The 288,358-nt window shown below is 47.7% G+C and overlaps 2 protein-coding genes and 1 pseudogene across 3 annotated transcripts; all 3 read left to right on the forward strand.

Moving 5' to 3' along the window:
- The first annotated feature begins 19,507 nt into the window (after positions 1-19,507).
- Positions 19,508-218,437, forward strand: LOC147736931 (uncharacterized; annotated as a pseudogene). The gene is made up of 6 exons (XR_015308294.1): positions 19,508-19,667; positions 42,189-42,241; positions 100,827-103,052; positions 105,746-105,854; positions 214,718-216,183; positions 216,429-218,437. The product of XR_015308294.1 is annotated as an uncharacterized LOC147736931 (transcript).
- On the forward strand, positions 19,666-23,436 carry LOC147736932 (uncharacterized). Its single transcript, XM_086953844.1, has one exon. It carries the CDS (start codon positions 20,180-20,182, stop codon positions 21,869-21,871), a length of 1,692 nt encoding a protein of 563 aa, XP_086809970.1. The 5' UTR covers positions 19,666-20,179; the 3' UTR covers positions 21,872-23,436.
- LOC147736933 (uncharacterized) lies at positions 103,240-107,128 on the forward strand (the record flags this gene model as incomplete). The annotated part of the gene is made up of 1 exon (XM_086936770.1): positions 103,240-107,128. A coding segment is annotated over one exon (576 nt), but the record flags the coding sequence as incomplete, so codon positions are not given.
- Positions 218,438-288,358: the final 69,921 nt, after the last annotated feature.

Raw genomic sequence — 288,358 nt, forward strand, 5'->3', positions numbered from 1 at the left:
GAAAGCAGAATCAAATTTAAGGCCCTTTGCTTTATGCATAAGATCAAGCAGGGGTTAGCTCCAGCTTACCGCCAGTCTCTTGTACAACTATACTCTCTATCCCGTCTTCTCAGATCCTCTTCTCAAGGGAACTTTCTGATTCCACGTTTCAAATTGACAAGAATGGGCCGACGCTCCTTCTCCTGTCTGGCCCCTAAACTGTGGAACTCTCTTCCAGCTGCATTGAAACTTGAACCATCCCTGGCGAAATTTCGTAAAGATCTTAAAACCTGGCTTTTCCCTCAATGATAACTTCTAGATTCATGTCACTGCTACCTCTAATTGGCGCCGGGAGACCCAATGCGGGTAGCTGTGCGCATTATAAGTTTAATTACAATACAATACAATACGGCCCCACGGGGCTCTAAGAGCAGTCTCACTGCACACTATGCTGCTGAATGCAGAAGAAAACAACCTGAACTGTTGGCGCTGCATGTGTGTAAAGTGCTAACATCATAGTGAGCAAACATCACAGCGGGTACGTGAAGATGGGCCTCGGGTCACCAGTCGAGCTCTCCCTGAAAAACTCGACGCTTTGCACCATCACTAGAAGCAGCCTTGTCGCGCACTCCAGCGCCTGAGGGTTATGCCAAGGCCTCTCCACCGAATCCTGCAGCCTGAACTCGTCAGACATAAGCTCAGGCAGTGCCTTTTCAAAATGCAAAGGCAGTGGTTTCAAACTTTCACTTTAAAAATTATATCTCCTCTGTACAAAGTGACAGTCGTGCAGTACCCCCCTTCAGCCCCCCTCATCTCCCCTTCCAAGGCCCCCACCCCGACAACTGTGCCCATTCAATGGCATTTCTGGCAATCTTATCGGCAATGCACTCAACCTGAACTCTGACCTTGACTAGCAACAGCTCTTCTGTCTGAACAGCAAACACTGACAGCCCCGATCTGTTTCTAGGCGCCCGAAAAAATGCCTATTATAGTATTTACACAAGCGCTACTAAATGATATGCGCGTGGGCTTCCCTCCCCCTGAAAAGTCATATTTGTATAAATCTTGATAAAAAGTGCATCAGCGTGTTATTAACGGTAAATGTTGGTGTTTCTCGACTGTGGTCACAAGATCGGTTTCTAGCCGCTGTGCGCGGCGCTTTGCTTTCTGTAAGGCACGGGGAGATTAAGGGATTTGCCCCGAATTACAGGATGTTTAGCGTGCCTGTAGAGACTCAAACAAGGTTCCCTGGCTCCAAAGTGGTCAACACCTGCCGTTACGCCATATCTGCAGTTTAAGTATCTTACATGCCTGTCCCATTATTTGTTGTGTTAAGTGCTGTATAGATAACTTCAGTGTGCTATATAATTTCCCCTCGTTGTTTGGTAAAAGAGAGTGGGCTGCTCGCCGTCGGTAGCCTGTCAGCATGTTGGCTCTTCATTAATAGCGTCATTGCAAGGATGAAGGTTGGTGTCCGCTGAGCGCTGCCTGCAAGTATTCTGGGATGAATGAAGCGTTACCTGCGGCCCGGTGTCCCTGCTGCAAGGCTCCAGTGTCCGGGTGGGGACACCACGGGGGTGTTTGGAATAAAACCGAGTCTAACAGAGGGCACAAAGGCACAACAAGTAGACAGAGGTGGCATTGATAAGTGTATTGTAAGTGTTGAGGTAGACAGAGGTGAGTTAAAGCAGGGCTGGTTTTGTAGGTGAGGTGCATAGAGATGTAGAAAGAGGGTAAACTGGAGGTAAAGAGGAGTGAGGTAGAAGAGATGAGATGAAATAAGGAGAGATGGGATAGAAAGATATGTGAGTGAGACCGAGAGAGACTGGCAGGATGTAGTAGAGAGGTGAGACTGAGATAGAGACAAAGGGAAATGGAGAAGCGAGGTAAAGAGATGAGCATGAATGTTGTGATTGGTGAGGTAGAGAGAAAAGATAAATGAAGACAGATTGGGAGGTACGGGCGTGAATAAAGATTGTGGGAATGACTGCAGGGGGTGCACTAATGGGGCGTAAACACTCACACATCCGCTCACCCACCAATGTAGCCTTTCACACCTACACTCCAGTACAGCCGCTGGTTCCAACAGTAGTTGAGTGCAAGTCCGGTGACTCCTGATTGCCAGTCCGGCAGAGGCTCAAGGCGAGCCCCACAGATCATTAGCGCGTGTGCCCCAGATCAAGAGTGCCAGCACCACAGAAGATAAGTGATATCCCGCATGGGCGAAGACTTATGGGGGCGAGTGCGAGCTCCACATACCCTTATCTGCAAGGTGCACAAAGTGACTGTTGTATTTGGAATCAGAACTGCCAGTCACTGCCATCTTCGGACCTGCAACCCCCACCTGCTCTTCAAGGGGACATTTAAAAACGCTAGCCCTTGGCAGCCTGAGCCGACAGGCTTTGCCTCAAAGGCCGTGTGAATGGCTTCCCGCAGCAGGTTTGACATTGCATCGCGCGCTGCGGAACCTTCTGACAGAAGCAAACTTTACAAGAAAGGGTTTGAAGGAATGTACTAGAAGCTGCACTGCTTCTAGTTTCAATCAGGAAAAGGTTCTATTGAGAGACTCGCAAGTAGATGAAATAGTTATCTTTATTTTAGATAAAGAAAGAGAAATCTAGTGTTGTATACATCTCTCCATATCGCTTCATAGTGGTGTGAATAGCAGCCGCTAGTGTACTTATCTTTCTGGTTTATTCGGTATTTCTTCTAAATTGAATGACAAAAACCATGATAAAATGCTAACGCTCGGATGGTATGCATGGGTGAAGGTGGGTAGATAAATGGATGAGGATGGATGGAGGAAACGTGATTCTGTAGTCTGGATTGTGGAGAGGAGGGCAGTGAAAGGGAGGAGAGGCGAACCATGCCAACTCTCCGTCCAACAGTATTCCACAGCGAATGATCTTTAGGTGGATGGAGTCGAAGTGCACCAGTACAATAAGGGGAGAGGAGGATGTCTGTCGGCTTAAACTGCCGACTCTGGTGCTGGAAACCAGGGGTTCAGCCTCGAGGTCGCGTCCGCATCCTGTGATTCTGGGCAAATCAATCTCCCCGTGCCTGAATGTGTAATTTAAATACGGTGCTCAGCTCATGTAAAGCGCTCCAATACGTTCGGGTCGAGTTCGCGCTATATAAAATATGCAAAAAAATAAATTAAAACTCTCTGAATACAGGTGACCCTGTTGCATTGTTCTTTCTCTTATCGATATATTTACCTATTTTTGATGTGCAGCTGCTAAAATGGCTCCGAGTCCACACGATAAGGAACAGACCACGTTGTGCTCTCACTTCATTTACGTCAAATGTGGTTCTCGTCAGTGGATATGAAGCAGGTAAGAAGCAGGTGCGGAGATATTAACAAGGCGCCGGATGGAGGCTTGTGTGCGATGTGTGTTAAAACATTGGCCGTGAACCCTCTGAGCAGGCTATTAAGTCGTTGTTCACAAATCCAATCACACAGCGCTCAGCCGAGGTCCCGCCCTGTGGTGTAAAGCCCTGGTGAGCAAGGTTTGAAGTGCAGCGAGGCACAGTGAACATTCTGTGGTGCGTAAGCCTGGTGGACAAGGCTTAAAGTGCAGTGAACACTCTGTGGTGCACAACCCTGGTGAGCAAAGCTTGAAGTGCAGGGCTGTGCTGGGATCCCGATCTATGGTGCACAACCCTTGTGAGCAACGCTTAACGTACAGCGCTGCACACTGAACTCACTGTGGTGGACAACCCTGGTGAGCAAGGCTTAACGTGCAGCCCTGCACAGTGAACACACTCTGTGGTGCATAACCCTGTTGAGTAACACTTGAAGCTTGAAGTGCAGCGCTGCGCCTTTCACTCTCCACAGCGTTAAAGTGCAGCAACCGTGGCACTGTGCTGGGGAAGGTGTGTGTGTGTGTGGGGGGGGCATTTCCAAGATAAGGAGCCCGTAAACATTGAACATGATGTTTCTATCCGTTTCTCCTCTTCTTAACTACAGGATGAATGAAGCTAAAGTGAAATAAAAAAAATTAAAAACTAATATCTTTGCAGAATTATTAAAACTCGTCTTTATACTTCGCTTTGAAATATTAAACACGCTACAGTCTATAAACAGTTTCTTATCCTCTTCGCTGTTACACCTTCAGGTCAGTCTCGGGTGCATTGTGAGCTGTGCAACGGGCAGTGGTGGGGGCGCAGAAAACGCTTTCGGCTGGACGCTGTTGTAGTTCCCAGGGGGTGGTGTGGCGCCACGGTTCAATTGGGCTCAGTAGTGTTTGTTGCCCCCAGCGGGTGTTTTGCAGCATCTGTGGTGCCCGTGGCTGAGGTACTGGGATGCGGGGATGGGGAGCGGGGATTTAGAAACAGGCTGCTGCTGTGTGAAGAGGTTGTGTGCTTGTGTGGTGCCAGGATGCTGCAGGGGGGAAGGGGAGCGGGGATGTAGTGCTTTCAGCAGGCGGGCGGGCGGAGTGGGATGTAGTGCTTTCGGCGGGCGTACAGGGTAGGGTTGCGGTTGTCGGTTCTTGAAAACAAGTATGAAATATATAGCGCATCCTCACGGCATGCAGCAAGCCTTTCGACGTCTCTCGTCAGAATGAAAGGGAGAGCAGATTTCCACTTTCATCTGCACCAGGAAGGTTTCCTTTCACCAATGTCTTCATGCAGCGTTCCCAAGAATGTTCATGAAGTGATATGTAGTTCCTGCAACTCCTTCTGTTCCGGCACTGAGAGCAGTTCAAAGCACAAGCTCTTAGCATTGCTGTGGGGAGGGGGGAGGAGAAATGCGAGACACGGCCTGGCGGTCGTGAAAAGTGTGAAGCAGTGGGAGGGGGAGCGGATCCCTTTGAAGCTCTCGGAGGCAGGAGCAAATGGTCATAAAAAGCCTGTGGGGGAAAAGCGCGTGCTTGTGTTCACATGAACTGTTTGAAATCAGCCCGATGGTTTGAGAACTTTTTTGCCTCCTATAATTCTCCCCTATGCATTCCTTGCGGAATGGGATAGGCAAGACCTACAAAGAAAAATTGCCTGAACCTCAACTTATTTGAAAGCATTCGCAATTTTTGCTTAATGGCCAAACACATTTCTTTTTGTTAGTACCAGTATTTTATTTATACCTTTCACTTCACTTGTTTAGATTTTCATTAGATTTTTTCTGTATGAAAAGGGAAATTGTCCACTCTTTTGTACATTTCATATATAAACAATTCAGATAATACAAATAAGAAACCACAAGATTGGGAAACATTGTTGCAAGGGAAAATTTAGTAAACCCATCTCTTTCACAGTAGATAAAAAGAACGCTGTGCAAAGTGGACACCGTTCTCAAAACAAGACCGAGGTACGCGCTCAATTTAGTTTAATGTTAAGACTGTGAAATATTGTTGCGAAGGAGATCTTAATAATATAAAGCCCTTTCCCCCTTAGATAAATAAATACGCTGGGACAAAAATACTCTAGAGAACCGGATGATCCAAAGACAGCATTGTTCCCTAAATAAGTTTTGTACATAGGCAAAACAACTCAAGAAATCAGGCAACGTATCACCCAACATAAGTCAAGGATACGCAGAGAAGTGGAAAATGCACCACTAGTCAACCACTGGATCACTATGAAACACGACAAAACCAAGTTGAAGTGGACTGTAATATCAAAAATTGAAAATGACCCTAGAGGCGGCAATATTGAAACAAGATTAAACCAGAGGGAGGCAATGCTTATAATGAAATATGACGCAGCAGTGAATGGACTGAACGAACTGTCTGAAATCTATAAACCCCATACGTAAACAGACTTCCCCAGAAAAAACTGAGGAGACTACAATTCCCAGAATCCTCGGATTTTCAGCCACTCCCACAGCCAAGTAGAGGTAGGAGCCTCACTCAGTCACAACAGACCGAAGAGGAAGGAGTGAGAATCACCACCAGAGGCATAGTTTCCAAGCGGCATTTGACGAACGGTAAGAATTGCAACCAGGCGAACCACCGCGCCTCCTCCGTCTCCGCATTGTAGCACAGAACGCGGTTTGTCAAGCGACACCCTAACGCTTCGCCCTCCGTCTCTTGCAGAACGAGATTGACAGTAACCTAAATAAGAACGGCTTCAATGGGACATTTACCCCCGGCAGGAGCAGCGGCCGAACCTTTAAACCAACGCTGAGTTTCACTCTGCAGCGGGTAAGCCATCCACCCCATGGAGACATAAGTCCTTCCTTAAACCACAATTAAAACGCCAGACAGCGAGCGCTAATTGTTTCCTCTGCCTTTTCTGCAGATTTAAAAACGACATTTAAAAACGACATTTCATCCAAAACCTTCCCAGCACAGGTAGGCGCTGTGAGAAGGTGGCCTGATATGCAGTGGTCACTATTCTAGTGAACACTATGTATCAGTCCAGCAACCCTTATTGATGATTGGTTGTAAGTCAACCTTATAGACCAGCTATCCTAGTAGCGTGGATACGAGCAGTCTAAGGCTAAAGACTCGAGAGGGCGTGTTAAGCCAGCTGTTATACCACATATACCCCTTGAACACCAAGTGAAAGGACACCACACAAGTGTTATGAAAATAAACAGTTATTTATTAAGAATCACAACAGCCCTGTACTCTTTATGAGGACAGGGTACTAAGCACAAACCAAAACTCTTACAAAAATACTTAAGTTAGCACAGTATATACAAATGCCCGAGGGGCACGGAAAACCATATACTTGAAAAGTGGAATGCGAAATTACTAGCAGGTAAGTACAGTACTAATAGGCTTTGGAATCGCTAGGACTTGACTATAGAATCGTTAGATTACTTCTAGGAGACCCAGGGGACTCGGGTGCAGTGTGTGCACTCTCACGCGAGATGCGGGACAAAGTCTATGGTAGCTAGAAATTGCAAAGTTAGTGTTCTCGGGCGAACCCGACCTGGTAGGGAGAAAACGAAAGTAGATTCTGACCCTTGGATAGTGAGGCTATGCTGGGGCACCGAAATGCCGAAGTTACCTAGCCCAGGGGCTGCAGCTGCATAGGACTCAAAAGACGTCGGGAATCCTCGTTGCCGGACCAGGAGCCTGGAAGAAAGAAGTTGCTGGCAGGCGACCAGTGAAGAAAGTTCGGTGGATCCAAGCCTGGATCGATGGAAGATGACACCTGAAAGCAGAGGGGACCAAGTTCGAGACTACTAGCCAGTAGTCAGGGGGCACCAGGAGGGCACCGGATGGTAGCCACCTCGACAAGGCGTGTGGGTGACGCTGGGCTCGGAGATCTCACGGACCAGGAGGCGTTGTCGGCGACCAGGAAGGAGGATCGAGCTGTCCCACGAAGATAGAAGCTGTCGGCGTCGCTGGACCCAGGATTGGGCAACAAAGCCTTGGCAAATTCAAGCCCACGCGGTGGACCTAAAATGGCGTCTGGAGTGGACCAGGAGGGTCCGGGGTGCTTCTCTTCAAGAAGGAAGCAAGGGCCAGTCTGGAGCAACCAGACCAGCAGCAGTGATGTCGTCGGGCGTCGTTCAGAAGGCCACAAGCCAGCCGGCTAGTAGCCAAACAACGCGGTGCACAGCAAACAGCAGAAGGGCCCCACGCAGATCGTGGAGATGCAGGGAGGCTGACCTTGGGTGCTGGAGCTGCGCAGGGTCGGGGCTTCTCGGACCCCAAAGCACTCACCCGTGGAGGACACGGTGGGCTTGTTGTAAAGATGTCGTGCAGTCTTGGCGATCGTCGGTCCCTCGAGGTCTCGTCGCACTCACGGTTCTCAGCTTGGCTGTAGAGGTGAGTAGAGGTCAGAGGTGCCAGGGAAGCCGGGTCTCGTCGAGCTGGGTCGTCGGATTCGTGATGAAGGACTTGCAGCAGACCGCAGTGTTCTTTAGGATGGTGCCTGCGGATGCAGGGTGACTACTCCTTAGCCACAAGGGAGAATCTTGATGAAGAAATCGTGAAGTCCTTTCGCAGAAAGTCGTGTCTTGATTCCAAAGATGATCTAATTTGAACAGGGGGCCCGCTCCCATCTTTATACTAAAAAAGGGGCTGACCCGGTGACTAGGTCCTGCCTATGGGTGGGACTAGGAGGGGGGTGGTTACACCCCTCAGCCATGCCGGACTTTCCCCAGGCCAGGGGCTGGTGTGCCCCTGGAACTGGTTCTGACCGGCCTATGCGTAGTGAGCACCGGGGTGCCACTCAGCAGTCACCTTCCTGAAAAGCCCTGCCTACCCAGGATACACAAAACCATGTCTGGGACGGTGCTAGCACCGCCCCGGACAGGAAACCCTTTGTCCAGGCCTCCCTCGCTGGAAGGACTCCCAGCAGCAGGAGGTCAGACTCGTGTCTGTGGTGGCAGCATCCATTTTGTGGAGCTGAGGCTTCAGTTAACTTTAACCGGGGTTCACAGTTACATACATGTCGTGTCCCTCTAGAAGGGTGGAATGCTAACCCCGTCGCCAGAATTGGCGAGGGGTTAGTATTCCAATTCGTATGACACCTTACTCGACATGTTTTGATAAAGCAATACCAAAGTTAGCATTTAACCGCGAGGATTATAATGCACTTAAGAGTATATGGTATGCGATATTATGGAACAGCTATTAGGACTTGGTTCCGCAAGCTGCAGACAGGCTCAGCTCATGCCAGAGCACCATCTCACATGATTCCAAGCACTCTGCCTTCAGGATTGTTAAGGCCTGCCATAGGAGTGACTGATAGGAATCTGTGTGTCCATTTTAGGGTTAGATATAGGTATACTATATCTACAGCAAAGGGTGATTACACGACTTTGCCCCAGCTGTCATGCAGCCAGTTGTGTCAAATTTAGGAGGCCAGCCAGGGGTGGCATAATACATGCTGCAGCCCCTGGCAGCCCTGGGTACACCTATGCCCTGAGTTACAGGGTCTGATAAGGTGGCCCAGTACCAATTGGAAATGTACCTAGGGTACATGGAATCCATTTTACAGAGAGAGCAGTAGGCCTGGGGTCCTGATTGGCAGGGCCCCAGGTCGACTATGTCAAAAACCAGCTAAAACACAGGGCAAAAAGTTGGGGGCAACCATAGACAGGAGGTACCTTCCTACAGGCGCCAATCATGATCTAACCACAGTTAGATGAATGTGAGTGTATAAATGCAGTGCACTTATCGTTTGCCTTTCTAACTTGTTCCAGCACTTCCTCCAACCCATTTTTTCTGCATTGCGGAATACCTTTTTGGAGCCATGACCCAAAATTAGAGGTAGGCTGAGATTGGTCAGTTTGCGAATAAGGTGTTGAACCCTTAGAATACAAAATTATGAGTTTGTTCCTTTTCCTTACAGTTATTGTTTGGTCCTGAAGAGAACCCTGCCAGTCACAGGGCTCGAAACGCGTCGACCGACCAGGTCCCAGGTCATTTCCCTGAGTTCTCTGAAAACCCCTAGGGGAACACGTTAAAAGACTGCTTTGTTTCTTTTGTTTAAAAGGTTACAATTAAATCCGAGGTAGACTAAAGAACGGACGTTTCATTTGATGAACAAAGTGTATTTTTGTCACTGGGACCAGTGTGTGTGTTTTGTATGAATGGAAGGCCATGAATGAGTTGTATGGAAGTTGATGACTTATTGTACATACCCAATCACTTGTATACTTTTTTTTGTTTGTATATATATGTACATAGAATGTTTTGTATTCCCATGCATAAAAACTAAAAATGATGCAGACCTAAAATAAGAGGTATAAAAAGAAAATAAGATAAATAAAAAACTGCAATTCATAAAGCAGGTGTGCATGTCTTTGTCATGTATACTATATATTTGAATAGTGTGTGTTAAATAAGCCCCCCAGCACTGGCAAGTGTAGTGTTTATTACGGACTATGGATACATAGACATTTTCCAAAAAAAGTCTAGGATCATTGATTTATTCACCATAATTGGCAAACAAAGCTATGAGTATTTGATGCTTTATGTTTTGTCTTTTCAGTTTTTTGTGTAAAATTGTGTACTGTGATGTAGTATGTAGAGTATGTCTTAGTAGGTATGCGGATTTAAAATGTTTTTTTCTGAATTGTTTAAATATGAAATGTAAAAAAGAGTGGACAATTTCCCTTTTCATACATAAATAATCTAATGAAAATCTAAACATGTGAAGTGAAAGGTATAAATAAAATACGGGTACAAACAAAAAGAAATGTGTTTGGCCATTAAGCAAAAATTGTGAATGCTTTCAAATGAGTTGAGGTTAAGGCAATTTTTCTTTTTTCATATATGTATTATAAATCGAACATTGATTATTCGAATAGTATTGATTTCATTCCAGAGTGTCTGTTGCACCATTAAGGTGATAAATAATAAGTTCACCTCATATTTGAGTAGGATTGGTTTATTCTATTAGAGTCCTCTCCTTCGTCTTCGTTTTCTAGTGAGCGGCCTACGCTTTAGAGGGTCATAGGGGCTCTACTCCTCCTTTTGCTTCAACAGGGTTTTCCTTTAGCGATTTGCTGATATTGAGTGTGGAGACCTGCGTTTAAGCAGCTCTTAACGAGTGAATGAAATCCGTGCTGGTGGTTTGTACTGGGAACGTGCCTTTCATGTTTATTTCTTCCATCCAGCCTCCTTCGCGGTGCACACATTGTCAGATCAGGGGACAGAGGCACAGAAATAGTAGGATTTTCCTACTACTTCATAGTTTAAGTCTGATGAACCCAGAACTACTTTTTCCAAAGGTTATTATTTGGCCATGTTACATTCTGGTAAATAGTTCATGATAGTTGGCGCTCTGTACCCCCCCTGAAGCAATGTCTATGTGGTATTCAAACTCTTGTGTCATCGGTAGCCTAAGAATAAGATTTATTCACCACTCACCCAACTGCACCAGGAATGTAACTGCCGGGAACCGTCCTGGCAACGCATCAACACCACTCCATTGCAACGCATCAACAACACTCCTAGCCACATATCAACAACACTCCTGGCAATGCGACAACAACACTCCAGGAGCCACAGGAATTAATCTTTAGTTAAAGACGCATCTCCAAAGCCTGGGCCCATTTTTAAAAGCACAGTTTTACTTACAACTTTAGGATGGCTGTAAATACCCCTGATCTTGGACTTTAATGGGGGAGAGGCATACATTTACTTAGTGATTCTTGAAGCGCACTATTTCACAAATTGGTAGGTCAGGGTTAAACACGGAGTCTCCTGGTTGCACAGTTTCCTAGTGCAGTAAACCACACATGGGGTGGTGGAGATTAGCAGGGAGCAGCCTAGCGACTACAATCCAGGTCGCATCCCCTCTGTCGCAAATGCTCCTCCTGCTGCGCCAGTCCTCCCACTGCTGCTCCGTGGTGCTGTGAGGCGTGGGTTCGATCCCACGGTGGCTGACTGCCGCCCGGCTCTCTGTTGCTCCTTGTTGCCCATTGTTTGCCCCATTTTGCATATCTTACTGTTTGGTTTTGTATAATTTACTGTTTTGTGCCTTTTGTGCCCTGTTTTTTCTCTTCTTTCCCTTTGCTTTTTTTCCCTCTTCTCCTGCTGCCTCTCCCTCCCCCCATATTTTTGCTTCTGTAACCCCGCCCGTGTCCTGCCGCTGATCCCTGGCGGACCGCCCCCCTCGTCGCCCATTCGCCTCCCAGCTGCTTCTCCCTCCCTCCACGCCTTATTATGGAGACCGCTGGCGCGCCAGAGGCAAGCCCGTCTGTGCCCGTCCGCGCCAGAACCCCTGGACCCCGCAAACGCCACAACGCCAAACTCGGGTATGACACCAACACTCTTCAAGCACTCAACACAGGACGACACCACACCTGCTTCCAAGCCACCCCGAAACTCACCCTGGGACCCTTCTTCTGCCACAACTGCAGATTCACCTGCGACAAAACCGCCAAACCACCAAATACTGAACTCAATCACCTCCGCTGCATACTCCTGAACACCCGCTCCGCACGCAAACACGCCGTCGAGCTTTGGGACCTGCTTGACACATCTACCCCAGACGTCGTCTTCCTGACCGAGACCTGGTGGAACGAATCTTCGGCACCCGACATCACTATGGCCATCCCGGTCTGCTACAAAATCTCACGCAGAGACTGCACGTACGGAGCAGGATGAGAAATAGCCATCGTACACAAGTCCTCCCTCAAGGTCTCCACACACTCAGAGGACATCCTCAACAGCGCAGAACACCTTCACTTCCGGATCCGCACAGACCCCAACACCACCCTCAGAGGAACCCTCATTTACAGACTTCCCGGACCCAGACGGTAGTTCAGCTACTCCCTCGCTGACCACGTCAGCACCCACACACTCACCTCTACGGACTACATCCTCTTCAGAGACCATAACTTCCACCTAGAGAACAACAACGCCAACTCCACCACCTTGATTGACAACCTCGCCAACCTCGGCCTCAGACAACTGGTCACCGCACCCACCCACGCCGCCGGCCACATGCTCGACTCTATCTTCTCCTCAAGCACCCAGGTCTCCTTCAACCACACCACCGAACTCATCTGTAATGACCACCGCATTTCACCTACCAGAAGCACACCGCACAGGACCACCCCCAGCAACTGCCCCGCCGCTGCTGGAGCAAAGTCACGAAGACCGGCTGGCCGACACCCTCGCCCAAAACCCGCCCACCGACCCCACCGACTAAGACACCGTCGCCCGCAACTTCAGTCAATCAATCGACGAGTGCGCAAACACCCTCACCCCGCTCAAGAAACCCTCCAACAACCACACCAGCAAGAAAGCCGCCCGGTTCACTGAAGAGCTCCAGGCCTCCAAACGAACATGCCAGAAATTAGAGAAGAAATGGTACCACAAACTAACATCGAGCAGCCACGCAGCCCACAACTCATCAGAACAGCCAACAGATCGTCCTTCAAAGCCCGCCTAGACAGCAGCACACACATCAGTAAATAACTCTTCAGCATCGTCAAGGAACTTTCCAACCCCAGTGCCAACACCAACGACATCCTGCCCTCACAAGAACTGTGTGACACACTGGCCACCTACTTCCACCGCCAGATCGCTGACATCCACAAAAGCTTTAACACCACGAACGCTCCGCCAGCACCCGGCCCCACCACCCCGGCGAACACCACCCGCACCAACTGCTTACCTCCTGGACCAACATCAACAACGACAAATCATGCAAAATCATGAACTCCATCCACTCGGGATCACCGTCGGACCCTTTCCCACACCACATATTCAACAAAGCAGACACAGCCATTGCACCCCAACTTCGGAAAGTTATCAACGCCTCCCACGAGACAGCTACTTTCCCTGACAGCTCTAAGCACGCTGAGATCAACCCTCTCCTCAAGAAGCCCAAGGCGGACCCCAAGGACCTCAAGAACTTCCAGCCCATCTCCCTACTCCCGTTACCGGCAAAGGTCCTCGAAAAAATCATCAACACACAACTGACCCGCTACCTTGAGGACAACAACATCCTAGACCCATCCCAGTCCGGGTTCCGAAGCAACCACAGCACCGAGACAGCCCTCATCACCGCCACAGACGACATCAAGACTCAACTGGACAACGGCGAGACATCAGCCCTCATCCTCCTACACCTGTCAGCCGCCTTCGACACGGTATGCCACCACACGCTAAAAACACACCTCCAAGATGCCGGAATCATGGAGAAGGCCCTGGACTGGACCACATCCTACCTCTCCAGAAGAATCCAGAGCATCCGCCTCCCCCCTTCCGATCCGAAGCAACCAACATCATCTGCGGCGTACCCCAGGGCTCGTCCCTCAGCCCGACGCTGTTCAACATCTACATGACCCCCCTCGCCCAAGTCGCCCGCCAGCACAATCTCAACATCATCTCCTATGCCGACGGCACCCAGCTAAACCTCTCCTTCACCAAGGACCCACACACCGCCAAGACCAACCTCCACGAAGGCATGAGGGCCGTCGCCGAATGGATGAGGAGCAGCGGCTGAAGCTGAACTCGGACAAGATGGAGGTCCTCATCCTCGGGCCCACCCCCTCTGACTTGGACGACTCCTGGTGGTCCACCACACTCGGAACAGCACCGACGCCCATGGACCACGCACGCAACCTGGGATTCATCCTCGACTCCTCCCTCTCCATATCAAAGCACGTCAACTCAGTCTCCTTCTCCTGCTACAACACCCTCCGCATGCTCTGCAGGATCTACAGGTGGATCCCCACCGAAACAAGTAGAACTGTGACCCAGGCCCTCGTCAGCAGTAGGCTAGACTACGGCAATGCACTCTACGCAGGGATCCCGGCCAAACTCCTGCGACAACTACAACGCATCCAAAATGCCTCCGCTAGACTGATCCTCAACATCCCGCTCCGCAGACACATCACCCCCCTCCTGAGAAACCTACACTGTCTCCCCGTCAAAAAGAGAATCACCTTCAAGCTACCCATGCACACAAGGCCAAGGCCCTCCACAACACCGGACCAGCCTACCTCAACAACAAACTCAGCTTCTACACCCCCACCCGCCAGCTCCGCTCAGCCAGCCTCACCCCCGTCACTGTCCCCCGCACACAACGAACGACCGCCGGTGGCAGATCCTTCTCCTTCCTCGATGCCAAGACCTGGAATACCCTCCCCTCCCATCTACGGCAGACCCAAGACCTGCTCACCTTCAGAAAACTCCTCAAGACCTGGCTCTTCGAGCAGTAGCAGCACCTCTTCCCCCCAGCGCCCTGAGACCCTTAAGGGTAAGTAGCGCGCTCTTTAAATTCAATGATTGATCCCTTTGTCGGGACGATTATATTCTGACACCCCTTGGTATGTAATATCCCATACCTGCGCCCCCCCCCCCCCCCTTCCAAAAAAAAAAACCTGACTCTGCATGATTTACTATATGGTATTACTTCCTTGAAATATTCCTCATTTTATACATGTTTCAGTCCATATGAAACTAGTCTTTGCCCTCCCACCCTCTTGTCCACACAGTACCCTGGATCCCGCCAGCTATTACATGCTCACCTCTCAAGAGAACGTGCAGACAGAATAGATCTTTTCCTGCTGGTGGACACTGAACGTTTTCTGTAAGTAACTCCACTGGGTGCAATCCAATTGGGGCCTGGCCTGTGTTATTGCATTGTTTGCATCAACCCTAGTGCCTGGCCTGTGTTATTGCATTGTTTGCATCAGATTCTTCTGGGGCCTGGTCTGTGTTATTGCATTTTTTGCATCAACCTTAGTGCCTGGCCTGTGTTATTCTATTGTTTGCATCAGATTCTTCTAGTTCATTAACTGTGTTATTCCATTGTTTGCATCAGATTCTTCAAGTGCTGGGCCTGTGTTATTGCATTGTTTGCATTAGATCCTTCTAATGCCTGGTCCGTGTTATTGCATTGTTTAGTCAGATTCTCCTAGTGCCTGGTTTGAGTTATTGCATTGTTTGCATTAATCCTAATGCTTGGCCTGTGTTACTGCATTGTTTGCATCAAATTCTTCTACTGCCCGGCCTGTGTTATTGCTAACCCTGGGTGTAGTACGTGTAGTCGTGCTACGCATATCTGCACGAAGTGGAAAATTCCCTACGTCGCGATACGCGTAGCTATGCGAACTGCGTAGTGCGGTAGAGAAATGCTGTTCACAATGATTGCACAATGCCGGATGCCGGTCGGCACTGTGCAATGATTGCAAACGGCATCATTCACAGTGCAACAGGTTGTATTCTGCTGCTCAAGCAGATTTGTACTCGAGCGCCAGCTTTCTCGACGCGGACTGATAGTTTCTCATCTCGAGCGGTCGCGAGCATACGCGACCACTTGCAATGAGAAACCTGACCTCCCCGCGTTGAGAATCTCCCCCCGGGAGGTTTATTTTCCACCCTTGCCATCGGCAACTTGATGTTGCCAATCACGAACCAGGAAAAAGTCTTGCCGGGATGTTGATTTTGCTCGATCACTCTCGCCAACTTGACGATGAGGACCGCGAGCGAGCGAAAAATACCCGGTACGCTACGTGTTTTTTGCACTGTGCTACGTACGATTCGCGTAGCGGGTAGTTCCACAAACTCCGCGAGCTTAGCTCAGTTCACTGCCCAGGCCTAGTTATTGCATTGTTTTCGTCAATCCTAGTGCCTGCCTGTGATATTACATTATGTCCAGCTGATTATTCTAATGCCTGGCCTGTGTTTTTGCATTGTTTGCTTCAGATCATCCTAGTGCCTGGCCCATCTTTTTGCATTGTTTGCATCAATCCTAGTACCTGGCCTGTGTTATGGCATTGTTTGAGTCAGATTCTTCTAGTGTCTGGCCTGTGTTTTTGCATTGTTTGCTTCAAATTCTCCTAGTGCCTGGCCCGTGTTATTGCAGTGTTTGCATCAAACTTAGTGCCTTGGTCTGTGTTATTGCATTGTTTAAATCAGATTCTCCTGGTGCCTAGCCTATGTTATTCCATTGTTTGCGTCAGATTCTCCAAACGCCTGGCCTGTGTTATTGCATTGTTTACATCAGATTCTCCTCGTGCCTGGCCTGTGTTATTGCATTGTTTACATCAGATTCTCCTTGTGTCTGGCCTGTGTTATTGAAGTGTTTGCATCAGATTCACCTAGTGCCTGGCCTGTGTTATTGCACTGTTTACATCAGATTCTCCTAGCGCCTGGCCTGTGTTATTGTATTCTTTGCCCAGGATTCTCCTAATGCCTGGCCTGTGTTATTGCATTGTTTGCGTCACGTATTTCTAGTATGTGGTCTGTGTAATTGCATTGTTTGCGTCACGTTTTTCTAGTACCTTGTCTGTGTTATTGCACTGTATGCGCTGCGTTTGGTATGTTATTTTTCTAATAGTTGCAGCTTTTCTAACAAACATGGTACCTTTTATCCCAATCAAGTGCATCTGACTGCAAGGACACTGCACTCTCCCTGCAGTAGCAATCTACTTCCTGTTTATGTAGCAACAGAAAGCACACGATTTCTGCCAGAGATGTCGCAGGGTCAGAAACAGTACGTAGGTGAGTAGGTATGATGAAAAACAAACCGTTGAGTAAGAATTTAAATGAAGAAGCTGCTGTGATAGACGTCCACCCTGGAAGGAAGATCTGCACAAGGCATAGCTGACAGAAGTCTTGCCTGGAATGAAGATCTGCACAAGGCGCAGCTCACAGAAGTCCCTGCCTGGAATGAAGATCTGCACGAGGCGCAGCTGACAGAAGTCCCTGCCTGGAATGAAGATCTGCGCGATGTGCAGCTGAGAGAAGTCCCTTCCTGAAAAGAAGATCTTCAGAAGGCGCAGCTGACTGACGTCCTGTCTAGAAGCATGATCTGCAAAAGGCACTGCAGACAGAGGTCCTGCCTGGAAGGAAGGTCAGCACAAGGTGCAGCTGACAGAAGTCCTGCCTGGAATGAAGATCTGCACAAGGCACAGCTGACCGAAGCTCCTGCCTGGAAGGAAGATCTGCACAGGGCACAGCTGACAGAAGTCCCTGCCTGGAAGGAAGATCTGCACAAGGTACCGTAGACAGAATTTCTGTCTAGAAGGATGATCTGACAGGGCACAGCTGACTGAAGTCCAGCCTGGAAGGAAGATCTGCACATGGCACGACTGACAGAATTCCTGCCTGGAAGAAAGATCTGCACAAGGGGCAAGCGACAGAAGACCTGCCTGGAAGGAAGATATGCACAAGGCACAGCTGACTGATGTCCTGTTCAGAAGCAATATCTGCACAGAGCACAGCTGACAGAAGCCGCAGCCTGAAAATAAGATCCCCACAAAGTGCAGCTGACCGAAGCCTCTGCCTGGAATAAAGATGTGCACAAGGAAAAGCTGACAGAAATCTTGGCTGGAAGGAAGATCTGCACAAGGTGCAGCTGACCGAAACCTCTGCCTGGAATAAAGATGTGGATGTAGACACAATTTCTGTCTAGAAGGATGATCTGCACAGGGCACAGCTGACTGAATTCCTTCCTGGAATGAAGATCTGCTCAAGGCGCAGCTGACTGAAGTCCAGCCTGGAAGGAAGATCTGCACATGGCACGACTGACAGAATTCCTTCCTGGAATGAAGATCTGCTCAAGGCGCAGCTGACTGAAGTCCAGCCTGGAAGGAAGATCTGCACATGGCACGACTGACAGAATTCCTGCCTGGAAGAAAAATCTGCACAAGGGGCAAGCAACAGAAGACCTGCCTGGAAGAAAGATCTGCACAAGGCACAGCTGACTGACGTCCTGTTCAGAAGCAAGATCTGCACAGGGCACAGCTGGATGGGCCTTACAGTGAACCCCTCACTCTGTTTTACGAAAAAGCCCCGGAAGGAGTTGCATCGTTCAGAAATGACACTACTTTAAGAAGAACTAAAGACTTTCTTTGTAAAGTTGTCTTTCAGGGCCAGAACCAAGCTCTGTAAGCTGCACTAGTTTCAGGGAGATGGACAGATGTTATGGCGATAGAAACCCCCCTCAAATCACAATAATGTTCCAATCTTCCAGGTTAGAAGAAACCAGAAATGCTTGAAACAAGAGAGCTGTTGAAAGTGTCAAATGTGGCTTATGAACAACAAGGTAAAGACAGGAGTTGACATTTGAGATGATCTTAAGTGAATGGGAAAGAAACAAGAAGAAGTGTGTGAATGGAGTTACTTTTGTTGTATACTTCTTGAAGAGTTACTGGAAATTTTACAGCCCTGCCTGGTCTATCTCTTTTTCTAAAATCTTTTGTTGTTTCAACGAAACTTGACCATATGCGTCTATCTTAAGCTATACCTCAAGCACTTGGGTGCTCCGAGCACCCTTACTCTGTAAACCCTGGTAAATCACCTCCTTTTCAGACATTAATAAGGTGTCACCTGATCAACAGAACTTTTAGTTAAATATCTGTGTATGAAGAAATATTCCTTGCTAAGTTTCAAAGGCGGTAAAGAAGAAGCGGGAGATTTACTAAGATTTTGCACCGTGTTTGCGTCACAAAAGTGGCACAAAACAGTGCAAAATCTTTTTTTCCTAATTTTCTTTCAAACAAATAACGTAAAAGTAATGTGAAGCATCGCATAGCACTGCTTTGCATTACTTTGCACCATGGTTGCCTGCCAAGTGTGGTGCACAGGTGTTCCTGTGCAACCACCCGAGGTTTCTCACGCTAAACCCAATTTACCAAATACAGTAGATAGGGTTTCGTGTGAGAAAACTGCACACTTTTAAACTAGGTGCAAGGAAGGAGAAATGCTTTAATTTCTCCTTCCTTTTCTGACTTTGCATGCGTGCTGCACTGTGCAACACGCATACAAAGTGGGAAAAGCTTTTCTTCATGTCTAGGCATATTATTTTGTACAGGAAGGGTATCCTTCCTGTAAAAAACCTATGCTGGACTGACACACACACACACACACACCCTAGCGCTCTGGTGCTAAGGTGTGTGCATGGCGCACGGCTGCCGTAATCAGTACCGGCGCAAGGGAAAGGGAAGGTGAGAGCCATATCTTTGAAAATATGGTGCTCTCCTGGTCCCTCCCTGTCACGCAGCGCAGCCTCGCCGGGGGAGGGCTGCGCTTCATTGTTTGGAGATTTAGTAAATCTCCCTCGAAATGTCTTATACAACCAGTTAAACATTGTGAATGCTCATTCCATTATGTTTCAATTTAGTAATTGTTAATATCTTTAAATCCAACAGAAAACAAGCCTTGAATGTGTGAAATGACCATCAATAATGAAGCGAATGCTGTAAATCTTCAATAATAGCAGAAATAAGGAGCTACAGTATTCAGGAAACATCAGCGCAGTCGGCGACAGAGGAACCTGCCCACACACTGACAGATCCCGGATCAAGCATCAAGGTCAGTTCAGTGATTGTAAGAGTCTGAGCTGTGCACCTCGACGCCACAAGACAAAGAAATGATTTTAGGAAAATTAAGGCAACAACAATAACAAACCGCCTCCTGTATAAACACCAGATTTGATCATGGGAGTGGTATGATGTGATTACCGCAGTGCTCTGTTTTCTAAAATGTTGACAACCATCATTCCTTGCTCTACGTGAATTGTAAACTCTTTGTGGCCAAACCACAGTAACCAGAGAAGAGCACAAGGAAAGAGGAGTTCTTATATCTACATTACAACAGACTGTCCCAATTTGCACCGGCCAGAAGGAAGATACATCTTTACCCGCAAGCGTGCACAACCATAATCCAATCTAAAGGCACAATCGCCTACAAAGACACCTTCTACGTATTAGGAATGTGGTAAATATTTGGTGGCTATTGCATTTGATTGTTAAAACAGAAATCAAACATGCAAAATACTGCACACATATAACGTGTGTGAGAAAAACACAAGTGTTTTATCAGCCATGTTGGCCCATCAGGAAATTCAGTCATGGGATGTAGACAAATATATACCCGACCGACAGACACTAACCAAGAAAGAAGAATCTTACACATGCAGCAAGAGCTTTAGTTTGACATCACCTCTCAAGCTTCATCAGCACACGTACACAGGAGAAAAACCATTCAAGTGCAATGAATGTGTAAAAAGCTTTAGTCGATTATCAAACCTACAAAGTCATCAGCGAACACACACCGGGGGAAAGCCATTTAACTGCAGTGAATGTGGGAAGAGCTTTAGACAATTATCAAAGCTACAAAATCATCAGCGAACACACACGGGGGAAAAACCATTCAAGTGCACTGAATGTGCAAAGTGCTTTAGTGAGTTATCAAGCCTTCGAAGACATCAGCGAACACACACAGGAGAAAAGCCATTCAAGTGCACTGAATGTGCAAAGTGCTTTAGTCAGTTATCACACCTTCAAATACATAATCGAACACACACAGGGGAAAAACCATTCAAGTGCACTGAATGTGCAAAGTGCTTTAGTCACTTATCAAGCCTTCAAGGACATAATCGAACACACACAGGGGAAAAACCATTCAACTGCAGTGAATGTGTTAAGAGCTTTAGTCTATTATCAGAGCTACAAAGTCATCAGCGAACTCACACGGGGGAAAAATCATTCAAGTGCACTGAATGTGCAAAGTGCTTTAGTCACTTATCAAGCCTTCAAAGCCATCAGCGAACACACACAGGGGAAAAGCCATTTAAATGCAGTGAATGTGTGAAGAACTTTAGTCGATTATCAGAGCTACAAAATCATCAGCGAACACACACGGGGGAAAAACCATTCAAGTGCACTGAATGTGCGAAGTGCTTTAGTGAGTTATCATACCTTCGAAGACATCAGCGAACACACACAGGAGAAAAGCCATTCACGTGCAGTGAATGTGCAAAGTGCTTTAGTCAGTTATCATACCTTCAAAGTCATCAGCGAACACACACAGGGGAAAAACAATTCAAGTGCAGTGAATGTGCAAATTGCTTTAGTCATTTAGCAAGCCTTCAAAGACATCAGCGAACACACACAGGGGAAAAGCCATTTAAATGCTGTGAATGTGTGAAGAGCTTTAGTCGATTATCATACCTACAAAGTCATCAGCGAACACACACGGGGGAAAAACCCTATCATTGTAGTGAATGTGACAGTAGTTTTCGTGACGCTTCAGCATTAAGGTATCATCAGCGAACTCAAACAGGAAAAATACCATTCAAGTGCAATCAATGTGGGAAGACCTTTAGTCGATTATCAAAGCTACAAAGTCATCAGCGAACACACAAGGTGAAAAAACCCTATAATTGTAGTGAATGTGACAGTAGTTTTCGTGACTCTTCAGCATTAAGGTATCATCAGCGAACACACACAGGAGAAAAACCATTCAAGTGCTGTCAATGTGCAAAGTGCTTTAGTCAGTTATCACACCTTCAAAGTCATCAGCGAACACACACGGGAGAAAAACCATTCAAATGCAGTGAATGTGCAAAGTGCTTTAGTGAGTTATCAAACCTTCAAAGACATCAGCGAACACACACAGGAGAAAAGCCATTCAAGTGCAGTGAATGTACAAAGTGCTTTAGTCAGTTATCACACCTTCAAAGTCATCAACGAACACACACAGGGAAAAAGCCATTTAAATGCAGTGATCTGTGAAGAGCTTTAGTCAATTATCAGACCTACAAAGTCATCAGCGAACACACACAGGTGAAAAACCCTATCATTGTAGTGAATGTGACAGTAGTTTTACCGGCTCTTCAGCATTAAGGTATCATCAGCGAACTCACACAGGAGAAAAACCATTCAAGTGCATGAAAGTGGGAAGAGCTTTAATGAAATATCAGAGCTACATAGTCATTAACGAACACACAGGGGGGAAACATAGAAGGGCACTGAAAGTGTGAAGGGATTTTGTCAATTATGTGGGACATTGAAATACCAGATGATAGAAGATCCAACTTGCAGTAAAGAAGAAAAACAGATAACAGTATTTCCAGAATCATAAAAGTGTTTGTTTCCAGTGATTGTTCACTTCCGTATACATAGCAAAGTGACATGATGTACCAGGATACACAGTGGGAGACAAGCACAATGTGGATTAAAACGAATAAAACGTTGTTGATTTTTATTTGGTGAAGAAGAGATACAAAGAAAAACATTCAATCACACCTCACCACACTACCTGTAAAAGCAACACTGAACAATACTGGGTCTAACTGCGGTATTTTCAGCTAACTTGTCGGATTAGTGATAAAACCTACAAAACCAACACACCCAGAGTGGACATGTTGTCGGGGTTCTGGAGCTGGAAGCTTCATTGGTAAAATGCATGTTTTACTATTAACAAATGCCACTGCTGTATATGTAATGAAGTAGTGAATCACAGGTGTTCAAGAAATAACCTATTTGTAAATATAAAAGAGCATATACCTTTTTTTAAGTAACTTTTTCTGCATGTTTTACACACTGTTATCGGTTGATGGATCAGCTCGTGCCTCGGGCCTTATTACTAAGTGTGACCTGTGGCTCCTCTTCGACTTGGCTCTCCCTATTCATTTTGTGACTTGCCAAACTCTTCTTTTTACAAGAATTGAGTAATTTTAATCAGGAGACTCTGTTTGAAGAATGTGTTGAAAAAGCTAAATCCCACATCAAAAGCATATATGTGCCAGGACAATCTATTGCACTCCTAGCAACTCGTCTTCCACACGTGAATGTCCCTTTTCCTCAAATGTTCTGAAGGATTTGTCTTATGAATGCCAGAAGTGGCAGTGACATTCATAAAGCTAACGCTAACAGGAGTGTGTGGGAGATAGAGAGGGGGAGAGATAAAGAGAGCGAGGGAGACAATGAAAGGGGAAGAAAAAGAGAGAAATGGAAGGAGGGGGAACGGCACGTTATTTGTACTCCCCTAAAAATAGAAGAAGCCGCCAAATACATGTCAGTGTGTGACATCACCAGAGAAACGGGCTGAGCACCTGTGAATTTATGTTTATTATTAATACCCATAACCTGTGTCATGCCAATAAACAGGGCACAAGTAAGGAAAATAGTGAAGGAGCCCATTATCATATGCAAATGACAGTGACGTCACATGTAGTGTCAGGCCCTTATAATAATTTTCACGTGAAAGGTTGTTGGCCTGTTTTAAAAACAAAAAACAAGAAAACATAAAATAATGTAAAAATAAGTTTTTGGTTTCAGTTCTTATACATCATGTGTTTTTCCCACTATTAGTTTGTAGCTAAACTCGGAAATGACTGAAAGTGTAAATATTTTTAAACAGATATTTTTAAACAGACAATTTTCAGCGAATAAATAAAATGTGCTTTTAATTTGCGTTTTTTTCATGATGTTATTCTTTATCCAGCCCCTAAGCCCCAAAGTGTTTCACATTTACAGTGTATTAAGCAATAGAAGGGATCATTTTGTCAATTTCTCTGTTCCTCTCTTGCGCCACTCACACAAACAAACACTCAGAGGCCTGTGTCTGCAGGGCTGGAGCACAAAGTAACATTTATCAGTCACAGGCTTAGGAGCTAGGTGGAACTGAGTCCCATTTCTAGATAATAGTGGGGGGACTCTTTTACACTGTGGCTACCCGCCGACTTGTGTTGTGCTGATAAACCAATAGTGAATTTGAGTAATTTTTAGGTTTCGCCTGTCGAAAGCTGCGCACCGCGCAGCTTTTTGGCACAGGCGAAATCTTATGTGTATAGTATATGTGTGTTGTCCCGCCCCTCTGTTCCATTGGCTAGCTCCATAAATGGAGGCTAGCCATTGGAACAGAGGTCTGTCCGTCAATGCCGGAGCAGATTCGTGGGCGTTCCCGAGAATTTTAGGCTTTTGTCCACGTCATGCGGCTGTGGGCGTGTTTATTATTATTTTTTTTAAAGCTTTGTTTTCGCCATTTCGGAAGTGTCCTTTGCTGGGGTGGGTTGCGCGAAGTCCCGCTGTCCGTTCCCGCCCCCCTCCCGCTGTCCGTGAGCCCGTTCCCCCCCACCCCCCACTGTCCGTGTGTAAATAATAGTTGGCGTGTTCTGTCACTAGTCAGCACATGATTGATTTTTGTCTGGTATTTCCTCACCCACCGGAAGTGTAGCTCTCTGAAGCCCTGCTGGGGGACGTCAGTGCTTTATCACATAATAAATAAGCCCTGGTCGTGGAATGTGGATTCAGATGACTTAATGTTTTAGGAGAGCGCAGAGGGGTTTCTCGGGCAGCATTGGGCTCAAGTCCCTACCCCTTTCTTTACACCTGCTCACTCATTGAAGAACTCGAGACCGCCTTTCTCTCTCTAGGACCAGCCAGTCCCTAGTAAGGCCCCCCTATGACTGCTCAAACAGAGACGGGCTCTGTGCCCCGCCCCCTCCAAGGTCCCGCTGTGCTTCGTAGCCTCACAGGGTGCAACAGTTCTCAAAGCTGGCAGGTCCGGATGTCCTAATCCGTGGGTGGGCGTTTGTGATTGTTTTTAAGAAGGCCCGGGCTGCTTTTTCTGCGTAAAAAGTGCCCCATCTTCCTCGTCTTCATTCATCCCTCTTGACCTCAGTGTGCATTTTGAATGTTGGTAAAACCCGTATTTATCCCCCGTATATTTTAATCTGGGGAACTGATGAGTAGTTTCCTGGCGATAATAGCAGTATGAGCAAAACCCAGTGTTTTATCGGCTGTATTTTCCAGGAATTCAGAGTTATTTGCATTACATACATGCAGCCTAAGTGGGCAGTGCTTCGCAAGAGGTGGGATGGCGCTATACAAATAGTTCCGAAATGGTGTCTGTCACTGTTCTGATCTGTGGTGATTGGACTTTCGGGAAGGAAGGTTTAGCTTCCCAGAAACGCGTGAGGAGGGTCTGTGGTCTGCTTGCACACACATAAGTGGGAGGTTCTGCCAATCGCATGGGAAGAAAGGACATGACGCACTAGATGGAGAGTTTGATTTATGTCCGGAGGTGCTTTGGGGGCTGGTGACATTAAACTCCGTCTCCGAGGGGAGGGTGGGACCATTCAGTCTTGATAGCTCTGCTGTGACTGGGGCAGGGCTTGTTCAAAGGGTAAACAATGCATGCATTGCAGACGGGTCACTCGCCTCGGTAAAGCTGGGAGGGCACTTTGTCCCTTACCACAGTCAATTTTAATGCGTCACTCTCGTCAACAATGGCAGGCAACTGGGCGAAAAGTGAGAATAATGGCGCTTTGTATTTACGTTGGGCAGACACATTTATTGCAGAAGTCTCTCTCTCCCGTGGACTTGCAAGTGCGCCCAACTGTTTACCTGCATCAACTGAGTCTGCGCCCTGCCCTTCCGCCTAGATTATGTACATTTTGCAGCTGTTTTTAGAGGCAAATAAATGCATGACAAAATACAGGATTTTAGTATAAAATATGTGAAAAGCAATTCAAATCAACAGCCAAGCGCTTACTATCGCCGACCCTCGCGTATAATGGTAGCAGGGTGGTTGGTGTGTGTGGGGGTGGGGGAGCACGCGTTTCATTTGTTCACTGGGGTGTACTTACTCGTCCAAAAGTGTTTGGGGGTCAATGTCGCGTTACTCGAATTAGAAGGGAAACAAGAAAAATAAAACAGTTATATGGGGATTCTCGGTTGTAGATTTCTCATTAACCATAGTTGGTCTGATCGCTCAGTTAACACTCAGGCCTTGATTTAAATTTACCAAAGCATTGTTTAAATTGTATAGGGTGCTTTATAAAAATGCATTAAATAAATAAATAAAAACAAGGCGTCAACGAGCTTTACAATGCTATAGTGTGCTACATCGGAACTCGAAGTTAGTGGTCAGTCTAACCACTAACGGGCGCTTTAATGGTAACCCCAGGCTTTGAAAAATACGAGGAAATTGCTGTTTTTAAGTTTCGCCTGTCGAAAGCTGCGCACTGCGCAGCTTTTCGCGCAGGCGAAATCTTAGGTCTACAGTATGTTTGTGTTGTCCCGCCCCTCTGTTCCAGTGGCTAGCTCCATAAAGGGAGGCTAGCCATTGGAACAGAGTTCTGTTCGTCAATGCCAGAGCAGATTCGTGGGCGTTCCCGAGAATTTTAGGCTTTTGCCCACATCATGCAGCTGTGGGCGTGTTTATTTTTATTTTTTTAAAGCTTTGTTTTCGCCATTTCGGAAGTGTCCTTTCAAGGGGTGGGTTGCGCGAAGTCCCGCTGTCCTTTCCCGCCCCCTCCCGCTGTCCGTCAGCCAGTTCCCGCTCCCCCCTCCCACTGCCGTCGCACGTATTTATTTATTTTTTCTGAATGGAAATGAGAGAAAGAGAAGAAGAGAGTGAGGTGCAGGATATATATTAAAGAAAATGAAAAAAAAAGAGACAGAAGACTTTACCCTGTTCAGTGTACAAGCACTTTACGTAAACAAGATGTGCTGTGCGTTTTGAACAGGCTGTCACCCCCTTTGTATGTAAATGAGCTTCTGTGGCCAGACACCCCAGGCTCACATCTCTTCTAGCGTGGATGATAATGTGAGCACTGTAAGGTAATCACAAACTAGGGCTATATTGAGAAACAATCGGCTTCCAGGTCACACAGCTATGGTTATGTGGTTCTTTATTCGTCTTTTTAGGTCGAAGACTCTGTCGCACTGCGTAAGCAGTGGGCGGAGCTCTGAGATTTTATGTTTCTTAGTGTAGGGGGCTTGAACCTGCCCCTCTTCTCCATTGGCTGGCCTCGTAAATGCCCCCCACCGGTATCTAATCGTAACACACCTTTCAGTCCTCCATCCACCTTTTTACCAACTGCAAGTATGGTCCCTTCTGAAATCTTGACTTTTGAGAAATTGATTATCAAAGATCTGGAGGCGTTGGAAAAGAAAAAGTTATTCATCCCTTATAACATCCCCAGAAGTGAGAAAGAGGCAATTAACACACTTAAATCAAACACTGATGTAATTATAAAAAGTGCAGATAAGGGCGGAGGAATTGTTCTTCAGAATATTAACTCCTATAAGGATGAAATTAACCGTCAATTGAATAACAGAGAACACTATTCAAGACTAGGTCGTAATCCAACAATTGACATCCAAGCACAAATTAAAAAGCTGACCTCAGATGCTAGAGACGAAGGCTACCTCAGTAAGAAGGAATATAATTTCCTTAATGTCAAATGCCCGCGCCTACCAGTGATCTATACCCTCCCAAAAATTCACAAAAACATCGAAAAACCACCGGGAAGGCCCATAGTATCGGCCTGTGGCTCAATTTTGGAGCCGCTGGGATCTTATGTAGATTTTTACATCAAAGATTTTGTGCCATCAACATGCTGTTATGTCCGTGACCGCATGGAAATGATAAACTTAGTGGAACATTACCCTTATGATCCAAGCCTCCAAACTCTCTGTACCTTGGACGTAGAGTCGCTCTATACTAATATTCCTCAAGGAGCGGCTCTACGGGTCATTCAAAAAATCCTGGACTCCAGGCCTAGACCCCATAGAGTACCGACACTCTTCATACTACAACTGCTGGAACTGTGTCTTACAAAAAACTTTTTTGTTTTTGATGGGGTATTCTACCAACAGATAAAGGGTACATCTATGGGGGCTATTTTTGCCCCCCACCTAGCAATATTGTTTATGGACGCACTTGAGACGGGCATGATCTTATCGGATATGAACCCGTTCCGATCTGGCATCTCCATCTGGCGGCGGTACATAGATGATATTTTTCTAGTTTGGAACTCGGATGAAAAGACTTTAGAATCTTTCTTACACTGGTTAAACAATAACTGTGATGACCTGCAGTTTACTCTCTCCCATCATAAAACAGAGATCCCGTTCCTGGATTTAACTATCTATCATGAGGAGGGCGAATTATTGACCCGACTGTACAGGAAACCAACCGAACGCAATACTCTGCTTAGGTATGACAGTAACCATCCAAGAGCCCTCAAAGATTCACTCCCTTACTCGCAATTCCTCCGCATTAGGCGTAATTGCTCATCAAAACCTGACTATTTTAGAGAGGCGGACATTTTGTCATCAAAACTCAGAGCACGTGGATACCCAAAGAGATTAGTCAGGAACGCTTCAAAAAGAGCATGGTACTGTCCCCGAGAGGTCTTACTAGAACCAAAAAGCAGGGAGAGGACTGAGAGAATTGCCTGTGTCACCACTTTTTCTCCAGTCTCGAACAAAATTCGCAAAACAATCTTGCAGCACTGGCCAGTTATAAATGCAGGCCAACTAAATTTGGAAAAGCCATTATTTGCATTCAAAAAGAGCAGAAATATAAAAGATCATCTGGTCCGGGCAGCCTTACCTGCACCGCCTCCTAATAACACAATCGAATCTAATTGGGGCCTACCACCTGTAACAGGACATGTGAAATGCGGGCAATGTATTATGTGTGATTTAACACTGGAGGGGCGCACTTTCAGTCACAATAATGTCACAACTGAGATGAAAGTTTTAACAAATTGCAATAGTTGTAATGTAATTTATGCGGTCTTATGCCCATGCCCGAAAATGTATGTAGGGCAAACTACACAAAAGGTGAAGACACGTATAAGCCAACACCGGAGCCGCATAAGATGTGGGACTCCAAATGCCCCTTTAGTGGAACATTTTTCATCCCTGGAGCACACAGCAGATGACTTGAAATGGACAGTCTTGAAATCTGTGAAACTACCGCCCAGAGGTGGGAATCTGCAACAACTCCTAAATTGTGAGGAACTTTAATCAATCATACAATTCAATACCATTCACACAGGACTGAAACTAAGTGAAGACTGGACCACACTTCTGTGAAAGAACAATGCCACAGACTTGATTTGAAATTAATATTTATTTTATTTATTTATTTTATGTTCTTGTATAGCGCAAGAATCGACCCCTTACGAGGTATCTCCGCGCTTTGCTCGCAAGATGGAGTAGTTGCTATAGAACAGAGAATGAGGATGAACACTGATGTTTAGGAGTATTTAGTCTTCCTGGAATAATACAGTTTTTAGTTTCTTCCTGAAAGAGAAGTGATTGTCGGTTTGTCTGAGGTCAGCTGGGAGGTTGTTCCAGAGCTTGGGCCCTACCCAAGAGAATGCTCTGCCCCCTTGTCTGGTTTTTTTAACAAGAGGGGTTTTGAGTAGCAGTTGATTGCTTGACCGCAAGACTCTGTCAGGTTTATAGACAGGTAGCTTTTGGACCAGGTAGTCAGGACCTTTCCCGAACAAGCACTTGTGGACAAGGCAGCAGATCTTGAATTTGGTGCGTTGTCTTATTGGCAGCCAGTGCAGTTCACGCAGCAGGGGTTTAGAGGGAGTTCTGGGAGGGGCATTCAGAACCAGTCTTGCTGCAGTGTTTTGGACTACTTGGAGGCGATTTATGGCACTCTCATTTGCTTGAATAAGGAGTCCATTACAGTAATCAATTTTACTGATCACCATAGTCTGCACTAGGGTCTTTCTGTAGCTGTCAGAAAGGTAGGGGAAGACTCTTCTTAATAGGCCGATGGTGTGAAAGCAAGACCCAGCAACTGCATTCACGTGTTCCTTCATGGTAAGGTCCCGATCCAGTTTCACCCCTAGATTTTTTACTGTAAGTTTAGGGGTGGGTACTGGTCCCAGGTCAAGGGGCCACCAGTCGGGGGACCACAGTAAGGATGCTTTCCCAAAAAGCATTAGCTCCGTTTTTCCAACGTTGCATTGGAGGCGGTTGACAGCCATCCAATTAGAGATGGCCCTCATTCCTTCTGCAAAGTTGTCCCTGACGTTGGAGTTGAAGGAATGGAAAGGATAGAGGAGCTGGGTGTCGTCAGCGTAAGACACCGGGGTGAATCCATATTTTCTCACAATCTCAGCGAGGGGGGCCACGTACACATTGAACAATGTGGGGCTTAGGCATGAGCCCTGTGGCACCCCCTTCGTGAGCACCCTGGAAGCAGAGCGGTATGGTCCCAGGCTGACGGATTGTGAGCGCCCGGACAGAAAACTCTCCAGCCAAGAGAGAGCTTGACCTGTCAAGCAGAAAGCGCTATGGGTCTCAACAACCTTGAACAATGATGTTAATGAATAGAAAATATGTGCCACAATTGTCTCACTCACAATCACATTATTGTTATATATGCACCTTCCCCCCCCCCTCGCTTCGCCAATTGACATGTTACCAACTGGATGTCCTTTCCCAAATTCAGCTTAAGGGTTAATTACATTAACCCATTAATGAGATTTCTCATGATGGCACCCTTGACTGCGCCGCCCGAACCCGACCCTTATTGGAGAAGTAAATATTGGGACCCCTCTCCCTTATTCAGGTAGCCATTATGGTCGCACAAAAGTTTTATAAATTTAGAAAATTACTTTGCTAACCGATGGTGGGATTCATCAGGAATATCATTCATTGTAAGTTACAAATGATTCCTAAGACATCTCAAGATGGCGCCCCCAGAAGGCATCCATGAATCCTTGCTGGTTATGATGTTCTCAAACATTGGCACACCATCCCAAGATGGCGGGCGGACTCACCATCACGTGACCTGACCGCCAAACTAAAGCTAGCACTCCCATGATCCCCACCAGAAACCGGCATCGAGACGGAAAAACCCGACCAGACGCGAGCTCCACTTTGACTCGGTAAGTGGCGCCCTGCCAGGCACCCGATAGGACTAAAGAGAGTCGGATTCTGATCGTGTTTCAGAAATCAGACGTTAACTAAATTACTCCTTCTTTTACAGCTCACCATTGCGACATTGTTCGCGTAACGAGTGGACAACATATTATCCTTAATTACGGCCATCGAGCCCCATTTAAACCACTTGTTACTATTATTTAAGGTATGCCTACTCTTTATAATTTATATTTTGAGGTCTCCGGTTTACTAGTACGAGTTTATAACTTCAAACGTGATTAATTCGTTTCAGCCAGCACCACCTGCCGGCACTGAAAGAACCAAAATCTCCTCCTTAAAACCTCTTGGAACCCCAGATGAGGTTTAAAAAGGGCCAATAATGGGTATGCATTTTACAGAAATCCTTTTTTCCCCCCCTTCAGCCGTACAACAAGTACCACAATTAGTAAAATTGCATTTGTTCCCACAGCTCGGCTTAAAGCCATCACGGGATACATGTAAATAAAGAAAGCACGACCTGTGCTAAACCCCTGGCAATTACGGATCGTCAATTCCAGTTGTTCGAAGAAGGCCAGACGCCTTTCCCAATACCTCGCATCTAGAGGTATGTCCATTGTAGATCCTCTAGCCCCACAGAGTCCCAACAAGACTAATGCATGAGGCTCGGCTCAAACACCAACTCACTGAGCCCGGGGCCTCCCCCCTTCACTAATCACATGGCGTGCACAATCCAGTTCAGTCACCCACTCTGCACAATCCTTAGTTTATGCGCACGAGTGTCACTGCGATGCCGAGGTTTATTGTTGATGTAAATTTGTATTTCGACGATGTATCTCAAAAGTTGGCACTATCACCAAACACCTGGCACACATTACGATTTCGGATTTATTGTGATAAAGATGTAAGACATGCGATGACTTCTCTCCTTACTTACCTTTTTTTTAAAAAAGCTCTTTCTGTTTTCTGAAACGTCGACACCTATGAGTGTACATACATGTAGTATTTCAATTGTGATATTGTATGTTTCACTCTAGGCGATACTGTCACTATCTCCTGACTTGCTCCTTTTCTTGCCTGAAAACACCCCTTCCACTCTTTTCTATCTTCTTCCTCTCAAAGTACGGTACAGGCTTGTGCCATACTACGTGTCTGAAAAATATTGTGTTTATTTTTGACATTTGTTGGTAAATAAATTCCTTGTCCGGCTGGGCAAGGAGAACTCAACGTATAGCAGCCTATTGTGTCCTATACTGCATTGTGTTGATTCAAAATAAGCTAGGAACCTTTGTTTCTATAACCTCGTAAATGCTGGCCAGCCATTGGAGGGGAGGGGCGTCACTCCCTTTAAGCCCCGTCTTTTTCAGATACGGGGGCGTGTTTTTTGCGTTCTTTCTATCTGTGACGTCCTTCGTCACTCAACAAAAAACACGCCCCCCCAGTCTGAAAAGGACGGGGCTTAGCTTAAAAAATGGCTGTTATACCTGTACTTTTCTTTGGTTGTTACACGGCTGCTGTTTGAAATAATCCAAATAGGAGAATGCATTTTCTTTGCCTCTAATCCTTAAAAGAATTGAAAATTCTAGTTCAGTAATGTAATAATCATATAATTTCTTTCTGTGGCCACGGCTGATTACTGCAATTGACATTGGGACAGTTGCACTGTTCGCATAACTACAGTTTATCCAGTTCTCTTGTTGAACTTGACGCACTTGTCTCATCAGACTAGAGACGTCTGTATTTACGACTTCCATTTTAATATGCATTTCTTGCGATAGTGCACAGTAAAATGGCTGCCATCCGGCACAGTTGCGCTTATTTTTCTGCTAGTTCTAGTTTTTATCCACAAAATTGTGAACATCCCTTAGAAAGTCTCACGAGCGCAGCTACTTTCTGACGTCATCACGCTGCGTATTTCATTAGAACGCCTACCACCACGAATCTTGTAGATACGGGGAAGTAGCTGTTTGTTTCTTTTCTCAGATCGTTTAAAGAAGTTTGTATTTCTATATATTCTGCTCTAAGGTAAGATTGGTTGATGTACATATGTCTCGGGTGAGTTATATTGTTGTTTTTGTATGCGTATCATCACGTTCTTTGAGCTCATGCCTGACATCGCATCAGAAGTGATTTGGGAGCCGTTAGTCGCATTCCTTAATACTGCGATATTGTTCTGTGGTAAGCCCGCGCGTTCCATTTTGTCATTCGCTTTTTTTCTCCGTCCTTGCTTTCAGACAGATTATTTTCTTACTGCAGTGGTGTTTAACTCTCTCGTCAGTATATGGTGCTGAAGTGTCTTTGGGGTTGAATGCAGTGGCGGGGCTCCGCATGTTAGTAGTGTTGGCGTGTCCTTCGTCTGTAGAACAAGCCTCGCGTTGTGCAAATTGTGGTCCTTCAAACACAAGAACCGCACACGTGCCAGTTTTTGGCGTATGCAATTTATCGTGTAAGTTTAAAAAAAAAAAAAAACTGTCAAACTAGTCCTCTGACTAGAATGGGGGGATCCAGTTATGCGCAGCTGTTTTGAGAGTAAGGGCACCTATCGGCACCCTTGCCTGTGTGTCTGGAGGAGAATTTCAGGCAATTGGGAAGCCTCCTCCCATATTTTTTTTATTTGTTCTTCGTGATTTATATATGCCCTCTAATTCCACTGTATAAATGTAATCTGTGGTGCAACATAGTGTTTCATGCAAATGGGAATTTGTTATCGCCCGGCACCTGCTTATTACGGAATGTATCCATTGTTTAATGATTTTGTTATTCTAACTGAAAAAATGCAATTGACCCTCAATGCACCGTCATTTAAATGGCGTTTTGGAGTGTTGATGAACTTTAATTAAGGAGTGGGTGGCATCGGCACAAATTAATTCCAATGGTATACGGCGCTGTAATATGCGTGTGTGTGTTCCACATCGTAGCTTTTACTCGTTATGTTTGATAAAAATGGAAACAAAATGTGACTCGTGGCATGTCGCATTACTGGATTGGTCTCTAAAATAGGGCTGCCCGCCCCTTATGACGTGTAAATGTGGAGGTTCCTCCACCCTCAACCGCCGGAAGTTGATTTAATTTCCATGCACATTTGGCTTTCAAAAACTAGTTTATATGACAATTCGCACTTTTCTTAACGGACCGGACCTCTCCAGCCCATTTGAAGCCCCTCTCGACCCCGACACCTGCTTCTCTTCACAGGAGGGCGCCGGCGCCTCAAAGCGGGTGTTCCTGTTGGCAGTGGTTGGGATGTTGGGCACAACTGGCAGAGTCCGGACAGGCTGTGTCGCGGGGGGCTCTGCCCATCATCGTATGTAGGATACAAATCAGAGGCCCCCTCACCTCTAAACACCTGAATTGTGAGGAGGGGTGAGGGATTCTCGGGTGGCATCCCATCCTCGTGACTTCACGGACGGGCCCCTCCTCCCGGGCCCGGCGGGGTCCTTGCTGGCACGCGCGGGGGGATTCCCCCATCTGTTGCTTGTAAGCTTCCCAGGGTCAGAGCGCTGCAGGGGAGGAGGATCGCAGGTCCGCGGAGCGGACCACTGTGCATCCTGCCGCGGGGGAGGAGTGCCCTGAGTCTGCCAGCGCTAGGTGCCAGCTTCTGCTCTTCGCCTCGGTGGCACACATCCCTCTGCCACCAGGTCCACCAGCTGCCTCTCTCCGCCTTCCCGGGGCCAATGTGAGTACAGAAAAGTTATGGAGCAGAAGTGATGGGAACTGAGGGTGGTGCGGAGGAGGGGAGGGGGAGAGTGAGCCGAGCATACTCCGAGTGCTTCCTGTGCAGGAGTGAGGGATATAGCTTAGCTGGGTCGTGAACACTGCTGCTGCACACTGCATACCCCAGGTGGATATCCATTAGTGCAGCCGGTGCAGTGGCACCAGGGGCCAGAAGCCTGATTATTGGAAGGAGGCTTAGGAGGTTTGGCAATGGAACAAGTGTGTACCGAAGTGGAATACTTTGTATGCAGTGTCAGGTGAACAGTACAGTGCGCATACATGCGTACATTATGGAAAACGTATGCGCCTCTGAAAGGCAGGTGGGGGTCAGCGCATCATATGTCAAGGACAGACTGACCCTGCCCCAGCTCCGCCGCAGTGTCTCAGAGGCACCGCTCTCTTGTACAATCTCCCCGTTATCTGGCTTCTCCACCTCAGCTCTCTCCGTTCTTTTTTCGTGTACCCTCCATGACGTCCTGCTCACTTGACTATAGAAATCCCCCTCCCACCTATAAAGGGCTGCACAACTTTTCTTTAATTCTGAGAAGTGCTGAAGTGGGAACGTGTGACCTCACAAAGAATACTGAACTCTCTGATAGTGACTCTGACACTCTTAATGAATACTAGATCTGCATCAAAAAGTTGGACTTGCACTACCTCCCCAAAGTGAGTACTGTGCTTGAACGATATCACTTTGGGAGAAGAATGTAAAGGCAGGATGAGACGGTGGAACAGTACATAATTACCTTGCGCAAATTGGCTTCCATGTGCAATGTTGGTGCAGCTTTAGAGGAGCGCTTAAGAGATCAGTTTATGTTGGGGTGAGCCCTCGATAAAACGAGAGACGCCCTCTGGCAAATAAACACGCCATTGCTTCAAGAAGTGCTGACCATAGCCAAAAGTCATGAGCCTTAAAAAGCGTGTGTTGATATTATACGCAAAGACAATTCAGGTGATAAAAAGGAGAACATTATTGTCAAAGTGTTGGTGGATAGATTTGTTAAACCCAAATTGAGCACCACTTCAAAGCCCGTTAACACAAAGAATTTTCAAGGGAAGTGCTTCAGGTGTCGCAGCTCTGGCCATATGGCCTACTTTAATCCTTTGCATGCGTCAAACGTCCCCCGGCCATCCGACGTCACAGTGAGCATGTGCAGATGATTGCCGGGGGCAGTCCGAACCGCGTCCACTCATTAATATGCCCGCACCGCGGCAAGTTCGTGCAGCAGCCAACAGGTTAAAGACTGCCCAGGCTGGAAGGACATGTGCAAAACTTGTGAGAGAAAAGGTCACGTCTCAAAGAGCTGCAGAACGGGCAACGAGCATAAAAAAGTCAGGGAAGTTGATCTTTATGAAGGAGATTTGGAAGGAATCCATATTCTCCCAGTCACAGGGAATGCTAGTGATGGCCCTCAGGATCTAGTTTTGACCAATGATGCTCCAGTGAGCATGCTCTTCGACTCTGGGGCCAAGATAACTCTAGTCCCAAAAACATTTTAGGAGCGTACTCTGGTGGGCAAAGTCACTCTGTTGAAGCCAGACATTTGACCAAAAGGTTATGGTGGGGTGACTATTGAGTTGTTGGGTTATTTCTGAGGCCCGATTGACTTTAAAGGGAGAGTCATCCCTGGTAAAATCTATCTCTCAGTGAAGCAGGACTCGCTCATAAGTTGGTCCCATCAACGTGATCTATATATCTGCCTTGATCCCAATGAGATCTGTCTGCCTAAAAGAATTACCACCAGTTAGGGTTGTTAGTAATGCTAATCGAGACTGGATCGAGGAATTCCCTGAGGTGTTTGCTAGTGAACTGGTAATAACTATGTACATTGATAAAGGTCAAATATAACGCTGTTCCAAAAACAGTTAAGATCAAAAATACCCCTCTGTAAGTAAGGGAGAGCATGAAAGTTGAATTAGACAATCTCTTAGGCAAGTGCATCATTCAAGAAGTTAAAGCAATGAGTGGGTCTCTCATGTTGTTATGGCCTGCAAAGCCAATGGGGAGGCCAGGCTCTGTGTCAGCTCGAGGGAGCTCAACAAAGCAGTTAGTGTTGATCATTACCCTTTACCCAACATAACTAAAATGCTTAGTTCTCTTGAGGGGGCAAGGCATTTTCCTTCCTTGGACTTGACCTCCGCCTATCAGCAGGCCAGCCTTCACTCCTCTTCAGAACATTCAGAATATTTGCTCCTCTGCCCAGGACCTTACCTCCTGTGTAACACCCTTTGGTACCTTTAGATTTCTAACAATGCCTTTTGGACTTACTTCTGCAGCCTCATTTTTTCAGAGGGGGGTGAAGGGCATTCTTGGAGGCCTTCAGGGTGTCAATGTGTACCCAGATGTGCTCATCTTAGGTGTGGATTTTGAGGAGCATAATGGAAAGCTGAGGTCAGTATTGTAGAAGTTAAACGATGTTTACCTCACCCTTAGGGCTGACCAGTGCAAATTTGGTGTCAAAGAAATAGAGTCAGGGGTGGGGAATTCCTATCTCCCGACGCCTGAGACATCTAGATTTCCTAGGAGGGCAAGAGGTTTTAATTTGTATTTTGTCCAAAGGACAAGTAGACAGTTTTATAGTAATCCGATAAACAGCTGTTCAACCCTGTAGGTCACAGCCAGTTAATAAGTTGCTCTGAGCAGTTTATTGGCAGTGAAAGGGTTATTACAAAAACTGGGGCCTAGACTCGTGTGGCTTCTAGGCCCTCCCCTGGTCTTTTTATTTTCTTCGAGCATGAGACAAACATCGAGCTTCTGCAGCTCCAGTACACGCAGCAATGGCATGTAAGAGGCTGCCTTAGATGCCTCTTGGCCCCTTGCTCTGACTTGAACTGTCCGACCCCTGCCTTGTATTCTCTGCTCCACTCCTGGGCCTCATAGGGCCCCAATATCCCTGCCCATCTTAAACTCACTTTGCTTTCCCTTCTCATGCACCCCTCCTTTGCACTTTGCCTTTCCTATAGACCTTATGTTACACCCTGTGTCGGAACCTGCTAACCCCACCCCATACCCTCTGCCGCCCTCTCTGACTTCCCTGACCTGCTCAAGTTGGCCTCTCATATCTTACATCATCGAGGGCTTCCATTCAAACTCATTAGTTTCCCAATGAGGCTTTCATGCAGACTGAAGGCCACCCCCCAATTCTGTCCTTGCACTAGGCCTCTCATCTCACTTTGTGCCTCCAGCAGGGGCATTGTGAACACACCGCTGTAGCAACTACAGCAGCTGTGGAGTTCTTGATGGACCTCTTCCTTCATGCAGGTCAGCAGTCAAAGGCCAATAATGGACTTGAAAGGGTGAGTGGGTGGGTGGGTGAGTGAGTGAAATGGTGGATGAACAGATGCATGGATAAATGAGTGAAAGTGTGAATGGTTAGTTGGATGTATGAATAAGTGAAAGGGTGGATGAATACGTGCAAAAGTGCATGATAATGCATAAATTAATGAGTGAAAGGGTGAATAATAGATGCTTGGATGAATGAATGAAAGGCTGGATGGATAGATGGATGAATTAGTGGAGTCAAAGGGTGAATGGATAGATGCGTGGATGAATGAGTGAAAGGATGGATGTAAGGATGGATGTGTGAAAGAATGGTAGGTTAAGTGCAAGGGTAAATGAAGGGATGGGTGAGTGGATGGATGTGTTGAAAGTGGATTGATGAGTGAAAGGATGGATGGCTTATTGAAAGGGTGGATTAATGGGTGATAGATGAGAGTAGATGAATGGATGGATGAGTGGGTAGGGGGATTGGTGGATGTGTGGGTTGAAGGGTTGATGGATGGATGGATGGATGGATGGTTGGGTGGATAGTTGAGTGTAGAGGTGGATGGAGGGATTAGTGAAAGGGTGGATGGATGTATGAGCAAAACGGAAGATGAATGGGGTGAAAGGGTGGATGGATGAGCGAAAGCATAAATGGAAGAAGTGAAAGTGTAGGCAGAGTGATGAGTGGAAAGGAGGATGGAGGGGGTGATTGGATGGTGTGAATGGATGGATGGGTAATAGGATGGATGGAGGGATGAGTGAAAGGGTGGATGAATATGAGTGAAAAGGAGGATGTGTAGTGTGAAAGGATGGATGGATGAGCAAAAGGATGGATGAGTGAAAGGAAGGCGGGATGGATCAGTTTGATCGATAGGTTTGGAGATGGAAGGATAGGTTTGAACAGTGGCTTCGTGAACGCCCCGCTTTAGTAGCAACAGTAGAGGTGGAGCTCTTGATGGGCCTCTTCTGTCTGCAGCTCGGCAGATAAAGACTTGTAGTTAATGTGAAAGGGTGTGAGTGAAAGGATGGATGGATGTGTGGGTGAAAGGATGAGGGAGCATAAGTGTGGCTAGATGGATGAATGAATGAGCGACGGGATGGTGAATGGACAAAGAATGTTATAATGAAGGAAAGAGTGAATGAGTGGATGGGTTACAGGACGTAAGGATTCGAGACCGAAAGGATGGATGAGTGTAAAGGATAAATTGATGGATGAGTGGCAGGATGAATTGATGGATGGGTAGAAGGGTGGGTGGATGGATGAGTGAAAGGATGGATGGATGGATGGATGAGTGAAAGAGAGGGTGGATAAATGGAGTGAAAGGGCGGGTGTATGGATGAGCAGATGGATGAATGGTTGAAATGGATAGGTTTTTAGATGGATAGGTAGGTTTGGATATGGATGAGCGGATGGACTGATGGATAAACAGATGAACGAACAGATTGGTAAAAAGCTAATGGATGAAAGAATGAATGGGTGGCAATGTAAAGGTGAAATGCTAGATATCAGTGGGTGAAAGGATGAATGGATAGATGCTTAGATTGAAGAGACAAGAGAGCTATTCTGGAGAGGATTCCAATGACTTTTTTGCTTGCTTGGTGTAATAAGAACTTTGTATCAAAGTGGGGGGTATTTTAATCTTCTGGTTACTCACTTGACCTACACTTTGCTGCTTTCTCTACCTGGGGATTATCAGGTGGGCATGGTGCTGTTTGCCAGCGTGTTCTTACTAGACACCCAGCATTTGGTCTCATAAAGGCTACATTGCCATAGAAAGTCCTGGCACTGAACAAAACTACTTACTTTGTAAAAGAGCATAATGCTGTCACACACAAAGAAACCAGATGATAGATAGGAAGAGATAGCATTTTATAAAAAAAAAAAGGTCTTGGTTAACTCCGATTTAATTAGGGGCTCAAATGTTAAAGAAAGTCACAAAAGTTCACCCATGATATATGTCTTTGTATTAATGCAGATTTACATTTTTCTTCAATTCACATGAATTTTCTTAAGTAGGCCAGGAAACCGTAGTCCTAGAAAATATTTGTGAATTGCATCTTAGCATGAGCAAATATGAATGTGCCCTAGAGGAAATCTGTTGAGTGTTTACAAGTTCACTTTTTCTCCAACCATATTTTTCCCTGCCCTGGAAGAAACTTTACTTCTGCCGTTGTCGGGGGTAAATTTCCGACCTATCTCAGTATGGGAAAAGATTATAGAAGAGCTGGTGAAAACTTCCAAAATTCAAATCCTTCTATAGTATTAGCTTGACCTAACCAGAGATGCTATTATCAGAGCTCTTCTATAATGATATTGCTGACATTATTTGACGTCGCACTACATGGCACCAAAGGGCAAGAGGATTTTGTTACAGGACAAGTAGATTTATGAAGCTACTTGGACAAGTACATATTTCATTAAATTCCACACCCCTGTAGAGTACCTAGGGCATTTTGTGTCCGCTGCAGGCATCAAACGCAAAGACTCATTGATAAATACCCTTTGTAATTTGCACACCCCTTTAAACAAAGAAGTGTTTGTAAAGTTTCTGGGCATAGCTGAATTTTATCACAAGTTCCCTGCACAAACTTTGCAGGGAAAAACCTCTTGTTTGAGGTCTCTCCTCCAGATGGGAAACACATTTGTTTGGTCCAAGGGCTGTGAGTAAGAGTTTGAGTGCATTAAGAAACCTCTGAATGAAGCACCTTGTCTAGGAAGTTTTGACCCCCACAAAGGTAACTTATCTCATGACTAGGGGTTAGGAGCAGTTCTTTTGCAGAAGGTTGATAGGGAGGATAAAACCCTTCTTTTAGTCTCTAGGCCCTTGAGGGGTGCTGAATGCAACTGTTCTGTTGTGGAGAAAGAAGCTCTGGGTTTTTCTGGGTGGTGCGCAGGCTGAGAAAGGTTTTGTGGGGAAAAGGTTCTGAATTCTTACTGACCACAAACCTCTTAAGGCAGTCTTCGCCAAGAAAGATATGGACTTTGTCTCCCATGGGATACGGAAGTGGGTTGTGGCTCTACAGGTCTGGCAGACTGTCTGTCAAGACCCGGGGTGTGGAGTATGAAACGACAGATGATGTTGACTGGTTTGGAGGTGAAGAACTGGAGGAAGATATTAATGTGTGTAATTAGTGAAGGGTTGATTTCTGCGAGTGAGTGGAGGGAACATCACATGATCGATTTAGACTTGCAGAAAGTCCTAACCATGGTCACAGGTGGCTTGTGTGAGAAGGACAGTGAAGAGGTCCTCGAAGGCTTTTGGCGAGTTAGGGAAGATCTGGCGGTGGGGGTGGTCTCCTCATGCGTGGTAGTAAGTTGGTTGCACCCCTTGCACTAAGGGATAAGCTAGTAATGAGTGCTCACACCTCGCACATGGGCTTTGCCGTGACAGGAAAGGATCAGGTAAGCATAATGGTGGCCTGCCCTCGATGTACATGTAGAGAGGTTGGTGCGTTAATGTGCTGAATGTGCATGTTGTGACACGATATTGAAGTTCAGGACGCAACCCAGGGTTATTAGGGAACAGGCTACTGGTCCGTGGTGGACATTTCTATAGATATTTTGGGACCTGTGAAGTTGAAGACTCTGGAATGCTATTTGATTGTGTGTATTGATATGTTTTCCTATTGGCCTGATATCAAGGTGGATAATTCGATTGATTCTGGTGTAGTGATTGAGTTTCTAGAAGATTTATTTGAACGTGCGGGTTTCCCGTTAACACTCTTGTCAGATGTTGGTGTTCAGTTCACATCCTCAGTCATGGAAGAGTTTCAGAGTTCCAGGGGGGTTTAAGCATACAACTGCAGCCCTGTACCATCCACAAAGCAATGGTGTGGTCGAAAAAGGGTTGTCAATGTGCTTAAAGAGACTCTACAACAAGCTGTTGCCTGTGTTGAAAGTTGGGAGTTGGCCATGAGGAAGAAGGTTCACAAGTATAGGTTCACTTCTTGTTCGTCCATGTCAGGTACGTCTGCCTGATTCTCTGTGAGATCCTGCTCTTCCAATTTGCACAGAAGCAGGATGCCGCAAGTTCCCAGTTCTCTCCTGAAACTCCCCAGCCACACACAGTTCCGATTGAAGGCTGATAGTTCCACAGGGGAAAGGGGATGGGACAGAGACGAGACAGCCACTCTGCGTCTGAGTTTTCTTTCATTCCTTCAGACGTCTTGTCTTCTTACTAACTTGAATTGTTAGCTGCAAGAAATAACACAAATTAAATACAAAATCTCCCTTGGGTGAGTCTATGCTAAAGGATGTTTCCCCTACTCACCCACCCGCCTTGGATGTGGCCTCTAATCCTTTTTAGGTAGTCATGTTATCTTTCTTTTCTTCAATCTGCTGTAACTGAAGGTTTTTTAAAACAAATGTTAATGTAAATTTGTATCCTGTCCTTGTCCTTCTAATTCTGTGTCTTTTTACCCTCACAGGTCTTCTCACCTATTTCGTCACAGCTGACGCCTTAAATTGGGATTCTTTACTGGTAAGTATTGATTTAATATTGGTTAAATTGTTGCTTCACCTTTGAGAGTATTGTACTAATCTTGCCTCTTTTAATTGTTCATGAAATAATAAGAATATAACTAGACTGCAGTTAATTTTCACTGTATTAGGTTGCTAGTGTTTTTCCTTTTCTTCACGCCGTGCATTTAATGCTATATAGTAAGCGAGTCCTTACAAATACAATTTCACTCGAACTAAATCCAACTCTCCTCTTCGGAAGTTAACTATACACTAGCCGACATCTACTAATGTCGCTTGTGCTGACTCTTAATCATTTGTTAACATGCCCTTTACTTTGCGCATTCTCCTATTAGAGACACTTTCAATTTGGACTGCGCAAGTCTCAAATTACTCTCTTCAGAGCAAATTGCGCATGCCCCGAAATATACCAAGGAACAGTCTTACTTGAAACTGAGCACGAACTCTTCAATGAAAAACGAACTCCGGGACACTTCTTCAGGTGACTGAAGCGCGATGCCTTTTTCCCTAACTGTCTACGCGGCGCTTCAAAACAATACATCCTTTCCTTCTCGCTACTCAGGTGAAGTGCGCCACATAACGGGCGTTCCACCTGTATCCCTGTAATTTGGCTTCACTGCTAGACTGCTAACCTGCTGAATCTGCATTAGATCCTTGGCTGCCATCTTAGGGTTAGATCGTGTCTGTCTTTTAATCGTCCTGCATCTCTTTTTGCTTCTTCTGCTAACTTTGGTGAATACTACGTTATTGGACTGTCTATTCTTTCTTCTAGATTTAGCGATCCTGACAGTACCCTCCCTCAAAGTGCTTCCTTCCTGTCTGGGCTTGTTTGGGAATCTTCTATGGAACTCTCTTATTAAACTAGGGGCATGAAGTCTAACAAATAATACAATTTTCCTTTCCGTATACTAGAGTCCAAAATTTGTTTACTTCAAATTCCTCTACTTTCTCTGTTTGGAGTGGTTTTGGGGGTTTGCAAATTCGTATACCAGTAGTCACCTTCTTTAGTAAAGAAACATGGAAAACTGGATTGAACTCGCAAAGCCCTAGGCAGCTTCAACTAATAGTTTAAAGCACTTAAGGGCCAGATGTAGGTAAATCTTATTTACCGACTCTAAATACCGAATTTTACCGAATCGGTATTTTAGATTCGGTAAATAAAATGTAGGTAATTATTCTGAAATTTTTACCGAATCGGAATGATTCGGTAATTACCGAATCGGTATTTACCGATTCGGTAATTGCCATTGATTCCTATGGGCCTTGATGCCCATAGGAACCAATGGCAATTACCGAATCGGTAAATACCGTTTCGGTAAATTTCCGAATTGACAACGGGGACAGGGTATCACTTTGACACCCTGTTGCACCCCATATTCAGGCTTGTGTGTCATGTGACACACATACATGCCCTTAGGGCATGTCTGTGTGCGACATGGCACAGGTGTACATGCACAGATGTACATGTTGTGTTATGTTATAATGAGTTTTGTATAGCGCTCAGCTACTCCGAGGAGCGTCCCGGCGCTTAGAACCCACAGCGGTGCAGAGCAGAAGAAAGTAGACAGAAACCTACTGAACGAAAAGCCAAGACTAAAGGTCCTTCCTAAATGCCTAAAGATTTCCATTCATCCTAAGAGACAGAGGTAGGGCATTCCACAGCTGTGGTGCCAGGCATTTAAAGGAGCGGCCGCCGCAACGGGCAGGCCTGCAAACTGGAACCAAGGCCAAGGAGGATGACCTAAGTGACCTAGATGGCTGATAAAACTTCATCTGTTTGCTGATGTATTTAGCACCTGTGCCGTGAAGTGCCTTAAAGGCCAGAGTGAGCGCTTTAAAAACAATGCGCTTTCTGATTGGAAGCCAGTGAAGGGTTTTTAAAAGGTCACTAGCACTGGATCTCCGCTGGAGGCCAAAAATGGCACGCCCGGCAGAGTTTTGGACAATTTGCAGGCGCGTCAGGAGAAATTCCGCAAGACCAAGGTACAGCACGTTAGTGTAATCTAAACGAGAGCCTATCAATGCCTGCACAGTAATTCTTCTGTGGTCCAGAGATAATAGGGGCAGGAATTTCCTAAGCATTTTTAGGAGACTAAAGCATTTGCCCACTAGGCCCAGTACCTGAGGTTTCAGGGTGAGGCCATTATCGACCTGAACACCTAGATTGTTGGCCACCGAAGAGGCAGCAGCGGGCGGAAACATGGCCGCCGGCCACCAGGACTTCCACCTCAAGTCTGAAAGGCACCCGAAGGACAGCACCTCGGATTTGTCCGAATGACACTTAAGACTGTTACGCTGGAACCAGTCAAATACTGCCTCAAGACAACTCCGGATGCTCCCTCCATCAAAATCAGAGTTATTGTTATTGTTAAGTATAGCTTGAATAGCGCCAAATCACCGTCAGGTCTCAAGGCGCTTTTGACAGAAGAAAGCTACGCTAACAGAAGAACAGATGCGTAGAGCCATGGCACTAAGTGGAGCTTAGGGATTCCCTAAACAGGAGTGTTTTTAGGGATTTCCTGAACTGCAGCAAGTTAGGTTCCTTACGAAGAGACTCTGGAAGTTTATTCCAAGCCTGTGGAACCACCAATGAGAAAGATCTGCCACCCTTCGTTGCTAATTTATAGCGGGGACAGGACAGCAGCTGAGTGTTCGGGGACCTTAGTGAACGTGTAGGTTTATAAACTCCAAGCACCGAAAGCATCACCAATTTGGTGCTGTGATGCGCCCGAAAACCTGCTTGACGTTCCTGGAGTAGATGATGTGACTCCGGGAATGATGACAGAGATATCAGAACAAAATCTTGGACAAGAAAGGAAGCTGAGATATTGGTCTATAATTTTATAGGTTGAAAAGAGCTCCATCATGATACAGTAGACCTTTTCGAAGTCTCGTCTTGAATCTTCCTTCAACCAGATCTCCATCTCTTCCTTGGTCATCATATTCTGATCGTCATCTTCACAAGCAGTCTACTGCAAAATTGCTCCAATCACTTTTTCTTTTGGGATTATTGTCTGATCTGCAATTTCTTCTGTGATTCCTTCTGTACCAATTCTGGATAAGGCGTCTGCCTTAAAGTTTTGGGCTCCAGGACGGTAGGTAATAGCGAAGTCATATTCAGCAAAGTACAGAGACCAGCACAACTGTCTGGGTGTCAATGTTCTTGTTGACTTCAGGAATTTCAAGTTTGACAGAAGAAGGCTATACTAACAGAAGAACAGATGCGTAGAGCCATGGCACTAAGTGGAGCTTAGGGATTCCCTAAACAGGAGTGTTTTTAGGGATTTCCTGAACTGCAGCAAGTTAGGTTCCTTACGAAGAGACTCTGGAAGTTTATTCCAAGCCTGTGGAACCACCAATGAGAAAGATCTGCCACCCTTCGTTGCTAATTTATAGCGGGGACAGGACAGCAGTTGAGTGTTCGAGGACCTTAGTGAACGTGTAGGTTTATAAACTCCAAGGCGTTCTTTAATGTAAGCAGGTGCTTGACCATAGATTGCCTTATGGGCAATGCACAGACTTTTAAACTCCACCCGTTGTTTTATGGGGAGCCAATGTAGCTTACATAGCAGCGGCGATGCATGAGTGCCTCTAGGTAGCCTAAAGATCAGCCTAGCTGCATCGTTCAAGACTACTTGCAGTCTATTTATCAGTGTTTTGGGGAGGCCCAAATACAGGGCATTCCCGTAATCTAGTCTTGAGATTATTGTGGCGGAGACAATTGTACGGAGCGTGGAGGAGGAGAGCAGAGGGACTAACTTACGTAGCTGTCTAATTAAGTTAGTGCAGGTCCCAACCACTGAAGAGATCTGGCTGACCATTGACAACTCACGGTCGATCTTTATGCCTAGACTTTTTACGTTGGAACAGAGTTTAGGGGTCGGGCCAAGATCTTGCGGCCAAAACAAATCACCCCAAGGAGACTCTTTGGATGAAACCACCAGGACCTCGGTTTTTTCTGGGTTGATCTTCAATGAATTTGCTGTCATCCAGCTCACCGTAGGAGTAAGTATTTTTTAGCATGGGTCTGTGCGGATGCAGTGTTATCAATACTAAGTAACAACTGGGTATCATCCGCATAGTTGAAGGTTTTACAGCCCATGCTTACCAAGGAGTTAATTAAGGGCTGCAAATAAAGATTAAAAAGGAGTGAGGACAAGGCAGATCCCTGGGGGACTCCACACTTCAGGATGCCCAAGTTTGATATACAGTCCTTCAGTTGAATCCTTTGAGATCTTCCAGAAAGAAAGGATTTGAGCCATTTATAGGCTACGTCTTGTATGCCAAACGCGGCCAGTCTGTCCAAAAGCAGGGTATGGCTGACAGTGTTGAATGCCGCTGACAGGTCTAATAATATCAGGGCACTCGTTTTTTTACCGTCAGCCATACCTCGGAGCTCATCAAGCACCGAAAGCATCACCAATTTGGTGCTGTGATGCGCCCGAAAACCTGCTTGACGTTCCTGGAGTAGATGGTGTGACTCCAGGAATGATGACAGAGATATCAGAACATGTATTGTTCTAGAGGCAGAATCTCAACAGGCAGAGGACATTCTTGTTCGTTTTGTACAAATTCTTGAGTTTGCAAGTATGGGTCTGTTAGATTTGGGGGTCTCTAGTTGGCACAGGTAGGTACTGGTGACAAGTAGGGACCCTCTCCTCTAGTCAGGGTAACGGGGATTGCACTCTTAAAATAACCCCTGCTCTCCCTCTAGGTAGCGTGGTGTGAGCAGTCAAGGCTTATTTCAGAGGCGTTGTAAGTTAAGCAGTTGTGACCCCATACAGTAACCCAGTGACAACACTACAAATGGACACCACACAGGTTTTATATCAAAAATAAGTAGACTTTAAATAAGAGTTACCACAAGACCATAAACGACAAAAATACACACTATTACTTTAAGATGGTAGATTTAAGCTTAGTTCAGTTCAGTTCTTAGATGCAACACTCTGCATCAATGTACCTTAAGTTGCGTTGCGCTTCCACGACAAGCAATGTCGCAGCGATGGGAAATGCGGCAAAGTTCAGGTGCAAAGAAATAAAGACGTGAAGATCTTCCAGATGTGGCACGCTTCTCGGGGATGCGAGAAGCTCTCAGTTCGATGAGTGGACTGCAGCGGCGACACCCTTACGATGCGATGGCAACAGCTCCAGCGACGACGCTCTTCTCCACGATGCGTGAAGCCTCCGCACGATGCGACAAATACAGCGGCGACATCCAAAGTGCGATGGCAGCAACTCTGACGGCAGTGCTCTTGGTCGATGCGGTGCAGTGTGACAGTTCCAGCGGCGACACCCTCCTTTCTCCGGAGTTGTGACGGCAAGCACAGCGCCTACGACACTCTCCGACCTCGTTGTGAGATTTTTCTCCTGATGCGGTGCAGTGTGACAACCACAGCGGCGACACCCTCCTTCTTCGGAGTTGCGACCCCAGCAGCAGTGACGGCGACACGCTTCCTCTTCGTTGCGGCATGCTTCTCTCTGATGCGGTGCAGTGCGACAGTTCCAGCGGCAATACCCTCCCTTTTCCGGAGGTGCGACGGCAGGCACAGCGACGGCGAAACGCTTCTTCTCGTTTATTTATTTATTTTATTTTATTTTTAACATTTCTTAAGCGCGAACAATTGCCCGCAGGCGTCTCGGCACTGTACTTTGTATGCTCTCCTGTGCGGTCTTATGAGTATTTAGAGGTTGAATAACCATGTTTTCAGATTCTTTCTAAAGGACATAAGATTTGGGCTGGATCTTATGGATTGCGGGAGTGTGTTCCATAATTTTGGGGCGGCAACCAGTAAACGTCTGTCTCCCCAGTTGACCAGCTTAGTCCGTGGCACTACCAAATCGTTCAGTTTAGCTGAACGGAGTGTCCGAGAAGGAATGTATGGAACAAGATGGTCTCTCAGGAATTGAGGTGCTTGGTGATGTAGCGATTTGTACACAATGCACAGTGTTTTGAATTTAATTCTGTTCCTGATAGGGAGCCAGTGAAAATTTCTTAAGGTCTCAGTTATAGGCTTAAATTTGGGAATATCTGAGAGAAGTCTGGCTGCTGCATTTTGGACTGTCTGCATTTTCTTGATAACCCTAGCTTGGGCATTGGCAAATAAGCCATTGCAGTAGTCTAATGCCGACAGGACAAGAGCGCTGACCAATGTCTTGTCTACATTTTTGGGAAGAAAGGGAAGAATCTTCCTGATCAAGCGTAGTTTGTAAAACGCTGTGGTGGCTGTCTGACTAGCATGGGCCATGAAGTTTAAATTGTCATCGAAGATGACGCCCAAATTTCTCACCTTCGTGGCAGGTTTAGGCAAGGCTCCGAAGGATGATGGCCACCATATTGGAGACCAGTTAGGACTGAGATGGCCAAAGGTTACCACCTCAGTTTTATCGGAGTTCAGTTTTAAACAGTTTGCTGCCATCCATTGTCCAATGGCCAGCATACCTGTTTTAAAACTCTCCTCTACTGTTTCCCCATCGTTTCTGACGGCCAGAATCAGCTGGGTGTCATCCGCATATGAGGTAAGGTTCATCCCATGCGCTTTGATGGTTTTAGCGAGGTCCGACACATAGATGTTGAAAAGTGTCGGACTAAGGGATGAACCTTGAGGTACCCCACATGGCAGTGACAACTCTGCAGACTCGAATTGTCCCAGGATGACTGCCTGGGATCTATCCGTCAGAAAAGATGCCAGTAGTTTTTTTGCCAGGCCTTGCACGCCCATCTTTTCGACACGGTCGACTAAGATCTTGTGGTCGACCGTGTCGAAGGCGGCCGATAAATCTAGAAGCACCAATAGTGCAGCACCACCTTGGTCTCTGATAAATCGGATGTCGTCCGCCGCTTTGATGAGCGCTGTTTCAGTTCCAAGAAACTTGCGGAATCCAAATTGTGTTTCATCGAGCAGATGGTGTTGCTCGATGAATTCCGCAAGTTGGGTATTCATGGCTTTCTCAGCTATTTTGGCAAGAAACGGGAGGTTGGCTATAGGCCTATAATTTTTCAATTCAGTTTTATCTAGGCCGGGTTTTTTCAAAAGTGGCTTTAATAAAGTCTTTTTTAAGGGATTAGGGAAAATGCCTGTACGAAACATTAGATTGCATATTTGGGTTATAACAGGAATCACGGTATCCATTAGTGAACGGAGGGTATTCAGGGGGCAGGGATCCAATGCAGATCCAGACTTAATGGTTTTGAAGATATCCTGGATTTGGTTTTCGGTGATTTGTGCAAAGTGAGACAAGTTATTGCTTATGAGAGGAGTAGTTATATTTTCAGTACTTTGATTATCACCAGAATTGAATGCCGAGAAAATATCATTCACTTTGGTGAAAAAGAAAGATGCCAATGAGTCACAAAAGCTTTGTGAGCAAGGAGGGTTCAGGTCAGGAACGCATCCCGCCAGCTGTTTGGTTATTTCGTAGAGCTTTTTGTTAGAGTTTTTAGCACTTTCAATTTGCTCACTGTAGTACTTTTTTTTGGCCTCTGTGATCAGGAGTTTATATTGAGTTAGAAGTTCCTTATACGTCTTTCTACTTTCGTTGTCATAGTTTTTCCTCCAATGTCTTTCTTTATTTCTGCATTGCTGTTTGAATTTTCTGAGCTCCTCTGTGTACCAAGGAGCTGAAGGGTAACTTCTATTTCTAGACATCCTTTTTACTGGCACTAGTTTATTGGCAGCCTGATCTAGCCATGCTTGGTATTGCTCAGTTGCAGTTTCTGGGTCATTGGACAGAGTGGGTTTTGAGATGTCTAATGCGTCCTTAAGGTTAGGAATGTTGATATCTTTCCATACTTTAAACGATTCCTGTTTGGGGTCAGGCGTTGTAATGGTAAAAGATTTGTTAATTTTTATCGTGGCCTGTACCAAGTAGTGGTCAGTCCAAGTCATAGGCAGGAAGTCGGTTACCAACAGATTCTCTAGATTGGTGAATATTCCATCTAGAGTGTGTCCTGCGTTGTGGGTAGGTCCCTTCACCAGCTGTGATAAACCGAAGACCTCCATTTCGGACTGTAGGGACATGGTGTCTTTATCTTCACTACAGTCAAGATGGAAATTGAAGTCTCCTAGGAGTGTTATGGATTTATCATTTGCTGAGGCTTCTAAGATAGTGGCGATTTCTGTAAGAAATCCCGACCGAATTTCTGGTCGTCTGTATAGTAGTATGCCTCTAAAGTTATAGGAGGGGGACAGGTAAATGTCAAATTGAAACGCCTCGCATGCTGTGGAGGGAATTGCCGTGATTCGGATTTTAAGAGTATCACGGGCAATTATGGCTATCCCACCTCCTCTTTTGCCAGTTCTATCTTGCCTGTAGGATTTAAATCCTTTTGGTACGGCTATTACAAGATCTGGATCCGATGCTTTATCCAACCAGGTCTCTGTCAGGAACATTATATCGATGTTCCTGTCTAGAAGTACATCTGCAATTTCTTGCCTGTGTTTGGCCAGAGAACGCACATTAATGAGGGCTATTATAACATTTTGTATTGTCTGATTTGGGTTGTCACTTCCCACCGGTTTGTTTAGTAGGGGAATGGACGCTTGACAGTGCTTGCAGTTTAATATAGTCGTAGACGATATAGAGTCTGGGCTATATCTAGTGCATCCTTCCTTGATTTGAGGGCGAAGGTCCGTTAGCACGGAATGAGAGTATGGTGGTAGGCGGGCGTATTGGGTAGAGCCAGGGGTTGTGGCCCTAGGCCCGTGTCCGGCGTGGACGGGCGCAGACGGGCTTGCCTTTGGCGCGCCCGCCCGCTGCGCGGACGGGAAAACATCGTCATTTTATCCCATGTGAGGCGGGTGGGAAGCGTCCAACTACTGGACCGCAACCCGAAATGTTCGCCCAAGATGGCGCCCGTTCAGTCCTGCCGGCGTCAGCCCCAAGCTCGGCTGTACCGGTCAGGAAGTGGACGAGGTGCCTCGGTGCAGCTTAAATCTTGCACCGAGTGTTCTACTATTCAGGCAGAGGTAAAAACGAACTGTTAAAATATTTATTCAATTTTTTAAAAAAATGAATGCTGCCACACGTAATCAGAATAATTCTTGCACAAAAAAGGGAAAGAGAGAAAAGAACCCCCGGCTTTCCGCCTCAGGGGAGAGCACACGCAATCTGAGCCCTACCTGAGCTGCAAGCTTAAGTAACGTGGGCGGGCGGGAAGCGTCCAACTACTGGACCGCAACCCGAAATGTTCGCCCAAGATGGCGCCCGTTCAGTCCTGCCGGCGTCAGCCCCAAGCTCGGCTGTACCGGTCAGGAAGTGGACGAGGTGCCTCTGTGCAGCTTAAATCTTGCACCGAGTGTTCTACTATTCAGGCAGAGGTAAAAACGACCTGTTAAAATATTTATACAATTTTTAAAAAAATGAATGCTGCCACACGTAATCAGAATAATTCTTGCACAAAAAAGGGAAAGAGGGAAAAGAACCCCCGGCTTTCCGCCTCAGGGGAGAGCACACGCAATCTGAGCCCTACCTGAGCTGCAAGCTTAAATAACGTGGGCGGGCGGGAAGCGTCCAACTACTGGACCGCAACCCGAAATGTTCGCCCAAGATGGCGCCTGTTCAGTCCTGCCGGCGTCAGCCCCAAGCTCGGCTGTACCGGTCAGGAAGTGGACGAGGTGCCTCTGTGCAGCTTAAATCTTGCACCAAGTGTTCTACTATTCAGGCAGAGGTAAAAACGACCTGTTAAAATATTTATACAATTTTTTAAAAAATGAATGCTGCCACACGTAATCAGAATAATTCTTGCACAAAAAAGGGAAAGAGGGAAAAGAACCCCCGGCTTTCCGCCTCAGGGGAGAGCACAAGCAATCTGAGCCCTACCTGAGCTGCAAGCTTAAGTAACGTGGGCGGGCGGAAAGCGTCCAACTACTGGACCGCAACCCGAAATGTTCGCCCAAGATGGCGCCCGTTCAGTCCTGCCGGCGTCAGCCCCAAGCTCGGCTGTACCGGTCAGGAAGTGGACGAGGTGCCTCGGTGCAGCTTAAATCTTGCACCGAGTGTTCTACTATTCAGCCAGAGGTAAAAACGACCTGTTAAAATATTTATACAATTTTTAAAAAAATGAATGCTGCCACACGTAATCAGAATAATTCTTGCACAAAAAAGGGAAAGAGGGAAAAGAACCCCCGGCTTTCCGCCTCAGGGGAGAGCACACGCAATCTGAGCCCTACCTGAGCTGCAAGCTTAAGTAACGTGGGCAGGCGGGAAGCGTCCAACTACTGGACCGCAACCCGAAATGTTCGCCCAAGATGGCGCCCGTTCAGTCCTGCCGGCGTCAGCCCCATGCTCGGCTGTACCGGTCAGGAAGTGGACGAGGTGCCTCGGTGCAGCTTAAATCTTGCACCGAGTGTTCTACTATTCAGGCAGAGGTAAAAATGAACTGTTGAAATATTTATTCAATTTTTTTAAAAAATGAATGCTGCCACACGTAATCAGAATAATTCTTGCACAAAAAAAGGAAAGAGGGAAAAGAACCCCCGGCTTTCCGCCTCAGGGGAGAGCACACGTTGAGTCGCGCTTCCAGCTCCTAGCGACACGCAGTTCCTCAGAAGGCCCAAAACTGCATCAGGCACTTCCACAAGAACTCTGGGGAGCTGGGGAGTGAAGTCTGTTGTCCCTGAGTCTTCAGCAGGAGGCAAGCTCTTTTCCAAGCCCTTGGAGATCCTTCACAAGTTGAAAGCAAAGTTACTCAAAAGTTCCTTTCTTCTTCCTTTGACAGTAAGGCAACCACTGCAGGCCAATCCCCCAAGCAGCACTTCAGCTAGGGAATAGTTGTGCTTCAGTTTCTTCAGGTTCCTCTCCTCAGTCAAGGTTTCTTCTTGATGTTCAGAGTGATCTAATTTCATGGGAGCAGGGTCCCAATATTTATACCCAGAAATCCTTTGTTCTTGGAGGGGAGAGGGGCCTTTGCCTAGTCCAAACCAGTTCCTTTGCACTTTGTTTTCTAGACTCCTCCTCTCCTTTCACAGTGCAAGGCAGAAACATCAGACGCCCCTCAGGAGGGTGAGCCAGCATTGTGGAAGGCAAGTACAGTCCTGGAGTACTCTGTTGACAGTCTTCCTTCTCTTCTTTCAGTGTGCAGGGCAGAGACATCAGCCGCTCCCCAGGAGGTGGAGCCAGCATTGTGGAAGGGAGGCACAGCCCTATTCAGAGTTTAGGTGCACTCCTCTCTCCCATCAAGATGCAGATCTCTCTATTCACAACTGGGTGACTCAGCCTATCTCCTGGAATTCCACAGCCCTGTCACTCACAGAAACCAGACATAGGAATACACAACCTAGCAGAGGCAGGTTTGAATGGTTAGACAAGCAAATACCTACTTTCTAAAAGTGTTTTTTGCCTGTACTTGGGGTGCTAGAGGGTGTCAAGTGACACCCCCTGCACCCTTGCAGGATTCGGTATTTACCGATTCGGTAAATATCGAATCGGGATTGCCCATTGATTCCTATGGGCTTCAAGGCCCATAGGAATCAAAGGGCAATACCGATTCGGTATTTACCGAATCGGTAAATACCGAATGTTAACGATTCGGTAATTCACATTTAAAAATTATCTACAAATCTCCCTCCTTCTAATTTACCGATTCATAAACACCGAATCGGTAAAATTCGGTATTTATGAGTCGGTAAATTAGAATTACCTACATCTAGCCCTAAATGTCTGTAGTCCAAAACTAGACGATATGTATTGTCTGGTTGGAGACAGGAAACAAAGGATTGTTCATTGATGAGGTGCATGTTTCAATCACCCCTTGGTATTCAAGTTGATCTAAGATCTCCCAGACCTGTGCTTTAGCTTTTTGCTTAACTGGATACTGCCTCTGAGCAGTTGGTTGAGTTTTTAACTGGGTCTTATGGTCTGGAGAATCCTCATCACATCCTACATGATTTTTATATAATGCAGGAGCCTGGGCCACAGCCCATTTTCTGGCATAGGTGTATTTTTTTATGAATAGTGATATGATCTGAGAAGGCTGGCGTAATGATCTCTTCGCCATGTGGGCACTCCCCGATAAATTCAGGTGGCCAGTCTTTTTCAGCTAGAAGAATGTCATAACCCTTAGAGAGCTTCTTTCAAAAGAGTGCTCTTATTTTCCTAGTTATGTCTCCATCTGGAGAGTTACTTCATATAACTTATGGGGTACAATAACCCTGGTATCAGCAGTTTCAACTTGAATGTACTCATTCAAGTCCACTGTCTCCAGATGATCCTTCAGGATCTTGCGAGCTACGGTAACCTCTGCTTCGCTGTCCAGCCGTCACATATGCTGTCCTCAGGATCGGGTTGATGCTAAGTATGGTCCACCTCTAGATCTAACCAATGCCTTGATACCCGTAATGGTACAGGACATCGGAAGGATTAAGCGGGGGAAGGAAAGGAAGGGGACAGCAGGGAGGGAGATCTGTAAAACACAAAAGAACATATACATAAATACCCGATAATACTCTTCTAGTGTTTCGTAGGATAGAAGAGACTAAACTCTACAAAAGACTCCTACTTCTATATACCTGTAAAGCAAAATCACGACTCTTAGTAGAGAATGAAGATTTAAGTGGTGGTGCTTTCTGTGCATCAGATAGGGTCTGGGTATCAACTGTATATATACAAAAGAACACATATATATATATATATTCACAGAAAAAACCATAGGTTATAGTCCATATATAGTTAGGAATTTGCATTTACAAAACCTTGAAAATTCAATGAAAAAACCATTGGTTTTAGGCCATATATAGTTAGGGATTTGCATTTAGAAAACCTTATTTTACTCGCATAAAACCATTGAAATTCCATATATAGTTATAAGCGCTAACTATATATCGCGCACCCGCAATCCACTGCTGATGATGTCACATATTACATCATTCATGACATGGTTAGTGACATCACTGATGACATCACTGATGACATCTCAAATGACATCACTGATGACATCACTGATTACAACATCCAGTGACTGTATGTTTCTGTAAAGTTAAAATATGTTTTACATATTGAAGAATGAGTGGATATATAAGTGTCTGGATGAAGGATTTACTAGGTGCATGACTGACTGATTGAGTGAGTGATTAAATGTGTCTCACTGAGTGCATGGGTTAGTGACTAAACTGTTTTAATTTGTGCATCATTATATCTGTTGTTCTACAAACTGCTGCATACGTTGATCAGTACCTATATGAGTAACTGTATGGGTTATTGATTGGTTGTCCAAGTATTTGTATGGGAAACTGAGTGTGTGTGTATGGGTGGCTGGGAGGTGTGTGACTCTGTACATAGATGTGTGAGTAGTTGATTCACTATATGTATAGATTCAAAAGTGCATGTGGAAACAGCTGTATGGGCGGTTGACTGTGCATGAGTGTATTAGTGAGTGAATGGATATCTCAGTGCTACATGTCAAATTAAGTACATATGTAAAACACAGTACATGTGAGAGTTGACATCTTTAAATAACTGCATAAGAGCCAGTGAATGTGTGAGTGGCTGTATGGATCATTGTGAACTTGTATCAGGGATTGTATAAGAGAGTAAAGTAAATATGTGTTAGTATATGTTTGAATAAGTAAGGTGTGTATAACTATATAGTTGAGAAAATGGAGGTGTGATTGATTTTTGGCATAACTGACTAGGTGTGTGAGTAACTCCATGGATGAGTGACAGTCTGTGACTGTCTGTTTACACTGATTGTATCTAAGGTTATATTAGAGTCTGAAGAGGTTCATGGTATTATCACATGAATGATATCATCAGTGATGTGATCAGTCATGTCAAATGAGATGTCATCAGTGATGTCATCAGTGATGTCATTTGAGATGTCATCAGTGATGTCATCAGTGATGTCACTAACCATGTCATGAATGATGTAATATGTGACATCATCAGCAGTGGATTGCGGGTGCGCGATATATAGTTAGCGCTTATAACTATATATGGAATTTCAATGGTTTTATGCGAGTAAAATAAGGTTTTCTAAATGCAAATCCCTAACTATATATGGCCTAAAACCAATGGTTTTTTCATTGAATTTTCAAGGTTTTGTAAATGCAAATTCCTAACTATATATGGACTATAACCTATGGTTTTTTCTGTGAATTTCAATGGTTTTTTAATAGCAAATATCAAAAGCTGTCAAATGTCAAGTACGTGATAGGTAAAAACGTTTTCGTGTTTATGCACGCTGATGTGCTTTGAACGCTGCCCCCCCCCCCCCCCCCACTCCCCTCTTTTCTCTTAGTAGTACTCTCTCTTTGCAGATAGTGAACGGTAGTTAACGCAGACCTTTACCCCTGTTGTAATCCGTCGTACCTGCTTGTCTCTCCATTTGATTGATTATTATCCAAGCATTTACTGTTTTCCAATTGGTTCTCTTTGGATCATTCTCTATTTACAAACAAGCACAAAGTCGCAATACTCTGTTTAGTCTTTGCAGATAGTGAAAAATCGTGTAAAAAAATAAAAGTAATCGAGCAAAATCAGTAGACCACTAATTCGATCTCTTTTTGACCTCGGTAAAATACAAACATTAGGAACAACCCTTCATGAGAAATACGAAAATAGTGAAATGAAGCTAAAGGGACATAGGAGAAGATAGATCGCATGTCTCCTTCTACAACTGTTCAGAAAGTGCCCATATGTTGCACCCTTTTATGAAACACATTTGGGGAAACAAGACAAGATTCACATGCACCTCAGCTATCACATTTATGATCGCCCTTAGCTCTGCCACCACTGAGTGGACCTTGTGTTTCCTGTTGATCTTCTCTATATGTGTGCACCAACGTTCTGAGATTCTAGGGGCATATTATCAAGGAGGGCGATAAGAGATTATCTCTGCTTTAGCTGCCGTTTTTGGACGCTAAGCGGCGATAATTCTATCACCCTATTAGCAAACTGTCACTAACAGCAGTTAGCGACAGCTTGTAGGCGATAGCAAGTGGTTTGGGGCCCGCTTTGCATGTCACCGATATTTATCGCTAATGACATGCAAAGTGGGCGTACCCAACCTGTTAGCGACTGAAAGTAGTCACTAACATCGCTATCGCCTATTATCAATGCAGGCGTAGCGATGGAAATATTTGCGCTAAGCTCGAATATCTCCAAAACCTAACGCCTGCTCAGACCAGTTCTTAGCCTGTATATCCAATGGGAGGTGGATATTCACGCTAAGTCCCTGTTAGCGATAATGCATGAGTATCGCTGGATTTACAGCGCTATTCACACATTTCGCCGCTATCGCCGGAAATGTTATCGCTTCAGAGATGTACGTTGCTAATAGCACATTATCTCTGCGATAAAATCCGGCGATGTTCGGTGATAAATTTTTTTTCGCTAAGCCTATTTAGCGATAAATATGGCTAATTGTTGATAATATGCCCCCTTGTTTTTTCTAAAGGCAGACAAGGTTTTCTGAGTGTCACAGACTCTTGATTCAGAATCTTCCAGTGTAGCAGGGTTTCCGTTCTCCCACAGAACTGTGCACAGAGATCTAGAACCTGGGTGAATTAGGGTGACCCAAAACTCACCTTAGTATCAGAAATCCCCTTACCGAGCTAGCTACAGTGTCTCATTGGTCATAACAGACTCCCAATGACTTAGACAATCCAGAACATGAACTTAGGGTACCTCAGGTATGTGGAACACATGAACACTCTTTCGCTCTATAATCATTTCAAACCACAACGGGGAGTAAAAAACACACGTGCAAGTTTGAAATATCTTTTTTTTCAATGCAAGGTTCTCAAACGCAGTATCTTATATAATACCAACATACATATTATAAAAATCAGAGTTATCAGCATAGTCACTAGTCCATAGTAAGCGAACGGTGATAGCATATTATAATGCAAAATCGATAGAAATTTGTATCACCTATATTTCGCGCACCCTATTTAGCATATTATATTATATCTAAGAAGGTCTCTCTTGGGTTTTAGCAGGGCGGGCCCATACCTCTAAATGTCAGCAGAAGAAGATCACATCATCAGCTACCAACTCTCTTCGTGCGAAGCACCATCAAGTGTGTTTTTGCATTCTCAGTAACTCTATCTTAAACCCGCGTAGAGCCCAATGTTGGCAGCAACATTATTTGTGTTATGTCTAATGTGGTGCGAGGATCAGGCCTCCCAGCAACCTTGTGTTAGGTTATTCTTAGAGGCTATAGATCTCAGTGTGCAGACAGTGTACCAAGTGTACCAGGCACGACTGATATCAGAGCAATAACATATTATTCTCAATAAATCACATCTTTTGTCTAGGTTGAAAGCTACAATAATAATTAAATGCCGTGTGCAAACTGAAGCCGAAGGAAAATATGTCGTTTAAACATTTAATAAACTCATGCTAACTTAACACAATATATAGAAAAGCATTAACTATATGACACCCCCCCAATGATCCGAGGACGGTCAAGAAAAAAGCCAATAATATAATAAAGGCATTACATGAAAGCAGAGTTCAATAATATTGAGCCAAGCTAAATGTATGTATATGTATATAAAAATCAACAATACAAAATATGTATGAATGCCTACAGTGGCCAAATAAAAAATGTAAAAAATCTCGAACTCGAGGCCTAATATAAAATCACAGGCCTAGAACATATGAAGTAAATTGTTCGTAAGAAAAAATGGCACCATTCAGAATTACTAAAAAGTCACGTGTCCGTATAGTGAAAGTCTCCAAAGCCACTCATGGGTGGATAGAATATGCAAAATAGGTAGCCACAGCTTCCAACATGAAAACACTGTCATCATCCGAAAACAGTTCAGCCATCCAATTAAGCAATGGGAAAGAACATACGTGCTCCTCCAACACCGAACCCTCTAGCAACATCAGAGGACAACTCGGTGGGTTCTCAAGAACACTATGTGCCAGAAACTCATGCGCCGCTGCGGGGATGTCCCACTGACCCATTAGTCCATGCATCGCTGCCAAGGCCATAATCCTTTCGCCAGAACAAATCAACTCGTGAGCAACTACGGGGCCCATCAGGTGATTAAAATCAACTTCAGGAGATAACGGCAAGCAGAGACACAAATCAATGGCCCAGTCAAATTCGCAGCTCAGGCAATGAAACACAGGCTGGACACATGTGAAATAGGAAAATCAAAACGATAATGCAAATGCCGTGCTTAAGGTTGCAAGCGGCAAGGTGCCATAGTAATCAAGCATCCGGTTGCGAAATAGTCAGAAGGGGCTGAGCGGCTTCTTGCGCAGGATGGGCATCCATGTTTTAGGAAGCAGAATAACACCAAAACGCCTGCAGCTAAAGCCAGCAAAACAGGAAATCCGCCAAACAAGCTCAAATATTGAATGGAAGAAAGCTAGGATAACACCAAAAATCTTTTCAAACGTAGTCACGAGACCACTGCTAACCAATTAAAAAAAATTAGCTAAGCCAGACGTGGAGGAGGCATTCAAGATCTGATGTACTAATTCGCAGAAATGAAACGGCAAGTCAGTATTTAAAAGTGCCTGCACCTCTGTGCATGTGTTAGCTATGTGAAGGACATAAGTTTCACGGGCCGAGCTCAGGGCCACTTCTTTTTGAGACAAAAGAGCCCTTATTCGGCTCAAACCATTGAACTCCGCTCTCAAGGTTGGGATGCGTGGCCAGATGGAAACATCTGAATTCCCGTGTGTGGGTGGATATATCACGTTCTTGCAACACACCACACGTTCTGATACAGTAACCACATAGGCGATACCGACCATTAACCCACAACACTCCTCGTTATTCAAAAGTAAATAACTACCGTTTGTCAATAAAGTAAATGTGGGAACTATTGCAGGAACCGGTGTGCCTTTTAAAACACAGGCTAAATTAGGCCTGTCCTGATTACAAGAACCATGCAACTGGATGTGTCTGCATATTAATGAACGGTCAGGCGACTGTGTGCATTCTTCACCATTCAGATTCACTTCCTTTCCATCCTTCAGGCATCTGTACGTTTATGGTAAAGACCATGCCTCATCGAGGAAAGCACTGCCTAGTGGTTCATATCGGCCTATTGCAATATATCGCATACAATTAGTAAATTTATATAAAGCAAAAGGTAAAGTAATAACACCATGGATAGGCCATGTAGCAGCAGCTGTCTCAGCTACAGAAAAGGGCAAAGATTCTAACTTTTCAATGTGCAACATAGAAAACGATGCATCTCGCATAGAAAGCATGCGCTGCTTGTCAGTCAAATTAAACAGGGCAAATAAGGAAGATACGTTCATGTAACTCCAAGTAACGCGACCAGCTTTCAGAGTCTGTAGTGTCCATGCAAACTGCATTACAGAACGCAATTGATTTTGTCCATGGTACAATACAGATACTTCATCATTTACAATGTCAACCACAGAAGAGACAATATTGTTCAACGTGTATATTCGGGAAGAAAGCATGTTAATACTATTATCGACAACTGCAAGCACTTTTTCCAAATTCGCCTGATCAATCGCTCTTAGGCGCTTAGCAGCCTCAATTTGTGAAAATTTCCAAATTTCATTGTAAACAGCATAAATCCACCGTTTAGACCTACCCTTAGCTGGGCCTTTTATAAAATCATTCAAATCCATGTTTTCAGTTAACTGAGACAGATGTAGTTTAACCGCAGCTAACGTGGAATGTTGTAACCAAGTCTGACACAGTTTCCCCACAGAATAAGTGGTGACAGTATAATCAGATTCAAAACGGGGATCAGGTCTGACTTGTGTGAACCCTTCAGCCAAACCCAAAAAACGACGTTGGCAAGAATCAGCACTTCTTTGCCACATCAGCCAACCCTTTGGATCCAAACTGGATATATTAAAGGATGAATTGTGCCATAGAGCTTGTAACTCACAAATGGACAATTCAGTATAATTACCCCATCCTGAATATTCTTCTAATTCGGGGATAATTGGTGTATTTAATTTTTTAGAAGTAGCCAATCCAAAGCATGTTGTCTGTAAAACGGATGAATTTAGAAACAACATGTGATTCGGGATGAGACATGCTCGGTGCAAAGCCTCAGTGCCTTGTACCTGCCAATCCTTGGTACCCCAAACCGATTTAAGGTCAATTGTTCCTTTCCAAAACTCGTAGCCATCTACAGCTAACCTGTCTAGAAAGGACTTCGAATACAGCATTTTTGTATCGGTAAGTCTAACTTTGGACATGGACTTTTGTGTCATTTTGAAATAAAATGACTCGGGATTTGATTGATTAAAATCTGTAAAATAAGAATATTTTTTCAGAAATGTATTGGAGCTGCCTCCCAATGGAGCAGGGCAATGTTCCCACTGTGTGTAATTTACAGCAACCCTCCTGGAATTTGTCTTATGTAAAAAATGATTACCATAATGTTGAAAACAAAACAAATCACCATAAGTAATAGAATCTAAATATAAATCCTCAGCATCGAAGGCAGCATAGTACTTTAAATCAGAGAATAACGCTTCTACGGCCTGAATATCCCAATCATCAGAACGTACATTTTGTTTAATCACATCCTCCATGTTTACTCTAAGCACATTCGGAACATTAATCACTTCAGTGGGCCCATGTATTTGAAATCTAACCGCATCCCACACAATCCCATCAAGGACAGGACAAGCAGTAATGTTGACTGTATTCAAGTTTCGTTTCAGTCTGTGTGCTGAATGTGAGGAGGAAAGAGGGGCCAATGTTCCATTAAGGTACCGAATTCCTGTTCTTTCTTTAACATAGTGACCATCGATCAGGCGGAAAAAATAAAACACAAAACCAATTGACATAAAAGGGGGAATTAAAAAATGTTTTTTAAATAAGGTGGCATATTTTACAATAGTTGAGGGTTTCTTCGAAAGTTCCGAAACAGAGTCAAAAGAGAATCCTGACTGGTCGGCCAAACGAGTCTGCAAATCTGGCATAGATAAGTCAGCAGGATAGGTGTAGTTCAGCTCATCAATGTTAGTAACAGGAATAGTATTTAATAAAGGACTGGATATGGAAGGCATCTCGAGGGACACCTCCTGTTCTGCACCAGAAGTAATAGCCAGCACAGAATGCCTCACCATGGAAGGACAGGATAAAGCCGGTGTCATGCTATGAAGAATCGGCCACCCTGTGTGTCTTGACATTGTCAATAGAAATAAATCTGTTTTCCTTACGACCTGGAAGTGGTGGTAATATGACTGTTCTCGTGCCCTTCACTCCAAGAACTCGAACCGGTGCACGATATGAGGGACCAAACTCTTTCTTGTTATCGATCTTCTCTCGAACCAGTTCTCCAACTTGGGGTAGCCAGCCAACTACCGGGATCTGCAACGTATCATCCAATGTGGAGGGCAAATGTTCCTTTGCTAGACTGTCTCTGGTCTTTTGTAGATCCTGTAAAACATTGCAATGTTCATCTACGTCAAAGGCCGTGGCCTGGGCCTTGCAGTCTAGACCGTCGAGGTCAGGGACGTACATCTTGATACCAAAGAGCATTTCGTATGGGGTCCGCCAACCCAGAGACCTTCTAGGGAGATTATTAAGCGCACGCTGCACGCCGCACGCCATTGAGGTGGGCTAACCAGTTTCTGCCAGTGCCTATAACTCGAGCTGTCAAAGATTGCTTTAAGTCCCGGTTCATACGTTCAACTACACTATTCCCCTCGGGTCTGTACGGAGACGAAAACTTGACTTGGACCCCCAACGAAACCATAGCATCCTTATACGCCTTAGAGGCGAAAGCCGGACCCTGGTCCGAATGGGAGGTACCACAGGCAAAAATCCCTACAAAGACTCGCAAATCCTTAATGACAGTCCGTGAATCAGCGCTCCGATGGGGCCATACCCACACAAAGCGTGTGCATGAATCAACTGCTACTAAGATGTACTTGTATGCAGTATCAGAAGAAAAAGGACCGCAGTGATCTAAATAAACGCACCCAAGCGGTTTATTAGAGATGTACAACTGTGTCTGAGGCAGACGCGCAGCAGTTGAAGGTTTAATCTGCTGGCAAATGTCACATTGAAGGACATAATCGCGCGTCTGTTTGTATAGTCCCCGCCACCAGAACCTTTGTTGTAGCTGAGTTACAGTGGCCGAGATGCCCGCATGCGCAGACGCCACACCTTCATGAGCCGCTGTAATCAAAGAAGCCCTGCGATCCGAGTAGGGAATTAAACGTTCACCAACTTCAGGAATTTTCACATAAGGAACCTTATCGGGACTTAAGTGGTATATGTATTTAGAAGGGAACCCCTCAGGATATTTACTTCCCTTCTCAGTAGCAGCAACCGCTGCCAAGATGTCATCATCTATCTTACTTTTGGACCTTGTGACTGCTGCAACTAAGTATTTTGATACTGCTGGCTTCGCTGCTTCATCAGCAAGCGAATTTCCGACAGTGTGGACCCCCACGCGCTGATGGCCAAGAGTATGAATTACAAACACGAGAGGCAACTTCTCTTTGAGTTCTGCCACTCGGACCCAGATCATTTTATGTTTTATAGTACTACCTTTGGAATCACGAAATTCATTCTGAATCCAAAAGAACAAGTTTTCATTGTAAGACTGGACACAGTAGTAAGAGTCACTTACGACCAAAGTCGTCACACTCGGATCTGCGTACTCCAATGCAAGCATCAGAGCACGAAGCTCAGCCAACTGTGCGGTGCAGTCCCCAAGCGTCTGCGTGTGCACGACACTGGACTTGAACTCATTGTTCACCATGGCACCGACCACAATGGCGCAAGCGGAAACGTAGGCATGTTTAGAGCCATGCGCAACCTGCGCCGAACCATCAGTGTAAATGATGCAATGGAAATGCTAAAGGAGCAGGATGAACAAATTCATACTGTAAGAACTCCTGCGACCGTAAAGTGGCGTAAAAAATAAACGTGACATCCTGGGATGACAAGGATGCAGCCCATTGAATCCACCGAGGGTGCAAAGCTTTAGAATTAGGTACACTGGCTTTCGTAACTGCCTCCAAGGCATGACACGGGGTAACAACCAACATGCGTTTTCCCTGTGACAGGGCACGTTCCTTAAGAACGGCCATCTGCACAGCCGTCAAAACTTTCTCCACAGTGGAAAAACGCAATTCAGCCGAAGTGTACAAGTGTGACTTGTAAGCCATAGGTACTGTATCTCCTTCATTAAAAGTTAGGTACGTGAAACCTACCGTCCCTGGGATAATTCTTATCAGCAGGTTGGTCTGGTTATCACGAGTCTGTAAGTATTCAGAAGCGAGCAAATCAGCTTGCAAAGATTGCAGAATAGCTGAATGCTCAGGCAGCCAGCATGATTTGGAAAAAGATGGTTGTATCAAAGCATACAAAGGCTTGATACGCTGGGCATATTCCGGAATGTATGTCCTCCTGAAATTCAAAAAGCCCAGTAAAGATTGTAATTTTTTCAGTGTTGTCGGAGAGCGCAGCTGAGCGCATTTCTCCAGGAAGTGAGGAGCCAAGCCTTTTCCTTCATTAGTTAGTTCATAGCCTAGAAACAACACTGTGTATTCTGCAATGTGCGATTTTGCAAAATTAAACTTGTAACCCATGTCTGCAAAGTTACAAATAATACTGTTCACTCGACACAGATGCTCCCAAAGTTCGTCGTCCGTGAGATAGATATCATCCACATAGGAACAAGCATCTGGGTCGACCCTCTCCAACAGAGAGACAATGCGGGCGGAAAATACTCCAGGACTATTCTTATAGCCCATTGGGAGACGCTGAAACATTTTTTGGACCCCCCCCGCATGTGAAAGAAGTCCATTGGGAACTTAGACTGTCCAATGAATGGGCATAAAAACCATTGGAAATGTCAAGCGTGGTTTTGAACCGCTTACGCACGAGACTATTTACAAGGGCAGAGCCGTGAGTATTCTGTACTGCACAGTTACGGCAATGCGAGTTTAAATGCCGGTAATCCAAAACCAAACGGTAAGAGCCGCCCGGTTTGTTTACAGTAAAAAGTGGGTTATTCATCGGTGACACACACGTTTCAATAACACCTTGATATTCCAATTGTTCAAGGATCGCTGCGACTGAAGCTTTGGCTTCACGTCGTATGGGATATTGAGGTTGAGGCTGCGGCTGAGACCGTAAAGGAATCTCGTGGTTCGGGGACAATTTATCCCAGCCGCACTGATTACGGCACACAGCTGGTGCAAGCGCCAGAGCCCACTCTTCTGCAAAGTGCAGCGCTTCCACTCTCGAAACTGTGTTCGCGAAACTGGGGAGGATCACCTCCTCCCCTCTCGGAGCTGCGAGCACAAAAGGTGGGTGCCAGTCAGCCTCCGAAAGCAAAATGTCATATGTAGACGAAAGATTTTCCCAAAATACCCCTTTAACGGTACGTTGTATGTCACCTTCAATTAACAGGACAATTTCAAAAAGTATATCAGGGGGAGCAACTCTTGTATCTGCTGTTTCAATCACAACATAAGCGTCAGTCGCTGTCACCTTCAGTAGTGGACGGAGGGCCTCTCTCACTATGGTAATCTCCGCCGCGCTGTCCAGCAAGGTCAGAGCCCAAGTCAGATTCCGAAGCCTCGTTCTCACAATCTGGGGCATATCGATGCGCGGTCAAGGCTGCGACTTTCTTCTTGGCAAACTGCGGTCTCTGAGGCGTAGAGCCCTCCTGTTTGTCTGCACCGTTGCGCGGGCGGGGCTGACCACGTCCTTGCTGGCCACCCCGGCCCCTGCCGTCCCCTCCACCACCGGTTGTCGGAGCCGATGAGTCCTGAAAGGAACGAGGAGAGCGTTGGTCAGAAGCCTGAAAACGTTCAGGTGTCTTAATCATCGCGCGGTCGCGCAAAACATAAACACGTTCCGACTGTGCAGGCAACTAAGACGCAGGGCGCGAAACCTGTGTTTGTTGTTGTTGCTGTTGCTTACCCTGATTCTGTTTTTTAGGCCAATTTTGTTTCTTGGACATGGGTTGAACGTCAGTTTCTGAAGCTTGTCCCGGGGGCTGCTTCTTCTCCTTAGTAGAAAAAGGCTTATCACCCTTACTGTTGCGACCTACGGTTTTATAAGCCGCCACAATTATCCTCGCTAACTGTCGGGGCTTCTCGGCATTGGGAACCAGTGCTAAAGCGTTAGCCACCTGAAAGTTCACTGCATCCCCCTTGACATTCGCAAGGATCAGATCGCAAACCACATCAAAGGAGCCACATAGGCGCATACCCAACTCAACAGCCGATTCCAGCCCGTGATCATCTTGAACACGTTTAACGACCGTAGACAGATTGGACATAGACCGGGAGCCAAAGCACCTCGAGTAAACCGCCGCAAAAGTCTTACCCCAGGTCTCACAGTCAACAAGCTCAGGGGCCAAATCCTTCGGTAAACTAAGCGTAAGAATCTGGTGTTTTTCACCAGGAGTCGTATTAGGAAACACCGCCTCCAGCTGGTCAAATTTCTCGGCAAGCCAGAAAGGAAAATCATCCTTATCCAAAGGCTTCTTGCCCATAACGGAATTCACCATGACAGGACTGATTTTCAAACCAGCCTGCCCTGCCGGAAGGGCAGCACCTCTGGGGGCACCCCGGTGAACATTACGACTCGTGTAATGCACAAGGGCTCTAATCACTGTAATGGTGACTACATGAAGTCGCCTAAGGTCTGCTATATTACAAGTGGCGTGATTAGGGTGAGGTGTAAATCCAGCCAAAGCGGGCCAATTTGTGCCCGGAATGGACAATGGACCTAACCTCGGAGCGGTTAAAGAGTGTGGTAGGGCGCCACCAAACCAAACTCCATGCTGCCAAACATCAATAGGTACTTCCTGTGCTCTGTACGGAGCATATGCAGCAGGTACAGGTGACGCAGTGTACGAGTGGAACACACCAGAATTTGCGTCCACTGCCGGAAATGTCACCCACGAATAAAACAGTTCGTACGGGTAAGCATGTTCCGCACTCACCACCAGAACCACAGCCAAGCCTTCAGCAGGTACATCATAAGTCCGCAAATGATCACGCACCGCAATGCGACTATGCAGCGGGATGTCCACGGCTTGTGCCATGACTGCACAGGAACGTGAAAAAACAAAGATTACTTTGTAGCACAACTGGGTAGTAATTCAAGGAAACCGTTTTTAGATGGATTCAAGCTTGAAAAGACCTATTTCAAAAATAGGTAGGTTTTTCCGACACTGCCGTTTTCCGGAAACGGGAATTAACGGGTTAAGGTTTGAATGATATACTACTCAAGTGTCATGATTTAAGGCCAACAACATATGGGCGCCATGTAGCAGGGTTTCCGTTCTCCCACAGAACTGTGCACAGAGATCTAGAACCTGGGTGAATTAGGGTGACCCAAAACTCACCTTAGTATCAGAAATACCCTTACCTAGCTAGCTAGCTACAGTGTCTCATTGGTCATAACAGACTTCCAATGACTTAGACAATCCAGAACATGAACTTAGGGTACCTCAGGTATCGTGGAACACATGAACACTCTTTCGCTCTATAATCATTTCAAACCACAACGGGGAGTAAAAGAACACATGTGCAAGTTTGAAATATTTATTTTTCAATGCAAGGTTCTCAAACGCAGTATCTTATATAATACCAACATACATATTATAAAAATCTGAGTTATCAGCATAGTCACTAGTCCATAGTAAGCGAACGGTGATAGCATATTATAATGCAAAATCTATAGAAATTTGTATCACCTATATTTCGCGCACCCTATTTAGCATATTATATTATATCTAAGAAGGTCTCTCTTGGGTTTTAGCAGGGCGGGCCCATACCTCTAAATGTCAGCAGAAGAAGATCACATCATCAGCTACCAACTCTCTTCGTGCAAAGCACCATCAAGTGTGTTTTGCATTCTCAGTAACTCTATCTTAAACCCGCGTAGAGCCCAATGTTGGCAGCAACATTATTTGTGTTATGTCTAATGTGGTGCGAGGATCAGGCCTCCCAGCAACCTTGTGTTAGGTTATTCTTAGAGGCTATAGATCTCAGTGTGCAGACAGTGTACCAAGTGTACCAGGCACGACTGATATCAGAGCAATAACATATTATTCTCAATAAATCACATCTTTCGTCTAGGTTGAAAGCTACAATAATAATTATGTGCCGTGTGCAAACTGAAGCCGAAGGAAAATATGTCGTTTAAACATATAATAAACTCATGCTAACTTAACACAATATATAGAAAAGCATTAACTATATGACACCAGTTTTTGTTTATAACATTCTTCAATTTATTGCTTTTCCCTGAAAACTGACTAACAAACACTATTCTTTCATTCAGTTTCCTCATTTTTTCTTTAGTTAGCATGCTATCCCTATCATAAAATCAGGCTTTTTTATTTAAACGATTTATAAGTTTCTTTGGAAACCGTCTCTCTTTTAATTTCTTCTTTAAGTTATCTGCATGTTTATAAAAATCTTTAAGTGATGTTTAGTTCCGCCACAATCGAGGAACTGTCCAAAAGAGATGTTATCCTTTTGTGTTTTAGGATGATAGCTACTATAAAGTAGGAGGGTATTCTTATCTGTAGGATTTGTGAACAATGCAACTTGCAAGCACCCCTCTATTGTTTTTATAGTCATGTCAAGTCAAATTAGCTTCATTCGATAGCCAGTATCATAAAAGCATTCTACATTCAAATATTATAATACGAGTGTACATTTAAAAGTTACATTCAGTTAAAACACAATAAAATATTGCTATACACACCAATTTGATAAATAAATAAACAACTTGTTTTAAAACTATATATGTTACTAATACATATAGCTCACAATTACTCATTTGATCGCTTGTAGCGTGAAGAACACAATCCTATGCCTGATCTTACTCCAATAACCATAAGTTGGATGCTACTTTTTGGGCTTTCTTGTTTAGCACTTTTGTTCGAACAATCCAGGCACAGCCCAGTAAACTTGGCAACTCCACATACAAACAGAGGCATAGATGATTCAGTTCTTAGAATACGTAGGGCAACTAGATGGTTTGTAGTGCCTAATTGACTGCACACGGGCTTGAGCCATTTGGCCCTGGCCTGTTTACAAGCAGGCCAAGCAAATAGTAGGTGAGCGACTGTTTCTTGCTGAGCGTCACAGCAAGGGCAGTTTGGTGAAGCGCGTTTTGGTGAGTCCCATTTGGCAGATATAGTATTTAACGCTAAAGACCCAAATCTAAACTGCATATGCATTGCCCTGTCTCTAGGCCTCCTAATAAAATCTTAATACGTTCTAAAGATCTGTCCAATTTATGTTGCAGAAACTCCTCTGTTAATCTCTCGAGCTTTGGATTGTGTAAATCCTGTTGGTTGACCCGATTCCAATAGATCCTTTTAAGCTCAATCTTGGGCGGTGGAAGCTGGTTTGCCCAGGCTTCGCCTAGACCCAGGTTTATCAACATATCCTTCTGTCCCCGAGTAACTGTTGCCGTGAGCTCTGTATTGTTTTTATAGTGATAGCCAAGAAATCTACACTTTCGTTGCTAACATTAGCTGGGATTTTAAGGTTCTGATCTCCCATATTCCACCAAAACAGAAAGTCATCTAACAATTCCCTGCATCCTTTCCAAATGAAGATGTCATTGATAAAACAATGCCAGTTTCCAATTGTTAGAAACGGGACCCTGGCCGGCCAAGACTCGCGTCGAGGTCAGTCAGGGATCGCCATTTCTAAGTGTCAGGGCAAGGGAGTCACACACCAAGATAACCCCTCTCTCGCCCTCTAGGTAACGTGGCGCGAGCAGTCAAGGCTAAACTTGGAGGCTATGTAGGTTAAGTGTTTGCGCTCGCACCCAGCAACAACACCCAAGGCCCACCACAAAGGAAACTCCACACAAGGTTATACAAAAATAGCCTTTGTATTATATTAAAAACACATTAGATAAAACATACATTTGGTTACACCGTGCCAACAGGCACGGGCAGAATTTACAGGGGGGATATTTACAAGACAGGGCCACCTGGACCACTGTCAGGAATCATCACTTTTTAGGAATAGTAATTAGCACATAGAATACTTTTAGAACCACATAGAACATGTTGCACAAATTAGCACACAACCAGTAATTACTGGTAAAGCATAAGAACCTCCTACGCAACCCTAACCACCTTAGGAAACTATTGCGCAGGGAACAAAAGACCTCAACTAGCAACACCTGTACTAGGAGAAAGCAACCACCTAGGAATCACCAACATCTAGGGGTATAAGCATAGGAACATTACACATGATGCATTAACATTCAGCGGTGTAGGGAAAGAGAACACATGATGTATCCAAACACATTCAGAGGTGCGAGCACAAGAAAACACATGATGCAGAATCTACATTCAGCGGTGTATGCAAGGAAAGACACCTGATGCTTCAGAACACATTCAGCGGTGCGAGCACAAGCAATTGCGCAAACCTTCCCATGAGCCACAACCTGCGGCAGTCCCTGTGTCCCAAAGTCAGGGCAGGCTGTAATAAGCCAAAAAGTACACCCAGCCTAAACGTAGCAACTGTCCACTAAGTGCTGGACAGTTGTAAATAACACGGATGCCAACGTTGGAGCCTCGGGGGCTCAGGGCAACTGACTGGGCCCTCAAGAACGTCTCTGGGCTCTAAACTACCCACTGCGGGCGTTCGTTGGAGTCTCTCCTCGGGAGACTCGAAAACGGAAATGCCCCCAGAGCCCTCTCAGGGCTCCACACAAAAATGGCCCACTCGTTGGGGTCCCGCTCGGGGGACTCAGGATCAAGAATTGCCCCCGGGAGCCTTCTCAGGCTCTACACACCGTTGGAGCGGCCCGCTGCCATCCGGGGCCGCTCTAACCTGGATTCTGTGCCTCCAGCCCTCCCGCGCTCATGGAGCTCCCCAGCCCTTCACACTCACCGGGCTACTCTGGGGACTCCGCTGCTCTTCCTCGAGTGAGGTGGGGGCTGGCCTCGGTCGCGCTCGTGCCGCGGGCGGGGCTCCTCTCCTCCTGGGCTCTCCTTCCCAAGCTGACGGTCTCACGCAGGAGCACGGGGTCGGCTCCCGCTGCTTCCTGCTTCCTTGGCCTGGCGCCGTCCCGCTGCAATCCGCCTGGCTTCCTCTGGGGCCGCCAATGGCAGCGCGGCCCTGGGGGTCAGGAGGCGGGACTTCCGGGTCGTCGCGGGCAGCGCGGCGGCCCGTCTCAGGCACTCGTAGGCTGGGGGAGACTTGACCGAGGAGTGGGCTCCCTCGAGTTCAACTATAAAAATATCGGCAAGGTCCCTGGCGAGGTGGGCACTCGCCAGGGGCTTCGAAAATCGGCAAAAATAGACGGCCAAATGCCGGGTGGGCACCGGCTGTGCACAACAGCGCTCCCCAGCGCTAGGACCAGCAATAAAGCGCTCTCAAGCGCTCCAGGTAAAGCGAAGCGCTTCCAGGCACTAGGGAAAGTCCAAAGCGCTCCCAGGCGCTGGGAACACAAGCACAGCGCCCCCAGCTGCCCTCAGCAGGGCAGAGTCCCAGCAAAGTCCTTAGGTAGGCAGGGGGCAAGGCTGGGCCAGGGGGCAGCTCACTGGCCCTCCAGGCAGGGAGGCAGTCCAAGTGGCGGTTCCTCCTGGCCCCAGCAGCAGCAGCAGCAGCCCCCTCAAGATCCTAGAAGAGAACAATTCAGTGGGGACACAGCCCCATTTTTATACACTGAAATCCTTTGTCTGTAGGTGCAGGGTGGGGGAGAAACCAGTCGCAGCTGGTTCTGGAGCACTCTTGATGGGCCAGCCACCCATTTCATTCACTGGGGAGGCTAGGGTCGTTAGACACACCACAGGGGGGTGGAGCCAGCATTGTGTGGGGAAAACCCAGCCCATCCAGGACACAGGTACACTCCTCCCACACATCACTCATGCTAATCTCCCACTCACCACCGGGCAGACCCATCCAGACTTCCTGGAGCCTGGCATGCCAGCCAGCTCCAGCCAATCACGCTCCAGTACCCTCACTGCACACATATCTCAATGTCCAGAAGTAGCACTTCCCAACTAGACACACACAAGCCGCAGACACCATCTCGCAGCATTCACTCTCACGAGTTTACACATACCAAACTCGAGCCTGCACTCCCCACGCATCAGGAACTACCAGGGACACACACATTCCCCATGCATTCCTATGGGAGGGCAGGCCAGCCATACTACGCGCACGCACTTTCACTCTGGGACCCAGGGAAAAAGTGCGCCAAGCCAGAAATCATGAACGCCAGGTCGCCATCAAAAGCAAAAAGTTAAGGGGTGAACCAGCCATAAGGGCCCGGGTCCAACACAACCCCCTTCCAGCCAAAACGCAGGGTAGACCAATCACCACCGTGATGGGCTTCCCTGCTTTGGGCGAAAGAACACGGACACGGGCCCGCCACTGCCGGGACACCGTCCTGTTCCACGCCACTGTGAACCCCTGGGATTCCTTCTAAAACCACCATCTGGAACAACTGGGCTACCCCACTGGTACTCCCTAGCTGTCCGCGGCCAGGACCAGGCCCTAGGCCACCCAGGTACCACTGGTTCCTGCCTACTCACCGAGTGGGGGGTAGTAACCCCTGGCACATAGTAGCCACTCTCCACTCTTCCTGTCTGCAAGACAGGGCCAGACTGCCACTGGTTCTCCAGCCTAGGGTCTACAACCTTAGGTGGACCAGGAGTCTCAGGGAAGGCTCTCCTCCCCCTACCTCTTCTTCTAGGGTTCCTCCACCTCCTGCGAGGGGTACACCTAGAACGCCATTCCAACCCAGGGTTTAACCCCTCAGGTTGCGCCGGGGTCAGAGGCGGGCTCTTCCACCCTCTGCACCCCCTTCCAGAGTTCTGCACCCTCCCGACTGGAGAGGTACCCCTGGAAGAAGCACTGGCTAGGACTCTGGTTACAGAAGTCCCACCCTTCAGGTCAGGCCGATCCTGAACCTGGCCTCCCAACCTTCGGTCTAAACCTCTAGGTGGGATAATTGCCTGGCACTCCAGGACTTCTGGGGACTCACTCACGATCCCCCTGAGGCTAACACATAACTCATGTGCTGTGTGACTGTCTGTCTGGCGCAGATCTCCCGTCTCCTGTCCACCTGACAGTGCGGGAAGATCCCCCAGAACAGAAGTGGTGTCACCATGGTCACTAAACGGGAACTTCGCCCAACTGGGTAGTCCCTGACCCACTGGTTCTCCCACTGGGGAACTCCCCCAATCACTCCTCCCTTCGGACTTCCGTGCCCCCCCCAACTGGAGTGGCACTGCCGGACACTAGAACCACTGGAACACTATTTAAAGATACTCCAGGTTCTCTAGACACTAGGGGATCCCCCTCAAGGGGTCTAACAGGACAGCCTAGATCCCTAACCTGGTGTTCCCTCAAGAAACCATCCAGGTTCTGAGACTGGGTTTCGGGCACCTGGGAACACTCAGTCCCCCACTCACTCTTGCTCCACGGAGACAAGACGTGAGCCCCTTCACCCCTCTCGCTACACTGGGACCTAGCTGGGCTACTCTGAGCCTCTTCCACCACACTGGCCTGGAAGATACCTAACCCACTACTCTCTGGTTCACTCACCCATGACGTGTCAGAACCACTGGCACCTTCCCAGCGGTCTGCTTCCTTTGCAATGTCCCAAGGACACACGTAGTCACCTCTTGACAGGTGTTTGCGCAACTCTGGCACAAAACAATTGAGCAACTGCTCTCTGATAACAAGGTTGAGTAGTCCATCAAAATCAGGTTCCCCATGAACCTCTAACCAATCAAGCAGGGCATCATGACAATCATCCACATAATCCACCCAATCCTGGTGAGGCAGTCTCCTACTGCTCCTGAACTTCAACCTGTATGTGTCCTCTCGGGAACAAGGTACCATTCTTTGGAAACGGGGCATGGCACTTCCCGCACCAAACTCTCTCTTGCTGCCACCACTGGATCCAACCCTCCCTGGGGAATCCAGAAAACTATGACTGCGGTCAGGGGATAACCTACCCTCTAGGGCTATCTTCTCCCTGGCCAAGGCCCTCTCAGCCTCTGCAGTCCGCTCATTCACACCCAGCTGCGCCATCTCTCTGGCATGCTCTAACCGGAGCTTCTCCATGGCCAACTGGTGCTCCCTCTCTTCTCTCCTATCCACCCACTCCTCTGGGGACAGGGAAAGGGATGGGGTGCTACATCTGACACTGGACCCAGCAAGGGACTCCCTATCTAGGGGGTACTCGCTCTCTGCTGGCGCCCATCCACTGTCATCCTCACTCTCCACATCAGACTCTTCAGGGCTCCCCTCAGACCCACCACCCTCATGGTGTGCGGTCCAGGCCCTCTCCCTCTCACTGTGCTCACGCTCCCAGTCACTCTTCTGCCACAGGATCATGTTATCCCTAAGCTTGGACTGGGTGTCTGACTCACTCACTGGGATGTCTCTCTCCTTACATAACCGTACCAACTCATGCATACTGTACTTAAACAGACCACAGAGGTTAAAAGGAGATTCCATCTTGACAGGATGCTCACAGACACGTGCAACACAGGGGACTTAACTGTCAGAGCTGAAGCAAGAGCACACGGTTCAAAGTATTTCAGCAAGCTCCCTACTAAAGAGAACTCACACTAATCTGTCCAGGCAACACACCATTCATCCACGCACACCCTCCCCTCGGACCGGTAAGGCAGTTTTTACCACCCCTGATTTCTCAACCTGACCACACGTGACACAGGTACCAAACTCTGGGAGCAGGGCAGGGGACAAATGTACTGGACACTCTTTGGAAAAAGAAATACTAGAACTTCAAAGGACAATAATCCCCACATGTAATTATCTAACATGCAGAGCTTTGAAGTGTGGCCTGTTGCCACTGCAGTACAACGCAAACACAAATCCGGATCCTCACCGCCTGCCACCAATGTTAGAAACGGGACCCTGGCCGGCCAAGACTCGCGTCGCGGTCAGTCAGGGATCGCCATTTGTAAGTGTCAGGGCAAGGGAGTCGCACACCAAGATAACCCCTCTCTCGCCCTCTAGGTAACGTGGCGCGAGCAGTCAAGGCTAAACTTGGAGGCTATGTAGGTTAAGTGTTTGCGCGCGCACCCAGCAACAACACCCAAGGCCCACCACAAAGGAAACTCCACACAAGGTTATACAAAAATAGCCTTTGTATTATATCAAAAACACATTAGATAAAACATACATTTGGTTACACTGTGCCAACAGGCACGGGCAGAATTTACATGGGGGATATTTACAAGACAGGGCCACCTGGACCACTGTCAGGAATCATCACTTTTTAGGAATAGTAATTAGCACATAGAATACTTTTAGAACCACATAGAACATGTTGCACAAATTAGCACACAACCAGTAATTACTGGTAAAGCATAAGAACCTCCTACGCAACCCTAACCACCTTAGGAAACTATTGCGCAGGGAACAAAAGACCTCAACTAGCAACACCTGTACTAGGAGAAAGCAACCACCTAGGAATCACCAACATCTAGGGGTATAAGCATAGGAACATTACACATGATGCATTAACATTCAGCGGTGTAGGGAAAGAGAACACATGATGTATCCAAACACATTCAGAGGTGCGAGCACAAGAAAACACATGATGCAGAATCTACATTCAGCGGTGTATGCAAGGAAAGACACATGATGCTTCAGAACACATTCAGCGGTGCGAGCACAAGCAATTGCGCAAACCTTCCCATGAGCCACAACCTGCGGCAGTCCCTGTGTCCCAAAGTCAGGGCAGGCTGTAATAAGCCAAAAAGTACACCCAGCCTAAACGTAGCAACTGTCCACTAAGTGCTGGACAGTTGTAAATAACACGGATGCCAACGTTGGAGCCTCGGGGGCTCAGGGCAACTGACTGGGCCCTCAAGAACCTCTCTGGGCTCTAAACTACCCACTGCGGGCGTTCGTTGGAGTCTCTCCTCGGGAGACTCGAAAACGGAAATGCCCCCAGAGCCCTCTCAGGGCTCCACACAAAAATGGCCCACTCGTTGGGGTCCCGCTCGGGGGACTCAGGATCAAGAATTGCCCCCAGGAGCCTTCTCAGGCTCTACACACCGTTGGAGCGGCCCGCTGCCATCCGGGGCCGCTCTGACCTGGATTCTGTGCCTCCAGCCCTCCCGCGCTCATGGAGCTCCCCAGCCCTTCACACTCACCGGGCTACTCTGGGGACTCCGCTGCTCTTCCTCGAGTGAGGTGGGGGCTGGCCTCGGTCGCGCTGGTGCCGCGGGCGGGGCTCCTCTCCTCCTGGGCTCTCCTTCCCAAGCTCACGGTCTCACGCAGGAGCACGGGGTCGGCTCCCGCTGCTTCCTGCTTCCTTGGCCTGGCGCCGTCCCGCGGCAATCCGCCTGGCTTCCTCTGGGGCCGCCAATGGCAGCGCGGCCCTGGGGGTCAGGAGGCGGGACTTCCGGGTCGTCGCGGGCAGCGCGGCGGCCCGTCTCAGGCACTCGTAGGCTGGGGGAGACTTGACCGAGGAGTGGGCTCCCTCGAGTTCAACTATAAAAATATCGGCAAGGTCCCTGGCGAGGTGGGCACTCGCCAGGGGCTTCGAAAATCGGCAAAAGTAGACGGCCAAATGCCGGGTGGGCACCGGCTGTGCACAACAGCGCTCCCCAGCGCTAGGACCAGCAATAAAGCGCTCTCAAGCGCTCCAGGTAAAGCGAAGCGCTTCCAGGCACTAGGGAAAGTCCAAAGCGCTCCCAGGCGCTGGGAACACAAGCACAGCGCCCCCAGCTGCCCTCAGCAGGGCAGAGTCCCAGCAAAGTCCTTAGGTAGGCAGGGGGCAAGGCTGGGCCAGGGGCCAGCTCACTGGCCCTCCAGGCAGGGAGGCAGTCCAAGTGGCGGTTCCTCCTGGCCCCAGCAGCAGCAGCAGCAGCCCCCTCAAGATCCTAGAAGAGAACAATTCAGTGGGGACACAGCCCCATTTTTATACACTGAAATCCTTTGTCTGTAGGTGCAGGGTGGGGGAGAAACCAGTCGCAGCTGGTTCTGGAGCACTCTTGATGGGCCAGCCACCCATTTCATTCACTGGGGAGGCTAGGGTCGTTAGACACACCACAGGGGGGTGGAGCCAGCATTGTGTGGGGAAAACCCAGCCCATCCAGGACACAGGTACACTCCTCCCACACATCACTCATGCTAATCTCCCACTCACCACCGGGCAGACCCATCCAGACTTCCTGGAGCCTGGCATGCCAGCCAGCTCCAGCCAATCACGCTCCAGTACCCTCACTGCACACATATCTCAATGTCCAGAAGTAGCACTTCCCAACTAGACACACACATGCCGCAGACACCATCTCGCAGCATTCACTCTCACAAGTTTACACATACCAAACTCGAGCCTGCACTCCCCACGCATCAGGAACTACCAGGGACACACACATTCCCCATGCATTCCTATGGGAGGGCAGGCCAGCCATACTACGCGCACACACTTTCACTCTGGGACCCAGGGAAAAAGTGCGCCAAGCCAGAAATCATGAACGCCAGGTCGCCATCAAAAGCAAAAAGTTCAGGGGTGAACCAGCCATAAGTGCCCGGGTCCAACACCAATGTTTTCAAAGAAGGAAGAAATGTCAATATAAATGTGCGTTCCTCGAAGACCCCCACATGAATGCAGGCCAGACTCGGGGCACACCTGGCTCCCATACTAGTTCCTCTGAGTTGTAAATATTGATCTTCTTTAAACATAAAGATATTGTTCAAAAGCACCATGGAGACACACCTCACAATAAAATCCTAGTTACCTCCCTGGATATTCTAAGGTCTTCTTGATGACATCAGTAGTGTCTCTTTGAGGTATGTTAGTATATAGTGCCTCGATATCGATTATTAAATTCTAATCCTTCTACTTGGGTTGTCATATGGGCTGAATCGCTTATATAAGATTTTTGATTTTGAACCAACGGTTTGAGAAAGACGTCCGCATATTTACTCAAGGGTTCTAATATTTGTGAGTCTATAGATGACATTATGGGCCTCAGCGGTGCCTCCCTTATATTTTTATGAATTTGAGGGAGCCCATAAAAAGTTGTCATTTTTGTTCATCAAAAACTGATACTCCTCTGTGCTTATCCACTCTTCCTCCTTTGCCTTTTCTAAACGATTGGACACTTCTTTTTCCAGACCATCCAGTCTACAATTCAGAATCTTTTGATAATGTTCCGAAATTGATAATAACTGCATGTCCCTCATCATGTAATATATGTTATCAAAAACAAGCACCCCACCCCAGTTAATGGCTAGTTTTATTGTGATACTCTGGTCTTTAGCTAGGGTTTCCATCACCTCTTTATGATTTTTAGCGAGATTATTAGCCATCAGTAAACAGCTGACTGCTTTCATCGAGGCAAACATCTCGCTCGACCCATTCCAGTCCGGATTTCGAGCCAACCACAGCACCGAAACCGCCCTCATCGCAGTCACCAACGACATCAGGACCCTTATGGACAACGGAGAAACAACCGCCCTCTTCCTCCTGGACCTCTCGGCAGCCTTCGACACTGTATGCCATCGCACCCTAATATCCCGCCTTTTCACCACTGGGATCCAAGGAAAGGCCCTGGACTGGATCAACTCGTTCCTCTCTGACAGAACCCAGAGAGTCCGCCTCCCTCCCTTCCGCTCAGAAGCCACCTAGATCATCTGCGGCGTACCCCAAGGATCCTCGCTCAGCCCAACCCTCTTCAATATCTACATGAGCCCCCTTGCCGCGATCGCACGCAAACACAACGTAAACATCATCTCCTACGCCGACGACATCCAGCTGATACTCTCCCTCACCAAAGACCCAGCCACCGCCAAAACCAACCTACAGGAAGGAATGAAGACGTCGCAGAATGTATGAAGCTCAGCCGCCTGAAACTGAACTCAGACAAGACGGAGGTCCTCATCCTCGGACATTCCCCTTCCACCTGGAACAACTCCTGGTAGCCCACGGCACTAGGCACCACACCGACACCCTCGGATCACGCACGCTACCTGGGATTCATCCTGGACCCCTTCCTCACGATGACCAAGCAAGTCAACGTTGTCTCGTCGTCATGCTTCAACACCCTACGCATGCTCCGTAAGATCTTCCGGTGGATCCCCACCGAAACCAGAAAGACGGTCACCCAGGCCCTCGTTACAAGCCTACTGGACTACGGAAACACCCTATACGCAGGAACCACCTCCAAACTTCAGAAACGACTACAACGCATACAGAACGCCTCCGCACGACTCATCCTCGACATCCCTCGCCACAGCCACATATTCGCCCACCTGAGAAAACTGCACTGGCTCCCCGTCAACAAGAGGATCACATTCAGGCTCCTCACCCATGCACACAAAGCACTCCACGACATGGGCCCCGAATACCTCAACAGCCGCCTCTCGTTCTGCACGGCCACCCGCCAGCTCCGCTCCGCCAGCCTCGCCCTCGCCACCGTCTCCGAATTCGCAGAACCACCACCGGAGGAAGATCGTTCTCCTACCTGGCGGCCAAATCATGGAACTCCCTCCCCGCACACCTACAAACTACCCAGGACCATCTCTCCTTCAGGAAACACCTGAAGACCTGGCTTTTCGAGCAGTAGTAGCAACCCCCCCCTCCCCCCCCCCCCCCCCCCTCTTCAGCACCTTGAGATCCCCACGGGTGATGAGTAGCGCGCTCTATAAATGGCTTGATTGATTGATTGATTGATTGAAAGCATCTCTCATCTAGGTTCTTGTTCACCTGTATACTTACCACAATTTTGAAAACTTCCAATAATAATTCCTACTTGGGCATTATTGAGAGTGAATGTAGATTTGGGTCTCAACCCTGAATCAGTTCTGAGGTCCTGTTTAGGCCTCGCTTAAAAAAACGACTAAGTCTAATTTTTCTAAAAAGTGCCTTAAGAGATTTTTCCGCTTGAAAACTATTTATTTCTGTGGAGGGCACAAAACTGAAACCTTTACCTAAAACTTCTTCCTCTGTTCTGTTAAGTACCCTACTGAACAGATTCGCTATCGATGCCTGTTCTATTTCCAATATTGTTGACTTCTCATTTGAATGTATTCCAAATCTGGAGGTATCCCGTTAATATCCAAGAGTGCACATGGGCATTTGGTGAATGCCCCGTGAGAAGCATGTGCTGAATGCCACCAAGTAGAGAGATGACGTAAAGGCACGTCTGGTGTTAATGTTTTCAAGAAAGTTTTTTATAATGTAATGCGCAGCCCAATGTGCGTCTTTTTAGAAAATTATACGTTCGAGGCATGTGGGCTGCTGAATTCATATCTGTGCATAGATCGCCGCCTAGTGTTGGGTCCGGATGATTGCACATTGTTGTCCTGGAAGAGTCTTCGAAGTGTCACGAGATAGGTGGCTCGTCCCCTGGACTACAGTGCGCATGGGCATCCTCTCCATCCCCAGATTGTTTTTTTCCGCCATTGGGTTCGGATGTATATTTACTAGCTCAAGTTCGGAATCAATAAAAAACTTTCGTTTTGGCCAAAAGGCCTTTAGGTATCGTCGGTATTGTCTTCGCGATCGGTGCCAATTACTCGTTCAAGCTCAATTCTCGAGCCGGGCGTCAGGGAATAGCCGCGTGGCTATTCAGCTCCAAAGGCCCGGTCGACGCCAGAGGCCTTAAAGACGATCGACATAGAACGGAGCCCATTGAAGAGGTGTCCCGTTTGTAACTCCAAGTATTCTCACATCGACGTCCACCCGGTGTGCAACAAGTGCCTTTTTCCGGATCACGATGAAGCCAGCTGTATGGCTTGTTCTCGGTTCCGGTCAAAGAAAACTCTTCGCCTTCGACGCGCAGCGCGGAAGGAAGCCCAGCAGACAGCGCCTGACCCGGTGAACATCTTCGATGCCGAAGACGATAAAGGGGTCGAGCAAGACGTTCAAGAGATCCAGTCAGATCCTGCGTCGGAGGGTTTAAGGTATTCCAGTATAGGACAGGCGCGCTCTCAAGTAACCGCAGGGTACTATGGTATTGTAAGGTATCTGACTCCAGGCAAAGGGGCGGGCGGTAATCCCTCGTAACCGCTCAAAGGTGGATCATAAATCCACACTAATTGCACAAAAACAACGAAAGCCCCTGCTCTAGGAAATTATCATAAAATCTCAGTGAGTCCTAGTTGTGGTAACAATAGTGAAATGCGCACATCGATAGTGTTTCAAAGTCAATAGATAGCGTTGTATCAAGACAGAAATTTCAATGAAGTAGAATCCTTGTTATAGAAAACAGTTTATTGTTCCTCTTGTTCTGGCCAACACGTGTTTCATCGCAGGGAAACAGACTGCAAATCTTCATGGCCTCTTGAGAGAAAAGCCGGAAGTAGTGATGTAGCAACAAGTATGGATAATGCGCTTTAAAAGCGTAGTTGGATGGTTCCTTAATAGGGTCATAAGGAGGCCATGACCGGGAGGAGAAGAGATTGAAGCTGTAACGCTCGAAATCAGGTTAACAGGCGGGTACACCTGGTTAGATTCGTTCCCCCTCCTGTGGTTCCCGGCGCCGTAGAACGGCCGCCGGGAACCACAGGAGGGGGAACGAATCTAACCAGGTGTACCCGCCTGTTAACCTGATTTCGAGCGTTACAGCTTCAATCTCTTCTCCTCCCGGTCATGGCCTCCTTATGACCCTATTAAGGAACCATCCAACTACGCTTTTAAAGCGCATTATCCATACTTGTTGCTACATCACTACTTCCGGCTTTTCTCTCAAGAGGCCCTGAAGATTCGCAGTCTGTTTCCCTGCGATGAAACACGTGTTGGCCAGAACAAGAGGAACAATAAACTGTTTTCTATAACAAGGATTCTACTTCATTGAAATTTCTGTCTTGATACAACGCTATCTATTGACTTTGAAACACTATCGATGTGCGCATTTCACTATTGTTACCACAACTAGGACTCACTGAGATTTTATGATAATTTCCTAGAGCAGGGGCTTTCGTTGTTTTTGTGAGATCCTGCGTCGGAGGTTGACTCCACTTATGATGCAGAAGATGAGGAGATGGTCGAACGTGACGAAGTCGTCGACGAGGTATGAGACGACGATGAGGCCTTTGGGGCCGTAGACGATAGCTCAAACGAGGAGCTAGGCCCGCCCGCTGGTTTGCGGGCCGACACCGAAACACTCGATAAGGCTCCTGTCGAGGGATCGACACAAGGCCTTACCCAAGATCGAACAAGTGGTTCTACAGCCTCGCTTCAAGGCCCGGCTACGGACATTTCTAAAGAGTCATCGACCGATCGATCAAAATCAAAACCAACAACATCGGTGACCACAAAACTGAAAGCACCAGAAACCAAATCGAAACCGAAAGTGCAAGTAACTTTGGTCGGATCGAAGGCTTCTGGACAATCGGCTTCGACGCAACAAAAGAGTGTTATCGACCCGGAAAGGTCGCTAAAGACTGTGAAACCGAAATCCGGGGCACCGAAGAAAAAGGTCATGGACATCGACCCAAAGCAGTCGGCTCCTAAGACCGTTGACACAAATAAAGGACTCGAAGCGCATGATGCTCCCGATCCTAAGCGTCGACTCGACAAAGCCAAAGTCGGCAAAGACACAAAACACACCGTTGCTCTAAAGATCCCGTCGAGTCAACACAACCATCCGCCTCTTTTTCACAGCAAGTGTCGGACTCACTGCAGCGCATAAAGGAAAAGGCTACGGCTGTCGGACCGAAGGCCGCTCTGCCCCCAGAAACAGTCAGCAAGACTCCAAAGGCGTCTGCACCGATAAAGTTTATACTGCCGCCACCGGTAACGCCTAAGGCGTTCGCCCCACTCACGGGCGTCGACCCGGCCAAGAAGGTGTCCATGGGCAAAAAGCCTACAACTGCTGCAGAGGCCACAAAGCATCGACAGCCTCTCCAAGAAGACCAGCCAAGGCAATTCATCGACGCCGAAACTGGTAGACTTACCATTCACAAGCGAAAGATCGTCCCAGAACAACCTATGGAGTCGTATAAGATTCCATTAAAGAAGAAGAGGGATTCAGCAACGTCGCCGCTTCTATCTGAACCTCTGCAACCATATGGACGAGAACCTGGTTTTTCTTCACCCACACATTCAGAAGTGGATGTGGAAGATGCCTACAATGAAGAATATAATTATCCTGTAGACACTGATCCAGAAGACCACACTTAGCCCTGGACAGACGCTGTTGACCCAGGGGAACCACAAACTGCCCCTGACAGCAATGTCTATGCTGTTAAGACATCACTAACAGAAGACACGGCTGCATTCAACGCACTTATTGAGAGGGCAGCAAAAAATCATGATGTCCAACTCCATACTGACCCTATTGAGGAGGATTTTTTGTTTGACACCTTCTCAACCTCTGAGAGAACTGTCAAAATTCTCCCAATACTAAAAGGTGTCCTGAAACACGCTGGAGACATCTTTAAGGAGACCACAAGGGCCAGAGAGGTGAACCCCAGGATTGAAAAGAAATACAAGCCTGCACCTGGGGACCCTACGTATATCAGGGGACAGTTGCCATTGGACTCGCTAGTTGTTTCAAATGCTCGTAAAAGAGCGAACTCGCAGACCACAGGTGATGCTCCTCCCCCTGCCAAAGAGTCCAAAGTGCTAGAAGCCTCAGGGAAAAGGGTGGCGGCTCAAGCGGCAAATGTCTGGCGAATCTCCAACACATAGGAACTCTTAGCCAGATATGACAGGGCTCATTATGATACACTTGAAACCCTGTTACAACACTTGCCAGATGAGTACAAAGAGGCAGCAGAAATGCTAATTCAGGAAGGAAAACTTATTTCCAATGCGTCTAATAAATGTGCCCTAGATGTAGCAGACACTGCTCCCAGGGTGATTAATACAAGTATTATGTTACGTAGACACGCCTGGCTGAGAATCTCTGGCTTGAAGCCTGAAATACAAACCACCATACTCAATCAACCAGTTAACCCTGATCACTTATTTGGCCCAAAAGTGGACACCACCTTGGAAAAAATTAAAAAGGACACAGACTGCGAAGTCTATGGGAGCTCTTCAGTCCCAGCAGTTCAGGGGTGATTCTTTTCGTCGCTCCAACAATAGAGGAGCTTCCAGAGGCCAAGTGTCCCAGCAGGCACAGTATAGTAAGGGAGGCACGCAGACCACCTACAACAAGACCAATAGGGGTGGCTACCGTGGAAACAGCACCAAGGGCAGAGGTCATGGAAACAACAACTCCCGATCCTCCGCCACCAATAAACAGTGACGTCTTGTCACTGCCCCCCGACCATACAACACCTGTCGGGGGGAGACTACAACAGTTCCTGCCGGTCTGGAAATCCATCACCACAGACAGGTGGGGGAGACTGCTTATCCAGCACTGTTATTGTCTGGAGTTAACATCCACTCCACCCAACATACCCCCAAGACACCATCCTATGTCCGCAGAGCACATACAATTATTACAGCAGGAGGTTGTCAGCATGCTGCAAATAGGAGCCATAGAGCTCGTGCCTATGGAACAAAGAGGTACAGGGGTGTACTCGCTGTACTTCTTGATCCCAAAAAAGGACGGGTCCCTCAGACCCATACTAGACCTCAGGCCCCTAAACGAGTACATACTGTCAGAACACTTTCCTATGCTCACATTACAGCAGGTTCTACCGTTGCTCAGTCAGGGAGATTTCTTCGCAACACTAGATCTAAAGGATGCATATTTCTATATACCGGTACACCCGTCACACAGAAAATATCTCAGATTCACCATTCAGGATCAACATTATCAGTTCGAGGTTCTACCCTTCGGAGTAACAACAGCACCCAGGGTGTTTAGCAAGTGCCTAGCGACAGTGGCTGCACACCTACAGAGACAAAATAATCACATGTACCCTTATCTGGACGACTGGCTTGTCCAAGCAAAGTCGGCCCAGCAATGTGCCACCCACATGTCCCACACCATTCACCTACTTCACAGCCTGGGATTCTCACTGAATCATCCAAAGTCCCACCTTCAGCCCGCCCACGTACAGCAGTACTTGGGCGCGACAATAGACACTCTGCCAGCCAAAGCACAGCCAAATTCAGTGAGGATCAACAGCATTCAATTGCTGATACAAAAATTCAGACCACAACACTCGCTTCCAGCACGAGTGTTCATGCAGTTGATAGGCATGATGGCCTCCTGCATCTTCATAGTCCCGCACGCGAGTCTACACATGCGTCCGCTTCAGGAGTGCTTGGACAACATGACTGCCTTGTACTACATACAGAAGCAGGGAGGTACACACTCTCCGCAGTTGTCTCATCTGGCTCAGAGCATGTGGAAGTGGGCCATTCAGAGAAACATCTTCCTCATGGCAGAACACCTCCCAGGCAAGGACAATCAGATGGAGGACCTGCTCTGCAGGCACAGCCACCAAATGCACGAGTGGAGATACATCCATCAGTACTCCACCCGTACTTCCAGCAGTGGGGTCATCCAGAGATAGACCTATTCGCCACGAAGGAAAATGCAAAATGCCAAAGCTTTGCCGCCAGGTTCCCACACCCACAGTCGCAGGGAAATGCGATATGGATGAACTGGTCAGGCAAATTTGCGTACGCTTTTCCACCAGCACCGCTAATACCGCTAGTGGCACGCAAACTGAGGCAACACTCGATGACTCTCATCCTGGTTGCTCCAACGTGGGCACGCCAACCATGGTACACCACGTTTCTAGAACTCTCCGTGGTACCGCATCAAAGACTGCACCTCACACCCAGACTCTTGACACAGAACCATGGCAACATTCAGCATCCAGATCCGCAACAGCTCAACCTGGCGATCTGGCTCCTGAGGTCTTAGAATTTGGCTACCTCAACCTGCCTCCTGACTGTATGGATATCATAAAGGAGGCAAGGAGGCCCACTACTAGAGCACACTATGCAGCCAAATGGAAGCGTTTTGTCATTTATTGTACCAATAATGACATTAATCCGCTAGATGCATCTACCCAAAACATCATCTGTTATCTATTACATCTATACAAATGCAATCTGGCCTACGCTTCCATACATATACATTTATCCGCAATAGCAGCTTATCTCCAAAACAGACGGCATCTCTCACTCTTCAGAGTACCTGCCATCAAAGCTTTTCTGGAAGGACTCAAACGAGTTATTCCTCCCAGACACCCACCAGCACCTGTATGGAACCTAAATGTGGTCCTTACCGGACTGATGGGTCTACCTTTTGAGCCTCTCCACTCATGCGAGATACAATTCCTAACGTGGAAAGTGGCTTTTCTAATAGCAATTACATCGCTACGAAGAGTTAGTGAACTTCAAGCACTAACTATCCAAGAGCCATTCATACAGATTCACTCCAACAGGGTGGTCAAACTATAGAACTGTCAGTGTTCTTCCAGAATCCGGATTCAGTGGCAGAAAGAATGCTCCACACACTAGATGTCAAAAGAGCTCTCATGTACTACATTGATAGGACAAAGGATTTCAGGAAGACGAAACAACTGTTTGTTGCCTTCGCACCGCAACACAAAGGCAACCCCATTTCAAAAGCAGGTATAGCCAGGAGGATCATTAAGTGCATACAAATTTGCTATCAAAAGGCTAAGCGCACATTAACGATTCCCCCAAGAGCCTACTCAACAAGAAAGTTAGGGGAATCCATGGCTTTCCTGGGTAACATTCCTTTAGAGGAAATCTGTAGAGCAGCCACATGGTCTACCAAACACACATTTACTAAACACTACTGCGTAGATGTGCACTCCAAACAGCAGGCAGCTGTAGGACAGGCTGTTCTAAAGACACTTTTTCAGACTGCTGCAGCTGGCACAGGCAGCCGCCGCTAATGGAGGGACTGCTATGTATTCTATGCACAGATATGAATTCAGCAGCCCACATGCCTTGAACTGAATATGCTACTTACCAGTATGCATCTGTTCTTGGCATGTAGGGCTGCTGACATTCATATCGCCCGCCCTGTAGCGGCTGCAGCACTCGGAATTACTCTTAGCATGGTCATCACTTACAGTACTACACTCCATCTCTGCCACAATGGCGAAAAACAATCTGGAGATGGAGAGGATGCCCATCCGCACTGTAGTCCAGGGGAGGAGCCACCTATCTCGTGATACTTCGAAGACTCTTCCAGGACAACAATGTGCAATCATCCGGACCCAACACTAGGCGGCGATCTATGCACAGATATGAGCCCTACATGCCAAGAACAGATGCATACTGGTAAGTAGCATATTCGATACTTGACTTTGCCTCTGAGGGTTATAAATTCAGTTTAAAAAATTGAGAATTGCCCATCTAAGCATCCTTTTTCTAGGATACGAAGTATCAAGTGAAGGCAAAAGCCTGGCAAGCAACTTTTTAGAAAAGTGTGCGCTGCTCCAACCTCTGAAAACGCTGAAAAATGTAGTCTATTCTAGGTTGCCTGAATTTTGGAAGAACATACATTCTAAACTAGGCAGAAAGGGTTAAACCTCTCTACGAAATAATAAAACATGATTTTAAAATCACACATTGGACACGTGAACATACAGATATTCTGCTTTCGCCTCAAGCTGACATGTTAGCAACAAAACACTTACAAACACGCATAAATATAGCAACTTAGTTATCCGAATCATTCCGGGTCCATGCCGATTCCCCTACTTAACTTTTAACGAAGGTGAAAAAGTACCAATTGCATACTAATCACATTTGTACACACAAACAGAAATGAAATTCACTTCTACAGAAAAAATTCTGACAGCAGTTCAAACCGCTGTAGCAAAAGAAAGATCCCTAGCACAGGGAAAACGCATTATGGTCGTGCCTCCTGTACCAGCCTTAGAGGCGGTTACAAAAGCTAACTCTTGCTGCAACTGATGTTGAATATGTTTTTGATCCTTATTTGAAAACACAAGCATTCCTGCAATACGAGCATGAATGTCCTCTGCCTACTGAAATTCTCCCTCTTGACCAGTACGAATTTATAATTTATACTGACTGATCTGCACAACCCGCTACGGGGGGAAACAAGTTTATAGTGCAGCATGCGCGATTGTTAAAGGTTGTATGCGCTATGGCAAATTCAGACCGATGGTAACAAAACCACAATCTCTAGGAGATGGTACAGCTCAGCGAGCTGAAATATAAGCATTCAAAATAGCACTTGAAAATACGGATCGCCACTTCCCCACACTCATAGTGTGCAAATATTTTTACTGTGTTCATTCATACAATGAATATTTGCAGAATTGGCTTCAAAACGGTTTAAAAGATGCAAATGGTGGCACAATAAAACACAAATCGCTTTGGGAACAGGTAGTTCAGTTGCGAAACGGACTACAAAACACTCACGTAATACACACGATGAGTCATCAGCGTGATGACGTTCACGTTGAAGGGAATTCATTGGCTGATGAAGCATGGAAGGGGGCTGTGCAAACGGCTTCTGTAGCTGCAATCACTGGGTGCAGCGTTACCTGGTGGCCAGGGAAGGAATACTCAGATCCACATCTTCATCAATGACTGTATAGCATGCAATAGAGATCACAGTACAGAACACCACCAGATACCTGACTAAAACATAGCTAAGCCAGTACAGACACCATTGTTGGACAGCATTAGACTATCTACGTGCAGGTGTCCTTTTGGACAAATGCAATCCCACAAATACTAAATCTAGGTTCCTATGGATGTGGCCTCAGCGCTCGGCTGACGCTCAAACTGTTATAAAAGATTTGCGAGTCTTTATCGGCACATATGCAATAGGCACACTACATTCTGACCATGGCCCTGCATTTAGCTCTCGAGGTTACAAAGAAGCCATGGCCAGTTTGGGTGTAGCATTGCGGTATTTTCCATACCATTCCATCCTGAGGGAAATTCTGTTGTGGAAAGAAAAAACTGGGACATAAAGCAGTCTACAACAGCTAGGGTATTAGGTTTGTGTGATGGGAGGAGTAAAACATCTTTATGGGGTCCAACGCTCATTAAGCAATTTGCCAAGAGGTTCTCTAAAGTGTGTCACTCCATATGAGGTCTTCTTTGGGACTAGAATGTTGGTACCGGATCTTCACATGAAAGGCACACTGGTGGAAAATAAGACTTTTGATATCAAAGATGGTTTTGCTGGTTTACATGACTTAAATGAACTAAGATCAAAACAAAGCAACGTGTTCCTGAAGCCAACCACCACTGGGGAAAAACAAGCCGTCCCAGCAAGACCTTTCTGGATCCCAAAGCTTGCTGTTCTAGTCAGAGAATTGATCGCGGACAAGAAGGAATTTGGCCCTTCTTGCAGACAACCAGTACCTGGCCTAGCAATACACGGATCAAGAACAGTACTTTTGCCACGCCTTGCTGGAAAAAAGGATAAAACATTTGTGTCCATCGACCTGATCAAACCACACTATGTGCCCGATACTAAGCAGTAGGCCAAGTGGCCTCCGACAATGTAGCAGACGCACTCCTCTAGCTATAATCCAAGAGGTTCAAACTGAGAGACTCATCACCTTTGAAGATTCTACAGTCAGAAATGAAGGACTAAGCAACACTGCTATGGAACATATCCCTCTTGAGACCCAAATAACAGTTTGTCCTGCTACACCTGTCTACAACAAAGTAACAAGTGATCAAGTTGTTCCAGCGATTTCAACGAATCCTGATGCAATTCCAACTATTGACAGAACTGCCTCTGGCTATTTCAATAACTTTGATACGTTTTCTGAGGATCCCAGCTAACCTGAAACGATGCCAGCAATAAGAACTTTCAAAAAACATTCAAATTACTTTTTTCATCAGCTGAAAAAGACTTATCTGATTTCACCATGGATTGAACTATGGATTTTTTGGGGAGATGGTATAGTTTGGGACAAAACTGATTATGACATTTTTGGTCCGTCGGAACTCTTGAAGATTCCACACGTATTTAAAATATCACTAAGTGCCTTTATTACCTCTACTACCTTTTCTGATGATTGGGACTTCGAAACTGTTAATAACATGATGTGTGATCTAGAAATGTCTGCAGTATTCACAAATCATAAAATATTTCGAAGGTTAATCAGACTAAAAATATGTATTGTTATAATCACTATGGTCATCATTTCTTGCACAAATCTGCAATGCCTAGAAATATATATGTATAAGCAATGGGAACACTGTCCCACTCTTTCAAAGGGTAGCTCAACAACTTTTGCAAAGAAGTTTCCATATTTTTCAGGGTTCAACTTGTCAAATCCAGAAATGTTTTTCTTTAAAAATGTAAACAAAACAGGAACAAAAAATATGTTGACCAATACAAAACAGATTTATTCTGCAGCCTTTATTGCCCAACTGTCTAGACAGGGTTTCAACTTTTGCAAAGACAATCAGTTAGTCAGTCAAAACACTTTTATTCGATTATTTATAATCATAAAAAGACACAGGTACAAACAATTCATATCAAGTATACAAAAGACATTTAACATTAAAAACTTAAAAAAAAACTTTAGAATTCATCAAAATGTATCTCAGGCAGGGGAACAGAGCATAAAGATATTCATATGATCACCATCTAATACGATTAAAATCAGGCAGGAATATTCGGGGCACATAAACTCTTTGTCTTAATCCGCACCGCAGCCACTAAAAAACTTGCAACATGGAATATATCACGGGCACTACTTAGCATTTGCAAATAAATGAGGGCAGGCCTGACCTGTATGAGTCCCGCCTCCCTCAGAATAGGCAACAAAAATGTTTTCCTAATCTCTGAGTAGTGCCCGCAAAACATAATAAAATGTAAAGTGTCTTGTGCAGAAAAGTCATCACACTTGCAGGGGTTAGAATTTTCTGGTTTACACCATGTCGGAAAAAGCCCAATGTTAAATGAATTAGATTAAAACGAAATCTAGTCAAGAGATACCGGTGGAAGGGTCTAGTTACTAATTTTAGGTAGGGCTCGAGTGCAGGAGAGGTTACTAATGCGTAGTTAGCTTTTACAAGGGTTTTTTCAGTTCCTGCTCCTCCCTTTCTAATACAAACATATTTAAGAGAGCAATTTTTGTCCAACTCTCTCTTGATACAATCAATCAATCAATCAATCATATCATTTGTAAAGCGCACTACTCACCCATGAGGGTCTCAAGGCGCTGGAGTGGGGAATGCTGCTGCTGCTTGAAAAGCCAGGTCTTGAGGAGTTTGCTGAAGGTCAGCAGATCTTGGGTCTGCCGTAGGTGGATGGGGAGCGTGTTCCAGGTCTTTGCGGCGAGGTGGGAAAACGATCTGCCGCCTGAGGTCGCTCCTCTCGAAGTGGGGGACTGTAGCGAGGTCGGCGGAGCGGAGCTGGCGGGTGGGGTTGTAGAAGCAGAGTCGTCTGTTGAGGTACGTTGGTCCGGTGTTGTGGAGTGCCTTGTGTGCGCAGGTGAGGAGCTTGAAGGTTATCCTCTTGTTGACCGGGAGCCAGTGCAGGTCTCTCAGGTGGGGTGTGGTGTGGCTGTGGCGAGGGATGTCGAGGATCAGACGTGCAGAGGTGTTCTGGATGCGTTGGAGCAGTTTTATGAGTTTGACCGAGGCTCCTGCGTAGAGGGCGTTTCCATAGTCCAACCGACTGCTGACAAGGGCCTGGGTGACTGTTCTTCTCGTTTCAGTGGGGATCCACTTGTAGATCCTACGGAGCATGCGGAGGGTGTTGAAGCAGGAGGAGGAGACGGCGTTGACAATCAGGGGAGGAATAAAGCTCAGGGCGCCCTAGTCTTATGAACATTGTTTTAATGTAGACCAGCCAAGGGATCTTGCTGGCTCTATCCAAGGCTAAACAATCCTTTAGGATCAAGTGATTCAGTGAAATTTCCTGGTTAAGCCAGGTCTTTAGCTAGCAAATCAGTGGGGCATTTTTCAATAGGTCTGTAACATAACCCAACCTCAGCTCAGTGTGAATTGAAAAAGTAGGGGTGGACTGTGGCACTGATAAAAGCGATCTTAAAAATTTGTTTTCAACAACTTGAATCCTATCTTGGGGTGTATAACCCCAAATTGCAGAGCCATATGTAGCAATTGCTAAACATTTCGATTTATACACTTTTATGATTGCCTCCATTGGTCTGGCGCCCAAACGCTTTGCAAATCCCATAAGGGCTGAGGTGGATCTGGCTACCGCATTACTTTTGTACTTCTGCTGTGGGTCCCAGGTGCCTCTTTCGTCGAAGAGGACCCCTAGATATGTAAAAATGGGCACCCTCTTAACCTCAGCACCACAGCAAAAGAAAGATTTCATTTTCTTTTTTCTACTGTATTCCCCTACAATCATAACCTGAGATTTTTTTGTTTATTTTCAAATCCAGGGATGCCATAAAATTACCAAAAGAATCCAATAGTTTTTGCAATCCTACCCCAGAGCGGGCTAATAGGACGGCATCGTCCGCATATAGGAGAACCAGAATTACAGTATCTCCCATACGCGGAACATCCAAAGAAGCCTCACCTGAAGATATCTCCAGGGCATTTATGTATAGTGTAAAGAGAAGGGGGGCCAAAATACACCCCTGCCTGACCCCCCCCCTCTAAACTAAAGTGGCTGGTGCATCTCCTCTCCTGTGTAACCCTGACTGACGCTAAAAGACCACAATGAAGGTAAGCTAAATAATTTACCAGTGATGGATCAATGCCCAAATCCAATAAAATTTGCCACAACTTTGATCTGTTCACCAGGTCAAAGGCTGTCGAGAGGTCCATAAAACCCATGTAGAGGGATCCCTCCTTGGCTATTGTGTATTTCCTTATTAAAAGCAGTAAGTTCAGGCACTGATCAAGGGTGCTTCTCTTTGGTCTAAAACCATATTGGAGGTTTGAGAGGACCCCTCTGCCATCCAACCAATCCATCAGTTTATACAAAATGACTCTGGAAGATTTTAACTGCAGAGTCTATCAAGGAAATAGGTCTATAGCAAGAGGGGTCACTTCTCTGCCCCTTTTCAAAAACCGGGATAATAGTTGATGTTGCCCATAATGCAGGAAACCCATTTGATTCTGACACATTATAGACATTTGTCAGGATCTTAGCCCAAAATTTAGGAGCACTCTTGTACAGATCTGCCGGGACCCCATCCGGGCCCGGCGCTTTATTCTTTGACATCTCTACAATTGCTCTTTCAACGTCAGACACCTCAAAGACTACAGGGGAGACTGACTGCATAGAAGGTATGTCAATTAAAGGGGTCTCATCACCCTGATTCCCATAAATGTTCCCAAAATGTGCTAGCCAATGATCATCTGGAATATTACATTCCAGAGAAGTGTTCTCTGCACCAGAGAAAAAACGATGTTTAACAGTAGACCAACATTTTTCACTGTCCCGCAGAACTTCATCTGATAAAAGTTTACTCCAGGCTTCATATTTAATCTGCTGTTTACGATGTAAAATAGCCTGTTTGTACGATTTTCTTAAACTTGCAATCCTTTCCCTGTTTCTTGGTCTAACTTTCAAGGCTTTAAGCAGGGCCGAATGTGCCTGGGAACAGCTACTGTCAAACCATCTTTCACCTTGACAAGGTCCAGATTTATTTTTGACAGTCAGATCAATTTTTATCTGGTTGCATATGGCATCAAAAGCACCAACTATCTTCATACTCGGCGCATAATTATCCATGCATATGGCTGCATCAGATTCAACCTTGGTCAAGACTTTCTGTAGGAAGGTTTCCTGAACCACCTTTGACCATTTAAGTCTTCTCCCTGGTCTTTTGGAATCAGGTCACTAACTCCCTGGATATGGCTTTCTTTAAAACCCAAAGCAGCTCCTGAATCCACCTCTAAAATCACAGGATTATGGTCACTAAAAACAGACACTACAACCTTATATGACAAAACACTGGATAAAACAAAAGATGACAAAGAAATATAATCAATAACAGTACCCGTGTCTTTCCCTTTAATTGTGGGAACCCTCGGTCCACCAGCATCACACCCCGATTCAAAAAAATTCATAGTATCCAGGATATTCTCCAAGGCCTCCCCTTGTTTCGTATGATCAAAGTGTGTAAACACAGAATAGGGGGACCCTTGCTGATCTATGTTACAATCTAGGCTACACGGGTGTATATTGAAATCGCCCATTAAAATGACATCAAAAGTGTTTTGTTTGGATCAATATTCCAATAAGGGGGACTAGATGTTGGTTAATAAAATCAGTCTCCCCTGAATTATAAAAATTAATAAATAGCATTTTTGAAGTTTTTGAACCAGACAACTCAACTATTAAACAGTTAGAAGATCCTGACTCTAGCTGCTTTAAAGTGCCATACAATTCAAGTGAGAAATAGAGCTAAGCCTTCCTTTGCTCTACCAGCCAAACCAGGAATTGCGGGTATGCCATATTGACTATACCCGTCTAAGAAAAAACTATTTGCCGTGTCCCACGTTTCTTGTACTGCTATTATATCATACAATTTTTAAAATGCCACCCAATTCTTGTCTCCTCTTTTTGACCTTCTTCCTGCAATATTTCAACTAAGGGTCTTGCAGGGGGTGACTTGGTTATGCTCAATAGCACTCACCCCTGGTGTATGAATTATATCTTTTTGTCAGTCATTCTCCTCCAGTTGGGGTAATGGAGAAAAATGATTAGTCCGAGCTAAATCCATAACCTGAGAGCTTTGGGATCCTGAGTGTGTTTTTGGGGCCACTTCTAGTTCATTAGAGCTCTGAACAGGCTGACCCGCGATTTGGGGAGAAACAGAACTTTGGGCAGTACGTGGGGTCAACTTCCTCCTCCATATTGGAAGAGGTGGGAGTGTACAACGAGCGTTTATCTGTATGACTGAGGGTGGGTAGAAGTAGCCCAAAGTATTCGTTAGATCAGATCCATCCTAGAACAATGTATCAATCAATCTATCTGCTACATCAAGTTCACAACAATACAGTCCCCTTACAGGCACTTAGGGCGATGTCCAACCCATCCTACCCTTCTAGCCATACTAATGCTTAAAGAGATATCTATATCCCCACTAGAGTACTGCCTACACCAATTCCTAGACTGTCTTAAAAGCTCCTGAGTGGAGTCTATGCAATTTTCTTCAAGTGGGGGTACTCCTGTGAGTTCGGCCACCAAGGGGACTGCTTCAGGAGGGAGATGCAACTTAATCTTGCAGGGCTTTAATGAATTCTTGTCAGCATTGGGGCACCCTTCTAGTTTCTTTTGCCCTGTAATATTACCAGCTGCAGGTACAGCAAAGGAAGAAGGATTAACAGAAACATATTGTTTGGTAATCACGTTCAGGCCATTATTATCTGGTGTCAGGATGGCTTGAACCTTAGTTAGGGTTGACCGGACATTGGTGGAATAACTCTCCTTGCGCCCTGCCTCAGATATATATGGTTGCTGGGCTTGTATAGATGATTCATGCTGCCCTCTATATTCTTTAACAAAGAAATCAATTAGGTCACATCTCAGTCCTGCAACACATGTGTTAAGCGTATCCACAATGTCTTTGGCAATTCCCACTAAGACAGGGTCTAAACATGAACTAAACATATCCTCTACCATATCACTCAATTTTTTAATATAACAGAGTCATTATTACTGTATGAGTCAGTTACACGTTTCGTCTTTCTTGGGTATTTCTTAGTGCTTTGTTTTCCCACATTCTGTTGTACACTTACTCCCAGAGACTCTTCTGGGCGGGATTGGGAATCCAGGGCATCAACGCCGACTATCCCCAATATAGTGTTTTCTGCCTCACTAGCATTCGTGGGATTTTTTAGTACTGCCAGAGTCTCAAAATGTACCCCAGGGGTAGGCATATCAATTGTCACAGTCCCTTCTGTCGCAATTACGGGTGGACTCAATCCCAGTTCCTTCTCTGCGTTGGCGATCTCTTTACTTATAACGCCCACTGCTGAGGTCAAATATGAGATAATCGAGTCCGACTTCTGCGGTACTTTTGCCTTTTGGCCCCCCTGCCCCCCATTACACAATTGTTTGCGCTTACCCATTAGCAGGACTTAGGGGGGTGGCCCGGCCCAACCTCTTCTGGCCCCAGTCGGCCACAGACGGCCCGCCCTTTGCCTGGGCTTAGCATGGCACCCTCCCGCGCACGTCCCGCGGTACGGGAGGGGTGAGTCGTTGATGTAGGGCTGGAGGGAGGGGCTGTGGCACGCGCTCGTTGTTCCATGGTCACTTGTGGGACAGGTAGTCCTTCTCTCTCCCCCTGCGCGGTCCGAAGAATCTGCAAAGACAAGATTAAGACAAAAACTGTCTGGGGTACAAAAGATTGGCAAGTACAGGGAATAGAAGGTTTGTTTAGATCCTGTATCACCCCTTAGCAAACTGTTTTTGAATAACACTGTCCAACAGTCGTTCTGCCTTAGGTTAGCCAAGATCAAAGACATGAACACTCCGTCCACACCTGCACCTGCAAGTATTAGCACTACACAGGGGGAGGTCGACGTACATACTATTTTGCATCACAACAGATCAGATCCAGATTGGAACAAATGATTAATCTGGCCCACAAGCACCTGTCAAGATAGATTCCTGAAAAAATCACAGGGTTTCACCATCAATAGGCCAGACTTACGCTATAATCAAAGACAGCATCCAGGGGTAATAACAACATACATTGTAGGGAAACGTTGCCTTGATTGGCTACAGAAAGCTACACTAGAGGATGTGAATCAACATTTGACTTTAATTCAAGTAGGCACAGACCTTAGGGATTTCTTGCTAGGACCAAGAAAACCGCGTCAAAAACATGTTATATTTGCCGGTATCTACCCTGTTTATAATGAAGTATGGAAGGTTACCCAAGCTGAGACTGCAGAAAGAATACGAGAAATGTATGGTATTAATTTAGAGAAATCCCTTGCTGTAGTAGACAATGTGTTAAGGACTCTGTTGTCCAGAATATATTCATTGGGCAGCAGTGTGTCTTCTGCCATAGACATTATGGAACAAGACTTGGTCATGTTGCAACATGGTCAGTCTCAACTACGTTCTATCATGCTATTAGGCTGGACGCTACAAAAGTTGCGTGCAGCCTAGATGCCTTGCCGTTTAATCAATACTATGTTACTGTTTTCAGAATTCAATCTCACTGATAAACAGATCAAACTGGCACAAAGGGGAAGCAGCCTAAACGGTGCTGAGCATTGAAAAACTGGAAAGATGACCATTCACTATGGCAGAAAAAACAGCTACTGTGTGTGTAATACATGGTAAAATCACTCTGCCTGTTATAACTTTCCGTTTTCAGTATTGCCTCAAACTATACCAGCAGGCAAATATGAAAGGTTGGGTAAAGGATACAACAAGACATCCTGGGATTTACCTTACACACACAGATGTTGGAGTGGGGTCGTGAAGTGCTTCTTAGCTGTACTAACTGTGAATACGCACTAAGCGGTTCTCACCTATGCCAGGGTATTAACTTACACTGGGCCTGAGATGGTTTCACTTCAAACTTATCCTGCCACCTGCAAGGTTCACCGGCTGCAGTGATTAATCCAACTTTTGGACAACTTTCGAATGGGAGTTACATTATGTTGAATGATCACAGCTGCTGTGGCATGTTGTCAGGTATTCCATATCTATTAACGGTTACATCCAAGGTCACTTGCTGTATGCAAGTCTTGTTCCCCCAAATAGACACAGTCAGGGAGTCGCCACTATGGCCTTCATTGAACATCTCTTCTATACGAATTGATACTTTAACCCCTTCCATGCTCATGACGAGCTCAGCTCGTCATGAGGCACAGTTGAGCTGTGCTGATGACGAGCTGAGCTCGTCATGAATATAGTAGAATAGAAATTTCCAGCACAGGGGAAAAATAACCACAGCAGCGATGTGGTTAAGCAGAATGAAAGCCATTCTTATACAACAAACGGTGCCTCAGACCTCGGCCAAAGCTACCTATGCTCTACAAGTCGCAAGCACCTCTGCAAAGATACAAGCCCTTTTGAATACAAACTGCCCTATACATTTCTCAGAAATGTTGCAATGTATCTTAAACATGTCTGATACGAGCGGTATTGTTCATTTATTTAAGAACATGTGTGCAGGACTGTTATCACCTTTTCAAGCAGTCTTCAGAATACTTCCAAATTTTGTGTACTCTGTGTTTGGTGGGCTGCTGCTTTTTTTGGGACTTGTTGCATGGATACTCTTTTTGCTCCTATTGCTACGATATGGCAAGCCAAATCAGCAGCGCCACTCCAAGCACCATAGAGCAAGCTCTACTGGAGATGAAGTGTCGTGAGCGCATTGTCCAAATTTTAGGTTTACCTCTTCTACGAGAACTAAATACCACATGGTTTGTGTTGTTTAGACCAAATTGGCAGGATTGCAGCTTACCTGTTCTACGCTGCCTGCTTTGCGGTGAAGAATGCGTGTTAGACATCTGTCTAACACTCCCATCAGTCATGCCTACGGAAACCAATTATCTGCTGGTCCCAGTAACGGACCATGCTATGTGTTGTTCCCATAGGCTACCAATCCTGATGACAGCTTTCATTGAGGCCTCACAGACGCAAATTTCTGATGCTGAGGTACGAGCCGAAACAGCAGGCGCTCAGGTAACATCCGATTCGAACATTGCTGATTCGTCCAATTCTGAAGGCGATGATTCTTATCTATGTGCGACTGATCTTCTAAACGAGGTAATCCAACTTTCACCTATGATGGTAGATGACGTTTTGTCTACAGGACTGGAAGATTTTATGTTTTCTCCAACTCTGAACACTGACTTTTGATTAAGGCACCCAGTGTACCATGTGACTCTAAATTTGACCTTCAATTTTTTCAAAACAAGAGACTAGACTTGAAACTTTTTCCCGATGATTGATGAATTTTTTCTCCATAATTTTATTTTTCATTTTTGGCACAGTGACCTGCTTATAGTAGACCTATTCTTAGAGAACAGATTTCTTTGAAACACTTTCTAGACGATCACGATTAATTTATGTAATCTGAGATTAAATGGTTTCTGCCTTTTTTCTTCTGTATATACGAGCCATTTTATCAGGTGTGTATATTTATAGCTCATTCATTTAGCATTCATTGCCAATTTATGCTTAGAATGAAACATTGCTTTAATATGTACAGCACCATTGCAATTTTATACATAGCAATAGTTTTAAAATGTTTTTAGAAATGATTTTAGCATATCATGTGAAAACTCTATTTTAGATATGTTTGACATATTTAGGATTTAGTAATGTCGTTCATGCGAAACTGGAGTGGGTGTTGTGTCAATTTAGATACCGCATATAGGTTTCCCGATTTACGCCATTATATAGGCACAATTCGCAATGTCCTTATATAGGCATAGAAATCATACCCTTATCTAGGCATTATCCATGCAAACCAAATACAGACATGGTCACCTATATCCGCCCATCTACGTCACAACAAGTTCTTGGAAAACCAAGCTCTCAAACCTTTAGGACTTCCCCTTGCTTGGATCATTGATTTCTCCAAGAACTCATTCATTATGTATGAACATCTATTCCTTAGGGGTTCATTCATGACATTCCTCTGCCCAACATTTACGTCAATACTGGCATTCCTAAACACCTTCAAGGTATAAGTATACCTTCAATTACTAGGGCAAGCTATGGCTGTATACTTGCATGGCTCGCCACGGCAAGTTCGGAAGGAAGTACGAATCCTCGCCTGACGCACTGACCAGACGCTGCCATCCTCCTCGTAGAGAATCCAGCTCCAGTGTTTTCTGATTCCCCTTGCGGGGTGTTAGAAGATTGAGACCCGGAAAGTGATTCCAATCTTTCCCATTCTAAGGTATGGAGCAGATTAGAACCTAGAGGGACTCTTGGCAACTATGGCAAACTAAACTATAGCTAGCTATACTTTAGAGCACCTACTTCTTACCTCGTACTTCACTTAGGATAGGTACACTGGGGTAGAAATATTTAGAAGCACCAGATTATTCACATTTTAGCCTGTGTTATTTATGTATGTATTTTTATGAATATATGTCAAAGCTACAACCATGCTATTGCAGTAATGTCTAATCCTACTTCTAACGCTGTACGCATTATACTTTTCATTCTGTCTTACGATTGTAGCAGTTCATATCTCTTGTACGAGAAATAAGACTGTTCAATAAACCCTTTTTATTGAAATGTCCATCTATCTATTTCTGTGTACAACTCTGTAGAAACGAAGCATGCGCGATTGACTGAGTGAAACTGTTATCTATTGTTTCCACGATTCTGAGACTGTTCTGATTCTAAAGGGAAACAAAGTTGTAATGTTTATACGGTTGTCAGAAACTAATCCCTTCTTGTAGTTTCCAAAAGTTTTTAGTGACCTCTGAGTTAGTTGGCACACACAAGTAATTAAGTTTAATGTATTCGATAGGAGCATACTGACCTCAGTCCTATGCTAAAACTAAAGTATATATTATTCCAATAAGCAGAGCCTATCCGGGATATAGGAACTACACTACAAGCGCTCTGGTGCTAAGGTGTGTTCATGGTACAGGGCTGCTGTAATCAGTGCCAGCACAAGGGAAAGGGACGGAGAGAGCCATATCTTTGACAATATGGTGCTCACCTGCTCCCTCCCTGTCACGCAAAGCATCGCAGCCTCGCTGGAGGAGGGTGGGTTGCACTGTATTGCGTCGAGATTTGGTGAATCTCCCCCGAAATGTCTTTTGCAACTAGTTAAACATTTTGAATTCTCATTCCATTATGTTTCAATTAAGTAATTTTAGATATCTTTACATCCAACAGACAACAAGCCTTGAATGTGTGAAATGACCATCAATAATGAAGCGAATGCTGTAAATCTTCAATAATAGCAGAAATAATGAGCTTCAGTATTCAGAAAAACATCAGCGCAGTCGGCGATAGGGGAACCTACACACAAACAGACAGATCCCAGATGAAGCATCAAGGGCAGTTCAGTGATTGTAAGAGTCTGAGCTGTGCACCTCCACGCTACAAGACGAAGAAATGACCTTAGGAAAATTAAGGCAACAACAATAACAAATCGCCTCCTGTATAAACAATTGCCTAACACCAGCTTTGATCATGGGATCGGTATGATGTGATTACAACAGTGCTCTGTTTTCTAAAATGATGACAAGCCATCATTCCGTGCTCTAGGTGTATTGTAAACTCTTTCTGGCCAAACCACAGTAACCAGAGAAAAGCACAACCGAGCGGAGCCAAACAACTGACGGGTAAAGGAAAGAGGAGTTCTTATATCTACAATACAAGACTGTCCCAATTTGCACCGGCCAGAAGGAAGATACATCTTTACCCGCAAGCATGCATAGCCATAATCCAATCTAATGGCACAATCATCTACAAAGACACCTTCTACGTATTAGGAGTGTGGCAAATATTTGGTGGCTATTGCATTTTATTGTTAAAACTGAAATCTAACATGCGAAATACTGCGCACATATAAAGTATGTGAGAAAAACACAAATGCCTCATCAGCCATGTTGGCCCATCAAGAAATGCAGTCGTGGGATGTAGACCAATATATACCCGACCCACAGACACTAACCAAGAAAGAAGAATCACATACATGCAGCAAGAGCTTTCGTTTGTCATCACTACTCAAGCTTCATCAGCACACGTACACAGGACAAAAAACATTCAAGTGCAATGAATGTGGGAAGAGCTTTAGTCGATTATCAGACCTACAAAGACATAATCAAACACATACAGGGGAAAAGCCATTTAAATGCAGTGAATGCTTGAAGTGCTTTAGGCATATGTCAATCCTCCAAAACCATCAACGAATACACACAGGGGAAAAACCATTTAAATGCAGTGAATGCGTGAAGTGCTTTAGTCAGTTATCAAACCTCCAAACACATCAGCGAACACACACAGGGGAAAAGCCATTCAACTGCAGTGAATGTGCAAAGTGCTTTAGTGAGTTATCAGGCCTTCAAAGACATCAGCGAACACACACAGGGGAAAAGCCATTCAAGTGCAGTGAATGTGCAAAGTGCTTTAGTCAGTTATCAAGCCTTCAAACACATCAGCGAACACACACAGGGGAAAAACCCTATCATTGTAGTGAATGTGACAGTAGTTTTCGCTTCTCTTCCGCATTAAGGTATCATCTGCGAACTCACACAGGAGAAAAACCATTCAAGTGCAATGAATGTGGGAAGAGCTTTAGCCGATTATCACTTCTAAAAAGACATAATCGATCACACACAGGTGAAAAACCATTCAAGTGCTGTGAATGTATGAAGAGCTTTAGTCAGTTATCATACCTTAAAAGTCATCAGCGAACACACACAGGAGAAAAACCATTCAAGTGCTGTGAATGTGAGAAGAGTTTTAGTGAGTTTTCAACCCTTAGAAGTCATCAGCGAACACACACAGGGGAAAAACCATTCAAGTGCTGTGAATGTGTGAAGAGTTTTAGTGAGTTATCAACCCTTAAAAGTCATCAGCGAACACACACAGGTGAAAAACCTTTTCAATGCAGTGAATGTGTGAAGAGCTTTAGTCGATTATCAGACCTACAAAGTCATCAGCGATCACACACAGGGGAAAACACCTTTCAATGTAGTGACTGTGACAGTAGTTTTTGCTTCTCTTCAGCATTAAGGCATCATCAGCAAACTCACAGAGGATTCAAGTGCAGTAAATGTGCAAAGTGCTTTAGTCAGTTATCACACCTTCAAAGACATAATCAAACACACACAGGGGAAACACCATTACAGTGCAATGAATGTGGGAAGAGCTTTAGTCTAATATCACTTCTACAAAGACATCAGCGAACACATACAAGGGAAAAACCATTCAAGTGCTGTGAATGTGTGAAGAGCTTTAGTCAGTTATCACACCTTCAAAGTCATCAGCGAACGCACACAGGAGAAAAACCGTTCAAGTGCTGTGAATGTGTGAAGAGCTTTAGTCAGTTATCAAACCTTCAAAGTCATCAGCGAATACACACAGGGGAAAAACCATTCAAATGCAGTGAATGTGTGAAGAGATTCAGTCGATTATCAGACCTACAAAGTCATAATCGAAGACACACAGGGGAAAAACCCTATCATTGTAGTGAATGTGACAGTAGTTTTCGCTTCTCTTCAGCTTTAAGGCGTCATCAGCAAACTCACACAGGAGAAAACACATTTAAATGCTGTGAATGTGGGAAAAGCTTTAGTCGATTATCAGAGCTACAAAGTCATCAGCGAACACACACGGGAAAAGCCATTCAAGTGCAGTGAATGTGCAAAGTGCTTTAGTGAGTTATCAAGCCTTCAAACACATTAGTGAACACACACAGGGTAAAAACCTTATCATTGTAGCAAATGTGAGTAGTTTTCACTTCTCTTCAGCATTAAGGTATCATCAGCGAACTCACACAGGAGTAAAACCATTCAAGTGCAATGAATATGGGAAGAGCTTTAGTCAATTATCAAACCTACAAAGACAGCGAACACACACAGGAGAAAAACCATTCAAGTGCTGTGAATGTGCAAAGTGCTTTAGTGAGTTATCAAGCCTTCAAAGACATCAGCGAACACACACAGTAGAAAATCCATTCAAGTGCACTGAAAGTGCAAAGTGCTTTAGTGAGTTATCAAGTCTTCAAACACATCAGCGAACACACACAGGGGAAAAACCCTATCATTGTAGTGAATGTGTTAGACCTGGCATCTTTGGCATGGTTTCCTCTGTCTTTTTGCCTCTGCCTCCTGTATTTTTGAAGCTGTGCTGGATTTTGTTTTTGCTGCTTTAGATGCTTTGGGCACTTTGCCACTGCTGATCCGTGTCAAAGTGCAAGTGCTTCCTGTGTAAATTGTTATTGTGATTGGAAATCCATGTTTGGCACATTTGTGTCACCAGGATGTCCCTAGTAAAGTGCACTGATTGTACCAGGGCAGGATACTCAAATGCTACTAGTGGGCCTGCAGCACTGATTGTGCCACCCACATGAGTAGCCCTAAAATGGGGTCTTAGGCCTGCCCCTCCAGTACCTGTGTGCAGTCTGTGAACTGCCATGTCAACCTGGCCAGTGTCCCCACTGACCAGGCCTAACCCTTCCCTTTCTGTACACATTGGACATCCCTGTGGAAGGCCCTAGGTGCCCCCCTGGGCAGGGTGCAGTGTATGTGAAAGGTAGAGCATGTCCCAGAGTAGGTGACATGCTCTGGTAGTGAACAACAGCCATTTTCATTTTTAACTACTGTAAGGCTATCTTGCCCCATAGGCTATCATGGGGAATGCTGGATACAGTGGCTACCAGCATATCTTCCCATTAGAGCAAGATAGGACATAAAAGTCTGGTACTCCTGAACTCAGAATTTAATAACACATCTTTTAGGCAAAGGTTGTTTTTAAATCCTTTGTTTGAGGACAGCACTTTTAGAAAGTAGCTGTTCTCTTGTCTGACCTTTCTGTGTGCCTTGGAACAAAGTAAAGACTGGTATAAAAAGGGCTACCCAGACTACAAAAAATTAGATGATCCTGAAAACAAGAAGGAACCTCTGCCAAGGAGATAGCTGGAAGACTGAAAAAGAAGAACTGCCTTGCTGTGTGATGCTGGACTGACCTGCAGTTGATTTGCTGCCTAGGAGAGGTGAATGACTTTGTTGTTTCTTTGTTCCCTTGCTTGAAAGAATCTCCAAGGGCCTGTTGTGAGCTGGCCTCCTGTTAAGAAGTCCCAGGATCAAAAGGATGTCACCCTCAGCTTCCCTGAACTCTGAGTTCTGTCCTTCCTAGAGTGCTTGGGCCAGTTGTGGTGCCTCTGGAAGTTGTACCTGTGTTGGGAAGCTGGAAACCAAGATTTGAGAGACTTTGCTGAAGAAAAATTATTGCATCGCTCCATTGCAGAGCGCATCCCTGTCAGTGCGAGGAAATTCCTGCCGCCATGAAGGTCGAGATCGTCGCAGCGCCTGTTACGGGTGCCAGAGACGACGCACTCTTCATTAGCGAGTATCGTCGCAGAGACTGTTGTCACTGGGGGAGATCGTCGCACCGCCGGTTTACGGGCTGTTTCACATCGCTGCAAACATCGACGCAGAGCCATCGCATCGAGGGGCCGCGAGAGGAGAAGATCATCGCTCAGCCCCGGAGGTCGTCGCATCGTACCTTTGCGAGAGAAAACTTCCTTCTCAACCTACGCAGCGGAATCCACACAAGTCATCCACTCCCTCCCCATACAGACCGGATTCGTCGCAACACGTCCGCTGCTGCAGCGGGGCTGTCGCTAACGCCTCCCTAGGGTCTCAGGAGGGACACATCGCTTGTTTTCTATTGCTACAGCTTCTGTTCTTGGAACTTTATATTGCAAACAAAGGTACTGTGGCTAAAACGTGACGCAACTGTGGATTATTTTATTGCAAACCTTAAGAACACTTTGCAACCATTTTCTTGAACTGTGTATGTTGGATTTTTGTCGTTTTGATCTAGTTTAGTTTAGAGTAAATAGCCTTATTTTTCAAACTATTGTGGAGTCCATTTGTGGTGTTTTCACTGTGTTACTGTGAGTGTTGGTACAAATACTTTGCACATTGCCTTTGATATGCCTGACTGCCCGTGCCAAGCTACCAAGGTGGTGAGCAGGGGCTATCTAAAGAGTGTTTCCTCCTTACCATGACTAGAAGCAAGGGTCACTATTTGGACAGTGGTACCTACCCTTGCCAGCTAGAGACCCCCAGTTCTAACAGAATGTGACAGTAGTTTTCGCTTCTCTTCAGCCTTAAGGTATCATCAGCGAACTCACACAGGAGAAAAAACATTCAAGTGCAATGAATGTGGGAAGAGTTTTAGTCAATTATCAAACCTACAAACATATTAGCGAACACATAATATTGTTGATTTTTATTTGGTGAAGAAGAGATATAAAGAAAAATATTCAATCGCACCTGATCACACTACCTGTAAAAGCAACACTTAACAATACTGGGACTAACAACGGTACTTTTGACTAACTTGTCGGATTAGTAATAAGACCTATAAACCCAACACACCCAGAGTGGACATGTTGTCAGGGCTCTGGAGATGGAGGCTTCATTGGTAAAATTTATGTTTTACTACTAGCAAATGCCACTGCAGTATATGTAATGAACTAAAGCGAAGCTCAGGTGTTTAAGAAATAGCCTATTGTTAGATATAATAGAGCATATACCTTGTTTTAAGTAACGTTTGCTGCATCTTTTACACACTGTTATTGGCTGATTGATCAGCTCGTGCCTCGAGCCTTATAACGAAGTGTGACCTGTGGCTCCTCTCCGACTTGGCTCTCCGTATTAATTTTGTGTCTTGCCAAACTCTACTTTTTACCAGAATTGAGCCATTGTAAGTTGTAGACTCTGTTTGAAGAATATGGTGAAATAGCGAAATCCCACATCAAAAGCCTATATGTTGTAATGTGCAAATTTAGATGTTTGAAATTCAATAAAACTGAGTTAAACCAAAAGCATATGTGTGCTAGGACAATCAGTTGCACTCCCAGCAACTCGTCTTCCACACTGATTGTCCCTTGGTCTCAAATGTTCTGAAGGATTTGTCGTATGAATCTCAGAAGTGGCAGTGACATTCATGAAACTAAATCTAATAAGTGTGTGGGAGATAGAGAGGAGGAGAGATAAAGAGAGCGAGAGAGACAAAGAAAGGAGGAGAAAAAGAAAGAGGAATGGAAGGAGGGGGAACAGCACGTTATTTGTATTCACCTAAAAATAGAAGCAGCCAAATACATGTCAATGTGTGACATCACCAGAGAAACTGGCTGAACACCTGTGAATGTATATATTTATTTGTGATACCCATAGACCCATGTCATGCCAATTAACGGGCACAAGGAAGGAAAATAGTGAAGGAGGCCATTATCATATGCGAATCACAATGACGTCATATGTCACAAAAAGTGATGTCCGGCCCTTATAATCATTTTCACATGAAAGGTCGATTGCCTGTTTTAAAAACACAAAACAAGAAACGTAAAAATAATGTAAAAAGAGGTTTTTGGTTACAGTTTTTATACATCATGTGTTTTTCCACTATCAGTTTGTAACTAAACTCCGAAATGACTGAAAGTGTAAATATTTTTAAACAGATATGTTGAACTTGGAAATTACATTGTTAAACAGTTTCAGCACATAAATAAAATGTGCTTTTACTTTGTGTTTCTTTCCTGGCGCTGTTCTTTATCCAGCCCCTAAGCCCCAAAGTGTTTCACATTTATAGAGTATTAAGCAACAGAAGGGCTAATTTTGTCAAGTTCTCTGTTCCGCTCTTGCGCCACTCACACAAACAAACACTCAGAGGCCTGTGTCTGCAGTGCTGGGGCACAAAGTAACAGTTCCCAGTCGCAGGTTAAGGAGCTTGGTGGAACTGTCTCCCTTTTCTAGATAATAGTGGGGGGACCTGTAGGAAGGTGGATATCTGACTATATGGTTGCCCCCACTTTTTGCCTGGTGTTTTGCTGGTTTTTGACTTAGTTGGGCTGGGACCCTGCTAATCAGGGCCCAAGCCTATCTGCTTTCACTGTAAAATGGACTCCATATACTTTAGGTACATACCAGATTGGGTATTGGATCAGCTTTGTGAGCCCCTGTTTAGTGTACCATAGGTACCCAGGGCATAGGTGCATCCAAGGCCTACGATGGGCTGGCCCTCCAAACTGACACCACAGGTCTGTTCCCACAGCCTAGTTAAGGTGGTGTAATCACCCATTACTTGGATATAGTATACCTATATCCATACATATATATAGACACAAATACCCCTATAATCCACTCCTATGGTAGGCCTCGACAATTCTGGAGGCAGAGTGCTTGGTTTTATGTGAGAGGGTGCTCTGGCATGAGCTGAGCACCTCTGCAGCTTTTGGAACCATCTCCGTATAGCTGTTCTATGATATAGCCATATAGCCATACCATATACTTTTAAGTGCATTATAATCCTTGCGGTTAATGCTAACTTTGGTTTGGCTTTATCGAAACATGTTGTGTAAGGTGTCAAACACTTTGGAATACTGCCCCCCCCCCCCGCAACTCCTGGCGGTAGGGGTAGCATTCCACTCTTCTAGAGGGAGAAGACATGTAGTTACTGGTACACTCGTTTAAACTTTAACAGAGCCCTGGCATCACAAAATGGATTGCTGCCTCAGACACGAGTCTGCCCTCCTGCTGCTGGACGAAACTCCGGCAGGGGAGGCCTGGACAATAGGTTTCCTGTCAGGGGAGGTGCCAGCACTTCTTCAGACAGGCTGTAGTGTATTGGGGCAGGGAGAGTTGTATTCAGGGAATGCTTTTTCAGACACTGCCTGGGGCACACAAGGTGCTCCATGCATAGCCCAGTTCAAACCTTGCACCCCAGCTCTGGCACGAAACTGGACAAGTGAGGGGGTGTAACCACCCCCTCCCCTGGTCCACCCATAGGAGGGACCTAGCAGGTAGTCCATCCCCCTAACTCAGTCTAAGTATAGGAGCTGTGTCCCTAGGACTTTAGATTCACCTGGACGACATCTTGATGCTAAAATCCCGGAACTTCCGAGAAGTGTGGCTCACTGGTTAGAAGGGGCAGACCCTGAAGCAGAAGTCGGCCCGGGACCAGGGTTCAATTCCCGACGCGGCAGGGTCTTGGGTCAATGTCCGCGGACTCGATAATTCTCGCCTAGGTGCCTATGCTAACCATGGGTCCCACTCTGCAACTCTGGGCAATAGCTTGCTTAATCTCCACAACGGCCCCAGCAGCGCCGGGAATGCCTGGCTTCACCTTGGGGGTGCCCTCTCACAGGGAAAGCCAGGACGGGTTCCCCAGCGGTATACAGCGCCAGGACACCACGTAACGAGGTAACAGTGCGCTTTACAAGTATACATACATACATACATACATGCATACAACTTCGATATTCCATACCGAATGGAAGACTGAGGACATCTCCCTTGTGGTCAAGGAGTGACCACCCTGTTCAAACAGGCACCAACAGCAACTTTGCTGGATAGCAACCTCGAGGGTCCCGCCGGATCCCGAAAAGGCTGCGACACAGGAACTGGACTTCCAGAATTCTCTGACCCGACCCACATCCACAGTGAAGCCGAGACCCGCGGTGGACACGAGAGACGTGGGACTGGAACTCCTGACCTTTCTCCAATTTGCTAACTGCATTGACCCCTGAGTTAACTTGCAGTTGTGCATTGGGGTACTTGAAGCCCCAGACCCGTGGGCCCCGCCTTTGCATTTCATCTCGACGCGTCTTCCCTGTTCCTAGTCCGTTGGCTAGTGAGCCCCTGGAAGACTACTAGTGTAGTTCCTATATTCCCAATAGGCTCTGCACATTGGAAAACTATATCCTATAGGTTAGACATAGGACTGAGGTTGACTAGGTCTCTATTGAATATATTAAATGTAATTATGAATGCCAGCTAGCTCAGAGGTCACTACAAACGTTCTCGAATAAACAAGAAGGGATTTGTTTCTAACAACCGCTTAAAACAACTTTGTTTTCAAAGAGGAAGAAATGTATCTCTAGAGTCACGGAAACAATAGATAGTTATTTCACTCAGTCAATCGTGCATGCTTCGTTTCACCAGAGATGCAGAGAAATAGAGAGACAGGCATTTTCAATAAAAGGTATTTATTGAACAGTCTTCTTTCTCAAGCTTAAGAAATTAACTGCTACAATTGATAAACTAATTGCAAAGTACAATGCGTACAGTATGAAAAGTATTATGAAATAATACTGTAAAAGCATGATATGGTTTCTAAGCCATAAAATACATAAAATACATACATTGATGATTAAAAGACTAAAAGTTCTCAACTGATGTTTCTAAAATATGTCTACCCCGGTGTACCTAACCTAAGTCTAGTACAATGGTAGAAGTAAGTGAGGTGTAGCCTAAGTGTTAGTATTTTCTGCCAAGTATCTTTCCAAGAATTCTCTATGGGTCTAATCACCTCCGTACCTTGGTTTAGAATGTCGGAGATAGAGTATCTCTCTCGCAGGACTCGATCTCCCAGCAACCCGCAAGGGTAACTTGGGAACACTGGAGCTGGATTTCAAGGCCAGAGAAAAGACAGAGTCTCTCAGTGCGTCGGCTGGAGGGTCGGCTTCCTTCGGTCCTTGCTGCAGGAGAGCAGAGTCAGGAAAGGTGATAGTCGAGCTGCTCCAGGCCACCGTGTGCTTGCTAAGGCAAGTGCAGGACTTTTTATACCATAGGTTTGATGTAAGGTTTGGCATAATAATGTCATCAAAGACTTAGTGCATGAAAACTCCATGATTTCTTAGGATAACTTAATATTCAGTAGGGGGAATTTCCTGACTGCTGAAGGCGGGTTTGTCTAAGGAATCGGTGGGCTTTTTGAACTAGTGGAAGTAGCCCTGCCGTATTTAGACTGTATAAGCTATATCTAATTGTTTATAGCTTTTGTTCTATGCCTGTTTTTAGATTAGGATGATTTATAGGATCAGGAAGTTACACTAGGAATCTAAAATGCATCACAACATCGACTCCACAAAATGTATGTTAAACATTACTAAAAGCTGTGTAGAACATATTTTGAAGAATGTGTTTACAATCCCACCCAAAATACAATAAACGCAATTTTGAAACGGTCTGTACATAAACAATTATGAGCATCTATACTGTACGCATGTTAAGTAAAAAAACTACTAAGGCATAAGATATATATACTTTACATAACCTACTAAGTTAACCATAGTTGAATAACATTCATGATAATGGCTCTGTTTTTACGGAAGAAAAAAGTTGAGACCATTTCACGGCATGTTAAATGATAAAGTAAGTCTGTTTCGCTTTTGAAGACCAGGTCAAATATTGTCTCCAGGAAGTACTCAAAGGGAATTTCTTGTTCTCTAAGAATAGTTCTACACTAAGCAGATTGTGGTGTGCCAAAAGTTCAATTTTGAAAAAAGTTCAAATTAAAAGCGTAACAAAAATAGAGTTCACAAGTCAAAAGCGTGAAGGCCAAAATTCAGTGTTCATGGGAACGCTGTGTGTAGATTTCAAAAGTTATTCTCTGAGTCAGGCGAAAACATCAAATCGTCAAGGCTTGAAAAGAAATCATCTACCACAGTGGGTGAAAGCTGAACTACTTTGTTTAGCAGGTCATGTGTGCACAGATGTGGATCATTGATGTTGGCATCAGATGCATAAGCAATATCCGAAGTTGATGTTACCTGTGTGCCTGTTGTCTCTCGTATCTCACCCTCAGTTAGACGTGCCGGTGAGAACTCAATGAATGCCGTCATCAGGATTGGCAACCGTTGGGGACAACAAAATGCATGAGGCGTTACCGGACCTAGCAAGGCGTCGACATCCGATGGCAGGACTGATGGAAGTGTAAGACAGAAGTCCAACACGCATTCTTGTCCGCAAAGCAGGCATCGTAGAACAGGTAAGATGCAATCTTGCCAGAATGGTCTGAATGAAAGTAACCAGGTAGCATTCAGATCTCTTAAACGAGCCAAGCCAAGAATCTGCGTTATTCTCTCACGATACCGCTTGGCTTGGAGTGTCATTTCCATTGTTTGGTGGGTACTGCCGGTGACTGGATTTGCCATATCGGCGCAGGAGAAACAAAAATAGAATACCTGCTACAAGTCCCAAAATGAGACGTAGTCCGCCGAACACAGAGTGCACGAAATTTGAAAAATTCCTAGGACTGCTTCAAATGGTGCTGACAGTCCCGAAAAAACTGACTTAAATACATGTGCTATACCACTCGTATCAGACATGTTTAAGATATGGCTTAAAGTCTCTACAAAATGCGTAGGACAGTTCGTAGAACATAGGGCCAACATTTCTGCAGAGGTCCTTGCAACTTGCAGTGCATACGTCTCTTTAGACGAGGTCAGTGGCACAGTTTTTTGTAAAAGAATTGCTTTCATTCTGCTTAAAGTATCAATTCGTATAGAAGAGATATTCACTGAAGGCCATAATGCCGTCTTCCCATCTGCGTTGCTTTTAGGAAACAATACTTGTATACAACAAGTGACCCTGGATGACACACTCACGAGATAAAGTATCCCTGGCATCATGCCACAACAGCTGTGATCACTCAACATTATATAGCTTCCATTAGAAAGCTGCCTAAAAACTGGGTCTATCACGGTTGTGGGAGCACCGTGCAGGTGGCAGGAAAGGTTATTTGAAGAACCATCACAGGCTCCATGTAAATTAATACTTGAACATAAAAGTGTACCGCTTAGTGACTTTTCACAATGTTTTCCACTAAGAAATACTCTCTTTCCCCTATTCCAATAATTGTGTGTGTATGGTAAAGTCCAGGTTGACTTAATGTATTCCTTACCCAACCTTTCATATAGGCCTACTGGAATGTGTTTTGTGCAGTACTGGAATTGGAAAGTCGTCACTGGTATTGTGATGGTACCATGTATTATCCATTCAATTACAGACTTTTCGGAGACAGTTAATGGTAATATTTCCATTTTTTCAATGCTCAACACCGTATAGTCCGCTCCTCTCTGTGCCAACGAGATTTGTTTATCTGTAAGGTTAAATACAGAAAACACTGACGTGGTGTTTATTAGACGCCATGGCACGTAGCCTGAACTCAGATTTTGTAACGTCCAGCCCAATGTCATTATAGAACGTATGTGAGACTGGCCATGTTTCAACATTAGCAAGTCTTGCTCTATTATGTCAATTGCAGATGATACAATGCTGTCCAAAGAATAAGTTCTGGAGGACAGAGTCATTAACCCATTGTCCACTATAGAGACTTTTCTCTAAATTAATACGATTAATTTCTCGTATTCTTTCTGCAGTTTCCATTTGTGTCACTTTCCAATGTTCGTTGTATGCCGCATATATACCGGCATATATGAAACGTTTTTGACGTGGCTTACGAAGTCCAAGTAAGAAATCACGTAAATCAACGCCTTCTTTAAGTAAAGATAGGTGTTGTTTTATTTGTGGAAGTGTAGATTTCTGTAGCCACTCTAGGCATAGTTTTCCTACACTATAAGTTGTTACTATCCCTGGATGTTGTCTTTGAGAGTATCTAGGGTCTGGCCTGGTCAATATAAATCCTTGTGTTCTATTCAGGAATCTATCTTGACAACTATTAGTGTCTGTGGGCTAGATCAACCATTTTTTTCCAATTTGGATTAATTCTGTTGTGCTGTAAAATCAGATTTACGTCTACCTCCTCATCTGCAGTGCTGTTACTGTCAGGTGTGGCTTTAGGTATGGACGCTTTATTTAGATCTTTTATCTTAGCTATGCCAAGACAAGAGGTTTGCTGAATTGTATCATTTAAAAACATTATTTGTTCTGGAATAATGCAGGCTCTGAATAAGGCTTCTAAACCTTTTACCTGCCAATGTTTTGTGCCCCAGACAGTGTTTGTCTCAATGTTGTCTTTCCAAAAGTCAAAACCTAATGTAGAAAGTTGAGCATAAACGTTTGCAGAATACATTTGTTTAGTATTGGTCAACATGTTTTTTATTCCTGTTTTATTTCCAATTTTGAAATAAAATGATTCTGGATTAGTGAGATTAAACCCTGAGAAGTATGGAAACTTTACATAAAATGTTTTCGAGCTGTCCTTTGGCAGCTTTGGACAATGTTCCCATGATTATAGGAAAAAACATTTCTAGGGTTAGCAGATTTATGCAAATAATGGTGACCATAATGATTATAGCAATACATTTGTTCGTAATTTGATGAACCTTCTAAGTATTCATGTTTCATGAATTTAACTGACATTTCTAAATCAGTCATCATATTATTAACAGTATCAAAGTCCCATTCAATGTGCTTGGTTTTACAAAGTCACTCAAAGAAACCTTGAATTGGTGTGGAATCTGCAGCTACTCCACCATGCCATACATGTCATAATCAGTTCTGTCCCATGCTATACCACCTGGTATAGGGATGGCTGTGATGTTCACTGGTGACAAGTCTCGTCGCTCACGATTTGATGACATGGGAGGTTTCAGGAGTAAGTTGATGTTCTTACTTGCTGTGTCCATTGCACTATATTTTCCATCTATGAATTATCCCAACCTTAAAACCAGAATGAGCCAAAGTAGGAGAAAACATAACCCCATCCCAACCCAGAATTCAATCCTTGGTGAGACCAGGTATATTTTGTCAAATTGATGAAAGAATTCTGTTACTTTTTCTTTAAAAGTTTTACTGACTAGTTTGCCTTCAGGTACACTGGGATCCTCAGAAAATGTATCAAAGTTGATGAAATAGCCAGAGGCATTTCTGTCAATTGTTGGAATTGTATCAGGATTTTTTGGAATCGCCGGTTTTGCTTCTTCCTTTGTCATATTTGTGTAGTCCGATGCCACATCATTTTAGACAGGTGTTTCTTGACAAACTGATATTTGGGTCTCAAGAGGCACAAGTTCCATTGCTTTGATGCATAGTCCTTCTTTTCTCACTGCAGGTATATCAAAGGTGATAAGTCTTTCAGTTTGAACCTCTTGGATTGTAGCAAGATTAGGCTGTCTGCTACATCTTGTGAGTCCACTGGGCCTACTACTTATTATAGGCTGCATGTTGTGGTTTGACCAGGTCGATGGATATGGACCTGTTCTCCTTTTTTCCAGCAAGAAGCGGCAGTACTACTGTTCTTGATCTGAGGTCTGCTAGTACAAGTACTGGTTTTCTGTAAGAAGGCCCAAATTCCTTCTTGTCTGCGATCTTTTCTCTGACTAGATCCCCAATCTTGGGAATCCAGACAGGCCTTGCTGAGACAAGTGGTTTTTCTTCAGTGGTCGTCGGCTTTTCTTGTGTGTTGCTCAGACTTTGTCTTGTTTCATTAAGTCCTGTAAAACAGCCAAACGGTCTTTGATATCAAAGGGTTTTTGTTCCACCACTGAAGTGTGACGATCTAAGTCCTGTATGGACATTCTAGTACCATACAATAATTTGTACAGACTGATTCCACCCAGAGAGTTTCTTGGCAGATTGTTAAGACTGCGTTGGACATTTATTAGATGTTTGACCCACCCATCACCCAAACCTAATACCCTAGCTGTTATAGATTGCTTTATGTCACAGTTTTTTCTTTCCACTACCGCATTTCCCTCAGGATGGAATGGACTTGAGTATAGCAATGCAACGCCCTAAGCTGGCCATAGCCTTTTTGTAAGCCCTAGAGCTAAACGCAGGACCCTGGTCAGATTGTAACGTGCCAATTGCGTATGTGCCGATAAAGACTCGCAAATCTTTTATAACAGTTCTGGCGTCAGCTAAGCGCTGCAGCCACATCCAAATGAATCTTGTGCAGGAATCCACTGTGACCATGATGTATTTATATTTATCATCCTTATGTAAGGGACCACAGTGGTCCAGGTAAACACACGCTAATGATTTATCTGAAATTAGAAGGGGCGTCTGTGCAGGACGTTTCACTGTAGAGACTTTCATCTTCTGGCAAATTTCACATTCTAGAACGTAGTTCCTAGTCTGTTTCCTCATGCGTGGCCACCAATATCTCTGTTTTAATAATGATACTGTGGCCGAAACACCTGCATGTCCAGAGGCGAGCCCCTTCATGCGCTGCTAAGATTAGTCCTAATCTATGTTCCATGTTTGGAATTGCTCTATCACCCACTCCAGGGATTCGAGCAAAAGGAACATTATTCGCATCAGTTATATATGAGTACTTCACTGGAAAGCATTTTAGGAGTGTTTTGCCACTCTCTTTCACTGAATTAGTGACAGCTTGCATTATTTCGCTATCTGTTTTCGTTTTTGAACGAGTGATGCAGCTACGGAAGCCGTTTGCACAGCTGCCTTCGCAGCTTCATCAGCCAATGAATTCCCTGCAACGTGAACGCCATCACGTTGATGACTCAGTGTATGGATCACGTGAGTCTTTTGTAGTTCTTTCTGTAATAGAATTACTTGTTCCCAAAGCACTTTTTGCTTGATTGTGCCACCACTTGCATCTTTAAAACCGTTTTGAACCCAGTTCTGCAGATATTCATTGTAAGACTGGACGCAGCAATACGAATCGCACACTATGAGTGTGGGGAATTCGCGCTGAGCTGTACAGTCCCCGAGTGATTGAGTTTTTGTGACCATTGGTCTGAATTTACCTTTACGCCAGTGACCTTTATCAATCGCGCATGCAGCACTGTAGGCTTTTTTCCCCCACTTGCGGGTTGTGCTGATCCGTCTGTATATATTATACATCCGTAATGTTCTAGAGGCAGAAGCATTCTTGGTCGTATTGGAGGAACTCTTGAGTTTTCAAGTATGGATCAACAACGTATTCAACGTCTGTTGCAGCAAGAGAGTTAACCCATTGTATCCATCTCGGATGTAAAGCCTTAGCATTTGGAATGCTTGCTTTTGTAACTGCCTCTAAGGCAGGGACAGGTATATCAATCATTATGCGTTTTCCCTGTGCCAGGGCTCTCTCTTTTGCTACTGCAGTCTGAACCGCTGTCAGTATTTTTTCTGTTGAAATGAACCTCATTTCAGCTTGTGTGTACAAGTGTGATTTGTATGCTATAGGTACCTTTTCCCCTTCATTAAAGGTTAGGTATGTGAATCTGCATCTCCCTGGGATGATTTGGATAACAAGGTTGCGCACGTTTTCCCGTGTCTGTAAATGTGTTTTCGCTAACATGTCTGTTTGCACTGAACACAAAATCTCTGTGTTTTTGAGTCCAATTAGTTGGTTTGAAATCAGGTTTGATTAGTTCGTAGAGAGGTTTATACCTCTCTGCGTAGTTTAGAACATTCGTTCTTCCAAAATTTAGGAAACCTAGAATCGATTGCAAGTTTTTCAGTGATTTTGGAGGTTGGAGCAGCGCACATTTCTCAAGAAAGTTTGCTGCCAGACTTTTGCCTTCACTTGAAAGTTTGTATCCTAAGAATAGGACGTTGAGGTGGGTAATTTGTGATTTCTTAAAATTGAATTTGTACCCTTCAGAGGCAAACCCAAGTATTATGGTGTTCACTCTTTTCAAGTGCCTGTCCAAATCGTCGTCCGTAAGATAGATGTCATCGACATAAGATAATGCCTCATCATCATACGTTTGTAGTAACTCTGTTACTCTGGCTGAAAATTAACCTGGACTATTCTTGAATCCCTGGGGGAGATGACAAAATTGTCGCAATGTCCCAATTATTGAGAAAGCGGTCAAATACCTGCTTTCAGGTGCAATGTTTTGACAGAAAAGCCCATTGAAAATGTCTAATGTGGTTTTATATTTTTTGCGCACAATGTTACCCATTAGTGCTGCACTATGTGAATTTTGTACTGCAAATGTTTTGCAACAAGAGTTTAAATGTCTGTAATCCAAAACTAGACGATATGAATTGTCTGGTTTGGAGACAGGAAACAAAGGATTGTTCATTGATGAGGTGCATGTTTCAATCACCCTTCTGGTTTGGAGACAGGAAACAAAGGATTGTTCATTGATGAGGTGCCTGTTTCAATCACCCCTTGGTATTCAAAATATATTATTATTTCTCCCTGACCTGTTTTTTTAGCTTCTTGCTTTACTGGGTACTGCCTCTGGGCAGTAGGTTGAGTTTGTAACTGGATTTTATGGAAAGACGAATCCTCATCCCATCCTACATGATTTTTATATAATGCTGGAGTCTGGGCTACTGCCCATTTTCTGGCATATGTATATTTTTTATGAATTGGAATATGATTTGAGAAGGCTGACATAGTGATGTCTTCGCCATGTGGGCACTCCCTGACAAATTCTGGTGGCCAGTCTCGTTCAGCTAGAAGATTGTCATAACCCTTAGATATTAACTGACACAATAGAGGGGAGAGGGTAAAAAAACTGCTCTACCACCCGAACCTCCTTAGTCACTATACTACACACGTAGAGGGGTGGAGAGGAACAAAAAAAACGCAAATAGTGAATTTTACAAATAGTGACAAACTCATATGTTTGAAAAAACTGCCCTCACTCACACACAAGTGTGTGTGACATGCTTCATCATAGGGTCTGCTACAACGCCCTGGCGTAGCCACGTACAGGGCCGAGCATAGGGAGGGGAAACCTATAACATAAAGAAATCACAAACACTAAACGTGACCAACAATGTACTAACCGAGACGTGTTAGTACAAGACTGGGTACAGTGATAAGACAAGGTGCAGTCACAAAAGGTTGTTTAAAACTGACTCCTGGATACCTGATATCCCTTTATTAGTAGGCTCTAAGGCCAAGATTAAAATTCAATAACGGATGGTGGTGTTAAGGAAGGACTATTAGGAAACTATAACACCCATCCTAAACTGCTGAAGTCAACATGTTTTCGACCTGAGTATGTCCCAAATCAGTAGGTCACTTTGTTCTTCGTCAGGACATCTTCTCTGTCCCAGTCCCAAATGCATACTCCTTACCTTAATACGTAGTCGAGGAGATAATGTTAGATCAAATTGATTCAGTCTGTGTACAGGAAGTTCAGACAACACGGAATACATAAACTGTGAAGAAATAAACAAACAACATTTAAAGAGGTGTAATCCAAACATATGAACCCCTTATAGACGCTGTTTCAGGCTTAGTCCCCTTTAATTTATAATACTGCTAATGTATAAAAAGTGCAATTCCTTTATCCCCATTCCTGACTACTAAATAGTTAGTCATTTCCATTCATGTTCAATATTTTTGAACTCAAATAAAATGTAGAGGTGTATCATGAAATTCAGTAGAAGATGTTTAATGCAAAGTTGAGGTTGATTCGAGAGAGTTTATAATTTGATCTGATACTCTAGTTGTGCACTTGATCAAAATCACACATAAGTACTCAATACCATTATTGAGCGTAATTAGGCCCATGGTGTTAATTTAGGCATATTCACTCACTGAGTTTATTAGCCAAGTTCGCTCCCCACGCTGCTGCACGGCTCTGCCTGCATTGTTTTTGCCTAATCTTGTATTTTCCCCTGTGCCTAACTTGCTTTCTTGCCCAGACTTGTTTTTATTCCCCTGTGCCTGTACTTGGTTTCTTGCCCAGACTTGTTTTTATTCCCCTGTGCCTGTACTTGGTTTCTTGCCCAGACTTGTTTTTATTCCCCTGTGCCTGTACTTGCTTTCTTGCCCAGATTTGTTTTTATTCCCCTGTGCCTGTACTTGCTTTCTTACCCAGACTTGTTTTTATTCCCCTGTGCCTAACTTGCTTTCTTGCCCAGACTTGTTTTATTCCCCTGTGCCTGTACTTGCTTTCTTGCAGAGACTTGTTTTTATTCCCCTGTGCCTAACCTGCTCTCTTGCCCAGACTTGTTTTTATTCCTCTGTGCCTGCACTTGTTTTCTTGCCTAAACTTGTTTTTCCTTCCTGTGCCCAGTTCTCCCGCGGCCCCCGCCCGTTTTTCCCGCCGCTGCGTCCCTGCGCCCCCGCCCACCTGCAATCCCATTTGCCGCCCCGCTCCCGCATCCCAGCTGCTCCTCCCTCCCACATCCCCTTATATGGAAGCCGCGCAGCGGTGAAAGGAGCGACCTATGACTCTGCTCGCAGGCAGGTCGCTCTGTAGAAAAAGGTAGGGCTAGGACCTTTCTCAAGATTTGCCCGGCGCTAACCGCCCTTGTACCATTCAAATTTACCAAGCAATGAGGCAGGCGCCGGAGACCAGAAGGCAGGAAACAGGAGTTTATTCCGACGGAGCAGAACACATCAGATCAGACAACAAGGTATCGTCTCGAGGTGCTCTAACAGCCTCTCGGAGGCCTGGCCTCTTATACACTGGTTTATGGCATGTGACCTTCCTTTATTACAATCACAACTTTGTAAGGCAAGGAAAAGACATCCCCGTAATCCTCGTGTTAATCCCACCCCCATATACCTTCACAATAGAGGTCCTCAACCTGCTGATAAGAGGAAGAGTCATCACGCAGCTGAGTGTTTCGTCGAGTCTTAGGATGTGTGCGCCTGATCATGTCACAGGGGTTGGGGAGGCCTGGATCAATAGAGGGTCCTTTGAAGGAGAGCGACCTCATACAATAAGGGTAGTAAATGATATCTCTCGGCTTAGGCAATGGCCTCGGACCTGTGTGGACAGTCGGACACGGGGTGAGGGGCCGTCAATGGAGTGGTATTCATGCCGCGTGGACAATCCAGCGCAGAGGGGAGGTTGCTCAACAGAGGGGCATTCATGGGAGGGGAGGAGGTGTTGGTCAGGCGCTGGCATGACTCCCAAGGACAGGGTCATGCAGAAGGGTCATGCTCATAAGGAGGAGGGAGGGGGAGCCAGGGCGCGCGGAGGATGCTTGCTGGGTCACAGGGGCGCGCTGGCGATAGATCGTGGGCAGGGGGACCATGATATCTAAAATGGCTGCCGTGCACGTAGTACATAGGTGACCTAGAATGGCTGCCGTGCACGTAGTGCATAGGTGACAAGTTGGCGCAGATAATGTTCAGATCGCAAACTAAAATTCCACAGTCCTCCCTTTTAACATGTCTCGCCAACTTGTCAGTTTGGATTTATCCCCATAAGGCCACGTATTTCTACTTCATAGAGGGGGCTCATGTGCTCATTTCGGAAGTCCAAAGTCTTTGGGCACATACAGTTAGAAGCAAGGCCGAGCAAAGGTGGCAGACATTGGATACCTAAGCAACACCCACATAATATTACAATAGGTATCAGTACGAAGGAAAACAACTTCCAACCCCAATTTTTCAAAGTGTCCCAAAACCAGCTCCCAAGCGACCATCCTTCCTGCTCTTGGTGAACCTCTGAGGACAGTCTGTGGAGGTGTTCAATGGCTTTGTAGACTGAAGGCGAGTTGTCAGGCACGTAGGTGCAGCAGCTGGATCCGATGATGCGGCATGCTCCTCCTCGGTCGGCTAGGACCACGTCTAAGACAAGTCGATTTTGGAGGGTCACGAGGCGGACCGCCTGAAGCTCCGCAGTATTGTTGGCGAGGATGCCAGCCGTGATATTGATCGTTGTTTCTACTGCCTGGGTCAGGTGTCGGATAGCACGGCTGTTAGCCATTGGGCCCCACAGAGGAACAAGTCCCTTTGCTGCATCCAGGAACTGTGCTCCAGTGGAGTCGGCTTGCCCAAGGTCGTCTGCACGCCTCTGCCGGTGGTGGTTGGCAGGGGCTACATATGTGGGTGGAAGAACGAAGGCAATATAACAGGTGCCCTTCCATCCTTTCGGGAGCCAGGTGTAAGCCTTGGTGCCACACACAAAGTACATATTCGGAGAAGCAACAAAAGAAGGGGGTTCAGCTGAGTCCAATGTTCTGGTGACTCGGCAGGCGCTGTACCCACCAGCTGCGTTCCTTGGCCTTCTAGGCACACGAGGCCAGTGACATTGACCACGGACAGAGCCACAGTCAGGGTGGCGGTAGTTTGTTTCTGCAGATGAGAGAAGGTGGTTCTGGCTGGATTGTGGAGCACCTGTACTTCGACCCGTTCTTTGGCTGGAATGTCTTTGATGAAGGTGGTGCCTGCGAGTGCTGGACACAGGGCAGCTGGAGTCTTTCCTGTTTTGTTCAGCCAGAACCCAGAGTAGAAGAGTGACACTGTCCGGCTGGAGGTGGCGTTGTCCCTGTGGCTCTCTTGCATGAGGATCAACCAGGCGAGGCAAGAGCCGTGAACTGAGAAGGGTGAAGGGATGAAGGGGATGGAGTGTCCAGTGGCATGTGGGAGCAACCCACAGATCCAACAGTTCGTAGCATTTGCAGCAAGGTTATGTTGGTGCAACAGTTGCACAAAGGAATTGTTCCAGAATTCCCTGCGCCTTTCTCGGAGCTGAGGCGACAGAGAGATTAGGTGATGCTCTTTCAGGGGTGTTGGCTGTGCAGTAGGTAGCAATGTCTCATGAGCCGGTGTGCTCTCTTCCAGAATCCAGAGGGAGGTCATGAGAAGGAAGCAGAAGAGGAAGACAATGAAGAGTGCAATTGTCTTCGATTTGTGCAGGTTGTCAGTCTTTGGATTCCTATACTGGGTATTTCCCGTTGCTTCCATCATCTTCTTATCTGGCGCTTCCATCATCTTCTTATTTGGCGCTTCCATCACCTTCAAGGGGCTCGGTAGTGGGCAGAACCACAGACTTTGTTTAGCTTCTCTCCCGGCAACCCTTGATTGTGTGTAGGTCACCGTTCTGAGATTTTAACTTAGTCCGTGGCCTACTTAGCCGAGACTCCCTCCTTTCGACGCAGGAAATACCCTTCTCTGGATGGCACAGTAGGATCAGAGAATTTTGCAAGTTCGAGTGCCCCAGGATCTGGATAACAGTCCAATATCGGTCGGTCTTTGGTCAGGAGCTCTTCTTGGGTGCTGACGTTTTCTGTCGTGGCCAGGTTTGCAGGGACCTTCCGACAATGATGCGCGTGCAGCCAGTGCTTCTTCCCCTCCACTCGGAGTGCTGTTCGGGTGGTGACCAGCACTTGCCAGGGGCCCGTCCACCGAGGTTCCAGACTCTTGGTTCGCTGGAAATTTCGTATCAATACAAAATTTCCCGGTTGGATGTCGTGACCGGGGCCCCTGGAAGCATCGGGGATGGCCTGCTGCACCTGTTGATGAATGACAGACAACGTTTTAGTCAACTTGCACAAATAATCAGATAGTAGGACGTCTGGGACGTCATGAATGGAGGTCGGTTTGGGAGCAGTCCAGAGGTTCATAGGCCGCCCAAACACGACCTCATAGGGGGTCAAATGGTGCTTGGTGGGGGTGGAGCGCATTGATAACAAAGCCAGTGGGAGGGCATCCGGCCAGTTAAGTCCAGTGGTGGCCACTATTTTTGCCAGTTTCAGCTTGAGTGTGGCATTGTGGCGTTCCACTAGACCAGCGGATTGGGGGTGGAAGACCGCATGGAATCGTTGCTTCACCCCCAACCCTTTCAGGATTAGCTGGATAACCTCAGCTATGAAGTGGGGGCCATTGTCACTCCATAAAATTCGGCAAAGGCCATAGCGAGGGAAGAATTCCTTCAGTAGTACTTTGGCAGTAGTCATGGCAGTGTTGTCACGGGTTGGATAGGCTTCTACCCATTTGCTGAAGGCACATACGATGACTAGTACATACTTCAGGCTTTGGCATTTCTCTAGTTGGATGTAATCCATCTGAAGGACCTCAAAGGGGTGATTGGGGGTCCCAAACCCTCCCCGGGGCACTACAGTTCCTTTCCCGGGGTTGTGTTGCAGACAGATGAGGCACTGCTGAACTAGGCGTCTGGCTGAGTCAGGGATTTTGTCATTGTGCCAGACTTTGGAAATGAGTTCGATCATGGGTGCAGATCCTATGTGTGCGGGGGAGTGAGCCATTGTCAGTATGGGGATCAGGTATGAGTCGGGCAGCAACCATTTGCTTGCATCCTTCGTTCGCCAACAGCCCTCCTCATCCTTCAAACCCATCCTTGCCCACTTAGTCAGCTCGTGAGGGGTGCTGGCCGATTGTATGTCTCTAATCATTATCCTTGTGTCACTCCATGTTTCTGCTTGTGACCTGGTCATGTATATGCGCGTCACCGTCCTATTCTCAGCTGTGGTTCGTGCAGTGACGTCGGCCAATGCATTCCCTCGCCCAACTAAGTCTGTCACCCTTTTGTGTGCTTGACATTTGATCACCGCCAGTCGTTTGGGGAGGAGAACTGCTTCAATCAGAGCGGAAACTAGATCTCCGTGGAGGATCGGGGTGCCGTGGGATGTCAGGAATCCCCTCTCCCTCCACAGGAGCCCAAAATGGTGGACCACTCCGAAGGCATACTGGCTGTCCGTATATACGTTCGTGGTGGTCCCTGCGGCTATGATGCATGCTCGGGTGAGGGCTATCAGCTCTGCTGCCTGGGCAGATCGTTGTGTGATGCAGGCTGTCTCAACTACTGTTCGGGCTGTCGTTACTGCATAGGCAGCTGAAGTGGTGCCATCTGGGAGTTTGATGCATGAGCCGTCTACCCATAGCTCTCCATCGGGGTCAGTGAAAGCAGTGTCTCGGAGGTCAACCCTACTCCTAGTTTGTTCGTCCGTGAGGGTCACACAGTCGTGTATGGGAGGCACGTCGGGGTCATTTTCAGGCAGAGGCAGTAATGTGGCAGGATTCAAAGTCGTGCATCTCTTCAGTGTGATGTGGGGTGCAAGTAGAGTCAACTCGTACCCTGTCAGTCGTGCGCTAGTCAGGTGCTGGGTCTTTGTCTGATTCAAGAGGGTGTCGACTGCATGGGGTACTAGCACTGTGAGGGAGTTGGAAAGTACAATTCCCTCGCTCTGACGGATAGAGACAGCAGCGGCGGCTACTGCTCGAAGGCAGGCAGGCAAGGCTCTGGCTGCAGGATCAAGAGTGGCGGAGAAGTAGGCACAAGGGCGCTGCTTAGGACCAATTGATTGAGTTAGGACAGACAATGCGCATCCCTCCTTTTCGTGGGTGAAGAGGGAGAAGGGTTTGGAGTAATCCGGCGTTCCGAGGACGGGCGCTGAGCAGAGCGCGTCCCGTAATTCCTTAAAGGAGGCTTGACACTCAGTGGTCCAAGGAAGCGGGGAGGGGACATCTTTGGTCAGTAGGGCAAGCAATGGTCTCACAATGAGGCTGTAATTAGGCAACCACTGTCTGCAAAAAGATGTCAGGCCAACCAAAGAGCGGACCTGCTTTTGTGTTTTCGGGATGGGGGTGTCTAGGATGGTTTGGATTCGGTCGGGTGTAAGTTTCCTCCCTTCTTTGGACAGAAGATGGCCTAGATAAGTCACTTGTGGCTGGCAGAACTGTAACTTCTTTTTGGAGACTTTATGGCCATTCTCTGCAAGAAAGTGTAGGAGTTGGACGGTGGCTGTCGTTGCAAGCGGGGTGGTGTCGGCCGCCAAAAGGATATCATCAACATATTGGATCAACACCACTCCCTCCGGTAGCTGGAAGGCATCCAGCTGTCTTTTGAGGGCCTGGCTGTAAATGCTGGGACTTTCAGTGTACCCCTGGGGAGCTCTACAAAATCGGTACGAACGGGATTTTAAGGTGAAGCCGAACAGATAACGGCTATCTGGATGAATGGGGATAGAGAAAAACGCGTTCTTAAGGTCGATAACAGTGAAGGTGGTGGCAGTGGACGGGATGAGGGTCAGAATGGTGGTGATATCAGAGACCACAGGATATTGGGGTACAACCACTTTGTTAACCTCTCGCAGGTCGATGATGAAGCGGTACGCTTTCTCATCTCCTTCACCTTGCTTCTTAACAATAGGTAGGATTGGGCTGTTGCAGACGTTGCTAACTACCTCTTCAACCACTCCTGCATCTACCAGAGACTGAATGATCGCTACCAGTGCCTTCTCACCCTCTGGTGATATCCGATACTGCGGGAGTTTCGGGAGCATAGCGTCCTGTCGTACAGTTATGTGAATAGGATCAATCATCATTCGCCCCACATCAGAGTCATTTTTGGCCCACAGGTACGGGGGTAGGGTGTCAAGCAGGGACAGGTCAGCGTCAGTTACGGGGCACATGTGTCGTGGGGGAGGGGATCTGGGCATACCTGGGTTGTCGTACAGGATGACTCGTATTCCATCTGGGGAACACCTAATGGTAGCTCGAAAATGTTTCAGTAAGTCAATACCCATAATGGCGTCAGGGGAGTTGGAGGAGAGTAGAAAGGTCGCGTCAGTAGTGTTGTTTTCTAGGTCAAAGGTAATAGGTACGGACAGGGGGTTAGTGGAGGGCGTCCCATCGAAACCTATCGACGTTATGTGTGAGCCAGACAAGGGTGCCCTTGGAATCAGTCGTTTTGATAACACACTACGTGTCGCCCCAGTGTCTACCAAGAATGGAGACTCTGTACCCAAGACCTTAGCGGTGACATAAGGACCTTGCTGGTCAACACAGAGCTCGACTGGATCCCTCCCTTGCCCCTGGCAGTCCTATGCAAAGTCGGGGGCATGTTCACCTTCAGATAGCTGATATTGGTTCTGTCGGGGACGGTCAAATGTGTTCGGTCTTCCTGATCTGTCATTATTGGTGTCGTTGGGGCTCCCTCGTCCCTGTACTCTATTCCTCGGACCACCCGCCACATCCCTGGAATCCCTATTCCTATTCATTTCTAGCAGAACTGGACACTGGAATTTCCAATGGCCGAGCCCTTTGCAGAAGGCGCATTGGTCATTGCTAACGTCTCTACGTCCAGTGTGGGGTGCTGGGGCGTGATCTTTAGGAGGTAGATCTCTGGGGGTAGTTGATTGGTAGTTCCCCCTTTGGTGTTCCCGTCCAAGCGCTATACCTTGTATCTGGGCTATCATTACCCTTTCCTTTAAATCTTTCTTCTTTTTCTCGGACGCCCTATCATTCTCATTCTTTTGGTGCTCGTAATACTGAGCCATCTGAAGGATAGCTGCGGGTTTGGAGGCCCCCCAACTACTCTCGCTCGTCTGCAGTTTTTGGGAGACTTCTTGTGTTAGTCCCTTTACATAATTTTGCACAAACAGGTGCTGTCCGGTTGCGGTGGTCATGTCTTGGCCACTGTAGTCGGAGAACACTGTCTCAAATCGGGAGAAGTATTCTGACACATCTTCCTGGGGTTTCTGTCGACAGGCTGTGACTATCGACCAGTCTACTTTTCTTTCCGGGACCAGGGTTTTCAACTTCTGGACCAGTTTGTCTGGGAGTTCCAGTATGTCCTTCACTGGTTTACTCCCCGGCTCTCGCTGTCTATCTAGTTTACCGAGTTGGTCCCAGGTATGTCCAAACAGATCTGTGTGATCAACCTTCCGGATTTGCTTCCACACATCAGCTGGCAGGCATAACCCAAAGAACAAGTCAATATCTGCTAAAGTCATTATTGTCGAACCCAAGGCTGTGCCTAATTCGGTATAAAATGCCGTTGGGTTCTTTCTTAAGTCGGGCAGGGTTTGTTTGAAGGTTAGGATATCTTGTCGGTCCCATGGTTGGTAAACCCAATTGTACACAACCCTCCCCTTTGCATTTTCGCTATTAACATCATCGCTCGTTCCCTGGCCCCGTGGCGGGATCCAGTAAGGAGCCGCTTCTCTGATAGGCATCATAGTATTGGCTACCTCTGCCGAGGTTGTTTCAGGGACCGTAACCTTGGCTTCTGGTTTCTGTTCCGTGAGGTGGCGGAAGACCTCAAGCATTTGCATGAAGAGCTCCGTCGCCTCACGTTCAGTCCCATCTCCAACATCAATCTTCCTATACAGTGTTGTTAGTTTAGCGGGACCCTTACTCTGATACCTATCTTCATACGCGTTCAGGGTGTGGTAGCTGAATCGCAAAATGAAATGCCGTCTGTGGCTGTCGGCGTGTGAATTATATACGCTCATTGTGTATTCTTCGCTCTCCCTTCGGTCTACCAATGTTTTTGCTATTTCGTTGATCCCATCCCGCTCATCTTTGCTTAACCTACTTAACCTGGCTGATGATTGTTTGCTAGCCTCGGGGTCGTCTGACGAAGTTGTTAATGTGGCTGGTGCGGAGGCCGTGAGGGCCGGTGCACTAGCACTAGGGTCACTTTCGCTCACACTCGGGGCTGGCAGGTTTTGTTGGCTGGGAGCGTATGGAGGGGGCATGTAGATGATTGGGGGACCTAGCAGTAACTCATCGTTTGCCCGTTGTTTGGAGGGCAGTTCAGGGTAGAGCGCAGAGGGGGTCCTAACAGGACATTGGCCTGTTGACCCTGATTCTTGGTTTTGTGTAGCTTCTTTTCTTTCTTTTATTTCTTCTTCTAGTTGTTTTGCGGCTAGGTGGGCTGCCTTTCGTAGTTCTTTCCCTACTTTTGCTTCTTCTCTTTTCTTTCGTTGTTCCGTTTCTTTGCGCCACATGCCGATACTGTCGAGCATAGTGGGCGTGGTCTTATTCTTCTGGAGCGCTATTTCTAATGTTTTTATTTTATTTTCGTTAAAGGAACCTATCAGTGGCCACTGACTTTCAGGGTTCTTTTTCGTATATTTATGCCATAGTCTAGTGTAAGCTATAGCGACTAGTCCATACTTAGTGAACATGTCCTTATTAGGGGTGCCCTCCAGTGGAGCTGGATGGTTCATCTCTAATAAGCGGTCCGGGCTAAACAGGCTACCAACCAGTGGGGAGAAGATAGGCATGACGGTTTACACCGGGGACAAAAGTCTGCACTCCCTATCTTATCACAGCGGGCAAAGACTAGGCAGAATATTTCTATTCTCCGTTGTTTGGCGGCGGTGAATACCTCAAATGAACCAATACCGAATAATCGGCCAATCAAACAATTCAGTGGGGAGAATAAGTGGGCACGAAAAGTTATCGCTACCCACTCTTTCTCTACCTGCAAAGAGAGACCTTGTTCTTCTCTGTTTGCAGACAAAGAATCTCCAGACAATAATCCACGAACGACAGTTCGGGAAACAGTGGGGGAGGAAGATAGGTACGACGGATTACAACAGGGGCAAAGGTCTGCGTTACCTATCCTTCAATGTTTGCAAAGAGAGAGCCTGTTTGTTTTTCCCCGTTTGCAGACAGCGAATCTCCAGAGGTTTCAACAAATCGTAATACTAGTATTATCCAAACAAAAACAATTTTCCTCAATTCGTCGTGTTTGCACGACCTTACCCGGACCGCATGGACGGTTTCCTGTCCTCTGGATCCAGCGCCCGATCGTCCTCTCTCCTTCGTGATGTTCGCGGCACTCCTGATGGTTCCCAGTCAGGACCGTAGATCACTCGAGAGAGGTCTGTTCAGAACTAGTGAAGGTCGGATGATCGGCTGTCAGACGAGGGTCTATCGGACATGAGCTCTTCCCGATCGTTGCAGTCGTTCACTCTGTCATCGGGACCTCTCCCACTGGATCCACGTGTCGCTGATGGGCCCCACGCTTTGGGACGCCAAATTGTAGAAAAAGGTAGGGCTAGGACCTTTCTCAAGATTTGCCCGGCGCTAACCGCCCTTGTACCATTCAAATTTACCAAGCAATGAGGCAGGCGCCGGAGACCAGAAGGCAGGAAACAGGAGTTTATTCCGACGGAGCAGAACACATCAGATCAGACAACAAGGTATCGTCTCGAGGTGCTCTAACAGCCTCTCGGAGGCCTGGCCTCTTATACACTGGTTTATGGCATGTGACCTTCCTTTATTACAATCACAACTTTGTAAGGCAAGGAAAAGACATCCCCGTAATCCTCGTGTTAATCCCACCCCCATATACCTTCACAATAGAGGTCCTCAACCTGCTGATAAGAGGAAGAGTCATCACGCAGCTGAGTGTTTCGTCGAGTCTTAGGATGTGTGCGCCTGATCATGTCACAGGGGTTGGGGAGGCCTGGATCAATAGAGGGTCCTTTGAAGGAGAGCGACCTCATACAATAAGGGTAGTAAATGATATCTCTCGGCTTAGGCAATGGCCTCGGACCTGTGTGGACAGTCGGACACGGGGTGAGGGGCCGTCAATGGAGTGGTATTCATGCCGCGTGGACAATCCAGCGCAGAGGGGAGGTTGCTCAACAGAGGGGCATTCATGGGAGGGGAGGAGGTGTTGGTCAGGCGCTGGCATGACTCCCAAGGACAGGGTCATGCAGAAGGGTCATGCTCATAAGGAGGAGGGAGGGGGAGCCAGGGCGCGCGGAGGATGCTTGCTGGGTCACAGGGGCGCGCTGGCGATAGATCGTGGGCAGGGGGACCATGATATCTAAAATGGCTGCCGTGCACGTAGTACATAGGTGACCTAGAATGGCTGCCGTGCACGTAGTGCATAGGTGACAAGTTGGCGCAGATAATGTTCAGATCGCAAACTAAAATTCCACAGCTCCCCACCTGCTGCACGGCTCTGCCTGCATTGTTTTTGCCTAATCTTGAATTTTTCCCCTGTATCTAACTTGCTTTCTTGCGCAGACTTGTTTTTATTCCCCTGTGCCTGTACTTGGTTTCTTGCCCAGACTTGTTTTGATTCCCCTGTGCCTATACTTGCTTTCTTGCCCAGACTTGTTTTTATTCCCCGGGGCCTGTACTTGCTTTCTTACCCAGACTTGTTTTTATTCCCCTGTGCCTAACTTGCTCGCTTGCCCAAACTTGTTTTTATTCCTCTGTGCCTGTACTTGTTTTCTTGCCTAAACTTGTTTTTCCTTCCTGTGCCCAGTTTCCGGCGGCCCCCGCCCGTTTTTCCCGTCGCTGGGTCCCTGCGGCCCCGCTTACCTGCAATCCCATTCGGCGCCCCGCTCCCGCCTCCCAGCTGCTCCTCCCTCCCACATCCTCTCATATGGAAGCCGCTGGCGCACCTAAGGCAAGCCTGTCTGCGCCCATCCGCGCCTGGACCGTGCCCAGCGCCAGAACCCCAGGCCCACGCTCCTCACCGCACCCGACCCAGACTCAGCTACGACGCCGACTCCCTCCACGCTCACAACACCGGCTGAGACCAACGCTGCAACCAGGCCGCCCCGAAACACACCCACGGACCCTTCTCCTGCGGCAGCTGCAGATTCACTGCGACAGAACCATCAAACCACCAAGAACCTGACCCAACCACCTCCGCTGCGTACTCCTCAACACCCGCTCCGCACGCAAACACGCCATCCTGACCGAGACGTGGTGGAACGACTCCTCTGCACCAGACATCGCCATAGCCATCCCAGACGGATGCAAGATCACCCGCAGGGACCGCGCCAACGGCATCAGAGGAGGAATATCCATCGTCCACAAGTCCACCCTCAAGGTCACCACCCACGCAGACGACTCCCTCAACACCGCCAAACACCTGCATTTCCGAATCCACACCGACCCCAACACCACCCTTAGAGGAACTCTCATCTACAGACCCCCCGGACCCTGGGCCCGCTTCATCGACTCCATCGCCAACCTCGCCAGCACCCATGCACTCGCCTCCTCGGACTACATCCTACTCGGGGACCTGAACTTCCACCTTAAGAACCACAACGACGCCAACTCCTCCACGCTGATCGACAACCTGGCCAACCTCGGCCTCAGACAACTCGTCACCGCGCCCACCCACGTCGCCGGTCACACGCTGGACGCCATCTTCTCCACAAGCACCCACGTCACCTTCAACCACACAAACAAACACCACTGAACCGACCACTGCTGCAGTCACTTCACCTTCAAAAAACCAACCACGCACCATCGCACCCAACAGCTGTCTCGCCGCTGCTGGAGCAAAGTCACCGAAGATCAGCTGATCACCACCCTCTCCAAGAACCCACCCACCGACCCCACCAACTCAGACGCCGCAGCCTGCAACCTCAGACAGTGGATCAACGACTGTGCCAACACCCTCGCCCCACTGAAGAAACCCTCCAACAACCACACCAGCCAGATAGCCACCTGGTTCACCGACAAGCTCCTGGCCTCCAAGCGCGCCTGCCGGAAACTGGAGAAGAAATGGCTCCACAAATGCACACCGGACAACCAAGCAGCCCTCAAGGACGCCACCCACAGACCCCACCACCTCATCAGATCAGCCAAGAGATCCACCTTCAAATACCGCCTGGATAACAACGCACACGACAGCAAAGAGCTCTTCCGCATTGTAAAGGAACTCTCCAACCCCAGCGCCAACACCAACGACATCCCGCCCTCACAGGAACTGTGCGACTCACTGGCCATCTTCTTCCACCGCAAGATCGCCGACGTCCACGAAAGCTTCAACACCACGACCGACCCGACCACGCCAGACTCCACCCCTCTCCCGAACACCAACAGCACCAACCGCCTGACCTCCTGGTCCAACGTCAGCGACGTCAAGACACACAAGGTCATGAACTCCATCCACTCAGGATCACCGACAGACCCGTGCCCACACCACATATTTAACAAGGCAGACGCAGCCATCGCACCCCAACTACAGAAGATCATCAACATCTCCTTCGAAACAGCGACATTCCCGGAAAGCTGTAAGCATGCTGAAATCAACGCCCTCCTCAAAAAGCCCAAGGCGGACCCCAAGGACCTCAAGAACTTCCGACCCATCTCCCTGCTCCCGTTCCCGGCAAAGGTCATCGAGAAAATCATCAACATGCAACTGACCCGCCACCTCGAAGACAACATCTTGGACCCGTCCCAATCCGGTTTCAGACGAAACCACAGCACCGAGACAGCTCTCATTGCCGCCACAGACATCAGGTGTCAATTAGACAACGGTGAAACATCTGCCCTCATCCTCCTGGACCTCTCTGCCGCCTTCGACACGGTCTGCCATTGCACTCTAAAAACACGCTTCCAAGAAGCCGGTATCCAAGAGAAGGCCCTTGACTGGTCAACATCCTTCCTCTCCGACAGATCCCAGAGCGTCCGCCACCCACCTTTCCGATCCGAAGCCACCGACATCATCTGCGGCGTCCCCCAGGGCTCCTCCCTCAGCCCGATGCTGTTCAACATCTACATGGCCCCCCTCACACAAGTGGCCCGCCACCACAACCTCAACATCATCTCCTACTCTGACGATACTCAGCTCATCCTCTCCCTCACCAAAGACCCACGCACCGCCAAAACCAACATCCACGACGGAATGAAGGCCATCGCCGACTGGATAAGGAGCAGCCATCTGAAACTGAACTCGGACAAGACGGAGGTCCTCATCCTCGGACCCAACCCCTCAGCCTGGGATGATTCCTGCTGGCCAACCACTCTGGGGACTGCATCGACACCCACCGACCACGCACGCAATCTTGGATTCATCCTCGACTCCTCCCTCTCCATGTCCAAACAGGTCAACGCCGTCTCCTCCACCTGCTACAACACCCTCCGCATGCTCCGCAGGATCTAGAAGTGGATCCTGACCGAAACAATAAGAACGGTGACACAGGCCCTCGTCAGCAGCAGGCTGGACTATGGCAACGCACTCTACGCCGGAATCCCAGCCAAACAACTACGACGACTACAGCGCATCCAAAATGTCTCCGCCCGACTGATCTTCAACGTCCCCTGCCGTAGCCACATCACCCCCCACCTGAGAAACCTACACTGGCTCCCCGTCGACAAGAGGATCACCTTCACATTCCTCACCCACGCACACAAAGCACTCCACAACGCCGGATCAGCCTACCTGAACAGCAGACTCAGCTTCAACACCCCTCGCCGCCAGCTCCGCTCCGCCAGCCTCGCCCTCGCCGCCGTCCCCCGCATCCACGAACAACCTCAGGCGGCAGATCCTTCTCCTACCTCGCCGCCAAGGCCTGGAACACCCTTCCTACCCACCTACGGCAGACCAAAGACCTTCTCACCTTCAGAAGACTCCTCAAGACCTGGCTCTTCGAACAGTAGCGAAGCTTCCACCCCGCCTCCCCCTCAGCGCCTTGAGACCCTAACGGGTAAATAGCGTTCTCTACAAATAGATTGATTGATTGATTGAGCCAATCAAACTCGAAATAGCATCGTTGAGGTGGAGTTCCAAAGAGCACAACCTATATTTACAGGGCTCAAAACAAGACTACTGTCAATGTAACTTTCCATGAGAACGTTATCTGTGATGTTTAATGCTTTACACGAGTGCTGTTTTCCCAGTGTTAACCAAGAATTGTGCAGACCAGGACCTCATCACTTATCATTCCAATTTGCGGTATTCCTCCAGTCTATCGCTATATTATAGGGTAAAAGTGACACAAACCAAACCAAAAAGCTCCATCATTTAGTCCGGTCGGGGGGGATTTCCCAGGCACTCATATTGTGTAGCCTATATCCCACCGTTTCGTTATTCGCCAGTAAAAGTTTAATATTGTGCCCCCAATTTAAGTCAGCAGCTTCATACCAGCCTGTCGTTAAGCTCTTTCAGGCCTGTAATTATGCCCCAGTATATCGCCAGTGGTTATATAGCTGTAATACATCCCGTGGTCATGCAATCATGCTATTTACATTCAAGCCGTTATTTGACCCGGAGTACAATCATCAGGAGTATTGTAATCTTTCCCCCCACAATGATCTAATGTAAGCCACATTATCCCAGTGCCCTTCTTACTGCTCTGCTGGACGCCTCCGTCACCTCCAGTGCCCCAAAATACGATGCCGTGAAGGTAGCTGATTATCGAGGCATTCTCCATTATATCCTGCTTGTAATGTGGAAAACTCCCTCGTCCCCTCGCGTCTCGAACGTGGTGACATCAGAGCGCGTATGTGTGCTCCTACTGTGTGAATCATGGGAAATGTAGTCCCGCCCTACCTTACAGCACTCGTAGCGATCTTTGCAAACCAATGCAAAACCCTGGGTAGTCTTAGATTTGCGACGGTATTAAAACAATTGTTTGTTGCGCCCCATATAGCTCACGTTTTAATATGTATATGTATCCAACTAACAGGCATCGATAAAAGAGGGCCAGGGGGCCATCATGCACGGTGGCACATCCATGACAATGAGTCCTCTGTATCAGGAAGCACTTCCATTATACGGTACTGGTAGCCTAATATGTACATCATTTACAGCGATGCTATTTGAAACTCTCTGAGCAGTGTAGAGGCTTCACTATGTGAAGATAGGGTTTATTCCTGATCTAGCACCCTTCCTAATGTTCACATCATCCCACATGTGCAGTAACCCACTCAACCTTTCTTCCTGGACCGGAACGGGGGTTAGATATAGGATAGTGTAAACTAAGTGTCAGGGCCAAGATTAGGATGTTTTAAAGCTCCACCACAGCTGCTACATGTTTCGTCAGAGACTATATATATTTTTGTATATATATTTTATTTTTGTTTTGGGATATCAATCAATCAGACATGTGCCTTCCGTCCCATACCAGAGGTTGGACAGACCAGAAAATGGAAGGTCTAGACTATACGTGGATCATCTACTCATCACATGCCAGGGTATATCGTCATTGAGTCCATTCAAGTGGCTTTTGAGTCGGAACACCCATTTTTGTTCACGCACAAATAAAGCCCTTTCAGATGGGTGTGGTCCTAAAGATCGTTTCTCAATGATTGTCCATCTAAGGTCGTCTGGGGTGTGGCCTGCTACACAAAAATGGGATGTGAGCCTCGTATTAGATCTGCCACATCTAATCGTGCTCCTATGTTCAGTGATGTGGGTCTTCACCTTCCTGTTCGTCATTCACACGTATTGTTTCGCGCATGAACATGTAATTAAATAAATCACTCCCTGTGAATTACAATTTGTGTGTCCTCTTTGTTCCCAGGGAGTGGGTAGTCCCAGGTCAATGCTTTTAGTGTCGGAGGTGAGGTGACAAACACTACACCCCCCACACTTAAAGTGGCCCATCACAGGTGGTAAGCCTGTGACAGTAGATCTTTGTCCTTGTCTGTGTGGGATCCTAGGTTTTGTATGGATCAAGAGGTCTTTCATGTTATGACTGCGCCGCAATGAGAAAAGAGGTTTTTCCATAACCAAGTTCCCTGAGTTTAGAAATCTCAATTTTTTTAAAACTGTCCTTCTGATTTGTTGGAAGGACGTACTAAATGTGGAAACAAACACTTTTTTCACTTCTACTCTTGTAGATTTGGACAACAGGGATTCTCTGTTAGTGTTCAGTGCCCTTTTCTTAGCCCTCTTAATTACCCTTAGAGGATAGCCCCTTTCCGTATGTTTGCTGGATAGGAGGCACGTTTCTTCTACAAAGTCATTATGTTCAGAACAGTTTCATCTTATGCGGAAGAATTGTCCCACCGGTAAGTTCTTCCGCAGCGATCTGGGATGGAAGCTGTTAAATGGCAGCAGGGCATTTTTATCAGATGGCTTATGGTACACTTTGGTGTGCAGAATGCCCCCATGGGGTTCAATAACCATATCCAGGAATGGAAGGCTAGTTTTAGTGATGGTAGAGGTAAAGAGTAATAGGGGGTTTATATTATTCAGCCATAGTAGGAATGCATCTACTGAGTCTTTATCCCCTCTCCAAATAACAAGGAAATCGTCGATATAACGACGCCACAGTCTCAAGTGCAATCTCCATTGGCAAGCGTCGTCATAGATGACTGCCTGTTCAAACGCCCCCACATATAGACCTGCCAGGCTCGGCGCAAAGATTGGCAATACCAGACACCTAGGGCTTTCATTTTACATCTTGTGGAAATTGCCCTCACTAAAAACTTCTTTGAGTATGCGAGTACAGTGTAAGTTCAGACTCATGGCACCTCCATGGGCAGCGCCTTTCGCCGAGCCTGGCAGGCCTATATGTGGGGGCATTTGAACAGGCAGTCATCTATGACGGGAATAATGGAATGGCACTTTTTATACATTAGCAGTATTATAAACTAAAGGAGAATAAGCCTGAAACAGCATCTATAAAGGCTTCATATGTTTGGATTACACCTCTTGGAATGTTGTTTGTTTATTTCTTCACAGTTTATTTATTCTGTGTGGTCGGAACTTCCTCTACACGGACTGGATCAATTTGATCTAACATTATCTCCTTGACTACGTATCAAGGTAAGGAGGTTGCATTTTGGACTGGGACAGAGAAGACGTCCTGACGAAGAACAAAGTGACCTACTGATTGGGGACATACTCAGGTCGAAACATATTGACTCCAGCAGTTTAGGAGGGGTGTTATAGGTTCATAATAGTCCTTCCTCAACACCACCATCCGTTATTGAATTTTAATCCTGGCCTTGGAGCCTACTAATAAAGGGATATCAAGTATCCATGAGTCAGTTTTAAACTACCTTTTGTGACTGCACCTTGTCTTATCACTGTACTCAGTCCTGTACTAACACGTATTGGTTAGTACATTGTTTGTCACGTTCAGTGTTTGTGATTTCTTTGTTATATGTTTCCCCTCCCTATGCTCCGCCCTGTACGTGGCTACGCCAGGGCGTTGTAGCATAACCCTTAGATAGCCTCTCCCAAAAGAGCTCTTTTATTTTCTGGGTATATCCACCTCCATCCGGAGTTTTATCTCTAAGCATGGGCCAAAAATCCGTTGCGCTCGAGAAATTTGCGGATTCTCGGCAATTTCGTGATCCGCGAATCTTGCAAAAATTCGCAAATGTGCTCGCGGGCGGTTTTCTTTTTTTAAAATGTTTTTATGGCCAGCTCACTCAAGGGACCCCGCCCCCTTCGGCCTGATGGCAGTAACACACACATGGTCACTCGAGACAACTCTTCTGGCACTTTACGCAGCTGTAGTGTAGGAAAAGCACAATACATTTACCCTAGGAGGTTGCACTTACTGATTAGCCAGTAGAAAGTACTCCAGTTGAGATGGGGTATCGCACCAAACGATGGCGTCTACTTGGATAAATATGAAGGGCAGGGTTCATTCTGGCACGATGCTCCTGTCACAAAAAGGAAACCTCGACAGGAAGCATCTACAGATATAAATAAAGCAGGTGCCCGCGTTGATGCTCAAATTCAGTGACTCAGTATCGAATTCATCAGCCCAAAACAATTGTGAGCTTTGTCGAGGCTGGGCAGGTATTCCTTCTCCCCATACCGTGTGTGGGCGGGGCCAAACGGGGGGGGGGGCTTCTATGCGAGTTCACATGCCTCGTGTGTGTATAAATAAAAGGTCAGAGACCGATCAGAGCAGCAGATGAGGAGAAAGAAGCTCCTGGTCACAGGAACTGCACAGGTATTGCGCTGAAGTCTGGCCCTAAACCCAAGCACAAAACCCTACCCCAGAGCCCTCATACAAAGCCCTAATCCATGGCCCTCAGCCCTAAAAGCCCTAGCAGAGCCCTAAGTCACCCTCTTGTGGCTCTCATCTGCATTAACGCTTTACCGGCAATGTTAGCCTATGGGCCGAAATGCACCTTAGAAACAGGGCCACAATCATCTTTCCCCTCAACCTACAGACAAACTACTATTTTTCCCCTAATCTAGACCTTCCCACTGTGGCTCCCAAACCCCTAAACCCATCACCAAAAATCTACAACACCCCCAAATAGCCCCTCAAAAACATTAATTACGCTACCTCGAAGGCCGCCAATGTTAACCAATGGCAAAAATGCACTTTCAAAACAGGGCCAAATCCCCCTTTCCCCTCCACCTACAGCCAAACTGCTATTTTTCCACAAAATTAGACCTTCCCAGCAGTGCTCCCAGACTCCTAAACCCACTCCCAAAAATCTAGAACACCCCACAATAGCCTCCCAAAAAACGTGCAATACTGCAACCTCGCAGAGGCCTAAAATCGTGCCAAAACACACTCTGAAACTAGGCCCAAAACTCCCCTTTTCCACCATGGATTTTCTTAAAACCACTTGCAATCAAATGTAGACATTCCCACCTGTGTTCCCAGATAAGAAAATCCACTCGAAACCACCTACAACATAGTCCAATCGCACCCTGAAAACATGCAAAAATCATAAATTAACTTGGGCGCCTAGGGCAGAGGTTTCCCTTTCTCGACTTTGCCTAAGCACACCCTTCCCATCAATAGATTCCTCCCAAAATTCCTGCACACGCACCAATTCTCCCTCCCTACCACTCACAAAAGCCCCGTTACCCAAGCTAGACTGGAACACCCCAAAAACACTTTCTCCTTGCGCCCCCAAACTGCCCATTGGATAACTTGGCAAATCGCGCCCTTCCGCCATTTACCCACTATGATGGACAGCTCACTCAAGGGACCCCTGCGCCCTTCGGCGCGATGGTAGTAACACACACGTGGTCACTGGAGACAACTCTTCTGGCACTTTACGCAGCTGTAGTGTATAAAAGCACTATACATTTACCCAACAAGGTAGCACTTACTGGATTAGCCAGTAGAAAGTACTCCAGTGCAAATCGCAAAAAAAATCCGCGAGTTTGTGGGAAAATCTGCGAATTCGCCAACTTTTTTGCAATTTGGTGCGAATTCGCGGACCGCAGGTCCGCAAAATTCGCCCATACTTAGTTATCTCGAATAACTTATGGGGCACACTAACCCTGGTGTCGGCAGTTTCAACTTGAATGCAATCATTCAGGTCCACTGTCTCCAGATGATCCTTCAGGATCTTGCGAGCTATGGTGACTTCTGCTGCGCTGTCTAGCTTTGTCTGGGCCCACTCCCCATTCTTGAGTTGTGGCCTCAAGATCCTCGGCATGTCTGATCTTGACACTTGCTACCTTCTTCTTTGCGAATTGGGTTTTCTTATTTTTTGGAACGTGCTGTTCGTATTTGGACTTCACGCGTTCTTCTTTTTGTTCTGATAGTCCTCTTCTTTCGGATTTCTGCGAGGAAGTCTGAAAGGTACGAGAGGAACGTGTATCAGTATCTTGATATCTATAAGGTTTTCTCAAATTATCCCTATTTCTAAGGTTATACCTTTTTTTCAGAGGGCTCCCGTTGGGGAGACCTATCTCCTTGTTTTGGAGATCTTTCTCTGGACTGAGAATATTTCTGTTTAGTATTTTCCCACTTCTTTTTAGGAGTAGTGAGAGTGTTTTTAATAAAAACTTTTTCAGGATTTTCAGTTAGTTGGGGCTTTAATGGTTTACCTCCCAAACTATCTCTTCCTAGTTCTTCATAAGATTTTTCAGTTATTCTCGCAAGTTCAAATGGTTGCTCAGTTATCTGTTTCTTTTAATTTTTGGCTGATTGCCACGTATGGTCCTTCACCTTTAATGTTGGCTAGTAATATAGCAGAGACCTGCTTGAAATCTTTCAGTAATTTCATACCAAGATTTAAAGCAGGTTCTGGTACATATTCATTTTGAATCTGTCTCAGAACGTCTGGTACCACCGCCATAGATGGTACACCATGTGTTTTTGTGTAGATTGAAGCAAAGACTGTACCCCAAGTATCACAGTTGTGGTTCTGAAAATTCTGAACCTGTGTTTTAAATATCATGATTCTGTTATGAATTTGGTATCAGACAACCGCAAATGACTAATGCGGTATGCATGAGTGTTTTCATCATGTTACACCAATGGATTCACTGTGTATTTGAAGGTTCTGTTTTAACCCATGGGTTCCATCTTGTGAATAGCAGCCATTTTGTGCATTGCCCTTACAGTAGGCTCTCACCATGGGAGAACAAGTATTTAAGGACATAACCTTAGCATGGGTTTGTGCTGACTTCTGCATGACCTGACGAAAGCTGACCCTGTTGCTTGAGGCTAACCTTGCCAAGCCAGTTCCTGCCCTTTAGCTGATCAAGATTATAGATCAGAGCACAGGACATTGTAAAGATTTACTACACACAAACATGCCTATCTTACTTCCATCTGTTCCTGCCTCCACGAGCTATTTATGACATGGGCTGTGTTCTTAATGTTTTGGGTTTATCCGGCCTTGTCAGCTAGAGAATGTACGCATTATGTGGACATTGTTTATGGCCTGGACTTATCTTGAAAGTGGGTTTGTCATCATACAGTGCTTTGTGTGCACGTCCTGGGAGTGACCAACAATAATTTACTTCAAAGAAAGAATGTGTGCCTAGGGCATAATAAATTGTATAAAAGGTCTGTGCGGAGACCATTAAAGCAGACTACCTCATTCAGTTGCTTTAGGTGTGACTGGGCGACGTAGCCTCACAATTAATTGTAATAAAGATGTCTTTTCATATTTCAGATTCTCTGTTGGTTTATTTGCTGCTTTTGAATGGACTACTTATTGGTAAGACCCCTGAGAAGGAGTATGAGGATTTTTAGGTGTGTCACAGTCCTCCACATGTGGTGCAATCCCCATTGGTAGGCAGATTGTTAAAATCCTGTGTTTCACATGAGGTGTACTATCAGGGAATACTGCCTCTATTTGAGTAATTTTTTGAGCTAACCAGAACGAAATTTGTTCCCGTTTAGCGAGTAATTTACCAATGACTGATTGATAGTCTTTGGTGTGATTTTATTTGTGTTTGTGGTTCCCTGCTGAGGGATGTGCTGTGGAATTCTTACAGCTGGCTGGACTGTTAAAGTCTGCATGACATATTGAACCAATTGTCTATGTATTTTAATTAACTGTTTTAGCTGAGCTAACAGTTCAGGACCTGTCATTCTTTCAATGTCAGGATGTGGTGTATAGCTGGCTAGTACTGGCCATGTTGCTCCTGGTCTACCTAGTAGACCGAGCCTGGTATTGTGATTTTGATGATTTAGGGCGCCTTTAAACCAGAGCTGATGCTCTTGGTAAGTTAGTGGAATTTCAACGTCCTCGAAAGGAGCGTATTCCTCTGGAAGTTTCCCTACGTTGTAGTAGTGAAACTCACGTGTCTCTGCATTTACTGCAGGAAATTCAATCCATGAATAGAATACCTCTGTTTGTCGATATTCATGTGCCTCTATAACAAATATTACTTTACCACCTCTTGGTGATACTTCATTATTTATTAGTCTGAAAGTTATACTTTTCCTTACATTTACTGGGATCATTATAACAGTCGGGCCATTTTTCTGGACACTTCTGTCATCTAACAATAGTCGAGCTGCTAGTGCAGCTTCCCTCTCGTCGTCACTATCTGCCATTTTTTAGACTGAAAGTTTGTAGAGCAAGTTTCAAGGAAACAAAGATAAGGTGCACAATATTTTTGGAACATTGTATCCTTCAACCTTGAACAAACCAAAAACTGACAAGTACAAATTTGATGTCAAAGAAATACCTGAGGGCATTGTGTCTGCTGCAGGCATCAAATCCAAAGCATCATTGGTAAACACCCTTTGTAATCTGTGCACCCCTTTGAACAAAGAAAAGTTTGTAAAGTTTCTGGGCATGTCTGAATGTTATCACAAGCTCGTTCTGAACTTTGCAGGGAAAAGCTCTTGTTTGAGGTCTCTCCTCCAAATGGGAAGCACATTTGTTTGGTCCAAGGGCTGTGAGGAACATATGATGTTGAGTGGTTTGGAGGTGAAGAACTGGATGAAGGAATTACTGTGTGTGTGATTAGTGAAGGGTTGATTTCTGAGAGTGAGTGGAGGGAACATCACATGATCGATTCAGACTTGCACATAGTCCTAACCATGGTTAGTGGTTGGTGTGAGAAGAAGGACTGTGAAGAGGTCCTCAAAGGGTTTTGGCGAGTTAGGGGAAATCTGGTGGTGGGGGTGGTCTCGTCCGTGGTCGTAAGTTGGTTGCACCCCTTGCACTAAGGGAAAAGCTAGTAATGAGTGCTCATGCCTCATGCATGGCCATTGCCAAGACAAAGAAAGGGACCAGGGAAGCATATTGGTGGCCTGCCATGGATGTACATCTAGCGAGGTTGGTGCGTGAGTGTGCTGAATGTGCGTGTTGTGACACGATATTGAAGTGCAGGATGCAACCCATGGTTATTAGGGAACAAGCTTCTGGTTCGTGGATCGACATTTCTATAGATATTTTGGGACCTGTGAAGTTGAAGACTCTAAATCGCTTTTTGATCATGTGTATTGATAGGTTTTCCCATTGGCCTGATATCAAGGTGGTTAATTCTGTTGAGTCTGGTGTAGTGATTGAGTTTCTAGAAGAATTATTTGAACATGAGGGTTTCCCGTTTACACTCTTGTCAGACAATGGTGTTCAGTTCATGTCCTCAGTCATGGAAGAGTTTATGAATTCCAGGGGGATCAAGCATAAGAAGGCGTCCCTGTACCATCCACAGAGCAATGGTGTGGTGGAAAGGTTTGTCAATGTTCTTAAAGAGACTCTGCAACAAGCTGTTGCCTGTGGTGAAAGTTGGGAGTTGCTCATGAGGAAGAAGGTCAGCGAGTATAGGTTCACTCCTTATTCGTCCACTGGTGAGATTCCCTTTTGCTTATTTAAAGGGAAGGTGCCCAACATGGAGGTTACTCCGTTGTGGGTAACGACCAAAAGAACTTTTGTGGATGAAAAGGTGGGCAGTATGAAGGGCTGGGAAGAGAGAAAGAGGTGATGAAAAAAAGAGAGATCTTGTATGATAAAAGGAGGGCTTTGAAGAGAACAGTGGTCGACGTGGGAGACTGGGTCAAGATTAAGTCTCTTAGGAAAGGCAGAGGCAGATCCAAATTCAGTCTTCCATTTAAGATTATCAAGGTTTTCAAAAATGCAATAAAGACCAGTGACCATAGAATTTGTAATTTAAGTTGAGTGGCAAAGTGCCAGGCTAGTGCTAGGTTTGAAACTAGCAACTGGTGGGCCTGATTCGGGCTCTGAGGTGGAAGAGCCTGTTGCACGAGAAAGGGGCTCTGGGCCAGTTTGCTTGAAATGTATTCCCAGACGTTTGCACGATTGTGGGGCATAGTCTCAAGAACGTGTGATAACCATCTTAAAAGTAACTTACCGCATGTGTGCATATCGTAGTCTATCACGAGAAAATAACACTGTCTTAACGTCCAATTCCCAACCCGGCGGCACCATGCGATAGAAGCATGATTACGCGCCAACTGACTGCGCAAAATCCAAAGCGACTTACAAAAATGCAAAACACAATTGCCAAAAAAGTTGCGATGCCCCAAGGCGTGATACCAAAATTAACGATAACCAGTGACAGGTCTGCAATACCCATGCGTCATGCAGGAAAATGCACTATAAAATCCAAAACAAAGAAACACGCCAAAACCAATTCAAACAGCGTAGCACCATGGATGCACCCGGACCGAGTTCAGAGGAGATGCCTAATCCCACAAACCCCACGGAGGACCAGCCAGGAACCCCGTGTTCGGCAAAGGGCAAGGAGAAAAGGAAGAGGAAGACTGGGTTCAGTCCGCAGGAATACAGGATCATCGTCACGGAGGTGATAGGACACTACCAATAACTGTTCGTCACCGCCACTGCTGCACTGGTAACCCAAACCGAAATATGGCAGACCATCGTCACCAACGTCAGTACAGTCGGAGTGGCATGGATGTCCATGGAGGAGGTAAAACGGTGCAGGCATGATGTGCAAAGGCAGACCAAAGAGAAAATTGCCGCCAGCAGGAAAGCAGCAGCGGCAACTGGAGGTGGGAGGCCTGCGCTACAGGACGAGCTGGATTAGCTGGAAGAAATGGTGGGCACAGTCATCAGTGTGGAGACGGTGGCAGGAGTTGGGGGCCTGGACAGAGCACAATATGACCTGACCGAACAGCAACAGGGTGAGTGACGACCACAGACCGAGGGGCGGGGGAGATGAGCACAATGGCACACATGCACAATCATGGGAAGCACACCGCACAATGACAGTGGAACATGTCCCTGATTCCCTTGGCACAGTGCCGCACACATAAAAACACCAAGTAGGCCCCTGTCCACCATGTGCACATATGGGCCCTCTCCGAATAACTAATGACACTACCAATCGTTGTGTTCTTTGGAATCCTACCTACCGGGGGCCATTTCTAGTTTTAAACATTGATAAACTCGGTGAGTACGCCACGTGGGTCAGGTACAGATGGCTGCAATTTTCATCAGTTTAGATGCATGCCTTTCTATTTTATTTTATTTTTTTATTATTTTTTTTGTCCTCATCTCACCTTTAAGCATTTTGCAGAATGTTACAGCCATTGTTATGGACCTGGGCTTCCTCAGTCCGACTGCGGATGCTTAGGTCCCCAGACCAACTCCTTATACTGGAGTTTAAGGTGTAATGATAGGACTGGGAGCCTTCGCACTTCAGTATCTACACAGTCTCAGATCTCTGCCCTTGATGATAAGGGGTTGCCAGAGGCTATTTGAGATGTTACCAACGCTAGCTAAATCAAGGCGAGCCATCGCAAATGCAGAGTTCAGCCATTCTTCCGTTCTTGGGTGGTTGGGGTCTTTCCATTTCAGGCAGATTTCCCTGTGCGCTAATAGGATTAGACACAATAAGAGTCCTCTATCCCTTGCTGTCAGGTCTTTAGTTGATAGGTGGTCATCAGCAAAAAAAACTAGAGTCCCATTAACCGTGATGTTTGTACCAAAAATCCTGCGCAGGTAGCCTCCAATCCCTTCCCAAAATGTTACCAATTTTTCACGTAAAAAAAAAAATGGATGTCGTTTGCTTGGGGGTTGGGGAAAACGTTACTATTTTAGCTGGAGTATAATAGATACGATTAGTTACAAAAAATTGTTTTTCTTTAGGCTGGCGGATTTAGTATATTTGTATAGAAGATTTAAGGAAGGCTCTAATAATTCCTCTATTATGGGTTCAAAGGGAGATTGTCTCCACACCAAAGCCTGCGATGGAATGTCTTTGTCGTCTGCTTCAACCAATTTCTTGTACCAAATTGATACCTCTCTCCTAATCTGTTGGTCTGACATAAAGAGACTCTCAGTTTCCCAATCTCCCATTATATCCTGCTCTCTGCCTCAAACCATGATTTCAATTGTAAAAACTTAAATTTGGAGAACCCAGGGCCTATCTTAACTTTTAGTATTTCCCATGAATATACCCAATTGGTATCCCCAGATCTGACCAAATGGAGACTCCAGCCTCCCTAATAGGGGCCACCAAACCATCTTTAAGACAAAGAGGAGTCCCCGGGGAATCCCAAATGGGGGCATGGTCTGAATAATACCATATTTTGCACCTAATCCTTACTTTGCACCAGATTTCTAGCGCATTTTTCAGGACCTTCAGGCGCACCTTCTTGAAAATAAATTGTGCTCCAAATTTATAAAGAAACCCTTCTGTTCTACCTCCTTCAACATTGCTTGTCAGCTCACTGAGAAGACACTCCCAAGATGAGATTAAGGGTTTCGTTAGAAGCATCCTGATGGCTTTAAATTGAAATGCCACCAGGTACCAACTAATATCCGGAAGGGCTAACCCACCTTTAAGCAACCTCCGCCTCAACTTCTTCCAGGACAACCTCACTCCCTTATCTCCCCAGATAAAGCTCCCAATCTTGACCTGTATTTTGGAGATGTCATATTGAGGAAACCTCAGGGGGAAAGCATTAAAGATATACGTTAACTTGGGGTGGACAGTCATTTTAACTAAATTCACCTTGCCAAAAATAGTCAAAGGAATATTTTTCTACCTTACAAATAGACGATCCAATTCATTAGTAACTCGTTTCAAATTCAAGGGGGCAATTCTATCCAGATCGCTGACTATAGCAATGCCAAGGTATTTAAACTCTGTGCTGGTCTGACCCGTCCAGTGTGTTATATTCCAGCACATTACCTCCGTCTTGGAGGAGTTGGCTAGGTATCCAGAAATTGAGCTAAACTCCCCCAAGAGGGCCTCCACCCTTGACATTGTTGCTTCTGGATCACTGTTGTACACAATAATGTTGTCCGCATATAATGCTTTCTTGGATGGGTACTGTTGAGATTTAAAGGGCTGAATCTGGTCATCAAACTTTATAGCCTGAGCCAGCGGCTCTATATACATGTCGAACAACAGGGGAGAAATGGGGCAACCCTGCCTGGTTCCCCTCTGAATCTCAAAGCTAGGAATAAGTGTACCATTTACCAACATTTTTGCAGAGGCTCCTTGGTAACATTGTCTGAGCGTATGAACAAACACAGGGCCTATGCCCATAACCTCCAGAACTTCCCAAAGATAAGACCAACAGACCATATAGAACACCTTGGCGGCATCTAAAGCGATTACCGCCAAGGGTTCAGATCTTACTGTGGCCAGATCGATATTACCAATAAGGAGTTGTGTCTGTTCTTGAATAAAACGCCCCCCAATAAATCCCTTTTGATTGGAGCTAACTAACCCAGGTCCCAATTTGGCCAATCTCCCTGCAAAATACCCATAATGATTTTATAGTTGGAATTTAGCAGGGAGATTGGCCAATAAGAATCAGCCCTCAATGGATCCTTCTCAGGCTTAGGTATTAATACGATGGTCGCCTCTCGCCATGAACTTGGTATTTGCCCCGATAAGCTATAAATTGATTGAAATAGGGAGCCCAATGCTGGTGCAATCTCCTACTCGAGAAGTTTGTAAATCTCGTTCGGGAGCGCATCCAGACCTGCTGCCTTCTTATTTTTAGATAGCTTTATTTGCATTTTAATTTCCTCCCAAAAAGACCGGGGAGTGCAAGAGGTCCCTACCCTCCTGCGTTAGGGACGATAATGATTTAGTACTCAGCCAGGTCTGGATTAGATTTTTTGAGGGTTTCAAATCCTCGTTATCTGTAAAAAGAGAGAGAAGGTGTTGGACTTGGCCCTTCCTGCTGGGTCATCCCTAAACATTTTGCCTTTTTCCTCCTATATTTCCTCTGACCTTTTTTTGTTGGTTTAGGACTCTGGACACTTTACCGCTGCTGACTAGTGCTAAAGTGCATATGCTCTCCCTGTTGTAAATTGTTACATTGATTGGTGTCCATGTTTGGCTTATTTGGTTTACTGTCAGTCCCTAGTCAAGTGCACCAGAAGTGCCAGGGCTGGTAAATACAAATGCCGCTAGTGGGCTTGCAGCACTGGTTGTGCCACCCACAGAAGCGGCCTAGCAAAAGGTGTCTGAGGTCTGCCATTGCAGAACCTGCGTGCAGTCTGGTACTGTCATGCTGGCTGGGCAAAGTGCACACACTTGCCAGCCCCTAAACCTTCCCTTAACTTCATATTAGTCACCCCTATGGTAGGCCCGGGGGCAGGATGCATTGCAAGTGTAAGGTAGGACATGCTCTGATGTGTGTGGCATGTCCTAATAGTGAATTACAGCCAAATTTGTTTTTTACTATTGTAAGGCTACCTGTTCTCTTAGGCCAAGATGGGCTGCTGGCGTTCTTACACTCTATAATCCCAGCAGGCTCAGGGAACATGGTAGGAAGTAAAGTTTAGTATGCCTGAACTCAGAATAATAAAATACTTCTTTTAGTAAAGTTTATTTTAATATCCTGTGTTTGGAAATGCTACTTTTAGGAAGCTAGCATTTGCTTGCCTAACCATTTCAGCCCGCCTCTGCTAGGATGTGTATCTGACTGTCTGGGATATGTGAGTGACAGGGCTAGGGGATGACAGGTGGTGAATGCCAGGATTACACTTTGGTGGGAGGTGGGAGTGCCCATGGACTCTGAATAGGGCTGTGCTCTGCCACCACAATGCTGGCTCCGCCCCCTGGGGAGCGACTGATGACTCAGCCCGACACCTGGCCCAGGAGAGGCGAAGCACTGTCAACAAGATACACCTGGCTGCCCCTGCCCACACAATGCTGGCTCCACCTCCTGTGGAGCGTCTGATGTGCCTGCCCCTCACACTGAAAGCAGAAACCAGAGTACACCCAACAAAGTGCTCAGAGACTGAAAGAAGTTATGCAGAGGCCCCGCCGGCCTGCAAGAACAAAGAAAATGCTGTATAAAAGTAGGAGCCCTGCTCCTTGTAAATTAGATCCTGTTGACGCCAAGAAGACACTCTGCCCGAAGACAAGGACCTAGGAAAGCTGCATGGAGAAGTACTGTCTCTAAACCTGAGAGACTGGCCTGTGGTAGGTGCCTTGCTGCTGAAGGAGAGGAAAAGAAAGACTAGAAGAAACTTTGCTTTATTTCCTACTTGTGCCTCTGACAATCTCCAAGGGCTTGCTGTGGAACTTGCCCCCTGAACTGCGCCCCAGGGACATTAGGCGCTACCGCCCCCTGGAAAGAGAAGCTGCCGTGAGATCTGCATCTGCCTGGTAGCCCTCCTGAGGAAAAGCTGAGTGCACTGTGAAGGAATCACTGCGCCCTCTGAGAGGCCCTGGGCACCCCAGTCCCGCCGAGCAACGCATCTGCTACCTGGCAGGCCCCAGCTGACATCGCAAAGACCAGCCTCGCTGGCCCTAGCACCGTGACTGCCGCCTGCCTAACTGCGGACTGCACGGCAAGACCGGACATTGCTTTTTGCCCACCTGCTCCAAAGGAGAAGTTGTCTGAAAGCCCCAGCCGCCGCCGTTCGTGTACAGCAGCAGCATGGGGAAAGAAGGAGCACCCCCTGTGCTCATCGAGGCTTTGCTTGTGCCTCACTCTGCTGCCTGGGGCCCCAGCCCCCCTCTTTCCAGGACCCGAGGTGCTTTGCCCGACTCACCCGACCCGCGCCACAACGCCGACCTGCCGAGCCGTCGCTCGCATCAGCCAAGGACGATACTGCGACGCGGGACTTCGAGCCGACCCCTGCATTGCCACCTTCATTCCCTACAAAGATCTCCAAGGTACTGTTTTCCGCTTCCGCCTGTTCCCTGGAGGCTGGTACGCCTCCCGCTTCACTGTAGTGCCTCGTGGAGCGCTTCTCATTCAGTGCGCAACGTACTGTGTTCCCTCGAGGCTGGTATGCCTCCTGCTTCACTGTAGTGCCTCGTGGAGCGCTTCGCATTCAGTGCGCAAGTACTGTGTTCCCTGGAGGCTGGTACGCCTTCAGCATCACTCTGAGCCTGTGCGCGCCGTACCGAGGCTCTCCTGAGGCTGGTACGCCTTGTACTGCTGGGTTCAGTGTTCGCGTCGTACTCTGTCTTACGCTAGATGCGTGAGGTTTAGTAGGGCTCCTTTTTTGAAGCTGTACGGAGCGTACGAGAGCGCTACAAAGCATACTAACCTCAGTGAACTGCCTAGAGAGACAAACCCTTGCATTTTAAGAACTAAAATTGCTTTGAGAACTGTGGCAACCTGAACAAGTAACTGGAACCATTTTGAACTGTACAAAGACTGTATTTACAAGCCTGCTTTAATTCTATATAAAAGAGATATATTTTTACACAACCTACAGTCTAGTGTCATTGTGTGGTGGGTTAGTGCTTGTTGTGTGTGATGCTGCAAATGTTTAACCCTATGTGCTCGAGATTAGCCTAGACTGCTTGCGCCACACTACCTAGAGGGTGAGCAGGGGTTATTTCTTGTGGGTAATCCTTTGCCCTGACTTAGAGGAGAGGGTCTCTGCTTGTCGCCAGTGCTGCACTGCGCCAACCAGAGACCCCCAATTCTAACAGAAGGCAGTTCTTTATGTCCTCTGTATCCGTAGATTTATCTCCGCTATCATTAATAACGAGCTCATTTATATTGTTTTTTGTGCGGTCCGTTCTGGCCTTTCATGCCAGCAAGGCGCCGGCCTTCTCGCCATATTCGAAGTTGTCCATATTTTTATTTAACCATTGGGCCCAACATTTCTCATCTAATTTACTCCTATAGTCCAACCTAGCACCATTCCCCAACAGGAGAAGATCCACTTCTAACTTCCCAATTGTATCTTCTCTCAGTTTTAATTCACGGCCTTCGATTTTGTTTTTGGAATATATAAGACCATGTAGCCTACCTCTAAGATTGGCCTTAAAGGCGTCCCACACAACTCCTATAGATGTTGAGCCAATGTTAATCTAAAAAAACTCCAAAGAGGAGGCTTTGGAGGCCGAAATAATTTCAGGGTCAGATGACATTCTCCTGTTTAGAGTCCATCTCATCTGGGCTGCCTTCGTTATTCTTTTACAAGAAAAAAAAACAGAGGCATAATACGAAAGGTGACTGGGGAGAATAGAAATAGCAGTTGTTTTAGACAAAAGATCTCTGCTCATAAGTATGTAATCAATCCTTGAGAAATGGTGATGTCTTTTACTATAAAACGTAAACCCAGCATCATCTCCCCTCACCTCTTTCCAGATATCTACCAACCCAATATCATGCTTTACATTTTTCATTGCACGTCGAATATGAGGTGCCCCTATATGATGGCACTGATTTGACCTATCTTTATTGGGGTCTAGGAGGACATTAACGTCCCCCCTATAATTGTATTGAATACATTTTGGAAATAAATATTGGATCATCCACATTAGGGCCATAAAAAGACACACAAACCAAATCCATACCCTCCAGATCCAAATGTGTGATGACCCATTTCACAGTTTGGTCTGTCTGGAAAGATTTTATCGGACATGCTGACCCTCGTTTTATTAAAATTGCAACTCCGCGAGTATTTGTTATTTTACCGGAGGCGCAGAAGCTTTCGACCCAGAAGGTGTTTGTAAACAGTTTTCTAGCTTCCTCAGCAGTCAGATGTGTCTCTTGCAAAATGCATATCTGTGCCTCTGAGAGTTCTAAATACTTCATTACCAATCTCTACTCCTTGGGCACCTCATCCCATTAACATTCCAAGAGACAAAGCTTTTCTTCCTACCCTGATTCGCTACCCCCTCCTTATCTTCTGAATTCTTTGAGCTTGAACCAATGGCCCATAAACATGAATCCTAAAGTGAGAAGTAGTTAGTTTTATCCTTCACTATCATTTAAGCACTGCACCACATTAGCACCATTCCTTGAGCAACAAATTGGCTACGGAATGTTTATCCACATCCGCACTATTACCTAATGGTCCAGGCGGTGTTTGGATCATTCGATCAATTCCCACATGATGAGACTCCGCCGCAAGGGTGGTCTGATGGGATGTTTCTGGAGCCATCTGTGACCCAATTCCTCACGGATTACCTCTCCGCTTCTCAGACACTGATATAGCTTAACACCACCTTGACCTGGTCTTCTCTTTTTTGTTTCACTAGTATGATAGTAAGGGAGTGAGTTGACAGGTCGGTAAATATTTCCCTTTGACCCCCCACACATGTTTTTTTGAATAATGCTGGAGCTGTGCCTGCCCCCACGAGGTCACCATTGCAGCTGAAGCTGAAGGTGGCAGACACTTCTCTGAGTCAAAGGGCGAGCACTGTGTTGAACGCAGAGGGGGCGAGGCGATCAGTAGTAACTCTTGGCTTTCTTTGTAGGGGGAGGCTTGGTGAAATGATTGTCCCGCTGTATGGGCATTGTGAGGCTGGTTTATTTTTTGGCAGCCCCTTGCAGTATATGGAGGAGAAGAAAAGGTGCCAAGAGGTGCTAACATCAGTTGAGGAGGGTAAAGGGGGTATTTTCCCCCTGAAAACAGGGTGTTATACACTTAGAACACGAGCAGCACTTTTAGCCCCCAACTTAGATATAACTCAGCCCATAGTGACCCCAAGGAGATCTCCCTCTATTGTTGAGACTAACATAAAGGGACAGCGGAAAAGACAGAACGCCGCAAAAGAAGGAGAAGTAAGGTCAAGGGAGGTACCAAAAAATAGAGGGAAGAGTAGGGGAAAGAAGGTAGTTGCCTTAAAAACTACAATAACACCCTCGCTGAAAACCTATCAAAGAATAATGTCCTATGCAACAAGTCTGAGTAAGGTGACTGAAACAAGTAGTCAAGGAGAGCAGGAAAGTGGGACTGTTTAAACTAAAACTAAAGTCAAAACCAAAATACTAGATGCCGATAAAGATTCCACACCTCTGCTGGCCCGTTTCAGAAATGTAAACAGAGGGGGTTAAACAACCTAATGTAATGAGCCATACAGATCCCTCTCCAGCTCTGTCTGAAGCCCAGCCTCACCCTGAAGTACTGTTGTCAACTAGATGTAAGGCTCTGGAAGTTCAGGATCAGTGCATTCCTTCCTTCCAGGGTATGACGGATAAGAATGGTATTACTGAGCCTGAGCCTGTGCCGGACTTTGAGCCTAGGGAGGTAGAATCGGAAAAATCCGGAGCCTTTGGGGATAATATACTGGTGACGCACTCCCTTTCAGACATCTTAATGGCAATGAAAGGGGAAATAATGGGCTTCAAGATCTCAGAGATGAATCAAGCTGAATTTGCAAGTAGATTCTCTGTCTCTGAAGCCAATCAAGCAGCGATTAAATCCTCCTGTGAGGTGTTGGCCCAGAAATTGGAGGAGGTAGTAGTAAGAACAGATAAAATCGAGGCAGAGATCCCAATCATTAAAAAGGCAATAAGCTCTACCACATCAGGGATGGCAAAACTGGCAGCCCAGAATAAGACGTTGAGAGAAGATCTGGAAAGATTGGAGAATCACTCCCGGAAGAACAATTTGAGACTTCTGAATGTCACGGTCACTATTGAAGGGACCGATCTGAAGGGATTTATCATCTTACTGTTACAGGGGACAGTATTTAAAGGCTCTTCACATGAAAATTTATCCCAAGGAATTCAAAGAGTCCATCGGGACCCATTTAGAAGGAAGCAAGGCCAACTCAAGCCCCGGAAGATTTTGGTCAACTTTCTTTCTAATACTGTCAAAGAACAAATACTATCTGCAGGTCTCAAAGCAGGCTCTGTCTCCTTTTCTCTTACTGGGCAAGAACCAATTAATTTCCAAATAAGATCCGATATATCCCATACGACAGCAACCAGGCAATGGGAGCTTGGGATCAGATTAGAAGAGTTAAAAGGATTAGGGGTTAAGGCCCAACTAAAGTTCCCAGCTCAATTACGGGCTATGTTCAATAATAAGATGCATCAGTTTCGTACCACAGAAGAGGTCGACGACTTTATAGCAGAAATTAGAGGTGGGAAGCCTGGGAATTGATTGAGGGAGTGTGCTATCATGAAGGATATGAAGATAAAATGATAACAGGAATAGCTCCTTATAAGTGCAGTTAGGATCGTCTATTCATCGCTCTGTTTTAGTAAGTTTTTTTTTTTTAGGTTGAGGTGGGTGGGACTAAATAGTCTCTGCCTATTTGGAAGGGAGGGTTCCTCAAGGATGCATGCCTTTCTAATGTGATTTATTGGAGGAAGGTTGTGGATTTCCAGGGGGGTGTGGTAACCTCTTATGCAGCAATATATTTTATCTAGCACTTTTGACGGTGTGTGGTTGATTCTATTAACCACCGTAGAGGTTTATTTAATTAAATAGCCCTGTTAACTCTATTTCTAAGGGGGACATCGTATAGACACAAGACGGCTGGACACCTTCTATGGTGTCCAATAACATGCATCATACATGCAAGCATACAATCTATTGTGCTTCTTCTCAGTATTCTGCATCCCGTGAGGGTGTGAACTTCCTCCACACGTCGTGATCAATTTATGATCTAGAGAAATCCTTTTTGACCACCGATTGGCCAGACTGAGATTAGGTGGATACCAGGACTGGGAGAGATAGATGTCCTGAAGAAGACCGGGTGACCTTTATGGCACAGTAATTCGGTCGAAACATGTTGGCACAAGCAGTACCAGGAGGGGTGTTGTGAGAACTTAAAATTCTCCCCTAACACGGCCCATCCTTCACTTTTTTACCCTGGATGTGGAACCTACAAATAAAGGCTCATATGCTATCCACAAGCCAGTTTTAAAGCACATTTTTCATGCTGCATTTTGTTCTATCACCATACCCAGTCACAGGATGATATTCACTGGTCTATCATTGTGTTTGTCACATTTGTGTTGTGTCTTGTCATTGAGTCTTATTTTGTCTTTTTTTTCCCCTACTTTATGCTCCGCTCTGAGCGTGGCTATGCCAGGGCATTTTGTAAGCAGACCCGATGATGAAGCATGTCACACACTTGTGTGAGTGAGGGCAGTTTTCAAAACAGATTTGTTTTGTCTGTCTCGTGTTGTCTATGTACACGTGTATATTTATTTTTTGTCCTCCCCGCCCGCTCTTGTGTTCACACTACCAGTCGATGCACATGTAATTAAACCAGAAAAGCAGGGGCAGTGTGAGCCACACTGACGAGGCAAGTGACACTGCATGACCGATAGCATGGCAGCAGCCCAAATAAATGAACTCATGCACAAATCAAAATGGAGGTGTCCCAGTGTGGATCACATCCCTAAAGGAGCAGTTCACACTCTGACACATCCATATGTACCTACAACCCATGCCGTCCAATACACGCAGCAGACATACAATGCACAAGGCCACCAATTCTGTGCAAGAGCACAAATGACCCAAGTCGCAAACATCCCAGACCCCGAAAAGCACACAATTCAAAGGCACACCACCTCAAAGGGTGTTGGTTGTTTTTGGCTTCTGCACACTTTACCCTGTGTCCCAGTGTAAAGTGCGTGTGCACTCTGAGTGCGTGTGGCGAGATTGGCCTGCCCTCTCATAGGAATGCATGGGGGATATGAGTGTCCATGGTAGTTCCTGATGTGTGGGGAGTGCAGGGGCGAGTTTGGTACGTGCAAACTCGTGAGATTAAATGTTGCGCGATGATGTGCGCAGATTTAATGTGTCTGGTGTGGAAGTGCCACTTCTAGAAGTTGGGATGGCTGTGTAGTAAATGTGAATTCACTGCCTGGCTGGTGATTGGCTGGGGCTGGCTGGTGTGCCTGGCTCCATGAGTCAGGATGGGTCTGCCCGGTGGTGAATGGGGAGATCTGCATGTTGATGGCAGAGAGGAGTGCACCTGCGAACTGAATAGGCTGGGCCTTCCCTACACAATGCTGGCTCCGCCCCCTGTGGTGCGACTGATGTCCCTAGCCTGTCGTCTGAATGCGGAGAGGGGCTGAGCACAACAAAGTGCTCCAGAACCAACTGCGTCTGGTTTTCCCCACCCTGCACCTTTGGGACAAAGGAAAGATGTGTACAAAAAGGGGCTGTGACCCCATGAAAAATGTACTTCTCTGTTCCTGAGTAAAGGGGGGCCTGCTGCTGCTGGGTGCCAGGAGAAACCGCCACTGGGTGCTGCCTTCCTGTTGGAGGGCCCTGTGAGCTGGCCCCTGGGCCCAGCCTTTGCCCCCCTGCCTTCCTAAAGGACTTTCCCTGGACTTTGGAACTGCAGCGCCTGGAAGCGCTCTCTCTTTCATCCAGAAAGTGCTTTACTTTCCTAAAGAAGCAGCCCTGCTGTTTTCCACTGCTGCACCGAGCTACGAGCGCGTTCCAGAGGGATTCCCTGGAGTGGGGATCCCCTTTTTCCTTATTTTTAGGGCGGGTGCTCACCCTGTAGATTTGCCATACTTTTGGGATCTTTGGCAGATGCCCACCCTGCATGGTGTGCCTAGCGGGTGCCTACCCCGCTTTATATTATAACTTATCCCAGGAGCCTACCCCGTATTTTGCCTGAGAAATTCACCGCTATCGGCACGGGCTGCTGTCGACACCAGGTAAGCCGCGCCGTCGTTGGCTAGCTGCAGGAGGCTTGTCGCCCGGGGCCGCGCTGCTATAGGCTGCTCCAGGAGAGGTGAACAGGAAGCGGACGGGAGCCCACCCCGCGCTCCTGTGCCCGGAAGCAGCTTGCTGTGTCCTGACCGGGGCTCCCGAGTGCGAGGGGGGGAGTGACTGGAGGTGCGGGTGGGACTCCGGTGCTAGAGGAGAGCCCTGCGTGCAGCCAGAGTCCGCCCAGGAAGCCGCCAGAAGATTCGCTGAGAGGGAGAAGAGACCGCGAGGGAGGCCCAGGTGTTGAGACATTGCCCCCCCCATCGCCGGTCCCTGTTCTTCCCGAGCAGTCCCGCAGTGTAGCGGACCGCTCCAACGCTGAAGGGGCCTCCATAGTTTTAGGAGCCCATGTGCTTCATTGGAGGCATTTCCTGGTGATTTAGAGCCCACATAGATCCCACGCACACGGAGGCATTGTTGAAGTTAGAGCCCACGAGGCTCCAACGATTCTGGGGGCATTCTGTATCTAGAGCCCGAGAGACTCCAACGTTGTGTGGCCGCATACTTGTTCTCTAGCCCACGAGGCTCCCATGTGTTTGGGGCACAGTTGTTTCAGAGCCCACGGGGCTCCCACATTGTTTTGGGCACTGTTGCTGCTCTAAGAGCCCAGAGGAGAGCCAGGAGGCATGCTGGTGCCAGGCTCACTTTCCCCAGCTGCCCAGCACTTAGTGGGCAGCTGCAACGCTTAGGTGGTGCTCCGGCGCCCTGCGCCCTGCTGGGTTGGCAACTTGTAGCCCTGACTCTGCTGGACAAAGGGCGTTTGAGCCCCTGAGAGGCCAGCTTGGTCTGGGGGTCAGTAAATGTGATTCTTGCGCAAAGTGATTACCTCCTGTGTTTATGATAATTGCCTAATGTGTATTTCTGCATAATGTGCTTTGCCTTTATGCTTGTTTCCTACTTCTAAATGTGCTCATGCTTAGGAGGTTGTTTCCCTAGCATTGTTATGCTAGTAAGGTTATGATTCCCTGCGTGACCTAGGTTCATGGAAACTAGTGTTGCGTGGTGTGTATTTACCCCTTCCCAGTAGTTACTGGTTGTGTTCTACACTTGTTCTTCGGTGCTACAATCATCCTATGTTCTAAGTGCCAGTACTGCTAAGTGCTAATTCTGACAGTGGCCCACGTGGCCCTGTCCTGTGTATATAATCCCTTGTAAATATTGCCCGTGCCAGTTGGCACAATGTACATCCTGTGATTATTAATCTGATGTGTTTTAATAATACAAAGGCTATTTTTGATATAACCTTGTGTGGAGTTCCTGTTTTGGGGGGGCCTGGGATGTTGTTGCTGGTGGGTGCATGCACAAATGCTTAACTTACAACACCTCCGGGATAAGCCTTGACTGCTCTCGCCGCACTACCTAGAGGGTGAGCAGGGGTTATCTTGGCGTGTAACTCCCTTGCCCTGACTGGAGTGGTGGTTTCTGCCTGACTTTGGCGCAAGCCTCAGCCAACCAGATATCCCATTTCTAACACTGGAAGCAACAGAAGGGATTTGTACTTGTGTTTGCTCAGTACCACAGCGACAACTGGCTCCACTACAAACCTCTGCATTTTAGATAGTCACATGGAAAGGGATTCTTGTTTTTAAGTTTGTTCTAAATGTCATTTCTTTGGAAATGTGTTTCTTGTGCACTGTGAGTTAGGTGTCACTAGCTCGGGATGGGTAGATTATCTCCTAAGTGCAGTGTGAGTTTTCTGGATTCACCAGTAAGGGTGGGATCCAGTGGAAGCAACAAAAGTGTGTCCAGTGCATGTGTTACCCGTCCCGTTCCCAGAGTGTGGTACCTGGTGCTCAGTAAGAGAGGTGCAGGTTGAGATTCAGGGGCAGTAGATACTGTCTCACCGGTGTGTGTGTGGATGAATGGTGTGTTGCACTGGACAAGTGAGTGTGAGTTCTCTGAGATAGGGAGCTTACTGAATACTTTGGTGTGTACTCCTGTTTTAGCTCAGACACCTAGGTTCCTTGTGTTTAACTTTTCTTGAGAACGTCAGCCAAAATGGAGCCTGCTTTTAATTTCTGTGGTCTGTTTAGATACAGTATGTTGGAGTTGGTAAGGTTCTGTGAAGAGAGAGACATAGAGGTGGGTGAGTCAGACACCCAGTCCAAACTGAGGGACAACCTGATCCTATGGCAAAAGGATCAATGGTATCTTGAGCGCAGTGAGGAGGAAAGGGCCCGGGCCTCACGCCATGAGGGTGGTGGGTCTGTGGGCAGCCCTGAAGGGTCTGAAGAGGAGGGAGAAGATGACAGTACATGGACGCCAGTAGATTGTGAAGATCCCATAGATAGTGAGTCCCTTGCTGGGTCCAGTGTCCGAGGCAGTGCCTCATCCCTTTCCCTGTCCCTGCCCCCAGAGGACTGGGTAGATAGGAGGGAAGAAAGGGAGCACCAACTGGCTTTAGAAAAGCTCTGGTTAGAGCATGACAAGGAGATGGCGCAGCTGGGTGTTAGGTAGAAAAAGCTAGAGACTGAGAGGGTCTTAGCGCAGGAGAGGATAGCGGAGGCTGAGAAGGCCCTTGCCACAGAGAAACTTGCTTGCGAGGGTAGATTATCCCCTGAGCGCAGTTATAGGTTTCTGGATTCCCCAGGGAGGGTTGAGTCCAGTGGTGGCAGCTATATAGACGTCAGTGCAGGAAGACCCATTCCCAGTTCCCAGAGTATGGTACCTGTTTCCCAAGAAGAGGAGTATAGGTTGAAATTCAGGGGCAGTAAGAAACTGTCCCACCAGTCTTGATAGGAGTTTGTGGATGAATGTGAAGAGGCACTGGACAGTTGGATAAGGTTTAACCGGGAACAGGGTTTGTATGGACTGCTCAAAATGGTTATCAGTATTTGTTGTCCAGGGTTGTGCCAGCACTTGTTGAGGTGTCGCTCCTTTTGTACTTGGGACCTTGCAGAGGAAGCAGATCGCTGGGAAAAGGCCTGTGGTTCTGAAGAGGCATTGGTGAGGGTTGCCAAAAGTAGCGGTTCAGGTATCTTCCAGCCCAGCGTGGTGGAAGAGGTTCAGAGTAGCCCAGCTAGGTCCCAGAGTAGCGAGAGTGGTGTTGGGGCTCATGACCTGTCTCAGTGGAGTGGGAGTGAGTGTGTGACCGAGAGTCCCCAGACGCTCGAAGCCCTGTCTCAGAGCCTGGATGGTTTCTTCAGGGAACACCAGGTTGGGGACCTAGGCTGTCCTGTTAGTCCATTTGAGGAGGATCTCCTAGTGTATAGAGGACCTGGAGCATCTGTAAATAGAGCTCCAGTGATTCTGGTGTCTGGCAGTGACGCTCCAGTATGGAGGGTACAGAAGTCCAGCGAGAGAGGTGGCTTGGGGCTGTGTTCCCCAGTGGAGGAGCCAGTGGGCCAGGGACCAGCCGGGAGGGCTGTGTCTCCTAGAGGTGACCATGGTGACCACACGTCTCTCCTGGGGGATCTTCACGCACTGTCAGGTGGACAGAGTACGGGAGATCTGTGCCAGGCAGACTGTCACGCAACATATGAGTCATATGTTACCCTCGGGGGATGGTGTGTAAGTCCACAGAAGTCCTGGAGTGCCAGGCAAGTATTCCGCCAAAGGTTTTAGACCCAAGGTTGGGAGGCCAGGTTCAGGATCAGCCTGACCTGAAGGGTAGGACGTCTGTAACCAGCGTCCTGTCCGGTTCATCTTCAAGGGGTACCACTCTAGTTGGGAGGGTGCGGAACTCTGGAAGGGGGTGCAGAGGGTGGGAGTCCTCGCCTCTGACCCCGGTGCAACCTGAGGGGTTAAACCCTAGGTTGGAAGAGTGGTGTTCTATGGGTACCCCTCAAAGGAGGAGAGGGCAGAACTCTAGCAGGAGAGGTAGGGGGAGGAGAGCCTCACCCGTGACTTCTGGTCAGCCTGAGTGTGCAGCCCCTAGGCTGGAGAATCAGTGGCTGTCTAGCACTGTCCCGAGGAGAGGAATAGTGGAGAATGGCTACTATGTACCAGGGGTTACTACCCCCCGCTCTGTGAATAGGCAAGGACCAGTGGCACCTGGGTGGCCTAGGGCCTGGTCCGGGCTGTGGACAGCTTGGGAGTACCAGTGGGGTAGCCCAGTTGTTCCAGACAGTTTTTTTTAGAAGGAACCACATGGGTTCACCGTGGCGGAGAACAGGAGGGTGTCCCTGCAGTTGCGGGCCCGCGTCCGTGTTCCATCGCCCAAAGCATGGAAACCCATCACAGTGGTGATTGGTCTGCCCTGCGTTTTGGCTGGAACGGGGTTGTGTTGGACTTGGCCCTTTTTGCCGGTTCACCCCTAAACTTTTTGCTTTTATAATGTGACCTGGTGTTGGTTGTTTTTGGCTTCTGCGCACTTTACCCCTGTGTCCCAGTGTAAAGTGCGTGCGCACTCTGAGTGAGTGTGGTGAGATTGTCCTGCCCTCCCGTAGGAATGCATGGGGGATATGTGTGTCCATGGTAGTTCCTGATGTGTGGGGAGTGCAGGGGCGAGTTTGGTATGTGCGAACTCGTGAGATTAAATGCTGCGCGATGATGTGCACAGATTTAATGTGTCTGGTGTGGAAGTGCCACTTCTAGAAGTTGGCATGGCTGTGTAGTAAATGTGGATTCACTGTCTGGCTGGTGATTATATGGGGCTGGCTGGTGTGCCTGGCTCTGTGAGTCAGGATGCATCTGCCTGGTGGTGAATGGGGAGATCTGCATGTTAATGGCAGGGAGGAGTACACCTGGGACCTGAATAGAGCTGGGCCTTCCCTACACAATGCTGGCTCCGCCCCCTGTGGTGCGACTGATGTCTCTAGCCTGTCCTCTGAATGGGGAGAGGGGCTGAGCACAACAAAGTGCTCCAGAACCAACTGCGTCTGGTTTTCCCCCACCCTGCACCTTTGGGACAAAGGAAAGATGTGTATAAAAAGGGGCTGTCACCCCATGAAAAATGTTCTTCTCTGTTCCTGACTAAAGGGGGGCCTGCTGCTGCTGCTGCTGCTGGGCAACAGGAGGAACCGCCACTGGGTGCTGCCTCACTGTTGGAGGGCCCTGTGAGCTGGCCCCTGGGCCCAACCTTTGTCCCCCTGCCTTCCTAAAGGACTTTCCCTGGACTTTGGAACTGCAGCGCCTGGGAGTGCTCTCTCTTTCATCCTGAAAGCGCTTTACTTTGCTAAAGAAGCAGCGCTGCTGTTTTGCACTGCAGCACGGAGCTGCGAGTGCATTCCAGAGGGATTCTCTGGCATGGGGATCCCCTTTTTTCCTCATTTTTGGCGCGGGTGCCCACCTAGTAGATTTACCATACTTTTGGGATCTTTGGCAGGTGCCTACCCTGCATGGTGTGCCTAGCGGGTGCCTACCTCGCTTTATATTATAACTTATCCCGGGAACCTACCCCGTATTTTGCCCGAGAAATTCACCGCCATCGGCCCAGGCCGCTGTGGACATCAGGGAAGCCGCACCGTCATTGGCTAGCTGCGGGAGGCTCATCGCCCGGGGCCGCACTGCTATTGGCTGCTCCAGGAGAGGTGAACAGGAAGCAGACGGGAGCCCACCCCGCGCTCCTGTGCCCGGAAGCAGCTTGCCGCGTCCTGACCGGGGCTCCCCAGTGCGAGGGAGAGCCCCGGACCGCCTGCTGGTGCCGAGGGAGGCGGAGAGTGACTGGAGGTGCGGGCGGGGCTCCGGTGCTAGAGGAGAGCCCAGCGTGCAGCCAGAGTCTGCCCAGGACACCGCCAGAAGAGTCGCCGAGAGGGAGAGGAGACTGCTAGAGAGTTCCAGGTGAGTGGGACATTGCCCCCCCCCCCTTATCCCCGGTCCCTGTTCTCACCGAGCGGTCCCGCAGTGTAGAGGACCGCTCCAACGCTGAAGGGGCCTCCGTTGTTTTAGGAGCCCATGTGCTTCAATGGGGGCATTTCCTGGTGATTTAGAGCCCACGTGGCGCCTAATCAAACGGGGGCATTGTTGATGTAAGAGCCCACGAGGTTCCAACGATTGTGGGGGCATTCTGTAGCTAGAGCCCGAGAGGTTCCAACGTTGTGTGGCCGCATACTTGTTCTCGAGCCAAGGGGGCTCACACGTGTTTGGGGCACAGTTGTTTCAGAGCCTACAAGGCTCCCACATTGTTTTGGGCACTGTTGCAGCTCTAAGAGCCCAGAGGAGAGCCAGGAGGCACGCTGGTGCCAGGCTCAGTTTCCTTAGCTGCCCAGCACTTAGTGGGCAGCTGCAACGTTTAGGTGGTGCCCCGGCGCCCTGCTGTGTTGGCAGCTTGTAGCCCTGACTCTGCTGGACAAAGGGCGTTTGAGCCCCTGAGAGGCCAAGTTGGTCTGGGGGTCAGTAAATGTGATTCTTGCGCAAGGTGATTACCTCCTGTGTTTATGATAATTGCCTAATGTGTATTTCTGCATAATGTGCTTTGCCTTTATGCTTGTTTCCTACTTCTAAATGAGCTCATGCTTAGGAGGTTGTTTTCCCTAGTATTGTTATGCTAGTAAGGTTATGATTCCATGCGTGACCTAGGTTCATGGTAATTAGCATTGCATGGAGTGTATTTACCCCTTCCCAGTAGTTACTAGTTGTGTTCTACACTTGTTCTTTGGTGCTACAATTATCCTATGTTCTAAGTGCTAGTTCTGCTAAATGCTAATTCTGACAGTGGCCCACGTGGCCCTGTCCTGTGTATATAATCCCTTGTAAATATTGCCTGTGCCAGTTGGCACAATGTACATCCTGTGATTATTAGTCTGATGTGTTTTCATAATGTAAAGGCTATGTTTGATATAACCTTGTGTGGAGTTCCTTTTGTGGGGGGCCTGGGGGTTGTTGCTGGTGGGTGCGTGTGCAAATGCTTAACTTACAACGCCTCCGGGATAAGCCTTGACTGCTCTCGCCACACTACCTAGAGGGTGAGCAGGGGTTATCTTGGTGTGTAACTCCCTTGCCCTGACTGGAATCGTGGTTTCTGCCTAGCTTTGGCGCAAGCCTCAGCCAACCAGAAATCCCATTTCTAACACAGACACAGTACAACTTCTACATCAGAGGACACAACAGGTTCCGCTTGTTCGTAGTAACTGGCCACTCACTTCTGGCATTGCCTGATACTGTGTGATGACAATGTACGGGTACCACCACTCGTCCGTCATGTACTCGGAAAACGTACTGCCTGCCATCAAATAGCCAGCTCCACCAAAACAGTCACAATGTGCATTGTCATTCAGTCTGCATATAAACCTCTGCAAAGCGGCTACATACATGGGAACCTCTGTTAACATGCATCTCCCCTTAACATTGCAGGGGGACAAACAACACTTACCGCAGAGCAGACCACAAATCCCATCAGTGGTGATGAAGAGGACACCCTGCACCTCTGTGCAGACACCCTCTAATGACTAATGGACAGCCTCCGCACCCCAACTCCAGGAGCAGGGCAGCCCTGCTGCCTCGAGGTGACCCCACCACCTGCACAGACCACGTAGCAGGAAACATACACCCCCACGGCTGCCTCCCAGGACCCCCACAAACAACACATGGAATTCCAATACCATGTGTTAGGGTGCCAGGTGGACTTGGCTGATCCGCTGCGGGTGGGTTTCGAGCTCGTGGCAGCCAAACTCGATGCCATACATGGGTGTCTGAGTCCCATCAGGGACCACGTACAGTCCCTAACAGACACCCACTGTCCACATCATGCTCCACGACAATCCTTGGCTGACTGTAACTGTCTAGCCAGACAGGCTCTAGCGATGACAGCACAGAGTTAGCACAGCTGCGCAGGACAATGGAGACCATTGAGCAGATGCAGGCTGGAAGTATGGCTGCCTCGGCTGAACACCAGCGAGATGTAGGTGGGATCTTCCATGCCTTGCAGTTCATCGTCCTGCCATTGCTGCCACTGAGCTGGGCCCAGATGACTGGAGTAGGAACTACGACACACACCTCTCCGACCCCTGATATGTCAGTGGCACACAGTGATGCAGCCCTATCCCCATCGCACCCTGATGTGTCAGTGACACACCGTGATGCAGCCTTTACGCTGCCAGACACCCCAGACACTGAGGAAGTATCAGAGGGCTAAGATGTGGCTGGTAATTAGTATGTTAGGAAGGAGGTGGTAGCCTCCATCACCGCCATATTGTGGTACCGAGTCTCAGCAAGGCCTAATTGTGCTGCTTTAAGTCCCCAAACCATAGAACTGAAGTTGGCACGGAAACTGGAATAGAAAAGACAAGCTTATTAAGACCTCATGAGGTGGAACTACAGTCATACAGTACCCTTCGGCAATGCATGAAGTAGCACAATGGATGGAAGGCACATGGTCCTTTTATACCCGCACAGGGGCTCAAAAGAAGGCGGTACACATACAAGAATGAGTTTTATGTACATATAAGGACATTTTGAGAGCACACATTCAACAAGTGGGAGGAGCTAACAGTTGGCTAGTTGGGGTAAACACTTTCTCGACGGAGATGGATCAGAAACACATGTGGCTCGGCTGAGCATGTGTGTAATTGGCAGAAGCTAAATATAACTTGTTTCTAGGCAGAATACACAAGCAGTTAACAGAGAGGTAGGACAAAGCACATGGTGAACACGAGGTAGCACATGGCATACAAAATGGCTGACAGAAATACAAAATGGCTTCCGAGAAACGGGCAAGATAACATCGGAAACTGACTGGCTTCAGCGAATGCTAACCTACTCTCTGTCAATTTACGACAATATGACCTATCCCTGCCTGGTTCAGCCCTATGCATCATGCCCTGGGACAACACCTTCCACTGACCCCCATAACACTCAGCGACATACACCTGGAGTCCAACATGGCCTGGCATATTCTCACTGGTGGACAATAACACAGAACTCCTACAGCGGACTACACTCTCCCTCTCCCAAATCACTTACCAATCCCCAACGGACTCTAGTTGGCCCTCCACTGGGCTCCCATGTAATGCGGGCTTGGCATGGCCATGTACAGCTCCAGCTCCTGAATGCACCAGAATGTGAATAAAACATTTGAAACCACACAGATGTGTCATGACTATGTTCATTCAAGTGTGAAAGTATGTATGTACAACGCTGTGCTGCTCCGCCCAATGAACTGCCTCAACTTGCACAGGTGTGTGTGTACACACGCGTAGTTCCTCGCACATGCATTCTGAGTCACGACGAAGGCAGACATGTCCACTGTTGTGGTGGGATATGTGAGCATTCCCCACAATGCAACAAGGTATTTGGACCTGTGCTGTGGGTGACAATCTGATGTGGCTGCAGGAACATAGTTACTCGTCCATAAATGTGAGCGCAGCTTCATGGGCAATGTGTTCCAATAGTACGTCGTTGTCTGATTCAAGGGACACCAGGGTGACCCAATCCATTAACTAGTTCAGGCAGCTGTGCTTAGTCCAAGCCGTTTCCCCAATCTGCAGCACAGCCCAATAGGGTAGCTCCTCGATGTGGTCACTGCACATGAGGAGTTGTGCAATCTCCCATACACAACTGCCGGCACATATTCCAAAGATCAGTGCATCCCATGCTCGGGAATGCCGGTGACACTCATGTTTGTGGGCCAACAGGGGGTGCACTGTCAGGTCATAATCCAATTCAGCTACCGTTGCGTTGGCCAGGCAGACCTCCATGGGGCACTCTAATGTGCATGTTCGACAGTGGAACAAGGGCTGGACGCAGGTGACGTTGGCAAGGCGGAAACTCAGACGATAACTGATTTGCAACACTGCCATTGGCAGGGATCCGAACAGATTACGCATTCGTGCACTGTACAGTTCCACGTAACAGGGGTTGGGCATGTCCCGGGAATGCCTGCCATTGTGTTTGTTGATCTCGTAGCACAGGCACTCCTTAGACCAGCGGAAGTTCTGTGGACGATATTCCCTGATTCAGGGCAATGAGTCATATGTGTGTGCAACGTTTGGTCATATGGGTAGTTTTTGACCAATGTGTCAAGGCCAGCCCTTGCAGGTGAAGGTCGTGCAGGGACATGTGTGTGTGTGTTGTGGGCACGTTCTTTTTTTATTAGCGCTGTTCGTGGTGTGGGAGTTGTCAGAGGTTGGTTTGGTATCTCACGCAGTGTGTGCCAGCCTCATTCAGGACCAAGGTCGGGATTTCGGTTGGCCTTCCGCAGTGTGTGTATGGGCAATGGAGCTTTCATTCCTAATTTTAGTTTGACTACTGCTTGCATTTCTGAGATGTGATGTGGCCTTTGTGCTGACTTTGATGCCAGGCCTGTGATTTGGGGTGCACGAATTTTGGGACACATGCAGCTGTTTGCATGGGCCAATGGCACGATTGGCATTGCACTGCTTGTTCAGTCTCTCTCTTTCTCTCTCTCCCTGTCCTTTGATGTGTGCCTGACACACCTTCTATCTTGGATATTGTCTTGCAGGCTGTGACTCACAGATTGTCTAGGGATGCCCCGCCATGACTCTTCACAATAGTTGTTTGGAGACAAATTATTATGTGGCATTTTGTTTGGTTTTTCAATGGTGCATGAATGACTCAGGATTTCTGTGCTCACGTGTGTTGATTGCTGCAATTGTGCGACATCATGCAAGTGCTTTTTTCATATTTTCAGCCCGTTGATGTGCAGTGTCTTGGTCCGGTGGTAGTGGGGTGTGCCCGGGGTAGGGCCCGGGGGTTGGTCCTGGGTGTGGTGGGGGTGGGTGTTGTGACCCTCTTGGGAGTCCAGCCTGCATGATCAGTGGCTCCATGGCATCTGTTGTTCTTCAGGTGTGGCTCTGGGCTGGGCTCCCATTTGTGGTCCGACTTTACACCAGGTCAGAGTAGGTGTTAGTTTCCTGCTGCTAACGCACCTTATCGCATGATTTGTGGTCTTATCGCCGATCTGGCTGGTCATTGTGAATGTTGTATAGTGGTGTTGTCGCAACTTTTTGCTTGGGAATGCCTACTCTGTATCTCAGTAGCAATAGTTGCGGGGGTCATCTGTGGTAATGTCTTTTGCGGCTGCTATCGCAGGTAAACTGGTGCAATGGGATGTTCGCAACAGCTTGTGAATGGGGCGATAAATGTATTGTGACTTTGGCTGCGATAAAGTGGTGTTAATTCGGCGATGGCTCCTTGAGAATATGCCTCTGTGTTTCTTAAAGTGAGCGATTTCCCATTTCCCATGCACCCCAGTTTTGTCTTTGATGGTGGCCTTGCAGCATTGGTTGTGCCACCCACAGAAGCAGCCTGTAAAGTGTGTCTCAGGCCTGCCTTTGCACAGCTTGTGTGCAGCCAGGGGCTGCCATGTCGACTTTGCAAGTGCACACACTTGACAGTCCCTAAACCTTCCCTTTTCTACATGTTGGGCACCCCTAAAAAAGGCCCAGGGTACCCCCATGGGTAGAGTGTTTTGTATGTGAAAGGTAGGACATGCTCTGATGTTTGTGGCATATCCTGATAGTGAATTACAGCCAATTTTTTTATAACATCATATGTTTCTAACTGACCCAGACAACATGGTGGAAATTCAAGTTTAGTATACCTGAACTCAGAATGTTAAAATACATCTTTTAGTGTGGGTGATTTTTACATTCGGTGTATGAAAATACCACTTTTAGAAAGTAGTTATTTTTTTGCCTAACCATCCTGCTCTGCTAGGTTTGTGTTTTCCATGTCTGTTTTGTGAGTGACAGGGGGGAGATGGCTTTGGCTCCAGAAGTCTGATGGGTCAAGGCTGGGCTGAATAGGACCTGCATTGTGTAGAGAGTGGGAGCGGGGATTTCCTTTCACTGACCTTAGCCCTCATTGAATAGAGAGTAGGGGGAGGAGATTTCCTTTCAGCTACCTGGGCCAGGTCTGCTTTCAACAAAGCTGTCTCCACCTCCTGCCAGGAAGCTGCACAGAACTGGTTTTGGCTAGGCACGGGCTCCCTCTGCCTTCAGAGGACAAAGGATTTACTGGTATAAATATTGGGGCCCAGACCCCAGAACTTTAAATCACTTCTGGGAATCAAGACAATGATGTGCCAAGGAGAAGAACCAAGGAAGCTGAAGGAGGAGACTGCCCATGTGCTGTTTGCTATTTCTGGGGTTGCCTGCAGTGGTTACTTTATTTGCCAAGGAAAGGGGAAAAGGACTTTTGGGAACTTTTCATAATCTTGAAGAAGAATCTCCAAGGGCTTGAAGTGTGCTTGCCTCCTGACTGAAGACTCGGGAATACAAGACTTCACCAACAGCGCCCCTGAACTGCCTTGCTGGGAATTCTGCCTGCAGACAGGCGACTACTGTTGTTTGGGCCCTCGGAGAGGGCTGCGTGTCACTGGGAGCTAGAAGCACGACTCAACGAGGAGAAGCGTGTTGCTGTTGAATCGCTGAGGAAGCGTGCCGCAGCTGTTTGCCGTCACATTACCGATGAAGCATGTCGCATCACCCGAGCAGCTTGTCACTGCCACAGACGTCAAGCTGCATCACCGGAGAAGCGTGTCGATGTTACCGAGTTCGCCGCACAGCCGTCAGGCGTGCATGCATCGCACCACACAGTAAGGAAGCAAGCCTCAACTTCCCTGCGCAGCAGTATGGAACAGACGCATATACTCCCCTGAGTGTAAGGAACCGTGCATCACCTTCCCTGCGACCCTTTTGTTTGCATTGCGTGACGCATCTAAGAAACTTTGATAGTAAAGTCTTGCATTTACCATCTTCATTGAACTAAGCTAGTTTCTACTATTTTAAAGTCTTATTTTTGATTACAGTATTGTGAATTTTTGTCGTTTGATCTTGTGTTAAGTCTAGTAACAATTACTTATTTTTCTAAACTGGTGTGGTGTCTATTAGTGGTTTTTTCACTGTATTACTGTATGTGTTCACAAATGCTTTACACACTGCCTCTGAGATAAGCCTGTCTGCTCATGCCAAGCTGCCAAGGGGGTGAGCAGGGGTTATCCAGGAGTGTACCCCCCCCTTATCCTGACTAGAAGCAAGGGTCCCTATTTGGACAAAGATACCTACCTCTGCCAACTAGAGACCCCCCATTTCTAACAGTTAAGTTTCCTTTTATTTGCTTTAAGTTTAGACTGTGTAAGGGGGAGAAGTTGTGACGTCCTGTGTCATGATATTCTGGAATGTGGGGATGGTTGCTAGGCGGTGGGCTGGAATAGAGACATATGTCAGTCCGTCTTATCTTGATGATGGATGGGGTCTCTGTAGCTGTGATACTTAAATAAACCTTTCTTGACCCCCGTATGATCTACTCTGCTTTTTGGAGGGGCACACTTTCACAGACGTCCATGTTAAATCTAGCAGCGCACAACCCACTGAGCATTCCTGCAGGTGTGGTACTTGATGGCAAAGGTTTATTGTCTGCGGTTTATGCTTTATCGCCTAAAACATTGATATTTACAGCACGTAATACAACAATCACAATTCTTGTTCACTTCAAACAACTTAAGCACAGTTCATATCAATACTACACTTTGCGCATAATCCATGATCTGATGTAATATGCAAGTGCAAACGGATGACGCACATCACTATTAAAACCAATCAATTCGAGAGAGCGGTCATTAGATCTTACAAAGCGTACCAGCTAACAAGCACGTACCTATGTGCAGATACCGGCGTCTCCGTCTGCTTGTTGCCTACTCAGAGCAAGTAAACCCCTAGGAAGCCTGACAGCTGTCTTATATACAACAGAAATAAAAGAAGGGCACAAACCTGCTGCACAGACGTTACCTAGTATGTTAAAAACGAGGATTGACCAAATAATGACAGTTTTGCTGACAGCCCAATGGAAATCAACCCTCAGATATGTGTCAATAGATGGCCAACACCTAATCGAGCATTTTATAAAGTGCAGGTACAAGTAGAAATGTGCAACAATACCTCTCGTTGCTCTGTCCAGTCAATAAGGGGCTCCAGGTCGTCCATTTTGCCCTAGTGCCTTTGATACCGGAGTCGAGCCACACTCCAGTTTATGAGGGCAGATATATCAAAGGACGAGCACAGCCCCCAGAGACAAACGGAAAATGGCAAAACCATCACTACAGTTGGTTTATCGTTTGTACCCACTTCCTTCGCTGCTGTCTATAGCAGGTCTGCATATACGAATCAACTGCCTGGCAAATCTCCATACGATCCGTTCTATAACATAATAAAAGTGCTGCACAGCAGCATCTCAGATAATGTTTAAGAAAAAGAGAACGTAGGTAGTACCTTTGGATTTTAAGTGACATATCACAAAGCAGCATAACACACATAAATGACTCAGGGCCCCCTTATGTACTGGGACACATGTCTGATCCGCCTCCAGGGCTTTACCCATGATTTAGTAAAGGCCGCACCGGAAGAGTCCCTAATCTGAATATGAGACAGCCTTTTTCTCAGGAGGGAACAGCAAGTCCAATAACGGCCCCAGCGCGATTTACATTCTTCTTTTTGGTAATTAGTCGGAAGGATGCCTTTCCTGGCTTCTCACTTGCTCCACATGGATGCCCAATATTTATTTTTAACCAGTTCTAGAGTTTTTGTATTCATCAGTTGCGGGTTATTCTATTGCTCGACCCTACAAGTGGATTTTAGAATGTTCTTAACGTGGTTGAAACAGGGTAAACTATTGTAATTCCTGCATCATCTCAGTTCCTGCGAGACCATTATATATGAGGTAAGAGCTGGAGTCGACCACACTTGCACCAGGTGTCTTACGGGATGAGATCCTCCGGTGAACCTCAGCTCAGCTGTTAATACTGTCATTGGGGTACCAGCACCCAGGTTAAGTATAGGTCAAAAAAAAGATGTTTCCCAGTTTATGAAGAGCCTGAACTTTCGTAGAATCCCACAGTTCAGCGCCATAAGAGCATGCCACCCGTGCATTTGTCTTCAATGCGTCAGTGCTAGTTTTATTGGTCTCTTGCTGCTTGAGTTAGCAAAATGTAGAATTGTGGCGTCAAGTTTGTTTCCGACTTCTCCACATGAGCTTTCTAACATAAATAGTCATCCTTTCGTATGCCGAGTCATGTTTTAACTGGCTTGGTTTACCATAAATCCTAAATATCAACAATAACTTTGATTTAAGATTAATAATCATATATTTTCCTCTGTATTGATTTTTAACTCCGTTCCTTACAGAATATCTCGAAGCCTCCCAAAAGTCGAGGCATTGATTTTTCAGTGCACACTAATATTACTGCATCATCTGCAACCAGGGGGATCGGAAAATGCTCCTTCTCCAATATCGGAACATCAATCACCTTACTGCCTCCAATTGCACCCCGCTCATCATAGATTCAGCCACACCTGAATATGAAGATTCATATTAGCAAAGTGTGTAAGGGAGCTAATCACTTGATGAGGACCCTCAGAAACATCAAACCATTCCTTCCACAAAAGGACTTGAAGCAGGTGGCACAAGCTCTGGTCCTGCTGAGGCTGGACTATGGCAGCGCGACGCTCTGCGGCCTGCCCAAATGCACCCTGGCACCACTAAGGGCATAACTGAACGCTGCGGCCAGACTGGTCACAGGTACCAAACTAAGTGAGCAAATATCCCCAATCCTAAAATCTCTTAAATGGTTGCCTTATGAATCTCGAATTCAGTTAAAGATTGCCGTTCTAGCGCACAAAGCCCTGCATTTCAAAACTCCCAGGTGCCTTGCTCAAAAGCTTGAATTATCCTGTGGTGGGAGAGCATCAAGAAGCGCTATCACTCTCCTCCTTAAACCACCCATCCTTAAGAAAAAGAGAACCGCTCTCCGAGACTTCTCTGGCCACTGCTCCAAGTTTATGGAACTCCTTCCAACGGAAGTACACAGAATCTCCTCAACGACTGCTTTCAAACTTGAAGCCAAAAGATTCCTAATGAATGTATGTATGTATGTATGTATTGGCATTTATATAGCGCACTACTTACCCGTAGGGTCCCAAGGCGCTTCGACCGCTGCGAAACACTTCCTGGCTTCCCTGAGAGATGGTCCCTTAATGGGTATCTCCAGGGTGAGACCAGGCATCCCCGGCGGTCTGGTGGGGCCGTTAGTGAAGATGAGGCAAGCTAATGCCCAGAGTTGCCGAGTGTGATCGCTGATCAGAGTGGGCACCGAGGCGAGAGAATTATCGAGTCCGCTGACCCTGGTCCAGAAACCTGCCGCGCCGGGAATCGAACCCTGGTCCCGGGCCGTCCTCTGCTCTCGGGTCTGCCGCCTCTAACCAGTGAGCCACACTACTTCACCTATCTTTACCTTACTTTGGGCTTACTACTACACTATCTTTACCTTAATTTGGGCTTGGATTACTTGTTCAAAATCACTGTTCTGACCACCATTGTACCCTCATGTAATGCTCTCATCTTTACTGCATTCTGTGTTGTTGGACTTGGCCCGCAGGGCAGGTTCACCCCTAGACTTTTTGCCTTATGTGTGACCCTGGGTCAGTGATTTTTGGGTCTCTGCGCACTTTCCCCTGAGTCCCAGAGTGAAAGTGCGTGCGTGTAGTATGGCTGGCCTGCCCTCCCATAGGAATGCATGGGGAATGTGTGTGTCCCTGGTAGTTCCTGATGCATGGGGAGTGCAGGCTCGAGTTTAGTATGTATAAACTCGTGAGAGTGAATGCTGCGAGATGGTGTCTGCGGCATGTTTGTGTCTAGAAGGGAAGTGCTACTTCTGGACATTGAGATATGTGTGCATTTGCTGTGAGGGTGCTGGAGCGTGATTGGCTGGAGCTGGCTGGCATGCCAGGCTCCAGGAAGTCTAGATGGGTTTGCCCGGTGGTGAGTGGGAGATTAGCATGAGTGATGTGTGGGAGGAGTGTACCTGTGTCCTGGATGGGCTGGGTTTTCCACACACAATGCTGGTTCCGCCCCCCTGTGGTGTGTCTAACGACCCTAGCCTCCCCAGTGAATGAAATGGGTGGTTGGGCCATCAAGAGTGCTCCAGAACCAGCTGCGACTGGTTTTCCCCCCACCCTGCACATTGTAACAAAGGATTTACTTTATAAAAAGGGGCTGTGTCCCCTTGGAAAATGTTCTACCTTTGGATCCTGCCAGAGGGGGCTGTGGCTGCTGCTGGGGCCAGAGGACCGCCACTTGAGGAGTCTCCCTGCCTGGAGACCCAGTGTGCTGGCTCTTGGCCCAGCCTTGCCCCCCTGCCCCTTGAAAGGACTTTTGCTGGGCTTGTTGGCCCCTAGCGCCTGGGAGCGCTTTGGATTGCTTTTTAGCGCTTAAGAGCGCTTTATTTTGCTTACAGCGCCTGGGAGCGCTGTGGTCACCACTCTAGCGCTGGGAGCGCTTTGTCTGCAGAGGCCGGTGCCCACCCGGCATTGTCCGCCCCAAGCGAGTGCCACCTCGCTTACTTTTGATTAATTTGCCCCCTGGCAGGTGCCCACCCTGCCAGGGACCTTGCCGCCCGTTTTCGCTTCTTCCTCGAGGGAGCCCACTCCTCGGTAAATTGCTCCCCGCCTACGAGTGCCTGGACCGGGCCGCCGCGCTGCCCGCGACGACCCGGAAGTGTTCCGGCCGGCCGGCCAATCACAGCGCGGCCCCGGGAGAAGCAACCGGAAGTCCCGCCTCGCCGCCGGGAGAGAAGAGCCCAGCAGCGAGGAGAGCCGGGAAAAGGTGCAGGCAAGGCTCCATTGCGGTGAGGAGAGCCCCGCCGCCCAAGGAGAGCCCCGGAGGAGAGAAGCCCCGCCCGAGGCACCAGTGCGACCGACGCCAGCCCCCACCTCACCCGAGGAAGGCTGAGAGGAGCAGAGGAGTCCCCAGAGCAGCCCGGTGAGTGTGAAGGGCTGGGGGGAGCTCCACGAGTGCGGGAGGCACAGAATACAGGTCAGAGCGGCCCCGGTTGGCAGCGGGCCGCTCCAACGGTGCATAGAGCCCAGAGAGGCTCGGGGGCATTGCGGGTAGAGAGCCCAGCGAGGCTCCAACGATAGGCGCATTTCTTGTTTGGCGAGCCAGAGAGGCTCAGAGCGCCCTAAGTGTTCCCGGGTCCCCAGAGAGAGGGACCCCACAGCCCAGCGAGGCTGCACCTTTGTTGCTGGGGCCCTGAGAGGCTCAGCAGTACCCTTATTTGTCTGAGAGGCGTGCGTGCCCATTCAAAGTGAAGAGCCTGAGAGAGGCTCAGGGCGCCATTTCTTGTTTAAGAGCCTGAGAGAGGCTCACCAGTGCCACAGTGGTGGTTCTTTGAGCCCAGAGAGGCTCCAACGTTGCCCTAACTTTCCCTGCTCCAGTTGCCCAGCACTTTGTGGGCAACTGCCACGTTTAGGCCCTGACATTGGGACACCGGGACAGTCACAGGTGGTGACTTGTGAGTTTGGCGCAATGGTATTTTCTCTGCACCTCTGAATGTATTGTTTATGCGTCATGTGCCTTTACACCTCTGAATGAATGTCCTGCATTGCATCATGTGTTTTGCTTTTACACCCCTACAGGTAGTGTGACATGTAGGTGGTTGTTTTCTCCCTAGTACAGGTGGTGCTAGAGAGGTCCTGTTACCAGTGGTTACTGGTTGTATGCTCTACTTTTATATTGTGTGCTACACTGATTTTACTTTCTGAAAGTATTATTTCTAAAAGTGCTGATACCCTTGACAGTGGTCCAAGTGGCCCTGTCCTATACAAATATCCCTTGTAAATTCCGCCCGTGCCTGTTGGCACAGTGTAACAAGATGTGTGTTTATCTGATGTATATTTATTATAATACAAAGGCTATTTTTACATAACCTTGTGTGGAGTGTTTCTTGGTGATGGGCCTTGGGTGTTGTTGCTGGGGTGCGTGCGCAAATACTTAACTTACATCGCCTCCAAGTTTAGCCTTGACTGCTCGCGCCACGTTACCTAGAGGGCGAGTGAGGGGTTATCTTGGCGTGTAACTCCCTTGCCCTGACTTTGGGAATGGTGATCCCTGACTGACCTCGACGCGAGTCTTGGCCGGCCAGGGTCCCGTTTCCAACATGTGTCCTCCTTTGTTGCCTGTTATATTCAGATTTATCATATTACTCTCCGTGGTCCACTTGTCTGGGAAACATGTGCATATTCCTGTTATGTATTCATACCTGATGTCCATATGGGATATATGCTCTTTTTTCCGCATTATATACTCCCTTTTTTAGACTGTTACATCCTCGTTTATTGTACTATTCTCCTTGTTTCATTTGTCTGTGATATATGTGATTATTCCTGTTGTATTTTCTTACTTGTTGTCAATACTGGATTTATGTCCTTCCTTCCTTACTTTGTAAAGCACTCTGATATCCCTTGGGATCTTGTTCGCGACATATAAAACTTTATAAATAACAAATAAAATACATAAATCAAGACGAAGATTCCTGAGAGAATCAGTTCCATTGATGTGAATGTTAAATAAAGCATTCTCCTTTTACACCAAATCTTACTCTGGAATGATTGCCTCCTCTCTTCTGAATCCATGCAATAATGCCTCGCGAAGGTGTGGAAGGAAGCCCATGTCACCGCACAGTAAATCTCAGCCACAGGAACACCCCTGACACGTGCTGATGCAGAGGACTCTGCTCTGGGGGACAGAGCGCAGATTCCCTCAGTCAGTTCCTTGGTGATGCTCAAGATGATGCAATGAGATAAGGTCCTCTTCTGGGCAGAGGTGCCCTTCTTGAAGCCTCTACAGTCCGCACCTAGGGTCAGTATTAAAATAGACTTCATTTTGGAGTTCTTACTGATGTGATCGTGCCTCCTCTGGGGGTAGAAGGTGGGAAGGGTGACAGATCGCCTCAGATGGAAGGAGTTCACCACCTTGGGAAGGAGAGGCGATGTAGTTCTGAGGAATAATTCCTCCAGGAAGAAGCATGTGAAGGGCGGCCGCATGCTCAGTGCATGTAACTCACTGATGTCCCGCAACGAAGTGATGCTGTCAAGAGTACAAAGGTATGCCCAAACTACTAGACCAGGAACCTGGGGGAACAGCAGATAACAAGTAACAATGCTTCACTTTAAACTGATTTCTGAAAAATACCAACTCGATGACTGTGTGGATGCCGCCGCTCTCCACGAGCGGTTCATTACCCGAAATGTACAGTTTTAACATTTGCTGACACGACTTCGACAATTTGGAAAATACCATTGAAAAGCAACAATAGAACAATCCCACTTGATTCCATTTATTCACAGTGTTTAGCAGATTACCTCACCCGTAAAATCATGAGACCACCATGAGCCAGACCAGATTACCCCCACCCGTAAAATCATGAGACCACCATGAGCCAGACCAGATTACCCCACCCGTAGGATCATGAGACCACTGTGAGCCAGACCAGATTACCACACCCGTAGGATCATGAGACCACCATGAGCCAGACCAGATTACCCCCCTCACCCGTAGGATCATGAGACCCCCATGAGCCAGACCAGATTACCCCCTCCCATAGGATCGTGAGACCACCATAGCGTTTGAGCAAGAAGCAACAGATAAGACGCAGACATTCGCTGTATCAGAAGTCCACAGTGACGGGTCGAGGAGATGTGGTCATGGAATGACTTGTGTGTATTCTCTTCCTCAGCATTCTCTTTTTTTTAATGTTTTCATTCTTCTCCTTCCTGTCTGTTTTTCTTCCCCTCACACCGCCCGATGGCCCTAAATTCTTTGATTTGTCAACCAAGGGGTAAGATGTTGATTAGAGCTTAATTTCAGCCGGTGGTCATAGGTGGGGCCCATCAGCACTCTCTTTTCGGGGCCAGCACTTATTTTCCCTCATCAGACTTTAACCCATAACGAGGGAGTGAAAAACACACGAGCGGGAAAAAAGAGGAAGAGAAAGATGAAAAAAGTGCAGGAGAAAGCAGGGACCTACAGGAGTGAGATAAAGGAGCCGAGAGTTTCTGGGGTGGGTTAAAGAGCCATGAGGTGGAATCAAGAGTGAGATAAAGGAGCTGAGAGTTTCTTGGGTGGATTAAAGAGCCATGAGGTGGAATCAAGAGTGAGATAAAGGAGCAGAGAGTGTCTGGGGGTGGATTAAAGATCCATGAGGAGGAATCAAAAGTGAGATAAAGGAGCTGAGAGTGTCTGGGGAGGATTAAAGAGTTATGAGGTGGAATCAAGAGTCAGATAAAGGAGCGAATGTCTGGGGTGGATTAAAGAGCCATGAGGTGGAATCAAGAGTGAGATAAAGGAGCAGAGAGTGTCTGGGGGTGGATTAAAGAGCCGCGAGGTGGAATCAAGAGTGGGATAAAGGAGCTGGGAGTGTGTCTGGGTGTGGATTAAAGAGCCACGAGGTGGAATCAAAAGTGAGATAAAGGAGCTGAGAGTGTCTATTGGTGGATTAAAGAGCCATGAGGTGAAATCAAGAGTGAGATAAAGGAGCTGATAGTGTCTGGGGTGGATTAAAGAGCCACGTGGTGGAATCAAGAGTGAGATAAAGGAGCCAAGAGTGTCTGGGGGTTAATTAAAGAGCCACAAGGTGGAATCAAGAGGGAGATAAAGGAGCCGGAAGTGTCTGGGGGTGGATTAAAGAGGCACGAGGTGGAATCAAGAGCGAGATAAAGGAGCCGGGAGTGTCTGGGGGTGGATTAAAGAGCCACGAGGTGGAATCAAGAATGAGGTAAAGGAACAGAGAGTGTTTGCGGGTGGATTAAAGAGCCACGAGGTGGAATCGAGTGAGATAAAGGAATAGAGAGTGTCTGGGGGTGGATTAAAGAGCCACGAGCTGGAATCAAGAGTGAGATAAAGGAGCCAAGAGTGTCTGGGGGTGGATTAAAGAGCCACGAGGTGGAATCAAGAGTGAGATAAAGTGTCTGGGGGTGGATTAAAGAGACATGAGGTGGAATCAAGAGTGAGATAAAGGAGCCGAGAGTGCCTGGGGTGTATTAAGGAGTCAGAAGGTGGAATCAAGAGTGAGATAAAGGAGCCGAGAGTGTCTGGGGTGGATTAAAGAGCCACGAGGTGGAATCAAGAGTGAGACAAAGGAGCCGGGAGTGTCGGGTGGATTAAAGAGCCACGAGGTGGAATCAAGATGGCGCAGCCTTGGTTTTTAGCACCCGACACTCAATAGCGCCGGCTGTGGGCTTCTAAGAACAACTTCTGGCCCGGCTCTCATTCTTTTACAAATTAAGTACCGGATGTGGTGTACAGCGCAGGACAGCAGGACGCTGCAGTAACAGAGAGTTGCCCCTCCCTGGACACCTGTACATTACTTCTGCTGAGGGGGTCCTTCCTTCCTTACTTTGTAAAGCACTCTGATATCCCTTGGGATCTTGTTCGCGACATATAAAACTTTATAAATAACAAATAAAATACATAAATCAAGACGAAGATTCCTGAGAGAATCAGTTCCATTGATGTGAATGTTAAATAAAGCATTCTCCTTTTACACCAAATCTTATTCTGGAATGATTGCCTCCTCTCTTCTGAATCCATGCAATAATGCCTCGCGAAGATGTGGAAGGAAGCCCATGTCACCGCACAGTAAATCTCAGCCACAGGAACCCCCCTGACACGTGCTGATGCAGAGGACTCTGCTCTGGGGGACAGAGCGCAGATTCCCTCAGTCAGTTCCTTGGTGATGCTCAAGATGATGCAATGAGATAAGGTCCTCTTCTGGGCAGAGGTGCCCTTCTTGAAGCCTCTACAGTCCGCACCTAGGGTCAGTATTAAAATAGACTTCATTTTGGGGTTCTTACTGATGTGATCGTGCCTCCTCTGGGGGTAGAAGGTGGGAAGGGTGACAGATCGCCTCAGATGGAAGGAGTTCACCACCTTGGGAAGGAGAGGCGATGTAGTTCTGAGGAATAATTCCTCCAGGAAGAAGCATGTGAAGGGCGGCCGCATGCTCAGTGCATGTAACTCACTGATGTCCCGCAACGAAGTGATGCTGTCAAGAGTACAAAGGTATGCCCAAACTACTAGACCAGGAACCTGGGGGAACAGCAGATAACAAGTAACAATGCTTCACTTTAAACTGATTTCTGAAAAATACCAACTCGATGACTGTGTGGATGCCGCCGCTCTCCACGAGCGGTTCATTACCCGAAATGTACAGTTTTAACATTTGCTGACACGACTTCGACAATTTGGAAAATACCATTGAAAAGCAACAATAGAACAATCCCACTTGATTCCATTTATTCACAGTGTTTAGCAGATTACCTCACCCGTAGGATCATGAGACCACCATGAGCCAGACCAGATTACCCCCACCCGTAAAATCATGAGACCACCATGAGCCAGACCAGATTACCCTCCCACCCGTAGGATCATGAGACCACCATGAGCCAGACCAGATTACCCCAACCCGTAGGATCATGAGACCACCATGAGCCAGACCAGATTACCCTCCCACCCGTAGGATCATGAGACCACCATGAGCCAGACCAGATTACCCCACCCGTAGGATCATGAGACCACCATGAGCCAGACCAGATTACCCCACCCGTAGGATCATGAGACCACCATGAGCCAGACCAGATTACCCCCACCCGTAAAATCATGAGACCACCATGAGCCAGACCAGATTACCCCCACCCGTAAAATCATGAGACCACCATGAGCCAGACCAGATTACCCCACCCGTAGGATCATGAGACCACTGTGAGCCAGACCAGATTACCACACCCGTAGGATCATGAGACCACCATGAGCCAGACCAGATTACCCCCCTCACCCGTAGGATCATGAGACCCCCATGAGCCAGACCAGATTACCCCCTCCCATAGGATCGTGAGACCACCATAGCGTTTGAGCAAGAAGCAACAGATAAGACGCAGACATTCGCTGTATCAGAAGTCCACAGTGACGGGTCGAGGAGATGTGGTCATGGAATGACTTGTGTGTATTCTCTTCCTCAGCATTCTCTTTTTTTTAATGTTTTCATTCTTCTCCTTCCTGTCTGTTTTTCTTCCCCTCACACCGCCCGATGGCCCTAAATTCTTTGATTTGTCAACCAAGGGGTAAGATGTTGATTAGAGCTTAATTTCAGCCGGTGGTCATAGGTGGGGCCCATCAGCACTCTCTTTTCGGGGCCAGCACTTATTTTCCCTCATCAGACTTTAACCCATAACGAGGGAGTGAAAAACACACGAGCGGGAAAAAAGAGGAAGAGAAAGATGAAAAAAGTGCAGGAGAAAGCAGGGACCTACAGGAGTGAGATAAAGGAGCCGAGAGTTTCTGGGGTGGGTTAAAGAGCCATGAGGTGGAATCAAGAGTGAGATAAAGGAGCTGAGAGTTTCTTGGGTGGATTAAAGAGCCATGAGGTGGAATCAAGAGTGAGATAAAGGAGCAGAGAGTGTCTGGGGGTGGATTAAAGATCCATGAGGAGGAATCAAAAGTGAGATAAAGGAGCTGAGAGTGTCTGGGGAGGATTAAAGAGTTATGAGGTGGAATCAAGAGTCAGATAAAGGAGCGAATGTCTGGGGTGGATTAAAGAGCCATGAGGTGGAATCAAGAGTCAGATAAAGGAGCAGAGAGTGTCTGGGGGTGGATTAAAGAGCCGCGAGGTGGAATCAAGAGTGGGATAAAGGAGCTGGGAGTGTGTCTGGGTGTGGATTAAAGAGCCACGAGGTGGAATCAAAAGTGAGATAAAGGAGCTGAGAGTGTCTATTGGTGGATTAAAGAGCCATGAGGTGAAATCAAGAGTGAGATAAAGGAGCTGATAGTGTCTGGGGTGGATTAAAGAGCCACGAGGTGGAATCAAGAGTGAGATAAAGGAGCCAAGAGTGTCTGGGGGTTAATTAAAGAGCCACAAGGTGGAATCAAGAGGGAGATAAAGGAGCCGGAAGTGTCTGGGGGTGGATTAAAGAGGCACGAGGTGGAATCAAGAGCGAGATAAAGGAGCCGGGAGTGTCTGGGGGTGGATTAAAGAGCCACGAGGTGGAATCAAGAATGAGGTAAAGGAACAGAGAGTGTTTGCGGGTGGATTAAAGAGCCACGAGGTGGAATCGAGTGAGATAAAGGAATAGAGAGTGTCTGGGGGTGGATTAAAGAGCCACGAGCTGAAATCAAGAGTGAGATAAAGGAGCCAAGAGTGTCTGGGGGTGGATTAAAGAGCCACGAGGTGGAATCAAGAGTGAGATAAAGTGTCTGGGGGTGGATTAAAGAGACATGAGGTGGAATCAAGAGTGAGATAAAGGAGCCGAGAGTGCCTGGGGTGTATTAAGGAGTCAGAAGGTGGAATCAAGAGTGAGATAAAGGAGCCGAGAGTGTCTGGGGTGGATTAAAGAGCCACGAGGTGGAATCAAGAGTGAGACAAAGGAGCCGGGAGTGTCGGGTGGATTAAAGAGCCACGAGGTGGAATCAAGATGGCGCAGCCTTGGTTTTTAGCACCCGACACTCAATAGCGCCGGCTGTGGGCTTCTAAGAACAACTTCTGGCCCGGCTCTCATTCTTTTACAAATTAAGTACCGGATGTGGTGTACAGCGCAGGACAGCAGGACGCTGCAGTAACAGAGAGTTGCCCCTCCCTGGACACCTGTACATTACTTCTGCTGAGGGGGGACAGAAAGGAGGGGGTTTATTAGGACAAGGAGAAGTGACACCCCCGCTCCAGTGGTAGTGATATAGGACTTGCTACCCGGGCGGGACTGGGAACCAGCAGCTACCCTGACAAAATTGCTCTCTGTAGCATCTTGTGCAATCTCTCTCTCTCTTTCCACCCACCCACTCATTCATTCATCCATCCATTCCTCCACCTACCCATCAATCCATCCACACATCCATCGAGCCACCCACCCATTCATTCATTTATCCATCCATCCTCTACCCATCCATTCATTCCTCCATCCACCCACCCATCTATCCACCCACCCATCTATCCACCCACCCATCCATCCACCCACCCATCCATCCACCCACACATCCATCCACCCACCTATCCATTCACCCACCCATGCATCCATCCATTCACCCGGCCATCCATCTACCCATCCATCAAACCATGCATCCATCTACCCATCCATCCATCCCTCCATCTATCCACCCATCTACCCATCCATCCATCCATCTACCCATCAATCCACTCACCCATCTATCCATACATTCATTCACCCATCCATCCATCCACCAACCCATCCACTATCCATCCATTCATCTACCCATCCATCCACCCACCCACCCATCCATTCACACACACACACATCCATCCACCCACCTGTCCATCCACCCACCCATCCATCCACCCACCCACCTATCCATCCATCCACCCACCCACCTATCCATCCATCCACACACACATCCATCCACCCACCTATCCATTCATCCATCCATCCACCATCCATCCACACATCCACACACAGGGGCCCATCCCACAAGGTGAAGCAAAGGGGCCCCTTATGCAAAAGCAGAGGGGCCCCTCCCTCATACAGAAGCAGAGGACTCCTCCCTCATACAGAAGCAGAGGGGCCCTCCCTCAAGCAGAGGGGCCCCTCCCTCATACAGAAGCATAGGGGCCCCTCCCTCATACAGAAGCAGACGGGCCCTCCCTAATACAGAAGCAGTGGTTCCCCTCCCAGAAGCAGAGGGGCCCTCCCTCATACAGAAGCAGAGGGGCCCCTTCCTCATACAGAAGCAGCAGGGCCCCTCCCTCAAGTAGAAGCAGAGGGGCCCCTCCCTCAAGCAGAAGCAGGGGGCCCCTCCCTCATACAGAAGCAGGGGGTGCCTCCTAGCCTCCTGCAGGGGCCCCAGGGAGAGGCACTTTATAAAGTGGGGAGGATGCCGGGGGGAGTCAAGGCACCTCAGATTAAACATTTATTATCACAAGTTGTGACAAGAAGAGACACACACAGTGTGACCCCCTAGAGGACAGACACCAGGAGTGGGGTACAAGGGGGGCAGTGTCACCTGCACAGGACACGATCATCAGCAGTCCTGCCCCCGGGTGGGGCCTCTGGGCAGGTCCAGGGGAACAGAGGAGGTGAGGCCTGTCCAGGGGAGCAGTGTCTCTCTTTGGGGCCTGTGCATAGCGCCCCGAGGCTCAGGGCGGAGTCAGAGGCGCTGGATGGGGTGGAATGAGCTCGGGGCTCCTCTTACCTTAATGAGAATCCTTCACTGAGAGACCTGTCCAGGGGTCAGAGGAGGTGAGGCCTGTCATGGGGTCAGAGGAGTAGAGGCCTGTACAGGGGGTGCAGAGGAGATGAGGCCTCTCCAGGGGTCAGAAGAGGAGAGGCCTGTCCAGGGGTCAGAGGAGGAGAGGCCTGTCCAGGGGTCAGAGGAGGAGAGGCCTATCCAGGGGACAGAGGAGAGGCCTGTCCAGGGGACAGAGGAGAGGCCTGTCCAGGGGTCAGAGGAGGAGAGGCCTGTCCAGGGGTGCAGAGGAAGATAGGCCTGCCAGGGGTCAGAGGAGGTGAGGCCTGTACAGGGGTTCTGAGGAGGAGAGGCCTGTCCAGGGGGTGCAGAGGAGATGAGGCCAGTCCAGGGGGGGGGCATAGGAGGGGAGGCCTCTCCTTGGGGTACAGAGCAGGTGAGACCTGTCCGGGGGTGTAGAGGAGGTGAGGTCTCTCCAGGGGAGCAGAGGAGGAGAGGCCTGTCCAGGGGTGCAGAGGAGGTGAGGCCTGTCCTGTGGGTTGCAGAGGTGGTGAGGTCTGTCCAGGGCGTTAGGCGGAGAGGCCTGTCCTGGCTTGTCCTCTGGGCAGGAGGAGTTTGGACTACCTCACCTGCTGCTCTCGCCACCCAGAGATGCTCCTTTCCAAACATATAATTTTATTTTAAGAGCTCATAATACGAGTTTTTGAAAAGTATCCAGAGTTACCATAGAGCCTCAGATGGCTCCTGACAAAGGCACACATCTCCTCTGCAGTCATGGAGTTTATTTTTACAAACCACTGTTTACAATACCTTGAGTCCCACCAACTTCTGTACAAAGTCTGCCCAGGGCTCCAACAGAGCTCTCTGCAGAGACCGTGCTGGCTAACGCCACGTGGGATATTGGAGACATTATGTATGGGGGTGGGGAGGTGGGGGCCCTGATTTGATTAGATCTGTCAGCAGCCTTTGACACCATCTCCCAATTCACTTTACTACCGAGATTGCAGATGGTGGGTCTTAGAGGAAAGTGCTTGCTTTGTTGTTATCCTTTTTGAAAGATCTGACCCCAGGGGTGGCATCAGCTAACTTCAGCCCCTCAGACGATCACCACAGGAGCCCCCCAGCGACTTCTTTTGAGCCACAACCTTTTCAGTCTTTACATGGCCCACTTGGCCAGCCTGATCGAGTCATTCAATATCACCTCCACTCGAATATACACAAATCATTAGATTAGAATTAAATACAGATAAGATGCCCAGTAATTTCAAGAGCTGCCACCAGGAAGTCGCTGATTGGATGAGCTCAAATCCCTGGCGCTGAACAGTGGAAAAAAACTGAAATAGTGGTATTTGGGTCCGGAGCCTCATGGCACAAGTGTGGTGGCCGGTGTAGTTGGGAGCTCTGTCTACCACATTCCATCAGGTCAGCAACCTAGGAGTTTGGGTGGACTTGCATCTGTACTTTAAAGGATAATTTAAAATCACCTGCTCTTCAGGCTTCTGACTGCTGAAAGTTGTCAGAAAAATACTTCTGTTCATCCCTGCTTCAACTAGGAGGGACATGGCTCTAGTCCTGATCCTATCGAGAATGAATTTCTGCATCTCTTTATATGTAGGCATATCTAAATATCACCTACATAGGTTGCAGCCACTACAAACACAGCAGCTGGGCTGGTTCTGGGCTTAAAGAAAACAACGTTGATCTTCAACAAACTGTTCAAATTGCACCGGCTTCATGTCCTGAAAAGATGTCAATAAGAAGCACTGTATGTCATAAACCCTCTACAATCAGGGCGTTCATTCATATATGTCTTCACTCTTTGCCTGGTATCAGCTGGCCGAGGGGTGAGATCCCACCGTGCTTTGCTGTGTAAAGTGTCTACGTTCAGGAAGATCAGAATAGATGGCTGCTCTCTGCCTGTGGTGACTGCAGGTACCTGGAGTGGAATGCCCTCCCACCTGCCCTGTGCGCCCAAGAAAACATGAGTTCTTTCAGGAAACAACTCAAAAACTTTCTGCTTGTGTTCAGGGGCTGTGTGATTTTGATACTTATGTGCTCAAATTAGCGCCAGGACACTTCTTTCCCGAACTAGCTGTGCAGCGCTATATAAATTGGCTCTCACATCCTGTCATAAGCCATCAATCTCTGGGCAACAGATCGTTGCAGCTATAGACGCCCTAGGAGGAGGAAAGGCTTCGGGATCTGAAGGTCTGGTGTAGAGTTTTAAAAAGCTTAGAAACAAATACCGGACACATATCTGCTAGAGGTGTATGCCGAGGGATTAAAGGGTGGTGTGTCGATGCCGTCACTAAGTGAAGCAATCATATCAGCGCCCCCCCAAGACTGGTAAAGACCCTGCTAAGTGGACCTCTTATCGCCCTCTGTCACTGCTTCACTGTGATTGTAAATTCATTCCTGAGGTGATCGGACTCGGCTATCCCTCCTACTAGAGAAAATAGTCTCCTCGGTACAGTCGGGATTTGTCCCACACAAATCCACAGCGTTTCATCTACGGACAGTATACGCAGTGCTGTATCGGGAAAACACACACATGAAGGCTGGGGATGCTGATAAGGCGTTTGACTCTCTGGAATAGCCTTTTATGATCGAGACGTTTAGGCGCCTTGGTATTTCCAGCAGTTTGAGATCACGTATGAAGCTGCTGGACACACAGCCTATGGCCTGAGTTTATGTAAATGGGCTCAACTCCGACGCCATTTAGATCGCCTGGGGCACTGGGCTGGGACGCCCTCTGTCACCCGTTCTTTATACCAGGAACGCACCCTTTGACCCGTGAACTCCAAGTGAGGCATACCATAATCATACTGGGCTGACACCTTTTAAACACTGAAACCAAGAAGAAAACACATCTTTATAAACTGACAGGTTTATAGTCACTGTGGCGAGGCCTGGAGGTGGATTGAGAGTTGAGAAGGTCGAGCGACGAAACTTCAGAGTTCAGTCAAGTGACCTTTCAGTGCTAACCGAAGATCGGTAAATCACTGGGTAGCTCTTATCTGAGTGGAGCGAGTGTTCCAAACCAGAGATCTAAGTGTAGAAAGCTGGCTTGGTATACACTATAGCAAATTAAGGCATACTGTGCACAGAGCCCAGTGAATCCCCTGAGGTTTACAGAGGGTAAAGTAGATCATACTAAAAGCTCTATTTTTGGTAGTGTGGTTGAGCAATAAGGCTTTACCAGAGGGTAGTGATTTATTGTACACACTCAGGCAAGAAATGATTGTACACACTCAAAGACTAAATCCAGACCAATTGTTTTGTATAAAAAGTTACTGTTTGGTTCTTTTATTTCTAGAACCAAAAAATTCCTCAGTTGCAGGTAGGTAACAGTTTTCAAAGTAGTAACACTTAAAATTGCAGTAAGAATTTGTTTTGCATGGCGGAAGAAATGCTTTACAGTCTTAGGAATACTTTGGTATTTGTCAATCAGAAACAGTAGCACTTAGCAATCTGAAAGATAGTCAGTTGTATGCAATAGATTGAATGTAGGGCGTAGGGCGGAAAACAGTGTTATGCATTAGCAGGTAAGTACTCAACTTACAATCCCAGTCTTTGTGGGTTTGGACCAACACTAGGCAAGGTTCAGTTCCAGGTCGGTACTGCACCACCAGCGGCACTGGGGCAGCCAGGTGCAGAGGTCACTGGGCCCATTGTAAATCAATGGACACCGGGGCACCTCGAAGAGGCACGGTTTGCATGTAAGTTCCTGCGGTTTCAAGGCACAGACCCCAGGGGTTAAGATTAGCACGGCGGGCCACAAGGCAGCACCAAAGCTCCACCTCTAGCTGCACAGGGACAGCCGGGTACAAGGTGCAAAATCAGTATCCGGCACCCAATGCGTTTCAATGGTGTATCTCTGTTGCACAAGGAGGCCGCAGGCTCGGATCAGGAGGTTGGCTGAAGGTGACCACCGGCTGCGCAGGTACGTTGGAGGACTAAGGGAGGTCAAGGCACCGTCGGTTGGGATCCCTAAGGCCGGAGGGTTGAGGATGCAGGGGTGCCTTTTGGTGTCAGGTTTTTGTGGTTGGAGCCTCTCGCGGTCAGGGAGTCCCTTTGTGTAGAGGCTGCAGGAGACTTTGTGGGGTCCATGAGAGGTCAGCCTCTGATGGATACAAGGTCAGGATTGCTGGGGAGACTTCACAGGACAGGTGATACACTCAAACTCGGGCTGCGTGCATCGGGTGCAGAGTGGGCAGGGGTCGCGGATCTGCCTGGATCCGGAATCCTTGAAGTTAGAGGTTTTCTGGACAGGTCTGCTATCCTCTGGAGATCTGGTCTTTATTGAAGAGTAGAAATTAAAATATCCTCTTGGATTCAAAAGTATCACCAAATAGGTATAGCCACCATTCAATCCACTCTACTCAATCACATCTACACAAGATCATTTAATTATACATATATACCACCAAGAAAGGAATTCCACATAATAACTTTAATATAATAAAATACAACTTATGTTATTTCCTTTGTACGTAAAAACGAGATTATATATGTGACTCTTTATAAACAGTACTAATTTTAACCCCCCCTTGTACAACATACAATTTGGCACACTAAAACACTTCAGATAAAATATATGAGGTACAAAATGGACCCCCAACTGACAAACAGGAGGAGCCTAACGTTGTCAGGATGCCTTTTCAGCCCACTTGCATAGAGACAGAGCGACGTAGGTCCAAACACCCTTCTAACCCTTCGCCGCCACCAGTATATTAACCTGGTACTACTAACAACCCTCAGGGGGGAAAGGGGTAGGGTACAGAGAAGAGACTGCCAAGTCTTCACCAGGTCTTCTTTCTTCCCGAACACTTATGGTTGTGGTAACTTCTTGCTGCTACTCGTGGTGAATCTGTATTAATTTTCATAAGACAACATGTGATCTTTAAACTCCTCTACTTAACTATAACTCGTACTATACGTATACTATACTTAATTTACATACGTGTATGTTCGTGGCCTTTGCCTCTCTTCTGTTTTTGGAAGATTAGAAAACTATTCTACTCATTCTTCTTATTCTTTTCTGAAACATACAATAGTACTATTAATATTCTTTATTACTCTTGTAACTTCTTATGTACTAAATATTATAATTTTCCTTACCTATAGTCTTCTTATCTTATTCTTAATCTATTCCTTATGTGTTCTTCCTTTTCTTTTTAAAAAAATGTCTAATATTCCTTGTCTTGCTTTCTTCTAGGAGATGATTTCTTCACAACTTTATACTGAGGTGAATAAATCTTCTTAGGTAAGTATATTTTCTGTATGTCTTAGCCTATTATAATGTAGTAAGTATTTTTCTGTTTTGAAACCTTTCCAACTATGCACACTGTGACTCAACCCTCAAGTTGTCTTAAGTCTTTACTGGAACTAACCAATGCTCTTATTAATGTATCTCATATATAGCTCACAATCCTTTCACAACTATCACTAAGGTAAGTATAGTCTTAACTAATGATTTCAACTAACTATGACTTCCAAAACTCTAATTGTTCGACCCAGATTCAAACTGTTATTTCTCACAGTCTTTTTTTTCTCTTCGCAATGACTCTAAACGCTATTTTAATCTTCAAGTCTTCCTCTCTAGTTGCCTGTGAAACTCTGAAAATGCAATAGTCAACTGCGCAGGCTCATTGACTCAAACACTGCTCTCCAAGAAATGTGCAGACTCCTCACAATATGGAACAACCTTACTTGGAATTCACACTGCCGACTCTTCCCGGGTAAGCTTCTTGTCGTAACTAGAAACGTTGAATTTAAACGCCGGCACTACCCTAACTTTCACGCCTCTTCAATACCACAACCGTTTCCTCTGGAATCTCAGGTGAAGTGTGATATACCAGAGGGAGCGCCTCATGAAGTTCTAACGAACACCTGGTGCTGTGTTTACTAGAATGCTGACCTTGTCTTCTCTCTCCGTGGCCATATTAAAATTCTACCAAATTCTAATTAACTTGTTTTGAACCCTTTGCTGACAATAACAGTGAACTTTCCAAAGAATGGCATTGACTGTTCTCTTAACTCGCCTTGGTTTTCTACGGACTCTGACAGTACCCCCTCGCAAAGCAGATTCCTCAGGCCTGGATTTGTAAGGCTACTTCTTGTGGAAGGCTCTTACTAATCGTGGAGCAGGACCCTCAGAAGTCAATTCCCAAGATCTCTCTTCTGGACCATACCTCTTCCAGGCAACGAAGTAATACACTTGGCCTTTCATTTCTTTTGAATCTGATATTTGCTTAACCTCAAACTCAACTCCCTGTTCAGTTTGTACTGGAGGAGGTGGTGCACTCTCTCTAAGCCCTATTGCTGTTGTCTTAAGTAAAGAAATGTGAAATACTGGATGTATTTGTAAACTATCTGGAAGCTTCAGCTTATATGATACTGCATTAATCTTTTTCTCAATCTCAAATGACCCTACAAATCTTGGTTGAAACTTACTGTTTCCTCTCAATCTCATGTTTTTGGTTCTTAACCAAACCTTATCTCCATTTTGAAACTCATTTCCCTGTCTTCTCTTCCTATCTGCATAGAATGTGTATCTCTTCTTAGCCTTAGTTAGATTGGTCATTGCTGAAGTATGAATCTTAGTATTGTGCTGAACTAGATCTTTCACTGCTGGGACATCTGCCTCTTGAAAACTTAAGGATAAGTTTGGATGTTTACCAATGTTCCGAAAGAAAGAAGAATGGCCAGTGGAAGAATTCTTTGCATTATTAAAAGCAACCTCAGCTGTCCATAGATGCTCAGGCCAATCCCCCTCTTGATCCTATAAATATAGCCTAAGGTACTTCTCTAGCTCTTAGTTAGCCCTCTCCGTCTGACAATCTATCTCTGGATGGAAACTGGTGGAGTATCTAGTTTCTATTCCTAACTTTTTTGCTAAAGCCCTCCAAAATTGGGAAAGGAATTGTGAATCCCGATCGGAAATTAGAACCTTGGACATGCCATGGGCTCTCACGATCTGCTGACTAAACACCCGTGCAAATCTTTTTGCAGTAGGAATTCCTTTTAAAGGAATAAACCTAGCCATTTTACTGTAAGCATCCACACAAACTAAAATGGTATCATATCCCTGACTGGATGGCAAATCTACAATTAAATCGAATCTAACTGTATGCCAAGGTGAGGTTCCGTGAGGTTCCGTGACGGTTCCGTGACGACTTGAACCCGTGTTTTCAAGTTTGTCGGAAATACATAATATTGGTATCAGTGAACCGCAAATGATCCATTTAGTATATCCTAGTGTTTTCGCTACGCTACGAGCAAGAGCACTCCTTCCATTGACATATTTCTGATATACCCACGGCATCCATCTTAGATCATGGCCGCCATTTTGTGTTTCCTTGCCCTCACATATGCAATAGCCTCTGATCATTTCATTCACTCCACTTTGATTAAGGACACGTAGCCTTAGCCGGAGATTCACCTCTTACATGACACGTGCACCTTAAACCAGATCACGCTGTAGCTGCATGACTCGACAAAGGCTGCCTCCTCTGCCCGAGGCCAGTCTTGCCAAACTGGTCCTCGTGTCCATTGTATCTGATCATGATTAGGCGGCCGAAGCCGGTAGCCTTGCCCATTTACAACCCACAAACATCCCTTATCCCACTTTTCTATCTTCCACACCTGGCTCTGTTTCTTTCTTTCTGAATCTTTATTAGGGGGAGGTAACGAACTTTACGATGAGGCGGTCCGGGTCCTGAAAGCAATATTGACAGGGGATTGTGATGAACTAGTGGGAACCCCTCTTCGTAGATGTTTGGTATCAGATTTTATCGACGGTTCCTGTGTAACGTCAAATATTTATTGTTTAGAGACACAAAGGTTTGGGAATGTACCGACATGTGAAATATTTGCCTAGAGCACAATTTTTAGTATATAAGGAGCAACCCACTTTGTACAAATCGAACAGGCTCCTAGATTCTGCCCGTGCGTAGATTCTGTGACTTCTGTGTCCCTGCAGTAATAAACCTTTGGTCTTTGACGCCACCATCGAGAAGCCCGTGTTTCTGTTCATTTGTGCACCAAGGCAGGTGGAACTCCGGGGTCTTTGGGTGTTGTACCCTGACACCTCTGGACGGAACCAAAAAGTCCAGAACTCCAATTGGCGCCCAACGTGGGGCGACGTCATTCGGTACCGGTCCAAAAGCCTGAAGAGTTCGAGAGGCTTCGTGTGAAGATTCCTGAGGGAGGCGCCCCACTTCATCGATCCCGGCATATCGCAAAAGTGGCCCGAAGTTCTCTTCCACGAGGGTTTCCCGTTCAGGACGGCTGCAGTGGGCCGTTGCCTTGACCGTCGCCCTGTCTTGGACCCGAAGTGGTGCAGTCCTTAGTACGGCGAAACGTGACGGGTTTCTCCTTGGTGACGTCTTCAGTGACTCAGTTAAGTATTTAGTGATAGCTAGCTGGTTACTTTGTGAGGATTGTTAAAAATCCTTGATCGGTTCTTGGTTTGGTTTGGTTTTGTTAGATTATCATTGGTTGTTCTAGTTACGATAATCTATTTGGTTTAGTTTTGGGTATCGATACATCAGTTCGTTTTGGTAGGCCTAAGTTCTTGGTTCGAGTGCACATATTTGTTCCGTGTTTTGTTTGTTTTGTGTTCCGGACTGAAAATGGTAAGTCGGAAAATGTTGTCTTGTTTTAGTTGCAACAGTGACTCGCGATTGGAGGACTCTTGTCTGGTTCCTCCGATTGGGACTCCCCTATATGATTTATATTGTAAGTATGGCGTGGGTCCTATAACTTATAATGAGATATGGGTCCGCTATTGTAAGAAGGATGGTGTCCTTAGTTGGCCACTGCATGGTAGTTTTGAACAAGAGATTCTCGACAATTTAGAAGCGAAATTGTTCAAGAAGAAAGCCCGGCCGGCAATGTTTGATTCCTTCCGTTATTGGCGGAAAGAATCCAAACAGAGAGAAATGAAAAGGTTGAAGAAAGAACAGAAAGAACAAGAAGAGTTAACTCTAGAGCAAGCGACTAAACAGTTGCAAGCTAACGAGTGTGAGAAGGTCATAGATGTAGCCATTAGAGAGCATAACCTAGCGATTGACAAGTGCTATCCTGCCTTGCCATCGAAAATGGCTAAGATACTGGAGGACTCCGAAAACGATCCTCTGCTATCTTATCTGTTACGGTCACCTCCACCGTATGCACAAGGTGCTACGGCTCCGCTCGTCCCGAATGTTCAATTGCCGGTTGCTGGACAACCTGGTGCTCCTGCTCCTGTCCCTCAGAACCAAGTTCCTGTACTTCCAGTGGTGAATGTAAATGTTCCTACAGCTCCTCCTCTTCCTACACTGCCAACTCTTATACCTACCTCTGTACCTATTGTGACAGAAGCTATTTTCCTCGATACTCCTACTGCTTCCTCATCTATTCCTACCTCCACTGCATTCTCTATGTCTGCGAGTGTACTAACTCCACTTTCTGTTCGTCGAAGAATCACTGATTCGGTTACTAATATGCTGTCTCCTATTTATAAAACTTTGATTAAGACTCCTACTCCTGACTCTGTACAGAGACGGAGTCAGCTTCCGAGTACTGAAGAACGAGGAGTTTTAGACTCCACGGCTCTCAGATGGATTTCGAAGGGTAGAAGATATAGTACGAGAGATGTGTTAGACACATTTATGCAGTGGGGAGAACCAACGCAGCGATACGTCTTTGATGAGATGTGCTCGTTGTTACGTGAAGAAATAGAAGAAGACGATGTCGAATCAGATTTGGAAGATTTAATTAGGGTTCAAAAGGAGTTTGCTGCTGGAATGATAGTGGGTGAGAAAATAAAGCAAGCGATGGAACTCATTTTAAGTTTTAGGAATGATCCATCTCTTCGTTCTCCAAGAGATTTAGAGAAAGGTAAAATGAAGCTAAGTCGCCAATATCCTATGAGGGAAGTTCCTCCAATCTGGCGCGAAGCAGTGCCACGTGATGATAATGCTGGTATTGCAGGTGCTCCAGCGCAGTTCCAACGAGTGTGGATACACATTCCATGGAAGCGAGCTGAAGTGTTAGCAGTGAAGCAGGCCTTGCCAGATCCGCGTAAGAATCCAGCCGGATATTACAAGGAATTAACACAGACAGTTGAGGCTTGTATAATGAACTTAGCCGACATTGATATGTTATTTGGTAACGTAGTTCCGCAACCAGTGTGGGCTAAAATTCGTAGAGAGGATCATCAGGCTGCTTTAGGTGGTGATTGGGCAGCTATCACTGCAGCAGATGGTCAACAAATAGGTGGTGCGAAACCTGAACCTTTGATCGCTAATCTGCCAGGTAGAATAATTGATCTAATGAAGACTCTGATGCCAGCATTGCGTGTTAATTGGGACAAGTTGTCAGCATGTAGGCAAAAGAAAGACGAAAGTGTCTCGGACTTCTTCACGAGGTTCGAAGAGACTTTTGTGGATCATAGTGGTCAGGACATGAGTACAGAAGGAGGGCAAAGACTGTTTGTCGATAAATTTGTGCATAATTTGTTACCTGAATTATGCAATAAATTAAAAGACTCAGAAAGTGCGTGGGCTGTATCTACGACAGCGCAAATACTTGCAACTGCACAGTACTACGAAAATAGAAATAAAGAGGAAAAGGAAAAATCAGAAAAGAAAACGAAAGATTTAAAAACTAAAGTTCTTTTGCAGCAGGCGTATCCGCCTCGCGCGAACCAGACTAATACGCAGCAGAACTCATACCAAAGGACAGATTATAGTACATCAAGACCTCAATATCAATGGAATCAATGCGCGTACTGCAAGAAAGAGGGTCACTATAAAAATGAATGTCCAATCTTAGCGCAAAATAATGCAGCAGCAGCTCAGAGAGGTCGTGGTGGTTTTGTGCAGAATTCTAGAGGACGAGGACGAGGTGCTATGCCTCCACAAACTAATGATCGTCCATCCAATCACTTTGATCAACGAAATGGACAATCTGTTCAGCAAAATAGATCTCAGCAATATCTTGTTGAAGATTATTGTGAAGTAGAAGAGGGTTTTCAACAAAATGGGTACTAGGACAGCCATGGACAGAGAGAGGGAGTAGTATCAGTTCCAGTGGATCAGAGTGGGCCTTATGTCGCAGTAGCAACATCAGGTGTAGTCGAACCGTTTCTGTTGGATACTGGTGCCGCAAAAAGTTCTATCATGCATGCGAAACTCCCTGGCGCACCTTTGTCTGGCTCAACAAATGTTTCCGTAGGTTTTTCAGGCGCCCCTGTGTACAATCCGATATCTGGTCCTTTGTCTATTTCTGTTGGACCGTGCCAATTGAAAGCACCCCTGATTTTGACGACAGGTTGTAATGAAAATCTGCTTGGTTTAGATTTGTTAAAACGACTATATGCGACATTGTACTGCTCTCCAGAAGGAGTACAGCTTACACTGGGTAAAAACATCACCTCTCCGATGTACTTGTCAATGGACGCACTCCCGCCGGAGCTCCGTTCACTCCCTGATTCTCTTTGGGCGACTGGTCCTAATGATGTAGGTCTCCTAGAAATTCCACCGTATGTAGTAACTTTGAAAGCAAATGTGAAATTTCCAAGAATTCCCCAGTATAAAATATCGAGTGAAGGTGAGCGTGCACTTTTATTGATTGTGCAAGACTTGATTAAGAAGGGTGTAGTTGAAGAAACTAGAGGAAATGTCTGTAACAGTCCTGTATTACCGATTCTGAAGCGAACTGACCCTACAAAACCTCCAGTTTATAGGTTTGTCATAGACCTTAGAGAAGTTAATAAGATTGTAATTCCGCAGTTTCCTGTAGTGCCAGACATTACTGCCTTGTTAACATTGATACCTGCTACAGCTACATGGTTCTCAGTTATAGACCTAAAGAATGCTTTCTTTAGCATTCCGATAGCCGAAGAAAGTAGGGATATTTTTGGCTTCTGTTTAGGAGGTCGCAGTTTCAGATTTAAACGCGCTCCACAAGGCTATTGTGAAAGTCCATCCATTTATAGTCAAGCTTTAAAAAGTCAGTTAGATTCTTTTGTCCTTCCTCCAGGTTCGGCTCTAGTGCAGTACGTAGACGATCTTCTAGTGGCTGCCGATGACAAGGAAACTTGCAAAGCAGCTACGATTTCGTTATTGCATCATTTGTCTAATTTAAATCATAAGGTGTCTCCTTCCAAGATGCAATACTGCTGCCAAGAAGTAACCTACCTAGGTCACCTCTTATCAAAGGAGGGAAGGAAGTTGACCCCAGAAAGAATAAAAGCAATTACGCAGATGAGTGTTCCACGCACACAGAGAGAAGTACGTGCCTTCCTAGGTATTACCTCTTACTGTAGGCAGTGGATCCCAAATTTTTCTCTTTTAGCGAAACCATTGGTAGCCTTGACTGGGAAAAATGTTCCGAGTCCGGTGCCATGGTCTGATGAATGCCAAGAGAGTTTTACTGAATTACGAAAAGCATTGTGTTCAGCTCCTGTATTAGGTACACCTGATTACAGCAAGCCATTCACGCTCTACGTTCACGAAAGAGAAGGTTGCGCGTTGAGTGTTCTGACACAGAAATTTGGTGATGAACAATATGCTAGTGGTCATGGTTCCTCATGCAGTGGACACACTCATGAACCGAACGAAGACTCAACACCTTACTAGTGCGAGATTATCCGGTTACGAGCTGACATTATTAGCGAGTCATATTCAGATCAAAAGATGCAATGTATTGAATCCAGCAACATTGTTGCCGACTGATCAAGAATCGAGTGATTCTGAGCCACATGACTGTTATTTCAAAACGGAGGAAGAGACAAAAGGACGTATCGATTTAAAAGATACTCCCCTGTCCGACCCAGATGGTACGCTGTATGTGGACGGGTCATGTTTTAAATTGGAGAATGGTGATGTGACTGCTGCCTATGCGGTAACGACTTTGAAGACGATTGTGGAGACTGCAAGAGTGAGTCAGAATTCTGCCCAAGCTGCAGAATTAATAGCTCTAACGAGAGCGTGTGTTTTAGCTAAGGGAAAGAGAGTGAATGTGTTTACAGATAGTCAGTACGCATTTGGCGTGGCCCATAGTTTTGGCCGGTTGTGGAGAGAAAGAGGTTTCATTACGTCCCATGGGACTAAGATCCAACATGGTCAGCTAGTTAACGACTTGTTGGAATCTCTAACCTTGCCGACTGAAGTTGCGATTGTGAAGTGCAGTGCTCATAAAGCAATCACGGATGATGTTGGTCGTGGGAATGCCTTTGCTGATGAAACTGCTAAACAGACAGCTAGAGACACGATGAGTAGAATGTACGTTGCTACGTCTGCAAGATGGATTGCTGAGTCTGGAATGTGTGAGGACACTATGGAAAGTGTGAAAGAGATTCAGAAAGAAGCGACTGAGGAAGAGAAACGTGTATGGAGAGAAAGTACGGGCAAGTTGGACTCGAATGGATGTTGGATTGATTTGACAGAACAGCAGCGTTGGATGTTGCCTAATGCATATGTGCTTGCAGTAGTGACGATGGCGCATGGAGTGGCGCATATAAGTTCTAAAGGGATATGTAAGATGTTAGCTCCGGTTTGGAAGAATGAGGGAATCAGTAAGTGTGCAGAGAGAGTGGTGAAAAATTGTATGGTGTGCTTGATGCATAATCCTGGCAAGGGAACTCCAACTCCAGCTGGTCATTTCGCTCCTCCTTCCTGCCCCTTTGAAGTGATTCAGTTAGACTTCATTCACATGGAACGCTGCAACAATTTAAAATACGTCCTGGTGGTAGTTTGTGCTTTTTCCAGGTGGATAGAAGCATACCCACTAAAGGACAACACTGCCCTATCAACTGCCAAAATTCTTCTCAAGGAATTTTTTCCTAGGTTTGGAATGCCACGGATTGTATGGTCAGATAACGGAAGTGAGTTTATAGGGAAAGTTATGCAGAGTGTGTGTGCTGGTCTAGGAGTGAAACAAAAATTCCACAGTGCAAACCATCCCCAATCTGCTGGTTTAGTCGAGGGTTACAATGGCACTCTGAAGCTTAAGATAGCCAAAATACAAGCATCCACAGGTTTAGCCTGGCCAGACGCACTTCCTTTGGCCTTGTTATCAACGAGAGCAACGGTGCATTCTAGAATAGGGCTTTCTCCCTATGAGATTGTGTTTGGCCGCCCGGCAAATATCTGGGGTGTGCCAAGGCCTAAACAATTGTGCTCCATTGAATATCCTATGTTGATAGACTACCTTTACGACTTGACTGCTAAATTGAGTCTTATTCATCAACAGGTCTTCGATGCTTTGCCAAAACCTCCGGAGAGTCCAGGGCATCAGCTGAAACCCGGCGACCACGTGGTGGTCAGAAATTTTGCGAGGACAAAGAATCTTCAGCCTCGCTACATCGGCCCCTTCCAGGTCCTACTGGCAACAAGGACAGCCGTACGTGTCGCTGGCCGTAAACATTGGATTCACGCCTCTCATGTAAAGCGTGTTCCTTTGCCGCTGCCTTACGACGACTGGGTGAAGAAGGGAATTGGTGCCTCCGAAGCTGAAACAACTCCGAAATTTGTCCCTTTCAGCGATGCCGATTTGATTACTGACACTTTGAAACCTGACTCTCCTCCTGAAAGGACTCCTTTGAACACTGAACATTTGTCTCCAGCATCAGAAGAAACTTTGCTATCTGCGAACTTAAACTCTGCAACAGCTGCTAGTAATACACTATTTTCCGATCAGACAGTACCAGCGAAGAAGAGATACAACCTTAGAAGCCATAAAAAGGACTAATAAAGCAGGCAACTGCATATTGTGATTTTGATATATATATATATTGAACTTTTGCCTTCAGCCAGGAAGTTTGCTATTGTTTTATTGTTTTTAAAATTGCCTTGCCGTCTGGGTAGCCGTAGGGTCGTGGCTGTGTGCCTAGTTTGAATTTGCAGGGGTCTGACACAAGGTCGATCTTTCTGTTGGTTCTGGGAACTCCCAGGGCTGATAGAGGCATTTTCATCTACGTACACATCATCAGTGGTCGCGAGCGGATTGTAGAAGATGGAGCTTCCTGCGCTGCAACGAAAGAATGTGATTTACGTTCGCAGAAACAGACTTAATAGAATTCTTCACAGCAAATGTTTCTTGATGCAATGTGCCGTTACATTTTTGATTGTTTTAGCAACATTGGTGGGTGGAATCGTCTTTAGCATAAATTTGATTTTTGTGCCAGTTTCTACAGTACCTCCCCTTGATCCTGCTATTTCTACTGTTTCCTCTATACACTCTTTTCACTCGTTTCCGGAACATGAGCAAGCCAGACGCTCAGAATTCACCAACAACACTTTTGTACAGCTCTTGCACCAACACCAACTGGTAGTTAACACTACAGACTGCTGGGTATGTGGCTTGATACCTCACACTATGGATAAAGGTATTCCATATCTGGTTTTGCCTTACAGCTATAATGGATCATTTCAGGCCTTCCAAACCATCTTTGCTTATGCCCTAGAAACTTATCCTCCACGTCCCCCACGTTCCACTAAATACAACTCTGCTAACAAAGCTTTAGTCCAGGGAATTATTGACATGGTCAAGGACGTCAATAATACTCCATCATACCCTAGAGACGAATTGCGAGTATATTTAAGTTGGAACACTTCAGAGTATCGCCTTAGTTTAGGAGAAAGCAAGCGTAAAAGCTCAACTCCAATCTGGGTCGTACCTCACCGAGGTCAGGTCTGTTTGCAAGGTACGTTATACTTGCAGATCGGGGTGGGGTATGCAGAATGATCCAATCAAGCTGCTGTGTCTTTATTCCTAATAATGCTCCAACAGTCTACGAGGCGATCTCTAAGTTGCACAAGATTTCGGACTCCATACATGTAGACAAGGGAAACTGGTCCTTCATGGAGTGGTTTTGGACTCTGATCTCAGCGTGGGGATGGAAAGTTCTAATGGTCATTGGTGTCATCCTAGTATTCCTATTCTCATGTTGTCTGATTATCCAGTGTGGTCCTGCTCTGTGTAGTCTTTGTGCTACGACTTGTCTCAGAAAACCACCTGCGTTTGGAGAAAAGACATGAGAAAGGATGATGATACAACAACATGTCACTGATCTGATGAGCATAGAACTAGATTCTGACATAGACTGAGTAATTGCCTATGTAAGGGCAAAAGGAGGGTCTGAGGTTCCGTGAGGTTCCGTGACGGTTCCGTGACGACTTGAACCCGTGTTTTCAAGTTTGTCGGAAATACATAATATTGGTATCAGTGAACCGCAAATGATCCATTTAGTATATCCTAGTGTTTTCGCTACGCTACGAGCAAGAGCACTCCTTCCATTGACATATTTCTGATATACCCACGGCATCCATCTTAGATCATGGCCGCCATTTTGTGTTTCCTTGCCCTCACATATGCAATAGCCTCTGATCATTTCATTCACTCCACTTTGATTAAGGACACGTAGCCTTAGCCGGAGATTCACCTCTTACATGACACGTGCACCTTAAACCAGATCACGCTGTAGCTGCATGACTCGACAAAGGCTGCCTCCTCTGCCCGAGGCCAGTCTTGCCAAACTGGTCCTCGTGTCCATTGTATCTGATCATGATTAGGCGGCCGAAGCCGGTAGCCTTGCCCATTTACAACCCACAAACATCCCTTATCCCACTTTTCTATCTTCCACACCTGGCTCTGTTTCTTTCTTTCTGAATCTTTATTAGGGGGAGGTAACGAACTTTACGATGAGGCGGTCCGGGTCCTGAAAGCAATATTGACAGGGGATTGTGATGAACTAGTGGGAACCCCTCTTCGTAGATGTTTGGTATCAGATTTTATCGACGGTTCCTGTGTAACGTCAAATATTTATTGTTTAGAGACACAAAGGTTTGGGAATGTACCGACATGTGAAATATTTGCCTAGAGCACAATTTTTAGTATATAAGGAGCAACCCACTTTGTACAAATCGAACAGGCTCCTAGATTCTGCCCGTGCGTAGATTCTGTGACTTCTGTGTCCCTGCAGTAATAAACCTTTGGTCTTTGACGCCACCATCGAGAAGCCCGTGTTTCTGTTCATTTGTGCACCAAGGCAGGTGGAACTCCGGGGTCTTTGGGTGTTGTACCCTGACACCTCTGGACGGAACCAAAAAGTCCAGAACTCCAATGGGTGTGGTGGGTTTGGTAATGGCTGCCGTAACCCAGTTGGAGAATGCCTATCTGGTTTTCCTTGAGCGCACAACTCACAAGTGGCTACATACTGTTAAATATCTCTGGTCCTTTGTGGCCACCAAAATAGCCTCTTGATTAGTTCTTCTGTCTTGCGTACTCCCTTATGCCCTGACTATTGATGATCATGACATTTCTTCAACGCCTTACCCTAAAGTTCTGGATTTGGCAAATATAAGGCTCCATCATGATACTGCAATTGATTTCTGATATATCTTCTTGGATCTTGAGCGACCCACTCTTCCATCTCATGAGAATCTATGGCTTGTTGAATGGGATGCTCACCGGTCTCACATAAGGTTGCACTAATCACCCATTCCTTGGGAATGATGGTTTGTTCCTCAATTTTCTCTGCTATTCCTTCTGTGTCTAACCTCGATAAGGCATCGGCCTTACCATTCTTAGAACCAGGGCGATAAATTATAACAAAGTCAAACTCTGAGAAATAAAGTGACCAACGTAACTGTTGTGGTGTTGAAGTTATGGAGGACTTCGGAAACTTCAAATTTCAATGATCAGTAAGAACTGTAATGGTATGTCTAGCACCCATGAGATAATTGCCTCCATTCTTTAAAGGCATCCTTAATCGCTAACAACTCTTTTTCAGTAATTGTATAGTTTATCTCTGCTGGTGATAGCTTCCGAGATCGAAAAGCCACTGTGTGCACTTGTCCAGTTCTCCTGTTTCTCCGTGATAACACTCCCCCTAATGGTAAGTTGGAAGCATCATTCTCCACATAAAATGGCTCCATTGGATCAGCATGCAGCAACACCGGAGCAGTAGTGAAGTCATGCTTCAAAGCATTGAAAGCATTTTCAGCACACGTTAACCATTCAAAATAAGTACCCTTATTAACAAGTCGAGTAAGTGGAATCAGCTTCTGCGAGAAATTCGGGAAGAACCTTGAATAAAAATTCACAAATCCAATAAAACTTTAGACTTCCTTTACTGTCTTAGGTGATTTCCAGTCGGTTACTGCTTTCACCTTCTGCTGGTCCACTGTGATGCCCGTGGATGATAATACGAAACCCAAAAACTCCACTGTCGACACACTAAAAGCACACTTCTCCAAAGTTACAAATATTGTTCTCTCTTAACTTTTGCAGTACTCTTCTCACTTGTTCTTCATGATCTTCATCAGTGTTTGAGTAGATGAGAATATCATCTATGTAGACGATGGCACATTGATCTATGAAATCCTTCAGCACATCGTTTATAAAGTGTTGATAATCTGCTGGGGCTTTTTACAAACCGTAGGGCATTACTTGGTATTCGTATAGCCCCTACTTAGTCCTAAAAGCTGTCTTCCGGGCTTCCATTCGTCGCCCTCACGAATTCGTACCAGATGATATGCTCCCCTTAGGTCAAGCTTGGTATAGACCTTAGCTTCTTTGACTTGATCTAACAACACAGAGATCAACGGCAACAGATATCTATTCTTGACAGTGAATCGAATGATTGCTCTGTAGCTGATGCAAGTTCTTAGCTCGCCTTCTTTCTCCGGAATAAAGGAAAGCGGGGAGGAAACCGGGGATTGGGATGGGCGGATGAAACCATTCTCCAAATACTTTTGAATATATTCTTTTAAATGCTCATTCTCTTTTTCTGTGAGCGCATAGACCCTACTACAAGGGAAGTTTGCTCCAGGTTCCAGTTCAATCTTACAATCAAAGGGTCTATGTGGAGGTAACTATTTTGCCTCTATTTCACTGAAAACATCCTCAAACTCTGCATAATGATGAGGGATTTCTGTATGGATTACACAGATCGTAGACCCACCTTCACACAGGTGTAAAGCGGGTGTTAGTGGTACTTGAGATTCATCTTGCTGATAACAATTCTCCTTAAAGAAAACAGAATCCGGTGCTTTACTGCGAGCAGTTCAATCAATTGTGGGGTTATGTTCTGTCAGCCAGGGTAACCCCAAAATCAATTGAAACTGGGGAGCATCGGTCAAATTGAACTGTAAGATCTCCACATGCCCATCTGCTTTCTCATCTTAACTGGTTCTGTATGATTCTAAGGGTCAGAAAAAAGGTTTTTATCCTAGGTCTGGGGCGCACTGCTATACATTAACGCTTTTTCTCAAGAAGAGTAACGATTGTCAGTGGAGTTTGAGGTGCAAAAAGGGTGAGGGGATGAACCCTATAACCCCCCAATGTAGTGTCAACCTTGGCTAACACTGTATCAACACAAAAAACAGATACCCATGCACACTCCAAGATAAGTAAAGAAACGAAGTCTTGTAGACTCAAACAATGATGTGGAGACAAAGGCATGGAAAACAAAATTACAATAGTAATATTTATGAAACAAAATCGGCGTTGTTGTGAAGTGTCTTTTAATGTTCAGACACGGAAAGGACCAGCCGACACGTGTTTTGTCGCTTTGGGCACCATCTGCCCGCGACTCTTCAGGGCTGTACAATATAGAATAGAAGCCAAAAGGTCGCTCAGTCTGTGATAATTCCAACCCGACAGGGCTCAGGACCGAATAAAATCATCTGTTTCGAAGGAGCATTTCCCGCACGAATTGTCCTTATTATGTAAATGGATAAATATGATGGTGGTGTACTTCAGTTCTTGTGGTCAAATAATGTTCAAATGCATATCGTGTGTTCATGCTCAGGCAATTCCCGTCGGTATGGAATTATCACCGACTGAGCGACCTTTCGGCTTCTATTCTATATTGTACAGCCCTGAAAAGCCGCGGGCAGATTGTGCCGCATGCGACAAAACACGGGCCGGCTGGTCCTTTCCGTGTCTGAACATTAAAAGAGACTTCACAACAACGCCGATTTTGTTTCATAAATATTACTATTGTAATTTTGTTTTCCATGCCTTTGTCTCCACATCTTTCTTTGAGTCTACACTGACTTAGTTTCTTTACTTATCTTGGAGTGTGCATGGGTATATGTTTTTTGGTTCTGTATGATTGCTTATGGGCCCGGATGATACATTGGTGCCATCAACAGCTCGAACAGCTTCACTCTTTTCTTTCTTGAGAAACTGCAATCCAGACTTACTTGAGAACTTTTGTTCACAAAAATTTCCAGTGGTTCCTGAATCCACCATCACTGAAATATTCTCTAAGTGTTGGTTTTGGAACTCAAGTGACACTGTAATCACCAAATGTGGAGAAGACGCCTGTAAAGTGTTGGCTAATAGATGATTATGTGGAGTTGGCTTTGAATCTGCACACATTAATTGAACTCCGCAGACTGGTGGTGCTGGGAGTTTTCCTTCACCGATTGCTTTGGCTTTCTTGGACAATTTCTCACAAAATGCCCTCCATTCCCACAATATAAACACAACATCTTCTGTCTTCTCTTTTCTTTTCCTTTTCTTCTTTGGATAATGGCCCACGGATGGTTCCAATTAGAATCGGCTCAGATCCTAATGAAGCTTCTCCTGTTCTTAAGCCTTCTGTCCTTATTCGATCAAATCTGGGAATGCTGGAGCGATAATCTCGTTTTCTCTTTCCTTTCCCCTCATTTTGCCCAATCTGTCCCTATGATTAACTTATTGTACTGGGACAAATAAGCTATCAACTCTCGATTCCCTAGTCGTAAGTCCAAGAGTTCATTATCGGTAGCTTGGGATGCTCTTCGTCGATCAAAATTTTGTAAGAATTCTTTTTTGAACTCTTTTAAGTCATAAAGAATGGGGTCATTTCAGGAGACTATTGCATTGACCAAGAAGCTGCATCCCCACTAAGGTATGATAGTATGAAAGCCACTCATAACTGGGCATCGGGGAAAACTGCGGGTCTACACATGAAATGTAGTGTACACTTTGTCAGGAATATTTGGGCTTTTTGTGGATTTCCTGCAAAACGCTCAGGTGCAGCTAATGAAATCACTGGTGACAAGGAATGAATGACTTGTGTACTTAACTTGGGTTGCGTGCCGGGATCCGTTACCTTACTAAAAACTTCATCGTGTAAAACAAAAGATTTATAACTGGGACCAGCCCTGCCTCATTAAATTTTATTGCCAAATCTGGGGTTTCTCTTCTGGCCATTAAAATATCTTGCCTTAAATCCCTATTCTCATACCGAACTGCCACTAACTTTTTTTGTATTCCCTCTAGAATTTCATTTAGTCTCTTTAAATCTAGACCTTCCGTCATTCTGTCCAGGTGCATGCCTTAACTTGGGCACTTCACTCGGTCAGGATGCCTTTTCAGCCCACTTGCATAGAGACAGAGGGACGTAGGTCCCAACACCCCTCTAAGGCTTCTCAGCTGCCAGTAAATTAACCTGCTACGTCAAATTGTTTGGTCGGCCCCAGGGTCAAACAAAGTAGTCATGCTCACTCCACCGTTTTTGTCTATGTAAGCTGCAAGCAGCCTACATACAGAAAATGGCCCTGCCGGGGCGCTCTCCGCTGCGCCTAACCAATCACAAAGCGTTGTGATTGGATTAGGGGATCAGGAAGAGGGAGGCTGCTGAATGGGCGCCAGGACTCCTGAGCAAGCAGGCTGAGGCGGCGGCACGTGATGCGGTCCCGGAGGAAGCAGGTACATTTTTTATTTTATATAGATAAGATACTGATTACCCCCCCGGCGTGAATTCACCCACTTTGCCGGCCGTGACTGTTTATATGACACCATGGGATTCGATTAAACGTTCCCACCATAAATGCTTTTTCTTCCTAAATTTATGGAACCCAATCATTGAAAACAATTGGGCTATATATCAACAGCAGGGATCCTCTTTGATTGGCAGTGCATGGAAGCCCTGTTTGCATGAGTTTGCGTATTAATATGCCAAGGTTTTTACGTATAGTGTGAACTGATCACCATTGTTTCTCAAGCTGAGAAAACCAAAAGCGTTCTCTGTTAACAAGCAAGATGCTATCATGGTTTTCCAATGTACCTTATCCTCCGACCTCTGACGCATTTTGTAGAGAAGGCTTGTGCAGTGGTGTAACGAAAGTTGAAGGGGCAAGGTACACAGAGGGGCAATCGCTCTGGATTTAATCTGGAGCTCTCCGGCGTGAGCACAGTGCTGAGGAGGCCCCCCGTACTGCGGGGGACATGGGGGCTTGTGTTACGCCCCTGGGCTTGTGTCATTGCTAACTACTCAGGAACTTTCTTTTCATAACTGCATAGCCACATAACAGTTGAGCTGAAAAAGAAACCAGAATAAAAAGAAGATGGCGTTTTCCCAAGTGCAGTATGGGTTAATAAAGATAGTCTGTGAGACTCAAACATGGTGCACATAAAGCCGCCCAACCAGGGTAGACGATATGGTTGTATCAACATCTAGTGCAGGTCTCTGCATCAACAACGTTCTTTACTAATCTCTCAACTGTGGATTACTGTTAGCATCCAAAATCCCGGAGTCTCTGCACTGTAAAACCAAACAAAACAAATCAAACTTGAATACAATATACATCGCATGTGCATATTTACTGATCTGTTGTCTCTTGCAAGCGCTATTCCATTCTGATTCAAGTGCCTGGCCTGGCCTGCAAGAACTCCCTGCCTGTTTTCTGCCTCCCGCTGAGGTGCTAGTTTCCTGCTTGGGAATCAGCATCTCGTCTGATAAACCATATTATCTGCCGTTTTAAAGAGCCTGCCGTGTTTTATGTTGATATTATCTTAATAGCCTCCCCTGCTTCGGAATAAGATCTTAATAACCCATCCTCCAATCCACCCTGCCAGGGACGTATCTGTGCACTAGGGATTGTCTTCCCTGCAGTGTCTCTAGACCAGATGCCAGACAAGCAGGAGGCATCTCACACTCTCACTGCCTGTTATGTGTGGCTCAGTCCTTAATCTTTATGAATGTGAACTTTGTTATTAATTTCCTGCTAACAAGCTGTGTGGCTAGACTCTCAATCACTGAGGCTGCAGAGGCACCAGAAGTCCTCTGGTGGGTGTGGTCTGTCCGTGTTTTGTGCAAGGCATCAGTAGTATTGACGAATATGAGTCAGGAATTTGAATAGTGGGATTACACTCTCAAATTCGCTTGAAAATGCACTGTTTGCTCCCCCGTAGGTTGTTCCATCTCGCTCGCTACGCTCGCTTGCCACAGTGAAGTACAACAATAGTTTTACGCCTCACCACTTTCAAATGTCAACAGCTGCCACTGAGAGAAAGCCCAGGTACCTCTAGTTTTCAAAAGCTTCCTGCACTCTGCTGGTGCAGGCAGGATGTTTATTCTCTAGTTGGCATTTGCCAGGGGATGTTCAGATCCAGTGGTTGAATTAAACCTTGGAGCAGCACTTGTAGCGTTGACTCTTGGAGTCTTGTAGTGTGTGCTGGATGAGGTAGAACTGTCTTAATGTTCCACGGAGCTCGGAAAATTCAGACTCGCCATCCTCTCAGAGCACGAGGTCTGTGGCTTGACCAGTAGATCTGCAATAAAGAAGATGACCTAGACCAGTTCTACCTCACCCGACCATTGAACTGATCATTGAGGAAAGAAGCCCTTGTCTGGGAAACAGATCTACACAAGGTTCAGCTGACAGAAGTCCTGCCCCGAAGGAAGCTCTGCGCAAGGCACAGCTGACAGAAGTCCTGTCTGGAAAGAAGATTGCACAAGAGGAAGCTGACAGAAGCCCTGCCTGAAGGAAGATTCACACAAGGTGCAGCTGACAGAAGTCCTGCCTGGAAGCAAGATCTGCACAAGGCAGAGCTGACAGACGTCCTGCTTGGAAGGAAGATTCACACAAGGTGCAGCTGACAGAAGTCCTGCCTGGAAGGAAGATCTGCACAAGGCACAGCTGACAGACGTCCTGCTTGGAAGGAAGATCTGCACAAGGGGCAGCTGACAGACGTCCTGCTTGGAAGGAAGATTCACACAAGGTGCAGCTGACAGAAGTCCTGCCTGGAAGGAAGATCTGCACAAGGCACAGCTGACAGACGTCCTGCTTGGAAGGAAGATCTGCACAAGGGGCAGCTGAAAGAAGTCCTGCCTGGAAGGAAGATCTGCACAAGGGGCAGCTGACAGAAGTCCTGCCTGGAAGGAAGATCTGCACAAGAGGAAGCTGACAGAAGTCCTGCCTGGGAGGAAGATCTGCACAAGGTGCAGCTGACAGAAGTCCTGCCTGGAAGGAAGATCTGCACAAGGGGCAGCTGACAGAGGTCCTGCCTGGAAGGAAGATCTGCACAAGGCACAGCTGATAGATGTCCTGTCTGGATGGAAGATCTGCACAAGGGGCAGCTGACAGAAGTCCTGCCTGGGAGGAAGATCTGCACAAGGCACAGCTGACAGAAGTCCTGCCTGGGAGGAAGATCTGCACAAGGGGCAGCTGAAAGAAGTCCTGTCTGGAAAGAAGATTGCACAAGAGGAAGCTGACAGAAGCCCTGCCTGAAGGAAGATTCACACAAGGTGCAGCTGACAGAAGTCCTGCCTGGAAGGAAGATCTGCACAAGGCACAGCTGACAGACGTCCTGCTTGGAAGGAAGATCTGCACAAGGCACAGCTGACAGAAGTCCTGCCTGGGAGGAAGATCTGCACAAGGCACAGCTGACAGACGTCCTGCTTGGAAGGAAGATCTGCACAGGGCACAGCTGACAGACATCCTGCCTGGAAGGAAGATCTGCACTAGGCGTAGCTGACAGAAGTCCTGCCTGGAAGGAAGATCTGCCCATGGCACAGCTAACAGAAGTCCTGCCTGATAGGAAGATCTGCACTAGGCGTAGCTGACAGAAGTCCTGCCTGGAAGGAAGATCTGCACAAGGCGCAGCCGACTGAAGTCCGGCCTGGGAGGAAGATCTGCACAAGGGGCAGCTGACAGAAGTCCTGCCTGGAAGGAAGATCTGCACAAGGTGCAGCTGTCTGAAGTCTGGCCTGGGAGGAAGATCTGCACAAGGGGCAGCTGACAGAAGTCCTGCCTGGAAGGAAGATCTGCACAAGGTGCAGCTGACAGAAGTCCTGCCTAGAAGGAAGATCTGCACAAGGGGCAGCTGACTGACGTCCTGCCTGGAAGGAAGACCTACACTAGGCGTAGCTGACAGAAGTCCTGCCTGGAAGGAAGATCTGCACAAGGCACATGTTAGAATTGGGGGTCTCTAGTTGACACAGGTAGGTACTTGTGACAAATAGGGAACCTCTCCTCTAGTCAGGGTAAGAGGTAACCTCCTAAAATAACCCCTGCTCACCCCTTGGTAGCTTGGCACAAGCAGACAGGCTTATCTCAGAGGCAGTGTGTAAAGCATTTGTGAACACATACAGTAATCAAGTGACAACACTACAAATGGACACCACACAGGTTGTATATTTATAAATGTAAGTATCTTTTGTATAGATTTACCACAAGACCAAATACGATAAGAATAATCCACAGTACTATTAAAATCCAAGAGTTCTTGTTAAAAATGCTTAAATCAGGGTTCTGTGTTAGACGGTAGCCCTGTCCGGCTACAACGGTGATGAAATAACACAGAGTCTAACAATTCCAATTCGGTGACGGCGTCAGGACAGAGTCGGTGAGCTCAGAGCTTACGTTGCAAGATGCTGGCGTTGTTCGATGCAGTGCCTACAGGACACCGGGCCAGTTGTGAGAGTCGGTCACAGCTCCCTGCCTCTGTAGCCACTGAAACAGCGTTTCCAGCAGCAATCCACAAAGGCTGGTGAAGTCTACTGGTCCTGAGACATTGGTGAAGGGGCAAGCTCTGTTTCAAGCCCTTAAAGATCCTTCACAAGTCGAATAAAGTGCACAAAAAGTCTCCTTTCTTTGGCAGTCAGGCAACCACTGCAGGCCAATACCCCAAGCAGCACTTCAGCTTAGGGATAGTCTCCCCTCAGTTTCTTCAGGATCCTCGCCTCAGCAAAGGTTTCTTCGTGTAGCCCAAAAGTAATCTACTTTCCTGGGATCAGGGTCCCAATACTTATACACCAAAATCCTTTGTCCTCTGGGGCAGAGGGGCCTTTGCCCAGTCCAAACCAGTTCTGTAGCACTCTGGTTACATGACTCCTTCTTTCCTTGCACAGTGCAGAGCAGAAACATCGGACGCCCCGCAGGAGGTGGAGCCAGCATTGTGGAGGGAAAGCACAGCCCTGGAGCACTTTGTTGACATGATTCCTTCTCTTTTTTCATGGTTCAGGGCAGAAATATCAGACGCACCACGGGAGGTGGAGCAGGCGTTGTGGAAGGCAGGCACAGCCTTATTCAGGTCCCAGGTGCAACTCCTCCCTCCCATCTATATGCAGATATCGCTATTCACCACTTGGCTAACTCATTCTGTCTCCTGGAATCCCCCAGCCCTGTCACTCAACAACTCCAGACAAGGAATACTCAACCTAGCAGAGGCAGGCTTGGAAAGTTAGACAAGAAAATACCTACTTTCTAGAAGTGGTATTTTCAAACACAGAATGTTAAAACCAACTTCACTAAAAGATGTATTTTATCATTCTGAGTTCCGGCAAACTAAACTCGAATTTCAACCACGTTCCCTGAGTCAGTTAGGATTATAAGATGTAATAATCTAACGGCCCATTCTGGCCTATGGAGAACCGGTAGCCTTGCAATAGTGAAAAACGAAAATTGCTGTAATTCACTATTAAGACATGCCACACACATCAGGGTTTGTCCTACCTTATACTTACAATGCACCCTGCCCTTGGGCGTACGATTGGGGTGTCTGACATGAAGGAAAGGGAAGGTTTGAGGACTGGCAAGTAGGTACACGTACTCAGTCAACATGGCAGTACCGGCCTGCACACATGCTCTGCTATGGCAGGCCTTATACACATTTTACAAGGCTGCTTCTGTGGGTGGCACAACCAGTGCTGCAAGCTCACCAGCAGCATTTGGTTTACAAGCCCTGGGCACTCCTGGTGCACTGTACTAGAGTCTGACAAGTAAACCAAACCAGCCAATCATGGAATCACAAATTAATACATTAATTTACAATAGGGAGAGCATATGCACTTTAGCTCTGATCAGCAGTGGTGACGTGCCCAGAGTCATAAAACCAACAAAAACAGGTCAGACAAAATACAGGAGGAAGGCAAAACGTTCAGGGATGACCCTGCAAAAAGGGCCAAGTCCAACAACACAGCTGACAGAAGTCCTGGCTAGAAAGGAAAATATGCACAAGGTGCAGCTGACAGAAGTCCTGCCTGCAAGGAAGATCTGCACGAGGCGCAGCTGACAGAAGTCCTACCTGGAAGGAAGATCCGCGCAAGGCGCTGCTGACAGAAGTCCTGCCTGGCGGTGACCTCAAAGCAGCGAGAGACCCACAAACCACAAGATCCTACAAGCCCAGCTAGCCACACTGGACGCAATGTACATCAAAAGCCTAATTTAGATTTCAGCGGATGGTTTATTCCATCACAAATGTGACAGGCAATCCTGCCGCCCCATTAAAAATGCATTACATCCTGTGCAATTATAATAAGGCAGACAGGATATCTGTCACATTTTGATTAGGCCTTGGTGTAGTTCACGGAGTTTTACTCTGCGGAACTCCACAAAACTCTGACGCACTCTGTGGACTTCCGCAAGTGGCAGAGTTTAAGTTGCGCTGCTCTCACTGATTTTTAGTGCCAGGAGTCTGTCCTGCATTGTAAAATCCACATGAATAGCAGTATGCGTCAAGCCAGAGGGCTCTGCTGCTTTCTTCCGCTCGAATTGACATTCTAAATGAGTGGCAGCTTTATCAACGAGAATGGCAGATTTCTACACTCGCAATGAGAAATCGTGCCAGGAGGAGGTCTAGTGCGTTATATTTTCTCACAAGTGCTCGCCACCTTACTGTTGGCGAACCGCTTGAGAAAAAAAACTCTGTTCTGCGTCACTTCGTGGAGTTTTAATTGCGGAGTGGGCAAAACTTCGCAAGCTCCCCCGGCAGAGCGGAATTCTTCACCCACCCCTAGTTTTAAGGCAATAATCTGCTGGACAAACTCCTAACTAGGCCCTATGTCTGCAATAAGTGTTGTAGAAATGAGATCTATGGCCTTGTGACTATCAGGCCGTTATCTTACTTCTGATGAACCCCACAGAGTGAGTGGGCAGCCACAGGCGAGTAGGGGGGCCGAGGGACAGGAAATTAGTAAACTTGAAGATGAGAAATATGGAAAGGTAGAAATTCCCCATCACCTGTGGATAACTGACACCCCCTCCCGCTCTAACAAATGCCCATCCAGTCACAAAGTGGCACCCAGAGCCCCAAACTGATAATATCATGCCAGATGCCATGTATTGGTGGAAAAGGGGGAAAAAGAGTAATATGCCCTCATCTGCTGCGGGGATATGTCAGGTAAATTATTGGTTGTGATGGATTCTCTGTAAGTACTAAATGACTGATATTGTTGAATATTAAATTATATGAATCAACGTTTGTTTGCCTTATCTGCGCTTATAATGTAAAGGACGGGCCTTACAGTGAACCCCTTGTACTGTTTTACACAAAAGCCCCGGAAGGAGCTTCATCTTATAGAACTTTATCTACTTTAGGAAGAACTAAAGACTTGCTTTTTAAACTTGTCTTTCAGGCCAGAACCGGGTGCTGTAAGCTACACTAGTTTCAGGGAGATGGACAGATGTTATGGCGATAGGAAACCCCCCTCAACTCACAATAATGTTCCAGTCTTCCAGGTTAGAAGAAACCAGAAATGCTTGAACCAAGGGAGATGTTGAAAGTGTCAAAGGTGACTTATGACCAGCGAGTAAAGACAGGAGTTGGTATTTGAGATGATCTTAAGTGAATCGGAAAGGAACGAGAAGAAGTGTGTGAATGGAGTTACTTTTGTTGTATACTTCTTGAAGAGTTACTGGAAATTTTACAGCCCTGCCTGGTCTATCTCTTTTTCTAAAATCTATTGTTGTTTAAACGAAATCTTGACCATATGCGTCTATCTTACGCTATACCTCTAGCACTTGGGTGCCCCGTAAGCGTCCTTACTCTGTAAACCCTGGTAAATCACCTCCTGTTCAGACATTAATAAGATGTCACCTGATCAACAGAACTTTTAGTTAAATATCTGTGTATGAAAAAATATTCCTTGCTAAGTTTCAAAGGCGGTAAAGAAGAAGGAGGACACTAAGATTTTGCACTGTGTTTGCGTCACAAAAGTGGCAAAAAATGGCGCAAAATCTTTTTTTCCTAATTTACTTTCCAGCGCTAAACTTGTTTAGCACTGGAAATAACGTAAAAGTAATATGACACTGCGCATAGCATTGTTTCGCATTACTTTGTGCCATGGTGGCCTGCCAAGGGGGGTGCATGGGCATTCCCATGCAACAACTCAAGGTATCTCATGCTAAACCCAATTTACCAAATACAGTAGATTGGGTTTAGTGTGAGAAAACTGCACCCTTTTAAACTAGGTGCAAGGAAGAAGAAATGCTTTCATTTTTCGTTCCTTTTCTGACTTTGCATGCATGCCTAACTGTGCAACACGCATTCAAAGTGGAAAACGCTTTTCCTCATGTCTATCATAAACAAAATGGAATCCACTAGGTGGAAGGCGGTTGTTACCACAATGGTGGGGAGCAACCAGTGTTGTTAAAATACCCCTCACACACCAACAGGCCCCTTGGTGTCATGCTTCATCATCGGGGTCTTCGCAAACCTCTACGGGATGCGGCGTGCTACGACTTCACGACTACGTAGGAGCACTTTACGAGTGAACTATGTGTTTGGTGTGTGTGAGTACAAGAATGTGAGTGGTGAGGTGAAAGTGAATAAATAAAAAATACCTGGCACGTGAGTACCGAAATTTTTTTTATTTAGTCTCCGGCTCGTATTATTAAAAAGAGTGCTAGAGTGGTTGTGGTTTACTGATTAGGGTAACCCAACCAAATTAGTGCGTCGACATGTTTCGGAGTTATGGAACTCCTTCTTCAGGACGGGAATATGCACTACTTATCCCCACCTTACTCACATGTGTGTAGATTTTAAAGTGTGCTCTACAAAAATAAGATAAGGGTGAAAATGTACCTATCTATGTTGAATGCAAGGTCTGTTGCGCCCAATTGGCGATTCAGGACACCTGTAAACAGAAAAATCAAATAAAACAGGATAATACATGTTTTTGTTTCATACTGTGTAAATACACAGAAGGGTAACAAGGAACAAAAGTGAAGGTCCAGGAACCCAACAAAGAAAAAACCGGAAAAAAACGAACAACATATAGACTGAAACACACAATGATTCAAAGTATCTGATAAGCCTTTGAGGGTATAATTTCTGACCCAGATGTATTGCTTACTTATGAAGGGAGGTCAAATGGCCACATGAGCCACAGCGTGTTGGGGGGTCCGTTCTACCCGGTATGGCAACCTGTGAGGTATTCAAGGGAATGGATCAAAAGGTTGTAATCCCTCGAGATTGAAAGATCACACACCATTTAGCATATTCATACACTCATACACACTCACGGTTATCCCAGGACTGTCTGGCTTGCTACCCCTCCACGCGGCTCCGACGAGTACATTGATTCAGTGTCTGCCGCCTCGCGCGAAAACGGAGATATGGGGATAAGTAGTGCATATTCCCGTCCTGAAGAAGGAGTTCCATAACTCCGAAACATGTCGACGCACTAATTTGGTTGGGTTACCCTAATCAGTAAACCACAACCACTCTAGCACTCTTTTTAATAATACCAGCCGGAGACTAAATAAAAAAAATTTCGGTACTCACGTGCCAGGTATTTTTTAATTATTCACTTTCACCTCACCACTCACATTCTTGTACTCACACACACCAAACACATAGTTCACTCGTAAAGTGCTCCTACGTAGTCGTGAAGTCCTAGCACGCCGCATCCCGTAGAGGTTTGCGAAGACCCCGATGATGAAGCATGACACCAAGGGGCCTGTTGGTGTGTGAGGGGTATTTTAACAACACTGGTTGCTCCCCACCATTGTGGTAACAACCGCCTTCCACCTAGTGGATTCCATTTTGTTTATGATAATTGCTAGGGGAGACAGAATCCACTATTCCCTCTCCTTCCCTCTTTTGTTAACGATTATTTCCTCATGTCTAGGCATAGTATTTTGTACAGGAAGGGTCTCCTTCCTGTACAAAACCTATGCTGGACTCACACACACCCTAGCGCTCTATTGCTAAGGTGTTTGCATGGTGCACGGCTGCAGTAATCAGTGCCGGCGCAAGGGAAAGGGAAGGTGAGAGCCATATCTTTGAAAATATGGTGCTCTCCTGCTCCCTCCCTGTCACGCCACGCAGTGCAGCCTCGGGGCAGGGGGGACTGCGCTGCATTGCATGGAGATTTGGTAAATCTCCCCCAAAATGTCTTTTACAACCAGTTAAACATTGTGAATTCTCATTCCATTATGTTTAAATTTAGTAATTTTAAATATCTTTACATCCAACAGAAGACAAGCCTTGAATGTGTGAAATGACCATCAATAATGAAGCGAATGCTGTAAATCTTCAATAATAGCAGAAATAATGAGCTACAGTATTCAGGAAAACATCAGCGCAGTCGGCGACAGAGGAACCTGCACACAAACTGACAGATCCCGGATGAAGCATCAAGGGCAGTTCAGTAATTGTAAGACTCTGAGCTGTGCACCTCCACGCCACAAGACAAAGAAATGACCTTAGGAAAATTAAGGCAACAACAATAACACACCGCCTCCTGTATAAACAAGTGTCCAACACCAAATTTGATCATGGGGGCGGTATGATGTGATTACAGCAGTGCTCTGTTTTCTAAAATGATGACAATTCATCATTCTGTGCTCTAGGTGAATTGTAAACTCTTTGTGGCCAAATCACAGTAACCAGAGTAGAGCACAACAGAGCAGAGCCAGATAATTGATGGGTAAAGGAAAGATGAGTTCTTATATCTACAATACAACAGACTGTCCAGATTTGCATCGGCCAGAAGAAAGATACATCTTAACCTGCAAGCGTGCATAGCCATAATCCAATCTAAAGGCACAATCGCCTACAAAGACACCTTCTACGTATTAGGAGTGTGGCAAATATTTGGCGGCTATTGCATTTTATTGTTAAAACAGAAATCAAACGTGCAAAATACTGCACACATATGAAGTGGGTGAGAAAAAAACAAGTTCTTTATCAGCCATGTTGGCCCATCAGGAAATACAGTCATGGGATGTAGACCAATATATACCCGACCCACAGACACTAACCAGGAAAGAAGAATCTTACACATGCAGCAAGCGCTTTAGTTTGACATCACTTCTCAAGCTTCATCAGCACACGTACACAGGACAAAAACCATTCAAGTGCAATGAATGTGGGAAGAGCTTTAGTCGATTATCAGACCTACAAAGACATCAGCGAACACACACAGGAGAAAAACCATTTGAGTGCAATGAATGTGGGATGAGCTTTAGTCAGTTATCACATCTACGAAGACATCAGCGAACACACACAGGGGAAAAACCATTTAAGTGCTGTGAATGTGTGAAGAGCTTTAGTCAATTATCGCACCTTCAAAGTCATCAGCGAACACACACAGGGGAAAAACCTTTTAAATGCAGTGAATGTGTGAAGCGCTTTAGTCAATTTTCAGACCTACAAAGTCATCAGCGAACACACACAGGGGAAAAACCCTATCATTGTAGTGAATGTGACAGTAGTTTTTGCTTCTCTTCAGCATTAAGGCATCATCAGCAAACTCACACAGGATTCAAGTGCAGTGAATGTGCAAAGTGCTTTAGTCAGTTATCAAACCTTCAAAGACATAATCAAACACACACAGGGGAAAAGCCATTCAACTGCAGTGAATGTGGGAAGAGCTTTAGTCAGTTATCATACCTTCAAATTCATCAGCGAACACACACAGGGGAAAAACCATTCAAGTGCATTGAATGTGCAAAGTGCTTTAGTCAGTTATCACACCTTCAGGCACATAATCGAACACACACAGGGGAAAAACCATTCAAGTGCACTGAATGTACAATGTGCTTTAGTCAATTATCAACCCTTCAAAGACATAATCAAACACACACAGGGGAAAAACCATTCAACTGCAGTGAATGTGGGAAGAGCTTTAGTCAGTTATCATACCTTCAAAATCATCAGCGAACACACACAGGGGAAAAACCATTCAACTGCAGTGAATGTGGGAAGAGCTTTAGTCGATTATCAAACCTACAAAATCATCAGCGAACACACACGGGGGAAAAACCATTCAAGTGTACTGAATGTGCAAAGTGCTTTAGTGAGTTATTATACCTTCGAAGACATCAGCAAACACACACAGGAGAAAAGCCATTCAAGTGCAGTGAATGTGCAAAGTGCTTTAGTCAGTTATCACACCTTCAGATACATAATCGAACACACACAGGGGAAAAACCATTCAAGTGCACTGAATGTACAATGTGCTTTAGTCACTTATCAAGCCTTCAAAGACATAATCGAACACACACAGGGGAAAAACCATTCAACTGCAGTGAATGTGGGAAGAGCTTTAGTCAGTTATCATACCTTCAAAATCATCAGCGAACACACACGGGGGAAAACCAATTCAAGTGCAGTGAATGTGCAAAGAGCTTTAGTCAATTATCAAGCCTTCAAAGACATCAGCGAACACACACAGGGGAAAAGCCATTTAAATGCAGTGAATGTGTGAAGAGCTTTAGTCGATTCTCATATCTACAAAGTCATCAGCAAACACACACGGGGGAAAAACCCTATCATTGTAGTGAATGTGACAGTATTTTCGTGACTCTTCAGCATTAAGGTATCATCAGCGAACTCAAACAGGAGAAAAACCATTCAAGCGCAATCAATGTGGGAAGAGCTTTAGTCGATTATCAAAGCTGCAAAGTCATGAGCGAACACACACAGGAGAAACACTATTCAAGTGCTGTTAATGTGCAAAGTGCTTTAGTCAGTTATCACACCTTCAAAGTCATAAGCGAACACACGGGGAAAAACCATTCAAGTGCACTGAATGTGCAAAGTGCTTTAGTGAGTTATCAAGCCTTCATAGACATAAGCGAACACACACAGGAGAAAAGCCATTCAAGTGCAGTAAATGTGCAGAGTGCTTTAGTCAGTTATCACACCTTCAAAGTCATCAGCGAACGCACACGGGGAAAAACAATTCAAGTGCAGTGAATGTGCAAAGTGCTTTAGACATTTATCAAGCCTTCAGAGACATCAGCAAACACACACAGGGTAAAAGCCATTTAAATGCAGTGAATGTGTGAAGAGCTTTAGTCAATTATCAGACCTACAAAGTCATCAGCGAAAACACACGGGGGGAAAACCCTATCATTGTAGTGAATGTGACAGTAGTTTTCATGGCTCTTCAGCATTAAGGTATCATCAGCGAACTCACACAGGCGAAAAACCATTCAAGTGCAATGAATGTGGGAAGAGCTTTAGTCGAATATCAGAGCTACAAAGTCATCAGCGAACACACAGGGGGAAAGCATAGAAGGGCACTGAAAGTGTGAAGGGCTGTTGTCAATTTTCAATCCCACACAGTCCTCAGTGAATACACTTCTTCCTTTTACTCACATGGAAATAATCCTAGAGATTCAGAGACTCTGGAATGAACTTAAGAGCATCAAAAACAATATTGACCCATCTGAGGACATAGGCAATAGCAGAACAGTGCAGTAATTGTGAGAGGAATGAATTACGGAAAAAGATAAAAATCAAATTATATGGGACAATGAAATACCAGATGATAGAAGACCCGACTAGCAGTAAAGAAGAAAAACAGATAACAGTATTTGCAGAATTATAAAAGGGTTTGTTTCCAGTGATTGTTCACTTCTGTACACATAGCAAAGTGACATGATGTACCAGGATACACAGTGGGAGACAAGCACAATGTGGATTAAAAGAAAAGAAACATTGATGATTTTTATTTGCTGAAGAAGAGATACAAAGAAAATGTATTACTATTAACAAATGCCACTGCAGTATATGTAATGAACTAAAGCGAAGCACAGGTGTTCAATAAATAACCTATTTTTAGATATAAAAGAGCATATACCTTGTTTTTAAGTAAAGTTTGCTACATCTTTTACACACTGTTATCAGTTGATGGATCAGCTCGTGCCTTGGGCCTAATAACTAAGTGTGACCCGTAGCTCCTCTCCGACTTGGCTCTCCCTATTCATTTTGTGACTATCCAAACTCTACTTTTTACCAGAATTGAGCCTTTGTAAGCAGTAGACTCTGTTTGAAGAATGTGGTGAAATAGTGAAAACCAATATCAAAAGCATATATGTGCCAGGACAATCCGTTGCACTCCTAGCAACTCATTTTCCACACTTGATTGTCCCTTGGTCTCAAATGTTCTGAAGAATTTGTGGTATGAATGCCAGAAATGGCTGTGACAGTCATGAATCTAACGCTAACAGGAGTGTGTGGAAGATAGAGAGGGGAAAGATAAAGAGAGCAAGAGAGACAGAGAAAGGGGGAGAAAAAGAGAGAAATGGAAGGAGGGAAACGGCACGTTATTTGTACTCACCTAAAAATAGAAGAAACAGCCAAATACATGTCAATGTGTGACATCACCAGAGAAACGGGATGAACACCTGTGAATTTATATGTTTATTTTTAATACCCATAGACCCATGTCATGCCAATAAACAGGGCACAAGTAAGGAAAATAGTGAAGGAGCCCATTATCGTATGCAAATCACAATGACGTCAAATGTAGTGACGTCACAAGAAGTGATGTCAGGCCCTTATAATAATTTTCACGTGAAAGGTTGACAGCCTGTTTTAAAAACAAGAAACATGAAATAATGTAAAAATAAGTTTTTGGTTTCAGTTTTTATACATCATGGGTTTTTTCCACTATCAGTTTGTAACGAAACTCAGAAATGACTGAAAGTGTTAATATTTTTAAACAGATATGTGGAACTTGGAAATTACATTTTTAAACAGTTTTCAGCGAATAAATAAAATGTGCTTTTAATTTGCGTTTGTTTCCTGATGTTATTCTTTATCCAGCCCCTAAGCCCCAAAGTGTTTCACATTTGCAGTGTATTAAGCAATAAAAGGGCTAATTTTGTCTAGTTCTCTGTTGTGCCACTCACACAAACAAACACTCAGAGGCCTATGTCTGCAGTGCTGGGGCACAACGTAACAATTACCAGTCGCAGGCTAAGGAGCTAGGTGGAATTGAGTCCCGTTTCTAGATAATAGTAAGGGGGACCCCTTCAAACTGTAGATACCCCCAACTTGTGCCGTGCTGGTAAAGCAATAGTGAATGTGAGTAATTTACTATGAATTGAAATGAGAGAAAGAGAAGAAGAGAGCGGGGTGCAGGATATATTAAAGAAAATGAAAAAAAGAGACACAAGACTTTACCCTGTTCAGTGTACAAGCATTGTACGTAAACAAGTTGTGCTGTGCGTTGTGAACAAGCTGTCACCCCCTTTGTATGTAAATGAGCTTCTGTGAGTAGACACCCCAGGCTCCCATCTCTTCTAGCGCGGATGATAATGTGAACACTGTAAGGTAATCACAAACAAGGGCTATATTGAGAAATAATCGCCTTCCAGGTCACACAGCTGTGGTTATGTAGTTCGTTATTACTTTTTTAAATTTACTTGAATTTGCAGCAATTCTCCAGGTTATTTTTTCTCAGTATATTGCTTTATATCGCTCTTTGCACTCCATCAGTTAAACGTAAAGTTTGATGTAGGATTTGTTGTTAGTGTCCCTAAACATGTCCCAATCCATTTGTCCTTGATTTGTCAGCATGTGTTTTGTCCAGACACTGGTCTAGGACGGGCCTTCTCAAGGTAGAAGGCACTGTAATAGGAATAATAAATCAGACATATATGAAATTGTATGTAAACAAATATATGCCTTTCAGTTATCAGGCACCACCAGACTCACATCTATACATGTAATTGAGCACCAGACTAAAGTGACTCCTCCCTGTATAAATATGTGTAATCAGTAATTGGGCTGATGGTTCCGCTGATGCACACTGCAAATAAAGTTTCTGGGCCTAAATTTTAATTCCTGAAGTTTCACGCAGTTTCGCTGATGCGGGGTCATCCGAACCGCACCCACTCAATAATATGCCCGCACCATGGCAAAATTCACGCTGTGTTCAACATGTTAAAGACGAATGTCTGACTAAATATCGAAATCAAAAATATCGATATACAAAAATATCGGGACAAAAATATCGAAGTCAAAAATATCGGAATCCTATCCCTAACAAGGTAAGTACAAAAATATCGAAAAAATAATATCGTAGTACAAAAATATCGAAATTAAAAATATCGTTTTTTTAAATGTATTAATAATAATGTTAAAATATTTATAAAATACATATAATGTTACAAATATTAAATACAAATATTAAAACATAATTAAAAAATTAAAACTAATACATATACATTTAAAATAAATTAAAAACGTAATAATTTAATGTAATTTTATATTTTGTAATTTCATTTAATTGATTTAATTTAAATTTATTTAATTTTTACCCTGTACGACTGTACCCCAAAAACCCAAAACTGACCCAGAACCCTAAAAATACCCCTTTACCCAAATACTGAAAACTGACACTGAACCCTAAAAATACCCCTTTACCCATGAACTGAAAACTGACCCAGAACCCTAAAAATACCCCTTTACCCATGAACTGAAAACTGACCCTGAACCCTAAAAATACCCCTTTACCCACAAACTGAAAACTGACCCTGAACCCTAAAAATACCCCTTTACCCATGAACTGAAAACTGACCCAGAACCCTAAAAATACCCCTTTACCCAAAAACTGAAAACTGACCCTGAACCCTAAAAATACCCCTTTACCCAAAAACTGAAAACTGACCCTGAACCCTAAAAATACCCCTTTACCCATGAACTGAAAACTGACCCTGAACCCTAAAAATACCCCTTTACCCAAAAACTGAAAACTGACCCTGAACCCTAAAAATACCCCTTTACCCATGAACTGAAAACTGACCCTGAACCCTAAAAATACCCCTTTACCCATGAACTGAAAACTGACCCTGAACCCTAAAAATACCCCTGTACCCATGAACTGAAAACTGACCCTGAACCCTAAAAATACCCCTGTACCCAAAATTAATTAATATTATTTAATTACCAATTAATTATTAATTAACAATAACAATAAAGTAAATATATTAGCACATTTGCTGCAATTAATTTAATTTAATAATTAATATTATTTTGCACAATTAATTAATTAAGAATAACAATAAATAATATATATAAAAATTACTTTAATTAATTTAATTAAATAATTAATAATAATTAATTACCAACTAATTAATAATTATAAATATGAAAAAAAATTATAATCATTAATTAACTAATTAATAGAAATTAATTACCAATTAATTATTTAAAATATGTACAAACATATATCAATTAATTAATTATTATTAAATTACTTCCCACCCTATTCCCCTATAAACCCATAACCTGCTACAGAACATATTTATCAATTAATAAATTAATTAAAAATTATTTAAAATAATTCTCAATTAATTAATTAATAATTCCTACTAATTAATAATTAATTTAACATAATTAAATTACTTCCCACCCTATTCCCCTATAAACCCACAACCCGCTACAGTAGTAAAAGACAATATTTAATAAAATAACATTAAAAATAAATAATAAAACATTATAAATACAATATAATATACACTAAATGTATTTAAAAATTGATATTAGTAACATCAAAGTTATTAATTTCGATAATATTAACATCGATATTTACAACTTCGATATTACTGATATCATACCAATATCGATATTTAGACTGTCGATATTACTTACCTTCGATATTTTTGTATATCGATATTTAAACTTCGATATTTTTGCATATCGATATTTAAAAATCGATATTTTGTCTGTGTACCGTTAAAGACTGTCCAGGCTGGAAGGCCGTGTGCAAAACTTGTGAGAGAAAAGTTCACGTCTCAAAGAGCTGCAGAACGAGCAACCAGCATAAAAAATCAGGAAAGTTGATCTTTATGAAGAAGATTTGGAAGGAATCAATACTCTTCCAGTCACAGGGAATGCTAGTGATGGCCCCAGGAGCTAGTTTTGATTAATGATGCTCCAGTGAGCATGCTCTTCCACTCTGAGGCAAAGATAACTCTAGTCCCAAAAACATTTTATGAGCGTAATCTGCTGGGCAAAGTCACCCTGTTGAAGCCATACAGAGACAGCATCGCATGTAGCTTTCTTAATTTGGGCACAGTTTGTTTTACATATCCCAAAATTCCCAATTCTGGGGACGGGAGATCAGCTCTCTCCACAATTTGATTTATGGACTCAAAAATCGAAGACCAATAGTCCCCCAGCTTTTCGCACGACCATGCCATGTGCAAAAACGTTGCAGGGGAATGCCTACACCTCCAGCAACTATCCTCCTCCCTGAGCCCCATTCTGTGTAGGCTGACCAGCGTCCTATAGAACCTGTGCAAATATTTAAAATGGATTAAACGCAGCCTGTAGTTGGGGGATAGCTCAGTAAGTTGCCCACAGCAAACGTCCCATTGCTCCTTAGTGAGTGGGGTAGAAAGCTCATCATCCCATTTTTGCAGGGCCATGAGTTGCACTATGGGAGCGCCCTTCTGCATTTGCCTATATATTCTAGTTACCAATATTCTGGGAGAGGGGGAGCTCACTATTGTTTCTAGCGCTTGAAAGGTTGGGGGAGCCAGCGGAAATTCACTGCTCAAAGCATGGCAAGCCGACTTCTGTCTCTGGTACAAAATCAGTTCTGAAAAGGGCACCTCCAGTCCCTCAGCGGCCACAGGGGGGGCATGAATTCATTGTTAGGGAACAGATCAGCAAATGTGTGCAGGCCTATTTTTCGCTGTATAGATGCACCAATACCTCCCTCAATGCAGGGAAGCAGGGGATTCTGTGTCAGAGATAATGATGGGGCATACATCACCCGCCCTGTTTCTCAGCTCGTCCCACACCCATCTCAATGTCTCAGCCGTATCAACCCCACCTCTAAGACGTCTCGCCTTCGCGCATATAGCCACCTGTAGTGGTATCGGTGCCATAGTGTCGTGTTCTACAGCGACGTGTGGCTGGAACGGGGTTGGGTGTACCCAAAAGTGTAAATATTGAGCTTGAGCGCATAACGCATAGAGGTGCATGTCTGGAGCTCCCAATCCACCCTGTTGCAAAGGCAGCGTCAGCACGTCCCAGGCCGCCATGGCTTGTCCACCCGCCCACGCCAAAGTGACAAGCTGTGACTTTAGTGCAGCGAAGAAGTGTGAATGTCAGTGGAATTGGGACATTAACGAATAGATACAAAAATGTGGGTAATATGATCATCTTTACCAAAGCACTCTGCCCAGTAAGGGATAGAGGTAACTTTGCCCATAACTTTACCTTACCCTCCAGCCATGTCATAGCGCGTCCATAGTTCAAATTCCAGATTTCCTGTAGATCTCTACTTATCCAAATTCCCAAATATTTAACCTCGTCTGCCTCCCATCTCAGAGGGAACTCAGATACGACCTCTGGAGTGCTGTCTGTTAAGGGTAACACGACTGACTTTGCCCAATTTATACAAACACCTGCTAGACCCCCAAACCGGATAAACTCAAGCAAAACTGGGTCTAGATCGACTTCTGGATCAATAAGGTATAGGGTCACATCATCTGCATATAAGGATATTAACAGACATCTGGAGCTAAACCCTATTCCCCGAGCAGTGTGATGTTGTCTTATTCGGGCTGCCAACGGTGCCATTGCTATGGCAAAGAGCAGCGGGGACAAAGGGCAACCCTGCCACGTACCCCGCGAGATGGGAAAGGGATCAAGGATCAAGCCATTTACTTGTATTCTAGCACTCGGGGCAGTGTATAGTAAACGGATCCTACTGATAAAGAGCGGGCTGAATCCCATTCTGGTCAAAATAGCAAATAAATACGGCCATTCCAGGGTGTCAAACGCTTTCGTGGCGTCCAAAAAAAACACAGCAGCGTGGACACTAGGGTGCAGATAACGTAGTGTACAAAAAATAATACGTAAATTGTGCGATGTTGATCTCCCTGGGATGAACCCCGACTGGTCAGGGAGAGCTATTAGGGGCAACAAGGGCTGCAGCCGGTTAGGCAATAACTTGGCAAACATTTTCACATCCACATTGATTCATGAGAGGGGCCTATAAGAGTCCAACTCATCCTCAGCTTTGCCCGGCTTCAGCTACGTAACTATTAAAGCCTCTTTCATTGTGTCAGGTAGTTTGCCCACCTCCAAAGCCTCCTGGTACACCGCCAGCAGCCTGGGCACCAGCACCTCTGCATATGTCTTGTAAAATGCGGTCATGGGGCCATCAGGGCCCGGTGCTTTGTTTAGAGGCATACTTTTGATAACTAGTTCAACGTCCGCTGTAGTTATCGGAAGGTCCATGTACTTCCTATATGTGTCATTGAACCATGCCAACGCAATGGACTCGAGAAAGGACCCCATCCCCTCCGGGCATTCACTTTGGGTGGCTGTGTATAGATCGGAGTAAAAGCCCATAAACGTCCTCAATATCTCCTCCTGCCCTCTTACCACACTGCCAGATGTGTCTTTTATCTCATGGATGTGTGTCGCTGTTCTGGAGGGCCTGATCATATTTGCCAACGTGCACCCCGGTCTATCCCCCTCCCCATATCTCCTCGCCTCTGCATATTTCCCGAGGAATTTCACCTTGCGTTGTGCTTCCTCCGCATAATCCAACAGTTTAGCTTTCAGCAGCCTGGAAGCGTCACAATTTCCTACAGCATAGTATTGCGTTTCAAGTTTTTTAATGTCAGCCTCCAAGGAAGCTAGGGAACCCCTTATGGCTTTGAGCACCCCTGCTTACCTTGCAATGCATTGCCCCCTTATAACCACCATAAAGGCCTCCCAAAGTGCTCCTTCTGTGTCGACTGACCTAGTGTTATTCTGAAAATAGTCTGCGATATCATTTCCGAGTTCTGCTTTAAAGGCCTCATCAAGTAGGGCGTGTGGTGGGAGCCTCCAAGTGAACGCACGCCTAGGCATAGAAGGTAGGGACAGCTGTAGCAGGCACGGGGCATGATCAGACAGGGAACGGGGCAAGTGCTCGACCTCAACCGCACAGGCAGCCATATCTCGGGATAATAGCCAATAATCTAGGCGGGACCATGCTTTGTGGTGTTCTGAAATACAAGTGCCCTCCTTCAGCACTCCGTGTCTACTCCTCCATATGTCTATCAGGTCACCTTCCGCTATTATCTCCTGAAGGGCCACGCTGGCTGCCGGGTGCAGGCATCTAGCTGTGCCCCTTCTGTCTAAGCTCTCATTAAGTATTGCGTTAAAATCACCTCCCCACAAAATCGTGTTACACCAATCGATTTGATTTTTGACCATAGTGTATTAAAAAAGTCAGGAGAATCAGTGTTCGGGCCGTATATGACCGCTATAAGGATGGACACACCACATAGGAGCCCCTGCACCGGGAGATAACGACCCTCCGGATCTACTTGCGCCAACCCCTCTCTCCAGTCCAGCCCTCGTTGTATCAAAACCGCCACCCCCTTGGCGTTATTAGAATATATCGCCGAGTATACATGCCCCCATCTATTGTGGCAAAGTCTTCGGGACGGCACAGTGTTTAGGTGTGTTTCCTGTAAAAGGCATAAATCAACTTTGTGACGAGCCAGATAAGCATGCACCAACCTCGATTTCCTGCCATCGTTCAGACCACGAACATTCCAAGTAATACAATTCAATGTGTTGTCAGGAGCCACGCGCAACTACACTGAGGCGACTCATGACATATCACACCACATGACACAACATGAATATTCGAAGCACCATCTATGCACCACCTTAAATGACCGGCATTGCACAACATAACAACCCCTCCCAGCCACCCCCCACCCACTCCAACCCCCCAATCAGGTTGCAGAGTATCCCACCCCACAATGAACTTCAAACAAGGCAGTAACTGAAAAAAAATGGGAACCTTCCCTTGGAGGCGCATCTACACCGGCATATAACCTTGCATTATACAAGGTGGTCGGGAAAACTGTGGTTGTCCCAGCTCGCCCAGGAACCCACAGCATAAAAGATAAAGAAAAAACTGTGCGGTGCAGCCACCCCAAAACTCCACAGTCCAAACCAGGCAGTCAGACGTGGCCTCCCCTCCGAGCGCCAACACAATAAGCAACATCTGTTCATACGATACCCCAGTTAATCATTGTCACTTAAAACTCCTCTCGACGCCTCCTCTGCAGCTTGTTTAGACGTCTTTCCTCCCACATGTTTTGCAAATTTAAGCGCCGACTTTGCATCCGTAAAGAAGTGCGGTGTTCCATCCACTGAGACCTTCAATTTCGCAGGGTAGAGCAGAGAGTAGGGTATTTGTGCCAGTAATAGGATGTGCTTAGCAGGGAGGAATTCCCTTCTTGCCGCTTGCACTGCAGGCGTGAAGTCTGGGTAGAACGAGATGACATTGCCCTTATGAGTGATCTTGCCTTTTTCTCTGGCCATCAGAAGCACTAGATCCCTGTCCTGGTAGTTCATCAGTCTCACAATTATGGGCCTAGGCGTCGCTCCAACAGATGGTCTTGGTCCCAGTGACCTATGCGCTCTCTCTACTGCAAATACACCAGAGAGATGTGGGTCGAACAGTTCTCGAAGTAAGTCCGTCACGTACGTCTCCATTTTAGTGATGGCGGTCGTCTCCGGTATCCCAGTAATGCGTAGATTATTACGCCTTGACCTCGCCTCCAAATCTTCATTCTGAGCCCTGATTATCCCCCGCCGCTTATCCATTTGGAGCAGTTGTTCTTTCGTTTCTACTTGAAATTCGTGACATTCTGTGTGTCCTTTTTAAAGGGCGTCCTGACGAGTCTCGTGTGTCCCAACTTGAGATTTTACTGCATCCAGCTGCAATGTTAAGTTGTCAAGTTTAGCATCTATATTGCATAGGCTGGAACGCATGTCCAGCATCAGGGTTCTAAGATCCGGAATCTGGTCATCCCCATCTGCGTCCCGGGAGCTTTCCGCCAGTGTGTCCGGGTCTGGCTTGGCTTGTTTGGTGGACTTTTTGTTCTTGAATGTTAGTTTGGGCTGCCTGGCGTCTTGTCTCCCCATGTTTGCAGGTGTGCAGGCCAGTCAGGAGTAGCACACAGATGCAACAAGATCGCCTCCTATTAAAGTGCAGGTTGGCAAACGGCAGGCCACTGCAGAACGCCCGCTTCCCCACAATCACCTCTGATCAGCGCTTCACTTCGGGAGACAGGGTATTTCCATTAAGGGCATCTGCCTTCCCAACCCAGCAGAACGCCACTGACCTCTACGATTCTTCTAGTGCATCCGCCGTCCCACTGCGCGTCTCCTACAGCGAGGACGATAGCAATGGAGGACAGGTGTCCAGCGAGCATCGCAATTGTGGTCTAAATGTCAATCGCCCCACCAGAGACTCAGTCAGGGTCTTCGCATCCAGTTCCGCTTTCAAGGGGCAGCAAGTGTCCTTGGGTTAAAACACTCTTTCGCTCTCTCTGGAGCCTGGCGCTGCCGAGCGTTCCCCCTCAAAATGGCCACCTCCTCGCTGTACTGCCGATATTTAGCTCTGTGCCCCGCCAATGCCTAATGAGCAGCACATATGTTGCAATAGCCCCGTGTGTCTTGATTTTCCGCACAGCAGGCTCTTCAGGCAGACCCGGTTAGTCTCAACTCCCATCGGCCTCTGATCCTCGTGTTTCACCTCCCGATAACACTGCTGTTGAAGTTGGCCCCCCCCCGCGGGACCCACCCAGGCGAGCTCGGACTATTTAGATGCGCAGACACATCCAGGCGCCTGAAGGACTGGGCTATTCTAAGGCACAGCGGTGCCAGGGAACAACACCTGAAACCTTCGTGGGTTACCTATTCCGGCGTACATTTACAGAGACACGGGACACTTCCTTCGGCGTCAAAGATCAGCGTTTATTTACTGCAGGGATACAGAAATCGCAAGAAGTACACAACTTGTAGGTTCTGAGAGACTGCTTCAATTTGCAACAAGTGGATCGCTCCTTTTATACACCTTTTCGTCATTGCACAACATGGCGAACAAAAGGTTACAACTCAGTTCCCACAGTAAACTTCAAAAGGGTCGCATTCATGTTTTCAGAAGCCCGGAAATATAATTACAGTGGCATTGCCGGTTCCCAACTGTAAAAGCACGTTATCTCCACATTAAGTACATTCCATTCTGGCTGTAAACGAATTGAGAGAAGGGACAGAAACAGGTGCAAAGAACAGACAACAGATAAAAAAAGTGTGGGGGCAATATCGGAAGCGTGATCGCAGGATCAAAGGATTCGTGCCTAATGCATGCACGGCTGAAACAATAGACCGGGACGGCAAGATGAGCCTCGAGAGGGGCCATCTGCCTTTGCAGTGTCATCCCCTTCGTCATAAAGACACCCTCAAAGGAACACGTGTCTTCTACAAGAGTTTGGGAATCCTAGGGTCACAAAGCGGACATCGTCCGTTCGCTGGCTACGTGAGGGCAAGAAACAAAATGGATGCCGTATCTAAAATGGAACCCGTGGGTTCAGATGGAGAAACCCACGAATAAGACGAACGGTGCAACGCAAAGTAGCGAAAACGCGTACACCCACTAAACTCGTCATTTGCGGTTCGTAGATACCATACTCGTCCATATTCAAACAAGCCCAAAAACGTCATTACGATTCTCACGGAACCTCAGACGCTCCTTTTGCCCTCATGTAGGCAAGCACTAGTCGAGATCAAAATCGATTTTGATATTCATCAGATCGTTCAGATGTTGCTGAAACATTATCTTATCCATCAATGTTTCTCTGGTAACAGATGGCCGTCTTATACACGTTGTAGCACAGAGGCCACATAAGGCTGGACCACACTGTACACAAAGACAACAAGTGAACAGAAACGTTACAACGACCCCTACAATCATCAGAATTTTCCAACCCCAAGTCGACATTAGACCCCAAAACCATCCTAGAAGCGTCCAATCACCTTCGTCCACGTGTATGGACTCGGAGATTTTATGCAACTTCGAGATGGCTTAATATACGGTCGGAGCATTATCAGGAATGAAAATGCAGCAGCTCGAATGGATCACCTTGCACACACCACCTCTATCTGCGAGAACAACGTCTAGAACCATACGGTTCTGCAACGTCATAAGCCTATCCGCCTGAAGTTCTGACGTCAAATTACCAAGTCACTTGCAGTTATGTTAGCAGTCGATTCTACCACACGAGTCAACTGTCTCAGGTTCCTACTATTGACCATAGGTCCCCAAAACAGCAGGAAACCCTTAAAGAAATCTCCTGCCTCTTGACCGGCAGTGTCCTTTTCACTAATAACGCCTCTCACAACTCTAGTCTTGTGATAGTCTGAGGCAACTGTAAAAGTCGGTGGCAAAAGATTCGCAATATAACAGGTGCCCGAGAAGTCACGGGGCAACCATGTATATGCGCGATCATAACATACAAAGTTGGTACCCTTGGCAGTCAGGAAGACAGGGGAAGAGAGCATCGGTAAAACGTACGTTTCAGTACAAGCACTCTTCCCAAGCTGAGCTCGCGGATTTCGACCAAGACCTTGCAAGCAGAAATTACCGAGGTGGGGTACGATCCAAATCGGAGACGAGCTCTTAAGCTGTCTATCACCCACTGACATGCTATACTCAGCCTCACTCAGATCCTTGTATGCTCGCACTTCTTCCTTCGGAATAAGCAATGCATCAAAAATATCTCTATCTAAATCAGCAATCGCTATTGCCAATGTCTTGTGGTACGGGCCGGGACCAAGATCTGCAGAGCGTGGCTCTCGACGGGGGGTAGGAATCTAGTGCACTACGGAACATAGTTTGGAATGCTCGAGCTGACCCCTGGGAGCTGTAAGGAAGAACCAAATACGGAATACCCCTATCCATGGTATGTGGCATTAACCCACACACCGAACAGTTAGTAGTATTCATCACCAACTGGTGTTGATGTAGGAGTTGGACAAAGGAGTTGTTCATAAATTCCGCACGTCTAACCTGTTCATGTTGGGGCATGGGATGAAAGGAATGTGGAGAGACAGTGGGAATAGAATCCAGCTCATGAGAAGAAGAAGAAGGTGAAGTGGAAGGTAATAACGACTGTATTCCAAAATACACTCCACCCACCAGTAGCATAGAAACAGTTAGAAACAACAGAAAGACCTGAAACATAAAACATTTTGTTTGCAAAACCATACGCAGTTTAGATCTTGACGCCGACATCCTCTCTACTTCTGACAGCTTAGAGAACTCCATACTCTGAAAACCGTCCGTAACGTTCTTGACGCACTTCGTTCTGAGTAGCGATTATCAATTCCCAGGAGTTCCCAGGAATCGACAAAAGTAACCGACTTAGTGTCAGGAACCTGCTAAACAGAAGGAAGTACCCGCACGGCCCTACGGTCAACCCGGATGATAGGTTTTCTTAATCAAACATTCAATTTTAATACAAAATCTCCTAGCTGTAGAAAAAAGGAACACAAGTGAAGAAGAACTCAAAAATTAATAGAGGATGCAATTGTTCATAATGTTCGTGGCAACAGTAAGGGGGTAATATGAATTCAAAAAAGAAAAAAAACAAAAAGGATTTTTATTAGTCTTTGTCACGTGAACGAAGAAAGTATCGGCTTCTTCCAGGTCGAGTTTGCTCTTCAAATAATTGTTCAGATGGGAAAACAGTATTTGATCGTTCTGATGACAGTTCAGACCTTGAATTCTCCAATGCTGACGATTCAACAGATGTATCTGGCTGCAATGAATTGTTTCCTACAGGTTGAGCATCACTAAACGGCACAAAACGTAGAGGGGTCTCTGTTTCCGTTGCGGCAATACCAGTTCGGACCCAGTTATCTGCTGGCAAAGGGATCGGGACTTTCTTGGTGTGGGTGGCATGCACCCAGTTCTTTCTACCTTCCAACCGAACTGCAGTCCTTGCCGCCAGCAGGACTTGGAAGGGATCCACAAATCTTGGCTCCAAACTACGTTTTCTTCCAAAGTTACGGGTGACCACCCAGTCACCCGGTTGGAGCCGATGTCCAGGACCCTCTGTCTGTGCCGGTAGAGCTTCAAAGACCTGTTGATGAATTAACCTCAGTTTAGCAGTCAGATCATAAAGATAATCAATCAACATTGGATATTCGAGACTATCAAAATGTTTAGGCCTCGGGACTCCCCATATGTTCGCAGGACGGCCGAACACAATCTCATATGGGCTAAGCCCTACTCGAGAGTGTACAGTCGCCCTGGTCGATAAGAGAGCCAGAGGCAGTGCATCAGGCCATGACAAACCAGTCGTGGCCTGAATTTTGGCAAGTTTCAGCTTCAGGGTACCATTGTACCCTTCCACTAAACCCGCCGATTGAGGATGATTGGCACTATGGAATTTTTGACATATTCCAAGGCCCTTACACACACTCCTCATCACACTTCCCACAAACTCACTTCCGTTGTCTGACCATACAATCCGTGGCATTCCATACCGAGGAAAGTATTCCTTCAGTAGGACTTTCGCAGTGGACAGGGCAGTATTATCCTTAAGAGGGTAGGCCTCAATCCATCTGGAGAACGCGCAACCCACAACTAAAACATATTTTAAGTTATTGCATCTCTCCATATGGATGAAGTCCAACTGGATAACTTCAAAGGGGCATGTAGGAGGAGCAAAATGGCCAGGTGGAGTAGGGGTGCCCTTGCCAGGATTATACATCAAGCACACCATACAGTTCTTAACCACTCTCTCAGCACACTTGGCAATTCCATCATTCTTCCATACAGGAGACAACAACTTGCATATACCTTTCGCACTAATATGTGACAAGCCGTGAGCCATAGTCACAACGGCAAGCACATACGCATCCGGTAACATCCATCTCCGACATTCTGACAAATCAATCCAACATCCATGCGTGTCTAACTTTCCCGTGCTTTCTTTCCACTTAGTCTTTTCAGTTTCGGTAGCCTCATTCTGAATCGCTTTCACGCTCTCAACAGTGTCCTCACACATACCAGTCTCTGCCGGCCATCTCACTGAACTCGTAATGTACATTCGAGTTGTCAAATTCTTAGCCGTTTCCTTAGCAATCTCATCTGCAAACGCATTACCACGACCAACATCATCCGTAATCTTTCGATGCGCGCTACATTTAATGATTGCCACCTGCTTGGGCAATGTAAGTGCGTCCAAAAGATCATTCACGAGCTGTCCGTGTTGAATCTTCGTACCGTGCGATGTCATAAATCCTCTTTCTCTCCACAATCGACCAAAGCTATGTGCAACGCCAAACGCATATTGACTATCAGTGAACACATTCACTCGCTTCCCTTTAGACAAAACACACGCTCTCATTAACGCAATCAGTTCTGCCGCTTGCGCTGAATTCTGACTCAATCTCGCAGTTTCCACAACCGTACTCAGCGTCACTACAGCATACGCGGTCGTCACATCACCATTCGGCAACTTAAAACATGAACCATCAACATACAAATTACCATCGGGGTCTACCAATGGAGTATTTTTCAGGTCAATACGGCCCTTCGTTTCTTCCTCAGTTCTTAAATAACAGTCATGTGGTGCTACATCATCTGATTCCATATTAATCGGCAGCAATGTCGCTGGGTTCAGCACATTACAACGCTTGATCTGTATATGACTTGCCAAAAGTGTCAACTCATAACCGGACAACCTTGCGCTCGTCAGATGTTGAGTCTTCGTCCGATTCAAAAGAGTGTCAACTGCATGCGGAACCATCACTGTGAGCATATTATCCATGACCAGACCTGCGGATTGTCGAATAGACACCACAGCTGCCGCTGTCGCTCTTAAACAACTCGGCAATGCTCTACCTACTGGGTCTAAGGTCGAGGAAAAATATGCACATGGACGCTGCTTACCACCAAATTGTTGCGTCAAAACACTCAACGCACAACCTTCCCTCTCGTGAACGTATAGTGTAAACGGCTTACTGTAGTCGGGAGTACCTAACACAGGAGCCGAACACAACGCATCACGTAGTTCAGAAAAACTTTTCTGACACTCTTCCGTCCATCGCAAAGGAGTGGAAACATCCTTACACGTAAGAGCTACCAATGGCTTCGCTAACAATGGAAAGTTCAGAATCCATTGTCTGCAGTATGATGTAATACCTAGAAAGGCACGTACATCTCTCTGAGTTGTTGGCACAGTCATCCGAGCAATAGCTGCAATTCTCTCTGGGGTCAACCTTCTTCCCTCCTTTGACAATAAGTGACCTAGATAGGTTACTTCTTGACAACAATATTGTAACTTAGAAGGTGATACCTTGTGATGTAAATCACATAAATGCTGCAACAGCAATACTGTAGCAGTTTTGCAGATCTGCTCAGTGTCAGCAGCTACCAACAGATCGACGTACTGAATCAAGGCCGCTCCAGCCGGAAGCACAAACGCATCAAGTTGACTCTTAAGGGCTTGACTGTAGATCGATGGACTCTCACAGTAGCCCTGAGGTGCGCGTTTAAACCTGAAGCTGCGACCACCTAATGAGAAGCCGAATAGATCTCTGCTTTCCTCAGCAATCGGAATGCTAAAGAAGGCATTCTTCAGATCGATCACCGAGAACCAAGAAGCAGAGGCTGGAATCATAGTCAATAAAGCTGTAATGTCAGGCACCACAGGAAATTGTGGAATCACAATTTTATTTACCTCTCTTAAATCAATGACAAAATGGTACACAGGAGGCTTAGATAGGTCAGTTTGTTTCAAAATAGGTAACACCGGACTATTACACACATTTCCCCGTGTTTCCTCGATAACATCTTTTTCGATCAAATCATAAATGATCGCTAATAACGCACGCTCTCCATCAAGGGAGATGCGATACTGGGGAATGCGTGGAAATCGCACATTTGATTTCAATTGGACAACATAGGGTGGTATATCCAAGAGACCCACATCATTGGGACCTGTGGCCCACAAAGACTCAGGAAGAGAACTCAATTCCGGTGGGAGCTTATCAGTTGACAAATACATAGGAGAGATCACTCTCTGACCTAATGTAAGCTCCACTCCCGCAGGAGAGCAGTTCAAAGTCGCATATAACCGCTTCAGCAAATCCAGACCCAAAAGATTCTCACCACAACCAGTAGTCAAAATCAATGGAGCCTCTAGCTCACGTGGCCCAATTGTAAGGGGCAAAGGGCTAGAAACTGGATTGCTAACCGGGGCGCCAGAGAATCCAACGGAAACATTTGTTAAGCCAGACAAAGGTGCGCCAGGGAGTTTCGAATGCATGATGGAACTTTTCGCTGCACCAGTGTCCAACAGAAAAGGCTCAACTACGCCTGATGTAACAACTGCGACGTAAGGCCCTCTCTGATCAACCGGAACTGATACTACTCCCTCTCTTTGTCTGTGGCTGTCCTAGTAATTACCGTCTGCGTCAATATCATGCTCAACATAATAGTCATCCACATGATACTGTGTAGATCTACCAGACGATGTATTTCGCTGATCAAAACAATTGTTCGAATCTGATGAAGGAGTAGAACGCTCATTTTGATTTCGAGAAGTGCCGCGACCTCTACCTCGAGAGGCCTGATGAGAACCACCACGACCTCCTCGAACCGGAACACCATCCGTTCGGTCGCGTAAAACAGGGCAATTAAACTTTAAATGGCCCTCACCCCTACAGTATGCACATTGATTATACCCTAGCATAGATCTGGGTGTAGAGAAGTCGGGACGCGACTGCGACCTAGAAGACTGTGATTGTGATCGATTTTGCTGTTGTGAGTCATTTTGATTCGAGCGTGGAGGATATGCTTGCTGCAACAAAACCTTAGTTTTAAGCTCCTTCGTTTTCTTATCTGCACGATCATTTTCTTCTTTTTCTCTATTTTCATAATATTGAGCTGTCGCTAATATTTGAGCAGTGGTTGAAACAGCCCATGAGCTTTCAGAATTTTTCAATTTGTTGCATAACTCAGGCAACAGATTTAACACAAATTTATCAACAAACAACCTCTGACCTCCCTCAGTGCTCATATCCTGACCACTATGATCGATAAATGCCTCCTCAAATCTAGTAAAGAAATCGGAAACACTCTTGTCTTTCTTTTGCTTGCACGCAGACAGTTTATCCCAGTTAATTGAACACAGAAGGGGGTTCCCCGTGGGTTGCTTAATGATATGGCAGGAGATAGGGGGGAAAAACCAATGAAAAGAAAAGGAGAGAACCCTGCCTTACGATATACAGGCCCTAGTTAGAGGGTCCAGGAATTATACATAAAGGGGTGATTAACCTAGGGCTTGACACTGAACATCACAACTACATGGTCAAATCAAAACAGGCTAAACAGTTCATATTGAAAAATATATATTTATTATTTTTTGTTTTCCGATCACATAGATATAAAAAAAGTTTTTTCTTCTTTTAGTATGTCAATAGTGCATATATACCATAAATAAAACAGACATGTACATAGAAACAAAAAACATATAGGGGAAATTTGTCCTACCCAGTAACGGCCAATATTTCATAAACACCATGTCATTTACACTCATTCCTCACTCAAGCTAAACAAGTACCATTCATCATTCATTCATTCTTTCAATCAATTTTTCTACTCCTTGCGAATACAGCACACTGATAGTTCCTTTTTGTACCATTGTCAGTATTCGTTTTTTCAAGGCGTTTTCGGGGTTCCTCATAATCCGAGTGTAGTGTCCAGAGGAGGATAATAGTTCATTCATTCTCCTCTTGTAGTCATTCGTATCTAACAATGTTATCCCTCCACCTTTATCACAGGGTTTGATCGTGATATTTTTGTTGGTTTCCAAGTCCTTTAAGGCCTTCTTTTCTTTGGCTGATAGATTGTCCTTGGGTAGGGGCACATATTTGGTCATTTTAGTAATCTTATTCATGACGGTTTTTTCAAATACATTGACTTCCGGTCCTACCATCTCCAGGGAGGGTGTAAAGGAGGATGGTGGTTTACAACCAGATCTATTATTCTCATTGGTGGAAGGGGGAGCTTCCAAGAAGAATTTCTGAAGACGTATCTTCCTGAAAAATAGTTGTAAATCTTTATTTAGTTCAAATTTGTTGAAGTTGGATGAGGGTACGAATGAGAGGCCCCTGGATAGGAGTTGAATGTGCTCTTTGGTCCATACAGTCAAGGCTATCATGATGCCTCTTTAGATTCCACCTGTTGGGGAATCTCCCCTAGGGAGTGTTTCTAGAAGGTTTGACACTGCATGACAGTATACGGTCAGGAATAGGAGCTTTGCTCCAATGTTTATCAAATGTACATACAAATAGGCTAAAGTCTCTGTAAATACCTGAAATTTAATATAAACCTTTCTTAGAAAGATGAATGTTGAATATTAAACTTGAACTGTAATATGAAGAATATGTATACATATTTGAAAGTTAAATGTATGTTTTACTCATTATTTTGCAGAATTTTATCATTGTGCCCGCCCCAGTATACTGCCCCTTGCCCTGACGAAGGTGCTGCCTCATTGGCTTGTCACCGAAACGCGCGTCGGCGTATGTCTCCAGAAATACGACTATTGTCCACACTACACCAGGACCTGTAGTCAAAACCACCTATCTGGATTAACATCTTGACATATTCAGCACAGGAACTATCAGTGTGCTGTATTCGCAAGGAGTAGAAAAATTGATTGAAAGAATGAATGAATGATGAATGGTACTTGTTTAGCTTGAGTGAGGAATGAGTGTAAATGACATGGTGTTTATGAAATATTGGCCGTTACTGGGTAGGACAAATTTCCCCTATATGTTTTTTGTTTCTATGTACATGTCTGTTTTATTTATGGTATATATGCACTATTGACATACTAAAAGAAGAAAAAACTTTTTTTATATCTATGTGATCGGAAAACAAAAAATAATAAATATATATTTTTCAATATGAACTGTTTAGCCTGTTTTGATTTGACCATGTAGTTGTGATGTTCAGTGTCAAGCCCTAGGTTAATCACCCCTTTATGTATAATTCCTGGACCCTCTAACTAGGGCCTGTATATCGTAAGGCAGGGTTCTCTCCTTTTCTTTTCATTAGTTTATCCCAGTTAACCTTCATTGCTGGCATTAGTGTTTTCATGAGCGTAATGATTCTTTGGGGAAGATCCGTGATTAACTGGTCAGGCTTAGCTCCACCAACTTGTCGTCCATCAGCTGCTACAAGAGCAGCCCAATCACCGCCTAACTCAGCTGCGTGATTCTCTTGACGGATTTTCGCCCAAATCGGTTGAGGGACTACGTTACCGAACAACATGTCGATGTCGGCAAGGTTCATAATAGCAGCATCCACGAGTTGGGATAACTCTTTATAATAGCCTGCCGGATTTTTCCGGGGGTCAGGCAAAGATTGTTTCACCTGTAAAACTTCCGATCGCTTCCATGGGAGGTGTATCCAAACTCTCTGGAAGTGTGGCAAAATGGGGGGAGCGGCTTGAGGATTACCAGGCATCCACACTGGAGGAACTTCTCGCATAGGATACTGACCAGCTTGTACTTTAGAATCATCAGAGTCATCGTCAAACAATACTCGAGGATGCACTGTAGATCTAAAAGCTAACAGACGCTCTAAGGCACGTCGTACATCGCCACCTACAATCATACCATTCGAAAACTGACTCTGAAGTTCAGTCATATCGGGCGGTACATTATCTACCTCATCATTATCCCACTCTTCTCTCAAGGATTTACACATTTCCTCGAACACGAATCTTTGTGTGGGCTCATTGAACTGAGAGAACGTATCGAAAACTATGCGCGAAGTATACTTAGCAGGATGTCTAATCCACCTGCGCCATAGTGACTAACGTCTCACTCTCCCTACCTCCAGGCATTTGGCTTCGTCTCTGAGAGATATCAGAGACATCGGACCCAAGTATCGATCCGAAAAGTGGAGAATAGAGATTAGCAACAGCATTAGGTATACGACTACGAACAGAAGGGGAAGAGGAGAAAAGTACAGGAGCAACAATATTAGGAGTAAACGTAGGAACAGTAGGAGTAGTCAAGACAGCAGAAGTAGTAGTAGACTGAGGAGGTACAGGCAAAGGAGCAGTAGGAAGAAGAGCGGGTAAAGGAGCAGGACCCGCTTGAGTAACAAGGGGATTCGGAGGAACGGGACCAACAACAGGCTGACCAGCAGCCGCCGGAACAACAGGTGGAGGAACAGGAGGCACTACGGGGGCTATAGTACCCTGAACATAAGGTGGTGGCGATTTTAATAAATAGGATAACAAAGGATCCTCTAACGATTCCTCTCCCTTCTTATCAGAACTCGACGGTAAAACCGGATAACATTTATCCACCGCCATACGATGTAATCTAGTAGAAACTTCCTTTTCCTTTTTTGCTTTATCTCGCAGGTGCTGTTCTGCACCTTGCATCATCGTAATGATACCGTCTCTCTTATTCTTCTTAATCTGTTTGATTTCTTTCTGTTTGGCCTCTTTACGCCATAACCGAAAAGAATCAAACATGGCCGGCCTAGCTTTCTTTTTGAACAATTTTGCTTCGAGATTATCTAAAATCTCAGTCTCAAAACTACCATGCGGTGGCCAACTAAGGACACCATCGTTTTTAGTGTAACGGATCCAATATTCATTATATACGATAGGGCCCACTCTATGTCGACTATAAAGTTCATAAATCGGAGTTCCAACTGGAGGTATCGGACATGAGTCCTCCAACCGGGAATCCGTGCTGCAACATTTGAGAAAACCAAACAAAGTACTGCGGCCAGGCATCGTGCACACTAACCGAGTTTACAAACTTCAAGGGTTATCGAATTACGATGTCCTCGCAAAAATACGAGAGCCACGGTTTTTGGCAATTGCAATCGTCAAATAAAACCCAACAACTAAGAACCAACAACTAAGAACCACTCTTGCAATGGAACCATGCAAACAACTAAGAACCAGAATACGAAGCAACAAATGTCCCAATAAGGAACCAAAGATTTAAACTAAGGACTGGGAGCGAACCACAAATACTTAACTGAAAGAACAACATCTATCGTCTCGCCGTACAAAGGACTACGCCAGGCGCCAAAACAGGTCGACAGTCAGGGCATCAGTCCGTCGCAGCCGTCAGGAGGCGGGAATCTTCGCGGGAAAAGTCTTCGGACCACTTATTTCGACAACTGGATCGATGAAGCGGGGTGCACCTTCCCTCGGAGATTTCACACGAAGTTCCTCATGATCGTCGGGCATTGGACCGGTACCACTGATGTCGCCCCACGTTGGGCGCCAACTGAAGGACTGGGCTATTCTAAGGCCCAGCGGTGCCAGGGAACAACACCTGAAACCTTCGTGGGTTACCTGTTCCGGCGTACAAATTACAGAGACACGGGACACTTCCTTCGGTGTCAAAGATCAGCGTTTATTTACTGCAGGGATACAGAAATCGCAAGAAGTACACAACGTGTAGGTTCTGAGAGACTGCTTCAATTTGCAACAAGTGGATCGCTCCTTTTATACACCTTTTCGTCATTGCACAACATGGCGAACAAAAGGTTAAAACTCAGTTCCCACAGTAAATTTCAAAAGGGTCGCATTCATGTTTTCAGAAGCCCGGAACATAATTACAGTGGCATTGCCGGTTCCCAACTGTAAAAGCACGTTATCTCCACATTAAGTACATTCCATTCTGGCTGTAAACGAATTGAGAGAAGGGACAGAAACAGGTGCAAAGAACAGACAACAGATAAAAAAAGTGTGGGGGCAATATCGGAAGCGTGATCGCAGGATCAAAGGATTTGTGCCTAATGCATGCACGGCTGAAACAATAGACCGGGACGGCAAGATGAGCCTCGAGCGGGGCCATCTGCCTTTGCAGTGTCATCCCCTTCGTCATAAAGACACCCTCAAAGGAACACGTGTCTTCTACAAGAGTTTGGGAATCCTAGGGTCACAAAGCGGACATCGTCCATTCGCTGGCTATGTGAGGGCAAGAAACAAAATGGATGCCGTATCTAAAATGGAACCCGTGGGTTCAGATGGAGAAACCCACGAATAAGACGAACGGTGCAACGCAGAGTAGCGAAAACGCGTACACCCACTAAACTCGTCATTTGCGGTTCGTAGATACCATACTCGTCCATATTCAAACAAGCCCAAAAACGTCATTACGATTCTCACGGAACCTCACGCCCCGCAGCTACCCACGGGGCCTCCGTATCCTCTCTCCCGGCCTTCACAGCTCCTTCCCAGCCGACATATGGGCGCCACCACGAGTCGAGGCCGGTCAGGTCCGCCACCTCTTTGTGCGCCTGGTATAACTTTCACGCACTGCCTCACAATACGGGGGTGTTGCGGTGCTCATAAAATGAATGTAGTCAGCCCCCGAGGTTCAAACGCTGCACACTCCACAAGTCTGCACCCCTCACAGCATGCTCATGGATGTGACCAGGCTCTGCCGCACAGCCCCCGTCCAGGCCTCCGGAGCTGAGGTCTCAATATCACGCTCCTCCCACCTGCCGGTCTCCACGTCCTCCTGCGGCTGCCTCAGCGAGAACTACGTGTCGCTCGTGTTCGGCCCCAGTCTGTCCAGGTGTCTCAGGATTTTGGGCAGCACATCACCGCACAGTCCGATGCATTTGTAGATGTTCCTGGCGACATGAGATCACACCATAGTGCAGGATAGTTGAAGGATTTTGTCCCGACCTGCGGAGTGCACTCAAAGAGCGGCCATTCCGCTGCTCAGCAGGCCACGCCCCCGGGGCACGACTGACTTCAAAGGGATAGTCATGCCTGTTAAAATCTATGTCTTGATGAAAGGGGATTTGCTCATTAGTTGGTTCCATCAGCATGATCTACATATCTGCCTTGATCCCAATGAGATCTGGTTTGTCTCAAAAACTATGTACATTGGATAAAGGTCAAATCTAACGCTGTTCCAAAAACAGTTAAAGTCAGGAATACACCTCTGTAAGTAATGGAGGGCATCATTCAAGAAGTTGAAGCAACGGCGTGGGTCTCTCCTGTTGTTATGGCCCGCAAAGCCAATAGGGAGTCCAGGCTCTGTGTCAGCTCGTGGGAGCTCATCAAAGCAGTTATTGTTGATCATTACCCTTTTCCCAACATAACTAAAATGCTGTGTTCTCTTGAGGGGAAAATCATTTTTCTTCCTTGAACCTGACCTCTGCCTATCACCAGGCCCGCCTTCACTCCTCTTCAGAACATTCAGAATATTCACTTCTCTTCCCAGGACCTTACCTCCTGTGTAACACCCTTTGGTACCTTTAGATTTCTAAGAATGCCTTTTGAGTTCTGCAGCCTCATTTTTTCAGAGGGCGATGAAGGGCATTCTTGCAGGCCTTCAGGATGTCAAGGTGTACCCAGATGATGTGCTCATCTTTGGTGTGGATTTTGAGGAGCTAAATGGGAGGCTGAGGTCAGTATTGAAGAAGTTACGCGATGCTGACCTCACCCTTAGGGATGACCAGTGCAAATTTGGTATCAAAGAAATAGAGTACTTAGGGCATTTTGTGTCCAATGCAGGCATCAAACCCAAAGGCTCATTGCTAAACACCCTTTGAAATTTGTGAACCGCTTCGAACAAAGAAGCGGTTGTAAAGTTTCTGGGCATAGCTGAATTTTATCACAAGTTCGTTCTGAACTGTGCAGGGAAAATCTCTTGTTTGAGGTCTCTCCTCCAGAAGGGAAGTACATTTGTTTGGTACAAGTGCTGTGAGGAAGAGTTTGAGTGCATTAAGAAACATCTGAATGAAACACCTTGTCGAGGAGGTTTTGACCCCACAAAGGTATCTTATCTCATGACTAATGCCAGTTAGAAGGGGTTAGGAGCAGTTCTTTTGCAGAAGGTTGATGTGGAGGTTAAAACGATTCTTTTCTTTTCTAGGCCCTTGAGGGCCTAGAGAAATTGCTGAGTTTCTGAATGCAAATGTTCAGTTCAGTTCAGTTTTAATCTTTATTTCGTTGACTTGCAACATAAAAGATACAATAAAAATATGACAAAACATGATAAAATTCACCACATATAAAGCTTACAATTCATTATGGTTGAGCACCCCGTTGTAGGAGCAACATTTCATCATATTTGGACACACAAGATTACAATTTTATATTTGGCGCAAGAAATGAATAAATATGTTAAAATGTTTAAAAATCACATTAAAAAGAACATTAAATTAAATTAAATTAAACATGTAAAAACCTGGTTAATCAAGCTCGGATTAACGCACTTCTGGAATGAGCCAGGATCTTTAAACTCAGTTTCTAAGAAAGGAGGTCTTCTCAAAGAAAGTCATTGACTTTGTCTCCCATGGGATACGTAAGTGGGTTGTGGCTCTACAGTTCTGGCAGACTGTCTGTCAAGACTCAGGGTGTGGAGTGTGAAACAGATGATGTTGAGTGGTTTGGAGGTGAAGAACTGGAGGAAGAAATTAATGTGTGTGATTAGTGGGGTTGATTTCCTAGAGAGAGTGGAGGGATCATCACATGATCGATTTAGACTTGCGGAAAGTCCTAACCATGGTCACAGGTGGTTGGTGTGAGAAGAAGGACTCTGAAGAGGTCCTCAAAGGCTTTTGGCGAGTGAGGGAAGATCTGGTGGTGGAGGATGGTCTCCTCATGTGTGGTAGTAAGTTGGTTGAACCCCTTGAAGTAAGGGATAAGCTAGTAAACAGTGCTCACACCTCGCACATGGGCTTTGTCATGACAAAGGAAAGGATCAGGTAAGAATATTGGTGGTCTGCCATGGATGTACATGTAGAGAGATTGGTGCGTCAATGTGCTGAATGTGTGTGTTGTGACACGATATTGAAGTGCAGGATGCAACCCATGGTTATTACGGAACAGGCTACTGGTCCTTGGTGGACATTTCTATAGATATTTTGGACCATCTGAAGTTGAAGACTCTGAAACACTATTTGAACGTGTGTATTGATATGTTTTCCCATTGGCCTGATATCAAGGTGGTTCATTCCGTTGAGTCTGGTGAAGTGATTGAGTTTCTAGAAGAGTTATTTGAACGTGAGGTTTTCTAGTTAACACTCTGGTCAGACAATAGTGTTCAGTTCACGACCTTAGTCATGTAAGAGTTTCGGAGTTCCAGGGGGATCAAGCATAAGAAGGCGTCCCTGTACCATCCCCAAAGCAATGGTGTGGTGGATGTGAGAAGTTAGCCTGGCATATGATGTCCACTATTCTAGTGGACACCTTGCACCAGTCTAAATGACCCTTATTGATGGTGGTTGTAAAGTCAACCTTACAGACAAGCTATCATAGTGGTAGCATGGACCAGCAGTCTTAGGCTAAACTCCAAAGAGCATGTGAAGCTGTTTGTTTCACAAATTATAATACCTTGAATACCAAATGAAAGGACACCACACAAGGTATATATCAAATATATATGTATTTATTTCTAACACAACCCCTCTGCACTCTTTATGAGGTCAGAGGTAAAAGTACAATACAAGTTACTCAATTAGCATACTGTAAGTTTCACAAATACAGTTTTGTCCTAGGAACCTCACAAACCATATACTAAAATAGTGGTATAAGAGCCACTACAGAAACAGTGAATAGGCCTAGAGCCTGGAGAACCGCTGGGGCTACACTAGACAACCTTAGGTTAGGAAGTAGGAGACCCACGGGAGACGCGTGCAGTGTCTAAACACAGATGCGAGTTACCATTGACTTATAATGGGAATGTAAAAGTTACAAAGTTATAGATTTAGGGCACTTCCGGATGGACTACAACAAAACCACTTTAGACTAGGACACTTCGAGAGTCAAGATCCACGGGAGCACCGGAGTATTCGTGTTACCTCACCCAGGGAAGCCGGGTGCATAGGTGCCTTTTGGTGTCGGGTTTCATCGATCGTTTCAATGGAGATCTGCAAAGAAGTGCTGCAGGCGACCAGGAGAAAAGTGTCCGGGTGGATCCAAGGGTGGTTCGAGGAACTGAAGAACCTGAAAGCAGAGGGGACAGAGTCTGGGTCACTAGCCAGTGACCAGGAAGGAACCAGGAAGGGACCAGGCGATGTCGAGATTTCAGGTGAAGAGGTGAAGCTTGCCTTTGCAGCCACGAGGACCAGGAGGCATCTATGATGACCAGGAGCTGGATTCGAGCTGGACCACAAAGGATCTAGTTGACTGCAGCATCGGTATCCGGATTGGACCCAACACGCCTTGGCAAACGTTACCCATGCAGGAAGTGAAGATTGGCTTCGAGTCAGACCAGCAAGGTCTGGGGAGCTTTTCCTTTGGAGGGAAGCTGGAGCAAGCCTGGACCAACCAGGCCGGTGGTATAAATTCAAAAATAAGTCCTCAGAGGGGTAACTAGCCAGCGGGCTAGCAACCGGGAAGACTCATTGAGCTGAAATGCAGGAGCAGGCCCCACCTGGCACTCGTGGAGTGTGGAGGGCTGAGCTTCGGTGCAAAAGGCGCTCGGGTCTGGGGCTTCTCATACCCCAATGCTCAACTGCGAGGGTACCTCGGGAGTCGAGCAGTTAGCAAAATGCAGGAAGTCCAGGGTGTCCGGTCCCACGTCTCTCATATCTGTCACGGGTCTCAGCTTTGCTGTGGGTGTGGATCAGAGTCAGAGTCAGAGAAGTCTGGAAGTCCAGTTCCTGAGTCGCTGAGTCTTCGGGTTCTGGCAGGAGCATCGACAAAGCAAACCGGCAAGTTATGTTATGTTATGTTATTTTATTTTTATATAGCGCAAATTACCACTGGTCTCTAAGCGCTTAAAAGAAGGAGCAGGGCACTGCGTGACTGCAGGGCGGAGGATTACACAGATGTCAATGTTTCTCTAAACAGGTGGGTTTTTAGCAGCTTTCTAAAGGGGAGCAGGGCTGATTCCTTGCGCAAGGACTCTGGTAGATCATTCCAGATCCGAGGCAAGAGGACCGAGAACGCTCTGCCCCCTTTGGTCTTAAGGTTGTATCTGGAGGAGGCTAGACTGCAGGTCTCTGAGGAACGGAGAGCCCGAACCAGCACATACTTTTGTACTCTGTCTTTTATATATTTTGGCGCATCTCCATGTAGGGCCTCATGGGCTATACACAGGCTCTTGAAGTGCACCCACTGTTCAATAGGCAGCCAGTGCAGTTTATGCAGCAGGGGGTGGCTCTCGTGCGCCTAGGGAGGCTAAAAATTAACCTAGCAACATCATTTTGTACAACCTGCAGTCTCCTCAGTAGCTTCTGTGGGATGCCTAAATAAAGGGCATTCCCATAGTCGCCGGGAGATGACCGTAGCTGATACAATTGATTGTAGGACAGAGGTAGAGAGAAGGGGAACAAGTTTCCTTAATTACCTGAGTAGGCCCATACAGATACCCACCACTGCCGATACCTGGCTAGACATTGACAGATCAGAATCAATCTTCAAGCCCAGGCTCTTTACTACTGGCACTGGAGATGGTTCCACTCCTAATTCTGAGGGCCAGAACAGTTCACACCAAGGGCTATTTTGAGCAGGAACAATAAGCACCTCGGTTTTGTCCGGGTTGATTTTTAGAGAATTGGCTGCCATCAAGTTAACAGTGAACCTGAGAACATTTCTCATTGATTCTTGTGCCTGGCTGGTATGATCAAGACGGACCAGGAGTTGGGTGTCATCAGCGTAGTTAAAGACCTGGCAATCCCTGCCTGTGAGCGCCACCACCAAGGGCTGCAAATAGATGTTAAAGAGGAGTGGAGACAAAGCAGAGCCCTGGGGGACTCCACAGGTCAGGGAGCCCAAAGTCGACACCTGGTCCCCCATTTGGACTCTCTGGGTACGGTTGGTCAGGAAGGATCTTAGCCACTGAAGTGCTAGTCCCTTTATCCCCAGATTCGACAAACGACTCAGCAAGATGTCATAGCTGACTGTGTCGAATGCTGCTGACAGATCTAATAGAATCAGAGCACTCGGATGTTTATTATCGGCTCTGACTCTAAGCTCGTCCAAAACCGACACCATCACCAGCTCAGTGCTATGATGTGTCCTGAAACCCGCTTGTCTAGAGTGGAGTTACTGGTGGTGCCTGTTTGCACAGGGTGGTCACTCCTTGACCACAAGGGAGATGTCTTCAGTCTTCTAGTCGGTATAGAACGTCGAAGGTCCAACAGTTTCATATCAGAGTTTCATTCAAGGATAATCTAAAGTCCTGGGGACACAGCTCCTATCTTTATACTGATTTTAGGGGCTGGATTACCTGCCAGGTCCCTCCTATGGGTGGACCTGGGAAGGGGGTGGTTACACCCCTTTCCCTTTATCCAGTTTCGCACCAGAGTGGGGATGGAGTGCCCCAACAACTGGTTTGAACCAGGCTATGCATGGAGCACCTGGTGTGCCCCAGGCAGTGTCTGGAAAAGCATCTGTTCGAGGCATATGGGCTGCAGATGGTACATTATAAATAGATCGCCATCTGGTGTTGGGCTCGGATGATTGCACTTTGTTTTTCTCTTGGAGAGTCTTTTGTATGTTGGTGACTCCTCCCTTAGTTGGTAGTGCGCATGGGCATCGGCTCCATCCTTAGATTGTTTTTTTCCGCCATCGGGTTCGGATGAAGATCGAGACGCTCCAGATCAACTTCAGAAGAAAGTGATTTTTCGGCGCGTATTCCCTTTCCAATTCGACGGTATTGTTAGCGAACGCGTTCTTTTCCATTCCGACGCGTTACAAATTCAAAATAGAAGAGAAAAACTTGGATCTACGTCGAAGAACAGGAGACCTTTCTCGACGCAGTCAAGCCCGGAGTCCATGGAAAGGACTCCATTCAAGAAATGTCCATCGTGTGGTGCTAAGTTCCCACACAAGGACCTACACGAGGTGTGCAACCTCTGTCTATCGCCTGAACACGAATCCAGGGACTGCGAAGCCTGCGCAGCATTCTCCTCCAAGCTAACGATTAGAAATCGTCAAGCTCGAAGACACGAGGCTTCCAGAATGCAGGCGGAGGCAATCCCGGAGCTGTTCGGAGACGAACAAATCGAGGAAGAAGAGGACCAGTCGGGGTCGGAAGGGGACCAGTCGGAGGTTGAAGAACTCTTCGAGCAACAAACCGTGAGTGACGACGTCCCCTTACCGAAAAACCGACCCCGTGCGGTAACGACCCCGCCCTCGGGCCCGGTCAAACCGCTGAAAAAAGTTTCCGACGCCCCGCCTTCGGGCCCGGCAACGAAACCGAAACTGAAACCGAAACACTCGGAATCCCACCACGTCGGATCCGAGAAAAGGGCGTCATCGACTTCGACACCGAGGCTGCATACAAAGGAGAGCTCGGTATCGAAACACTCCATGTCGAAAAAGAAATATGATGTATCGCCCAAAAGACACTCGATACCCAAAAAGTCGGAATCGAGCAGACATTCGGTGTCGAAAGAAGATAGAAAACAAAAACAGCTCTCGGAACCAGGACCCTCGGTACCGATTCAAGAGCAACAAACAGATCCCAAACAAAAGATCTTGTTTATTGACCCACAGACTGGGAAAGTGGTCACGAAGAAGAGAAAGAGTGAACAGTCAGAAGATAAACCTCTTCCTTCAAAAAAGAGAAAAATGGGGACGAACATAACTCCTCCTGCTTCTCCTCGTCCTAGAGACACACCCTCTTCTCCTATTCCTCACAATAGGCCACATATTCCTACACCCTCCACACCAAGACCATCTACACCTCAGTCAGATGTAGACAGTGATATAGGGGAGGGAGAACCTCAAGGGGATGACGAATCTATCCAAGAGGAGGAAGATCCATGGGAAAATTACGATGTAGGGTCAGATGAGGACAATGACCCAGAGCTATACCCCTCAAAGCCTTCACCACCTGATGATAACACAGGTTTTGTGCAGCTCTTTAATAGGGCAGCAAAATATCACAAACTAGATATGCACACAGAACCTCAGATAGAGGATTTCTTGTTAGAGACTCTACCTAGTGCACAGAGAACATCAGGTACTCTTCCTATGCTAAAGGGTCTTCTCACTCACACAGAAGAGATATTCGAAAACCCAGTGAGAGCCAGGGTGTTAAACCCAAGAATCGATAAGAAATGCAAAGCGGCTCCAAAGGACCCAATATTTATTAGAGGGCATGTACCTCTAGACTCGCTGGTGGTCTCAAACGCTCGTAAAAGAGCAAATTCATTATCTACAGGAGAGGCTCCTCCACCAGATAAAGAGTCAAAGTTAATAGATGCATCAGGCAAAAGAGTAGCATCACAGGCAGCGAATAGCTGGCGTATAGCTAATACACAAGCACTACTCGCACGTTACGACAGGGCACATTATGATGAGTTAGAAAAACTTCTCACACATCTTCCAAAAGAACATCAGAAGAAGGCAGACCAATTAATACAGGAAGGGAAAATAATAACAAATACTTCCATTAAGTGTGCATTAGACGCAGCAGACACTGCAGCAAGGTCTATTAACACTAGTGTCATGCTAAGAAGGCACGCGTGGCTTAGAATCTCAGGATTCAAACAAGAAGTTCAAACAGCCCTACTGAACAGACCATTTGATCAGAAGACATTGTTTGGTTCAAGTACAGACGAGACATTAGAAAAGATGAAGAAAGATACAGAAACGGCTAAGTCAATGGGAGCATTGCAACAGCCAACGCACAGAGGTTCCTTTCGTAGATCCACCTATAGAGGGGGCTCAAAAAACACAGGAACAAATCAGCAATCCACATCTTTCACACCAACATCACCCAGAGGTAATTCAAGAGGTAATTACAGAGGTAACAACAATAAGGGTAGAGGCCGCGGAAATAATAACAACCGCAACGCCTCAACACCAAAACAGTGACTTCATAGATCTCCCCCCAGACCACATAACACCGGTCGGGGGACGTCTATCACAGTTCCTACCTGTCTGGGAAAACATCACGTCAGACAAGTGGGTGAGACAAATTATCCAACATGGTTATTGCCTAGAACTCACAGCTACCCCACCAAACATCCCCCCCAAACAGCGTCCAATGAGTCAAGATCATCTGACATTGTTAAGAGAAGAAGTGCTAGCACTTCTACAAAAGCATGCAATAGAGAAGGTCCCAAAGGATCAACAAGGAACAGGAGTATACTCTCTATACTTCCTGATCCCCAAAAAGGACGGGTCCCTACGACCAATATTAGACCTCAGACCTCTTAATGTTACATAAATTCGGAACACTTCCACATGGTCACGCTCCAACAAGTACTCCCTTTACTGAAGAAAGGGGACTTTCTTTCTACACTGGATCTAAAAGACGCTTACTTTCATATCCCAATTCACAAAGCCCACAGAAAATACCTAAGGTTTGTGTTAGAAGGACAACACTACCAGTTCAAGGTCCTTCCGTTCGGTGTCACAACAGCACCGAGAGTTTTCACAAAATGCCTAGCTGTGGTGGCAGCACACCTAAGAAGACAACAAATACATGTCTTCCCATACTTGGACGATTGGCTAATAAAGGCCAAATCAAAGGAGGAATGTCTTCACAACACACAGAAGACAATTCAACTGCTGCACCACCTAGGGTTTACGGTGAACTACAAAAAATCACACCTGCAACCAAACCAGATCCAGCAATACCTGGGGGCTACAGTAGACACAGAAAAGGCAATAGCATACCCCAACCCAATCAGAGTACAGACAATGGTCGGGTTAATACAAAGATTTCAACCACAACACTCACTACCAGCACGAGTGTTTATGCAACTATTAGGCATGATGTCCTCTTGCATACTGCTAATACCACATGCCAGACTACAAATGCGCCCACTACAAGAGTGTCTAGCGACACAGTGGAATCAGGCTCAAGGTCAGATTACAGATCTGGTGTTGGTAAACGACCGGACGTATCGCTCTCTGAAGTGGTGGAACACAGAAAACATTTCCAAGGGACGGTCGTTCCTAGAGCCAGTTCCACAAGTAATAATAACAGCGGACGCATCGCTCTCCGGATGGGGAGCGCATATGGACAAATACACAGTACAGGGGAAGTGGAGTGCGCAGCAAAAGAAACTGCACATCAACTACCTGGAACTATTGGCAATATTTCTAGCACTAAAAGCTTTCCAAATGCAAATAACAAACAAGGCAGTCCTGATCAGAACAGACAACATGACTGCAATGTATTATATTCAAAAACAGGGGGGGACACACTCTCTCCAACTGTCCAAACTAGCACAGGACATATGGAGATGGGCCATTCCTCAAAAAATCTACCTGTTAGCGGAACACCTACCAGGAATTCAAAATCAAATAGCAGACATCCTAAGCAGACAGTCAGAACAAGTTCACGAATGGGAACTGCACGACCAAATACTACAGCCATTCTTCCAAAAATGGGGGCAACCAGAGATAGATCTGTTTGCAAATCATCAGAACGCAAAATGCAAACAATTCGCATCCAGGTACCCACACCAAAGGTCCCAGGGCAATGCACTGTGGATAAATTGGTCCAACAAATTTGCTTACGCGTTCCCTCCTCTACCACTAATTCCATTACTGGTGAGGAAACTGCAGCAACACTCAATGACAATGATACTAGTGGCACCCACGTGGGCAAGACAGCCGTGGTTCACCACGCTGCTACAACTCTCACAAGTACCACATCAAAAGCTAAGGTTATTACCCATGCATCTTACACAGAACCATGGAGAAATAATGCACCCAGATCCCAAACAACTGAACCTAGCGATCTGGCTCCTGAGGTCATAGAGTTTGGGTATTTAGATTTACCACCAGAATGCATGGAAATCATTAAACAGGCAAGACGTCCTACCACGAGAGCATGCTATGCAGCAAAATGGAAGAGGTTTGCTATACACTGTAACAGTAAGCACATCAACCCTCTGGACGCATCCACTAAACAAATCATTTGCTATTTATTACACTTACAGCAATGTAATCTAGCATATACCTCTATTAGGGTTCATCTAGCAGCCATAGCGGCATACCTACAAAACAGGCAACACCTGTCACTGTTTAAAGTACCAGCAATTAAAGCTTTCATGGAAGGACTCAAAAGAGTCATTCCACCAAGAAGACCACCTTCCCCAGTCTGGAATCTCAACATAGTGCTTACCAGACTAATGGGGCCACCCTTTGAACCTATGCATAGGTGTGAAATACAATTCCTCACATGGAAGGTGGCCTTCCTCATAGCTATCACGTCACTTAGAAGAGTAAGTGAACTGCAGGCTTTTACGATTCAAGAACCATTTATGCAGCTACACCAAAATAAAGTGGTTCTTAGAACAAACCCAAAATTCTTACCAAAGGTTATCTCAGCATTCCACATCAATCAGTCAGTGGAATTACCGGTTTTCTTTCCAAAACCACAAACAGTAGCGGAAAGAGCCCTACATACACTGGATGTTAGGAGGGCCATATTGTACTATATAGAGAGAACACAAACTTTCAGAAAGACAAAACAGCTCTTTGTTGCGTTTTCTCCCACACATAAAGGCAATCCCATCTCCAAAGCGGGCATTGCCAGATGGATTGTAAAATGCATTCAAATATGCTACTTAAAGGCAAAGAGAACATTAACTGTTCCTCCTAGAGCTCACTCTACACGTAAACTAGGAGCATCTATGGCATTTCTGGGAAACATTCCACTAGATGACATATGCAAAGCGGCTACCTGGGTTACACCGCACACTTTCACAAAACACTATTGTGTTGATGTGCATGCAACACAACAAGCTAGAGTGGGACAAGCAGTATTAAAAACATTGTTTCAGACAGTTGCAACAGACACGGGCGACCACCGCTAGGGAGAGAACTGCTGTATAGTCTATTCATAATGTACCATCTGCAGCCCATATGCCTCGAACGGAATATGCTACTTACCAGTATGCATCTGTTCTTGGCATAGAGGGCTGCAGAGTGGTACATGCCCTCCCAGCCTCCCCGGAAACCTGTGTCTGTTCCAACATTATCTTATTTAGATACACTTACATGGGCACTCTTATCTGTATTCTACTATACTACTCCATCTAACCCTACTATGGCAAAACAATCTAAGGATGGAGCCGATGCCCATGCGCACTACCAACTAAGGGAGGAGTCACCAACATACAAAAGACTCTCCAAGAGAAAAACAAAGTGCAATCATCCGAGCCCAACACCAGATGGCGATCTATTCATAATGTACCACTCTGCAGCCCTCTATGCCAAGAACAGATGCATACTGGTAAGTAGCATATTCCTTCCATTCAACCCACCCTGCCCCATTACACTACAGGCTGTCTGGGGAGTTGCTGGCACCTCCCTCGACAGGAAACCTATTGTCCAAGCCTCCCTTGCTGGAGTTTCCCCAAGCTGCAGGAGGTCAGACTCGTGTCTGTGGCAGCAGCATCCATTTTGTGATGCTGAGGCTCTGTTTAACTTTAACCGGGTAAAGCAGTAACTACATGCCTTCTCCCTCTAGAAGGGTGGAATGCTACCCCCGCCACCAGAACTGATGGGGGGTAGTATTCCAAAGTGTTTGGCACCTTACACAACATGTGGAGAAGTGTGGCTCACTGGTTAGAGGAGGCAGACCTGGAAGCAGAGGTCAGCCCGGGACCAGGGTTCAATTCCCGTCTCGGCGGGGTCTTGAGTCCTAAAAATGTCCATGGACTCGACAATTCTCGCTCCGGTGCCTACTCGATTCACGGGTTCACACTCTGCGACTCTGGGCAATAGCTTGCTTAATCTCCACAACGGCCCCTCGCGGCGGGATGCCTGGCTTTCACCTTGCGGATACCCTGCCGGGGTTATCTCACAGGGGAATACCAGGACGGGTTCCCTAAGCAAGCGCTTAGAAACCGCTCGGTGATTTGCGCTATATAAATTCCTGTACATTTACATTTACATTTACATGTTTTGATAAAGCCAAACCAAAGTTAGCAATAACCGCGAGGATTATAATGCACTTAAGAGTATATGGTATGGCTATATCATAAAACAGCTATAAGGAGATGGTTCCGAAAGCTGCAGAGCGGCTCAGCTCATGCTAGAGCACCCTCTCACATAAAACCAAGCACTCTGCCTCCAGGATTGTTAAGGCCTGCAATAGGAGTGACTTATAGGTTACTATGTGACTATTGGCCTGACATCAAGGTGGTTCATTCCGTTGAGTCTGGTGAAGTGATTGAGTTTCTAGAAGACTTATTTGAACGTGAGGGTTTCCCTTTAACACTCTTGTCAGACAATAGTGTTCAGTTCACGACCTTAGTCATGTAAGAGTTATAAAGATATAGATATACTATATCTAAGTAAGGGGTGATTACACCACCTTACCCAAGCTGAGTGATCAGCCTGCGGTATCAGTTTAGATGGCCAGCCAGGGGTGGCATAATACCTGCTGCAGCCCCTGGTAGGCCTTGGATACACCTATGCCCTGGGTACCTAGAGTACACTATACAGGGGCTCACAAAGGTGACCCAGTAACCAATCTGGTATATACCTAAAGTACATGGTATCAATTTAGAGAGAGAACAGCTGGGCTGTGGGTCTGATTAGCAGGCCCACAGCCACACTAAAGTCGAAAAACCAGAATATCACAGCAAAAAGTGGGGGTGACCCTAGGAAGCAGACCCTACTCTCCTACAGTGGAAAGGTTTGTCAAGGTTGTTAAAGAGACTCTGCAACAAGCTGTTGCCTGTGGTGAAAGCTGGGAGTTGGCCATGAGGAAGAAGGTTAGTGAGTATAGGTTCACTTCTTGTTCGTCCACTGGTGAAACTCCCTTTCGTTTATTTGAAGGAAGGGTCCCCACCATGGAAGTCACTCCTTTGTGGGTAATGACCAAAAGAAAGAAAAGGTGGGTTTTAGAACTGGGGGTCTCTAGTTGGCAATGGCTTGCACCTTTGTCCAAATAGGGACCCTTGCTTCTAGTCAGAATATGGTGGCTAGACTCCTAAAATAACCCCTGCTCAACCCTGTGGTAGCTTGGCACAAAATGAAATGAAATACCACTATTTGTAAAGCGCACAGCTACCTCCGAAGTGGTGTCCCGGCGCTGGGGGCCCTTGGGAAGATTAAGCGAGCTATTGCCCAGAGTCACATGGTGCTGGGCTAACCGGGGATCGAACCTTGAACCCGGTAGTCCTGAGTTAGGCACCCTGGCCTCTGCGCCACACCTCTTCCACAGCAGGAAGGTGCATCACAGAGGGAGTGTGTAAAGCATTTGTGAACAAATACAGTAATACAGTGAAAACACTACAGATGGACACCACACAGGTTTTATCAAAATAAGTATTCTTTATGAGAAGTGTGATTGCTTCTCCAGCGGCTGATCACTTTCAGGGTGAAGTGTACTATTCAGAGGTGAGGAGGTTAGCGGGAGGGTCCTGTGGAGTGTTGGAGCAGTCTGGATCGGCAAGGGTGCAAAGTGTGGAAAGAGCGCTGTAATAGGCATCGGCTGATTGAAGCAGACACTCCAGGAAAGTTTCTTAAGTAAGAGATGTTTCCTCTTCAGCCTCTAGTTTGAAGTGATGATGCAGAAGAATCCCGCAGAAGGATTCTGCAAAATGAAAGCATCATAAGAATTCCTGACTGCCTGGTATTCATCAGCGGTGACGGCAGGCGTGCGTGACAAAGACGTCATCACAACATCGTGTCTGCGCAGAGAACCGTGTTTGGATTTCTCAACGAACGACAAGGGAAACTGACATCGTGTCTGCGCAGAGAGCCCTCTGTGAATTTATTACTGAACGCTGAAAGGAAACTGACTAGAGGCCTGTTCCTTAGTATGTGTATTTTTCACAGCTGAGCAGTTCCTGAAGCTTCACTGAAGGCTCCTGTTCTCCCTGCTCAGCGGCCGGGCTTGGCTCCGCCATTTGACACCAGCAACCGACCGGCCGGGCTTGGCTCCGCCGGCCGGACCACATCCCCCAGCATCCTTTGGGGCAAGCGACGACGCCTGTAACCAGCGCGCCAGGAGGCGCATAAAGCACCGGCAGGGGCTGAGTCCCCTGTCTTTCTTTTTCTTACGCTCGCAGCTTCACTGAAGGCTCCTGTTCTCCCTGCTCAGCGGCCGGGCTTGGCTCCGCCATTTGACACCAGCAACCGACCGGCCGGGCTTGGCTCCGCCGGCCGGACCACATCCCCCAGCATCCTTTGGGGCAAGCGACAACACTGTCCCCAGCGCGCCAGGAGGCGCATAAAGCACCGGCAGGGGCTGAGTCCCCTGTCTTTCTTTTTCTTACGCTCGCAGCTTCACTGAAGGCTCCTGTTCTCCCTGCTCAGCGGCCGGGCTTGGCTCCACCATTTGGCACCAGCAACCGACCGGCCGGGCTTGGCTCCGCCCGCCGGACCACATCCCCCAGCATCCTTTGGGGCAAGCGACGACGCCTGTAACCAGCGCGCCAGGAGGCGCATAAAGCACCGGCAGGGGCTGAGTCCCCTGTCTTTCTTTTTCTTACGCTCGCAGCTTCACTGAAGGCTCCTGTTCTCCCTGCTCAGCGGCCGGGCTTGGCTCCGCCATTTGACACCAGCAACCGACCGGCCGGGCTTGGCTCCGCCGGCCGGACCACATCCCCCAGCATCCTTTGGGGCAAGCGACAACACTGTCCCCAGCGCGCCAGGAGGCGCATAAAGCACCGGCAGGGGCTGAGTCCCCTGTCTTTCTTTTTCTTACGCTCGCAGCTTCACTGAAGGCTCCTGTTCTCCCTGCTCAGCGGCCGGGCTTGGCTCCACCATTTGGCACCAGCAACCGACCGGCCGGGCTTGGCTCCGCCCGCCGGACCACATCCCCCAGCATCCTTTGGGGCAAGCGACGACGCCTGTAACCAGCGCGCCAGGAGGCGCATAAAGCACCGGCAGGGGCTGAGTCCCCTGTCTTTCTTTTTCTTACGCTCGCAGCTTCACTGAAGGCTCCTGTTCTCCCTGCTCAGCGGCCGGGCTTGGCTCCGCCATTTGACACCAGCAACCGACCGGCCGGGCTTGGCTCCGCCGGCCGGACCACATCCCCCAGCATCCTTTGGGGCAAGCGACGACGCTGTAACCAGCGCGCCAGGAGGCGCATAAAGCACCGGCAGGGGCTGAGTCCCCTGTCTTTCTTTTTCTTACGCTCGCAGCTTCACTGAAGGCTCCTGTTCTCCCTGCTCAGCGGCCGGGCTTGGCTCCGCCATTTGACACCAGCAACCGACCGGCCGGGCTTGGCTCCGCCGGCCGGACCACATCCCCCAGCATCCTTTGGGGCAAGCGACGACGCCTGTAACCAGCGCGCCAGGAGGCGCATAAAGCACCGGCAGGGGCTGAGTCCCCTGTCTTTCTTTTTCTTACGCTCGCAGCTTCACTGAAGGCTCCTGTTCTCCCTGCTCAGCGGCCGGGCTTGGCTCCACCATTTGGCACCAGCAACCGACCGGCCGGGCTTGGCTCCGCCGGCCGGACCACATCCCCCAGCATCCTTTGGGGCAAGCGACGACGCTGTAACCAGCGCGCCAGGAGGCGCATAAAGCACCGGCAGGGGCTGAGTCCCCTGTCTTTCTTTTTCTTACGCTCGCAGCTTCACTGAAGGCTCTTGTTCTCCCTGCTCAGCGGCCGGGCTTGGCTCCGCCATTTGACACCAGCAACCGACCGGCCGGGCTTGGCTCCGCCGGCCGGACCACATCCCCCAGCATCTTTTGGGGCAAGCGACGACGCCTGTAACCAGCGCGCCAGGAGGCGCATAAAGCACCGGCAGGGGCTGAGTCCCCTGTCTTTCTTTTTCCTACGCTCGCAGCTTCACTGAAGGCTCCTGTTCTCCCTGCTCAGCGGCCGGGCTTGGCTCCACCATTTGGCACCAGCAACCGACCGGCCGGGCTTGGCTCCGCCGGCCGGACCACATCCCCCAGCATCCTTTGGGGCAAGCGACGACGCTGTAACCAGCGCGCCAGGAGGCGCATAAAGCACCGGCAGGGGCTGAGTCCCCTGTCTTTCTTTTTCTTACGCTCGCAGCTTCACTGAAGGCTCCTTTTCTCCCTGCTCAGCGGCCGGGCTTGGATCCGCCATTTGACACCAGCAACCGACCGGCCGGGCTTGGCTCCGCCGGCCGGACCACATCCCCCAGCATCCTATGGGGCAAGCGACGACGCCTGTAACCAGCGCGCCAGGAGGCGCATAAAGCACCGGCAGGGGCTGAGTCCCCTGTCTTTCTTTTTCTTACGCTTGCAGCTTCACTGAAGGCTCCTGTTCTCCTTGCTCAGCGGCTGGGCTTGGCTCCGCCATTTGACACCAGCAACCGACCGGCCGGGCTTGGCTCCGCCGGCCGGACCACATCCCCCAGCATTCTTTGGGGCAAGCGACGACGCCTGTAACCAGCGCGCCAGGAGGCGCATAAAGCACCGGCAGGGGCTGAGTCCCCTGTCTTTCTTTTTCTTACAGTCGCAGCTTCACTGAAGGCTCCTGTTCTCCCTGCTCAGCGGCCGGGCTTGGCTCTGCCATTTGACACCAGCAACCGACCGGCCGGGCTTGGCTCCGCCGGCCGGACCACATCCCCCAGCATCCTTTGGGGCAAGCGACGACGCCTGTAACCAGCGCGCCAGGAGGCGCATAAAGCACCGGCAGGGGCTGAGTCCCCTGTCTTTCTTTTTCTTACGCTCGCAGCTTCACTGAAGGCTCCTGTTCTCCCTGCTCAGCGGCCGGGCTTGGCTCCGCCATTTGACACCAGCAACCGACCGGCCGGGCTTGGCTCCGCCGGCCGGACCACATCCCCCAGCATCCTTTGGGGCAAGCGACGACGCCTGTAACCAGTGCGCCAGGAGGCGCATAAAGCACCGGCAGGGGCTGAGTCCCCTGTCTTTCTTTTTCTTACGCTCGCAGCTTCACTGAAGGCTCCTGTTCTCCCTGCTCAGCCGCCGGGCTTGGCTCCGCCATTTGACACCAGCAACCGACCGGCCGGGCTTGGCTCCGCCGGCCGGACCACATCCCCCAGCATCCTTTGGGGCAAGTGACGACCCCTGTAACCAGCGCGCCAGGAGGCGCATAAAGCACCAGCAGGGGCTGAGTCCCCTGTCTTTCTTTTTCTTACACTCGCAGCTTCACTGAAGGCTCCTGTTCTCCCTGCCCAGCGGCCGGGCTTGGCTCCGCCATTTGACACCAGCAACCGACCGGCCGGGCTTGGCTCCGCCGGCCGGACCACATCCCCCAGCATCCTTTGGGGCAAGCGACGACGCTGTAACCAGCGCGCCAGGAGGCGCATAAAGCACCGGCAGGGGCTGAGTCCCCTGTCTTTCTTTTTCTTACGCTCGCAGCTTCACTGAAGGCTCCTTTTCTCCCTGCTCAGCGGCCGGGCTTGGATCCGCCATTTGACACCAGCAACCGACCGGCCGGGCTTGGCTCCGCCGGCCGGACCACATCCCCCAGCATCCTTTGGGGCAAGCGACGACGCCTGTAACCAGCGCGCCAGGAGGCGCATAAAGCACCGGCAGGGGCTGAGTCCCCTGTCTTTCTTTTTCTTACGCTCGCAGCTTCACTGAAGGCTCCTGTTCTCCCTGCTCAGCGGCCGGGCTTGGCTCTGCCATTTGACACCAGCAACCGACCGGCCGGGCTTGGCTCCGCCGGCCGGACCACATCCCCCAGCATCCTTTGGGGCAAGCGACGACGCCTGTAACCAGCGCGCCAGGAGGCGCATAAAGCACCGGCAGGGGCTGAGTCCCCTGTCTTTCTTTTTCTTACGCTCGCAGCTTCACTGAAGGCTCCTGTTCTCCCTGCTCAGCGGCCGGGCTTGGCTCCGCCATTTGACACCAGCAACCGACCGGCCGGGCTTGGCTCCGCCGGCCGGACCACATCCCCCAGCATCCTTTGGGGCAAGCGACGACGCTGTAACCAGCGCGCCAGGAGGCGCATAAAGCACCGGCAGGGGCTGAGTCCCCTGTCTTTCTTTTTCTTACGCTCGCAGCTTCACTGAAGGCTCCTGTTCTCCCTGCTCAGCGGCCGGGCTTGGCTCCGCCATTTGACACCAGCAACCGACCGGCCGGGCTTGGCTCCGCCGGCCGGACCACATCCCCCAGCATCCTTTGGGGCAAGCGACGACGCCTGTAACCAGCGCGCCAGGAGGCGCATAAAGCACCGGCAGGGGCTGAGTCCCCTGTCTTTCTTTTTCTTACGCTCGCAGCTTCACTGAAGGCTCCTGTTCTCCCTGCTCAGCGGCCGGGCTTGGCTCCACCATTTGGCACCAGCAACCGACCGGCCGGGCTTGGCTCCGCCGGCCGGACCACATCCCCCAGCATCCTTTGGGGCAAGCGACGACGCTGTAACCAGCGCGCCAGGAGGCGCATAAAGCACCGGCAGGGGCTGAGTCCCCTGTCTTTCTTTTTCCTACGCTCGCAGCTTCACTGAAGGCTCCTGTTCTCCCTGCTCAGCGGCCGGGCTTGGCTCCGCCATTTGACACCAGCAACCGACCGGCCGGGCTTGGCTCCGCCGGCCGGACCACATCCCCCAGCATCCTTTGGGGCAAGCGACGACGCCTGTAACCAGTGCGCCAGGAGACCCATAAAGCACCGGCAGGGGCTGAGTCCCCTGTCTTTCTTTTTCTTACGCTCGCAGCTTCACTGAAGGCTCCTGTTCTCCCTGCTCAGCGGCCGGGCTTGGCTCCACCATTTGGCACCAGCAACCGACCGGCCGGGCTTGGCTCTGCCGGCCGGACCACATCCCCCAGCATCCTTTGGGGCAAGCGACGACGCTGTAACCAGCGCGCCAGGAGGCGCATAAAGCACCGGCAGGGGCTGAGTCCCCTGTCTTTCTTTTTCTTACGCTCGCAGCTTCACTGAAGGCTCCTTTTCTCCCTGCTCAGCGGCCGGGCTTGGATCCGCCATTTGACACCAGCAACCGACCGGCCGGGCTTGGCTCCGCCGGCCGGACCACATCCCCCAGCATCCTTTGGGGCAAGCGACGACGCCTGTAACCAGCGCGCCAGGAGGCGCATAAAGCACCGGCAGGGGCTGAGTCCCCTGTCTTTCTTTTTCTTACGCTCGCAGCTTCACTGAAGGCTCCTGTTCTCCCTGCTCAGCCGCCGGGCTTGGCTCCGCCATTTGACACCAGCAACCGACCGGCCGGGCTTGGCTCCGCCGGCCGGACCACATCCCCCAGCATCCTTTGGGGCAAGCGACGACGCTGTAACCAGCGCGCCAGGAGGCGCATAAAGCACCGGCAGGGGCTGAGTCCCCTGTCTTTCTTTTTCTTACGCTCGCAGCTTCACTGAAGGCTCCTGTTCTCCCTGCTCAGCCGCCGGGCTTGGCTCCGCCATTTGACACCAGCAACCGACCGGCCGGGCTTGGCTCCGCCGGCCGAACCACATCCCCCAGCATCCTTTGGGGCAAGTGACGACCCCTGTAACCAGCGCGCCAGGAGGTGCATAAAGCACCGGCAGGGGCTGAGTCCCCTGTCTTTCTTTTTCTTACGCTCGCAGCTTCACTGAAGGCTCCTGTTCTCCCTGCTCAGCGGCCGGGCTTGGCTCCGCCATTTGACACCAGCAACCGACCGGCCGGGCTTGGCTCCGCCGGCCGGACCACATCCCCCAGCATCCTTTGGGGCAAGCGACGACGCTGTAACCAGCGCGCCAGGAGGCGCATAAAGCACCGGCAGGGGCTGAGTCCCCTGTCTTTCTTTTTCTTACGCTCGCAGCTTCACTGAAGGCTCCTTTTCTCCCTGCTCAGCGGCCGGGCTTGGATCCGCCATTTGACACCAGCAACCGACCGGCCGGGCTTGGCTCCGCCGGCCGGACCACATCCCCCAGCATCCTTTGGGGCAAGCGACGACGCCTGTAACCAGCGCGCCAGGAGGCGCATAAAGCACCGGTAGGGGCTGAGTCCCCTTGTAGGAGAGTAGGGTCTGCAATCCTATGATCACCCAGATTTTTTGCTTTTGTTCCACTGGTTTACGACTTTCTCTGGCTGTGGGCCTGCCAATCAGACCCACAGCCTGGCTGTTCTCTTTCTAAATTACAACATGTACCCTAGGTGCATTTACCAATTGGTACTGGGCCACCTTATCAGACCCTGTAACTCAGGGCATAGGTGTACCCAGGGCCGCCAGGGGCTGCAGCATGTATTATGCCACCCCTGGCTGGCCTCCTAAATTTGACACAACTGGCTGCATGACAGCTGGGGCGAAGTCGTGTAATCACCCTTTGCTTTAGATATAGTAGCTCTATATCTAACCATACAATGGACCCCCGAGTTCCTATCAGTCACTCCTATGGCAGGCCTTGACAATCCTGAAGGCAGAGTGCATGGGCTCATGTGAACTGTGTTCGGGCACGAGCCGAGCCGGTTGCAGCTTGCGGAGACAAGACCCAATGGCTGTTCCATGATAACGCGTACCACATCGGTAACTTCGGTGTCGCGTTATCAAGACATGTCGAGTAAGGTGTCATACCAATCGGGATGCTGCCCTCTCACCAACTCTGGCGACGAGGTTAGCATTCCGCCCTTCTAGAGGGACACGACATGTACGTAACTGTGACCCCCGGTTAAAGTTAACGAAAGCCTCAGCTCCACAAAATGGACGCTGCCACCACAGACACGAGTCTGACCTCCTGCTGCTGGGAGTCCTTCCAGCGAGGAGCACTTGGACAAAGGGTTTCCTGTCGAGGGCGGTGTTCGCACCGTCCCAGACAGGGTTTGTGTATTCTGGGTAGGTAGGGCTTTTGCGAGAAGGTGACTGCGGAGTGGCACCCCGGTGCTCACTACGCATCTGCCGGTTAGAACCAGTTCCAGGGGCGACAGCCCTGGCCTGGGGAAAGTCCGGCAGGGGAGAGGGGTGTAACTACCCCCCTTCCTGGTCCCACCCTTAGGGCAGGACCTAGTCATGTACCCACCCCTTTCTTTAGGATAAAGGCCGGAGCGGGGACCCTTCCAAATTAGATCATCTTTGAATCAAGAATACTTTCTACGAAAGGACTTCAAGACTCTTCTCAAGATTTCTCCCTTGTGGCTAAGGAGTAGTCACCCTGCATCAGCGGGCACCATCTAAGAACTCTGCGGTTTGCTGTAAGTCCTTCCTCAAGGAATCCGACGGCCCAGCTCGACGAGAACCGGCTTCCCTGGCACCTCTGACCTCTACCCACGTCATCAGCTCAGCTGTGATCTGTGGGTGCGACGAGACCTCGAGGGACCGGCCATCATCAGAACCTGCACGCTCTTAAACCCAGCACGACCATCGAGGTAACTCTCTGGTGAGTGCTCTGGGGTCCGAGAAGCCCCGACCCTGAGCCGCTCCAGCTCCGAAGTGCAGTCCCCCAGCATCTCCACGATCTGCGTGGGGCCCTTCTGCTCGCAGCTCAGCACGTCGCCTGGTCACTAGCCGCTGGCTTGTGCCCTTCTGTGACGACATCCGAGAATCATCACTGCCGGTCTGGTTGCTCCAGACTGGCCCTTGCTTCCACCTTTTCGAGAAGCACCCCGGACCCTCCTGGTCCACTCAAGACGCCGACAGCGACATCCGTCGTGGGACAGCTCGCACCTCCACCGTGGTCGCCGACAACGCCTCCTGGTCCGTGAGACTGCAGAGCCTAGCGTCGCCCACTCACCTGGTCGAGGTGACGGCCAACCGGTGCCTTCCTGGTACCCTCTGACTACTGGCTAGTAGTACGAACTTGGTCCCCTCTGCTTTCAGGTTTCTTCAATCTTCGATCCAGGCTTGGATCTCTGCGAACTATTCAGCACTGGTCGCCGGCCAGCAACTCCTTTTCTTCCGGCTCCTGGCTCGTCAGCGAAGACCCCGACGCCTGTAAGACTTGTGCAGCCGCAGCCCTCGTGGCTAGGTAACTCGGCATTTCAGTGCCTGCATAGCCTCCTTACTCTAGGGTCCCGAGTCCCTCGCTTCCGACTTGCCTTAACCTTTCCGTGTCCTCGGACACTTGTTTTAACTGTGCACTTAAAGTATTTGCTAAAGAGATTTGGTTTGTGCTAAGTACCCTGTCCTCATAAAGAGTACAGGGCTGTTGTGATTCTTAATAAATATACTGTTTATTTTCATAACACTTGTGTGGTGTCCTTTCACTGGGTGTTCAAGGGGTACATGTGTGGTAAACAGCTGGCTTAACACGCCCTCTCGAGTCTTTAGCCTTAGACTGCTCGTATCCACGCTACTAGGATAGCTGGTCTATAGGTTGACTTACAACCAAACACCATAAGGGTCGTTGGAACGATACATAGCGGTCGCTAGAATAGCGAACGTTGCATATCGGGCCAACTTCTCACATTGGTGAGCAGCGGTTGGGATTTGAGCTTGCTGTTGTTTTACCACACGTATCCTAAGAATATCTTGTTGAAAGATCGCGCAAGTACTGTTAGTACATATAACTAAAGCTTAGAATACTCTGAGTTCTACTGAACCAGCTGTTGTAGCTCCTCAAGGCTTAGCACACCTTGGCTACAACTCTTAGCAAGGGATCAGTAGGAAAACACATAGTGTAGGTAGGTGCATCACTTACACCACACTAGAAACAGTATGTCGGGCCAAGGAGGAAACTCTGAGTCTCCCCTTGTGGCAGTTGACCCTCCACAGGTCATCCCTTCAGGATATACTGTGCTGAGCTTCAAGGAGTTAAGACGACTGTGTCACTCCCGGAAGATTCAGCAGGGGTCTAACCCCACAACGTCCTTTCTGATTGGTCTCTTGGAGACTTATGATGCCAGGAGAGCTGAGAAACTTCGTAGCTCTTCTAATCCAGAAGGAGACATGCCTCCCCTCGAGGGAACCCGGGACGATCCTGACCTCATTCACCTCGCAACCGAGAACGAGGATGTGGAGGAGGATGAGGATGAGGATCTCTCTGGGGACGAGGCAGATAAGGGACAGGTAGAAGTCGTCAGACTAACACGGTCCAACTTAAGCAGACACGATAGTGGTACTGGGGGAACCCCGGCGCTGCTGTCGGTTCCGCTTAACCTGGGGAATGGACGAGCCCGATCTCTGTCAAGAGACTCTGGCAGATCCCTTCATACCAACGGCTCTCGCAACTCTTCTCAAAGAGGGATGACGTCCCCTCAGAGGAGAGTGTACGAAGCGAAAGAAAGGGCAGCTAATCTAAGGATCGAAAGGGAAGAACTTGCCCTGGCCAAGGAAAAGCTTGCTTTCGCTAGAGAGCAACAGTTAAGTGGGGCAATCCCCACTGGTGGCAGCAATGTACCTAGTAATAGGGAAAAGAGTTTCGATACGAAACACCTTGGGAAGATAGTGCCCCCCTTTAAACAAGGGGACGACATCCACAAATGGATTACTGCTTTGGAGAGGGCCTGCACTGTGCAAGGCGTTCCCCAGAGTCAGTGGGCAGCTATCGTGTGGCTCTCCTTTGAAGGAAAAGGAAGAGACAAGCTCCTCACCACAAGGGTAGAGGACGCTAATAATTACCAAGTCTTGAAGAATACACTCGTTGAAGGGTTCGGCCTAACCACTGAACAGTACAGGGTGCTGTTCAGGGATACCCAGAAAACGCAGTCTCAAGATTGGTCTGATTTTGTCGATTGTGCCACTAAGGCTTTTGAGGGCTGGTTGCTGGGCAGTAAGGTTACTGATTACAAAGGATTGTATAATTTGATGATGAGAGAACAAATTTTAAACAATTGTCAGAACCAGTTGTTGCATCAGCATCTTGTCGACTCGGATCTGACCTCTCCCCAAGAATTGGGGCAGAAGGCAGACAAATGGGTTCGGACGAGAGTTAAACAGAACCAGGGCCAGAATCAAGGTGGTCAGAAGAAAGCAGACCAGAAGGGTAAAGATTCTAAGGGGGAACAAAATGACCAGAAGTCTTCGACAGGTCCCCAACAACCCAAAGAGGGTGGGGGTCAGGCTTCCCAAAAGAAGAAAGAAGGCCAATCCAAAAGATGGTGCCAGTACTGTAAAAGTAATTCTCACTGGTTTAGTGAGTGCACCAAGAAAGGAGGAGGGCAGACTCCTGCCACTGCAGCCCCTAAGGCACCTGTGCCCCCTAGTACAGTCAGCAGTGGTAGTGCGCCTCCCAAGGGTTTAGTAGGGTTAACCCTGGGTTCTGAGGGGCGTGACAACTTAGTTGGCACACTCACTCAGGCTGTCCTTGTCAGTACGGGGGACGCGGACGTGTCCCCTGACATAAGTCCCAATACGCTGGGCAAATACCGACAGACGCCTTTCATAAATGGAAAGATGGCTCAGGCCTATAGGGACACTTGTGCCAGCGTCACCATGGTGACGCCTAACTTTGTGGACCCTAGACAGATCATGCCAGGTACAGAATTCCTGGTGACCAATGCAAGCAATGTCACTACCAATCACAGTATGGCAATTGTAGCTTTCTCCTGGGGAGGGGTAACTGGCCAAAAGAAGGTTGTAGTTAGTCCAGACCTCCCAGTGGATTGTTTGTTGGGCTATGATTTGGAGTCGTCACAATGGTCAGAAGTGGAGCACCGGACTCACATGGAAATGTTAGGTTTGCCAGCACATGTGTTCGCTGTGACTAGGTCACAGGTCAGGAAATGCCCCACTGAACAGGTGCTGGATCCTGGGACAACGGACCAGACACCTCCCAAGAAAAAGAGCAGTAGGGTTAAGGCTGCGCCTTCCCCCTTGCCCCAGGTCGAGGATCAAGTCTCAGAGGAGGCTGACCTACAGGAATTGAGGGAAACTGAGCCTCGGGAGTTCGAACTTGATCAAGTTGAATTCTTGGGCTCAGGGGGACCCTCAAGAGAAGACCTGGGGAAGGACCAGTTAGACTGCCCTTCTCTTGAACCCCTCAGACAGCAGGCTGCAGCTGAGGCTGCTGGGAACGCCACAGGTACCCACAAGGTATACTGGGAAGATGGACTCCTGTACACTGAGTCAAGAGACCCCAAGCCTGGCATGACCAGGAGGCTGGTCGTCCCCTTGTCTCAGCGTGGTTTCCTACTTACCTTGGCCCACGAGATTCCCTTAGCAGGTCACTTAGGCCAGACGAAAACGTGGGACAGGCTTGTCTCGCACTTTCACTGGCCTCACATGAATGAAGATACCAAGGAGTTTGGCCGCTCCTGTGTCACTTGCCAAGCCAGTGGTAAGTCAGGTGGCACGACAAAGGCCCCCCTTATACCAATGCCTGTGGTGGGGGTGCCCTTTGAACGGGTGGGGATCGACATCGTCGGTCCCATGGAACCACCAACAGCATCAGGGCACCAGTTTATACTGGTGGTAGTGGATCATGCCACCAGGTACCCTGAAGCTATTCCCCTTAGGACCACTACAGCACCTGTTGTGGCAAGAGCCCTGGTTGGAGTATTCTCCAGAGTGGGCTTCCCTAAGGAGGTCGTCTCCGACAGAGGTGCAAACTTTATGTCGAGCTACTTAACTGCTATGTGGAAGGAATGTGGTGTCAACTACAAGTTCACTACACCCTATCATCCACAATGCAATGGGCTTGTTGAGAGATTCAACAGGACCCTAAAAGGGATGATTCATGGACTACCGGAAAAGCTTCGGCGTAGATGGGACGTCCTGATCCCCTGCCTCTTGTTCGCCTACAGAGAAGTCCCACAGAAGGGGGTTGGCTACAGCCCTTTTGAACTTTTGTACGGGCATCCTGTAAGGGGACCCCTGTGTTTGGTGAAGGAAGGATGGGAGAGACCTCTCAAAAAGCCGGCAACCAACATAGTGGACTATGTGCTCGGCCTCCGCTCGCGGATGGCTGAATACATGGAGAAGGCATCCGAAAACCTTAAGGCCAGCCAAGAACTCCAAAAAACTTGGCATGACCAAAAGGCTGTCTTGACTGTTTACCAGCCCGGACAGAAGGTGTGGGTGTTGGAGCCAGTGGCCCCAGCAGCACTCAAGGACAAATGGTCCGGGCCCCACACCATCCTGGAGAAAAAGGGAGAGGTCACCTACCTGGTCGACCTGGGAACTCCCCGGAGCCCCCACAGGGTGCTTCATGTCAACAGGCTAAAAGCATATGTCGACAGGAAGGACATGAGTTTGCTCATGGCCCTAGATGAGGGACAGGAAGAGGAGAGTGACCCTCTCCCCGACCTGCTCACTCAGAATCCTGACGATGGCTCGGTAGACGGTGTTGTCTTTTGTGGCAGCCTCTCCGAACATCAACAGAGCGACTGTAAACAGGTTCTTCAGTCGTTCCGACATCTGTTTTCTCTGACACCCAGTCAGACCGATTGGTGTACCCATGAGGTCGACACTGGTGACAGCTTGCCCGTAAAGAGTAAAATCTACAGGCAGCCTGATCACGTTAGAGACTGCATCAAAAGTGAAGTGCAGAAAATGTTGGAGCTGGGAGTCATTGAACCCTCGGATAGCCCTTGGGCTAGTCCCGTAGTTCTAGTGCCGAAACCTCACACCCAGGGTGGTAAGAGAGAGATGAGGTTCTGCGTAGACTACAGGGGTCTCAATGCAGTCACTAAGACTGACGCCCACCCAATACCAAGGGCAGACGAGCTTATTGATAGGCTGGCTTCGGCCAACTACTTAAGTACGTTTGACCTGACAGCTGGGTATTGGCAAATCAGGTTAGCTGAGGATGCCAAGCCTAAAACAGCATTTTCAACCCCTGGTGGGCATTATCAGTTCGTGGTGATGCCCTTTGGTCTGAAAAATGCACCTGCCACCTTCCAACGGTTGGTGAATCACGTCCTTACTGGGCTGGATGACTTCTGTGCGGCGTATCTTGACGATATTGCTGTCTTTAGCTCCACCTGGGAGGATCACCTGGTCCACCTGCGGAAGACATCGGAGGCGCTGCAAGCAGCAGGCCTCACTATCAAGGCCACCAAGTGCCAGATAGGGCAGACACAGGTTGTATACCTGGGCCACCTTGTAGGTGGAGGTCAGGTTCAGCCACTGGAGAGCAAGATACAGTCAATCAGGGACTGGGCTCCTCCAACAACCCAGACTCAGGTTCGAGCTTTCTTGGGCCTGACTGGTTACTATAGGAAGTTTGTCAGGAACTATGGTTCCATCGTGACACCATTAAATGAACTGACAAGTAAGAAAATGCCAAAAAAGGTTCAGTGGACAGCGAGCTGTCAAAAAGCATTCGATGACCTAAAGCAGGCCATGTGCACGGCGCCTATCCTCAAGAGTCCGGACTACTCCAAACCATTCATTGTCCAAACAGATGCTTCTGAGTTGGGTGTGGGAGCTGTTCTTTCTCAACTGAATTTTGATGGTCAAGACCAGCCCATTGCTTTTATAAGCAGAAGGCTGACCCCTAGAGAGAAGAATTGGTCAGCTATTGAGAGGGAGGCCTTTGCTGTGGTTTGGGCCCTGAAGAAGCTGAGGCCATACTTGTTTGGCACTCACTTCAAGATTCAGACCGACCATAAGCCCCTCTTGTGGCTAAATCAGATGAAGGGTGAAAACCCCAAACTGCTTAGGTGGTCCATTTCCCTACAGGGGATGGACTTCACAGTGGAACATAGACCTGGTACTGATCATGGCAATGCCGATGGGCTCTCCAGATATTTCCACTTAGAACAAGAAGACTTACCTGGTCAAGGTTAGCTAGTTGTTCCGACGTTTGGGGGGGGGTCATGTAGGAGAGTAGGGTCTGCAATCCTATGATCACCCAGATTTTTTGCTTTTGTTCCACTGGTTTACGACTTTCTCTGGCTGTGGGCCTGCCAATCAGACCCACAGCCTGGCTGTTCTCTTTCTAAATTACAACATGTACCCTAGGTGCATTTACCAATTGGTACTGGGCCACCTTATCAGACCCTGTAACTCAGGGCATAGGTGTACCCAGGGCCGCCAGGGGCTGCAGCATGTATTATGCCACCCCTGGCTGGCCTCCTAAATTTGACACAACTGGCTGCATGACAGCTGGGGCGAAGTCGTGTAATCACCCTTTGCTTTAGATATAGTAGCTCTATATCTAACCATACAATGGACCCCCGAGTTCCTATCAGTCACTCCTATGGCAGGCCTTGACAATCCTGAAGGCAGAGTGCATGGGCTCATGTGAACTGTGTTCGGGCACGAGCCGAGCCGGTTGCAGCTTGCGGAGACAAGACCCAATGGCTGTTCCATGATAACGCGTACCACATCGGTAACTTCGGTGTCGCGTTATCAAGACATGTCGAGTAAGGTGTCATACGAATCGGGATGCTGCCCTCTCACCAACTCTGGCGACGAGGTTAGCATTCCGCCCTTCTAGAGGGACACGACATGTACGTAACTGTGACCCCCGGTTAAAGTTAACGAAAGCCTCAGCTCCACAAAATGGACGCTGCCACCACAGACACGAGTCTGACCTCCTGCTGCTGGGAGTCCTTCCAGCGAGGAGCACTTGGACAAAGGGTTTCCTGTCGAGGGCGGTGTTCGCACCGTCCCAGACAGGGTTTGTGTATTCTGGGTAGGTAGGGCTTTTGCGAGAAGGTGACTGCGGAGTGGCACCCCGGTGCTCACTACGCATCTGCCGGTTAGAACCAGTTCCAGGGGCGACAGCCCTGGCCTGGGGAAAGTCCGGCAGGGGAGAGGGGTGTAACTACCCCCCTTCCTGGTCCCACCCTTAGGGCAGGACCTAGTCATGTACCCACCCCTTTCTTTAGGATAAAGGCCGGAGCGGGGACCCTTCCAAATTAGATCATCTTTGAATCAAGAATACTTTCTACGAAAGGACTTCAAGACTCTTCTCAAGATTTCTCCCTTGTGGCTAAGGAGTAGTCACCCTGCATCAGCGGGCACCATCTAAGAACTCTGCGGTTTGCTGTAAGTCCTTCCTCAAGGAATCCGACGGCCCAGCTCGACGAGAACCGGCTTCCCTGGCACCTCTGACCTCTACCCACGTCATCAGCTCAGCTGTGATCTGTGGGTGCGACGAGACCTCGAGGGACCGGCCATCATCAGAACCTGCACGCTCTTAAACCCAGCACGACCATCGAGGTAACTCTCTGGTGAGTGCTCTGGGGTCCGAGAAGCCCCGACCCTGAGCCGCTCCAGCTCCGAAGTGCAGTCCCCCAGCATCTCCACGATCTGCGTGGGGCCCTTCTGCTCGCAGCTCAGCACGTCGCCTGGTCACTAGCCGCTGGCTTGTGCCCTTCTGTGACGACATCCGAGAATCATCACTGCCGGTCTGGTTGCTCCAGACTGGCCCTTGCTTCCACCTTTTCGAGAAGCACCCCGGACCCTCCTGGTCCACTCAAGACGCCGACAGCGACATCCGTCGTGGGACAGCTCGCACCTCCACCGTGGTCGCCGACAACGCCTCCTGGTCCGTGAGACTGCAGAGCCTAGCGTCGCCCACTCACCTGGTCGAGGTGACGGCCAACCGGTGCCTTCCTGGTACCCTCTGACTACTGGCTAGTAGTACGAACTTGGTCCCCTCTGCTTTCAGGTTTCTTCAATCTTCGATCCAGGCTTGGATCTCTGCGAACTATTCAGCACTGGTCGCCGGCCAGCAACTCCTTTTCTTCCGGCTCCTGGCTCGTCAGCGAAGACCCCGACGCCTGTAAGACTTGTGCAGCCGCAGCCCTCGTGGCTAGGTAACTCGGCATTTCAGTGCCTGCATAGCCTCCTTACTCTAGGGTCCCGAGTCCCTCGCTTCCGACTTGCCTTAACCTTTCCGTGTCCTCGGACACTTGTTTTAACTGTGCACTTAAAGTATTTGCTAAAGAGATTTGGTTTGTGCTAAGTACCCTGTCCTCATAAAGAGTACAGGGCTGTTGTGATTCTTAATAAATATACTGTTTATTTTCATAACACTTGTGTGGTGTCCTTTCACTGGGTGTTCAAGGGGTACATGTGTGGTAAACAGCTGGCTTAACACGCCCTCTCGAGTCTTTAGCCTTAGACTGCTCGTATCCACGCTACTAGGATAGCTGGTCTATAGGTTGACTTACAACCAAACACCATAAGGGTCGTTGGAACGATACATAGCGGTCGCTAGAATAGCGAACGTTGCATATCGGGCCAACTTCTCACACCCCTGTCTTTCTTTTTCTTACGCTTGCAGCTTCACTGAAGGCTCCTGTTCTCCTTGCTCAGCGGCCGGGCTTGGCTCCGCCATTTGACACCAGCAACCAACCGGCCGGGCTTGGCTCCGCCGGCCGGACCACATCCCCAAGCATCCTTTGGGGCAAGCGACGAAGCCTGTAACCAGCGCGCCAGGAGGCGCATAAAGCACCGGCAGGGGCTGAGTCCCCTGTCTTTCTTTTTCTTACGCTCGCAGCTTCACTGAAGGCTCCTGTTCTCCCTGCTCAGCGGCTGGGCTTGGCTCCGCCATTTGACACCAGCAACCGACCGGCCGGGCTTGGCTCCGCCGGCCGGACCACATCCCCCAGCATCCTTTGGGGCAAGCGACGACGCCTGTAACCAGTGCGCCAGGAGGCGCATAAAGCACCGGCAGGGGCTGAGTCCCCTGTCTTTCTTTTTCTTACGCTTGCAGCTTCACTGAAGGCTGCTGTTCTCCCTGCTCAGCGGCCGGGCTTGGCTCCGCCATTTGACACCAGCAACCGACCGGCCGGGCTTGGCTCCGCCGGCCGGACCACATCCCCCAGCATCCTTTGGGGCAAGCGACGACGCCTGTAACCAGCGCGCCAGGAGGCGCATAAAGCCCCGGCAGGGGCTGAGTCCCATGTCTTTCTTTTTCTTACGCTCGCAGCTTCACTGAAGGCTCCTGTTCTCCCTGCTCAGCGGCCGGGCTTGGCTCCGCCATTTGACACCAGCAACCGACCGGCCGGGCTTGGCTCCGCCGGCCGGACCACATCCCCCAGCATCCTTTGGGGCAAGCGACGACGCCTGTAACCAGCGCGCCAGGAGGCGCATAAAGCACCGGCAGGGGCTGAGTCCCCTGTCTTTCTTTTTCTTACGCTCGCAGCTTCACTGAAGGCTCCTGTTCTCCCTGCTCAACGGCCGGGCTTGGCTCCGCCATTTGACACCAGCAACCGACCGGCCGGGCTTGGCTCCGCCGGCCGGACCACATCCCCCAGCATCCTTTGGGGCAAGCGACGACACCTGTAACCAGCGCGCCAGGAGGCGCATAAAGCACCGGCAGGGGCTGAGTCCCCTGTCTTTCTTTTTCTTACGCTCGCAGCTTCACTGAAGGCTCCTGTTCTCCCTGCTCAGCGGCCGGGCTTGGCTCCGCCATTTGACACCAGCAACCGACCGGCCGGGCTTGGCTCCGCCGGCCGGACCACATCCCCCAGCATCCTTTGGGGCAAGCGACGACGCCTGTAACCAGCGCGCCAGGAGGCGCATAAAGCACCGGCAGGGGCTGAGTCCCCTGTCTTTCTTTTTCTTACGCTCGCAGCTTCACTGAAGGCTCCTGTTCTCCCTGCTCAGCGGCCGGGCTTGGCTCCGCCATTTGACACCAGCAACCGACCGGCCGGGCTTGGCTCCGCCGGCCGGACCACATCCCCCAGCATCCTTTGGGGCAAGCGACGACGCTGTAACCAGCGCGCCAGGAGGCGCATAAAGCACCGGCAGGGGCTGAGTCCCCTGTCTTTCTTTTTCTTACGCTCGCAGCTTCACTGAAGGCTCCTGTTCTCCCTGCTCAGCGGCCGGGCTTGGCTCCGCCATTTGACACCAGCAACCGACCGGCCGGGCTTGGCTCCGCCGGCCGGACCACATCCCCCAGCATCCTTTGGGGCAAGCGACGACGCCTGTAACCAGCGCGCCAGGAGGCGCATAAAGCACCGGCAGGGGCTGAGTCCCCTGTCTTTCTTTTTCTTACGCTCGCAGCTTCACTGAAGGCTCCTGTTCTCCCTGCTCAGCGGCCGGGCTTGGCTCCGCCATTTGACACCAGCAACCGACCGGCCGGGCTTGGCTCCGCCGGCCGGACCACATCCCCCAGCATCCTTTGGGGCAAGCGACGACGCCTGTAACCAGCGCGCCAGGAGGCGCATAAAGCACCGGCAGGGGCTGAGTCCCCTGTCTTTCTTTTTCTTACGCTCGCAGCTTCACTGAAGGCTCCTGTTCTCCCTGCTCAGCGGCCGGGCTTGGCTCCGCCATTTGACACCAGCAACCGACCGGCCGGGCTTGGCTCCGCCGGCCGGACCACATCCCCCAGCATTCTTTGGGGCAAGCGACGACGCCTGTAACCAGCGCGCCAGGAGGCGCATAAAGCACCGGCAGGGGCTGAGTCCCCTGTCTTTCTTTTTCTTACAGTCGCAGCTTCACTGAAGGCTCCTGTTCTCCCTGCTCAGCGGCCGGGCTTGGCTCCGCCATTTGACACCAGCAACCGACCGGCCGGGCTTGGCTCCGCCGGCCGGACCACATCCCCCAGCATCCTTTGGGGCAAGCGACGACGCCTGTAACCAGCGCGCCAGGAGGTGCATAAAGCACCGGCAGGGGCTGAGTCCCCTGTCTTTCTTTTTCTTACGCTCGCAGCTTCACTGAAGGCTCCTGTTCTCCCTGCTCAGCGGCCGGGCTTGGCTCCGCCATTTGACACCAGCAACCGACCGGCCGGGCTTGGCTCCGCCGGCCGGACCACATCCCCCAGCATCCTTTGGGGCAAGCGACGACGCCTGTAACCAGCGCGCCAGGAGGCGCATAAAGCACCGGCAGGGGCTGAGTCCCCTGTCTTTCTTTTTCTTACAGTCGCAGCTTCACTGAAGGCTCCTGTTCTCCCTGCTCAGCGGCCGGGCTTGGCTCTGCCATTTGACACCAGCAACCGACCGGCCGGGCTTGGCTCCGCCGGCCGGACCACATCCCCCAGCATCCTTTGGGGCAAGCGACGACGCCTGTAACCAGCGCGCCAGGAGGCGCATAAAGCACTGGCAGGGGCTGAGTCCCCTGTCTTTCTTTTTCTTATGCTTGCAGCTTCACTGAAGGCTCCTGTTCTCCCTGCTCAGCGGCCGGGCTTGGCTCCGCCATTTGACACCAGCAACCGACCGGCCGGGCTTGGCTCCGCCGGCCGGACCACATCCCCCAGCATCCTTTGGGGCAAGCGACGACGCCTGTAACCAGCGCGCCAGGAGGCGCATAAAGCACCGGCAGGGGCTGAGTCCCCTGTCTTTCTTTTTCTTACGCTCGCAGCGTCACTGAAGGCTCCTGTTCTCCCTGCTCAGCGGCCGGGCTTGGCTCCGCCATTTGACACCAGCAACCGACCGGCCAGGCTTGGCTCCGCCGGCCGGACCAAATCCCCCAGCATCCTTTGGGGCAAGCGACGACACCTGTAACCAGCGCGCCAGGAGGCGCATAAAGCACCGGCAGGGGCTGAGTCCCCTGTCTTTCTTTTTCTTACGCTCGCAGCTTCACTGAAGGCTCCTGTTCTCCCTGCTCAACGGCCGGGCTTGGCTCCGCCATTTGACACCAGCAACCGACCGGCCGGGCTTGGCTCCGCCGGCCGGACCACATCCCCCAACATCCTTTGGGGCAAGCGACGACACCTGTAACCAGCGCGCCAGGAGGCGCATAAAGCACCGGCAGGGGCTGAGTCCCCTGTCTTTCTTTTTCTTACACTCGCAGCTTCACTGAAGGCTCCTGTTCTCACTGCCCAGCGGCCGGGCTTGGCTCTGCCATTTGACACCAGCAACCGACCGGCCGGGCTTGGCTCCGCCGGCCGGACCACATCCCCCAGCATCCTTTGGGGCAAGTGACGACCCCTGTAACCAGCGCGCCAGGAGGCGCATAAAGCACCAGCAGGGGCTGAGTCCCCTGTCTTTCTTTTTCTTACGCTCGCAGCTTCACTGAAGGCTCCTGTTCTCCCTGCTCAGCGGCCGGGCTTGGCTCCGCCATTTGACACCAGCAACCGACCGGCCGGGCTTGGCTCCGCCGGCCGGACCACATCCCCCAGCATCCTTTGGGGCAAGCGACGACGCCTGTAACCAGCGCGCCAGGAGGCGCATAAAGCACCGGCAGGGGCTGAGTCCCCTGTCTTTCTTTTTCTTACGCTCGCAGCTTCACTGAAGGCTCCTGTTCTCACTGCTCAGCGGCCGGGCTTGGCTCCGCCATTTGACACCAGCAACCGAACGGCCGGGCTTGGCTCCGCCGGCCGGACCACATCCCCCAGCATCCTTTGGGGCAAGCGACGACGCCTGTAACCAGCGCGCCAGGAGGCGCATAAAGCACCGGCAGGGGCTGAGTCCCCTGTCTTTCTTTTTCTTATGCTCGCAGCTTCACTGAAGGCTCCTGTTCTCCCTGCTCAGCGGCCGGGCTTGGCTCCGCCATTTGACACCAGCAACCGACCGGCCGGGCTTGGCTCCGCCGGCCGGACCACATCCCCCAGCATCCTTTGGGGCAAGCGACGACGCTGTAACCAGCGCGCCAGGTGGCGCATAAAGCACCGGCAGGGGCTGAGTCCCCTGTCTTTCTTTTACTCACGCTCGCAGCTTCACTGAAGGCTCCTGTTCTCCCTGCTCAGCGGCCGGGCTTGGCTCTGCCATTTGACACCAGCAACCGACCGGCCGGGCTTGGCTCCGCCGGCCGGACCACATCCCCCAGCATTCTTTGGGGCAAGTGACGACCCCTGTAACCAGCGCGCCAGGAGGCGCATAAAGCACCGGCAGGGGCTGAGTCCCCTGTCTTTCTTTTTCTTACGCTCGCAGCTTCACTGAAGGCTCCTGTTCTCCCTGCTCAGCGGCCGGGCTTGGCTCCGCCATTTGGCACCAGCAACCGACCGGCCGGGCTTGGCTCCGCCGGCCGGACCACATCCCCCAGCATCCTTTGGGGCAAGCGACGACGCTGTAACCAGCGCGCCAGGAGGCGCATAAAGCACCGGCAGGGGCTGAGTCCCCTGTCTTTCTTTTTCTTATGCTTGCAGCTTCACTGAAGGCTCCTGTTCTCCCTGCTCAGCGGCCGGGCTTGGCTCCGCCATTTGACACCAGCAACCGACCGGCCGGGCTTGGCTCCGCCGGCCGGACCACATCCCCCAGCATCCTTTGGGGCAAGCGACGACGCCTGTAACCAGCGCGCCAGGAGGCGCATAAAGCACCGGCAGGGGCTGAGTCCCCTGTCTTTCTTTTACTCACGCTCGCAGCTTCACTGAAGGCTCCTGTTCTCCCTGCTCAGCGGCCGGGCTTGGCTCCGCCATTTGACACCAGCAACCGACCGGCCGGGCTTGGCTCCGCCGGCCGGACCACATCCCCCAGCATCCTTTGGGGCAAGCGACGACGCTGTAACCAGCGCGCCAGGAGGCGCATAAAGCACCGGCAGGGGCTGAGTCCCCTGTCTTTCTTTTTCTTACGCTCGCAGCTTCACTGAAGGCTCCTGTTCTCCCTGCTCAGCGGCCGGGCTTGGCTCCGCCATTTGACACCAGCAACCGACCGGCCGGGCTTGGCTCCGCCCGCCGGACCACATCCCCCAGCATCCTTTGGGGCAAGCGACGACGCCTGTGACCAGTGCGCCAGGAGACGCATAAAGCCCCGGCAGGGGCTGAGTCCCCTGTCTTTCTTTTTCTTACGCTCGCAGCTTCACTGAAGGCTCCTGTTCTCCCTGCTCAGCGGCCGGGCTTGGATCCGCCATTTGACACCAGCAACCGACCGGCCGGGCTTGGCTCCGCCGGCCGGACCACATCCCCCAGCATCCTTTGGGGCAAGCGACGACGCCTGTAACCAGCGCGCCAGGAGGCGCATAAAGCACCGGCAGGGGCTGAGTCCCCTGTCTTTCTTTTTCTTACAGTCGCAGCTTCACTGAAGGCTCCTGTTCTCCCTGCTCAGCGGCCGGGCTTGGCTCCGCCATTTGACACCAGCAACCGACCGGCCGGGCTTGGCTCCGCCGGCCGGACCACATCCCCCAGCATCCTTTGGGGCAAGCGACGACGCCTGTAACCAGCGCGCCAGGAGGTGCATAAAGCACCGGCAGGGGCTGAGTCCCCTGTCTTTCTTTTTCTTACGCTCGCAGCTTCACTGAAGGCTCCTGTTCTCCCTGCTCAGCGGCCGGGCTTGGCTCCGCCATTTGACACCAGCAACCGACCGGCCGGGCTTGGCTCCGCCGGCCGGACCACATCCCCCAGCATCCTTTGGGGCAAGCGACGACGCCTGTAACCAGCGCGCCAGGAGGCGCATAAAGCACCGGCAGGGGCTGAGTCCCCTGTCTTTCTTTTTCTTACAGTCGCAGCTTCACTGAAGGCTCCTGTTCTCCCTGCTCAGCGGCCGGGCTTGGCTCTGCCATTTGACACCAGCAACCGACCGGCCGGGCTTGGCTCCGCCGGCCGGACCACATCCCCCAGCATCCTTTGGGGCAAGCGACGACGCCTGTAACCAGCGCGCCAGGAGGCGCATAAAGCACCGGCAGGGGCTGAGTCCCCTGTCTTTCTTTTTCTTATGCTTGCAGCTTCACTGAAGGCTCCTGTTCTCCCTGCTCAGCGGCCGGGCTTGGCTCCGCCATTTGACACCAGCAACCGACCGGCCGGGCTTGGCTCCGCCGGCCGGACCACATCCCCCAGCATCCTTTGGGGCAAGCGACGACGCCTGTAACCAGCGCGCCAGGAGGCGCATAAAGCACCGGCAGGGGCTGAGTCCCCTGTCTTTCTTTTTCTTACGCTCGCAGCGTCACTGAAGGCTCCTGTTCTCCCTGCTCAGCGGCCGGGCTTGGCTCCGCCATTTGACACCAGCAACCGACCGGCCAGGCTTGGCTCCGCCGGCCGGACCAAATCCCCCAGCATCCTTTGGGGCAAGCGACGACACCTGTAACCAGCGCGCCAGGAGGCGCATAAAGCACCGGCAGGGGCTGAGTCCCCTGTCTTTCTTTTTCTTACGCTCGCAGCTTCACTGAAGGCTCCTGTTCTCCCTGCTCAACGGCCGGGCTTGGCTCCGCCATTTGACACCAGCAACCGACCGGCCGGGCTTGGCTCCGCCGGCCGGACCACATCCCCCAACATCCTTTGGGGCAAGCGACGACACCTGTAACCAGCGCGCCAGGAGGCGCATAAAGCACCGGCAGGGGCTGAGTCCCCTGTCTTTCTTTTTCTTACACTCGCAGCTTCACTGAAGGCTCCTGTTCTCCCTGCCCAGCGGCCGGGCTTGGCTCTGCCATTTGACACCAGCAACCGACCGGCCGGGCTTGGCTCCGCCGGCCGGACCACATCCCCCAGCATCCTTTGGGGCAAGTGACGACCCCTGTAACCAGCGCGCCAGGAGGCGCATAAAGCACCAGCAGGGGCTGAGTCCCCTGTCTTTCTTTTTCTTACGCTCGCAGCTTCACTGAAGGCTCCTGTTCTCCCTGCTCAGCGGCCGGGCTTGGCTCCGCCATTTGACACCAGCAACCGACCGGCCGGGCTTGGCTCTGCCGGCCGGACCACATCCCCCAGCATCCTTTGGGGCAAGCGACGACGCCTGTAACCAGCGCGCCAGGAGGCGCATAAAGCACCGGCAGGGGCTGAGTCCCCTGTCTTTCTTTTTCTTACGCTCGCAGCTTCACTGAAGGCTCCTGTTCTCACTGCTCAGCGGCCGGGCTTGGCTCCGCCATTTGACACCAGCAACCGAACGGCCGGGCTTGGCTCCGCCGGCCGGACCACATCCCCCAGCATCCTTTGGGGCAAGCGACGACGCCTGTAACCAGCGCGCCAGGAGGCGCATAAAGCACCGGCAGGGGCTGAGTCCCCTGTCTTTCTTTTTCTTATGCTCGCAGCTTCACTGAAGGCTCCTGTTCTCCCTGCTCAGCGGCCGGGCTTGGCTCCGCCATTTGACACCAGCAACCGACCGGCCGGGCTTGGCTCCGCCGGCCGGACCACATCCCCCAGCATCCTTTGGGGCAAGCGACGACGCTGTAACCAGCGCGCCAGGTGGCGCATAAAGCACCGGCAGGGGCTGAGTCCCCTGTCTTTCTTTTACTCACGCTCGCAGCTTCACTGAAGGCTCCTGTTCTCCCTGCTCAGCGGCCGGGCTTGGCTCTGCCATTTGACACCAGCAACCGACCGGCCGGGCTTGGCTCCGCCGGCCGGACCACATCCCCCAGCATTCTTTGGGGCAAGTGACGACCCCTGTAACCAGCGCGCCAGGAGGCGCATAAAGCACCGGCAGGGGCTGAGTCCCCTGTCTTTCTTTTTCTTACGCTCGCAGCTTCACTGAAGGCTCCTGTTCTCCCTGCTCAGCGGCCGGGCTTGGCTCCGCCATTTGGCACCAGCAACCGACCGGCCGGGCTTGGCTCCGCCGGCCGGACCACATCCCCCAGCATCCTTTGGGGCAAGCGACGACGCTGTAACCAGCGCGCCAGGAGGCGCATAAAGCACCGGCAGGGGCTGAGTCCCCTGTCTTTCTTTTTCTTACGCTTGCAGCTTCACTGAAGGCTCCTGTTCTCCCTGCTCAGCGGCCGGGCTTGGCTCCGCCATTTGACACCAGCAACCGACCGGCCGGGCTTGGCTCCGCCGGCCGGACCACATCCCCCAGCATCCTTTGGGGCAAGCGACGACGCCTGTAACCAGCGCGCCAGGAGGCGCATAAAGCACCGGCAGGGGCTGAGTCCCCTGTCTTTCTTTTACTCACGCTCGCAGCTTCACTGAAGGCTCCTGTTCTCCCTGCTCAGCGGCCGGGCTTGGCTCCGCCATTTGACACCAGCAACCGACCGGCCGGGCTTGGCTCCGCCGGCCGGACCACATCCCCCAGCATCCTTTGGGGCAAGCGACGACGCTGTAACCAGCGCGCCAGGAGGCGCATAAAGCACCGGCAGGGGCTGAGTCCCCTGTCTTTCTTTTTCTTACGCTCGCAGCTTCACTGAAGGCTCCTGTTCTCCCTGCTCAGCGGCCGGGCTTGGCTCCGCCATTTGACACCAGCAACCGACCGGCCGGGCTTGGCTCCGCCCGCCGGACCACATCCCCCAGCATCCTTTGGGGCAAGCGACGACGCCTGTGACCAGTGCGCCAGGAGACGCATAAAGCCCCGGCAGGGGCTGAGTCCCCTGTCTTTCTTTTTCTTACGCTCGCAGCTTCACTGAAGGCTCCTGTTCTCCCTGCTCAGCGGCCGGGCTTGGCTCCGCCATTTGACACCAGCAACCGACCGGCCGGGCTTGGCTCCGCCGGCCGGACCACATCCCCCAGCATCCTTTGGGGCAAGCGACGACGCCTGTAACCAGCGCGCCAGGAGGCGCATAAAGCACCGGCAGGGGCTGAGTCCCCTGTCTTTCTTTTTCTTACGCTCGCAGCTTCACTGAAGGCTCCTTTTCTCCCTGCTCAGCGGCCGGGCTTGGATCCGCCATTTGACACCAGCAACCGACCGGCCGGGCTTGGCTCCGCCGGCCGGACCACATCCCCCAGCATCCTTTGGGGCAAGCGACGACGCCTGTAACCAGCGCGCCAGGAGGCGCATAAAGCACCGGCAGGGGCTGAGTCCCCTGTCTTTCTTTTTCTTACGCTTGCAGCTTGACTGAAGGCTCCTGTTCTCCCTGCTCAGCGGCCGGGCTTGGCTCCGCCATTTGACACCAGCAACCGACCGGCCGGGCTTGGCTCCGCCGGCCGGACCACATCCCCCAGCATCCTTTGGGGCAAGAGACGACGCTGTAACCAGCGCGCCAGGAGGCGCATAAAGCACCGGCAGGGGCTGAGTCCCCTGTCTTTCTTTTTCTTACAGTCGCAGCTTCACTGAAGGCTCCTGTTCTCCTTGCTCAACGGCCGGGCTTGGCTCCGCCATTTGACACCAGCAACCGACCGGCCGGGCTTGGCTCCGCCGGCCGGACCACATCCCCCAGCATTCTTTGGGGCAAGCGACGACGCCTGTAACCAGCGCGCCAGGAGGCGCATAAAGCACCGGCAGGGGCTGAGTCCCCTGTCTTTCTTTTTCTTACGCTCGCAGCTTCACTGAAGGCTCCTGTTCTCCCTGCTCAGCGGCCGGGCTTGGCTCCGCCATTTGACACCAGCAACCGACCGGCCGGGCTTGGCTCCGCCGGCCGGACCACATCCCCCAGCATCCTTTGGGGGCAAGCGACGACGCCTGTAACCAGCGCGCCAGGAGGCGCATAAAGCACCGGCAGGGGCTGAGTCCCCTGTCTTTCTTTTTCTTACAGTCGCAGCTTCACTGAAGGCTCCTGTTCTCCTTGCTCAACGGCCGGGCTTGGCTCCGCCATTTGACACCAGCAACCGACCGGCCGGGCTTGGCTCCGCCGGCCGGACCACATCCCCCAGCATTCTTTGGGGCAAGCGACGACGCCTGTAACCAGCGCGCCAGGAGGCGCATAAAGCACCGGCAGGGGCTGAGTCCCCTGTCTTTCTTTTTCTTACGCTCGCAGCTTCACTGAAGGCTCCTGTTCTCCCTGCTCAGCGGCCGGGCTTGGCTCCGCCATTTGACACCAGCAACCGACCGGCCGGGCTTGGCTCCGCCGGCCGGACCACATCCCCCAGCATCCTTTGGGGGCAAGCGACGACGCCTGTAACCAGCGCGCCAGGAGGCGCATAAAGCACCGGCAGGGGCTGAGTCCCCTGTCTTTCTTTTTCTTACGCTCGCAGCTTCACTGAAGGCTCTTGTTCTCCCTGCTCAGCGGCCGGGCTTGGCTCCGCCATTTGACACCAGCAACCGACCGGCCGGGCTTGGCTCCGCCGGCCGGACCACATCCCCCAGCATCCTTTGGGGCAAGCGACGACGCCTGTAACCAGCGCGCCAGGAGGCGCATAAAGCACCGGCAGGGGCTGAGTCCCCTGTCTTTCTTTTTCTTACGCTCGCAGCTTCACTGAAGGCTCCTGTTCTCCCTGCTCAGCGGCCGGGCTTGGCTCCGCCATTTGACACCAGCAACCGACCGGCCGGGCTTGGCTCCGCCGGCCGGACCACATCCCCCAGCATCCTTTGGGGCAAGCGACGACGCCTGTAACCAGCGCGCCAGGAGGCGCATAAAGCACCGGCAGGGGCTCAGTCCCCTGTCTTTCTTTTTCTTACGCTCGCAGCTTCACTGAAGGCTCCTGTTCTCCCTGCTCAGCGGCCGGGCTTGGATCCGCCATTTGACACCAGCAACCGACTGGCCGGGCTCGGCTCCGCCGGCCGGACCACATCCCCCGGCATCCTTTGGGGCAAGCGACGACGCCTGTAACCAGCGCGCCAGGAGGCGCATAAAGCACCGGCAGGGGCTCAGTCCCCTGTCTTTCTTTTTCTTACGCTCGCAGCTTCACTGAAGGCTCCTGTTCTCCCTGCTCAGCGGCCGGGCTTGGCTCCGCCATTTGACACCAGCAACCGACCGGCCGGGCTTGGCTCCGCCGGTCGGACCACATCCCCCGGCATCCTTTGGGGCAAGCGACGACGCCTGTAACCAGCGCGCCAGGAGGCGCATAAAGCACCGGCAGGGGCTGAGTCCCCTGTCTTTCTTTTTCTTACGCTCGCAGCTTCACTGAAGGCTCCTGTTCTCCCTGCTCAGCGGCCGAGCTTGGCTCCGCCATTTGACACCAGCAACCGACCGGCCGGGCTTGGCTCCGCCGGCCGGACCACATCCCCCAGCATCCTTTGGGGCAAGCGACGACGCCTGTGGCCAGTGCGCCAGGAGACGCATAAAGCCCCGGCAGGGGCTGAGTCCCCTGTCTTTCTTTTACTCACGCTCGCAGCTTCACTGAAGGCTCCTGTTCTCCCTGCTCAGCGGCCGGGCTTGGCTCCGCCATTTGACACCAGCAACCGACCGGCCGGGCTTGGCTCCGCCGGCCGGACCACATCCCCCAGCATCCTTTGGGGCAAGCGACGACGCCTGTAACCAGCGCGCCAGGAGGCGCATAAAGCACTGGCAGGGGCTGAGTCCCCTGTCTTTCTTTTTCTTACGCTCGCAGCTTCACTGAAGGCTCCTGTTCTCCCTGCTCAGCGGCCGGGCTTGGCTCCGCCATTTGACACCAGCAACCGACCGGCCGGGCTTGGCTCCGCCGACCGGACCACATCCCCCAGCATCCTTTGGGGCAAGCAACGACGCCTGTAACCAGCGCGCCAGGAGGCGCATAAAGCACCGGCAGGGGCTGAGTCCCCTGTCTTTCTTTTTCTTACGCTCGCAGCTTCACTGAAGGCTCCTGTTCTCCCTGCTCAGCGGCCGGGCTTGGCTCCGCCATTTGACACCAGCAACCGACCGGCCGGGCTTGGCTCCGCCGGCCGGACCACATCCCCCAGCATCCTTTGGGGCAAGCGACGACGCTTGTAACCAGCGCGCCAGGAGGCGCATAAAGCACCAGCAGGTCCTTTGTCCCGCGAGGACGCGCATGGGACGCGCCAGACGAAGCCCGGACTAAGGGCGGATAGTCTAAGACAGTCTAAGACAGTCCGAGACAGGCAGAGACTGGACTGGGCCAGTTACTCTGCCCGTAACAGTAAGGTGAGACCTTCACATTCCTCGAAGCCAAACCTGGACTTTTGTAGGCACTGACTTTATAAGCATTGTGGTCAAACTGATCTGAGGGCTTGAGGTACCCATTAACAGCATATCTTCACTGAGCTATTGGGAGGGTAATTGCTTATTGGTGTATTATGCCTAGTAAAAAGTTATCCCCCGCAAAAAATACTATGGACTATTTAGTGCAGGTTGTTGCTAAAATCAATAGTGAGAGGAGCTCCTCACTTGGGTTGGGTGTATCTCCTAAGTCTCCTACATTTATCCTTTCGGTACCTGACCCTGTTCAGCGGCCGGGCTTGGCTCCGCCATTTGACACCAGCAACCGACCGGCCGGGCTTGGCTCCGCCGGCCGGACCACATCCCCCAGCATCCTTTGGGGCAAGCGACGACGCCTGTAACCAGCGCGCCAGGAGGCGCATAAAGCACCGGCAGGGGCTGAGTCCCCTGTCTTTCTTTTTCTTACGCTCGCAGCTTCACCTAAGGCTTCTGTTCTCCCTGCTCAGCGGCCGGGCTTGGCTCCGCCATTTGACACCAGCAACCGACCGGCCGGGCTTGGCTCCACCGGCCGGACCACATCCCCCAGCATCCTTTGGGGCAAGCGACGACGCCTGTAACCAGCGCGCCAGGAGGCGCATAAAGCACCGGCAGGGGCTGAGTCCCCTGTCTTTCTTTTTCTTACGCTTGCAGCTTCACTGAAGGCTCCTGTTCTCCCTGCTCAGCGGCCGGGCTTGGCTCCGCCATTTGACACCAGCAACCGACCGGCCGGGCTTGGCTCCGCCGGCCGGACCACATCCCCCAGCATCCTTTGGGGCAAGCGACGATGCCTGTAACCAGCGCGCCAGGAGGCGCATAAAGCACCGGCAGGGGCCGAGTCCCCTGTCTTTCTTTTTCTTACGCTCGCAGCTTCACTGAAGGCTCCTGTTCTCCCTGCTCAGCGGCCGGGCTTGGCTCCGCCATTTGACACCAGCAACCGACCGGCCGGGCTTGGCTCCGCCGGCCGGACCACATCCCCCAGCATCCTTTGGGGCAAGCGACGACACCTGTAACCAGCGCGCCAGGAGGCGCATAAAGCACCAGCAGGTCCTTCGTCCCGCGAGGACGCGCACGGGACGCGCCGGACGAAGCCCGGACTAAGGGCGGATAGTCTAAGACAGTCTAAGACAGTCCGAGACAGGCAGAGACTGGACTGGGCCAGTTACTCTGCCCGTAACAGTAAGGTGAGACCTTCACATTCCTCGAAGCCAAACCTGGACTTTTGTAGGCACTGACTTTATAAGCATTGTGGTCAAACTGATCTGAGGGCTTGAGGTACCCATTAACAGCATATCTTCACTGAGCTATTGGGAGGGTAATTGCTTATTGGTGTATTATGCCTAGTAAAAAGTTATCCCCCGCAAAAAATACTATGGACAACTATTTAGTGCAGGTTGTTGCTAAAATCAATAGTGAGAGGAGCTCCTCACTTGGGTTGGGTGTATCTCCTAAGTCTCCTACATTTATCCTTTCGGTACCTGACCCTGTTCAATCCCCTGACCTGGCTAATAGTAATTGTCCGGTTGTAATACCTGATTTTGACGACATTGCTCCCCTGGATCAGACTAATTGTGCACTTGAGGTTAGTGATAGTGAAAATGAGGCTGAATCACACCCACAAGAGGTAAAAGACCCTACCCCAGTACCTGCGCCACGCACTACCTGAGGAGTAAGAAAGGGTCAGCCAAAGTGTGGAGGGCTTCGTTCAAGTCGTAAGAAGCCTGCCTCCCCACCAAGTAACATCGTGGTGGAGGAAGAAGGGTTACTTGACGAAGTCGGCATGTCTTTAACCAATGAGCAGTTTGGGAAGCTGCTGGCCATGATAGACTCTAAGATCCAGGGAATTGTAAAGCCATTGGTGGGAAAGATAGATAAGCTCACTAACGAGGTTAAACGATTAGGGGGCCTTTTGAGTAAAACTTTGGAGGAAGTAGAAAAATTGCCTGCAGAAATGACAAACAAGATTGAGTCAAAGAATGGAACATCTAGTTCTGAGGGCGATGGAGGAGCATTCCCCCTGTCTAATCATCCTGTGGTTTCACAAGTAGTGTTAGGGGAGGGTGTGCAAGGGGTTGTTGTCCCTCCTGTTGTACTTCCAGCTTCGGAACATGTGAAAGGCTCGGTTGAGCTTATAGTTGAAGCTTTCCCCTTAGTCCTTGTTCTAGCTAACGTACCAAAACTGGCTCCAGGACAGGATGAAACTACCTCATCATTGCTGTCTAAAGCCTTACACTGGCTAACCAATAATATGGTGATAACCCCCTGGGGTAAGCAACAACTGGCAGAGGAACTAGTTATGGCTAGGAGGGTGGAGTGGATAGGTAGCAGCCCAAAAAGATTCAAGGGAGACTGTGTCGTTTTGAATCTTTCAGATCCGGAGGTATTAACCAACATTTTACCCAATCTTTTACCGCCACAGCGAAGGTCCACCGACATCATCCCTCTTACCTTAGACTTTTTCTACTACCGGAAAGGTGGGGGTCCTAATCGGTGTACACTAAGAACAAAATGGAATGTGGTTTCTGCAAAGGGGAGGAGTGCTGCTAAACCCTCTGAGTGGGCATTAAATCTTGAGAACAGGTTCTCAGCCCTCTCCAACTTGAATGATTGTGATTGACTCCCAGGAGGTAAAAGTTTATTACCATCAGCTGTAAAAGAACAGACATCATGCTCCCTGAATGTACACAAAGGTAATGTGGTTGCCCAATTGGATCCTACAAGCACTCTAGCCTAGTCAAGTTCAGTAGTAACAGTAGCGGGAGTGCCCTCTTCTTTGATTACAACTTCTGATGTTCAACTTGATTGTCAAACCGGGATGGGGAATTTAATCTCATGGAACTTGGCTGGGCTATGCTCCAAACTACATTGTGGGGACTGGCTTGGCTTTGTTAATCCATATGATGTATGTACGTTTCAAGAGACTTGGGCATGTGAACCTGTATTTGCGCTAGGATATCTAAATGTTTCAGTGCCAGCTGTTAAGGGTCCGAAAGGGAGACCGATGGGGGGTCTTACAATTTGAGTTCGTCAGACCCTCAAACTTACCATAAAAAACATAGAGACTAGCCATAATGACATCCAGTTGATTAGGGTAACCAGTGATGCAACAGGGCCACTAGATATATATAACATATATGCTAGGAGCGGTAAGGGTGGTAGATCTGATGTTCTAATCGCATTGGGTTATCTTCTTGATAAATTCTCCCCTGATAATAATGTGGTGCTAGCAGGCGATTTTAATCAGACTTTTGAGCCCCTGGTCTTGTGCGAGGTCTCCATTGGAGCAGAAGAGGACTCCCATTGGGGTATTCCTGCGTTAGATCTGAAGCCAGTTACTCGTTGGACCGAGGACATCATAGATCTGAATGCGATGTGCTTAGAAAAAGATCTGAGAGCTTTGAACGGACGTACAGTTTTGGATAGAAAAGGCTCCATGACCTTTGCTAATGGAAGACACAAAAGTAGGATAGATTATGTCATTTGCAGCTTATCGCTGTGGTCATCTGTCCGGGATATGGAGGTCGTCATGAGACCCGAGAGCGATCACAATCCTTTATGTGTGGAGCACAAATGGTGGCCCGTTGGGACAAATCCTAATTGTTTAAATGCTCCTGTTCCGCCTTTGCTCATCCCAGAAAATAACATGCGTAGGCTTAAATGGGCTAGTGTTGTGACCAACCAACAGGCTATAGATAATATCAATTATGAAACCGATAAAGCTATAGCTGCTTTGGAAACAACCAGTGTTTCCCCCTCTGGCCTGAAGGAAGTGGTTAATATTCGTGATACCCTGTTCGCCAAGAATAAAAAACATTTCCTGAAACCCGTTAGGCGAAATGGGGCCAGAGCTAGTAAAGATGCAAAATGGTATAATGCCGAATGTAGGGCTGCACGACTGGCTCTGGGTCATGCAATCAAAAAGAGGGTGGCCGAAAACACCCGCCTAGCCAGAAAGAATGATAAAGCCAGCATAGTGAAAGCTAAAAGAGCCTGGGATGAGCTGCACTGGTGTAAATTGAAAAAAGCAAGTGACAGAAAGGATTCAAGAGCGTTTAGGAATATTGTTAAATGGGGTAGTGAGAGGGTAGAAGAATCTCCTAGTAATAATGTACCTCAGGAAGCTTGGGTAGAATTTTTTAGCTCGCAGTATGCTCTTAATACACAGATTACAGGTGAGGACAGTATCACTATGTCTTTTTCTCACGGTAATCTTTTTAATGATAAAGAGATTTTGATTGCTATAAATGCTGTGAATAGAGGACGCGCTCCTGGATCAGACGGCGTTCCCGCAGATATTTTTTTAAACGATAAAGTGCGGTGGTGTAAATATATTCATTTACTTATCAATTTCATTGCCAAGGGCGCTGAGGTCCCGGCCTCTTGGAGAGGAGCTGTGATTATCCCTGTTTTTAAAAAGGGTGACCGTGCACAGCCGGGTAATTATAGGCCAATAAGCCTTATCGACACTGTACAAAAAATAGTCGGTCGAGTGGTTGTAAACAGGCTCTTAGATTGGGCAGAGGACAATAATATTCTATCACCGTAGCAAGCAGGATTTCGAAGGGCAACTAGCACGGTGGATCAAGTGTTCCGGTTCCAATTGCTTCAGTGGAAGACTGTGGTGCTGGGAGGAGGCAGCCTATATGCGGCATTTGTCGATTTGAGGGCTGCCTTCGACCTGGTGCCACGGGCAAAATTGTGGCAAGTTTTACAGAGTTTGGGGGTTCCTGAGGAACTATTGACCTTGGTAATGCGATTACACGAGCTCACTTTTGCTAAAATACAGTGGGGTGGCCACGACATGGTCACAGATGAATTTCCAGTTGAAAGGGGGGTACGACAAGGGTGTTCAATGGCCCCAACCTTGTTCACCCTGTACATAAATGGTGTTGTCCCTTGTATGGTAATAGCCCCTGTAGATGCCCCATCTCTCTCAGGGTTAAAAGTCCCTATACTAATGTTTGCGGACGATACGCTTATTATGTCAAAAACGCCTAGTGGCTTGCAGCGTGCTCTGTGCATTTTTGAGAATTTCTGTGGGGAGCATGGGTTAGAGGTGAACGCCAATAAAACTAAACTCATGGCTTTTAAACCACACCGTAGCTGTAAGTCTAATATTGTCATGAGTGGGCGGCCTCTTGAGGTGGTAAACTCATTCACATACCTAGGAATTCTCATTGCAAATAACAATAGATGGAGCCAGCAAATTAATATTGCCACTCTGCGACATAAGCAATTGTCGGGTGCCATTAATATATAACATAGGAAGTCTTTGGCCAAACCTGTCAAGCCAGCTTTGCTGGTTTATGAAGCAAAGGCTATAGGGTCCGCACTTTATGGTGCGGAGATGTGGGGCTTTGAATATTTGAACTCTTTGCAAGGGTCGGAGAATACATTCTTAAGATTACTCACAGGCACCCCGAAAAGTACTCCCCTCCTGCCCTTAAGATATGAGCTTGGTAGGAAGCAAATCAAGGATCTAGCCAGACTACGACCAATCTTATATTGGCGAAGACTTTGGACTACTCCCGAGCTTGCGCATTATGCCGAAGGTTTTATTGATGTCATAAAGGCGGACTGTTTCCATAGAATTAGTTGGCTCAATTCACTGACAGCAACACTGTTCGAGCTTGGGTTAAGTTCTATATGGCTTGATCCAACAGGTGCATCATTCCCTACCAAGACTGCCTTAAAAAATATATTTTGGGAACATGTTGCTAATAAGAGTTTGAGTAA

This window comes from Lissotriton vulgaris, chromosome 1_1 (genome assembly GCF_964263255.1).
Source record: "Lissotriton vulgaris chromosome 1_1, aLisVul1.2, whole genome shotgun sequence".
Taxonomy (NCBI): domain Eukaryota; kingdom Metazoa; phylum Chordata; class Amphibia; order Caudata; family Salamandridae; genus Lissotriton; species Lissotriton vulgaris.

Bases quoted from the DNA above. Each gene is read 5' to 3' on its own strand.
- LOC147736932 (XM_086953844.1), top strand. From the start codon at position 20,180: ATGTTGGCCCATCAGGAAATTCAGTCATGGGATGTAGACAAATATATA.